Source organism: Cygnus olor, chromosome 1 (genome assembly GCF_009769625.2).
Source record: "Cygnus olor isolate bCygOlo1 chromosome 1, bCygOlo1.pri.v2, whole genome shotgun sequence".
NCBI classification, from domain to species: domain Eukaryota; kingdom Metazoa; phylum Chordata; class Aves; order Anseriformes; family Anatidae; genus Cygnus; species Cygnus olor.
The window spans coordinates 177,292,024-177,580,381 of NC_049169.1; the positions used below are offsets into that span (position 1 = coordinate 177,292,024).

A 288,358-nucleotide genomic window follows, 5' to 3' on the forward strand; every position below is an offset into this window, starting at 1 on the left:
TTTCTCAGTGCTCACCATCCGTTTGGGCTGAAGGTCAGTTTAAGGACTTCCCAAAAGCCTCACATTCGTTCCTACATTTATTTTCTTAACTTCATAATATGTTAAAGTAGTTCAAGAGCATTGCAAAGCATGTCAGATGCAGTTTTGTCTTCAAAAGCTCAGAATTCAAGGGCTTAACCCAGTTTGCATACAACTAGTCAGTCATACTTTGATTTCAAAGACTAAGTAGTTATTCCTGTGGGTAGGCGTTAGCAGAATTGGTCCATGCAGCACAATAAATGAGTTCACGGGAGGAAGGATTTATTTTGCAAGATCTGAGTGTGCTTGGCCTTGACTTACATTGCACAAGGAGCATCTGACAGCGCAGCCAGTTGCAGGGTGTTGTATGGAAGGAGGTAATACTGTAGGTAAAGGTAAGGAGAGCAATGTATTAATGCCTTCTTATGCTATTCCTTGTGGTAAATCAACATCTGAAATCTCTTCCTAGGTCACCACAGGTAAGCAGGGGTAGGTATGAGTTCCTCTGTCTACTCTGAGCTGGTGGAACATGAACCAGCACACTCCCATGGGAGCCAATGTGTCCAAGTAAAAGCACTTTGGCTCAGTAACTCAGTATGCAGCAACTTAACAGTTCTGTGAGTTTTAGTTGCTCTCATTTTTAAATTATCATTACCATTAGTTCTAGAGGGCATTTGAAGAAGAGAAGGTGGGGGCCCAGTGAACAAGTGACCTGGCTGTCACTTCACAAGCAGTTACTGGGTGCAGCATTTATCTAATTTCAATACTTAATTGTGTAGCTAATTGCTTAATTACAACAGATTCTATTTAATGTCCTATTTGAATAGCTGTGCCCTCTGGAAAGAGCACAAAAGGAAGGAAAATCAACAGTACAGTCTGAATGTATTCACAGGACAAAAACTCATGCTGTGGAAGAGGTGTGCCCCCTCAGACACCGAAGTGGCGGTTAATCATGGGTTTTTCCTTCTTCAGACCTGCATGTATAAACCTGAAAACTTCCCTCTGCCTATAAAATACTGCAGTCACAAAGACACTTGGCAGCCCACGCTAATGCTAATAATATTCAGCAACCACTGTCAGTGCAAATAAACCCAAGACAGATTCTGTGCTTGTTATTAATAAATATATATTTTCACCCAAATTTATGGAGGGATCCTTTGAAAAATAGAGTAGGCCACGTTATCTTTAATCCATCAAGAACTAGAATATATCTATGCCACTGAAAGATTATACTTGCTGGAGGCTTAGAAAAGGTGTTCCAAATTTGTGATGTGATTTAACTGTGACTAGCTTTAAGTCTTCTTTGTTTCACCAGGTCCAGTTCAGACCCCTGAAGAATCTGCTTCATGCTGAGCCAGTCTCTGAACTGATCTGGGAGACAGAAGAATCACTGAAAAACAATATGTTATAATTATATTTATTTAAGCTGAGGAGAATTGAGAACACTTTGCATAAATTGTAGCCCAGACAGCCGATACCTGGGGCAATAGGAACACACATAAACTTGAAAGATGTAGTCATCAGGGCTGGAATAGAGGCACTGCTGTGTATAGATTATTCCATTATGGTAATAACAATGGAACCACATAGTAAAAATGAAGAAGGAAAAGAAAAATTGAAGATTAAAGATTTTGCTGAGACACAGAAGGGGTATTCCACCAGGGGGAGACAAACTGAAGAACCATTGCCCTGAAATCACAGAAAAAAATGAAGTGGAACACAGGAGAGTGTGTAAAATTAAACACAGTAATTTCTATTGCTTTTAATGATTGATTTACTCAACTTTCTTACTATCTTACTTTGTTGCTCGTATCAGGAAATCCAGATATCTGTTTTAATTTTTTAATTTCTTGCTAATTATGTTATTTCAGGCAAAATGACTCTACTAAAAGTATCACATCTGTGTTTCATAAACCCTACTTCTTGGTACTGGAAGGATTTCTCATTATTAACAAGTCAATGTGAAAGAGCCATCATTTATATTCCTACTGTTTCTGGACAGAAGGAATGTGCAGTGCAAAATAAGTTTAATTATAGCAGATTTCAGATTGCTTTTATGTCTCCAGGGGTATGTAAACAATTGTTTAGCAATATTCTAATTCTACAGGATTGACCGTTACTTAAAGTCTTCCTAATGGACAGACAAAATAAAGGATTTTAGAACAAGAGTGACCAACATGTGTGTATAGCTGTTGGCTGGGGTCAACCCACTACAATCCTTTCAGACCCAGAACAAAAGTCTTCCTCATGTCAGTCATGTTCTTGATGTGTTACTCAGTGACAGTTCATATTCTGGGTGGGCTTGATCTGTCCTAACGTGAGCAAATAGAAGTTAGTCATCTCAGCGTGAGCAGTCAACCAAAGGTCCGTCTTATAGCCAGAGAAAAAAAATAGATACCGTGAAAGGGCAATTCATTTTGACCTAAGGCAGGCATCTGCATTCGGATGAATTGTTCGGATGAATTGTTTTCTCAGAACATCCACATTTTTCTAGTGGGAACTTTGCCTCAGTATCTGAATGGGTTACTTAAGACATCCAAATGTAAGCGAGATAAACCCAACTACTTAATTCTTTATCTGATTTGAATTGCTCCCTTTTGTATGCCTTTTGAAACCTCTTGGTGTGGTGTCAACAGCCTTGTCAATGTAACTGTCCCGTATTCCAGTTCAGTTGTGTTCTCCCTTTTTCCCAGCATTAAAGATGATCACCTACCTTTGCTTTTATAATGTCAGTAATTTTTCTGTGTTCTGACACTATTTCTAATAATATGTCTTCAGTAACAGCTATTAATTATATCACTTGTAGCATGCTGTACTGATTAAGCTGTAGGCTGAGCAGAGCTAGCAAAATAAGAAAAAGCCGAAACGTCATCTGTGACCTGAGCTAAATTTTCTAGTGCTTCATATGCTTACTTCCCCATTTCACAGCTAATCACCATATTTATCCTGAAGCATTTGCACTTCTCTTTCTTCGCTCATTAAAAAGTTATTTTTTGCTGAGGAATGGAAGGGGAAGTTTTCCCTACTTTCTTGTAAGGACAATATACTGGTATTACCCCACTTCCACCCAAAGAAATCCAGTAAAAGTCTGTCTTATTGTTTGTAACTCTTTTACAGCATTTATTTTCAATATTTTTTGGAACAGTTGGAAGCCCTGAATTTTAAAGAATTGAAAATGGGATCAGGAATAGGAATTCAGCAAAACCACTGTGTGAATAAGTACTCCCATCTACACTCTGTACCCTCCTTTCCTTCCTTCCTTCCTTCCTTCCTTCCTTCCTTCCCTCCTTCCTTCCTTCCTTCCTTCCTTCCTTCCTTCCTTCCTTCCTTCCTTCCTTCCCTCCTTCCTTCCTTCCTTCCTTCCTTCCTTCCTTCCTTCCTTCCTTCCCTCCCTCCCTCTTTACTCCTTGGTTCCTTTTCCCTTTCCTTTTTGCTCCATCTGTCCTTAATTCTTCCATTCCTCTTCCCCATCTTTCCCAAGCCTTTTAATCCGCCAGCTGTCTTTTACCAGATGTTTCCTACCTCCTCATTCATCTAGTTTTCTTTTACACTATGTCTGTTTCTTGTGGTGGAGTGTATTGTCAATGCTACTACTCATACATTGCATGTTAGAAATCCCAAATCTAAATCTTGTCAATACAGGTTAGACTCAAAATTTTGTTTGAGGGCAGGTGTCAATACCAGTTTACTGAAGTTAAAGGCAGATCTTTCTCTGACTAAACCAGCCACGCTATCCTAACTTGCTTTTGAGACTCATGTTGAAGAGTTGAGACTCACGGTTGGAAAATTTTAGTAGGTTCATCTGAAACTTTTAACCTGAAAGGCAGGAAGTTAATGGAAAACAAGCTCTTGTTTTGCAGTCCCTAGTGGATAACACCCACTTGGATGAAGTTGCCATCTGTTGTTTTCTTGGATTGTGTCAGAATATGTGAAATAAACTGGAAGAGAGAGAGGCAAAACGGCAGACAGATGCAAGCAAATAATGTTTGGAAGCTTACCGTTGAGGTTCTACAAAGCAGGAGAACGATGTTTTAGGGTAGATGTGGAAAAGTCCTGGTGGGACAATAAAGGTGATTATACTGAGAATACTGGTACGTAAAGAAAGCTCCCTGGCTGTCATAGATCCAGCGTGATTGTTCTTTATTTCTTTTTCTCTTAGTTTGCTATGTATAAGGGGGCTGAGTGCTGGCAGTGGTAAGTGGGACCAGGATCATCCTTTAAACCATGTCAAGAAGGACAAAGCAGAACTGTTAGAGTTAAACAACACGTGGGTTTAATGGCAGAAGCTAAAAGTGTGACATTCCCATTATCCTCTTCCTTTCAGCAAGGCTGAATGTTTACATTACAGCAAGATGTAATGAGGAATCCAGCCTGTATCTTGTAACCTGTCCCCAGTTATAGGACAAGAGAAGAGAGTAAAAGTTGAACTGTAAGGTTATGATCAGTAGTTTCATCAGTTTAGTGATACAACATATGTTTTGACTTAGATATATATTTAAAATAATGTTGCAGGATTCAAAATTGTATAGCAGCAATTCTGTTTGTGAAAATTAAAAAGTGTTCTTTATCTGCATTAAAAAGAAACACAGTTATCTCCGTTTTCCTCACTTCGACTAACATTTAATAAATATATCTAATATATAAAGAGAATACAAATATTCTGAGCAATAGAGCACAAGATCCAAACTTGGTATATTGTCAAGAAAGTAGATTTCCAGAAAATCTTCTCAGAATTTTATTTTAAAAGCAAATGCTTCCTCAAGCTGTTATATTATCTTATGTACAGGAAGAGGAAAACTAACACAGTTAGTTCATCTGCTAGCTTCTGAATTTAAGCAATCACTTAATATACCCATAATATTTATTGCTGCTCTAAGATGTTATGCATGTCTGTAAGTAGCATTTAAATCTGATTCTCTTAAACTGAAACAGTTTTACCGACTCAATGATACAAGCATTTCCTGAAAAAGAAGGATATATTTCCTGTGTTTTCTTTATATTTGACAGCACTGATCTTAAACCAGTAGCAACATGACACTGATTTGCAAGACAGACTTTAAAGTATGGTTGAAATTCTGTATTGTTTTATTCCACATAAACTCAATTACTGAGCTACAATGACATAATAAATTCCATGTAAAAACAAAAATAGACTCTCTTGTCCTTATTTCAGTCACAGTATTAAGCAAAGTTAAAAAGGAGAGACAATCCTGCTGATGAGCTCACAGATGAAAATGGTTTCTGCCCATGCACTGAGGTTTCCTCACCTTCATAGCTGCGATCAGCAGAAGTAAAATCCATGCTTTGGGCTTCTCAAAGGAGTGAGTTTTGTCTACACTATTTAGTTGTAAAATAAACAAAGAAAACAAAGAAAACCAAGAAAAAACTCCCTAACTGGTCTTCACAGAAGGGGTATATCTCACTGAGATATTGCAAGCTTTTGAGAGCTGATACCAGTATTTTCAATGGAGACAAAAACTTAATCAGTATTTTGAGCAACAAGCCCCACCCTTTTGTCACAGACATGAACAGTTTTCCTTCTCACTCAGGACAGGAGTTCCTTTTGCATTAACTTATAGGCAAAACACAAATATCAGAAAAGGGCCTTTCAACCCTTCCAGCTCCCAGAAAAACACTAAGAGCATATGGCAGGAGCCTAGATTTAACAAAAGATTAAAAAATAGGCATTGCAGTTTACAAAAAAAAAAAAAAAAAGTATAATTTCCTATTTAGATTCTTATTATATGGTAAAAATAGTGATCACCCTTACTAAGAGGATTAGGCTGAGAGCATATGTTCAGCTCTCTAGCTTCCATGACCTCAGATGCTTTGCTTTCTTCTTCAAAGTATTGTTTCATAGGTGGCTGCCTTAAAACTTTGATAGGTAGCTTATCAAATGATCAAGAGGGCTCAGTCACCTGTGTTTTGTACTATTTGCCACTCCTGCAAACCTCATGTCATACGGAAATGGTTGTCATTTGGTATGCATGTTTGCTTTGGAATTACTGATGATAATGTACTGCAGAAAAAGAGCAAATCCCTTCAGGACCTAATAAAGAAACCTTTTAATGATAATAAGGCATCTTTCAGTTAGTGGATTTTTAAACCACTGATTAGTGTCTTAATTTTTGATTGCTATAAATTCTTAGCCCGATTGCCAAGAGGTGCCAGATAAGATGCCTTATAGAGTATCCACACTTTCTGTATGATTTTTCTGTTTGAAAACTGCATCTAATACCACTTCTTTCTAAGGTGCTAGCTGAAAAGCAGGTTCCCAAAGGCTTGCTGAAAACAGTATCCCCTACCCCACGCCCAAAAAAAAAGAAAAAAGAAAAGGAAAAAAAAATCCAAAATTTGTGGATTGTAGAGAAAAGAGAATGAGAAATGAAAAAAAGGGAGAATCGCATCCCTAGTCTGTATAATTTTGATAATATTCAAATATATATGTGTATCCAGTCTCTTTGAATCATATGGTCACAATTATAAGACGGAAAAATCCCGGGTCTTAGCCCAGTGCTATCAAGTAGTTTTAGAATAAATACTATGTATAAATACTATGTATTTTCATAATGGTGAGGTGTGCCCCAGATAAGAAATGCAGACTTCTAAAGTTCAGGATTTCCCCATTGCAAGAAGTGAATAGTATTTGCATATTTTATTTTGTACTTGTACAAAATATTTCCTTCATTCTTCATACTCTATATAACTAGAATCTGGCACTTTTGATAAGACACAGTGGGTAAAGTGATCTGAAATTCCCTCAGCCCCTCTTCTTTATAATGTCACTATGTCAGAATCAGTGGTTGGCCAACAATCAACTTTCCTTTGTCTTGTACTTAGGAACAGCTCAGAGTCCTAAAACTACTTCCCTGCTCATGATTCTAGGCATTATTCTTTTTCTATTCAAATTAGCTCTTTCTTTCATGTTTCCTTTCTGTAATCTCTTTCCCACGTTGCATTTACAGCCAAGGTGAAGTTGATCAGTTGCCCAAGTAACCAGAGCCCACATTGCTACATTGGTCATGTAAAGGTGAAGTGCTGTGAAAGCATTTTGCCTAGTATTTTCCCAAGTAGATTGTAAAATAGTCAGTTCTACTAATGATCTAACTTAAACCTCAGAATTCAGGTCCCTATTAGTTATGTTTTTGCTTTAAATCCTTGTTGCAGAAATTTGCAAGCTTATTCTTTTGGTTAATAAAACAAGCTGTAAAATAGCAACCTCTCTTTCTATAAGCTGTTAGATAATTAAATCTTTGAATTCATATTTTATAAGTGTATTTATATAAAGGTATCTAAATGTTAGTAAATAGTCAGTCTTCTTCTGAGCTACTAGTATTTTGAAATCTGTTTTTGCAGCAAGGTAAAAAGCGCAATCACTGTGTATAGACACCATACCAATGACAAGGATAGTTTTAAAAAGTGTGGTGATAGATGAGTAGCAATGCAAGATAATGCCAAATTATACCACCTACACTGTACCACTTGACACATGAAAGATATTTTTATAACATCCAGGTGAATAGTAGGTTGCAGTCTCTTTGCTTTTTCTCTTTCTCAACAACCACAGTTTCTTGTGAGGGATATGTCAAATCTAGCAAAAAAAATGTGAACAGCAAGGCTAAACTTCAGTCATGTAGCACAAATTTATCTAGATTGCTCTTATTTGCCTAATTGAGAAAAGCTCATTTTCTCTCTGAAACATTCTCTCTTCCTATCTCTTCTTAATTTTTCATTCTACTTCTATGCCAAACAACCTGATGTAAGTAATGGATCAGCAAGTCAGAAATGCAGTTGTGTAGATACTTTAGAAATGGAGTTACTCAGAAAAAGGACTTGTGCACATGAACTAATGAAAAGAAACCATACTATTTGTGGGAGCAAAATAGAAGACTGCTAATTCTGTTTAGTTTTAGTCTTTAATAAGATGAGACAATCTCTATGTATAGCTGGTTGACTTGCAGGAAAAAAAAATCAGTATGTTAAGATTGGTTCAGTGCAAGAGGTTTATTCAGACTTTTTCCAAAGATGATGTCAACTAAATATCTCAGAGGGGTTATTTCCTAAAGGAAAAACTTGCTGAGGCAAAGCAACAGATGGCACCAAACAGTTTATGTGGAATTTTCCTTCTAGGTGAGCTAGGTAACAACATAGTGCTGCATTACATTAAGGAATGTTTTATTGCGCAGCATGAGGATGATGAGTTTTGACAAGCTAACATATTGCCATTTAATAAAGGTGTTACATTCATTTAATGGAAAGAGATATAACTTATTCTCTGTACTCCCTTCAGTCCACAGAGGCACTACCAAGAACACTGATAAAGGGTTTTCCTAAACTCAATTAGAATTGGCTGGACTTGTTGAAATTAGCTGCTATCTTCATTTATTATTTGTCAAATACCTTACCATCATATCTGACAACATATAACGGCAAGGAACACACTTTAGGACTATTGCTATTTGTGCTCCCCTTTCCTCTCGTAGCTGGGAGAGACTGAAATATACGTACTTAAATTGATAGTTTGGATTCAACAGGATCTGAAAGTGCCATGCAGCCCATTTAATTATATCAAGCCGGCCAATGAACATGGCTTGGAGGGGATGTAAATGCATTCTACATGCGTGAAAGGCAGCAGATGGATTTATTGACTTCAGATGCAGTCAGCAGACACAAAGTGACATTTATTCCTTAAGAACCAGAAACAACAGAATTCTCTAGTCTGCGTATCTGAGCACTAATACAACAGATTGTGACTGAAAGGTTTAGCCTGGTTAGGTACTTGCGTTTAATTTAAATCAGTTATTATTGCATTTGATGTTTATGTTTCTATCCTGCTAATCTGATTTTTCAGATTTCTTTGCTTTGTTTCCTTTTTATGAAACAACCTGGACTTGGAGTCTGTTCTATATTAAAGGTTACTGACTTCCAATTCTCCTCCACCTCAATGAACTTTCTATTCCTTCAGGAAGAAAATCTAAGAATTCAGTCCATCTGAGTTTGTGTGGATGTGGATGTGATGTACAGCAAAAGCAAATGGATGAATGCTAGACATAGGCAAAGAAAGAACACAAAATACCAAGTTTGGATTGCCCATTGTCCATCAGAAATTTGTCTGTCATGGTGCTTCTGCTGCCTTTCATGTCTCTCTAATTTCCCCCTGGCTTTAACAAATAAAAATGGATACATTTTTTTATTTTCTGCAGTTTCTAGGTTTACTCAACTCTACTGTGTTTTTCTAGACTTTTTTTTCTGCTTTCTTCAACTGACTTTTTGACTCTTAGGACTCTGCAACTCTTTTTGACCCTTCCTTTCAAAATAATTCTCTCATTTATACCGAGACTTTCAAAAAAATATTTCCTTGAGCTTTTAATATAACTGTGACCTAGCTGAAGTAAACAAATAAAACACCTCACCCTTAGGACTGAGCATAAACCATTCATACTGCACTTTACAGATTCCTAAAAATTACTATGCAATACCATAATCCATGCATGAAGAACTAATTTCAGCTTCACTGCCTTCCATGGAGCTGCAGAAATTATACATTTAGCCTGATGATTGTAAGAGTGTGAAAGAGTGTGTCTTACATTCTCATTTATTTCTGTCTTCTTGTATCCCCTTGCTTATCTGAGGTGGAAAGGAATATGTAATCAGTGTGCCTGAGTATATTAGAAGGGTATACGTGAAGAAGAAACCTATATACTCTTTTCACTTCTGCCGATGGGAAGGCTGTGCACAGGCATATAGAAAACAACTGCAACTCTAATGTGAATAGACAGCTCGATGACTGTTGAGTATATACACTCCTCCTCTCTTCAGCCCTATTACTAGCCTTCATTAGATTCCTATTTGCATTTTCACTCCTTTGAAATGTCATCTTTCTGCTGCTCAGTTCCACCACCATACATCTCCTTATTACTTCCTCTTCCCTCCCCATAATGGATGAATATAGCTGAATAACTTTGTAGTTACATTCCCTGTGACAACTCTCAACAGCTTGGATGTAGACTTTGCTCCTGGGAATTCAAAACCACTGGCTACATGTAAGCAAAAAGAAGTGTGGAAGGAGATGCCACTCTACTCAAGTACAGAAGGTGAAGAGTTGCCAAAGTCTTCTTTCCCATTGTGAAGCAGGAACTGGTGGGTCACCATAGTTCTTGCTGTGCTGGAGGTGATCTCTCCATGAACACCTACGGTGTGAACCAGCTTTGAAAGCAGGATTGAGGTCTTGGGCTTCTCCCTTCTACACTCAGCATAGCAGCTGAATTAGAGAGAGAGAGAAAGAGAGAGAGAAACAAACAAACAAACAAACAAAAAAGGAGCTTGATGCACTTTTAAGGGAAAGTTATTTGTTAAAATCAGTAATGAAGTACCTCTCTTGCTGTTTGTCTTCATTTCATTTCCTAAACAAGAATTTTGCTGGGTCCACGTGGTGCCTTAATTTAAAAATGTTCCCATTTTTTGGCAGCTGCAGCTTCCTCAGCTTCAACGATTCAACGTGTAAAATTGATATCAGCACTAGGCAGGCTGTGCATGCTTTTAGCCCGTGATCTAGGAGGGAGCCGATCTTATCCCTGAAACTGAGGATTACTAAGACTCTGTTGGTAACATAATGTAGAAAACATTGGCTCAAGGCAAAGGTGGCAGTTCTCCTTCCCTGCCCTGAGAAGCCACCCCTCTCTCTGAGGCACTGGATTTGGAGAAGCCTGTTAGGGCTTGTCTTCTTCACTCCTTCCTGGAAGGTGTGAGTAAGGACTCCGGCACCCTTCCAGAGGCCAAACAGGCTCGTCAGAAAGATTTCTGCAACCGGAGCAGAGAGCCTGAGGGCTGCTCTGATGTATGATGCTTTGTTTGTTCCCATTAGCCTAGTAAGATTGAGTTTTGTTATTGTTGTTGTTGTCGTTTTTTGTTTGTTTTCCCAGTTTTAAGAGGTTAGGGCAGTTCTGCAAAGTTCTGTGTGTCAACATTATATTTATCCCTGAATCTGTTGTTGTAACCCAATGCAAAATAGGCTATTTGTATGACTTTTAGGAAGAGGTCAAGCCACATGATTTACAACATTTATCTGTATACCTACAAATGAGGTGATGAAAGGGATTGACTGTATCTCAAATACTTGGCGTCATCAATCATTGCGTCATTAGTAGCTGCAGCAATGCTTTGCACCCTTTCAGACATCCATTTTTTCTGATTATTTACCAAACAGAAAGAGGTTTCTTCCATGTTCAAATGGTTTGGGTGGTGGGGTTTTTCTCTACAGCCTGGTACAGATAGGTGCTTCCTCTTGGAAAAAATGCAGACCTGGCAGTTGGGTGAAAGTCTGCTTCTTCCTGGGAACAACGCTGTAGGATTCAGTCTTGTGAAACCAAGGACAATGGAAGGAGGGATTCTCACTGAAGAGCTTCTGTGCATAGCGAAGCATGATTTCATACTTCCCTAGAGAAAATTGCTCCACCCAATAGTTCAATGGTGTATGGCTCTTGAACAGACGCTGCTGAGGTATGGTTGACATTTTCCTTCCTTTGGCAGTTTTGAGTTAGAAACAGAGCTGGTAGCAATTTCTAGGCCAGGCTTGCATAATGCTTTCCATTATTAGGGATACTCGGGCCTTGTTTGAAAGGAGGCATTTGGAAACACAACAGGGAAATTTCCTAAAACTGATATGTTAATCCATATGTGTGACTTGTCCCATGAAGTTCTGAACATGGCTTTGCCACACCAGAGAAGGAAGGTATGCAGAGGTCAGAGGATTGGAGTCAGCATGGCTGGTTAGCTAAGCAACCTTCAGGCTGACTGACTGCTTGACTGCTGTACTTTTAGTTCATGTGGACGCAAGGTAAAAGGTAACATGTCAAGCCATGAAGAAGGCTTACTACACATGAAGAATAAAAAGAAATTATCAAGTAGCTTTCATCTGGTAAACACCAGGTATGTTGTCATTGGAATGAATGAGGAGGGAAAAACTAGGCTGTCATGTAATGAGACTGGCTCAGGCTGGGCATTTGCACAACCATATTGAATTTGCACAGACTACCTTAATTTTGGTATTTCTTACCTTTATGACTGCTTGCTTTTGTAGCCTCAACATTCTTTGAAAGCAATTATTCCACCGTGTGCAATGCACAGCTCATAATAGGAACTTACGCAGCTTATTTCTGGAGGGACAGTCTGTCATTGGAAATACTGAATACCACGTGGCTTAAAGAATGTTAAAGAAGAATATCTTGAGGGAGCCATGGATGATATTCCATGGAAAACATCCTGAAGTATTTTTAGCTATGTATTTTCTCAACATGCGATGAAAATAAGCAAAAAAATGGGCCGCATACATCTTATGTACTGTATGGCTGTATGAGAAATTCTCAACTCTAAAACTACACAAGAACGTGACCTCATAGTAAAAGAAGAAAAAGACCATCAGACTTATTGCATACTTTTGAGTGGTGCTTTCATGGGTTTTCAAAATGATGCTCCGAAAACTACCCTGTGATATTGTGATTTTTTTCTGCTTTGAGGAATTAGAATGCAACAGATCTAGCTACGTGGTGGTTAATGCCTCTTCATAAAGGCTTGAGCCTTTGTGGATTCACATATGCAAAGCCATGTGAAATTCAGCAGATCCGGTGACCCTTCCTTGTATGGGAGGATTGGCTGCTCCATGCCCTATAGTGTGTGTATTAAAAATTCATTCTACGTTTTCAAAACATAGAGTAATGAGGTAGATCCTGATCTTGCTTTCACACAGGCAAGTTCATCTACCACCATGAAGATCAGTAGTGTCATTCCAGATTTTCACCACAAAGACTGAGTTTGCTGTCTGTCCAGACTTCTTGAAGTCATTGATTCTCATGTTACCTCCATGGAAAATTTTGATATTTTAATTCCATGCTGTACAAGGCATTCATCCTTAAAAGTCAGCCCACCATGGCTCTTTCCTATAGTGAACGTCCTAATGCCTATATTGTTGTTTTGTATGGAATATTTGCTCCCAAGCTAATTTCAAAGTTCATCTTTGTCACTATGCCTCCTTTGGGCTTTGAAAATTAATATAACCATTGTGACCCAATCTCCGACCAACTCACCTTTATGGTTTCCAAAATTATTCATCCAGTTGACAAAGAAGCTACTCACTCTTGCAGATCATTCATTTACTACAACTATTACCATGTTTAAAATTAATTGGCATGCCCAGCTCACACAGCACCCTCCCCAAGCCCAGAACTCAATGTAGGTCAGACATGAGGGAATTTAAACTCTTCCAAATAATGGTCTACATCTAAAGAGACAAAACAGGAGTTTCAAAGTAATCCATCCTTTCCTGCATCTATTTTCCTGAAAGTGTTCCTGTTTTGACTGGAGACTTTTTTTTTTTCTTTTCAGGAATCATTGGCAATTTTAAAGGTATCACGGGGCTTTGCAGTACTGTTTGTTGTTGGAGAGCAGGCGCAATGAGATTACTCTGGTGTCACTGTTTCAACTCTAAGTTCAGCTTGGCTCTCAAGCTGTGTTTTGACAAGACAGTAAATCTGTTTTTTAGGACATTTAGTGTCAGATCTTAAAAGTATTGTAATCATAAGAATGCAATACACTGGTACAGAGTCGTTCCAGTGATACAAATTGGTTAACAATGTTTTGAAGAGAAGATTTTGTCCTAGCAGATTTAATATAGAGCAAGTATTCTCTGTCTAGGCATCTCTAACTTCCTGCTGTCTTCCTGAAGCCATAAAATCCATAAAGCCAGCATAAAATTGAACATAAATACTGTTCTGTGTGCTCTGCCTAAACCAACAGAAACAGAATCATATGCTCTTGCCTGATTTTGATCAAATTTGTACTGCTGCATGATGTACAACCACATAGAGCTGGTATTAAATGATTACAGAGCCACTGTCTCAGTAGTCTACCAAAGCAACAACTCTGTGGTTAGAAAATTGAAGACATTTCATCTTAGCATCTGCTCTTCTCTTAGAATTACAAACACCCTCATCAGTGGAAGCTGTCATATCCAATAAATAGACAGTTTCAATCATTACTATCTAGGATGTCATCGGGAGCACAAGATGGAAGATGCAGATGATGTGCCTCAGCTGTAGGGTTCTTAATGCTATTTTTTATAGTGACCCAAACCTCCTCCAGTGACAAATAAATATTGCTTTTGGGGCAGGATGACGATATTTGTATGGCCCTATTTAGTCTAATAAAATTGATATTTTTTTCTTGTCCACAGAGGACATACAATATTTCCATGAACTCATAAGGTTCCCTGGTGATTATCTAGTCAGTAGAGATTGATTACACATTATATATGGTATATATGATTTTACACGCATAGAACAGTGGTTGATTATTTAGTCCTGTGTAGAGCAAGTTATAAGATACACATGAAGCAGGGTGAGTTTGAATAAAAACATCTTTGAAAAGAACACACAGTCTTTTGTTAAAAATGTTAAACTATTGAAGAATTTGATGAATATCTCAAACCTTGACATGTTGTTCCAATGAGTAATTTATCCATGCTTAAAAATCTGTCCTTTTTCTCAACCTAATTTTAAACTTACAGTAGGTAGAGCTTCTGATAGCTTGTACGTAGAGTGAAGAAACACCTTCACCTCTTTCCTATTTTGAGACTTACAGTGTGTTTTAATTAAGTCACTTCTCAACTTCTTTTGTTAATCAAAACAAACTTCTTGAGTCTTTAACTATAAAAAATGTTTTCTGACCTTTCAGGTGCTTTGCAGGTGCTTCCTTGCACCCTTCCAAAATAATAGTCATCTGTCTTGAACTGTGGACAACAGCATCAGATGCACAACAATGTTTACCCGAGTACCAAGCACAGAGGCAATATAACTCACTTACTAGCACCAGAGATTCTTCTGCTTATAAATCCAATCCTATTCAGAAATTCAATTTGCCATTTTGATTCTGGCTATAACTTTTACACACCTGGTTAATCACCATGATCCTGAAGACACCTGAAAATCAAGGCATCCCCATAAAGATAAGTGTTTCCTACAGACTTTGTTTTTAAGTGCACTGCTCTGCATTTGGCTGTTTAGAACTATGTTTGCTTATGTTCATCTCACCAGCCAATTCAAATTATTTCAGTGTTTTGCCCTTTTTGTGATTTACCTTCAATTCCTTCATTTCTTCTGTCTTCCTGACACCTGCAAATATTGTCAGTTAAAGCCTGCCCGTCTCTTATTTCTTCTCTGCTTGTTTCCATGGGATTCAGTTGCTTTCATCTTAGAATCTGATACCTAATAAATCTGGTTGACCAGGAACTGGTCAGTAGCTTTTATGTTCATCAGGCTGGTACTTTTCCATTGAAACTACAAAAATTTCCTTCTCTTATAGCTTTACCCACTGGTCACAAAAGGAAAAACAAACAAACAAACAAACAAACGAATGAAAAAACACCTCTAAATTTCTCAAAACTCATGAAGGAAAAGAGGTTGGTTGCAACTCATATGCCTATTCCTACACTGTAAGACTGTAGAAATGCATAAAGCAAAAAGCATCTCCAAGCTTTGTCTTTAATTTACCCTTTTGCTATTCATCTGGTCAAAAAGTGTTTGCTAATCCCCAAGTGCCTTGTTCCACCCTTCCTGACAAAGGAAAAATTAACTTCTGAGGTATTTCACAGATGGGCAGATGAGATGCATGCTACAGGCAAACAGACCTGTCTTCCACCCTCCTCAGGATACCAGCTATACAATGCTCCCAGCCAACAGGGAGGCCCAAAACACCTTCCCCACCATCTTATGACCTCCATGCACATGCTGGGCAGACCTCACCTATCAGGCAATGCTTCCTATTCCATCCAGTGATGAGGGATTTCCATTACTGTAGGAAAAGTCTTACATATCTTACCTGACCTCCTTGTACCAGTGGAAGTCAATGTCCTTCACCAGGTTGCTGTGTTAGCCAATGGACCATCTCTTTCACTGTTATACTTTCTTCCAGATGCTTAACAGATAGCAAGTACTTAAAATGAGACTGATAACATCAATAATAAGCATAAGGGGGACTGTACTTTTTCAGAAATTAGCCTGTGTCACTGACTTTTCTTCCCCAAATGTGCAGGAAGCACAATAAATCTTACCACCAAATATTGGTGTCACTTCAAAGGGCAAGTCTCGTGGAAGTGCAAAATCTGGATCAGAGAAGAAGCCGCCTGGCTGTGTTTTCTTAGAATTTGGCTGTTCCTAAAACAACTAGGAAGAGGAAGAAGTTTGTACACCTGGATATGTATTTTGCAGCAATATTACAGGTTGGTAAATTCTGGTAATAAACTAATCACACCTGTAAACCCTAGTAGCAATACATACTCATTCATTACACCTCACTGTAGTGCTATCAATGTCAACATTTTAACTGCAAATATCCAGTAAGACAGTAAAATATTTTTTTCCCTAGAAAAAAAGAAAAAAGATTAATGTTATTATTTACTTATGATTTCCATGGTAAATAACAAGATGACAGTCAACTTCAGGATTTTTTTTTAATATGGGTATTTAATAAAAGTATTTTTAATATTCACTCCCATACATTTGATCTTTATTGATCTAAAAGACACAGAAATGATGCTTTTATTTGCTTTTTTAATTTATCTGAACTAGGCTTGTCTGTATCTAGCCACATTTAATTCGGCACTCTCACATACACCATGGTTGTTCCATGAATTAAGACTATTTCTTTAAATTTCAAATGCAAATTAAGAAACTTAAACAAGGTTAAAGCATCAAGAACATATTTTCTTTTCTGGTAAATTGTGCGACATCCTCTCCCTGTTAAAAAGTAAAAATAGCTGTGCAAACCGTCAGATGGGATCCCTTGAAAATAATGTGGTTATGCTATTAGAGCAATGACAGAATTTCAACTCCACATTAAGTAAGTTAATAGAATCTATGAAAAACTTTGTGGAGCAATTTGTCCCCGAGCTAATTGAATTTAAATCACAGGAATTATGGTAAGAATTAATTTAATCTTCTTATACTTGTCGCAATCACTAAAAGCATCGGTTTTCCTTAATGTTGGTATTTGTGGAATTATTGTTGTCAGAAAAATGTATCATCTTAGAAAAGTAAACAGGCACATCCTTCATCCTCCTGTTTCACATTGCTGTCTCTCTTCCTTCCTTCCATGCTTTCTCTATACATCAAATGTTTCTCTTCTCAAATCTGTCAATTTGCAATGCTCCCCACGGAGAGTGTGTGCTTTCAGCATGTGCTGGAAGTGAAATAAATGGGACAAGCTGTGTGCTTAGAAGTAAGCGTACCTCACTGTACCAGCCAAAAAAAGGCTCTTCAGTATACAGCACTGTGACCGTGAACTCTAGTAAAAATTTTTTTTTTTTTTTTTTTTTTGCAATGACAACCATATTGACTCATTATGCTCTATCTTACCTTAAAAAAAATCAGGACCCCGGCCACGAGTCCCTCTTACTTGTTCTGGATGACCTCACATCAGCATTTATACACCCCGCCACTTCACATACATCTTGCTGCTTCTTCCCCTCACGTATACTAGCAAAAGAACCCTCCGCTGGGATAACTCTGTCTCCCTGGGTCTCCGCTGCTCAACAACTAGAAAAGGTTTTTTGTTTGTTTGTTTTTGGGAAAAAAAAAGATCTGTTTAAATTTTTGTTTGAACGTATACCATAATGGATTGCAAGAAATGAGCTGACCAAAATAGGAGTTTTACATATTGATTTGCTGTAGTTGGAAAGCTCCCAAATATTGTGCTTGGTAGAACACATAAAAAGATAAAAGGGATGGCTCTGCTGAGTGCCAAGTTGTTGGGTGGGCTAAATTCTTTCCATTTTCCAAACAAATCATTTTGCCACCTGTTTTTTCCTTTTTAAGTGTTATGAGGGAGGCAAAGTTCTTTCCCCCCTCCTCAATTTTTCTGCTATAAACCTTTAGTGTTTTATAGGTTGTTTAAATAAAACGTTTATTTTTGTGCTGAATGCTTCAGAAGTAATATAATTCTCTATTAATTTTTATGTGACTTTAAAGTATCACATCAGTAACCCATATGCTTTCCTATCTGTTTCTCTTTTCTTTTTCTTTTAGAATAAATGTTTATCAGAAAGTTCCATCTGCAGAGCCTGAATGAATTCAAAGAAGCAAATGCTCGATTTTGTGCCAGGCTTCTCAAACTCTGAAACCACAAATGCAAAACCTTGTCAGAGGTGTTTGTCTCATAGGTAAAGATGAGGGGAAGATACAGCCTGTGTTTAGTCAGTTCACTTCTTCTTGTCTTGTGAAGTGAAACTTTAAAAAAAAGGAGAGAAAGGAAGAACCGAGGAGTTACTGATCCATTCAATAAGCTTCAACTCTCTCCAAAATTATAATGTGAGTACTTAGAAGACAATATGGAGGGGAATAACAAATACAACTGTTTGAAGGACAAAGTCAAATAACCTAACTTCTTTCCATGATGAGGCAACAGACCTGTAGGTTGGTTATATACCATGTGCATCAATTTACTAAAGCTTTTGATATCCATGTGACATTTTTCTAGGAAACCACGTTTCAGCTGAAGTATCCCCAGCAGGCTACAGAGAAGATGACAACCCACCGGCAGTAAGCGCTAGTTCATGTACAAACTGGAAGAATGTTTCAATGTCCTTATTAACATGGATGATCAGCCATGAAGCATGGTCATTACATCTCCCTTGCACTGGGGGGCCAAAACTGGGCCCAATACTCCAATGCTGAGCATAGGGGTAGGATCACCTCCCTTGACCTGCTGGCAGTACTTCACCTAATGCGATTAAGAATACTGAATGAGAAACACCTCACCCTCCCTAGATGTCTCTGGATGAAGTCAATAGGAAAACAGAGCAAGCAGGAGATGCTGACATCTGGGAAAACATACTGAGAAGTGGAAAAAAAACTGGTGGAAGGCAAGGAAGTGGCAGGTGGATTATCCCTCTACAGCTCTGCTGGTCCTTTGGTAAAACTTTTCCCAGGGCTTTCTCCTCACATTGATTTCTTTCTTCACGAAGCTCTTTGCTAAGGCAATAGACACATTTCTGCCAACTGCAGAAATAATTCCACCTTTTGACACCCGAATCTCTGGGAAATTGTTTAAAAGTGTCCTGTCTCATACAGGTACACACAGAAGCAGCAATTAGAGCAAGAAGAAGAAGAAGAATGAAGAGAAAAGGCACACAATGAAGAAAGTCTGTGAACAAAAACTGTAGGCCAAGAGCATTTTTTCAGGTGCCATGTGCAAAACAGTCCCAAGCAACAGACATTGTAAACTGGGAGAAATCCAGAACTTCTACAACTTTTTGTCTAAACACCCTCACAGACAGAAAGGAGAGGGCTTAAAGGCAGGTATCAGGACTTTGCCAATAATGAATGTTATTAAAAAAAATATGCTCATTTTAAAATGTGTTTCTTAAACCATTCTATTACTTTAGCTCTATCTGAAAGGTTCCCAGATTGAAAAGTATGTGCATTTTGCTCTGCTATTAATATATGTATCATTTTAATGATCTACTGTGGGTTGCTACCACCTATCTGTCTGGCAGGGACAACCCAATTACCACGTTGATCAAACCCTACCTTCAGATGTTATGCAAAATTACTTAACTGAAAAAAAAAAATCCAACAGGCATGTTTACTATGAGGAGAATGAGCAACAACATTTCCTTGAAGAGTTTACTCAAAGTAGGCTTGCATATTCTGTGTGGAGAAAAGAAGGAAGTTTCATGTTAGCCTAAATTGATGACAATTAGTATATGCTCTTTATGTGGTATATGCTAAAGGAATGATGGCCAAACGATACAGAAAAAAAATGCAGAAAAAAAATCATCATTTTAAAGTCTTTCTACATCAAATTAGGGAAAAAAATTGAAGGTTCAATTCAACCTCCCACCTGCAAGGAATGGAAATATTTAAGGAGGTGGAGGCTTTCTCTTGTGCATGTCTAAACAAAGCATTTGAATCAAAATCTGTATGTTTCAGTGTGTCCAACATAGCCAAAATATTTTGCTTAGAAAAGGAAGGCATGTGTTGCTATTTTCAATGCACTTCATGTAAAAAATGTCAATAATGAAACATTCACTTTGTTGAACCAGTTTTCACTGAGTCATTAAGGGCAGGGAACAGAAGAGACAGAGGGATATGAGGCATCTTTGAACACAGCATATACAGCAGACTACTGAGAAATTCAAACCCAAATGTCTAGACTAAGTGGAAAAACCTGAAGAAAAAATAAGCACACAACTTGGAACAAAGTCAAAGTCAGGATGAAATGAAACACACCCCCAGGCTGTGTTGGAGATGTTTTGATGCCTGTTCCCAAGCCAGTTGTGAAGACCTGCCTCTGGTAAAGCCTTCTCCCAGACCACTGTCCCCTTCTCCCAGGGGCCAGCTGACCACAGCTCATTTTAGTGGGCTGCTCCTCTACCTACTCTCTAAGCTTATCCTTGCCTTGGGCCTGCCTGCAGTTCCCTTGCCCCTCTGTAAATGTGGCAGCATGCTGCTGAAATATATATATATATAACTCTCTGATTCTGACACTCATCCTCAAATTCCATATCAGCTTTGACAGAACTACATTTTTCAGAGAAACACTTTGCCTGTGATTTTCAACCAGTTCAGCCAAGCAGCACAGAGACGTCGGTAAAACTGGGCTCTTCAACCTGGTGAGCAGAGCTCCACAAAGGGAAATCATGTAGGGTAGAGCTCATCAACAGGCATGAATCTGTCCCCGTCACAGAAACCAAATTTGGCATTTTGTAGCCCCAAAGGACAGGCCTGATCTGAAATTGCATTGCAGCTTTCATTTAGAGCATGTAGGATCTGATTTCTGTCTTCCTTATCCAACAAGACCTTAAACTTAAGTAGGTTGTTGTAATCTTTGGGGGCCTGTACTAGCTTTCCACTAATAGAAACCAAATTTTGAACACCAGGGGATGAAATGAGGTGAATGCAATTGTCTATCTATTTAGTCACATGTATAAGTTTTCGGGCATATGAAACCAAAAATGGGGCTGAGGGCACAGCAAGAACCTGTCTGTACTTCAAGTTAGAAGGGCACGTACAGCGCTGGAGCTGAAGAAGAAGTTGGAAGTGACGTGTTCCTAAATACGAATTTTCAGTTTTCATGGTTTTACAAGGTGCTAGGATGACATACACTTAATATTAGGCCACTTTTGCCTCAAAGCCCTCAGTGTGGCCACAGCCAAAGAGACTAGATGTCAAGAGGTACAAACCACCACCAGGTGAGATCCTGCACCACATCATAAGGAAAGGAGGGGAGCTGGGTAATATTACTTTAACACCACTTCTTAGCACACAGCCCCGTGTAGGATGACATTCCTTAGCAGTACCTCACACTCGGGGGTAAAGGGAAGGAGAACAAATCATCTTTGGACAACCATGTACAATTTCTCACCATCAGCTTTAGAAAGCTGTCTTCCAAAAAGCAACATACTTGAAGTCATCTTGTTTGCTTCCTTCTGAGGTTAGTCTTACAATGAGGGCAGTTCATCAACAGACCACTGATAAACTTATTATCAACACAAATAGTTCCTTTTTCTACTGCTGGAAGAAAGGCAGCAATCTCACTTCCCCAAATGAGCTATACCACTGCGGCACTTCTTTGGGCCTGGCTTAGGGATGCACCACAGGATTAATGGGATTTTCTATAGGCTTAGTAAAATACAGATAGCACTTCACCTTTTTTTGGCAATAGTGCACATGCTACTTTTTCTAAACTGCCAATGTATTTTGCAAAAGTTAGAGCTCAGGTGGCAGCGTCCCAATTTTCTGTACAAAAGCTGTTAAGTCGTGAAGAAAATGAATGCTTCTCTAAATACAAGATATACAATTTCATTTCTTCTTTCTTGCGAATTCTGACTGCTTTTCTGATGTTGGCACTTATCAAGCAGATGACCCAGAGACTGTTTTGTGATCGAGCCTGATAGCTGCAAATTCAAAAGGGCAGGCTGGAATGAAAAGAAATGTAGAAAAGCTGGAGGGAAAGGCATCGTTTCAGATGGTGACTGAGCTTCATTTCCTAACTTCTCTGCAATCCTCCTCTTTCACATCTCCCGGCCTTCTGCAAAGAGGGGAAGAAAGAAATAAGCGAAAGCGTTGAGTTTGTAGGAGGTACGAGCTCCACTTGAAGAGCCGTAATACATTGGCTGGTGTTCAAGGGTACGCTGGTAACTAGTAAACTGAGAAGTCTAGGAGCGTACACACTGTGTATTAACAACAGGCTCGGTGGAGGGCAGAGAAATCCTGCTGCTCCACGAGGCATGGTGGCCCCCCACACGGGCGGCGTGCGGTGCCAGCCACCTCATGGCCTGTTTTAGCACGGGGGCCACCACAGATGCCTCTGGCCCTGGCCTCTATGCCCATAGAGCCCCTCCGTGGGCAAGGGGCTGCCCATGGGGGGCTAAAATGTGTGTCCCCTTCCATCCTACATGGCCAAGGGGCTGCCCCCAGCCCCGGCAGCCTCCCCCCATGATGCCCCCGGGCCCCCCTTGGGCTGGGGGCGCGGTGCGAGGGTCGGCCCGTCGGAGGGCTCCGGGCACCCAGCACCCCCCAGCTCCCCTTGGGGGGGGCTGTCGCCATCTCCGACGGCCGGAGCGGCCTCAAACCGGCTTACACCCGAGGCGACCTGCCCCTAATCCTCGGCTCTTCCCCGGGGAGGGGGCGAGGAGCCCGGGGCGGCGCCTGGGGCCTGAGGGGGGGCCGGGGGAGAAAAGGGAGGAGCGGGGAAAGGAGGGGGGGAAAAGGGGGGGAGGAGGAGGAAGAGTGGCGGTGGGGACGTGCAGGGAGCCGGAGCTGCGGAGGGAGGAGGGAAGGGCTCTCCCCGGCGAGGTTTGGGCTACCTGCTGCGGGGGGGATGGAGGAGCACGGCCACCCGTACGGCGCCCGCAGCCCCGCCTGGGAGGAACTGGTAGGTACATGCATGCCTCGCAGCGCACAGGCATTTCCTACCCGCCTTCCTGCCCGCTTCCCTATTGTTCAGCAGGGCTGTCAGCCCTGTCCCCGCTTCCCCCGTCTTCCCTCCTGCCGGCCCGGAGCCCTGCCGGCGCTCAGGGAGCTCATCGGGGCGTCCAGAGCCTTCCCTCAACTTTACCGGGGGAAACGGGGCGGGGGGGGGCACCGCTCGCCTCCTCCTTAGCACGGCAAAAGCACCCCGTGAAGGGAAAGGGAGGAGGTTTCCAGAAAGAGACACTTTTAAAAAGTCTCTTTTATTATCGTTATTATTAAATTTTTGCAGCCAGGCCATGGCAATCGTACAATTGTCGTGTATCGGCCGAGCTTGCGCTTGCTTACGGCGAAGTGGAGCGGGCTGGGGTGCCCCGGGGTCACCTCACCTCGAAGGGCACAGGCGAAGCGGGTGCCACCAAGGGGGGGGTCCCCAAACTGGCCGGGAGGGAGCTGGGGTGGCTTTTGGGTTTGTTTGAGCAACTCGGAGACCCTCCTCCCAGCCCGAAGGAAATCATGTCACCGGCATCCTCAGTGGGCGATAAAATCAGATTTCCCTTCTCGGTGTCGTCTGGTCCCGCCATTGGGTTTTTCTCCATTGTGCAAACACACGCACACACTCACCAGGCAGGGAGGGCTAAAATAGTCTTTGGGTGGCCACTCGGGAGATTCCAGGCTATCCGAGAGGTCAAGGCTAGGCTGCCTCTGGCCCTGAACTTGGGGAGATGGCGTGAAGCATGCACCCATGCCACTGCCAAGCTCCCTTTTGGATGGCTGTGCCTTTTTTTTTTTTTTGCTGTCTATGAGTCCAGGGCTCCTGGGTTTACTTGTAAACCCAATTTTAAACCGCAGCTGTGGGAGAGCCACAGTTTGGCTGGCCCAGCCTGCTCGCTCCCAACCCTGGAGATACCCACGGGGAACTAAGATCACCCCTTTCTGCACTAGGATCTGTAGCCCCGTAGCCCCGTGCCCTCCCAAATACATTTTTACTGGCCTCATTCTTGTTGTGAAGTTCAACATCCCCCTTCACTGCCCTCTGCAGTCCTCAGCCCCTGAAGCTGCTGCTGGAGATGCAGCTGTGATAGGGAAAACAGCTGTATGTGTGTTCCGGTAATATGGAGCTGACACCAAAAGGATCACGCAAAGGCAAACCTGAGATTTTTGCCTGGAGAGAAGAAGACACCGTGGGAGGAAGGCGGCGAATCTGATTCCCCGCGAACGCGTTATCCTATTAAGCAGTGACATTTAAATTGGCTGCCGTCATCTGAAACTCAGATGAAACTCGGGAGGCAGATGGATTGCAGCCCCTCCGCTTGGAAATGCGGAGTCCTGGCTGAAGCATCCAAGCCCGCTTCCTTCTGTGCACAGGGCTCAGATAAACAAGGAGCACATCTTTTTTCTTTCCTTTTTTGTTTTTTGTTTTTCTTGCTCGCAGTCTCCCCCTCCCCCAGTAAAGGACAGGATTTGGGTCATGTTTATCATTTCATTGCTGCATTTGTTCAGAGTACACACATGAATGCAGTTTTAAGGTTAACCACTGCACTAATTTCCTTTACAAGCCTCAAATTTCAGCTAAAGCACTCAATCCTCTACCTGGTAACCTGCTGGTAAAATACATAGTCTTTGTGGCAAAAGCCACATCATTCTTCTTTGTATAGATTATCTGCTTTTAAGTGGGCTTTTTATTATAATAGGGACAAAGGGAGATTTAGGTGAAGAACTGCATCATGAAGAAAAAGAAAGTGCCCAGACCTCTCCCTAGCTCTCAAAATACAGAAAAAGAGCAACAGGAGAGGTGAAACTTTTGATTGCAGTTTTTGAATCTGTGCATGGTAATTACCTATGCAAATTGTCAAAAGTCATTTGGAAGCACTGTTCCTACAGCTGTCCTGAGAAATAACTGACCTACATCAAATGGAGCTGCAACTTCTCCTTTGAAAATGTCACGTTGAAATTGTCTGTGTGAAATTTCAGACATCTATAAAATCCTCTCCTTAATTCACGGCTCACTTTTGAATGGACAACCTCCTCCAGACTTCAGTAAGAGTTGCATCAGGCCCTCCATGATATAGCTAAATAGAAGTAACAAATTTAAGTGTATCATCCTGAACTCTTCAAAGGGAGATTCAGTTTTGTACTCAAAATATACATAATATATGTTACGAAGTTTTATACCCTGCTTTCATATTTATATGGGACCTGAGTCTTGACTTTACCTTTCACCTTGAAATCCATAGGTGCGTCCTAACACATTTTCAAAGCAGCTCTTTACTGTGCTGACCTCTGCTGTTTTACACCTTTTCAGTCTGGAGCATACAAAACAGTTTTTGTAACGTAGAGGTTACAGAATGGTTTCAGCTACTCCTGAAACATAGACACTGCTGTAATACGAGCAAAGTAGTTACTCTCTTCAACAATGGTATGCATACATTTCGTTATATTTTGGCTTCCTCTTTGGTAAGTAAGGAAGCCAAGTAAGAATAACATAGCTAACTTGATCTGCAGAGGGAGTGCAGACAGGCAGATCTGAAATTAATTTGCTCAGTATGGTGAGCCCAGTTAAAAACTATAGTTTTCATTAACCATCAAAATTAGGAAAGATTCAATAAAATCTTTTAAACAGGGTGAGTAATGCATTGTCAACCTGGCACATATACCATCATTTGTCCAGACCCCCTCAGAACAACCTTTTGAGGTGGAGGAAAAAAAACATATTGCCCTTCAGTTTATAGATGCCAAAGTGACCTAGAGAAAAAGAGGTAAATATGCCTATTATACCAGGAATCAATATCAGAGCTGGAATCATTTTTTTGTTCCTGGAATCAAGTGATGCGTTAATCTGCATTAGAAACTATAATCTCCAGTGCAGCTGGAGCGTATGTGCATTTGGATTTTTTGTACATTGCATATGCTTTTTAGCGACGCATATGCTATTATCAGCACTGGAAGCTGTTCAGTTAAAACATTCTCACAGTGCATGTATTTACCCAGCACTTTGGAATTCGTTGAATATAAAGGGCAGATCATCTGCTGATATCAATTGCGTAGCCCAAATGATGTCAGTGGAGCTGTTTTGTATCAGTTGAGAATCTCCCTTTAAATGCCAACCTTTCTGACTCTTTTCACTTGCTTTAGACAGGACATTCAAGGAAATTATTAAGAAGCGTGAAATGAGTATGTTAAATGAAAGACATAATGTGCAATTATTGCATGTGTTTTCAAAGGCTACATCTAGCCCTGTGTTCTTCAAGACCCTGATTCAGTGCTTACAGAAGTCTAGAGGATTTTACTGGTGCATTTGTACCACAGTACTCATAGCTATATTCCCTGAGCTGAATCTGCTATATGCTATTTCTCATATTGAGTCTGACATCAATCACTTGGGTAAGTCACTGCTGAGAGATGCAAGTGATGGAAGTCAAGTTGGCAGTCCTATTCAGGCAAAGTCCTATGGATATCTCAGGCAAATTCACCTGGGTAACGACTGGAACTAGACCCTGAGGATGTATTAATGCCTTTTGAAAAGCAGAACTGGTGAAAACAATGAGATCTTTAAAGCTGTCCCTGTGCACAGACAATACACAGATTTGTAGAAACACCTTTCTACACTAATGTGAGTGAATAACTTGAGTACTTTTCCCTACACTTGCTTGGTTTTCTCTGTTTTGAGGCACTCTGAAAACACTGGCAGATTTTAGCACCTAGAATTTTACAAATTCCACTACATACCTTGCAGAAACCATATGTAGAAACCAAACTGTACTTGTGGGACATTTCCTACATCTTCAGATTTGGGTTGTTACTACTCAACTCTCCATATGAAGTGACGAGAGAACATTTCCAGTACTTCAGTTCTGAAGTTTAGCAAGATAGGATGAAAGAGACTCACTTTGAAGCGAAAGGCTGGTGCCCTCCCCCTTGTAACTGAATTTTTTTCTCCAGCCAGTGGAGAGGAACACGACAATGGGGTAGCACAGGCAAGGACACGTGATGCCCCCTGCACGGTGCAGGAGCTAGGGTTGTTACTTAAGAACGTGAACAGAAGCTGGAGAACTGTATTTATTGCCCATTTCACCTACAGATATTCATTCAACAGGTTTTAGGTATCTGAGGGAAGAATTTGAGCTGTCTATACAGATATTTAAGGAGATCTGCAGCTCCTCCAGTTGCAGCGCCACTCGATTGAGTGTGGCAGGTACTGTTATATTAAAAAATGCAAATTATTAACTTGTTTCTATTTTCCCAGTGTATTATCTACTGTATGAGAAAATAATGCATTTACATGCATTGCTGAATTGCCCAATGTTTTATAAAATTCGAGATGAGTTTTTGAATTAGCTTGCAGCATAACAAAATGTAAAACTGGTTTGAAACAAACCAGATTAGTCTTGTTCAGGAAAATAGCGGTGCCATGTACTTATTATTAGAAAACTCCAGTGGAAAGCTGTTTTTGCAAATACACTTAAACCACTCACTGTTTGCAGGATCAAGGTGTAAATATTGAAGGAAAAAGCATTCAAATTAAGTTTTATTCATTCGTTTAAAAAAAAAAATCACCCAAAGGTGCAAATTTGGGGTCACCAATAGGGTCAACTTTATGATCATCCCAAGTTCAAAGGTACTAATCCAAAATTACATATAATATCTCTCCTTTTCACCTTAATTTTGGAAGGTAGGTGAAATGTCTAGTTGTATACAATTTTGCATGCAACTTTGCATAGGATATTAGCCTTATGAAAGAGATACACAGCTGTCACATACACCATAATTTTGAATACTGTTTTAGTATGGGAACAAATTTAACAGTGATAGTGTTGTTCATCTAAGTGCTGCTTAATTCAGTTGGATTAAATGGAGCTAGTGAGTGTTGCAGGCATCCTATTAGCACTAAGTGTTCCTCAAATCACAGTCTCAGTCCTATGCAATACGTATTACCATTAATTAGCAAACCCCAGTCTCGTCATCTACTTGCAACATTCAATTGTCATTTACCTTCAAAAGGCTCCGGTATTTGCAGTGAGTGAGCCATGTTCTGGTGCAATTCGTTATTCCTGAAGTTAAGGTGGAGAAAGAAGAGGAAGAAAGGTAGATGGACCTGAACAAGTGTCTGTAAACTTCTCTCTCAACCTTTCTTCTGAGCTGCATCCTAAATGAATTCAGTTGCACCCCTGCTCTTGCCAAAGTTTGATCTCATGGTTTCAAAAAAGGAGAACTCTCTCTCAGGTGAAGAATGAGACAAGACAGTCACACTTTAGTTTCACCATTAACCCATAAGGAAAACTTCATCTAGTTTGAGTTATAATGTCAGTGGTAAGACTCAGGTCCTATTATATTCTAGTAATAATGTAGGTAATACTATTAAAACTCTAAAATATACCTTAATAGAAGCGATCCTACATAGAGAAGGGGAGTAGGACCTCGTTGGAAGTACCTGATGCAGTAACACAGAACCAAGACACAAAACCAGCAAGGCTTCTTGAAAACATTTAATTTCACCTGCTATAAATAGGAGTCCCAATAAAGGAAACGGGATGTTCCAGTGTATGATATTAAGCTCGCGGCAAAGTGTTGCACTGTAGTATAGGTTCTACGTTTCGGTTTTGTTTCTCATCAACTGCTTTGTGTTTAGGTACTGTGGCACTTGTACTAGCATATTAGAGATGTCAGTTCCCTTTCTAGAAATATAAATAGAATTGTGGGAATATAGAAGCCGCAAGTATTGATTGCTTTCTTATGTTTAATCCACTCCATGCACTCGAGATCTGTGTATTTTATTTAGCATTGCTGTGATTTAAGTGCTTATTTTGAACACTGACTACATGCAAGCCACAATAATTTCCAAGTCCCACAATTTAGAACATATGGTGACAATGCTAGATCGTGCGAGCTGCCAGACTGGAGATGAAAAGGGAAAAGTGACCCTTTGTTTATTCCCCCAAAAGGCTACTCTTAAAGACAACAGTAACTGTAACAAAGTAATAAGAAAATTAAAGGGTTATGAGGGAACAACTGGAAAGCAATCCATGCGTTTGTCCAATGCTTGAAAGATACTGGTGGAGGTCACACACCTCCATGCCACTGAGCGGATGAGGAGCCCGTTGTGCCAGAGGCTGTACACCCCCTTCCAGGTTGCTGCCTGTGCTCCCTGCAGCTTGCCCCATACTGTCCCCAAATTCGGAGCAGGACGGTTCCCTCTACTCGTGCAAGGAGGCAGGATGGTCACCACATCCCACTTTGAGGCGACGTATCCCCACTACGCCTGCTGCCTTCTTGGCAGAGTGATAGCGGGTAGCTGCTCTCCTTCTGGCACACCTCTGCTCCACACACCTGGACAGGTGCCTCAGCCCACCTCAGCTCACCCCTGAGCCATGAGGGACACCCACAATGGGTGTCCCAGGGGGAAAAGGGGCCCTGGGGCTACCCGGCTGCGGGCTGGGGGGCGAGGCCCGTCGGCGGCCCCCACACGAAGGCGGCCGGACGCGGTGGCCGCCGCCACCTTCGCCCCTGAGGGCTCGCAGCGGCGGTGAGGGCGCGGGGGGCCGGGCCGGCGGAAGATGGCGGCCGGGCTGTCGGCGCCCGGCTCTTCCTCGGCTCGGTCCCCGCGGCCGCCTCCGTCCCCTCCCCTCTGCACAGCCTCCTTCCCCACCCTCCCGTCCCTCCTCCTCCTCCTCCTCCTCCTCCTCCTCCTCCTCCTCCTCCTCCTCCCCGGGGAGGGGAGCGGCAGCGGCTGCCCTGGCTGAGCCGGGCTCGTGTGCTCTCTCTCGGCAGGAGTCCGGGAAGATGGCCGGGCCGAGGCGGGGATGAGCGGCGCCGGCATCCAGCAGCAGCCCCAGCACCCGGCGGCGGTGGGAGCGGCGGTGGGGGCAGCGGACGAGTCGTCGGACAGCGAAGGGGAGCACGAGGGCCCCCAAAAACTCATCCGCAAAGTGTCCACCTCGGGGCAGATCCGCAGCAAGGTAAAGGGGGGCGGCAGCCGGGGAGCCCCGCCGCCCCGGGGGCCACTTTGTCCGCCTCGGGGCAGCCCGGGGGCGGCCGCCGCATCCCAAGCGCATCCCTCTGCCCCCCGGAGCGGCGGGGGCGAGGCAGCTGCGCCTCTTCCTTCCTTCCCTCTCCCCTCCTCCCCGGCCAGCTGTTTTGGCCACATCTGTCCCCGGCTGGCAGGAAGCCCCCGGGGCGGCGGGGCCGCGGGGCCGGAGGGGAAACCGCCTGCCAAAAGGCGGCCGGCAGCCGCCCCGCCTGCCTCCGGGGTGTGGGGGAAGCGGCGGCTGCCTCCCTCCAGCTTCTCTTCCTCGGCGGCATCCCGCCCTGCCCGCCTGCTCCTGCACCCCCGAAGTAGGGTCCCAGCCCGGTTTGGGAGCAGGAGAGGGGCGGAGGAGGCACGGGACGGCCCGCCAGGGGTTTGAAAGCCGCCGTGCGAGGCAGGGGGAGGCTGCGCTGCCTCCGGGCTTTAGGTGCGAGGGCGCCCAGCAGCTGTCAAAGTTGCACGGCGCTGCGCTCTGGGGCTGGCTCGGGCTGCTCAAGGCGTCCCGGGGGAGTCGCCTGCTTAAGTTTTCGGTGGCTGGCACGCTTACATCGCTTTCCACCCCCCCACCCCCGTGAGATTAACACGCACGTGTTTAGAAGTAGAAAAGTTACGAGACCTAACTTGCACGGGAGGATCCCATAACCTTCTGCAACCCGTGGTCCACGTTCTCTTGGTGCCCTGTTGGGGTTAGCTCAGGAACACGGGTGGTTTTTTTTTCCTAAGTATCAGTGGAGCCTGTTTTTAGGGGCAGAGTGACTCCATCAGGCCCAGACAGATCGCACTTAGGGTTTGATTTCTACAGGTCATGTGTTGTTTCCTTTACCCGTTACAGTCACTAAGGCTCTGCTCGTGGATTCCTGCCGGTTTGTTGCTGTTCTTTCACCCTGCTTCACACACTGCATCCCAAGTGCTGGCACCTTTAAACAAGAAACATTTGTTGTTTAATAGTAGCATTATCCCATTATGTAAGGTGGAAAGCAATTTTTTTCCAGAAACCTTCTAAACACAACGTGTCATCCCCCTTTGATTGCTAAATGTTAATTTTGCAGTTGCAGATGTTAGGCCTGGCTGAAGGGTTACTATAGTAAATAATATGCAACTGTTACATTGTATTGAAAACACAGCCAGGCACCAACTTTCATCTTTAACACGCTTCTGTGTGCCGGTCTTCAAAATGTTTTAAAAGTGACAGAGCAGGATGCTTTTTCAACTGTAGTAGTGCTAAGTGTATTCAAGGGTTTGCCTCTCTTAGAGATTGAAGCTTGTGTAAAGAAACGTGGGGATTATGAATGTTATGAAACAGTTTTGTGAGCGTGAAGTCCCGATGAATTCTTGCCAAGTGTTATGGTTGGTGGGATCTCTGTACTGAGGCTGTGAATGAATGCCAAACTGTCATCTTCTGAAGTTTTAAGGCAACTCTGAAAGTGATGATTTTGCTTATCTAGTTCTATTTCTGTGAGTTGGATTTGTATAGGAAAAACTGGCTACATGGCATAACTGGTTAGTACCTCTTTGTAAATGTTGCTTTACTGGTTGCAATTTACAATAATAGCAACCAAGACTATAAATAACTTTCCATTTAATTAAAAGTGATATATCTTTGTTAAAGATGAGATCTGGGGTTAAATAATTCAGTAGCACTTTATTTTATAACTCACGACTGCATTATTTAAAAGTAGCTATATTTAGACAGACAACTCCCATTTAGTTTAAGGGTGTTGTATGTTTGCTGTTGTAGTAGTTGGTGATCAGTGGTTACATGAAACCACTAGAGCAAGGAACATCAGGGAACTGCTCTTTTACCCAGCTAGTCCCTTTCATTCAAATTAGATTTGTTAAGCTTCACTTACTCTGTGAATGTGTTTGTAAGCTAAGGTTTTAATTAAATGGATGGGGTTTGTCTTACGGCTAAGAATAGACTTTTGAAAGAACCCAAAACATGTATATTACATTTATCATTGATGTTCGTGGGCCATTTAACACAGCGCTATTTTTCTCTGGAGGTTGCTTATATACTTACTTGAAACATTTCAGCAACGTGGTATTGATTCCTTAGCGTAGAACAGTACCCAAAGTCTCTGCTGGTAATTGTTTTTATTTACTTAAGGAAGAGATGTTATTTTAGATGTTTGGTACAGTTGATCATTTGTGAAAGCTACCATAGGTGATTCTTTGCAGACAGAACCCTTCAGTAGTGGATTTTTTTTTTTAGCATCTATATAATAAGATTTAGCAAAAGCATGTAGAAGAGCAAAACCTTCTCCCTGGTGTAAAAATAAGTATGTTATCTCTAACACCTGTAGCGCTCAAAGTGAGTTTTGAAGCTTTGCCCTCTTCTTCCTAAGTGCAAACAATTAATTACTTGGCCAAGGGGGTGGGGAGAGGGTGAAAAACAGAATGGGAAAATGGAAAGAAAGAATATGTAATTACACTGAAGTTCATTGCTTGTATATGATATGCTAATCGCATGCTTACTGTTCTGCTTAGAAATCTGTAGTCCAATTTTGCCACCACTTGCTCAAATTGAACAGTTAGTTCCTCTGCAAATGGCTTGGTTGATTTCAGTGTAACTGTTTTTACAGTAAATCATTGCTAGAAAAGGATGGATGGTAGGCTGGACATTTATGTAACTTCTATTCTTGTTGTATTTTAATTTATCTATACTTATTCCTCACATTTCTAGAGGCATGTCTTGTGTCAAAATATGGCCATTATTTATTTCCCCTATACAGAAAACCTGAAGATCAACATTTTTTTTTTTTTTCTGCAAAACCAAGGAGGAGACGATCAGTTGCAGCACAAGGACTAAACTGTTCTGTGGGACAACACCTTGCTTGTATCTAGGAGCTGTTCACTCCAGCTGCATACGTGTTTATGGAGTGATACTGTAGCAGTAGGGGAGCCAGGACCGAAATTAATTAGCACTTCTACAAGATTAAAGCCAGCATCTTTGAACCTTATCCTGGAAGCTGTTGCATCTGTGGAGCACATATATGTTCCCTGGAGGAAGTGCAACAGAATAAACAGGTGGCAAGTACCCTGTGAAGCTGAGCAGTTTTGAGCTGAAATCCCAAATGGAGAGTGTTGAAACAATTCTTGATTTCATTGTGTCTACCCACAACTTCTTCCCTTCTGCGATACCTCAATGTTTAGTATGTAAGAAGTGTCTTGGTAAAAACTGCTTTTGAAATGTATGTTTTATTTTATGAGGATGTTGGAAAACTGTAGTTGATTTTGAAGCAGTATATATAATGATGTACAAGCAGTGTATATTGTGGATTTAAATTGTGGAAAGTTCTCCTTGCATCTGCATTAAATATGTCTTTTTAACTTTTAAAGATGCTGGTTAAGACAGTGCTGGTGCCTTTCTTAAATGAAACAGATTTCATTTTTTTTTTTGGGCTGCAGTATGAAAACTCTGCCTGTCATCAGCTAGGTTATAATTTCTTTAAAGTTAATGCTGTAGTGCGAAGTACACTTCTAAAAAGATGGTCGTGTTTTAGTTCTTTATCGCTGGAACCTGTCGAGACAGGAAGGTTCAAATTAGAGCTGACACTTTTTTCCCCTCTCTGCTCATCTTGGGGCAAAGTACAAGAAAATAGATGAAGTGGTCCCTGATGCTTGAAAGCAGAGCAGTTAGAAGAGTATGGTTATAGCTCCTACTCCTGTCTTGAGTACTCTCTGCTAAAAAGTGGGTATGAAGAATAGCACTTTCATTGCTGACCTGGCTTCCTACTGAGATGGGTCCATGTGCAGTTAATGGAAAGCTCTGCTGGATACGTGTTTTGCTCTTGAATCTGTGATTGGGTATCTGGCCTGTGGTTTATTTTTGGATGAAGCAGACATTCTGGAGCAGAAAGCATGAATCAGGAATGTAAGAAAATAGGGTGTATTTAGTGAGATAAATACACTTGCAGCATATCAGGGAGAATGCTTTCTTCACCTCCTTCACCCTAAGTGTTTTTGTTTGCTTGTTTGTTTGAAATAATGAATTACTGTAGTGTGGAGCTTTTCTGAAGTACGGCTATGTTATAATTAGTGGAAATGATACAGTGCTATTTAGTTCAATTGCAAGAGTTGCTACCAGAATTAACTTGTCTGGGGTCTTAATATATTTTTTTAGATATCCTAAATCATATGGAGTAATAAAACTAAATTAATTAAATTCCCACTGTGTTTTTATTGGCCTTAGTGGATAACACCAGCCATTAGGAACTGAGCCTTCAAAAAGTTTTTAAACTCTTCCATATGGTGACATTTCGCAGTGCCAAGTCCCAGTAGTCACTTCCTGTTTGTTTCTGGTATACATTTCTCTCCAATTGCTATAGTTTGTTAATTCACCTAAATGTAAAGTGCTGTTGTTGGTGTTGGTTGCTAGGCTTCGTGACGTCATTCTCTGTAATGTAATCTGCTTTATCTAGCTTTTATTATTTGGTAGGTCCTGATTTGCTCAGCTAAATAGTGGTTGATTCCTTTCTGATTAAGGAATGTGATTTTATGTACCAGAATTTCTCAAGAGAATGCCATGGTAGCAAATTTAACCCTCCTGTGGGTTCTGTATGTGCATTAGGATTGCCTGAGTCCGCATGACTTCAAAATGCATTGTAATTTGCCATTTATTTTGCCACTGCGGTAACGTAAGTAGCGTCACTAAACTTTATCATCGTGTTTACACAGCGTGGGGCAGAACTAAGGTGACCCAGTGCATAGCAATCACCCTCGCCCTCTTGGCACCTGACGGCGTCTGCTGAAACGATTGAAGGGTGCTGCAGGGTATCTGTCGTCAGTATTATATTTCCCATGATTTTCATCCTGCAGTTGAATTACTTGTCCACCGCATGCATTGTATATACATCCTTGGTCAAGTGTTCCACCAACTGTTTTTCACAACTGTCGCAAAATCTCTGGCAAATTTTATTCCCTCCTTACATCGTGGAGTTCTTTAACCTCATTTCCAAGTGAGATATTTGGAATCAGGCACCAGTGCATGCCACTGATACACGCAGACACACATACTAAAGCACAGAGTAATAAAGTAAGTTTTCATATACATACATGTATTATGCAGTTCTAGAGAGTGCCTGAAGAATTAAAATAGTTTTCAGCGTGAAATGGTGTGCAATATTTGTTGCTTCCTGTACTTGATACATCTCTACGTAAGGTTTCAAAAAAAGGGTCGATTAATGGAAAGTTTCAGCCAAAACCATGGGAGTTTGAGGAAGTTAAAAATGACTGAACATGCTCTGTTGAAGGGAGTAGGGTTAGCCTGGAAAGAGTTACACTATTTAAACCATAGTGGTCATTACCACTCCAAATTCTGACACATGTTTGTATAAAACTGAAATGAAATCTGCTAAGGCATTTAGTGATGCATGTATTGGCAAAGCTTAATTGCTAGTGAAGTATCAGAAGCTTGAAACATTTTTCAGTGGATATTTGCAAGAGGGTCTTCAAAGAAAATGTTGCTTTTTTTTTTTTTTTCTTTTTCTTTCTAGAATCATTAAAGGATTAATGCTATTTTGTATTGAAAAATAACACAAATCATACTGTTTTTTTTCCCTTCAGCCAGCTGCTGAGCTGTGAATGTGAAAAAAAAAGACAAGATAATCACACTCATCTTTAACATAAGAGATTTGGATTGTTTTGTGTTTTGTTCTAAGGAGTTGGGGAATGCTTTTCTCTCAAGATGATCAGGTGAAACACATTGAGCTTATTCTGCAATTTAGAGGGCATTTCTGGCTTTAAGAAGCATGAGAAGAGACTAATTGAAGAATAATGACAACTGGGAATCCTTTTCTGAGGTGTCTTATCTTGTGAGCTTCATATGCACAGTCCTGAAGACATATAACAGTCGTGCCAGAGATCAAGAAAGGACTTTTCTATAGCTGGATCTTTATCCATGTAAGGCTATATAGATAATTTGTGGACATTTTAAATTGTTTCCAAAAGTTACATCAGAATCCATGATACAGGACTGCTGTATGGCTAGCTGGGCTATCCAGCTTAGTTTGGATATGGGTAACAGAACACACAGAATTACAGTGATTTTGTAATTGAAGTAGTGATCAAAAGAATAGTCTGTCTGGCTATCACAAAGCCTTTATCTGAAAGGAAGTATTGAATCCTCTTGACTAGCTGAAGACGATAAAAGGCAGCTTAGACCAGTGTTCTTGCTCTGGAGCTACAAAGGCCTAAGTTTTTTTTTTTCCTTTTTTTTTTTTTTTTTTTTTTTTTTTTCTCAATAGTGTTACTTTCATTTTCTTTGAACTCTGACCAACTATGCTTCTGTAAGGGCTCCACAGAGCAGCATGTATAGACTGGAGGCTTCAAAAATCTAAGTACAGCAAGCAGGTTATATTAAGTGTGTATTTGTATGTGGTTTCATTGAAGCTTCAAATATGGAGTGTTGGGTGTAAAGAATGTTTCTGTATTCATTTCCATGTTTTGGTGGTTTTTTTTTTTGCTCTTCTGATAGTGATGATTAATACATGGCTCATGTCTTGTGAAGGTGGTTCAGTAGCTCACCTAGACTGATGCTACTAGTGGAGGAGCCGCAAGAGCTGTATTTTGTCTAGTTGGCCATTATTTTTTTGAGATTCTTCTGTTTTTTCACATAATGTTCTTCATTATTATTTCTAACACAGGTGGATATGATATTATAAAGTTATTGATAACATGGCTAGCTTATTTTTTTTAATTTTATGCTCTGATACCTGGACCTTGTCTTTAATGAAAAAAATAACTCATGCTTTCACATTTGTTTGCTTTGTTGCCCCTACAGTTTTATACTTTCTCATCCTATCTACAAAATGTAAGTTTCACTCTCCACAATCTTCTTTAAAAAAAACAAACAACAAGAAACAAGGATCAGGCTACTTAAATACCAGTGCAGTAGCAATAGCTCTATTATACTAAGTTCAAGCCACAACACTCATTTTGCTAGCAATGGCAAAAAGCCTAGCTTGGGGGCATCCATAATTTACATCCTCCACATTATAATAATAAAAAAATCATTCTTTCTTAATGTAAACATTGCATTTATCACAACAAACAAGCTTAACACTGACCCCAAATAAATATTATTTCATTGATATGCTAAAAATAAGAACACAGCATTAGATGGTATTTAAAATGAAATCAGAGATTTATTCTAGTAAAACAGTTAAGCACATACTGAAATACTTCAGTCGTCCTGTACACTTTTATATGATTAATTACTTCTTAAAATTAAGCCGGTGCTTAAGTGCTTGCTGGATGTGGGCCATCAAAATTTTGTACGCAAAGTCAGAGCATGGTTGACTTATAAAACTTTTACCGTGTAGGAATTATGCTGATATATTGCACAAGTATGAAGAAATAGCAAATAATTTTTTTTTCCAGCTATTTTTTTTTCTCCTCGTTTGACTAATGTTCCAGTTTGGAAATATTTCACCGCTTAGATACTGAAAGCACGATAACCGAGCTATGCCCCTTGGGAGAGTTAGGATTATTGTAATGAAATCGGCAAGACTTTCTACTTGATGAGAATTTATTTGTTTATTAGATGGGCGGCGTGAGATTTACGATGCTCCGAACCGTTCATTTCCCTGCCTTTAAATGTTTGGGTTTTGTAAATGGTGTGAGAGAGCGTTACATTATTGTCACTTAGCAACCCTAATAGGTTTTTGGAGCAAAGTAGTAGCGCTGGTGGTGAGCCTCCCATGCATCCGCAGGGTGGGAAAGAAGAGGAACCCCTCTGTGGGGAGCCACCGGGAGGGCTCCTGGCCAGCCAGTGCCGAGGTCTTTCGAGGTCTCTTTGTGCTGAAGGAAGCTGGCCGTGCCGTCGGTGTCGTTTTGCACTTCTGGCATCGTTTCGTGCTGCGAAGATCTGCCGAGGTCTTTCGTGCCTGTGGAGATTTAAGTGGATCTAAAGGGCTGTCATGCTGCTCTGGTCAGTTATGTCCCGTTGTGTGGTTGCTTAAATTTAGCAACTCAGTTTGGCTGTCTTCAGTTTGACAGCTGGTAGTCCTGATAGCTGCTGTAAATGCTCAGGAGCAAGAGGGAGGTCAGCATCTTCCCAGCTCTTGGTGGGAAGGTGGCTTTCTCTGGTGGAAGCAGCCAAGGACGTCAGCGTGGCTCACGGCTGCCCATCAGGCAGACCTCTTCCCTCCCAGTCCATGCTTTGCGTTGATTGTGAGGACAGGCACATACTTCTGTGTTTGTTTTAATGCTCCCATAGAGACATCTCACTGCTTGATCTGTCTCTTCTTTCCTTCCTGCTGCTGTCACTGTTTCTTCAGGAACTAACTGCAGCTGAGGAAGGGTGGCTTCCCTGCAGCCTGTGACTCTGCGAGGCTTCTCCCAGTCATCCCCATGAAGACAGGAGCTGCCAAAACCTCAAAAGTTTGCTGGGCATGGAATCTCACAGAAGCTGCAGATATGAGGTTGCTCCTTTGGATCATTTCACTCCGCGCTGCCTGCTTCAGGGGTACTGATGTATCTTGGGAGCACACGGTTCACTGGGGAGCCATTGACTTGATAACTACTGCACCCTTTTTGCTGATTTTTCAGCTGCTATTGTCATTTTTGCCTGATATTGTGGGGAGCTTCATGAGTTACTGTATTAACAAACATTGACTGGCCTGTCTCAGCCTTCTGTTCGAGTCAAAGTGAAAAAAGAGAGTGAAAAGGGTAAAAGGGGTTGTGGTGTGTCAAGGATCCCATCACTGAAAGAATATGATGTAGTTCTTGGTGTGTACACTAATTCCTTCTATTGGATGTTATCTGGATGTATTTATAAGCCATGGATTCTGCCTGGGAAGAATTCTGAGAGGGTGCAGGCCTGTGGTGGGGAGCTAGGAAAACTGATTTACCTGGGTTTGAGATGAAGAGCAAATGTTTCTGATTAAACCAGAGCTTTTAAGGAAATTAAAAAAAAAATATATATTTTTATCATTACACAGCTTCTCATTAAAAGCAAAATAAACAGGAATACCCTTCAGAGCTTTGAAGCCCAAAGTCCTATCTGATGTTGTTAAACTTGATTTTCTTCCCCCTGAGTGAGTTAACCTGTCTGAGCAAACTTTGCACGTAATCTGGAAGTTTGCATTATATGGGGGGGAGGAAACAATTTCAGAGAGCTTTCTTATGTAGCTCAGTTAACTGCAACTTGAGGGTGGTTTTTTTGGTGTGTATCGTTTGTTTTGTATTTGTTTTTTGTTATGACGAATGAACTATGAATGAATCCTGGGCTAATACACATTTCTGTGCAGCTTCTTGCCTGCTTCTGGAAAAGAAGGGACTTTTACCTGTACTGAGTCCACTGCTTAACTTCTTTTAGAGAGAATAATTTGAACAATGTGCCTCAAAACTCAGTGCAGGCAAGGTAAAATTTACACCTGGGACACTTCACTGCTTAGGCCAGTAGTCTCCAAGCTACCCTGATCCACTGGCAAATAAGGTTTCAAAAACTCAAAAGCAGTTAAACAAATTAGGGCTGGTGCTTCTATCCTGTCTACTAGATGGCAAGCTTCCTCCCTTGCCCCACTTGCTAATTTTATAAAATACATGAAAGAGAAGTACTCAGGGCTTCAGAGGGCTGTCAGGTTTCTGTCTGTGTCCCTGATGCTGCACTGAAAAACTGTGTTCTGCTGCTTCCTCAGCATTTCAAAGGAAAAGGAGATATTAATAAGTACAGAACTTCTGATGGGCTCTTGTCAAAAGGAAGTTATTAAATGTGCTGGCAGTGTCAAGCTGCACGTAAAAAAACCCCATTGGTACTTTTGCATATTATCTCATGTTACCTGGTGCTACCAGGTAAATGCGACTGCAGTGAATAGCTGTGGTTTTTGAAAGAATACCTAATCTTTATTTCAGTTTCTTTAACCTTTGCATAGTCCTGATTATATGTACACTTCAGGAGATCTTAATTCTTGCATAAAGAAACCAGTAGTTCTGTGCATGTGTGTATGACTACATACCAATATATATATTTTTTCCTTTTTGCTTACACCATTTAGGGAAAAAGCAACTCAGTTTTTCACTTGGTTGGTGCCTCCACCATCGAGGAGGAGATAAAAGGAGTTAACATCATAGGTTCTGCTCTTTCCACACCCTTCCTCAGCAGTTTTACAAAGGGCTGCTATTTCAAATTACCCTTTGAGCCCGTGATAAACCTGTGTCGCTGGGAGGCTGTCTCACAGCAAGGAGTTGGAAATGACCGGGAAATTTTCTATTTTTCTATTTGAGTAATAAAATAAAGGATGATTATACCTTTTCTTTGAAATATAGACTAAGGTTATTTATAGCTAATCCACAGTTTAAATTACTGTGTGTAGGTGTGAGAGGTTATAGAGAGGGGCTTTTTGTAGGGAAAAAATATTTATGGGGTTGATACAGAATCATAATAATTATTTGGGCTGGAAAGGACTTCTGGACTCCCAACCCCATGCTTAAAGGAGAGACATTTTCAAAACAACGTTAGGTTGCTCAGAGTCATTCTTTGCAAATAATGTCTTACAGATCACTGAAATGTGTTTCCTGATATGTTTTAAATGAGGTATTCTCTGTCTCCCTTACACACAAGTGTCAAGGATAACTTGTACCTGCTAAGGAGGATGTGTCAGTATTTAAAGGCTTGTTTAAATACCTCCAGAGGCAAAAAATAAAATTACTTCTTTTCAAAGCTACAACTTTAAGAAAGGTCATAGAAGGTAAAAGTGGCTTTGCTTCCCTCCCATACTTCCTAACATAGAATAGGAGTGAAACACTGGGTTTTCTGTCTATTCAGCAGACTGCAAGTGTACACTTACTGTACCTAATTAGGAGTATTTTAAATAACTTTGTTTGCATTACAGATAAAGCTATGTGAATGTAGATCAATGGTATGAAGCCATGTCAAGTTCTAAAACCTTTCTCGTTTTTCTAAACCTCCCTGGACAGATTTCTGTCTACAATAGCATTGGCTGATTTGCCATAAGACTGTATGCTGCTTTAGTTAAAATTTTAAGACTACAATTTAAGATCCAGTCAGAGGAGCTGAGAACTAAACTCCTTTTTGGCAAGAGGAAACTACAAAATCTTAAGTTATTTCCATATTTTCTGTCTTTTTTTTTTCTTTTACTCTTTTCTTTTTTTGTCATTCTGTATGACCTAGGGTTTGACCAAGATGCAGAAAAATGCCATGGAGAGTGTCTGGATAGCGCTGCACCATCTTCACAGTTCCTCCCACATCACTGGGTCTCATCAGCAGAGGTGATCCTGCACTTCTTGCGAGTGCTGAGGGGTGACTCACATGTCTTGAGTGTGGTACAGAATAGCACATCCATCCAAATGCAGCAAAGAAATAATTGGCACAGGAACTTGTTGAAAGTAGGCTTCTTGGCCCTTCATGTCCATGATATACTTTTAGTGTTTTCCCTCTGCAAAATACTTTGTCGTCAATGTGATTATAATACTTTTCAAGCTATGCAGTTTATTTGAAAGGCTGTCTGTCTTCTCTTTGAGCCCAAACTTGATCTTCCCTTTTACTTGACCTTGAACCACTTAAACTTTGTGGGTCTTGAGGTGTTGCTAATACCACTAATCGGTTTTACTACAGCATATGGCTATGGAGAAATATTGATTCCAGCTCTTCTTCCCAAGGTGCTAAGCAATACTGAGCTTGTGATTCATTATGTGCACAGAGTTTTGTAGTGTACAAAAAAAAACAAAAAAGGTTTTCTGTGTTTTTCTTTCATTGGAGAGGTATGTAATGTAATTTATAGAACAAGAAATGTTTAAAATAGAATTAATATGTAATATCCATAGGAAAAAATAGTTGTAGGTCATGCTGAATTTTTCTTGAAACATTTGATCAATGATTAAAACCTAAGAATATGTGCAAGTCTGTAGTACTGCTGTCTTAGAAACACTTGTAATAGAACTTACAGGTAGATACATGGTGTACCAACTTATTATTCATCCGATAGGTATAAAGAAGGAAAAATGTTCTGGCACTTCTAGCATTTCTAACATTTAATGGTTGCTTTTGTTTTAATTGCAAAATTACCTTATTTTTAGGTGGAAAGGTAGAAAATCACTAGCAGTATCTTGTTAAGTGGTATAATAGGCTGAATTGTTCTTTCCTTTACAGCCTCCTAAATTTGACAGAATCTACACTTAATTTTTACCCTAGGGAATGGAGCTTACAGTGAGAATTTCTATACATGCTATGTGAGAATTGCTTATTCTCTTCTATATTTCAGCACTGCATATAGCTCGGTTATTCCCATCTTTGCAGATGTTTCTTTCAGGTTTAAAATTTGGGAAAAGCAGTGCCAGGCGTGAAGCTTGAAGTTCAGGCAGTTCCCTGACAAAGTTCAGAGTAGTGCCTATTATAGAAGCACTGTTTATATTGTTCCAGTTAAGAACATCATAGCATGTCTATTACAACTATCTCCTTTTATATGTCGGCTATAAAACCTAATTCTAAACTGAAACAAGAATGTAGTCTTGATGTTTTATTGCTTGGAGTTAATATACAGTGAAAGCCCATTTGAGAGTATTCAAGAGTAAATGCTGCTCCTCATTACAGTCTCTCTTGGCAACCTGGGCTGGGTTTATTGCACACAGGCAAGCAGCTGTCTGAGCATTGGTGGGAGGTTTTTGTCTTCTTTGTTATTTTCACAAGTTGCATAGAGAAGAGTACAATTTGAAATGTCAGCATCCTGGGATTTTGACAATGGGGATGGATATGCTTAGTGTTCCTAAAAGCTTCCGTGGAAGAGTGAAGAATGGAGAGGGCAGCCAGCACATTTCGTCAGTGCAATTTAAATGTAACGTAACGTGTGGGACAGCTTCCTTCTGAAGCAAGATCAAAGCGTAGGTAGAGGATTGTGTGCAAACAGCAAAATAACTTGGGAAGAGCTTTTGGAGCAGTGTCTTGGAGACCTGGAACTACATGTCACAGTAAAAAGCTTAACTTGACTGTCTCTTTCAGTGACCCAAAAGGTTTTTTTTTTTTTTTTTTTTTCCCCCACCTGGACTTGGGCATAAATTTGCCAATGAATCTATTTATTTATTTATTTTAATCAGCTTTTAGGGCATCTTCACTGTCATCATGGCCAACAGAAGTTCAAGTGAAAGCCCAGTGGAGGAGGGTGTGGGCAGTGCATCAGCAAGGAGGGTGTAGTACTTCATCCACTCAAACCCGATGTGAAGAAATATGGAGTAACACTGGAGTAGGAGTGACTGTGTGTGATTTAGTGCTTTGTGCACTATGCTCAGTACCCACCTTACCTTCTGTGTTCATAGTAAGCAGATCACACCGAGGACATTTATAGCAAACAAGAAACAGGATTTAAGTGCCTCTAGGTTGTGCTCGCTGATGCATGCAAGCCCCTAAAAGTACTGTAGGGCAGCTTGGTCGGTAAGGTGATCTGTGGGTCTTACATCTGTAGCACCGTGTCAGCTATTGCCTGACCTAATGGCTTTGTAACAGCTTTTCTCCCAGAAGCTAGTGTACGTGACTGGTTGATGCTTATGGGACAAGCTTAATTCTGTGGGTGGATCTTAAAAGGGAAGATGTTGCCTGGAGGGCAGCATTCAGCCTATGAAAGTGCTCATTATTTTTCCACAATCTGTAGCTCCTGAGGCACTCTATTCTTTGTTTGCCTTACTTCTCCTCAGGTGGGTTCGTATCCATGAATTTGTGATGTCGTTTCGCTTAAGAGTGTGTTTTTAATTGCTGTTATCAGAGCCCAAATAGTAAAATATGACTGCCTGTCTTCTTAGAAACCCAGCTAACCCATTCCCTCTTTGAGGAGTGAAATGTTGATTTTCTCAGTCTTTTCTGTCTTCTGAGGATGAGAACCTATTTTAATTTGAGGATAGTTTTTTCCCTGATTGTCTGCTAGACAAATGTGGAAGGTGGTGTAGGCTAGTGGGATCAAAGGGCTGGGATGTGGAAGCATGTTCTGGAAACCCTTCTGTAATTATGAAGTTTTCATTTTTCAAGCCTCGTGTGTTCTGAAACATGTGTTTCCCTGCTGTAATTATCTGTGTGGCTGATGACTGTACTTACGACACGAGATTATATTTAAAGCTTATCTGCCAAACCAGAAAGGCTAGATTCTGCCCCCCTCCCTCCATAAGTGAATGAGTGAATTTCTGAGGGGAAATTTGCAACTCCTAAGCTGAGACAGATACTACAGGATTTGTTGAACACTTGTTCAAAAAGCCTTTTAATTTTTTCCTTAGTTAACTGTGTACCACTTAGCTGTTATGTCGCATGTCTGTGAGGCCTGTTGATTGCCCTCGTGGGGAGTGGGAATGGCCATGAATGAGCTGTTACACGAAACTCATTTTTTTTATTCTTGTGTTTTTTCTTTTCTAAAACAACTGGATGAGTTCAAAGGATTTACGTGTATCAGTGGACACTGGGGCAGGGTATTGGGCCATGGTGATCATCAGATATGGGAGACCAACGGTCAACAGCTATATTCTTGGCTGAGGTACAAGCAATTACTTGTTGTGAAAGCAGCCATGTAGGAATCTGTGCTAAAGCAGGATCCATGCACTGCCTATCCACATGTCAAACACAGGAGACCCCTTGAATGGTGGTAAAACAGTCAAAGCTTTGGTGTGTAATTGTATGTTAAAAGCTTCATTTTTTTAGTGTGCACTTCAGAGCTACTTTTCAATGAAAAAAAATGTGCCTCTTCATATTATGCGTTTCTTTCTCTTTTTTTCCTTTTTTCCTTTTTTTTTTTTTTTGTATCAGCTTTATTTTCAGCTGGTATACTGAGGACCCACCTACCTGGAAGACAGCGGTGCTGTACAGAGGCGCCCTAGCTGGCCCCAAGTGAACTTGCTTGCCTTCTGGATCCAGCATAGCCATGTTGTGCTTTGTTCCCAAAGGAGCTAATTAGCTGGGGTGTTACATCATGCTACAGCGGTTATCTTGCTTCCAGTTCCAATGTACTTCATTTAGCGATAGCTCACATATCTCTGCAAAACACTGCATTGTATTGTTCAGGCCTGTCCCAAAATACGAGGAGAGATTTATAGCAGGGTACTCAATCCTACTTCCTTATTTCTTCACTCTTTGTACAGTGGTGAATGAACTCCTCAGATTGGGATGATTTCTTCCATGCTGCTGAAGGGAGCAAATCTTTTCTCTTTTGTCTTCGTGTGGCTAACCACCGCACTCACCTTTCCACATCTAGAACAGCCCTCGCTGCTTCACCTACTCAAGGTAACAATAGCTGTAGGAGCAGCCTGCTTTGGTTCTCTGTGGGCTTATTCAGAAGCGTGATATTTGAAGGATTGTGTGAGGAGGGAAAGGGAGTTGTATGATTCCCCTGTCTGAGGAGAGGAAAATCCAAAATCTTGCCTGTTCTCTGTAGGGCCGTCATTTGATTTTTTCCTCACCTGAATGGTGCAACTCCAGGAGCATCTTGTTAACTGCCTTACTTCACTTCAGGTGAACAACCTAGGTCAGTGGATGTGGAAAGTGGTACGAGTAAGAGCTGTCTCATGTTTTCAACCCCTTAGGTTTTTGTTGTCAGCAAAGAGTTACATAAAACTGAAGCAGAAAGAGACTGGAACTGCCCTAGTCCAAATAAAAATGCCTACACTATGAGATGGTCTAATCAAGATCAGAGCTTCCCTGTTTCAAAATTTTCCAATGTGTGTTTGTTGCTTTCTTTATTTGTTTTTGTTGTGTTTTTTTTTTTTTTTAATCGCCCATTGACCTAAGAAATATAGTTATTGTAGTTAACAATACTGTTATAACACACACTGACAAAATCCAGATAACTCAAAGTTGGGCTGACACTTGATCCTTTACTCATACTATTGTTCCATAATATTTTTTCCTCCATGACATCATGAGCTATGAAAGTGCCAACATTTTTTTTTCAAGCTGCCTAGCCTTTTCTTCCTTCATGGCATAACCTTTATGCTTAAAAATAACTTCTTTTGCTTTGTATTTAGTGCATATTTTGAGAGGAAACTGCTTGCCACGTGAGAATGTTTAACATCTGCGGTGGTTTTACCACCATATATTCAAAGCAGTTGGCACACGCATTTATCTGCAGGGGTACAATGACATTTTTCTCAGCAGCTGTATCCATGACAACAACTGGGAATGTCCATGCCTCCTCTTTAGTTTTCAGAAGAATATGAGTTCTTACCTTCCTAATGAAATGCCTGCAAGAAAAAGCCGTGCAATTTTAATCAGGCCGGATTCCCTTCAGCCATTAAATAATGGCCTCTCCCAAGTGCTTTAGTATCAGGAAGTACCAAAAGAACAAAACTAAAATGTGTGTATTCACATGCATTGGGAGAAGAGTGAGCCTCTGTTTCACCTGCTACAACCCAGTATGAATTGTGATGGTAAAAATGAAGGTACTTTGGAAGTTCACTTTATTTTCAGTGTGTACAAAGTGTGTAATTTAAACACTTAAGTTCAGAGCTGTAAGGAATAGTGTATCATTATGAAATTCATTTCTGTTACACAACAGAACTGTTTTCCATGTGTGCAGAACGATGGAAGTTACTCCTGGGTAGTGGGCAGTCAGTCCGTCTTCAGTCGTAGTGAATGGTACAGTAAGTGGCACAGAAGTAGTAGATCAGGCAGCTCTTTAAGAGCACTCAGCATCCAGCAAATCCAAAGTGACTTATTTACATGCCTAAATGGGTGTTGTTAATGCTGACTGTTCTTGAAAATCTGATGGTGGTTAAAGTGGTCTCTTATTATGAATGGAGCTGAAGTAGGAGAATAAAACAAAGGGCATGGGTAACTTTGTTTTCTCTTAAACGGAAATCTGAATTCGAGGATGAGGCTAATCAACCTGCTAATACACAGGTTGCCAAAACCCAGCAGTTTCATAGGAGCTGAGGTTTTGATTGCTGTGAAGATGAAGGTATGAGGCTTGCTGCTTTGGGAGGCTTAACATCCATGTTAATGCCTCTTCTGCATGCTTTCTACTCTGTTCTCATGAGTAGTTTCTGGACCTTCAAGAAGATCCAGCCATACCTCATTCTAGGTTTTCAAGTTGTTCATTGCTTTAGGAAACAAGAAACACTGACCATGACAGATGGTAGAAGTATTTAAATTGATTTATTCATAGTTAACTGTACAAATGTTGTATAGTTTTTATTCAGGAGAATGTGAGTGTGGGAAGTGGGGTAAAAGACAGCTTTCTTCTATTTTCTGCCTCCTGCTGTCTGGAAAGGAGAAGGGAGGAGGGAAGGGTACTTCGCACCTTCAGCTTTTGGGAATTTGCAGAACAGGGGAGCTGCAGAAGGGGTGGAAGGAGATAAATGCAGAGAAGCAAACAGCATGTTTTTAGAAGCTCAGAGCATGCTCAGTTGAGGAAAGCACTGAGAACTGCCGGTCGCTGGTCTACAAAGAAGAGTTCAAAGATGGGACTTGGCTTCTGAGGCCATGGATAATAAGGGAGAGGTTTGTGGGCAGTTCTTAAATATTTCACCTGGCAGTTCTGAATCTTCTCTACTGATAGTATAGTGATATAGTTCATTAATTATATGTTACAATGTAGTATTAGTTTCAGGGTTTGGAGTTGTTTGTTGTCTTTTGCTAAGCGTACCTCAAGGGAAGGAGGGCGGAGGCTGGCTGGCTGATGGTTCTTCTGCCACACCACCCAACCTCAATTTATAACTGTAAAGGCTTGGATGAAAAGCCTCACAATTTCCAGGCAAAGGGAAGCAGCTGTAGCAAACTCGTGAGTTCCGAAGGGCCACTTGGATCTGCTTCTAGAGAGAAATGTATTCTCCAAAAGAGAATAACATATCTGGAGAGGCTGTTAAAAAGTCATTATGTGGAAGAACCGTCTGTCTTCCCCTCAGCGCAGGGATAGGCCTAGCTCGTCTCATGATTTGTGGAAGAAGCTAAAGGCAGGACAAAAACCCTCTGAAGGGGGGAGAGTTTTGGCATGTAATAAACAGAAGTCCCCTTTGCCTCCGAGCTGCTACACAGAAGAGAGATTAAAAGTCCTTTTGCTGGGAAGGGTGTCAGGACAGTTTCTGTTTTGTTCTGAGCTCTTGGTGAAAGGCCTTAGGACGTCTGCCTCAGGGATTCAAATCCTGAAGCTTTCATCATGGGTCAGGAACAGCTTCTCTTGGGTTTAGTGCATGAAGTAAATGGGAGTGCTTGTTCTTGTCAAAATGCAAGCAAAGGTTAAAGACTATGCAAACTCTGGGAAGTTACTGTAAAGGATGAGAATATGGCCCTTTTATCCACTCAGGAAGCGTGGAAAGCTTTAGCAACCAATTTTAAAAAGATCATATCTATTATATGAGTGTAACTACTTCTAAGAGAACTTTGATTTTGCAAACAAACCTTGGTAGGACTAAACATTTTATTTTACCAGAGTAGGGACTCGCCATCCTTTTTGCAAGCTTATTTTCAGTTTCTGAAGCAGTTCTTTTCTGTGAGGGTTGTGAAATGTCGGCAGTCCTGGTTACACATCCACAGGCACCTGCCTCCTCTGACCGCTGCCTGGCACGCATGTGCTTGGCTAGAAGAGGATGTACAGAAAACATCGGTGAGTAGATCCGTGCTCAAGAAGGTGATCCCAGAGAGCGACCTTTGGATACAGCTGGTTCACTGGGTTTACGCGTAAGGTTTCTCTCTGTTTGCTGGCTATGGGTGGCACGGCTGGAGAGGTCACCTTCCCTTGCCCCCCCCCAGGGTGAATTGATGGGCAGCACCTGCCACAGTGAGTCAGCAGGGCTCGGCTGGCATCTGCTGTGGCGGTCCCGCACCTGTTAATAGCATCTGTCAGCCAACCTTCAACAGTGTCAAAAAATAATGATTCCAGGAGCAGCAGCCCACTCCACAATTGTTTTTTTTTTTTATTGCTGTGTCTTGCATTCCTGCCCTCCTCCCCTTGCGGGGTTGTTGGGAGCACTGTGCTTGCTTCTATTTCACAGCTTTTTTCTATTTCTTTTTTCCTTTTTTTTTCTCCAGTTTTAAATTTGTTACATCATCTCATTGCGAGTGATGTTTGGTTTATGCTGAATGCATACCTGATGTAACTACTCATTTGAGTACTTGGTCTCTATGCCAATAAACAATATACCTTGGCAGTGCTGAGCATTTTTTTCCAGTGAACATGTCAATGGTTGCGGAGACTGGATGGAAACAAAAACTCATCTATGATCTCAAAATAAGATGCACATTTTTGACAACTGCACCACACTTATGTTTTACACTTTGCAGCTTTATAGTGTCCAACAATTTTATCAAAGCCAGTTTTCTCTTAAGTTTTCTCAGAAAAAAATGACATGCAGCCATAATATAGCAGCTCAATGAACTTCTTTTTAAACCTTAGTATAAGTTTTGGTGAATCAATTTATCAATAGAACAGGCTATTTCACTTGAAAGATCTAAAAGAAGGATAATTAGCTCTGTTGCTGATACTGTCTGTCTGTCTTTTGTCTGATGGAGTCTGGAAGCAACTTAATAGAATATAAAGTATTTAAAATTTCATTATCTAAAATTGCTTTCCTTAATTCCATTCACTTTACATGTTGCAACACTGAATTAGGGTGTATTTTGTTCATAGCTGCTAATGAACTACGTTCCATTTACCTGCTTACTCCTAGGCTTCCCTAATAAAGTCACAAACTAATAAACTTCAGAGTTGAGGTACAGCAGATGTATCTGGAAAAGTGTCTGGCGATAATGGACTGATCTTCATCTCTTTTGTTATAGACAACATGGAAACAGTCTAAAACTTATTTATTTATTTTATTTTTTTAAGGAAAAGGGATCTTTTAGCTTTTTGACATCAATATAATTTTTTAGCTAGACCTTTCCATGTAGGTTTGCAACACCGACGTACCATATCCATGCAGCATTTCTCAAGAAATCTTTGAATTATTACCTTCAAATACTTATAATTTCATAAATACAAATATTAGCATCTCTTTCATTAGAGGATTCATACTCCTTTTGTTATGTCTTGCATTTAAGAAACCACTTCATGATGCAAATAAATATAGACGACATCTGTCATCTGAAATGCTTTTAACCATCAATTTGAATATGACCATACTGCTTTTTGAAGTGAAAATAGATTAAGTTGGAAAAGCTATATGAAAAATTGATTAAAAAACTACTTTGCTCAACTGAATTGTTTTACAGAAAATATAAGAAATAAACATAGTTATCAGGGCATAATAGAGGGAAATCCAACCTTCATATTGTGAATATAATAACTTTTTAATAAACTCTAAAAGGAGTAGTTAAGGTGGAATTCATTTCACTTCATTTCACTGATACCAAGGTTAGTCATCTGCTTTGTCATCCAAACTGCCTGTGTAATTAGCAGAAGGGAAAAAGTGCCTCTGCAAAGCAATTTATCCAATTTCTCCCCATCTTTTGTGTGTCCCTATTCTTTCTTTTATCACTTCATATTATCTAGTCAGTTTTTACTTTGCCCCCATGATGTCTATAGACAATGAGATTTGCTAACACAGAGCCTGATGGAGCAGTTTGCTGTTGATGCCAGAGGTTTCTGTGGGATATTGCTGCTTCCCTTCACCTGTCTTCCCAGTAATGTAGTTTTCATCTGTGTGTTAGTCATTCTGGGGTTATATTCATCCTCTTCTGCTGTAATGTACATAATTTGTTCAGATAGTTTGAGGTGAGCTGCTGGGCTCCCAAAGGGGCAATTGTGTTGGGGCTTGGCTGGGAGGGAGTTACCAAGCCATAGCTAGCATTTAGGTCATCTGTGAGAAGCTCTATTAATTACACTCAAAGAGTAGTTTAAATAAGTTCAGTGAGAAACCTGAGCAAGGTAGCAGTGTGTTTGGGTAACAAGAACAATTCACTCACAAATAACTTTCTGAATGGTCCTGCTGATGATTTCACTCACTGTGCAAGGCAAATCTAAGCTGCGCAGATCTAATCTTTCCCATGCCCTTTTCCACTACATGAAAATGACTTTCGATAGGGCAGTCCTACCAGTTTAAGACCGTTCTGCAGAAGTACAAAGTGTCAGGCGTTTTGTGATTGATTTTGTTAATATCTTTATGGAAAGTATGAATCAGAATAGCATGGGAAATAGGATTGTATTTTAATTCACTGAGTATAGTGGTGGGTTGAATTTGCACAAGGCTTAGGAGCTCAGCTAATTTTTACAGTACTGCAAACACTGTATGATAAGCATTTCAAAAGGATGCTCGCAAAACAGGAGAAATGCATCTTGTAATGAACACCTAAGCTGTTTAAATTTCCTTATAGATAAGTAAATAGATGATACGTGTAGATCAGGCACTTTTCCTGAGAAGAAAGGCAAGTGCAGCTCTTTGATGCTAGAATATAAATACCAGATTTTTCTTTATTAGAAGACTGCTTCAATCAACTGCTACTTTAGACTGCGGAAAAAGAATTCAAAAAAAAAAAGTTTAAAGATTTTTATATAAGGTTTTGGAGCATGTAGACTAATCAAGGTGTCAACTGATGAGGTGTCCTTGGAAGACAGAGGGCTTTTGTTCCTTAAAAGTTCCGCTATTTGCACTTCTTCATGTATTTTTCATGCTTTTTCTCCCCCAGCTTTCATTACAGTGCTTCCACACTTGGGTCTCCTGTCCCACTGTATCCACCCCCCTTTATTATTTCTGCCCCCCTCCTTATATTCTAGGTTCCTGCCCTCCTCGCCTGTGCTTTTCATACTTCAGTCCTTAAACTGCCTGTAAGAGTGAGGTCATCCAGTGCAAGGAGGCTTTTGTGGGAACATGAAGCACACTGGGAGATGGGCAGGAGTGCTTTCCTTTTTGTGCCTCCTTTCTTCTCTTTCTAGCCCCCACCTCTTCAGCGAGGAGCAGAAGGAGAGGCCGCTTGCTTCGAGCTGCACACTGGTGCAGCCTCCCGTTGCTCTTCACTTTGAAACCGACGGATGCTGATAAGAAATGCAGATGTTTAAAAATATCTTAAATAACTGACAGTGCTTTTAGGCCAGCTTATTATTTACTTGTAGATGGAAATTTTCTTTTCCTTCAAAGTTTCGTGCTCATGGAACATCCAAAACTGGAAGCTAAAAATATTGCTTTATATAGAAACATTTCACTCCCAGCCCAGCTGTGCACTTTAGCCAATCGGATGAATTCTTTCTATATTAGATTATGCTAGAAGTAATAAATATAACTGAGGGTAGTGGCATATAAAAACCTTGAGAGACATAATATCCACTGTACATACTGGAAATCTTAGCAGATTTGTGAGGATACTCCTGGGAGGTAGGCTTGGGCTAGAGCCTTGATTTTGCAGAAGACATGGTTCTTGGGAATCAGTGAAGCAGTAAGTATTGTAAGGAAATTAAGACTGCAAATTGCAAGCGTATATCTGTAAATACAGACTTCTGTGTAAAGGCAAATATCTAAGAATAATGTATTTTAACCGAGCTAATTTCAGCAGTAGTAGTTATATCTTCAGTAAACTTGTGGAATAAGTACTGTTTCTTCTAAAACAGATTTGTTTTTTAATCATCAGTATATTGGAGGAAATCACATTGGTCTCAGTATTTCTCAGACCTTCCTGGTCCTGTGTCTATGTATGCTTTATCTGTTGTTTCATTTTTATTTTAATTACAATTTTATTAATCTACAGCTACCTCTCTTTCTCTTTGTAATATATGCTCTTATCTACAACTGGCTTAATTTGGTAATATGCAGTGGATACCTGGTTCTTCGGTGCAGCGTGTCTGTTTAATTTTTCTGTAATTTGGGGTATATACATTTCATTTACTTGAAACTGTCTTTTTCCATTCCTCATAATATTTTCTTCTTAAAATTTTCATGTTCACTGACAATAGCAAATATCCAGAATATTGCTGTGCAGGAATTGAATTTGACTTCATGTTGCTCCTGGAGGCATAAAAATATTATCCTAGGTTTATTTTGGTCCCCATTACTGTAAAGATGAAAATGATTAGTTATGAACTCTTTGGGTAAAACTTCACATAATGAGTTAATACAATACAAATGCTTGGCAGTTTGTGACTGCTTTCATACTAATTTTCTTAATTATAATGTCAATTTTAAAAAATGCATTTTGGCAAAGCTAGTTGATCAGCTTTCTCTTTTTGCTCAAAAGACAGATAGTTTGGAGTCTTTCTTTACCAAAATAAGTACTTATTTGACACTGCAGGAGCAGGTATTTAGAACCTAACAAGGAGAGCATTACACCGTGTTGCTGAACGCTTACTGATATGCAGTAGCATATCAGTAGATTTGCTATTTTAAAATGCTTTATTTTCAAAGCACCGAGCAGCAAGGTAATGGTTGCCTGTTGAACACACAGCTGCTTTCGTCTTTCACTTCAGTTACTTGTAAATGTACTAAATGGCAACTTTTAGTATTGTGTAGTATTAAACAATTTCATGTACTTGATTTATTGATGTTTCTGTTATAATCTGTATTGCACTGTCTGCGTTGCTGTGAAGCAGAGGTGCTGTTATTGTTGTCATCAAAAATATCTTCCCTAAACTGTTCATTTCATTATATTGTTCTAGTAAAAGCTGTAAAATACTAAAAATAATATTAAAAAAAAAATCCAACCTCAGTCATGACTAAGTAAGTTTCCAACTTCAGTACTATAAAAAGTACTGTAGAAATGGGAAGGCTGTTTGGAGTCAGTGAGTATGTTCTGGAAGTTGCTGGCAGCACAGATGCATCCCCACAGGAGAACAGGGTTATTAAATATTATCATATATTGTTATATATATTATCATATAGATGATATGACTGATTTCTCAAAGATCGAGGGAGATTAAATGCAAGGGTTGTCACTAGGCTGCTTGGGTGGCTAGGAAAGATTGCCTTCCTAGGATGTGCAATGGAAATGCAGATAAAGAAAAGAAGAGGAAAACCTGAAAGAAACCAGCCAAAAAAGAGCATGGGTAAATGCTTTTCATTGTTTGCAGAGGGGGATTTTGGTTAATTCAAACTCATATCAAAGCTATGAAAACTAGCAAACTCCACTGTATGAAAAAGGAGATCTTTTTTTTCCCCTCCTGGTCCTGTGGTTGAAACGTCTGCCATGCAAAAGAACCTACTCTACTGTTGCTAACTAACCAGATTACCTGACTTGCTAGCATGTTTGAAAATAACATCTGATTTTGCCTCTTCTGAGCTTCACTGAACAGGATGTTTTAATCACAAACTTTACCATTTTTCCCTAATGTGGACAGAGCTTTGTACCTTTTACACCTTCCTCTGACTTGGAGTGAGGTTTTGCAAGCTATTTTTCTTCTGTGTTTTTATCACAGTATTTTGCATCCAAGCTACCAGTATGGTCAAACCGTACTGATACTATTCACCATTCATATTACCTTTCAATGATGAAACCCTGTTAAGAAATGTATTTTTTCCCATCATGGTCCCTTTCAGTGGATCCTTGGTCTTGTGTTGCCATTTGCCCCTCTTAGTTACACTGGTGTTAGGCTTTCAGAGATGAAAATAACTCCTTTAAAATAAAATAAAAACTTGGCCTGAATCATTTCATCAGCATAGTTGACTGGGGGGGTGAAATACAGAGCAGTGACTGGGAGGAGGGGCTGGGAAGGGGAGGGAGAGATGAGCACCTTAGGCTGGGTTTGCATGCCAGAGCCAACCTGCTGCATGATGAAGTCTCCTGCCCTGTCAGAAGAGAGAGGAAGATGCCTCTGAAGGCCTCCAGAGGGAGATGCTATCCACCTACGGTTAGGTGCCTCAGCTTTAAAGAGAATTCAGAATAAAGTTTATAGTATTAGTTTACAGTAATTAAGATTACCATTAAATCCTGTAGCAGCTACTGCAGCTCCATTGTTTTCCAGAAAAAAAGTCTAAAATTACATTCATTGATTTCCTATGAAAAAATGTGTATAAGGTACCAAATCCTAATAATCAAATAAGAACACCTAGTGTAACGTTATGATGCAATATTTCACTGCTTCTCAAATTCAGATATTCCTATTTATAAACTCCAAATTCCATGTCCCTAAATGTATGCGAAACAGGGAATATGTTTTATTTTTCATCTGCGCAGCTCTGTGTCGATATCCAGATTGCTATTTAAGGAAATAAACTGTAAAGTAAGGCAAAACAGCTAAAAATAGGAACCACTAACTAATACACGCTCATCCAAATAGAACATGTGGAAAACTTCCGTTGAGCATGCTGGAGATTAGTTTTACTAAAAAAGAAATATGTTAAACTGGGGATAAACACAGCCTTTTAACAGAAGAGGAGAGCGACGTCAGCCTGGTAGTTCTAAAACTAGAAAGGAAATCAGGAGAGGAAAAGGGAGGTTTGTGCAGCCCGCATGGTGAACATGATCTGGCTCAGAAATAATCTGAGAAAACTTGGGAAAACAGAGACAAGTCAGAAAAAACCCGCGATGTTTGCTCAGGGATTCTGTAAGCCCCCTTGGCTGTTCCTCTATCGCTCTCATTTTCATGCAGTCTCAGCCCAAAGTGCATGGCTTAAACGGTGGAGCTCCAGTTGAGTGATTTGAATTTGGTAAATGGGAAATAAAGTTAAGATTTCATGATGCCTGTACAACTGCACCGTCAGAGCAAATACTTCAGTTCCCCTTCGTATGGTTTTTGCACACTTTTTTTGATCCTTTTTTTTTTTTTTGGTCCAAATATTTTCATCTATATATAGCATTTTTTGCCCACTCATGAGTAGAAGTAATTTTTTGGATTATTAAATCTAATTATGAATGTTCAGATCAGGAAATGATCTGTTTTGAAATTGGGTTGTGAAAAAGAATAGGTAAAAGTAGATAAAACGGGCTAGAAGTGAGTAAGAGGGGAAGGCGCGAGCTGACCTCGCGCTGTTGGTTATTGCAGCTGGGCGAGCGCTGACAGAAAGGCACTGCACCAGGAAGTGCAAACAATTATTTGGAGAGCAAGAGTTGTGTGGGAAGGGGAACGGAGTCCAATCTTTCTGCTTCATTTATTCCAAGCACTGAAATTTGTACAAAGGCCTGGTTTAACTGGTCTGTCACTTGAGCAATGGTGAGGTTAAAATTTCCATCAAAATAATACACTATTTAGGCAAGGGCGTAGTTTCCAATATCTTGAATTTTGCTGCTAATTTAATACATGGTTTAATAAGCATACCTTCTTATTTCAGGACTCCTGATAATATAAGTATTCTTCATCACTAGGTTCAGTTCAGCATGTATAAAAGCAGACAGATCTGGAGAAACAAGAGAAAATATTTTTTTTTCTGCAGTTTTAATATCCCCATTCTTTCAGAAACCTATTTATTAAAGCTTTTCGTAGGATATTGACATATGTGCCTTCAGTGGAACGTTTTCAGCTTGCATGTGACATAAAACATGAGGAAGTTTATTTTGTAAATTGAGAAAAAAAAATGCAGATTAGATAACACTTACACATTGAGCAGAAGATGTTTGGGGACTGGGGTGTTTTATTTCTAATGTGATTTTTTTTTTTCCAAATTTAAAATCTGTCCTAACCAGATTACCAAGGACTGTTTGCTTATTCATCCAGAAGGAAAACACCTGCATGCATGGGACCATATATATGGTAACTGTACCTTAAAATTCATGTCGTGTCCAAGCATTTTGCCATTTATGACATTCTGATGAACCAAACTCAACTATTTGATAGCACTGATCAATTAAAAAAAAAAGAAAAAGAAAAAAAAGAAACAAATCTCTTAGGATAGAGTTATAGAATTGAGAGTGTTTACAAATTGTAAAAAATGTGATAAATGGATGCTATTGAAAACCAATATCTTGTAGGAAATAAAGCGAGACAGGGAACTCTTGCTATTTGTTGTGATTACTCTGATTTGATAATTATGACTGTTTCCATGTTAATTCAGAAAACAGATGTTAAAATGATGAGAAATAAGCCATTGTTATGTTTTGCCAGTTCTCTTGCAAATTTTTTGTTCAACTTTTGCAAGTAAGTCCCAGTGCAGTTAGTGGAAACTGAGATCAACTGAGTTGGTAGAGCTGAGATTAAGCCCCCAGACTGCACTTGACTTTCCTGAACACACGATACCGATGTGTGAAATTCTGCATCTAGGAGATGTTGATGGTAGCCCTTCTGTCTCCCTTTCTTTCTCTTTCTCCCACACTTCTGGTGTGGGAATGCTGCTGAATTCATCAGATCGTGTAGTGAATTTGAGATAACCTGATACTACTGTACCCTTTCCCCAGATCCACTGGTTATTTACCTTTATTTTAGTTATATGTTTATTTATACCCTATTTTTTTTTCTTCTCATCTTCCTCCACCTACTGTCTGTGATGAGTAGTAAGGGTTCACTGTTGTCATCTAATGACACATGGAATAAAAAGACAATGTTTTCAAAGAAATAGGTGATTTTAAAGGATAGGGTGAGTAGTGTGATGCAGGGGTAGCATCCGAGTGCTCCATTTTCTTCAAGCATAAGTAATACTTAAAGCTGATATTCCTTGTATTTGTAAGCACTTTAGTTTTGACATTTTTGTCATATGTTTTTAATTAAATATATGGTTTTAAATTTTTGCTTTAAATATATTTAACAATTGAATAAAGTAATAGGGTATAGCAATTGAGAGAGAAACAGAGGCCAATGAGTAATCCCAGTAAGTCACAAGAGGAAGGGTTTTCCTTTGCTTCAACTGATTTGCAAATACTCACTTCCATAAATTTCTAAGCCATGATTTTGGAATTAATCAGGGTCTTTGGAGGCAGGAAAACAGTGGAGTAGCTCTCTTTATTTCTACACTTCAGAGTCACTATGGAGCAGCTATCTGGAAAAGGGGACTGGAAATAAGAGTTGGTGACTGTCCTCTACTGCAGTAACAGCTAACAGTCCAATTTTTTTCCTGTATATCTGATTCTCTTCAGGCAAACTTAATCTTACTTCTGGGATGCAAATTTTGAGTAAAACACGTATCTGAGATTTTGTGTACACATATACAAATATATATATACACATATATGTGTGTTAATATATACAAAACATGCATACAAATGTACATACTTTTTGGATATATCTGCATATTTTTGATATCTTGTTTATATATATACATACATAGCATTTATACATTTTTATATATATACACTCTTTACACAGATGCATATATGTGTGCATATGTATATCTGTACACACTAGGTATGTAACTTTCATACACGGAAATTTTTAGGAGTTTTGGACACATGCACAGTTGGAGGTAGTTTTGATGTTGTGTTTTCCCCACTGTTTTTTCACCCCAAAAGCCATTGAGGTGAATCAGCATGCAGTGGCATCCCTGCTTTATCTCAAAGAGAAGAAAATTGTTTGGACATTAATGCTGGTTTTAAAGGCCATGTCTTCATTGCAGCTTTTAAACAGACGTGTAATTGGTGGATAGGGCTGGCTGCTTTCTGTCAATATTCTGTTAGTTACCCCAGCTGCTAGCTGGCAGTATCTTCTGCATCGTGGTTGTTTTCTAATTATCCATTTCCAGTGTCCTCTCTTTTAATTTAATTTAATTTGGCTTTCTGTGTGTGCGTGTGTGGTTAGGACCAAGTTAGTACCAGTGGAGCTTCCCCCTAAGTTTCTTAGTTTTGCTTGTAGGTGCATGTATTTTGGTACGTTAATTCTTCTGCTTAGTACTCAGTAATAACTCATTTCCCCACGATTCTTTTTGTTGGGGGCATTTCTAGTTACTTAAGATAGTTTGAGAGTACAGGGCTAACTTTTCCCTCAAGACTGGTAGGGAAAGAGTGAACAGTATCATGGATTTAAATGGTGTTACTGTGAGAACTGTGATGCTGTCAATTCATTGTAAGAAAATATTAAAACTATTAAAGAGGGTCTGAGAGCAAATGCCTTTTCTTAAACAATCTGCTGATGAATACATATAAAAGATCCAGTGAAGGAGTCAGTGGCGTAATCAGACTGGTAAGAGAATGTTTCCTTTTCATGATTTAGGCATCTCAAATAATTTTATGACATATGATGTTAGAAAATGTAAGACTTTTAATGTAGTATAGTTGCCTGGTTGCTAATGCAGTGCTCCACCATGATCCATCCACCTTAACTATTCTTCATAGTTTTGCATTATGCCTGTTTTCCTTTACAATACCTTTACCTCCAGCCCTCAATCCTCTCCAAAACTGGTTGTGCATGAAGTTAAAAAAAATGTATGTAAAACTTGATCTAATCACTATAATTAATTGCTCTTGGGATTTTTTCAAATTTAAATTTGCTTTGCAATATATTCCGGATAGTGTGAGAAGATCATTTTTGTTGTACATTTTCCATCATCTAATTTAATTTTATTTTGCTCATAGTTTGCTTAATTGTTACACTAATAATTTTTAGAGAGAAAAATTTAAAAACATGGTTTTATATGTGCATATTTCTGTTTGATTTTTGTGATGTTATGTTAGGAACTGTAAGTACACAAGCCTTTAGCAGTAGTCAGAGATGGTTCACCTTGTTTTTGCAACTTTATATCTGTATATCTGTCCCATAATTTAAATTTTGTCTGAAAAGCTAATGGAGCTATATAATTCTCTTTTTAACTTGCTACAGGGTTTTTATGCACTGAGATTGCAATTAAGGCATATTAGTCTTAGGTCAAAAAGAGGTTTATCTTTAATAACCATAAATTTTGAAATTATGTATTATTTGTTATTTGTATTATTATGTATTATTTATGTATTACTTGTTTTTCAGTTTAATCTCTTACTTAAATTGAAATGTGCTGCTGAAATGTAATTGAAAACTTTTAGGGATTAAAAAACTTTGTTTTATCAGGAGGTATTACTACTTGCAATAGGCTTTAGAACATTTTAACATAAAAGTTCAGGCATCAGTCTGTTACCTCTACTTCTTTAGCAGAGGACAGATATACTAAAGCCCGGTAGAAAATTAACTGAAAACTAAACTTGAACATCTCCCTCAACGTTTTCTCTTTTCTATAGAAGGGAAAACAACCTATTAAAAACAGACAAGTTCAATGTAAAAATTTCTTCCCATTAGTAGTTAGTACATCTTAATTAAAGTGAAAGTGAGTTTTTCTCCCTCTGCTTGGTCTCCTGCCTCAGAGACTTTTTCCAATGTAGGGCTGCATTGCTAGTTATCTTCAGTTTTAGCAGTGGAAAAGAGTTAACAAGCAATAAAGCTGTTTGTTACTAAGCAGAGTGATTACTTGGAGAGAGCTCAAGTTAACACTTTCATCAATACATAATTTCTTATATCTCCCATACACCCTAGAAGCCCGGGGACCCACAATATCAGCTGTAATTCATGGGATTTGTAGATACTTAAAAACTTGAAAAAAATGATTTGTGTTATCTGAAATTGGTAGTCAAAAAATGAATTAAACAGAACTTCGGACGCCTAAAATGTTTGCCATAAATCTGTTCATATATGAATTTTCAACTGCTTTGGAAACTTGAAAACAGTCCTTGGGTACAAGAGTTTAAGAAACGATCTGCTTCTCAGTTGTCTCCTGTATTAGTCTTGTGTCTTTCTTCTATCTTAAATTTATACAAGCAACAGATACTTTAACCTAACAAATGATAGGTAGCATCTGCAGAAAAGTCATCCATATAATATTAACATGACATTTTTTCCTTAGGAAAAGTGCATGTTTAAATTGCTGAAATAATCTATTCAAACAGGCATATTTTTAAAATTCATTTCTGCTCACTGATGATCGGTGATTATTTTGCATATCATTCCTCTGATATGCATGTTTTTTTTTAAATGTCAGATTGATGTTTGGGTAGAGAAGCTGCTTGTAAATATAGAGAGACATAAAAATGTAAATTCTAGAATGATAGAAAAAACTATTTTTAAAAAATGCTGCTTTAATGTTTCAATGATTTACTTTGAGGAACAAACACTTCATTTTTAAACATCCTGCTAGATGCAACTTTTACCAAAACTTTCTAGTTTTTTACAGTCCAAAAAGCTAGCCTGTAACTCTTTTTGTGCATCTCCTCATTGCTCTTGTATGCTGACTGTACATATACCTTCTCTTTACAGGACGCAACCATATTTCTATGTTGTGAGGGTATGGGAAGGCTGACATATTTCATAAACTTGCCTGAAGTGATCTGGAGCATGAGATTAAAGGCTGAATGTCTCCAACAGAAGGAGCATTTGACTTTCTTGACTTCATTAGACATGTGACTGAAGACTGTACATTTTGAAAAGAGATTTAAATTGTGTTGCTTTAAATAGTCAATCCATCAGCTTATTTGCTCAGCCTGTGTAATATTTCCAATGAAGGAAAAGTGTAAGAAATCAGTGGATCTGTTTTTTGTTGTTGTTGTTGTTGTTGACCAAGTTAACCTGAGATTTCCAACTCTTCAGAAATAATCAATGTGGATATTTTATAGATGCCAGATAAATGCTAATAATTTTTTTCTTAACCATAATTCACATTTATTTAATTTAAGTACTGAAGCTCATATAGAACAGCATAAAATGCTCCTTTCTTCAGAAAGGTCTAAGTTAGTTCTGCTAATTGTGTGTGTGTATGTTTTTGTGGGTGACCATGATCTTTTCCTCTTCTTGCTCTTTCCGTATTTTCCATTAACCCTAAAATGTGTGAATTAACATAGGTCCTTCCTTCTGAAACTGTAAATGCCTAAGATAGAAAACAGCTCACAGCTGTTGTTGGCAATCTGCTGAGACCTGACTGCTAAGATATATAAGTACTATTTCAGCAGCTTGAGTCCCAATCTTAAAACACTTTAATAAAGAAGCAGAATGTGAGAAATAAGTGCTTTGAGCCTGCTGTTCCCTATTTAGATTATGGAGTATATTCCTTATTTCTTTCCAAAGGGAGAAACCAGCTGGGCAAGTTAGAAGAAAAGATGAGTGGATATATTGATATAATAATGTATACATGCAAAAATCCCAGGAGTATGAAAAACTACAGTGGATAGTAATAGATAGAGCCTAGGTCTTTATTCAGCCCCTTTTGTAGTGACTCTTATGCCTGCACTGGGTGCATAACCAAACGTCATTTGCAATTCATATGTGGACAGAATTCTGCAAAAACAAGTCATCCATTTGGATTCTTGCAGTCAGGATTGACTTTCATCTGCTTTGATCAAAGTAAATCCCTAAGTTTACCTGTAACCAAAACCCTGGATCCAAACATGACATTTATAATTAGCTTTTGTGTTCATTACTGCTGTTTTGTTTTGTTTTGTTTTGTTTTGTTTTTCAACTAAGATAGTGTTTTTCAGGCAGAAAATCCACCAGAAATTTGGTTAAGAATAAGTCTCCAGTAGTAGAAAATATATATTGGAGTTGTAACACAGAGAAAATTGGCAAAGAAGTGCACAGAAAAATGAGAAGTGTACAGATTATGCTATTTAGTAACAGGGGAAAAAGGCAACATAGAAATGAGTCTAGAACAGAACAGAGAGGAAAAATGACAGACAGGTAATATTCATCTTACCTAATATCGAGCAGGTCATTTGCACTTTATAACCAGTGGAGAGAAGGGAACACTCTTAGGCTGATGTGTGACCTGTTTTCGGTGCCTGCTTTAGGATAAAGTGTATCAAATGGTAAAAAAGCCTATTTTCCCACTGTCTGCACAGGTGGGCTAGGAACTGGCTGAGATGAAACCCCCAGTGGTGTCTCCTACCTGCATCAGCCTGCAAGGATAACAAAAGGGTATCAAAAAAAATACTTCACTTACACAGGGTTTTTGTTGCATTGCTAAAGCCAAGCGTGTAGTATAATCACAGATAGGGCTCTGAATTGCGAAGGAAACAGCCTAATGACTCACAAAATGAAACTCATTACAGGGAAAAGTCTTCTAGCCTCCAACAATAGGGAGAAACCTAATGAAGTGATGACAGAGGGTGAAATAACATTTTCCAACTTCATCTTTTTCATAGAGTTCATTCCATCCGTCCAAAAGAGGATCCAGCTGTACTCTTCCATGTGTTTACTAAGCCCATGCTGAAAGCACAGTTAAACTTCGGGCAGTTTTTTTTTTTTTTTTCTTGTGTGTGTTATGCTAGAGAAAGAGCCTGCGCCTTTTCCATGACTGAATAATCCACTGACTAATTTATTCTCGTGCTCGATTTGAAGGATAGCAGGTGGTTTCCTCTTGCATAGCATTCAGTTCTGCCGGGGCAGATTTACAAGGGGGACAAAGAACATGCAAGTCCTCTCTTTCGCCCCTATTAGTGCATATATATCTGGGCACCATGTAGGAGAAGAGATATAGCAGTCCTCCACACCCACGTTGTATCTGCATCCTGGCGTCACCTCTGCACTTCCTAGTACATCCCCGATTGGATTTTAGTGACAACTGAGAGCTTGATTGTGGTTTTCAAAGACATTAATGGTCCAAGACATAGCTGTGACAGAGACTGCCTTCTGTCTGTACTTAGAAAAATAATTTAATTCCTGTAGCTAATCAGACAGTAGGGGAAAAGTATTCAAATTTCAAGCAGGACTTTATAGGCTAAGGATGTGCATTTTGTCCTGGTCCCAAGAGAATACTGGATGTGTGGAGGAATGCAGATGTACTTTCCCTTTTCAGTCATTAACAATACAGTGCTGGATGTTTTAGGACAATCTAATGGTATATTGATGTTTCAGGGCAATTAATCTGCAATTAAGAACCAAATCAGACCTGTTGAATGCATTTCAATAATGAATGTTTTGAAGGAATACTCCTCTGTGTGGATGCTACAATGCTAAAAGGATGATTTGGCAAGATCAGTGAAAACCAAACCATTCACTCAACTTTGAAAAAATTAGTCATAATCCTGTATAGTCTACATTTTTAAACTTTTAAAACATTCCTGATGTTGTTCTGTTGAAAAAGAGGGGCTGCTTTTTCACTGGGTTTAATATTTTGAGCCCCAAAACAAGGAGATTTCAGTGTTGTAAGTTACAGAAAGTGTGGGGACTTTTTTCTTTTTTTTTTTTTTCCCCACAGTTGTTTGAAGCTGCAGTGTAAGATATTTTCCACAGAAACCTCCATGAAGATTTCTTTATACAGCTTACTTTGTAGTTCAATACTTAAGATCGAAATTGTGATGGTTTTCTCTGACAAGGGCTGTGCTTTTGGTAGCTACCATTGCAGAGGATCTTTCTTCTCTCCAGCTCTGAGCTGGTTCCCTCTTGTTTCCATGCTATATCATTGGGAAAAAGGACGTATGAAAAAAATGATACAGCCTCAGGCAACATTATTTTGATTGCACATAGTTTGTAGACCAGGAAGAGTGTGGGATGGAAAAGGAAGAAATGAGGTCAACTTTGCCCAGATGTGGAAGTATCATATCTCTGAGGTGAATGTGAGATTTGTGCATTTATCTGGTCTCTGGCTACTGCTGCTGACTGATGAACTACACTTCTAATTATTTTTTCAAGGGCACCAAGAGTCTGCGGTTGACGTCCTTTTATTCTAGGTTAGGTTGTCTAATGCTTTTCATTATAAAAGCTTTTTGTACTCTATTATTTTTTTAAAGAACATTCTATTAACTCTATTATTTACTGCAGGTCTTTGGAATTCAGCAGAGATAACCACAAAGCCAAAAAAGTGCTTTCTCTTTGTTGCCTGAAATCCTATAGTGTTATTTTAGCTCAGTTACAAAAGATTGAAAACAGATACTCTTTTTTTCTCTTGTTGCTTTTGTTGCCTGCAGAATTTTGGCAGCTTGTCAAAATAATGCCTGAGCACAAATATTCTTATCAAAATCTGGTCCCACACTGCTGTCAGCAGCACACAGTGCACTACTGGGAAGGAGGGAGGGAGTAGTAACACTGGGGAAGAAGAAACTGCAAGAGGGACAGGTTTTTATTTCATAAGAAATGGCAAACAGAAGATGGACAGTGCTCCAGGCATTCAGCAAGGGTAGGAGGTAGCTACTAAGGCTGTAGTCTGTAGGTCCCATGTCTCACCTGATAGATTATCATGTGTGTGGAGAATGAAGCTGAAGAGTATGAGGACAGGTGGGCAGTTCTTAGGAGATAGATGAATGATATACAGCAGACACTGTGTATAAGCCTTGCTTCTTCTTTGCTTTTAAAGGATTACTTAAAGCCATTTTGGGATGTATAGCCACTAAAATTGTAAGTCATCTGGCTTTGGATGCTATTTATGGCAGAACTGGGTTCTTATCACTTCTCCTGAAGTCCATGAGAACATTAAATGCTAAGTACATTTGTGATCCACAGGAATGAGCGATCTGCGAAGTGACTGGTGACAAGTTCTGAAGTTCTGCCCTCAGCTCTATCAGTGATTCACTGTCTGTATTTATAAAAGGAGAAAAGTATCATATTCTGATCCACAGGGTAGATAAGAAGATAATGTGGACTGATACTTGAATGGCATGATGGTGAGAAGTGTCTTACTGAAAGGAAATTAATAATTCTGAACCCAACATAAAGACTGGATGGCATGGCATATCCAGATGGTCAGGATAAAAATGAATACACCATTTTCTTGCTTTTTGAGCACCTTATGTCCTGCTCACTGACTTGAGTGAGGCTCCAGTGAGAATAAATAGTGTCATTTTGTACTTACAGGACTGAAAAAAAAAATAAATGCTTTACAGATCTAAATCATGATTGCTGAGCCAAACTAATCTGATTTTAGTTAGCTTTTGACTGCTTGACTTGGTCACTTAAAAAGTTTTTGATAAAAGTAATCTGATTGTATTTTTGAAATAAAGACAGAGCCAGTATAAATATTTGTTTCTTTGTTCCTTTTTTTCCCTGTGATTGTAAAATGCTTCTGCTGCTCCAAATAGTAACATTTGTGTTGATAATGATGATTGCATAATTAGGGTTTTTAATTTCCTGCATGAAAAATGGGAGTGGTTTTTTATTTTGCTTGTTGTTGTTTTGTGTAAATAGCAAAGTGTTATGGAGTATAATTAGATATCTTATTCCAGGCAGCATCTTTGCTGTTTGGTTTTCTATAAAGTTTGGCCAGAAGTGGAAATTTTGCAGTTTGCAAGGGGATCATACGAGTCTTTCTCTCAGGCTTCTTCCAACTAAAACTGTTTACCAAGAAATTCTAGTAATAATTTTAGTAGGAAATTTTTCTATTTATAGTTCAGCTCTCTGTACTCCCGTGTTTTTTGTTGTTATGTTCCTAGAGAGCTGTAGGAATGAAAGAAAGTACATCTACCAAAGTATTCCTTAATCAATCTGCTTAATATACTATGTACAATATGGTGAATGTTTAAACAGACTTATCATCTCCTATTTATTTTGAGAACATGATATTACCTGTCATTACCTGAGGTAAGAACACAACAGGAAAAAGCACTATTTATTCCTTGCTTGGAATTTTGGTAGGAATGAACAGCTTTTGGTCACTAAATCCTAAAATAGTTGCTCCCAGTTTTGTGGAGAATGTGACTGGTGTCATTAGTTTAGCAATAGTATTTAGAATTAGAATAGTTAGTTCAGTATTAGTAATTAACTGGTTTAGTATTAGTATTAGAATACAGAGACATTGTCTGAGCAGCCAGGAATCAAGTTAGGAAAGCTAAAGCCCAGACATAATTGAATCTGGCCAGGGACATCAAGGGCAACAAGAAGAGCTTCTGCAAGTACCTCAAAGAAAAAAAGAAGACTATGGAAAATGTGGACCCTCTCTTGAAGGAAACAGGGGACCTGGTTACCCAAGACAGTGGAAAGGCCGAGGTACTGAATCCCTTTTTTGCCTCAGCCTTTACCAGCAAGACTGGCCTTCAGGAATCGCAGGTCCCAGAGGCCTGGCTGAAAGGCTGGGGCAAGGAAGATGTGCCTTTGGTGGAAGAGGATCAGGTCAGAGAATACCTGAGCAAATTGGACATTCCTAAGTCCATGTGTCCTGGTAGGGTGCACCCACAAGTGCTGAGGGAGCTAGCAGATGTGCTTGAACACTAGAGGAAACCAAATGTCACTCCTATCTGCTAAAAGGACAAGAAGGAAGACCTGGGGAACTACAGGTTGGTCAGCCTCAGCTTGATCCCTGGGAAGATGACAGAACAGTTAATCCTGGAAACCCTTTCCAGGCACATGCAGGTGGAGAAAATCATCGGGAGTAGTCAGCATGGATTCACCAAGAGGAAGTCATGCCTGACCAACCTGATAAGCTTCTATTATGAAATCACCAGCCTGATGGATGAAGGGGAAGCAGCGAGTATTGTCTTCCTGGACTTCCATAAGGCCTTTGACCCCATGAGATCCTCATAGAGAAGGTGTTGAAGTATAGGCTGGATGAGCAGACAGTGAGGTGGACTGAAGACTGGCTGAATGGCCAGTGTAGTGGTCAGTGGTGCAACATCTGATTGGAGGCCAGTTATGACCAGATTGCCCCAGGGGTCGCTACTGGGACCAGTCCTGTTTAACATCTGATAAGACAAGAGGAAATGGCCTCAAATTGCCCCAGGGGAGGTTTAGGTTGGATATTAGGGGAAATTTATTTACTGAAATGGTTGTGCAGTGCTGGAAATAGGCTGCCCAGGGAAGTGGTTGAGTCACCATCCCCAGAGGTCTTCAAGAAACATGTATATGTAGAACTTAGTAGCATGGTTTAGTGGTGGAGTTGTCAGTACTAGTTTAAAGGTTGGACTAGATGATTTTAGAGGTCTTTTCCAACCTAAATGATTCTATGATCTTTATTAGCAATCTGACTGATGGGGTAGAGTGCACCCTCAGTAGATTTGCAGATCACACAAAACATGAGGGAGTGGCTGACTTTCCACAGGGCCATGCTGCCCTACAGAGGGAGCTTGTCAGGCCAGAGAAGTGGGCTGACAAAAATCTCATGAAGACCAACAAGGAGAAATACAGAGCCCTGCAACTGGGGAGGAACAAGCCCAGGTACCAGGACAGGCTGGGGGAGTGGGACAGACACCCAGCTGGAAAGCAGCTCTGCAGAAAAGGGCCCAGGAGTCCTGGTAGACACCAAGTTGAACAGGAGCCAGCAATGTGCCCTTGACCGTAGGGAGGCTAATGGTATTCTGGGCCACATTAGGCAAAGCATCAGCAGTAGGTCAACAGAGGTGGTCCTTCCCCTCTGCTCAGCAGTGGTGAGGCCATACCTGAAGTACTGTGTCCAGTTCTGGGTTCCCCAGTACAAGAGAGACCAGAACATACCAGAGAGAGTCCAACAAGAGCAATTGAGATGACTGGAGTTCAGGTGAGGAGAGGCAGGGATAGCTGGGACTGCTCAGCCTGGAGAAGAGGATGCTCAAGGGGCAACTTATCAGTGTGTATAAATACCTGAAGGGAGGGTGCAAATAGGCTGAATAATAGGACAGGCTCTTTTCAGTTGTGTTCAGTGCTGGGACAAGAAGCAATGGGCACAAACTGGCACATAGGAGTCTCCCCTGAGCATCAGGAAGCACTTCTGTGCTGTGCAGGCAGCTGAGCATTGGCCCAGGCTGCCCAGAGAGGTTGTGGATTCTCTCTCCTTGGAGATCTTCAAAAGCTGCATGGACATGGTCCTGGTCCCACTGAGGAGGAATGTTCTCCCAGTCAGTGAAACTGCATATTGATGTCCAAACCTGTTTGACTGCTAAACCACCATTTATTGTTCATGAGACTAAATTAGTATATAAATAATTCAGTAACTTACTACATAATAGGGACAACAAGAATGTTCCAAGAGCCTGAAGATGCCATGGGAGAAGAATTTTGTCTTTAGGTCTCTTGATTTCCTTGGTGATTTTTTTTTTTTAGTGTTATTGAGAGGACCAAAGACTTTTGATCTGATTTAAAATCTGATTTGATTCTTTAGATATGCCCTTGTTTATGGCACCTTAACTGAACATTTGAAGAGTTCCTCATTGTAAGAGGAACTGAGAGAGCAATTAATGTCTTTCTCTTTAACGATTTTCTTCTGATGATTTCCCATCTGTGCAGCCTCCAAACTCTTTTGGTTTTCTTGGCTGAGTTAGAACTTTCTTTCAATGGAAATCTGGGCACTGAATGGCAGCTGGCAAACTGCTACATGTGGATGTGGTGAAGGAAAAAGGAAATAATAAATGAATTATAAAAGTTTTGAGTCTTTCAGTTTGGTAACCAAGAGAGCTGGTTCTTTGGGATGGAACTTTTGATAACATAAATGCAGAACCAGAGAAAAGAAGTATATTAATGAAATATGTCTTGGATAAGGGTGATGTCCTACAGCTTGCTCTTATTCAATAATATTCTACATTTTCGTTATTTCCTTAAACACCTGACCTGTTGAATAGAAGTCTGCATCAGAAAATTAAACTAATTATAATCTACTGTGTGGACTTTATTCAAATTCCTAAGCTCTTAAAAAAAAAAAAAAGTGTTTTTATGACCAAACTGATCTGGAAGACCTGTTCCATGAGAACACATTTTCTTTCTTTGTGGTGCTTTAATTTTTCCAGTGTACAGATTTCAGACTACTGTTGATAGAAGTTACATACATTAAATTAGATATACATGATATATATACATAAACTTTTAGCCAATAACATAAAGCAAAACTTTTAAAAGATATATTCTATTTTAACAAAATTGCTAGACCAGACATAACATGCACTAGTTTTGGCAATCTCCTCCTTAAGTAACTACTAAAGGTATCATTCTTTGTAAAATCAGCTGTCTGGTGGCTTGGGTTATCAACTATAAATAGCAGAGGACACTGAAGAAAACAGTTTAAATCACAGATGATGTACCACTTATTTTTTTGATGTAATATATTAAGTCTCTGTTTTTTAACAATCAACTGTGCATAGCAAGTAAATAGGATCATGCCATCTCTTCAGTCCCTTCTTTTAGTGCTTAACTGAAGTGCTTAAATTCATTTGCAGACTCTACAGGAACAGATTATACTTTGTGTTCTCAGGCCAACCTGTAGAACGATAGCCTATAGTGTATTTTGATTATGCTTACTATTGACATTGCAATGTTTAATTGAAAAATCTATTCAGATATCCACTCATACTTGCTATTATGAGAGTATATCTTTCCATTATGGCCTTCAAACTCATGAAGTTTGTAAATAACCCACATTGCCTGCTTAATGTCATGTTTCTATTTTCATTTTCCCTAAATAAAGTTGCCCAGTCAGTTTTACTACCACCCAAGACTAACTTCTTATCTTTCAATGAGAACATCATAAGGAATTGTCAAAATTCTTGCTGATGTAAAGATATAGAAAATGTTGCTTTTGCTATCTCCACAGGTTTGTTATGTTATCACATGAGAAAATGACTGTGATTTAACATATTTTTCAACATTTTCCTAGTAAAATACTTCAGTCATTATTTTTTGTCTCTTCTTTTAATCTCTCTCTCTCTCTTTTCTTTTAAAGACAGTGTTTTTCTCTTAGGTTTTTCTGAACTGTACTTCCCCAAGTCCCTGACTTCTCAAAGGTTATTGGCGATGTTCTAACATTACTTCTGTCAGATGCAAACAAACTTTGAGAACTGATGTCTCTTGCCAGTCATTTCTGGGAAGGTGAAAGAAGGTGCTTGGAGTCCCTACTTGTGCAACTGCTGCTTGACAACATTCATTCTCCCTCCTCCCCCTTCTCCAGCAAGAGAAATCTCAATCTCCCTGGAGCAAAATAAGATCTACGGATTTTTTTTTCCTTTATTGCACTATATTCATCATGTATTAATTTTGTTTTAATGACTTGCTGCAGATAAAAAAAAAAAAAGATACAGTGGAAAAGCTTTCCATTTGAGGCAGTCTCCATTAGGATCAGATTAAACGATGAAATGATTGTTGTTTAATGGTCAAACAATTTCAGGAATAAATGTCATGTTGCAAAAAATAACCTCTTCAGTGTCCTTTGGTTGTCTTAAGGTTATAAGCTCGTTTGCCTATGTCTCTGTAGTCTGGAAATCAGTGTCAGTAGAGATAGCAAGTATGGGCCATAATTACTGGTTCGTGGCAGGATGTTGAGTGTGAAATAACTGTGTGTCATTGAAGAGGTTAGATTAACTGTTAGAGCTGACAAGATATAATTGCTTATGAACCACTTTCTTTAACAATGAAAATTGTGTTGCTCAAGGCTATTTCTTTTTAGCATAGTATCTGTGTCCGGCTGTAGAATTGGTTTTAATTAGAGGTTGAAACAGCCAAAAAGTAAGTGCCCACTTATTTTTAACTAGGATAAATATCACTAAAATAGATTTTCCTCAGAAGTATATGAAAAAGGGTAGTGGCAGACAAATATTTGAAAATGGAGATACTGGTAGCTAACTGAGTTGGAAACAAATGGCTTCAAGCCCATAGTATATATATGGAGTGCCTCTCTTGTAATGGATTTCACCTTGATAGTGCTGAACACTGAAAAACACCGTTTTACCTGAATTTCTTGGTAGTGTCAGTGTGTAGACTCTAAGTAGACCTTTCCAATTGTCTGGTTTTGAGTAGCAAGAGAGGGTTGTTGGTGGTGTAAATCTGACACACATTGTCAGAGCTCACTTACTAGGTACAGGTTTGGGGAGGAAGGTTTTATATATCAGGGTTGCTGCAGGATGATAACAAAGTTCTGATATTATGAAATGGTGACAAATGACGTGTACAAAGAGGCCCTTGTTAATTTCAAATATTGTTCTGGACTAGACTTTAGAAATAACCAGTGCCTCTTTTCTTCTAGATTATTATTTTTTCTTTTTCTGGGTCAATGCTAAATTTGCTGCACCTCAGAAGGGCATAAGTTTTTCAGAGAGAGCAGTCACTCTTACAGCCCACTATGGGTATCCAGAGCCTGCTGAGGGTATTTTTATTTTTATTTTTATTTTTATTTTTATTTTTATTTTTATTTTTTTTGGCTGCCATGTATTACTGCCTTGTTCTCAAAATAACTCATCCCTGGAAGAAAGTAAAAGTCCTTCCCATAGTGAGGGTGGTGGCTAGACAGTGGCTTAACATAGAGCTGACCCACATCAAGCTGTGTGAATTATTCTGGAGGGTTGTGTGTCGTTCTTAGATACAGAATAACTGTGCTTGCTCTGCAACACAGAAACTTCCTATTTCATGTTCAGCACTAATGTGGTGAGTCACCAAATCTTGAGGTGTTTCGTATGATATTCTGGAGCATGTAGGAAGGGTAGTCACATGCAGTCCACCTCTGTACTCCAAACGCAAATAATCTTGTGTTTTGTTAAAAATACAGGAAGAGATTTTAATAAAAATGTGGGAAGTTTTCATAAAAAAAAGTAGTTTGTTAAAAAAAAAAAAGTTTTGATAAAAATATGGGAAGAAAACTTGTCACTCCTTGAAAGGAATTGATTGCTTTTTATAGGAATCTACACATTGTTCAGGTAACTGTAAACAGCCTTATATGCTGCTTCGTATTAATGTTTCTTTCTGTAGACTCAGTCTATGTTGTTGGAATGTAGCTCAATTTTCTACTGTATTTTGAAGAAAATTTGTCAAGGCTTTTAAGAGAAAACGTCAAATTTGGGCTCATCTCTTTTTCCATCAGTCTTTGAAATGATAGGTGAATCCAGTAAAACCTTACAAACATTTTGCTTGGGGAACTTCAGAATGTGTTCTCAGGTCTGTAAGACTGCTTGGCCTGATTTTTGCCTTTTTCCCTTCTCACTTTGCTCTCCCCAGAACTGCATTAGCTCAGCATCCATTGGCAGCCCCCAGGGGAATATGTCCTGGGGAAGTTGGGCAGGGCTTCAACCAGAGTCACAGAATGGTTGAGGTTAGAAGAGACCTCTGGAGGTCATCTGGATCAACCCCCCCTGCTCAAGCAGGGACACCCAGAGCAGGGTGCCCAGGACCATGTCCATGTGGCTTTTGAAGATCTCCCAGGAGGGAGATTCCGCAACCTCTCTGGGCAACCTATTCAAGTGCTCCGTCACCCGCACAGTGAAGTACTTCCTGATGTTCACAAGCAATGTCTTGCATTCCTGTTTGTGTCCACTGCCTCTTGTCCTGGTACTGCGCACCACTGAAAAGAGCCTGGTTCCATCTTCATCTTCTTTGCACCCTCCCTTATGTATTTATAGACCTTGGTGAGATCCTCCTTGAGCATCCTCTTCTCCAGGCTGAGCAGTCCCAGCTATCCCTGCCTCTCCTCACCTGAACTCCAGTCATCTCAATTGCTCTTGTTGGACTCTCTCTGGTATGTTCTGGTCTCTCTTGTACTGGGGAACCCAGAACTGGACACAGTACTTCAGGTATGGCCTCACCACTGCTGAGCAGAGGGGAAGGACCACCTCTGTTGACCTACTGCTGATGCTTTGCCTAATGTGGCCCAGAATACCATCAGCCTCCCTAGGGTCAAGGGTATGTTGCTGGCTCCTGTTCAACTTGGTGTCTACCAGGACTCCTGGGCCCTTTTCTGCAGAGCTGCTTTCCAGCTGGGTTGCCCCCAGCCTGTCCTGGTGGTGCCTGGGCTTGTTCCTCCCCAGTTGCAGGGCTCTGTATTTCTCCTTGTTGGTCTTCATGAGATTTTTGTCAGCCCACCTCTGCAGCCTGTCAACATCCAGCACAGTTTTGATCTGTTAATTCTCTGAATGCTGCATAGTTTGAACACTGTAGGAATATTTTGGTCTAAGTTAATTCAACACATCAAACAAATCCAATTCCTAATATACTCTAATTTTTCAGTATACCTCCATTAAAACCAAATATGACTCCCAGATTGTTTTTCTTTTGTGCTTGAAAAGAAGAATAGGACTGATATCCTTTAAACTAGTATGTATCAGCGACATCCAAAATAGGGGTTACCCTGTTTAGATGAAACTCCAACTTTTAAAAACTCCAATACATGCTCAGGACATCAATGTCACATATGTTGTCTGGTAGAGGAAGGCCCTAGAGTGGGTAAAAAAACAACAGGGCTGACAAATTGCCCGACATTAATTTCCTCAGTGTTGATTTTAAGCAGTCTGCTGCAAGTCCTAAATGAACTTTTGCAATGAGAACCAGAGCAGCAAGTATGCAGCTTTGTTGGTGGATGCTGCTTCGGAGTTTTTCTACTAGCAGTGGCTGGATCATCCTAAAAATATGAGAAGACTTTCACAGATATAAGAAACAGTTTTTTCTGAATATGCCTTGTAAATCCAGAAGCAGGCTATCTGCTAGTTCTCTGAGGAAGGCAAGGAGCATAAAACTGTTCACCTTCAAAATTCTTGTTTACTTCCTGTGTTCTTCTGATGAATAGTTGACCAGGTTGAAGTGGGTAGGTGGAAACTCAGGGGAATTCCATACCGGGGAAGTCTGTGCTGCTCAGAGTACTTTTCTTTGCTGCTCACAAGATGGAGTACCATACAGGCATTTTTGCTGATGGTACTGGCACCATTGGCATGTCTTTTTTATGAACATCATTGTGGAAATTTTTGAATGACTTAGCTTGCTTTTGTAATGACAAAGAAAATTGTGCTTCTGCGGTCTTTTTTGGAAGGACACATGGGTGAAAGAAAGCTGCTGCAGCTATTTTCTGAGTAGCTACAGAGTTAGAATGGAATGTTCATTTGGGAAACCAAAAGGTGAGTTGAGATATCTAATTGCCAAGCTCAAAGGAGAGGAAAAATACCTGCCTTCTCTGGATACCTTTTTTTTTTTTTTTGATTTGTTTTGTTTTGTTAAGACTTTTCTGAGAGCAAGGAATCCAGGCGTGTGGATGTATTGGGATAAATGGGTAACATAATGAGCTGTTTAATGAATGTTTTGAGCAGTCAGAGGGACTCTTTCCAAGGATTGCATGTCAGGAAACATCTTGCTTTGTTTGTCTGTGAAGCCTTATTGGCAGCACAGCCCATGCTGGTGTGTGCATTGTGCAAAGCTGAATGCTTTGCATGAGATTACATCAATATATTAATACAGTACCTGTTAAGATCCATGGTGGCAGATCTTTCTGTTAAAATATGAGCATTAAAGCAATGTGGGAGGGGATTAAGGGAGGAAAGAGAATCTCTTGTTGTTCTCAGCCATTTTACAATACTTAGAAGAAGACTTGATTGAAGAGCATTAAAGGGCACGTCTAGTGTGTTGAAATACTGAAGACTGCAAGAATACATATAAAGTATGTGATAATCATTAACTGCATGGCCTTCTTGTTATCATCCAGCATTGCTGTTCAAACTCCTCCATTTCCAAAATACGTCTGTGAGAATTTTCAGTTCTTTTGTCTCTTCTCAATTTTGTCTCTCCTGACCTGATTTTTTGTCTTTCCTTTGGGAAACCAACCCTTGAAAGTTTCTCTCCTTACCCAGAGATCACAAGAATTTCTTAGACACATTTGATTCTTCATCAATGCTTTACCTGCTATTAAGGAATGTCATCAGCTGTAGGGAAAAAAGAGAGTAAGAGACCAATTCAACTTGCACTCACCTGTTTTAGGGTGACACAACTGCTGTTTCACAGAAGATTATCTAACATCATGAGCTGATTGCATTAAAAAAATAGAATCTGGATCCCGCTGCACTTGTCTGGTGACCTGTAAGAAGTAGGCCAGATGTGTGAGCTTTATGAATGGTCCGCCTCACAGTTTCATCCTTTCATATTGTGTTGTATCATCCAGCATTTTAATTCAGATTCATGGCTTTCATGAATTTATGTCTCTTGTTTTTCTTGGTGATAAGATCCAGGAATTTTATTATTGTTGTTGTCACTGATGGGGAATTTCCCAGAAAATGAACTGTTTGAGCACTGTGATGTTTTTACAGTAAATAGTCTCATAGATACCACAGCCTCAAGAGCTATATTGGAAACTGGAATGTTATCTTCTAACTTGCTGGAGTGTGTTTCTCAAAAGACAGCATTTTTTAGTTAGTGTCTGGGGATACAGGCTTCCAAAAAGTCATAGAGAAGGGCAGGCCTATTGTCTGAGAGTGTAAAGCCTCTATTCAGAGGTCTGTACCTTGCTTTTTGGGGGTCTTCAAGTAAAAAAAGTTGAAAACTACTGAGGTAGAGCTATGGTTGAGTACTCTGGTCCTACATAATGATCAGAGGTTTATGAACAAAGCAGGACAGAGTGCAGATGGACCTTAAAACACTTCTTCTCAATGGCATGGTGGTTAAGAGGCCATTTTGATACTCAGCTAATAACGGATATAACACGTGCATCTGAATTCTTTATTCTAAATATTCACTGACTGTGTACTCACTCTTAAGTAGGAAGCTAATGTTGGGTCCGTGATGGCCTGATATGGTGCAAAAATTCTCTAGATTTTATGATACTCAGATAAAAAGCCAGAATGTCCATGTAGTCAGAAGAGCATGAGGACTAATAATTGGAAAACTTGGCAGGTAATCAACCATTGCTTTAGGACAATTATACATACACTGCTGAAGTTGTCAGCAAAGGTATTTCAGTGTCAAAATACACACAGCTTTAAAATTGATATAATGACATGTCTAAAAAATCAGACATTTTATAGTAAAATTGTAAATTCAGAGCACTGTGTTGCAGGTTAACTCGAGTTATTTTACTTTTAAAGTGTGGATAATTATAACTTAAGCCATAAGTACTACTGGGAACGTCCCTAAGTGAGATACTTGATCTTGATGCTTTGCTGCGATTAAAAGTCAGACCTGAGATTCTGTCTATCTGAGATTCATTCTGTTACCTAGGTTAGAGTACCTGCCATTGTTATTGTTTTCAATTTCTGACTAAACTAGAGCAACTTTGCAGGTATGAATTTGAACACTCTTGAAACATTCTTTTTAGGATTCCTGCAGCTAAAATCATCCTCTTCATCTAAACAGTTCATATGAAAATTGTCTGCTTTGCGTAAAGATTTTTAAACATACAGAGAGAAAGGTTTTATATTTAAAAATAAACTCTGTATTCTACTAACTCTCCTGCATTTGTAGGCTAATGAGGTAAATTAAGAGACTGTTGTCGTCTATGCAGGCATTGAACTGACTCTGGATGCTTCCAGAAAATATAATTATAAAACCACTTTCTTGGAAGATGTGTATTAAAAACACTTAATAGGACAACGTACTGTTTAACACTGCTATAATGCAGTTAAATTCGTCATGCTATGCTATAGTCTTTTCACTTCTCTGGAAATCTTGTATGAATGCTTTTTAAAATAATAGAAGGTTCACTTCTGATCACTTGATAGACTGCAGTGTAATTTGGTATTGCGTAAGAATTATTTGAAACTTCTGCCAATAATGCCTGCCTGTCTAACTTATTCTGGATATTAGAAGGACTCCCATTGATATTGTGTCTGAATGAATCATCAAAATAACTAAATTTTTCTTTTCCCTCGTCTATGAATAAGAAAGTATTTTTGCTATTTCCAACTGTGAAATGAAGGTGAAGAAGAAAAGTGAAAAGTTGCCTGGTGCAGCAATCAGGAAGGCTGAGACAAGTGGTAATTGAGTCCCCATCCCCAATTCACAAGTAATGCCTTTGCAGCTCTGTTTTTCCTGGGCTTCTTACAGTGTTTTATAAAACTAATAATTTTTCAATACTGCCTATATTCCAAAAGAACTCTGCACTTGTTAATTTATTTTCAGTTGTGACATGAAACTACACAGGATATAAAGTATATTTCTATCCACTGCATCTCTCAGGCTCCTCTCTTGTGAGATGACATTAGCAAAGAGTCACCAAGACATCTAAGCTGATTCTTAACACATTGGCTGATGTGAAAGTTTGTAAGAAGTGTTGTTTTTAGACATAGTATGGTAAATATAACCTAAAAAGAAAAACAAATGTGTGAAATACAGAAAATGTGTTTTTATACTTGAAGTCAGTTTTTGATGCAAAATTTGAAACCTTCATGTAGGTTGTGCAGGCTGGTTTTGAAATTTTTGTTCTCTAAGTCTAAATGTCATAGAATATCAACACTTGACATTCACATGGATTCTTGGATCAGGTCTGATTCTATTGAGGATAAATTTTCCATAAATATATAAGCATTTTATTATATACAGTATAAGTAAAAGCCAAGACTTCATTGTTCTAAACAATGTCACCATGTTTCAGTGCCAATTTTTTTCTGAAAGAAATGTTAATGAAATAAAAATGTAATGGGTAATTGTGTTTACTAATTATTTATGATTGGCATTTCAGTCTTGGTTGTTTACTGTTTAGAAGTAATGTATTTTGGGAGGTAGATATTACTTCACTTCTTAAGAGTTAACACGTAAATTGCTATTACATATGCATTGCTGTAGGTCTGTTATCTCTGTTTATTGAAAGAAAGAGTAAAAATAAGAATTCTTCTATAATGCAGTTATTTTCACATATATTAATTTGTCTAATGTATAAAACTGCCTTTTTATTCAGTACTTGCAGACTACAAATATTTTAATGAACACAAACTGAACACCAGTAAGTTGCCAAAGAAAACGTTTGCATTGTTGGCTGAAACAGTCCTTATCCCAAAGTATAGAAAGATGTATGATTTTAGTCTCACGCATTGTTTTTCGTAACACAAAATCCTTCTGCCTTTAGGTGGCAAGAAAATGAAACAAGCCAAACTGTCTTGTGGGCTGATCTAAAGTACAGTAGGAACAGATGGGTCAACACAGACGGTTAATTCTTCATGTGTGTCTGAGTTAGCATAAAATTCTGGAGTGCTCTGAAATTTACATCTAAGTGGAATATGCATCCTATTTGATTACAAACATCCATGGAGATTTTTCTGTTTGTACAGTTGAGCTGAAAATAAGAAGGGGGAAAGTGCGATAGGATGCTGTGATGAAAAGCCATGGAGGTCCTGGGGTGTGAAGGTATTTGCAGGAGATGCTGAACTGTGAGTTCCTGGAGAACGTAATCCTCCTCTCATAGAAAACAAAATAATTTTTGCTGTTGACTTTGAGAGGACCTTGAATCAGATCCATGCATTACAGGTTGCCACGTCTGCTTCTGGGACTGCTGTATCAATGCAAAAACATAGAAGCTGTGCTCCCTGTTGAGAACTCATGCTGGAAGAAAAGCAATTTGGCAGCTGTATTCAGAAGTACTTCCCTGTATACGTTGTTCATGACAGTGGTATCTGGATGCATAGCACAGGATATCATGTGTTTTTGTTGTGCCTTGAATTTTATCCTCTCAAAGGCCATCACAGTAAATGACTGTAACTTGGTAAAACCTCTATTTGGGATAATCTGCAGCCTAGACAGTAGAGCGTTAATGTGATAGAAGGGTGTTGTTTTTTTCTGTGATAGTTTGTTTTAAACAAATCAAAATTTCAGCAACCAAAGTACTCGTAGAGATTAAAATAGTCCTGAAAAGTTGTAAACTGACTTGCTAAAACCAGAGTATTAGTTGGCAAAGGAGTGAAAAATATAGCAGCTGACATTCAAAAAGAGTTATTTTGGTGTACTGGCAATTAAGGTAATTGATGTGTTGATAGAGTAAGCACCATAGTGACAGGGGATTTGAAAAGGTACAAATGTAAGACTGAGATGCTAACCTAAATATTTACAAGATTTTGTGGTCTAAATAGATCTATGAAACCAGATTTTGATTGTTTCATTCTGGAAATAAAACTGTGCTTCCTTTTGTAGACTCAGTCAAAGTTTGTGGATTGAATAGAGGTCAAGTAGCATTTTTGGAGGTACTATAGCACTGTCCCACCACTTCTCTGATATGATACAGTCCAAGGTAGAAACCATATTTTGGATAAAAGTTTGCTCTTCTTTTGTTTTAGGTATTGTGCTCATTTCGCTTACGAGTTGAGTGGCAAAAGATGTAATTGTGTAATTCCAGAATTTATGTCTGGAAAATCATAGTATTAAATCCACAGAGTGATGCATCAAATGAAACAAGCAAACAACAACAACAAACAAAAAAACATACCCATAACTGAGTTTTCCAGTGACTGTATAAGATAAACTGCATGAACAGTTGATGGGGCAGAGGTCAGAACCTTGGTCTTCTGCTTTCTGGGAAAGTTTCTGTCAGCACATGGAGTCGTGCTGCCTTTTTAGAAGCCTTTAGGATGTTGCTAATTATTTTTTGCAAAGTGCTAAGTTGTCAGCAGGATGAGTACAGCATTGCTTCATGGCTAAGCAGCTTCTGGTGAAGTTATTGTCTTCAAAAGGGACATGGGGGTTTGAGCCCCCTGCAGCTGAGGAATGGAGTGCAAACATTAGATTTATAGAATCATTAAGGTTGGAAAAGACCTTCAAGATCATCTGGTCCAATTTCTTGCATTGTGGGCCAATAGTTTAAACTGCCAGACCATCAGACATCCTTTTGCATGCTCCTGAGTAGAAGTGATTGTGATTGTTCTTCTGTGAAAACCTCCTTCCTGGTGGTATGGCATGGGTTTTCTGCACATTTATGTTGACATCACCTGCCAGATCAGATATCTCTGTGATATTCAGAGAGTCGCAACCATGCTTTGATGTGAGAGAGGATCAGGAGTGATCAGTGCTGGCAAAGTGGGGGCCAATCCAAGCAATTACAAAAACAGACCTTTAGCCCCCTATACAGAACTTGCAGGCAGTGACGAAGAGAGCAGAAGGTGGGCATGTATTAAAACACGTTAGACAATGTGTTTTAATGAACACAAATTTTAGAAATGTGTGGTATATAGGGTAAGAGGATTAAAAATCTGTAATAATTTGTCTTCAGTGCTGATCGACAGGGTGCAGTGCTATTAGTCAGAGTACTTTGGAAAGTGTGAAACCAAAACTACATCAGTTGTATTTAAAAATAAGGTAGTGGGTACATTCTCATGGATGGTAAAAATTAGAAAGAACAATACACAGCTAAAACTTTGGGAACTTAAACTCTTTGCCTTGCAGAATGGTTCCCTAGTTTGTAATGAAACCGCTGATTTTTCATGTCCCCATTAATTGCTCTTGTGCTGTGGTGAGCAATCAGGCATCATTGTAATGGGAGCACTAAAGACCTTTACGGTGGACTTAAACCCTTCTGTACTATTTCTTCTTTTGTCCTCCCCTTGAAGCTTTACGATTTTCACAAGTTTGCTCAGATACTAGAGCAAAGTAGTAGACTAGGTTTGCACCCACAGTTTTGATGTGTTCACTGAAGCTGAGCACTGGCTCAGTCAAGAGCCCCTCCTGTCTCCACTCCCGCTAGGGTAGAGATAATTTACTTTATTCACATTAAATACTTGAGCTAGATCTGCTTGAAATTTTGTGTTTAGATGTACCTAAAGAAAAGCAAGTCACAGAATCTTTTCTACTCAAGAAACTGTAATTGTGGTGGGTTTTTGTTTGTTTGTTTGTTAACATCTATTCAGGCTATTACTCACCTGCAGGTTGAAGTCTTGTATAAAATTCAGATCCGCTAGATTATGTTTTCAGAGTTGTTTTAAGTGGAAAATTACTACAAGGATTTCTTGAAGTTAGTTGATGGTTGAGAGTCAGTGATTTTACTAAAGAAGTTTTTCATATTTAGGAAGCAGATGTACATGAATGAGGTTTTTCTTCAAGTATGTTCCAGACTTCTTCAGAGTGCCTACAAAAACTTTGCCTTTGGGATTTTTTTTTGTATTAATTCTCCTTCTTTCATGTATTTCCTCATGTTTGTTAGCTGTTTGCTTTTCTTCCAGACCTATGATGAAGTCCAATATGATGTCTACTGCTATTTTCCCTCCCCTTTGAGAGATTTATGCTTGTAAAGGATGTAGCCTGTATCCTGCTGCTATTATAGTTCCTATGAGTAAAAACTAAGCTTTTATTATGATTATTTTTGACATTTATCCCTGTATTTGATCTTTACTAAATGTGATTGCTGTTACTACTGTTATTCTTTTGAAATACCTTGTTTGTTTGCTGATGTGATGCTTCCAGATACCTTTGTATGGGACAGCTAGAATTCCTGGAAAAAGTGGTCATCAGTGATGGACCTAAATATATAATAACCTCTGTGTGAAAAATTAAACTCTTTGCTCAAACCCCCTTTTACTGGCACACCCACAAAAATAAAAGTTCTGTTTTAAACACTGAATCCTTCTGATAGGTCCTGGGGTATGTTTTTCCTGATTGGATTTCCCAATACACAGTAAATGGGACCAGTAATTTTCCCAGTTTATCACTTGAGAAAGAAAACCTTGGCACATCAGTCTAATCAGAAGCATGATTCTGTGAATCATGAGCATTACATAGACTTAAGAGGTGTTTAGGGATTTGGGGGGGAGGGTATTTTTTTATTATTTTCCTTTTTTCCTCTTTGCCCCTGGCATTTTGCCTGCTTGACCCTAACAGTGACAGAGGTTTGCCTGTTAGGAAACCTCTCTTTATCACCAGTTACAGATTGCTTTTCTTTTGGAGTATTTACAAATGCTGCACATTCTTTGCAAGGGCAGTATTTATGATTCACTTGACCGAGCCACGTTCTGTTCGTGCTTGCCCGCAGATGCACGTTCAGTGAGCGGGGCGCTGGGAGGAGGAATGGTTTTCTTAAAGTCCACAAGTGGGGGGGTTGGCACCTGGCTTCTGCTCCTGGCTGCCAGCCTCCCTCCTTAACCCTATACTAGGCACAAACTCTGCTTCTTTTTTTTTTTTTTTTTCCCCTAAATACACAGAGGGCTTCCTGCTCCTCCTATGTCTTGGTATAAATGAATTTGTAAATGTGTGCAAGCGGACCCTTTCAGGTCTTCCGTTGAAAAGTTTGGCATTAAACTTTAGGCATTACAAATACTTCTGTTAAAATGCCATCTGTCCATCAGCAGCAGGTGTTTTCATTGGAATGAAAAGATCAAGTTTCCAAGAAATCCACAGCAGAACCTTTGCCAGTCAGCCGTGGGATGAGCGGCGGTTTCTTGGTAGCGTTTGCTGTGATTGAGTAGCAAAGTTCAGAGCTCAGTCTTGCTTCTGGCTGATCTGTCCAGAGGATGCAGGCAAGAGAGTTGCACATCACCTCCCTCGTGGAAGCGTGGCATGGAGAGTGCAAGTGGTTGTTTTATGGTTGCTAAACAAATATAGTATGACCCATGTACTTAACTATTTATGTCTTTTTTTTTTTTTGGAAAGAAATCACTTCTCTTAAAGTCTGAGATTTAACTAAATCCTCCCACCACAGGTCACATTTTAGCCTTGGCCTCTGTTTCCTGTGACCGTGATGCTTAGAGATGTAAGGTTGGGTTATTCCATCATCTTGACATAGCCCTGTGCTGCTGGCTTTTGTCCAGCAACATTAAAGAAATATTTTTTCCCCTAAAAATAACGGCTTTTGAATTTTTTTTTTCCATGTAGAGATGTGACAATACAATCTGGTCGAGGCCAGATTGCATCAGTCTGGTGAATAAATTAAGTTTGTTATAGCACTGCTTAGCCCCGTTTCCCTTGAGCTGTGAGCTAATATTCTCTGTTGTATCCCTTAGGGTTCAGTTTACTAACTTCTCTTGGAAAAATATTCTCATAACTAGGCGTTTCATGCCATTAAAAATTTGAAATTTTGCTTTTTTTTTAATCCTTGCCTGGCTATTGCGTTCAATGTTTGTAGCAGCTATTCAGAGCGTCGCCTGTCCATTTGGAAATGTTCGGAGGTGCCCTTTAAACTGCCTCTGTTCTTTCTGCAGAAGTTCGCCTCCCACCACCGAGCAGATTATGGAGTCTTGCCACTTAGAAATCTTAAGGGAAAAACACTGTGTTCAGAAAATGCTGCTGTATTCGGAATCCTAGGACTTGTTCTAAAAATAAACTTAATTGAAAAGATTTGTTTTCTTTTCTAATGTGGTTTACATCACTGGTTTATTAATATTTAAATAACAGAATGTCGTAACCCAGAGTACAGAAATACTTCTTCTGTACAGAGCTCCCACCAGAATCTTGGAAACCTTACATGAAGTATTATTATGTTTATTTTGCCACTGGCAATTTTGTTGGTTTAATGTTGCAGTACAAAGGCAGATGAAACTCTGCGCTTCCTCCAGAATGAAAGCTGGATGACTAACGGGTTAAAAGGGAAAGTAATTAATTTTACTAAGTCATTATGCTTACTCAGGAATAATGCTTTATTTGCTAAGGTTATTACTTGTGAGAATCTCTTCAGAAATTACTTGGAAATTTTTGCATTTTCCCTTAAGCCACCAGATATCTGATGCTTTAACACACAGAGTAAACGTGATTTTTTTCTTTTCTTTTTTTTTTTTTTTTGTATTTATCATATTGCAGTCACGAATGAAAAATGTGAATTTGCTATGCTCTCAGATATATCTGCAGAAGAGGAAGTCAGGTTTGAAGAATCTGACCCTAGATAGGTTCTACGTGTTTTGGCATTACACATCTTTAATGTGAAACTACCAGAGGTTACACAGTTGGGTTGAGTAGGAATTGATGGAACTTTACTCCTTCTTGTGTTGATTTTCCTACAGCTCACACTAAGCAAAGCCCTCTGAATTTAGATGTAGGAAGCAAGAGGCAATTTTCAAGTTTCCCATCACAGGTGGGAAGGTGGAAGGCTGTTGACCATCTGATTTGAATACTGAGAGCTGTATAAATGTGATACAGCCAAGTTTTCCTTGCGGGTTATTTTTCCTGGGTATGTAGGATGGAAATGAAAAAAATTTGCATTGCAAAAATTCAGTAACATGGCTTTTACTTGTGATGGAAGAAGTGTTTTTGCCTGGCTTTCAGTTCCAACTGCCGTTTAACAAGGAAAGCATTTAGTCTTCAGAAGCCTCTTTTCCTCCAAGACCCAATTCAGAGATGTGTTACCAGGATGTTAGTAAGAGGTGGCCACAACCCGTTTCCCTCTCTCGGTCCTGCAGGGGAGGACACCCGAACAGCTAAGATATATTTTTCTCTCTGAACATAAATACCTTCCCCTAATCAAAGTTCAGGGAGCATCACTGCTTGAGCAGGTGGGGTCTGGCTGACAGAGCGGGCAGCTAGCACATGGACTGGCTGAGCTCATGTTTTGCTAAATATTGGGTCACCCACCGAGCAGTTTACCCTGTCCAGATCTAAAACAAACAAACAAAAAACAGCCAACTGCCTCCTTCCTCAGTTTCTTTCAAAATGCTATTAAATGATAGAAGAAAATAGTTTTTTGCATCCTTCTCTCTCTGGACTTCTCTCTGGACTGTGCGTTGAGAAGAATGCGTTCAATGAAATGTATTCTACCTTTCCAAAGGCTTTACCCTTCCTTGGATATTTGAAGAGAAAACTAAAATGAGGCATTTTATTTAAAAATATAAAAAGGGGTACTCTACTTGTCTATCAGGATCACAGAGTCAGTATTTGTTTGTTTTTCTTCTTTGTCACTTGGTGTTGTTAGAAATGATTATGTATAATTATCTTTACCAGATGTTTTTCTTCTTACATTGAAAGGATGGAGACTTTTAAAAATCCTTCCCTCTCTGCAGTTCTTGTTTAATATGAAGATTACTGAACCAAATTTTATACCCTGACAAGAAGCTGAATATAGGTAAATTTTGATAAACTATATTTTTAATTTGCAATTATTTCACTATATTAAGCACAAATTGCCTTGCTTCCTATCTATTTCCCAACAATTATCTTTCTATATTGCCTTTTAGTAATTTGAAGTGAAATAATTGGATTAATGCAAAACTACAATGACCGGCTTGCAAATGAAAATCAATTTTCCGAGGGAAAAAATTATTTTTAGTAACTTCACAGTTGCAGCTTCAACTGAAAGCTTACGGCAAGCTGGCATCTCTTACAGCGGCTACCTTGGATATATTAATGTGGATCTATTGAGTATATTGATTTCTTTTTCCTTTTTTTTTTTTTTCTTTTCCCTCCTGTCTGTATTGTCCTCCTGTAACCCGGTATGATTATTCTAAGTGTGGTCATGACAAAAATAGGTACTCAATAAACTCAGATGCAATGAGCCTAGGGTTAGTTTAACATAATCAGGAGCTGGCTTATGAACAGGTTTATGACCTAGGTTTTATCTCGGCAAGCTTGAGTGGGAGTACAGACCAATTTGGGGATCAGCCAGTGATTTATGTTTGTCTTCGGGTATGAAAGTGATGGGAAAGTGGTGAGCAGTGGTGCTTTATAATCACTCTTCAAACGATTACTTTGTATGTGTGTATAAAAGTTTCACTTTTGTTATTATTTGAAAATTCTGTGTATAAACTTGAGGATTTTCTTGAAATCATTTTTAGCTGTGTGAGAAAATAAGAGTAAATTAGTAACGATGGTGAAAGGGAAAGCTTTTCTTAAGACCAAAGGAAAGCATGTTCATTACTCTTTTTACAGTAAATCACTACTTAAATGTGGTAAAGATGAACCGTTTGGGCACTCTGTGTATCTGTTTCAGCTCCAGGCATCCGTCACTGTGTCCTACGTGGAGTGATGCTGGATGCAGTTGTAGAGGTGAAACTTTTAATGGGCTTGTCTTCTCACCAACTTCCAGCTGTAATTCTGCTGGCGCTAATGGCAGCTGCATGACCCTTTTAGACTTTAAAAATGTTTTAAAATATCCAGTTACCTACCACAGCGATGTGATGTACCAGCAGATGGAGACAGAAAGTTAACCAGACTGTGGGGAAGGCAAGTTTCTCATATCTGAAGTCACCTATGCTTAAAAAAAACAGTATGTTTTCATTTTCAGCAGTCCAGTGCTTCAGATGAGTGGCTATTTTTAGCAAAATATAGCAAAATGTAGCTGTTTGCCTGAGAACTTATCTTTTGCTGTGGTGAGATCACTTAGCTAGAATCAATTAGATGACGACCTTTCTTCTTCTTTTCATGCTTCTTCTCTTTGGCTGTGTAGAAAACTCTCTGTCCTCACCTGCTCCTTTAACCATGTTTTTGGAAGAGGGGTCAGTGCGTGTGATATAATGGGGACTGTTTTGGCTCTGATTTTCCCTCCATCCCTTCCCTAAAAACCTGCTCTTTGAGAGGGTCTCTAGTTCCTCAGACTTCCCATGAAGTTGTCTACAGATGGTGATTTTTGTCCCAACTCCTACTGCTGCTTTGTTGTTAATTGGTTTGAACCCGTTGATCCCAGACAAAGACCAGGAGGAATATCATCTTCCACCAGGAGAAGATGCTCTATCAGCATGACAGAAAAAATCTGGTAGCCTGATGCCACCTACAGAGGAGAAGATTTGAGATGGGGCCTCTCTGTATGCAGATATACTTGTAGTGGAAAAGATTTCTGTAAGCATCATGTCCATCACTGGTGCTCACACTCAGGTTTCAATGTGCAAACATGTTCTTCTTCCATCGTTTGGTAACACTGGAAACTATTCTCTCTGTTCACACATATTTACGAGAATTATACATAAGCCTTTTAGTCTGGGTGTAAATATTCAAAGAGGCTGTATTTCCTTAGAAAGCTACCGTAACATTAATTTTAAAGCGGTCTTCTAATGAAGGTTATTATTAAGTTGAAGTAGAACTAATGAAATGCAATTTATGGGGGTTTATTAGAGTGATAATTTGGCATCATGCATCTGATTAATGCAAATGTGGGGTGAAAGGTATGTTTAAAACTTTGATGGCAATGCACACCTGGCATCCCCTGACATTTCTAACAGGTTACTGAATACTAGTAGTCTCTATATCACAACTGGGAAGGAGCATTTAATTCAAGTAAAACGCTTCTGTGGCATTGATTGAAAAATGGGAAGAGTGTTCAGAGCCTTCTGAATCTGCACTGTGCCTTTGTGCTCATTGTTTTTTTTTCAAGTGAATTTTTACTGCTGGTTCTAAATTGGGTGACAGCTATTTGTTTTTAATTTAAAAAGGCCCGATTGGTCGCAATTAGCCAACTCGCGCTGAATTGCTTTTGGTTTCCTGGTTGCATAAGCCTACCAGGAAGGTTGTGGGAGGTCATGCTGCCGGGGAGAGAGCGGCTGCAGTTTGGGTGTGCTCCGTCTGAACTAATCAGAAAAAAAAATGTTTGTAAAACAGGGAGTGGTTCCGTGTTACTTTTTGCGTGAGGAGAGGAACTACTTGCATCTTTTTTTTCTCTCTGTTTTTTTTCCGGCCATGGGAGAGGGCTCAGTGAATGTGATTACCACGTGTATTTTGCATTGCAGTGTGACCGTAATTTGTAGGCACCTATTTTTTATTTTTTTTTCAGGTTCCTTGTGTGCCATAGGCAGGGAGATGAGCAAAGATCTTCTATATGGTTGTATAAAACTCCCCAAAGCAGTGTTAGGGAACTGTTCTTCCAAATTATTGTAACAAGTGACATAGCAATGTAAGAAAGTGATACTGCTTCAAGTGGGCTTCCTCCTCATTCTTTCCTTTCTTGGATTTTCTTTACTGAAAAATACTTTCAGCAAACTTCATAAGAAGTGCTTCACAAGAAGTGATTTACTTAAAGCTGTCCTCTGCCCTTCCCTTGCAAATGGCATCGCTTTTACTCGCAGAAGGGGAGGATGGATAACCTGTAAATGTGTTCTTTCAGCAGTGAATGGTAGATTTAGCCCTGCTCTGGATCAAGTAGCACTGAAGCAAAGCAGGACAAAGTTATTTAGCTTGCTGGGGAAAGAAGCTGTCGCACCCCTATTTTTGTTGTGGCTCTGGAGATGCAAATTTCTGATGGCAGTAAATAGAATAGGCTGATTTGTATATTCCACTGGTAGAGACGTGACACATCAGTGGAAGAAAAAAAAACTGTTCTCTACATGCTTGAAGACTTTTACTATCCCCTGCTTTATTGGGGTAATAGAGAAAAAATTGTACAAAAATCCTGATTCTTCACATAGGCCAGAATATGCAGATTTTGCACAAGTGAAATATTAAAATTATTGAAGGATGACTGTACACCTCTGCATTCTGTCCATTTTGTACACCTCTGCATTCTGAAAATTATTGCATCTCAGATTTAAGTATCACACTTCCCGTAAAGTTTTCAGATTTTTTTCTGCTCATGAAACTGATTTTCCATTGGCATTTGTGAAACAGGCCAATCTTGTGGTATGAATACTCCCATTTTTAGAACATTTGATCTTAAATATTTTTTAACCAACATGAATAACTCACATGTTGTGGTAAACTGTGGGTCTTATTTATTTATTAATTTTTTTAAGTACGGTAATCTTTGTTGGAAAGATATAGAAAGAGAGGGTATAAGGAGAATACTTATGCTTCTGGAGGTCATCACTATAAAGCTAGAGCTTCTAGTAAGCAAAAAGTCATGCTTTCTGTGTGAATTGTGATCATTTGGTTTATATCCATTGCAGGATGCATTGAAAATAACCTGGCACACTGCAAAATGCTCAGAGATCAAACTGTGTCCAAAGGCTAAATAAATACTTCCTCGCCTTCTCTGATGGTAGAGGCATTATCTGTACTTTATATCCTGGGAAACTGGAGTGCTGGAAGATGGTAAAGGCTTTCCAAGGTTAGTTAATGAATCAGAGGGGAGGGGTTTTGAATCTGGAAAGCTTGATCCCAGTCTTCTTTGCCTAAAATACCTCATTTCTTTACTCCAAGATAAATGTTTGGAACTAAGTGGTTTTTTTTAAACTTGTTTAAAAATCACACCTGCCCGGCCAGTAAATATATCAATCAAGAATGATGACTCTTCTGTTTACTGGTCTATGGTATTTGGAGCTCTGAGCAACTTTATTTTTTAAAACAGGTATATATTTTCTAATGAGCAAGAGTACTTTTACCACTGTATTAAATAATGCAATCTTTAACTCCGTGAAGCTTGACTTTGTTTCCAAAAGCATGATGCTGGCCAGAAGAGTTCTCTTTATTTGCTGTTGTGCTCTTGACTTCTTCACGTTTTCCTGTTTAATTCAGAAGTGTTTGCTGTCTGTGTGTCAGAAAGCAGGGTGGAAGAGCACAGTCTGTGCTGGAATTTTACCGAGTTTATTTTCATGTTCTCATCTTAAACACATTGTATTTGGTAAAGATTTGGGGCCAGCTGGTAGTTGAATTGTTCTCCTGAAAATGAAATGTAAAGGTCCTGGATTTTGACACCAGCTCCAACTAAGTGAACCTCCTTGTTCTGTCCAGCTTTAAAATTATGAAGTGATTGAAGGATGCAATCTGATCATCTCTTTACCATTGATGAATTAATTTGACAGTTAATAACAACCTTTTAGACTCGATTCCTTCGAGGATTAGTTTTAGACACGTGCTCTTGCAGATCTGCTCAGCCAGTGTTTTTTCACAGAACCTGAACCTCTGGTTAGATGCAACCCAAGAGAAGCATTGGTCATGGTCTGCATGGGGTCAGGATATGATTATTCTTATTTTTGCATCAGGAATATAAACAAACTGTGTCAAAAAACACCAAGAGCTTTTCTAGTAGAGCTTGTTTAATTCTTTTCTAGTACAGCGTATAATTTTTCAGACAACTGATATGTTGGCAAAAATTCAGTTTGCTAATAGATCAGTCTGACTTTCACAGCATCTGTGAAAGTCTGTTGTCATACAGACGTGTGTGCCATTACAGCTTTATGGAGGCAATATTTCTCATGCAGTTAAAATGCAGTGTTTTTGAGACTGCTGTCTTAAAAACCTTGCTGGAAGTTGTCAGTAGATTTTTTTTTTTTTTAAATTTTTGTTTGTTTGTTTGTTTGTTTCTCTTCTTTCTTCTGGTATTTGAACAGATAGTTTTCTTCTAGGGTAGCACCCATGTGTTCACAGCTTTGTTGAAGGAGTAAGCTAATGCACCGTTTTTCAAGTCTTGAGCAATCGGTAACAGAAAGTTTCAGTTTGGTAGCTTTAGGGGAGTGAAAAGATGTGTAGGAAGTGCTTGTAGTGGCACCATCACAACTGTCTGCTCTTTTCTGTTTGAAGTTTGTGTTCTTAACCTTCTTTGCTTTTATTTTAACATTTCCTCAGTTACTAGGTTTGCTTTCAATATTTTGAAAGATATTTAAAAAAATATATATTAAAAATGTTTTATTGTTGTCTTTCAGGTACTTTAGAGGGTTTCACATCCATAAGGATGTTCTTTAAACAGGGTCAATGAACGAACCATTTCACAGTAGCCTCCAGACTGCTTCACACAACCAGGTGTGTGATGCTATTTCCAGTTTTGCTCTGGAAATAGAACACATGGCCTAAGGAGTCTTTGTGCAATGCCTGTCTCTGGGCAGGATGTCACATCTTTCCCACTTCCCATAATGTGACTGATAGTCTGTGCTGCTGCAAACTTGGAAGGTATGAGGAAATTGCAACAGAGTGATAAGAAATTCAACAATTTCCTATGTGCAGCAGTTAATATATTAACAACCAAGTTCTCTGTCCCTTCCTTTTGGTTTTGCTGGTGAATGAGGAGATGAAACAGAATTTTGAAATTGGGATGTAGCTGATAAATGCCAACATTTAAGGTAATGCTTATTCCACGTCACCCTTCAGGGTGAAGGTTTGGTTTCTTCCTTAACCTTGCTGGGGAAATACTTTGGATACCTAAAAAACAATCTGTATTGCCTTCACCTAGTCCTGAGACCTACAGGGATTCTGCTGAGCAGGGATGGATTAGCTGCATTTATGACACTTTCTTTGGCTTCATCAAAGCTTTCAACTTTGACAAGGGAAGCAGCTCTTACTCCTGTCTGCAGGTTTACAGATTTAGATGAAGTGCAGAGGAGAAGCCCTTGGTATTTACATAGACTTTTTATCCACGTTGTCCATAACAGTTGCAGGCAATGTGCGATTTAGACACTATTCTTTTTTAAGCAGATAACTAGAAATTCAGTGCTCAGTGGCAGGCTACGTTGGTTTTCTTTTGGTCTTCTTCTTAAGTGTTTTTTTCTGTATGGGACCTTTCATGAGAACTGGGAGAGCAAATTTTCTTGGGACCTTTGGCATCATTTATTAGTACCTTTCGGCTTTTTGAGATGATGAAGTCATTTTGTGTGAAAAAAATCTTATGTTAATTTTTTCTTTAATATGGAACAGCTGATTCCTGAAGAATATTCTGTGTCATATTTACAGATATGTTGATATCTAAGTTGTAGCTCATTTAGTGTATCATTGAGGGGTTTTGTAGAGACATATTCCTGTATGTGTTCTTAAGATGCCTTAAAACTATTTAATATCAGTCATCTGTGAATGCTGAACTTGACTCATTTATCTAGCATTAAGCAAGGATATACAGTATGACATGGGAAATGAGATCACAGAAGTTCATTAAAAAAGGAATGAAATCCTTGATTGATTTTCAAGGGGAGACTGTAACATGAAAAATTCCATTTACAAAAGCAACTTCATAGTTTGAGTGAAACATTGCATAAAGTACCAACAGAGTAACTAGATGTGGGAAATGAGTCAATCCAGTAGTCTGAGAATGGGATTAGGATTTAGGTTCGCTATTCTGTTGGTGCTGACTCACCATGGCTTTACGCAAGTAATTTCAGTTTTCTACGTATCAGCAGCTCAGCCTAAAAATACGCTATCCCCCATACCTTCTTTTAATGACTGCAGGCTTTGACTGGCAAATGAAAGGGCAGAAGTACTTTAAATAATTTCAACATTTTTTCAATACTTGCCATATTTCTGAAACACTGATTTTTTTAAGTTGCTTTTTTTCCTGGTTTTATTGCTGTTTTGCAATGTCTTTCTCTGCTGCTCTGAGGAAAGCTTTACAAAGAGGAAGAATTGACTCTCTATTTTAAAATTAAAGCAACTGTATTATAAAAGATTTAGCAAACATGCAAAGTAAAAACAAGAGTAACTTTTCTAATGTCCCTTGATTGTGGTAATTGTAAACCTGATTAAAACAGGCATTTTAGTTGCCAAAGTAGTTTTGCCAGCACAACCTGTCCAGCCTTGTTTGGCTTAGGAAGAAGGGTATCAGCTAACAAAGGAAGCCCTTAGGTATTACAATAGTAGGTAAAAGCATTCTGATAAAGCAAGATGGCATTGTATTTAATCAGCTGAAACTCCTTTTTAAAAGCAACCTCATCTTCTTCAGACAGCACTGGCATGGTGAAGGAAGTTTCGTGCTCTTGAACTGTGTCAGGTTTTGCAGTAACTGCTGAAGATGATACAGCCCTCGCTTGTCCATCACAACTTTTTCTGCTTTTACCACGAAACGCCTTGCCCCATTCTGTTTCTCCTTCCTGTGTTTTTCATGGGTTGTCAGAGCTGAATTCATTCTGCTGAAGAATTATTTCAGATGTAGCTGCTGATTTAATGAATCATCCTGTCAACAAAGAAGTTCTTGAGCTGGGGATTAAGCAAAGCAGGAATGTGATGCTTTCGCTTGTGGGTAAGAGTGACTGCGCATTGGGTTACGGACCAGCTATTGCGCTTTAGCGTCAAACACTCCCATAATCTGCATTCACTTTCGAGTCTGGGCAAGCCCTTAACAATACTCATTTAGATTTTAGTACAAACGCTGCCTGTACACAGCTTGTAGGAAGGCTGGTGTTTATTGACTTTGCAACGTATTGCTTGCAGTAGCATTAGGAAAGAAAGATTGAAGAGGAACAAATCAGTGGACTGTGGCTCAGCTGGGCTTGTCAACTGAAAGACTTCTTTTTCTGCCTGTATACTTCTGAAAATTTGTCTCTAACCACATATAGCAACACTACCACATAAACTTTGAACTGTTATATTAGTAAAAATAATATATATTTGCAATGTACATGATTATATATATAAAGTCTGTGAATCATCATAGCTGGATAAGAACAACTCATAATGCACAACCAATTTGCTACAATGCTTAGCTGCACTGTGGGATCTTGTATGTACTTATAGCTACTTATATAGCAGGTAACCGCTTTTGTCATTTTTCTCCTCTATTGTGTTTGCTTTCAGTACAAATCTAATAAATATTTATATACTTATCTTAAAAAAAGGTAAGTGGCTTTCACAGGACTGACTTACGAGTTAAATATACCACAGGCCGATGTAACTATCAGAAAAAAAGATTGACTCTATTTACACTGAAAAAGAGAATAGGACTTAATGTTTCTTTTGATAAGAGTGAAGACCAAGCATTCTCTATTACGTATATAATATTCAAATCTATATTTAAAGCCATAATTATATAAACCACTGATAAATTACTAACTTCTCTTAGAAAACATGTTTACTCTTTTGTAACTTAGTGATCGAAAATGTCAGTTTTCAGTAAATGATTGCCAAAACCTCTTTCATATATTCTTCACTAGATGTGAATTTGTGACTCTTCCATTGCAAATTTTTTGTAGAAGGAGGTTACACCACTTCTTTTCTGATTCTCCCATAACTCAGATTTTGATAATGCAATCAGCCACGTGTATGTACACCCCTATAGTTAAAGTATGTGTGCTATAAAGAATCAAAGATGTCCAAACCCCACCGTAGTAATGCACTGCCAAGCAAGTGCTAGTGTCGCTGTGCTCTGCTCGTCAGAAAACACTGCATGGGCATTGCCATCACACTGCTACCACCCAGTGGTCAGGAGCTAGAATTCAACTTTAAAAAAACGGAATAAAAGCTTTGTCTATGGATTCATCTCATTTAAAAGTAAGTTACTATTTTTAGCAGGATGCTGCTTGTGTTTTGTCTAAATATTTGTTTAAGACATTAGATAGAGGTTACTGAGAGATTGTAAAAATCAGCATGGGTTCTTTGTTTCGCACCATTTTGTCACAGAGTCAGTGTTACACTTAAGTTGCTATAAGAACTGGCTTTTTCAACAACTTTTATGGATTGCCTAAAGAAATAACACCTGGAAATTTCAGGTATAGAATCAATACAAACATTTTAATATACTGTAAAACGTAAAATGAAACATATCTAAAGAAGATTAACAAGAAATTTCACTGGCAACAGCTATTTTGTTGCATTAAAATATTACAAATATTAAAATATTGGTATCTACCTCCAAAGTAGTTTTTATGCTCAGAAGCAGTATACGTATTAGAAGTGCCCCTGACATCCTGCTTTGTAAAAGAGCAAGTATGATCACAAGAGACATTAATGAAATAAATGCTTGGTTCAAAGGAAAGAATAACCTCTAGCAAGGTGTGGAAATAGTGTTCGTCTGTGTGACTTGTCTATTTATTGTAGAAAGCAGAATTAGTAATTATAAGCATGTTTATCATCTCATTCTAGGAAATAATAGGCAGGTATTAATTATGTGGATTGTGAAATGCTGACACTAAATTAAAAATATTTTTTATTTTACCTAATATTTTTTATCATTGCAATATGTGATACATTTGTAGAAATAATAATGATGTATTTGTTGAAACACTTCAGGAAACATTAGCCTCATAATGTGTTATTGCTTCATAACGATATCTCTTAGAACCAATAGAGGATTAAATTATATTCATGCAGGCTAATTATATACCTTTAAAGTCAAAATGAGCACTATAATATCTAAATTCTAAATTCTGTCTAAACCAGAATTCCTTATAATTAGTGTTGGTAGTAGAGCTGTCTTTGCATCTTGCCTTGTAAACTTGGCACTTGGGTATTGGGATTGTATATTCTCAGTTACATGTGGGTTCCGTGTAAATTGTGACATCTTCATACAGATAGCTTCCCTGTAGTCTTCCTCCTCACCATTGGTTCAATTATAGCAAGCCATTTCTAGGATCGTTTAATTGGCAGTCTTTGCCAAACATCGAGACCCAGAGTAACTCTGTTCCATCTGGTCTCTGTAGCTTAGCATCACAGGGTATGCTGGGGTGGTTCATGGTTAAGAGGGCTCTTTCTTCCATTTCAAGAACCTGCCTCAATCTTCTGAATATAAAAAAGGGTCGTTGGTGGTCATCATTTATTATTCAAATCCTAATTTTTAGACTATAATAGATGAATCTTTCTTACAAGACAGAAAAAAAAAATCTGTACTAATAAACCTCTCTTCTGGAATAGACAGTGGTTTCCACTTTTTTTTTCTTTTTTCTTTTCAGTTTTTGCTGCTAACATATCCACTTGTACTCTAGTTGGACTCTGTTCATTGAGTATTTCTCTTCCATACTAGATAAATGTTAGTGTAATTTTAAAATTGATTATATTTATTCTTTTTTTTGTGGCTCTTCAGACAAGTGGTTGGAACCAGCTACCAAATATATTTAGAACAAGAATATTTTACTTTGTGTATGAATAGGTATGGAGATATACTTTATGTCACTCTCCTGTTTAATACAGCTGGAGCTTTCTTATCCAAAAAGACGTCTCATCTCTTCATAACAATGCTAATGCACATTCTCTCAACAAAGGTTTGTGTTTTGATATTGATTCTATGTGCTCATTGAAAAGGCTTCCAAATTAAACAGCTAAACTCGATTGTATGATTTCAGTGACACCGTGTATCAAATGACAATAAATGTTATTAACAAATTTAAGCTGAATCTCCAAAGTGTAGTTGTTCTCAGTGCTTGATTATTCATAAAATATGTGAATGGTTACTGTAAATCAGAGGATGTAAGCTCATACTGCAGGAGACCCTTTCTGATTTGTGTGTGGATTTTCTCAGTATTGGCAAAGATGCCAGACTTTATAATCCTTTTTTCTTTATATTGTCCTTTCTTGTGTGCCAATGCTGCTATAAAGACCCTCTTTCTCATTTCACACATCATGCCACTTGTCTGTTTCCATTGAAAGTCTTTAATCTGCTTTTGGGATTCAAATAGTAATATGAAAATAGTTGTTTCTCAGTTAAAAACTGATGTATTTCTTCCTGGGGCGGTCATAGTGCATCCTTTTTGTACCTTGATTGTTTAAAACTGCAGGCTCTTTGGGGCAGTAACTTCTTGTTTTGTGCCCTGGACCGTATTCAGTCCATTTTTGGTCCAAATATAAATAGCACCAAAGGGATGCTTCAAGGTACAGCAGGTTCGGCATTCAACTTTAGTGATTAAAACAGCAGGAAGTAAAACTACCCTAAAGTGTCTTTAAAAGAAATCTCAAAACCTGTGAAAAAAACACTTCCCCCCTCCATTTTCCGTGCTTTATTTGAGAGAATATTTTTAGTTATGTTTTTCATTAACCTTCCCTCCATTGAAGCCAGGTCTTAAAATAGAGGAGTATAGAAAAAATAGACTGTCTGTACTGGAAATGTAAAAAACACATCACTGACCGGTGTCTTGAACTTGGACAGACAAATTTTTTTTGCATATAGAAAATGAATATTGACATTCCATCAATCTTAAAAAAAAAAAAAAAAGAAGAAGGAATCACCTGCCTTCTGAATTATAACCTCAAACTCCTTCCTAATGCAGATAAAAAGCAAAAAGCCTGGTGCCTAGCAGGACCCATTAATCAAATAGGCTTCTGGGGCTTGGTGCAGCACTCCAGATGGATGGGGTGGTCACAGGGAGGATGGAGGAGCCCATTAGATCTCAATAACCAACCTACCTCAAGGCTTCCTGCCATTCTCATCACGTATTAGCTTGTCAGTGCCTGTCCGCACTTTTTCCCCTGTGGGCTTCTCTTGTGAGTTTTAAGACCTTCATTAACTAACAGGTATATAAATTAAACCGTGACTGCCAGTGGAGCATAACGGGGCTTAAGGACATTGTTTGTGACTGCACCCATGGCACTATGTTGACAGCACATTCATCCATCGGCCGTTTACCACTCCAGTTAATGAAAGGAAATATAAGCCCAGTCTTTTGTACAGGTTCTGCCTCTTCTGAGGGTAAGGGAGCTACATTTTGACATACAAGTGAAAGCCTTTGAAGGCTCCGCAATTCTGATCTGTAGTTCAGAGAGAAAACTCTGGTGAGAACTAATTTCTGTTTTGTAGTTAAAACACCTAATGCATTTGCTGTATGCTCATATTTGTGTATGGAAAACTAATTTGAAGTTGTGGCGATACTTTGAAAGCAGCAACTACAACCTCATTAGATGAATAGTCCTCTAGTACTCTGCACAACTTTAGAACAAATGAGCGCACTTAGAGGCTGCTGCTCAGTGAAGCTTGGTCAAATGCTCCCTTGAAATCTCTGGATGTCGTTAACCAGCTTGTCTGATTGATCACCTTTCAGTTAGCAACCTAAAAAATCGGCTAGGAGCTGTGGTATTAGAGAAAAATGGTGAGGGCCTCTGCAGCTGGTGGGATAAATCGATGGAACCGCTTTTAAATCAGCACAACTGATTTTGAGCTTGTCGTAGCTTGTAGGAAACATCCTTTTTTGGGGGTGCTAACTGCTGTGTCTCTAGAATTGCTAGTGATGGGAATTTCAGCCCAGATGAATGAAGCCAGTGTATCATATGTATAAAAAGACAAGTGTAGTTTTAATTCTGTTTTCACAGTTGAATCAGCAGGGCTACAGTAGCAGGATGCAAAGTGTGAACGTGGTTTAACTGCCTGAGGAGGATCTCTGGTGTAAAATTAAAAACAAAAAAGAGGGGAAATAAAAAAAAAAAAAAGAAGAAAAGAAAAAGTAGTATTAATGACTTTTATTGCCAGACTTCTTGCTAGTATATGGCCATATCAGTAATCTGGCTGAAAGAAGAGTGTTATGTGTAGGTGACTTGAAAATTACTCTTGATGTAGGAGCCTTTGCTTTACTGAAGCCTTTCTCTCATCCAGGTGCCTTCAGCACCTTCAACTAACTACTGTCTGGAACCAAATAATAAACAGTATCTTTGTGCAAATGAGATTTTGGACTAATCAAATTTTCTTAAAGTATTCCCAATGTGTGGAATAGCTAGAATTACTCTTGTTGTAATTAAGATAGCCTAACATGTACTTATAAAGCTTTTCTTTGAAGCCTAGCTAGCTGAAAGGAGATTGAAGATCATCCTGTAGATTTAAAATTTTCATCATACACCTTAGATCTGTTTAATACATTTTTAATTTTTTTTCAGCTTGTTTTCTATGACTTTGTGCATGGAGAATGTTCTGACATAACTCAGCCTCCAGCACAAGTGTGCAAAGAAAATGGGTTGCTCGGGCTTGGAAGTTTTGGTGGGTTCAGTGATTTCAGTGCAAAGAAGCACTTGCCCTGCCTTTCTGCTCTGAATTACTGGTCCTGAAACATGCACGCCTGAGCCTCAGCCAATGAAGCTCATAATACATTGTCTCAGCTCAGAAATACTGAATATTGATGGCTGCTTAATCTGTAATGCTGCACAGCGCCCCAAGGGTGGCTGCCTGTTCCCTTCTGTGAGTGTCACCGCACGGGGGAGAACCAGGTGGCACGAGCATGATTTTGTAAGGTTTGTCTGGCAAACTCCTCAAATTGTCATTACAGGGAAAAGATAGACCTCAGACATTCCTCAAGTACTTAATTGCTTAGAAATTGGATGAATCTCAAAAGTTTACGGTACCTATATTAAACACAAGCAAGCAATTATGAGAAAACAAGCATTTTAAGTAGAAGAGAGTAGATACCAGAAAAACGTGATCAGGAAACGTAAGAGGAAATCTGATTAACCACATCTATTTTTAAAAAACATTTTCCATGCTTTCCACTTTTATGTGAGAGGCCAGTGAAATAAATAGGACACTTGATCCTCATCCCAGAGGCTAGCAGAGTTTCTTGCTCATAAATGCTCTTGAAGGCAACACTTCATTGAGAGGGTTCATACAGCATAATCATATCTACCTCACGGGCTGTATGCTAAACCTAATCTTACAGCAGGATGTAAGACTTTCATAACCTATATCCTCGGTGGAAAAACATTTGCAGTTCTCCACCTCTGTTCAGGGCTGGTTTGTTTGTTAAAAATACTCCTGTATCTAAATTCATTAATTTGGTCAAGAAAGCAAAGCAACCTTGTGACTCATGTAATAACTGCATGTGTGTAATATTTTCTCTTGTTGAAAAGTTTGTGATTTGAACAAAGATAATCAGGACATGCCAAGTGAAGAGTAATTACAATTGCCTTATCAAGTGATTGTTGTTCTCTCCGTTCTTCTTACAAAGTACTATGAGTTAGGAATGACCTTTATGAATTAGGAATGACCTTTGAGTTTGTAGTTAATTTTTTGACATTTTATGTCGATATCATTGTCCTGCAACAGTACTGTGGGGGTGTAAAGTGCAAAAAGGGAGGTTTACACCAGGGGAAACAAGTGGTAGAAGATCTCTGTAACTGGGGGCTTTAAGAACATTTTAGATAAATGTCTTATGGGAATAGTCTAAGTATGGCTGACAAAGGCAGATGCGGAGCTCATTTTAATAGAAGGGAAAGGAGGATGGTATATTTTTGTAGTGATTGTCAGGTCATGTGAAAAGCCAGATTTTAGACCCCCATAGTTCTGGCTAGGGATTCTGCAGTTGGGAGCTGGACATGTGAAGATTAACTCTACAGAAGCAGTGAATGCAGGGTTATGAGATACAATGCCTCTGTCGTGCATGTGTTGCTGTCTTCTGCTGCAGATGTTGGATGATAGTGGCCATTTTACCAATAAAAGGGACAGGAAAAATTTTAAAGTGAAAAAATGAGACCCCTGAATACAATGATTGATACAGTTTTTGCCAATCTGTATACCTTGGAGGACAGTGTGGACTAAAAGATCTTTTGTATGCCTCGTTTAGGTCTTTTATGAGTCTCTGATTTTGTTAGTGGATATAGAAGATACATTGCTAAACAAAGATTTAAGAATATGTTCGAGGTTTTATTAAAGCTGAAATAGAATTTGCCTTTTTTTAGCTCACCTGAAAAGCAGCTTTTGTGTAACAACTGAAAACAAGCACGCTGTAAAACACATAAATGCTCTTACCTTCAAGGTGCTAAATCCTCTTACACAATGGATATGTAAAATGACAGGTTTTATAAAACCAAGAACTTATTTATATGGAAGTTCTTTCCTCAATCATGGGAAAAAAAATAAAACAAAAAACCAACCCAACAACAATGACAACCCAGCACCACATACTCAAGTTAAAGTTTCACATTGCTCTATTCTAACACATTTATTTCCCTGTTTGTAGTTTCACTTGCTTTTATACTAGGACTATTTTTTTAATAGCAGTTTGAATTAAGTGGAAAAAAATTACCATTAAACTGTTTAAAATTGAAAAGGCAAAGTCCATACTTAACTGCTTAACTCAGTGACAGAAGAAAAGTGAATAACTATTCCATGTATTATATTTTAGCAGCAAGAGTGGTTGATTAGCAATTGGAGTGGGAGGTGCTATGTTATTTGATGATGTAGGGTCTCCAAAAAGATTTGCTAGTGTTCAGGCATGGTTTGCCTTTGATAAATCCATACCAACTGTTCCCAGTCACATTCTACTCCTTCATGTGCCAAGGAATATGCTTCGAGAGGACTCCTCACCCCCTGATTTTCCCATGGAGTGAAGTGAGGTTTGAGTTGGATTTCACAACTCAAGGCTTTGAATGCATCATCAGAGCCTGAGGCTGCACTCCTTGGTGGAGAGATGAGCACGAGCTGTGCTGTGTAAAACTCTGGGAAGTGCTGATCTGCCCCTTTCCAGAGACGTGTTTTGGGAGAAGCAGCTTTACTGTGTTTTCTGAATGAGAGAAAATAGCATGCACATGAATGAGCCTGGGCACAGAGGGAATGTGAATTCACAAGTAATTACAGGCCTGTATTTCCTGTCAGTAAACAGAGGGGAAGGGAGGATCCAATATATGTTATTCTTCTGCTTTCCAGTCTCATGGTCTCAAAAGAGAGAATTTCCTCCTCTGAGTGTAATATGAGCGATCTGCTTCCACTGTGGTTGCTGCTAAAGACTGTGAAGTAAAATACGATTTTACCATAGGAAGTCCTAGAAAAAGCTAGAAACAACCTAGACCCTCTTCTTTACAAAGTGCTTTGCAGTCTGGAGGAATTCACCAGTACTCTTGCAGTAGTAGTCTGTTCCCTGAATGCACAGTGGTTCAGTAGGTACACATGTAATATTTATATGTAGCTGTGCAAACAAGTGAATGCATCAGCATAACACCTCCTCGAGGTGAAGTGCATTGAACAAGCTACCTACCAGAGGATTATCTGTGGCCTGGACAGTAAACTGCAAATCCATTTGGCACTCATTCTATTCTCCATCACAGACTGTTCTTTATTTTCCTCCAAAATACACCAAGCCATAAAATATTTACCTACTAAATTTAATAAGTCCATATTATGTAAAATGTAGTAACTGGAACTGGGATTTTTGGTGCCAAATTAGGCTCCAGACATTGTCTAGACTGCTAGACTTTTGTATAAGAAATTCCTGATTGGGAGAAATTATTCAAGGGGTAACTCAATATCATTTGTAAAGAATTAAAAGAAAAGCAAACTTACAAAAAGATGTCTCTCTGCTACAAAAAAAAAAATCACTTTTAGAACTAAAGCCCATCTGAAGGTGAATCTAGCAAGGTAAGTGAAGGCCAACAAGAAGGTCTTCTGCAAGTGCAACAGCAGTGAAAGGAAGAATAGAGCAAATATGTGCCTGCTGCTGATTGAGGTAGGGGACCTGGCAACAAAGGACAAGGAGAAAGCCAAGATACTCCATGACTTCTTCACCTTGTTCTTCACTGATAAGAGACCAGCCTTCAGCAATCCTAGGTCCCTGAGACCAGTGCAAAAGCTAGGAGCAATAAGAACTTACCTTAGGTGGAGAAAGATCAAGTTGGGGAACATTGGAATGAAATGGATGCTCACCAGCCCACTGAAACTGATGGGTTACACCCCCTAGTGCTGAGGTAACTGGTTGATGGTATTGCAAAGCCATTCTCCATCACCTTTCGAAGGTCATAACCACTGGGGGAGGTTCCTGAGGGCTGGAAGAAAGGAAATACCAGTCTTATGTCATGAAGAGCAAGAAGGAGGATCAGGCCTCACTTCAATCCCTGGGAAGGTGATGGAACAAAGTAATCCTGAAAGCCATTTCCAAATGAGTGAAGGGCAAGAAGGTGATTGGGAGTAGTCAGCATGGTTTTATGAAGGGGAAGTCATCCCCAACCAGCCTGGTAGCATTCTACAGCAACACAACTAGCTCAGTGGGTGAAGGGAGAGCAGTGGACACTGTTTACTTTGAATTTAGTAAGACTTTTGACACTGACTCCCAAAACACTCTCATAAACAAACTTATGAAGTGCAGGCTAGATGAATAGATGGTGAGGTGGACTGAAAGCTGGCTGAGCTGCCAGGTTCAAAGGGTTGTGACCACTGGCACAAAGTCCAGCTGGATGTCAGTCACTAATGGTATACGCCAGGGGTTGTTACTGGGGTCAATATAGTATAACATCTTAACTAATTGCCAGAATGTTAATATAGGGTGTACCCTCAGCAAGTTTTCAGATCATACAAAATAGGGAGTAGACGATAAGCAGCTGGTTGTGCTGCCCTTCAGAGGGATAGACTGAAAAAACGGGACAATGGAAACCTTAAGAAGCTCAGCAAAGGTAATTGCTATGTTGTGCCCCTGGGTAGGAATAACCCCATGCACTGGTACAATCTGGGGACAGATGGGTTGGAAAGCAAATACACAGGACAGGCCATGGGGCTTGTGTTGGGCAACAAGCTGACCATGAGTCTGCAACGTGTCCTTGCAGCAAAGAAGGCCAGCAGCTTCCCCAGCTGCATTACAAAGATCACCAGCAGATCTGGGGAGGTGATCCTTACCTATGGATTTTACTGCGGTCACTAAAATTATATTCCCAGCCTATTTACTTAAAGATGACTTTCTCAATAATATATTACTGTTTTTCTCCCCATGCCTGAAGAGATCTGTAGGTAAGCAAGAGGTCCATGCTCGTGAGTTATTATGGAATTAAAGGTTTTATTGAGGTAACTGTTCTAGAAGTAGATTATTAATCTAAGACTGTTAATGGAAAAATACTAGAAAATGTAATTCAAAGCAGGATTAATGTGTATCCAGGATTTTATGTGCCATCCAGTAAAACAAAATTGAGGCCAATATAAACTTGAAACACAGCACAACCACTGAATTAGATTAAAACATATAATCTCTATATCTGCAGCAATAGGAAATACTGCATAAAAATCAGGAATGCTTGGGTATTCAGTAAACAAACTTCTTGGTTTATAATTATAAACCTATCAGGAACCTGTTGATCTCAGGGCTGCAGCATCTGTCAAATTGTTGGCTATTTGTCTGTATAGACTTGAGTATTTAGTAAGATATCAACTGCAATGACTGATCATTTTCTAAAATAACTAGTAATTTAGAAAACATTTAAGAATGAACACAGGGAATGATATTTGTAGATTTTTCATCTCTTCAAAGATGGGAATAATTATAAGGATTCTAAGAGACCAATCTTTTTGAACACATTTATGTAATGCTGAGATTTTCTGAAACTGTATGTTTACAACTTCCTGATCCTGTGAATTTTTCTTTACTTTTTCTCCTTCCTAACTTGATTGGTGAAAGTCAGATATAGGTGTGGAAAATGCCCACCAGAAAGAACAGAGTTTTTCCCCAGCTTTCCCTAGAGTGTCACAAACTTTAAATTGTTTTGTGTAGGCTCTTTTCTACTGAGCATAGCTCCTAGGAAGTCTGACATCATCACTGGAATTTGTTTAAACATTCTCCGAGGGGAAAAAAATTAAAACTGCAATAAGTAAAACACAGAAGGTTTGTTATGACAAGTTTAACTTGTAATTCATTTGCAAGAAAGGATCGCTTGAAGTTTGTAACAGTGTTTAATATATTTTTGTTATATGATGCTTTTGTAATTTCCTCAAGTAATTGATCAACTGTTATTTGCATATTAACGCTAGATAGAACTATGGAAAGAGTTTGCTCTTCTCTGTGGAAATGTAATGGGATTTTTTATTTTATATTTTTATTTTTTTTCATTTTGCTGTGTGAGCCATCTTCTTTCTAATGGTTTATTTTGGAACTATACTACATAGACTTTACAGACTGGCCAATGTGTTGAGCACTTCCATTTAGCTGAGACCAAGACCGAGATCTACATAACTCCAGTAAAGAAAAAGATCTTGCTAGCTGAGTACCCTGCCTTTTTGTTTTGTATTATCTCCTTTTCTTTTTTTTTCTTTTTTCTTTTTCTTTTTTTTTTTTTTTTTCTTTCTCTAAAATACATGTCATTTATATTCTTCAGACTCAAAAACAGTTAAACTTAGTTGTTTTAAATCTTTCTGCCCAGGGCATGTGTAATTTAAAAGGAATGGCTATTGAAGCTCCAAACAGTAGCTGTAAAATATTACTCTAAGTTAGATCAGTTGTGAAATAAAGCCCAGACCCTTAGATGTTTGGCACCAAATCTCAGTCCTACAAAGTGCTTTATCCTCTTTCAGTATATTACAGCTGTTTCATTCTGTGATTAACGAGCACACAGACTGAGATCAACATGTGGTATAGGGGTGGAAGTTAGGAGTTTAAATACTTGAACTGCCAATAAAGTTTATTCTGTGATTCTCAGTCTGGTATTAAGTTTATAAATAAGATAGTTCTGTTTTGTTTAGTTTTGTTTTTAATTCTCAGTGTACTGTTTCATCCTAGTCTGGCAATATCCTGCTAATTTTTGATACATTCTATAACCTCTATTTTTAAATCAGTCTGCTAATTGAACTTCATCTTAATACCAATATATTTTTATTATGGCAGTTTCTCCACAATTTCAGATTGCTTCATGTTTTACTGCGCATACCAAGTAGAGGAATCTGAAAGTCAGATTTTTTCAGTTTAGCAGTAATGGCAAAATTTGTGTCCTCGGTGCAGCTGGAAGGGAATGTGAGGAAAGAACATGGTTGAGGGACTGCATAAGCTGTTTAATTACATTTATTTGAGTTTGTGCTACAGCTTCACGTATGCTACAGTCCATCCACATAAATGACCCCCAAAATATGGGCTATAGGAATAATGTTGGTGGAACATACCATTTTGTTATTACACAAAAATCGTGATGCTTAATCATAGGTTAGTTGTGTGGTGGGGAGTGGGGCTGGCTTTCCCTCTGAGATTTTGGAAAACCATTTTCTTATTTTTCTTATTTTTTTCTCATTTTTCTTATTTATTTATTATGTGCTGGAATAACTCCCATCAACAACAACAGACAAAGCATATGCAACTTGCCACTTTCTGTGATTTGTCTGTCACTAACAGGGTTTGCTTGTAACTTGGAAGATGGTTTAGCAGCAGCAGTCTGGGGCAGCTTGGTTCAGGCAAGCATGGTGCTTTAGGTTGCCATGAAATTTCTTCACAGGTTACACTGAGTGATCAGTTCTTGATGGTACATCTTTTTATCAAGATATTCTTGAAATTAAAGCAATGTTTTTTAGTCAACATGGTCACAGTGGTTTTCAATTTAATTTTTATTTTGACCATTTTTAGTTGCATAAATTCATAGGTATAACATAGCTCTTGGTTTGGTTTTAGTTTTCAGATGTCAGGCTCTCTTTTTAATGATAAGGAATCCTCAATAAAAATGTAACCTTGCACTGAGCAGCTTATGAAGTTTTTATTCTCTGTAGATAAAATCTATTTTTATTTTGACAAAATTAATGAAATATCTGTCAGCATAAGTGTCAGTAATGGAAGCTGCTGTGCAGAGATTGTCAAGAAAACCACAAGCTTGGAATACTCAGGTCATAATTTTAATCAAAATTAAGAGTTTGATTGTCACATTTTGTTAATAATAGAAGTCAATTTTGATCTACTGAACACTTGGAATGTCTTAAGGGGCTCTGAGTTAATAGGAGCTGTGAGACTTTACTTTGCAACATAATGAAGATTCTGTCTGCCTACAGCCATACCTGTGCAGCCTGAAAATGTACCAAAGCCTCCACGATACTAAAAGGAAGAGGGATGGTTTTATTTCAGTACTTCGTGGGAAGCATCACAGGAGGAAGATAAACAACATCAAATGCTGTCTTTTCCCCCCCCTCCTTTAATGGTCTGGTCTGTCATCAATCAAAATATTAATTATTTTGGTAAATGAGGGCTTAGAGACACTCACAAACACTAACATTAGAATTCAAAGCAAAAGTGGTGCTTTCAATGTGGCAGGAAGAATCCAGCCTTAGAAATGTTTACTATGGGGTCAGACCATATTCCATCAACAAGGGTATAGGAAAGGCTGCTTAGGAGCAGCACACAAGTTTGTCTCTTCCATGGTCTGTTCCCCTGGTACTTCCCCATGGTGTATTAAAGGGGCCATATACGAAGGTATCATTTTTGAATTTATCTGATTCTTTTTTTATAATTGCTGACACCATCTGCCTCTACAGTCTCTCATGGCAGAAGATTTCACAAAGTCACTACCTGCTATATAAAGAAGTGCCGCTTTATATCTTTCTAAGCTGGTCTTTACTTGGTACTTTTCTTGATGACACCCAATATTTTGTTGTCTCTTCTGGCTTGATTGAACACTGAATTCATGAACACTGACATAGAATTTGACTACTCAAAAACATACCTTAATATCTGCTGCAAATCTGAAGATTTTACTCTGCGACCCTTCTTTGGGTCGATGAAGTTGAATATACCTGGTCCCAGTCCTGATTCCTTGGGAACCCTACTGTTAAGACGTTTTCATTCAGCAGAGTGACTACTAAGTCATACTCATGCTTCCTATCCTTTGAGCAAATTTCAGTCCATAAAAAGCCCCTTTTTTCTAATTCCATTCTAAGCTAATTTTTTCAGTACTCTTTGGTAGGAAGCCTTGTCAAAGGTTTTCTGAAAATCCAAGTCCACTGGGTCTTGATTTATCCACATGCTTTCTCTCCACCTGCAGGTAATAAGGCAATATTTTCTTTTGAAAGTATGTCACCCCACCACATTTTTTTTTTTTTTTTTTTTTGTATGGGCTCAGCAATCTTATTCTTTCATGTGGACTCAGTATACTGTGTTACCAGGAATGGAATTTAGTATCAGTGGTCCTCTCAGGCTCTTCAGGACTCTTGGGTCAGTGCCATCTGATCCACATGACTTAGCAATTTGACTAGTTTAATATTTCCCATATATGTGCTTCATGTTGATGTAGCTATTCTGATGTTACAAAGATCATGTTGTATGAGAAACCATCTCATCATCTTCATCAGTAAAGACAGATGCCAAGAATTTGCTGAGCTTCTTTGGTATGATCTTCTCATCCTTTAGTACTCATTTCATGCCTCTGATGAAAAATGATCCTGGCAGCCGCTTGGCTGCCTTTCATCTTTCAAAGTATTTAAAGAACATTTTAGTCTCAGCGTGAGCATCTGTTGCAAGGTGGTCTTAAAATTCTTCTTTATCCTCTTAATTTCCTGCTTACATTTGACCTGGCCTGTTTTATGGCCTTTCCTGTTCTCATTTTCATTCTCTTCAGTTTTACAAATTTCCTGACATTTTCTTCACTCTCATGACACATTTTGAGCAGCACATGCAATTATATACCTGAAAATGAAGGCAGAGTTTTGTTATTAATTATTCATTAGTTTCATTTGCAGCTGCCAGTAAAGCATATATCAGTAGTTTACTATATTCTTTCCTAGGATCAGAAAAATTTCCCCTTTCTTTGGGTTTTTCTTGGAGCAACAGAAGTACAAATTTTGATTTTTGCACAAATGTGGGACTTCACAAACTGAATTAGTCAGAAGTAAGGTAGTGTGGTTAATTCTTGTTGAAACAAAACCAATTGTTTTTTAAATTACAAATGTTATATACAGAATATTTAAAAATCTGCTGATATAGAAGAGGATGCCTCTCATTTTGTAGAGATTTAAATGCCCACAAATCCCATTTATTTTTGTCATTCTGATTTTTGTGGTGTAGAGTTGAATTCAAAATTTTTGGATCACTGAACATAAATTTACAACTTTTTAATTTTATAAAATGTGGCTCTGATTTTTTTAATTACAGGTCTTTAGGAAAATATATGACTGTGGAGTACTGTGGTGTGGTGATTGTAATACCGTGAATCATTTTCCTAATTGTTAATGGCTAATGTAGTAAAGATTGTTAGTGATTAATTTGGTCCTGTGTTGAAAACACAGTCAAGCTCTTTGATAACTAAAGGAAACCTTTATTGTGATATTATTTATGTTAATTGCAAATCTTTGTTGTACCCATTAAACCTTTGCTTTTATTATAGCTGCATACATCTGGAGGGAGGTTGTATTACTAAATTATACAACTGGCTGCATGGGGAGGTTGGAGATTTTTGTAAGCAGATGAGAGGTGATCCTGAAAATGAGTGAAATAAGATTGTGGGATGTGCGTTTTTTTGTTTCTCCTAAATTGCAGTAGGAAAGTAGTTAATATAATTGGCAATGATTATTGCTTATGCTTCAGATTTAATGTCCAGCTGAGATTAATTAGAGGAAAGTTTCTCCAAAGAGTGAGATCTTGGAGTACTGTCTTAATTGCAGAGAGAAAAGGTACTGATTGCTTTCTTAAGGTGTAGCCATATCCTGATGAATGTTTTCGAAAAAAAAACTTTACAAGACCTGGCTGTATGTAATAATGGAGACCCAAATTCAGTACCCTGGGAGGTCCCTTCCAGTTGTAAATTCCTGTAAGTGTTGTGACTTGTGTGTAGATGCAGGAAAGTGTTATTAGCAGATTAGCTAATGACTCAGTTGGCAGCTGGGCATCTTCTGCACATTTTAAAGGCTAAACAAAGCTAATTAAACATACTGGGCTCAAGTTTGGTGTCTGCAGTTTTGGAACTGGCTGCTTGACATGCTTAAATCTTAGCTCAGAATACATATTTGTGGCAAAACATGAAATTCAGGTTTATGCTTCATGAAGTGCTTATGTTTCTTGGGAAGATGTTTATGAATCTACTATTTTTCTAACATTTTGATACAAAAACACATTCTGTAGAGCCTGTACGGTTATTTAACTGCAGAGAGTTAATTTTAAGGGATTGACTTGCAAAATGGATTTAATTTTCAAGTCCTTGGTTTGATTTTAGGGATAGGAGTGTTCTAAGGTGTGAGCAGAAATAAGGAGAAATGGCTTGTGTAGGTTTAAAAATGGCATGGAATAATTATTTTAAAGTTTAGCAAGTAATAACTCAGGGTTTAGAGAGGTTTATATTCTTTCATTGGATTTTTAAAATTCCTGAAACGGAATTCAGTGTGATGTGTATGTTCTGAGTCTCCTAGTATCTGCAGTGTGTTTCTATGGGCATAGATTTCCTTCCACTTGGGAAATTTTTCCACTAAGTCAATGCCTGCTATGCATGAGGAGTACTGTTTCCTTTGGAACTGGTTTTCTATGGTTTTACTTCTTTCAAACCTTGACAAACACTCAAGCTATCTACTCCCATCCTGTGCGATAACTTTGGAAATCTCAAGGAGCAATCAATGCGAAACAGAAGGGCTGCATGGCTATAACAAATAGCTTTGAATATGCACTTGCACTTGCTTCGGGCTGAATTGCTGATTAAATCTATTTATATCACGTAAAAATAGCTTATCATAGGGTCTGGTCAGAAAATTGCAGGCAATCATGAAGTTGTGTGTGTTGTGCATGCTCTCCACTCCCTTTCAGCTGGGAATTGCTACCCCTCAGCTAGAACAGGACAGCTGACCGAACGTGTTGTTCTGGTTCGCTGTCATGTGAAGTAAAGTGAGATAAATCAAAACTTTCATCCACGGTGTTTCATCTGAGAGGGTTGCTTTTTAGAGAGCATTAATTCAATTGCTTTGTCATCGTTGGGCTGTATTCTGAGTTTATTACGTTAGGAATGTCTAAATGAAGGGTGCGATGTTCATAGCAATAATGCCTCTCATTTAAAGGAAATGGTAGGAACATTAAAGTGCTTTCTGCTTTTTCTGTATTTTTATTACTTGCATTGAAGTTAAGGACAATTGTACATCTGATAACAGATGGAAATATTTATGAACTTCAAGTCAGGTCTGATTAAGCCTTAAAAGGTCTAGAATAACTACAAATGATGTTTATATCACATTGTCTAGAAATTGTATTATAAGATTTGCATCCCAGTGTTGCAGTACAAATTGGAAATATTATGCATTGGAGACTATGTTGGAATATAATATCCAAATGCACTTGCTTTTTCTCATATCATTTCTGTGCTTCAAAGCTGAAGAAAATGGATTTCAAGATTCATGCAATTAGGAAGCTGTGTCGTGTCATTCCATCAGATTAAGTGGAGAATTTATGTAATCAGGTTGACGAATCCCACACATGCTGGCAAAAGCAGTGTACACATTTAAAATACACTGATTCGTGTTTTTTGAATTTCAAAAAACGGGCTGTATGTAGGCAGGATTTGGTTTGCAGCAGAATGCTTTGGATTGGCAAATAGGTTTTTGACTAGAAATATTTGCCTGGCAAAAATATCCCTAGCAGTTACTGTTCTCACACTTCCCGTAACATAATTATTCCTATTTGTAAGCTGAGTGCATGCTGAAGACCTTGGTTCAGTGAGGTACTTAAAGTCAGGCAAAACTTGCATCATCCTAGATCTACTTTAAAGGCATAATTCCCATGCTTGAATTAGACACACCTTTAAGTACCTTGCTCTATTAGGGTCCATGTGGAGATTGTTTTTCTGCTCAGTATAATCAGATTCTGGAACTAGAAATGACCTTGTGTAGATTGTTTTTTATCTTTTTTTCTTTGCATTGTGCTACCGTAAACCATTGCTTGCTTTAATCTTTGTGGTTTCGTAGCTATCCAAACACTTGAATTACGCTGTGGTAATCTTCACAGCCTCTTGACTGCTTTTTTGTTTTATATGTAAAATTAGCATTTTGCCAGCATTGGCATTGTTAAAAAAAATAGCTATGTAGAGTCTGGCTGCCCAGAGAATTAGTCTCAACTTAATAGAAATTTATACAATAGATGAAATGTAACATAAATAATAATAAAACCCAATAACTTTGATCTATATACTTAGCTATTTAGATATGTATTTATGTTGTCTACTGTGTTTTAATCTTTTTCAGACAAGTATAAAAGAAGGATTACTACTGAAGCAAACCAGTTCTTTTCAGAGGTGGAAAAAGCGTTATTTCAAGCTTCGAGGTCGTACCCTTTACTATGCTAAGGATTCAAAGGTAATTCTATAATACTAACATCTAGTGCCATGTACCTCAATTTTGCTTAATTTATAATTGTAATCATGATAATTTAATGATTTATTAGTGATTGTCTTACTAAAAACTACAGTATGTAAGATGTAGTATGCTTAATTAACTTTATCTAAGGAAGTCTGGTGCTATCTCTTGATTTTTCTATTTTTAAGTCAAGTTTATCTCAGTTCTTTTAACCCCTTGGACTATTCAGACAAATAATAAGTTTGTCTTAAATAGTTGTTTTTTTGGGGGGTGTTGGCTCATTGGATAATGCTCAGAAGTTATCTCACAAACTGAATTTCGTTAAAGCTCTTCTAGTCCCATGCCCATATTGCCCTAAAAGGGATGGAAATGGTTACACGAAATCAAGATGGGATGATTTTCTGCCAAAACTGATTTGTATGGGGAAAGGCTGTTTCCCATCAATTGAAACTTTTAGTGGGAAATTTGGGGGTGGGCAGAGGGGAATACTTCTTTACTTTCTGAAAGGCATTTCCTCCCTCCCCCTCAAGACTGGAAGAGAGAACACTTCGGCTTGTTGAGGCAGCTTGGACTGTGCTGTTTCATAGTGATGGGCATTACTTTTCTATATCCTGTAGTGTTGCAGCTACCGATGGGAGCTGTAGGTGAGGTGCTTCAGGTCCCCATCATCTTCTCTAGCTTGGGTTTCTTAATAAAACTATTACTGAGGCACAGAAACCTCTTTTTCTATGATTACATGACTGTAATTGCGTGGTACGTAGTTGTACGGCTGTGGTGAATCAAGGAAGATGTCTCTTCAGGGAGCCCAGCACTGAAGTACCTCTGTTATCACACTTTTCTACGCCTGTTGCTACCCTGAGCAGTTTATACGAAGTCTTAATAAACATGACAGACGAGAGCTGTGAGAATGGCAATGTAATCTGTGTCATAAAGATGAGAAAAGAAGGAGTAGTGAGTAGGCAGTTGCACAAATACTCTGCAGCACTGAATCCTTCCACAATCCCCAAACATTGATTGTATGCTGCGGCATACAACACACTTTTTTTTTTATTTCTCCTTTCCGTGGCATAGAGGAGAAAGAGCAAGGTATGGCTAAAATAAGGTGAGATGTTTTAGGTGGTCTTTCCTTTGCTTTGTGACCCATTGTGAGTTCAACCGGGCTGAAACCCTTCGCCAGAAGCTGGGGTGTTTAATGAAGATACGTATTTCTCTTATGGGAACATCAAACAAAGGAGTGGAAAGAGGAATCTCTTCAGTCTCTTGAGCTCCATTTTCTTTTCTTACAGATACCATATCATAGATTCCCTTTCATTAATTTAGAATTCCATACTAAAGCTCATTAATATATTTGTATGTTACTGTGTGTGAATCTCTTTCTTCTGATACCGCATTTATGGTACACAGTAGACACCCCAAAGCTGCATCTATTAAAAAAAATAAATAAAAACAAATCCTTAAAAGATTTAAAAGCAGCATGTATTTTTGGAACCACTGTTTTACACTCTCATCTGATTAGATAGCAAATAAGACTGTGTTTAGTGGTGGAATAGGAAGTTCTATCACCTCATCAGTGTTTTCTATTTTTTCACCCTCTCTTTTTTTCTGTTTTTATTTTCCAATTGGAGTGGACAGGAGGAAATGAAAGGACCAAATGTGAGCATACTTGAGAGCAGACTCAGGCTATATTTAATGTTTTTGTGTTCTTTTCCATTCACAGTCTCTAATATTTGATGAAGTTGACCTGTCAGATGCCAGTGTAGCTGAATCAAGCACAAAAAATGTCAACAACAGCTTCACGGTATGGAACCATTATAATACTGGTCTTAAAAGCTGTAGGGAGACTGTTACTAAGAAAATCAAGAATCCTCTGAATAAAGCCTCGTTTTTCTCTTTGGAAATAAAAAGTCCTCTATTTGAAAATTGCCAAATATATCACAGCAATATCACATCAGTTATTGATAATTTTGTTTCTGATTCTTGTTTTTGTTTTTTTTTGAGCAGAATTTAGAAGGTTAGGTAACATTTACTTCAAAAGATGCTGATATGAGGCATTAAAAATTTAGCAAGCTTTGGTATTAGTGCTTTCAGCTTGGTTTTATGTTGTAGTTTGTCTCTGAACTGACAGGCTGAATTGATTCAAATGTAATTGTGTTACTGTTCTAATTTCCTATAATCATATTCTTGGTTTTCTGTAATATTGAAGTGTATTTTATGGTTTTTACACTGCTGATCATATACCCACATTAGTAGTTTCTAAGTTCATATGAAGAACTGTCTTCACAGTCGTACCTTGATTCTGATAGTGGTATAAGAAATAAGGGTCTTCACAAATCCCTGTTTTTCTAAGTTCACAAGTGTGTTTTACACACAGGTCTTGCTATCTATCGTTCAATTGCATTGCTGGAACTAAGTGATAATTACTGTACTATTATTGTTCATCTCCTAGATAGTCCAATGCAAGCCTCCTAGAAGCTTTGTCAGGTCTCCCTTGTCCTGGTACTTCCCAGGCAGCTACCCAAGCTGTCAGAGCATGTCAAATATGTGCTCACATTGGCCTGGACGGCCAGGCGTGTTATGTCAATAACAGTTTCTTTACTGACTACTAATGAGATGAGAGACTAATTTGACTGAAGGTCTCTGATGAGGGGTGACTGTGTGATGTACTAGCTCGCCTTTGGAAAAGGTCCTTTCTGTTGCTGGGGAGCTCTGTTTCTGTCTGTCTCCTAGCCAGAATTAAAGCTGTCATGTGGGCATCAGGATAGCTAAGGAATAATGAGGCATACAAAGATCATGGGCTGAGGATCCTGGTAGTTACGACTGTCACTTCTTATCCAAGAAGCAATATAGGACTCAGCATCCCCTGAACACTTCTACACTTCCCTTGCTGTAGTTTCTATTATGGGGAAAAAGAAAATTAAGAAGACTCTGGCTTAAAGTTGCTGATTGCTGAGTCAGGAAAGAAGACATTCATCTTGGTGAAAATTTTTTTGGGGGGAGAAAGGTGATACGGTTTTGGTATTTTTATTTTTTACTTTTTTTTTTCCCTCACAATTTCTTAAAACATTTGGTGTTTTGGGTTCATGTGGAATCCTGTAAGCACACCCACTGTTCACCAAAGACATGTTTTGTAATTAGTATCAAGATTCCTGGGGAAGACAGTAGTGAAAAAGAAGCTTAGAGGACTACAGCTTTAGCAGCTTTGGAGACACTTTATTTTCATGTCCTGGGTAATTTAGAACAAACAGTGCTTTCTCTAAGGAGTCCTAAATTCATTTTTGAAAAATTATTTGGGTTTAGAGGTCTCCTGGGCTGAAGTACCATCTGATTTGACTGTAAAATATGGTAATAGTCATCATCTCGCTTAATCTTTTGGCTTCTTCCTTTGTGTTTTCCTAACTCAGTCTCCCAGCAACACAACTCAGTAAAGACAGACATCTCTGGCCTTGCTTGCACTGGTTTTGAGGGGGTGGTGGCATTAGCTTCCCAGCAGTACTCCTTATACATAAAACAAAATGCTTTTATTTTTTTCTCCCATCTTTAAGAAAGGCCAGATTATCTTTTTAAAATTCCATTTTTTTTCTATATGTTGCAAGTGGTCTGTTAGCATTCTCTTTGTTAAAAAGGCAAAAATAAAATCCTTGAGTCTTGCCTCCTGTAATTAATGTGCTCTTCCTCCTCCTGTTTCTTTGTCGCCCACATAGAGAGTATTTTTAACACAAATGTCCGTAGATGGAATGTCCACCAAGTGACCATATTTCTAGAAAAACACATTTTTAAAAAGTTTCATTAAACCGAATTTATTTTTTTTACAAATCATTTTGTCATTTCACTTTAATTCCTCCCTGCCCCCTCCACTCCCCCCATTTATCACCCCTCAGCTTGTGGAAGCTACTGTTTTGCCTTCTTTTGCCCCTTCTAGTTTGTCTGTTTGGAGACAGAGGTGTGCATGTCAAGATTTTCCATGCTGTTTTTTGGATAAAGCTCGAGTCCTAAAATTAGACATAACACACACATTTAAGGTTGAGTTTATTTGTAATGCACATGCCTGTAGAATATTTTATGTAACTAAATATCAGTGTTTATTCACCGGAATTACTTTTTCTTTCTTACTACAAACAAATAGAGGCTAAGGAGAAAGTTGAGATAAATAAATATCTGCTAATTAAAATGAGGAGCTGCTAAATTTAAAACAGCTTATCTTCATTTTTTTCTTTATTGCTTTATTCTTTATTACTTTTCAATGAAAAGCAATCTCATTTCTAGCAAATAATTCCTAGTGAACAAGCTTGTGCTAGGGCAGCTTCTCATGGGTTATAGACATTTCATATTACTGGAATGCATAGACCACTGTCTTACTAATAGAGGAAATAGAGCAAACGGTGTCCCTTGACTTCAGAAGGCTTTAAATTCTACTCTGAAGGCCAAATTCTTCTCACTTGTGTGTTGCGTGTGGGTTTCCTAAGTCTGTGGGAAGAGAGAAACCCAGTTCAACAAGTCAATTGAGCCCATCAAAGATCTGCATTGCCCTATCCATTAGCCACATCAGGAGCCTACCTAGGGCTTCTGTTCTCCATGTGAATACAGTTTTGTGGGTGGGTGGCATTGAGTCCTTGTGATGTTTTTGAGTACTCTACTGAATGTTTTTTCCACTTTGCTTCTGCCTCCATGGATTGTTTATTTTCCTCTGCAGTTCCTGAGGAGCATAGCTGCACAGCGTGCCACCTCTTTGGGGACACGATTAGGATGAATCGGTCTCCCATGTTATTGTACAAAAGCAGATGGGACAATGACCAATTTTGTCAAGAGCTTTAATCCTCATGCATTTTCGTTTGCAGGGATAGAAGATGACTTGTTAATATCTCAAGCACCTTTAGAAAAATATCCTTATTGTTACCTTAACAAGGCTGAGGCTGAATGAGACTGAATATAGATGATCTCCAGCATGCAAGCATGGGGATCTTAGGCACGTGCACTGTTGGTGGTGTGCTTTTGTTTTGGAAGCTATAAGGAATGGGATTTTTAAACACTAAGATGTTTCTTGAACAGGCATATTCAATTAATGAAGTTCTTTAGGGCAAGGAAAGCGATTATGAATTGTCATTTGAAAAGAGATTTTGACAGGCTAGCTTTTGGCTTAAGCCTCTGTCCTGCTTTTGATAATTAAGAACTTTTAATGCACATCAACAAGAAACAAGCAGTAGATGTTAACCATGCTGCCTTTCAACTGTTGATACACGTGTATGGGGAAAATGTCCTGGGTTATGCACAGGCACCCTGTGGCTGCACCTGTATTTAGTCCATCCAAATTGGTGTTGAAAATACATAATTCAGATATGCTCTTCTCTGATAAATATGAAGAGAGAGAGTAATTTCAAGGTAGGATTTCTGGCTTTGAGGTATTATTTTGTATAGCTGTCGTTAGACATTTAGTTTAGGTTAGGCCAACTTCTAGTCCATTTAAGACTTTACAAAAAGCCATGGACGCTCAATTTCTTACTTATATCTTCTTTCTTTCATACTTTTTTATATTCAGAAAAGGGAAAATTCTGACTAGATAAAATCTTATCTAATTGTGTCTGAGAGTAACAGAAGAAACAATTTCACTATTGTTCTGGAAGGTGTCCTGTAGGAACATGGGAACTAGTGTACTCAATGGTACTCAGGATAGAGATTCAGATTGCCCTAACTTCAGTTTGGGATTCAGTGATGGGTTTAGAGACCCCTAAATATAGGTATCTAGGATAAGATTGATATCTATTTAAAGTAGATTCCTGCATTTACTCTATTCATTATAGACTCCACTGATGATTAACTAAATCTTCTGTAGCTGTGATAGGAGCTTTGTCATCCAGACAACCAAAAATGTAGACTCTGACTTTCAGCCTTCCGAATCTAATCTTTTTTGTTGAATATGCAGCTTCTGAGAATGGTCATCTTGAGAGGGCAGGAGCTGCAGTGGGCAGATCTGCTGTCCTGGAAAGCCTGCTGCAGTTCTTAGTAATTGGAAACTGGCTGGAAATGAGACTTTGTATTCCAGCCAATAACATTGATTACTGTGACTCTGGATATGCTTGCAGAAATGTCTAATATCATTTTTTTTGCTGATTTTTTGATTTTAGTGATGCTATACATCATATGGGAGTCCATTTATTCTGTGGAAAAATATTTCCTTAGATAGGAAGTGGGGTTTTAAGAATTCTCACCTAGTACGATGAGGGAAAGGCAGCAGAAACCCATAAACTGTTCTTTATTTTATCTTTGTTATTGCCTCCTTTTCATTTGTCTGTTTTCTGATGTAAATATTCTTTGTAAACATTCTTCTGTACTCTTATCCATTCTTGTTGTTCTTTGAGCTCTTTTTCTGCAGTATTATCATGGAAGTGGACCGGTTTTACACTAAGGTTTCCAAGTGAACACAAGTCAAAGACATTTCGGTTTGAGAATATTTTCTAAGTTACAGCCTTTAGCATTCTTTGTGGATTCCATGTTTTGCCTGTTTTCTTCAGCAGCCACACATTATGCATTTTTTATCCTGTGTGACAAAACCAAGGTCCTTTTCCTGTTAATTTGGTGCTGTCTGTGATTCATAAATACTTATTTTTCTGTTTCCGTGTATTGTTGTTTGTTTTTTTTCCCCTCTGGTATGTGTGTCTCAGTTTTTAATGATTTTTTTTTAAGCCACTGTACTGTCTGTTTAATACCTTGCTTGGCTGTATGCATTGTAATAATTATTATTACAGATAATTTTTTGTCTGTAAACATTTCCATATCACCACACTACTTTACACTCCTTTTCTACTGTAAGAATTTCATCACAAAATTTTGTGACAAAATAATAAGGTGTTTATTATCTATTATTTTTTTTGCCATGTTAAAAATACCTATTACTCCTTTTTATCTTTAAACATCTCTCAATTAGCTTGTCATCTCATCTCATGATTGGGTCATGAAAATAATTAGTCTTCTTGGTTCAATGACTGAACTGAAAACCATTATAGGTCAACCTGATGTTTGAACTTTTTTGAGCAGAAATAATTTATTTCAACTTAAAGGCAATAAGTTTTGTTTCAAAACATTTTTCCCTATTTAAAAAAGGGGAAAAAAAAACAAACACATATGGTATTTCATTAAAGTTAGAACCTGAACACAATTTTGTCCCAAAAAGTTGAAGATTTTTTCCCCCAATTCCACTTGTTTTGGTCAGATTTATCAATTCATTTTGACTTGAAAGCAGAGGGTTCTATATAACAAGTTTTTAAAGAAAATATATTTATCCAGCTGGCTGTGATTCCCTTGATTTGCTGTACATATGGGTAGACTTTGAAAAGCTAAACATGTATATTTGCTGATTATATTTTCTTTCACCAATTAGTTTGAGATAGTTAGCTCCTTTTTATAGATTTGTGAGACCATATACTCCATTGCAGCAACTGCACTGCTTAAAGTGTTTCCTATCTATGTTTTTGGCTGTAGTGGATCTTACATCTTAGCTATGGATTTGAAGTTTACCAGTATATAATTTGTGCGGAACCAGTTTAAAGCACAAAACAGTTCTGCTTGTCTTTGAATCCTCCTGTACACTTACTGGTTTTAATGGGAGATTGCCCAGTTGTGCTAAAAATTCATGCCATTCAGCAGAATTTCAAGTTGAAAATTACAATTAGACCTGAAGGCACATTGCTTTTTAGCAGTTTATTTCAGCACTGCTTCTTCTGATGTCACTTAGTTCTGTGCTCATTGTTGAGATTAGCTGCTTCTAATTGATTTTAGAAAATTAAATTTTAATATTAACTATGGGCTTTTAAAACAGAATGTGTTGCCAGACCTTTGCAGTGTGTCGGGGTAGATGGTGTGAATTTCTTAGAGACTTGGACACACTTTGCTTCCTTTCTTGCCACCCAGATTTTTTTCTGAGTTCCAGCTGAGGCTTTTCTTCAGGGGCTATGGGAACTTCAGGGAATTCTTCAGGGAATAGGAGAAATACTTAACTTTCCCCAAGCCACATCAAGAGGAAATGAGAACAGCATTTTCCCAGAGGAGTTTTAAACATTTCATCTTTTCTTTAGGTTTGAACACTGTAGACTTCTGTCTTTTTGGAAATCAGAGATAGAGTCTCAAAGCTGGGAATAATTATCCTGATACTATTTTTTTCCTATTTGGATAATCTAACACCAATTCAATTTTAGTATTGACAATTATTGAAAATGACTAGCCCAAAGTTCAGGTTCTTTAGCTTTATTTATAAAGTGCTGAAGTGCTTACGGATGCCAGTGGATTTCTCTGATGCTGTCCTGCCTGCTTACAAAATCCAATTTGCTGCAGTTTACTCTCAATGAACATAGGAGATGTTGACCTCGGTCATTTTTTTCTTTAGGCAGTTTCTGCTGGCCTAAAAGGTGTGTTGAGCTTCCCTGGGCTTTCTGCTGTTTCTCCTTTACTTTCCTTCTTTTTTCTGTAGTTTGGTGAAATCAACTTGCTGCTCCTGTTTTGGGACACTCCTGGGTCTGACCGACTTTGGCTTCTTCCAGACTTCGGGTGGTTTCCCCTGGTTTCAGCTACTGTGAAGCAAAATTTTTTCTTGAGGTGCTTACTGCTCCACAGCCTGCCCAGAAAGTACAGTTGCTTCACAGCCTTATAATCATAGGATCACAGAATTGTTTGGGTTGGTAGGGACCTTTAAGATCATCCAGTCCAGCTCCCCTGCCATGAGCAGGGACATCTTTCACTAGATCAGGTTGTTTAAAGCCACGTCCAACCTGACTTTGAACACTTCCGATGATGGGACTTGTTTTTCCCACTGGCATCCCACAGGTGTTGGCATTGCCTGTTTCAGACAGACCTTGTTTTCTGTCATACAGCTGAGATTTAGAGTAGCTGTCCTCACTGTTTTGTAGAGTGACAGATGAAACAATTCAATATCATTGCCTTGTTCTCAGCCTGGGAGATTAATGACATGGTATTATGAAATTATCTGCATGAAGGAAAAAAATAAAGAACAGTAAAGTGCTATATACTGTGTGTGGTGCTATCCTTAGGTTTCCTCTCAGCATACTTTACATCAGATTTATCCTTTAGTTGTGTAATAATTTCCTGGGTTTGGATACACTTAAATTTCCTTTGAGTTCAAGTTCAGTATGAACATGGCTCTACCCAGCACATACTGGGGATGGTGGGAGTTCAGATGCATTTGTAGATGTCTTTACTTAAAGTGTCTTATCTGTGAGCTGAATACCACTCCCAGAAACATTGCTTTTCAAATTCTGGCTTTGGTTTTCTCACAAGGGGCAGTGCATGCCACAGTTTCAAGGTCCAGGGATGGCATATCCAGACGTTGCCCATGTGCCTATTTGCAGTCATGTACAAGGTGGACAGAGGTCCTGGAGTAACATCCTTGAAGTTATCAGGTCCTCTCGATATCTTAGGAAGGTGCAGTATGGCTGGAAACAGATCGAGTTCCTCTCCTAGCCTCACCAATGTGACTCAGCTTTGAATGGGTAGCTAACTATTTGGATGTATTTAGCTTTTCCCTAGTTGTGAGCTATCTGCTGCTTCATACAGATACTGATTAGCCTCTAAATGGTGTCGGCTTTTTGCTACTCCTAGCCGGAGCAATACCCAAACCACAGAAACAAAGGGAAAGTGCTTTTTATTCCATTTTGTTCAATTTTCTTGTCCATTTTTTTTTCTATATACAGGCAGCTTAGAAACAAAACAAAACTGAAATAGCAAATTAATTATGCTGGAAAAAAAAAAAAGGAGAGACAAAAGCAATTAGTTTGCAGTTGTGATGCACTTAGGTTTTTTCCTCCATTTAGCGTTTGCCCATTTTCCCCTGCCCTCTGACAGTGACAAGAAAAGGTAATGACGCTGAGAGCTCTTTGGGTAGCTTTGGGTGTGGCTTTCAAGTTTTAAGCTCCTTATCTCTGAATGATGCACTGTCTCCCTTTCCCTAGAGTGTCTGGAGACACTGAAGCTTTAAGTTTCATTATGAAAAAGCAATAAAGCCTTTCAGCTGTGAGGCTAAAATCCGTAGATAAATCACTTGGGATTGAGCTATTACAAGAAAGCTGAACAGCTTTCAGAAGAGGAAAAAAATGGGATCGTTCAAATGTGAATGTTCTGGGCTATATTGTATATTTTGGTTCTGGTTACATTTACCTGGAGCTTTCCGCAGTTTTGAGCTTAAGCAGAAAGTTTTAAAAAATAAGTCACAGAAAATGCAAGTTTCTTTTTCTTCCTTTAGTTTTCAAAGAGTTTATTTAATTGGTGAAACACAATAGGTAGACTTGCATATAAGTAAATAAATAAAACAAATCTTTTACTTACTGCTCTGAACTCATAGCATGGCACCAATGGAACCACTGGGATATTTGGAGTACAAGCACTGTTCTATGAATTAGCAAAAGAGGATTGCCAGATTACATTCTTCCTGCAGTTTTGAGCTTTGCTGTTCTCTGTTGTTTCTTTCTGTTCTTGCTTTAAAAGTAGTTGAAATACCTGGATAAACCTTAAAAAGTATCCCTCAGTGCAGTTCCTGTATACAAAACAATTTTATAAACAGTGCTGTTGGCGTAAGCTTTGAATAAATTTCCTGCTTCAAGTGAGCAAGGATCCTTAACTTCAAGCAGCTGGATTATGTTTAAACAGGAATCTGTTGTTACAGAAGAAAACAGTCAGCTGCTGTTCTATTTTATCTAACTTTACACCTAACGCCATTAAATATATAACTAAATGTCTTCCTTGAAGCACTGAAGCCGTCCCATCTGCTAGACATGTAATGAGCTTGTGAGGCAGGCACTAAGAGCACAGCCCTGCGAAGTGACTTAACAACATTTTATGTAAAAAGTTCAAAGAACTTGCAGGCCTTGAACTATATATAGCAGTTTCCAGTTTACGTTTACAAGAATGGTTGGTTGTTTTTACTATATTTAAGTACTGATTTAAGATAAATTTCTGATTCTTCAGTCCAAATTGATGACGCTTTCCTACGCTGGTTCTTGTAAATGTCTTGCTATAAGCTTATACTTCTGAAGGAATGATATTTTTATTTTTACAGTTGGTTGATGTTGGATACATGAGGTCAAAACAGAGAAACTGTTGGTTTCTGACAAACTCATCTTTGCTGGTTACTTTGTGCATCTGTTTTATTGTTCCCAACAGGACATGTTGTAGCTGGATTTCTTGATTTACCTGGATTCTGTTTTCACAGAATGACAGCAGAGCTGAGGTTGGAAGGAAGTCACCTGGGCCAACCCTGCTACTCAAGCAGGGCCATCTAGAACTGGCTGTCCAGGACAGCGTACAAGTGGCTTTTGAATATTTTCAAAGAGGGAGACTCCTCAACCTCTCTGAGCAACCTGGACCCGTGCTCATGCACCTGCAGAGTAAAAAACAGAAGTGTTTGCTGATGTTCAGATGGAGCCTTTTGTGTTTCAGTTTGTGCCTGCCACATCTTATCCTGTCATGGGGCACCACTGAAAAAAGCCTGGCTCCATCTTCTCTGCACCCTCATTCAGACATTGATAAGATCCCCCCCAAGCCTCCTCTTCTCTAGGCTGAGCACTCCCAGCTCTCTCAGCCTCTCCTCATAGGAGAGGTCCTCCAGCCCTTTGATCATCTTGGTGGCCCTTTGTTGGATTCTCTACAGCATGTTTGTGTCTCTCTTGTACTGGAGTACCCAGGACTGGACCCAGTACTCCAGGTGTGGCCTCACCAGTGCTGAGTAGATGGGAAGGATCACCTCCCTGCTGGCAATAGTTTGTCTGACACAGTCCAGGATACTGCTGGACACCTTTGCCACAAGGATATGTCATTGACTCCTGTTTCTTTTCTGCAAAGCTCTTTTACAAATGGACTGCCCGCAGCATTTGCTGATGCCTGGGATTATTTCTCCCAAGGTACAGAACAATGCGCTTCTTGTCCATGAGGTTCCTGTCAGCCCATTTCTCTTCCCCCTTCGAGGTGCCTCTGGATAGCAGCTCTACCTTTGGCTGTATGCACCACTCCCCCCGGTTTTGTGTCATCTGCAGACTTGCTGACGGTACGCTGCCCCATGGTCTAGATCATGAATGAAGATGGTGAACAGGACTGGACCTGACTATTGACCCCTGGGGTGCACTGCTAGTTACTGGCCTCCAATTAAACTTTGTGACATAGACCACAACTCTCTCTGGGAGCTAGTTTTCAGTCTACCTTATTGTGCCCTCATCCAGCCCATACTGCATCAATTTTTATATGAGGAGCTTATGGGATAGTGCTGAAAGCCTTACTGAAGTTAAGTAATATCCACCTCTTTCCCTTCATCCACCTTAGACAGTCATTTCATCATAGAAGGTTATCAGGTTGGTCAAGCATGACTTCCTGTTGGTGAATACATGCTGAAGGTGACTCCGTGTCATCTTCTTGTCCTTCATATTCTGGGAGATGCTCCTTCATTTTTGCTAGGAATGTGGTCAAACAAAGACACCTAAGTTGCCTGGCCTGGATTCGAGTGCAAAGTGAAATCAGTGCAGACCTTGTACGTGGGTCCTGCCTTTTAGTTCAGCCCATTTGTCCTGGTGTGCTGGTGTGGGATATGCATCATGGGACCTTTCCTTCCCTCTCCTAAGAATCAAAATTCTTACCATGGGGGCCAAAAACACACATTGTTTTGTTACTTGTGAGACTGGCAACAGTGAAATAGGAGAATGCCAGCAAAAAGAGGGAAGCAACATTTTAGTGGAGTAGACAGAACTAATTGGTCTGATAATAAATTCTGTATTGTTCTCAGGCAAATACAATAGCCATTTATTACTCACCTTGCTTTTAAGTTCTCAACTCCCTCTGTGTGGTAATTTATACTTTTGTCTGGCTTGTCTTGAAAAATAACACTGACGATTCACTGTAAAGCACTAGTTACATGTTTGGTAGTGATAGCTCTGTATAATTTATTTAGTATTCTTAACACAAAAAAATAAAAGTACCCAACTGTTAATCTTTGTGATTTTTGCAGACAGGTTCAGGTAGATTCATATGCATCAATGACCCAAGCAGCCTACACCCATGTCTATGACAAAGATGCATTCATCCATCCTCCAAGGTCCTTGTGAATGTGGTGGGGTCCTCATTTCCATGAGGACAAGAAAATGAAGGGGCAAACAGATAGCAAGGGAGGACTGCTATCCTGCCACAGTATTATTTGCCAGAACTCACTCCCCAACTTCTTACAGGACAGATAAGTTACAAAGCATTGATTCTCTTATGTACACGCCCCAGATGTTAGGTGCTGTCCCTAACAGGAAAGGTGGGGTGTGCTCTCTTGTTATATTGCCCTCTCTTCATTTGTTCCAGAAAGATATTTTAAAAATATCTGTTCAAAGAACAGGAAAACCATTTCCCCACCCGCTTCTGATTCTAAGTGATGTTTCTACATTACTAAGCCAATTCAAGATCTGTCATACTAAGTGCTATTAGTCTAATGCCTGATAATAGTTCAGAGCAGCACAAGTTACTTTAATGCAAATATCATGTTGCAGGAAGTGGGGTGCTTTACAATAGCTGCTCTATTGCTGCTGAATGCAGACCATTATTTTCTTGATTAGCAAATGTAGTGTGTGCATTTTTCTTTGAACTGATGTTTTGGCTTTGTTTTTGATAGCAAATTACAATATTGCTGTGAAATATCTTTTTTTTTCCAAATAATTAATGCAGTTTTTAATGGTGAATTGTGGTTTTAGGGACGTTCATGTGTGCACAAAAACCATAAGAATTTGGTTTTGATATAGTTACAATGAGAAGGGAAGCAGAAAAGGTGTATTCCAGAACATCCACAAAGAAGCCACCATTTTACTGCATTGTTGACAGCATTGATTTTGCAATTTTACGCTGCTGTTTTCTTTTTGATGATGTATAAGTATTCGAGACAGCGCATAATATTTATATTAGTTGAAGTACCTATCAATAACTGCTGTTGTCTATAAAAGACTGCTTAGTTGAAATACCCTGGCATTAATTTATTTTTGATTTACCTTGCTTTGACTTGCTGGTAAGATGAACAGTGATTGTTTGGAAGACAGATTAAGTATTTTACCTCGTGAATGTGCAAGGGAGATGTTTATGGCAGCATCTTTGTTCCTGTATTGCAGTAAAGAGAATGAATTCATCACATTGCCAGCCTGTAACCTGACTAAATCAACACCCTTTGTAGTGCATAGGACTTCCACATAAAGGAACCCTGAACTTTAGCCACCAAACTGTAGGACCTGTATCTTCTGAAATACTGCTGATGTAATAAAATGTTGACATCTAGAAAATGTGCTCTAACTGAACTTTGGTTCTTAATGATTTAATTTTAAAAGTTATAAATATAAACCGATTGGGTTGAAGGCATATAGAATGTTGTTGGTAAAGTTAGCCCCCATGAAAGCAAAAGTTGCTTTCAAATTTGCAGTGAAATTAATGGTAATTTTATTTCTCTTCAAGGTTTTAAGCTTTTTCCTAATAGGTGCTGTTTGAAATAAAAATTGCAGTAGTGGCCCAAAACTTGACTCTGTCATTTTCATCAAAATAATTTCTGGATGTACATCTGTATATGTATACAAGTATTTATATTTTTTTAGAACCAGATTATTTAGTTTCAACATGTGTGAAAATCCCAGTTTATGGCAAGACGTTGTATTGTGACAGACCGAAAAATGTCCTCTTCTCTCCTTCATTCCCCCACTGAAAAAGCCCGTTATTTTCCTGAACATAACAGGAACATTATTGCAACAGTGGACCACCTTTCTTGCTATTCAGACATTTTTTATTCTCTCTGATGTTTTAGGATTTGCATTGTTTCCCATTGACTTTTGAGACTGTGCATGTTCTCTCTTTCCCTATGCCTACTGCGTTAAAAGTGTTTTTTATTCCCACTACCTCAATTTCATTACTTTCCAATATACTGCAGTATCTGGCTTTGGTATCTCACTCTTCCAAAATCAGCAATGACTTCTTCCTTGCTACTTGGCAAGGGTGAAAATTTTCAGTGCAACTTAATCTTCTAAATTAAATCTGCTTGATTTATTTATTTTTAAGGCCTTTTGTCTGCTGCTTCATCCTTTTAGATTTGTCTGCTGCTTTGTCAGCGTGTGAACCATTAGCACCTGACTCCCCCTAAGATTTAAGAATTTTCTCATTCTTATGTTCCCTCAGTGGTCTTCCAGTGGTTCCTGTGATACTTCTTTGTCATTGCATTTTATGATTTCTTCTTGTCTATTGAGAGTTTAGCATATTCAGAGTGATATATAAATAGTCATATTTGGGGCAGTGAGCAGTAATAAAGGAAAAAAAATGTGATATGTAATAGAAGAAAAGATACTGACTACAAGAATCTGAATATGGGTACATGCAATGAGATGAGATAACGAGCAAAATCCAATTTACATGGTTAGAAATTAGTTCTAAGGACAATTAAAAGCATTTAAATTTTGATCATATCTGCTTGCAAGTTTAACTGTCTTTAATAAATGCACTCTAAACATATCACTGAGGTTAATTTATCATAACATTCTGTGAGCATTAATAAGAATCACAGAATGGTTTGGGTTGGAAGGGACCTTAAAGATCACCCAGTTCCAAACCCCCTGCCATGGGCAGGGACACCTCCCACCAGACCAGGTTGCCCAAAGCCCCATCCAGCCTGGCCTTGAACACCTCCAGGGATGGGGCAGCCACAGCTTCTCTGGGCAACCTGTGCCAGGGTCTCACCACTCTCTGAGTGAAGAATTTCTTCCTCATATCTAATCTAAATCTACCCTTTTGTAGTTTAAGGTCATTACCTCTTGCCCTCTGATCATCTTCATGACCCTCCTCTGGACTCGCTCTAATAGGTCCACATCCTTCTTGTGCCAGGGGCCCCAGAGCTGAACACAGTGCTCCAGGTGGGGTCTCACGAGAGCAGAGCAAAGGGGGACAATCACCTCCCTCAACCTGCTGGCCACGCTGTTTTGGTGCAGCGCAGGATACGGTTGGCTTTTTGGGCTACAGGTGCACATTGCCGGCTCATGGTGAGCTTCTCATCAACCAGCATGCCCAGGTCCTCAGGGCTGCTCTCAATCCATTCTCTGCCCAGCCTGTATTTGGGCTTGGGATTGTCCTGACCCAGATGCAGCACCTTGCACTTGGCCTTGTTGAACTTCATGAGGCTCGCACAGAAAGCCTGCCTTTTGTGTAAACGCAGCTAAGATGATCAAGGAAATTATTCTCAGTTTAGGACAACCAAGAACAGCTATACTGAGTTACTGTAAAGCTCATAAATGTATGCTGAATTGGAGTCATATAGCAGCAGTAGCAGATATTCATGAAAGGAGTTTAGGACATAGGACATGTGTAGTGATTCTTCCTCTTGCATAATTTCATAATATTCGGTAGCTGTTGGACTTTAAGGACTTCCTAAGCCGAAGGTTTGGGATACTGTTTTACAGTATATGATGCATCTGTTCTTGATGAATTTGTCAAATACCTTCTTAGACATTTATACTTTTGGTCTTCTAAGCAGCCTTTGGGAATACTTTGAAATCTTAATGATGTGTTACATTTAGATAAAAAACACTTCTTTTTGTTTGATAATCAGTTCCTTGATTCCCTGAGTTCTTATGTTACATGAAATATCTAATAATACATCTTCTCCATGATTTTGTAGAGTCTGAAATGGATGAAAACCTAAATGGACTGCTTAGATTCTTTCTCTCTCTCCCCTCCCCCTTGGAATCGTCAGTATTTTTGCATATAATGCATTTTGTCTTCGTTTATGTATCATATTCCTTCTTGAAGTTGTTAGAAACATGTAATTTAAAGGGAATATGTAGATTAATCATCAATTATATAGATGCTGTATATTTACAGATATGTATCTTCCAAATTTCATTTTTATTTTTATAGCACTGATAAGTAATCCTACATTCGTGCCATCATCAGTATATAATTTAACTCTTAGGCTGCTGAAATACTCTCAACAGATAATATTATATATATGTATTATTATATATATAACGGGCCCGCTCCCATTAATATTATAATATTATAATATTATAATATATAATATAATATTATATATATATATATATATATAATGGGATATAGGAATTTCTGGTATGTTTGTATGCATTAGTTAGCAGTGTTTGGTGACATGATTTGGTTGCCTGTACATTTGTGTGTAGGACCTTTAGGGATGCCCTTGGGTGTCCCACCTGCCTTTTTCATACCTACTTCTCTAGGTGCTATGGCCCTCTGTTGTGTCTACCAGCCCTGTGCAGATGCCTTGGATTACCAAAGGGCATCTCAGCTGGCACTAGATAATTCAGCATAGGTAACAACCCAAGGTCTTGATTTTGGGAGGGGAGAGTGAGAGAATGGGCAGGGGATTTCTGTGGTTGGTAATATTAAAGAAATGAGTAATAAAAATAAATGTTACATTTATCAAGATCAAGATTTCCAAGAGTCTTCAGCAGTAAATGCAGCAGTTGTTGCTTAGTGACATTTCACAGCATCTGGTTATGGGTTAGAATCAGTAATGAGCAGGGAGGAAGGACAGACGTGAAGTGCAGGATTTTGGGTGGACTTTGCCCTTACTTAATCCATGTTATAATGTCATGCTAGCTAATAGGAAATAATCTGGTTGGGTGTTTTTGTGCAAATAAGATTTCTGAGTCTACTGAAACCTGGAAATTCCTGCAGAATGCTGATTGTTGTTGGAGCCAGGGTTATATTATGATTTAATGGCTTTTCTGGGCTTCATTTGATGACCTGGCCTAGAAAAACATTTTGAAGTAATAAAGCGTCTGTTTGGCTCCAAACTAATGAGAGAAGCATTGCTCTTTGCATTAACTGTTCTTTAGGAAGAGTCATGGATAGCTACTAATAAACCTTATTAAAAAGCTTAAGCATGATTGAGGGAAATAGAAAACAGAGAAACTATTCACTTCGATGTGAAGTGCGTACATCAAAAAAAAAAAAAAAAAAAAAAAAGAAAGGCAAGCCCAAAGGGTTTTTGCCTCTCCTCCATGTGACTTGCAGCTTGCTGCACTTCAGTTACGTTGCCTCTGAGATATGTTAAAGTGCAGCTCAGTTTAATGAAGAAGCGGGTAGGACAAATCAAGGCTAGAGACTATTTACAGCAGAGACTGGGTAAGTAAATGCAGATGTAGATAAGTGCTTACTAATATTGTGCAAATGTTTTAATATCTAGCCTGTAACATTTAAAAAATATTCAGAGCTGATGTTTTTTGGTGGTCCTTTCTTGGTCCTTTCTTTGTTTTATTTAAGCAATAAGCAGTTGTGGGCGGTACATGCAATGCAATGGATTTATATATGAGTGATAAAGATTTAATTTTATTTTTTTCAGACTTCCTCCAAAAAAAAATCACAAATAACTTCCCTGTAATTTCTTGTAGTTATTTTGTTTTAAATTCTTTGCTGTGAAAGTAACTGCTTCATCTATTTTAGTGCATTGCTCAAAATAATTTCAGTGGGAGTTTCTGCTGAAACTAGCTGATAGTTTCTGGTGCTTTACTGTTATTTTAATTATTTTTCTACTAGTGAGGGAAAGGGGGAAACAGCGTCCACTCTCTGAACCTCCTAGGTAAAGCATTTTCAGATTTCTAGAATCTAAATCCAGACCACTGAAAACTCCTCAGCATCAACTTGCTTCAGGAATTCCTTCAACTGCTCTAGTAGGACTGTAGGATTTGTTTTCAGCTGTTTGCTTTTGTTTTCCATGTCTTCCTATAAAGATTTGTTTGTGTTCCTAGACTGAGACTTTATACAGAAAGTTCGTGTTTAAATGTATATATGTGTAAAACTCTGTAAATGTAATGTCAATATATAAGTTAGAGAAATATGGTGAAAGCTTTTGTAGTTTTTAAGACTTGGAGGTTTTTGTTTGTTTGTTTATAGTAATTTGAATGGATCTTGCAGTTGCTATAATGCTGTTATGAACTAGGATTGCAATCATAGCAAATTAGTAATTTCTAGAACATTTCTTTTACTGGTTTCAGTGTCTTCTGCTTGAGTATTTAAGCCTTAGTGCATCAACAAAGAGCCGTGAAGGAGGCATAATCAATGTACATTGTAAAAAACTGTATTGAAGCCCAATTTGAATCTTGGGAACTGCAGAAGGAAAAGCAAACTTTTTCATTGTTGGTAGTGTATTAAAGAAATGTTACTTTTAAACATTGAATAACTTGTGGTCTAGGATGTTTTTTCCTTTAGCTTCATCTCACAGTTTACATTAAATACTGTATTCTATCATGAGCTTTACTATTTGGAATCATCAGAGTGCAAATCTTTTCCAGATAATCACTCCATTTAGGAGGCTAATATTGTGTGCTGAGAACAGAAAAGAAATGGAGGACTGGATAAGCTCTTTAAAGTCCGTACAGTCCAGGGAACACTATGAGGTAAGTTGATAACCCTGTTGGTGCAACCTGTTCTAGCTCAACAGATCAAGCTACAGGACACAGAACTAGAGTAGTCCACCCTTTTAAGTGTGAAAAGCGTATTTGATATCAGAATGAAGCTTCATGTTAAGAGCTTTACTAGCAGAATGAAAGCTTTTTATGATACTTTTGTTTAGAAGTTTGGAGGGAAAGCAAGCTGAGTATCCTTTTGAAAATGCTTTCATGAACATTGCACTGTCCCCTGTAATGTGGAACCATAGGTAATTTCAGTCACCGTAGCTGTGTTCTGTACTTTCAAATTTGTCTTAACTTCTCCTTTACTAGACCGCACAGTTTAATGTGGAACATTTCTCAGGGATGCATAACTGGTACGCCTGCTCCCATGCCCGACCTACCTTCTGTAACGTGTGTAGAGAGAGCCTCTCTGGAGTCACTTCTCACGGCCTGTCTTGTGAAGGTAAAATAAACGCTTTCTTCCCCCTGTTTATAATGCTGTGTATAAATTACTGACAGTTTAAGGCAAGTAATGATTCTGAAAATAATGAGTAAGGAAAAAAGCCTGAAGGGAGAAATCTGTTCACGTGAGTGGCTTTCTCTTGGAGAGAGTGACTGTTAATGATATGGCTCGCCTTCTTCGTGCTCTGGGTGCCTTTTTCTAACTCATTTCAGTAAAAATGTTTCATTCTGAAGCAGCTACTAGGTTTGGAATGTGCTTGCCTGAGTGGAGGGCTTGCAAGGAAAGACGGGATTTCTTTGATATGTACTTGAAAAATGCAGATGCGTAACAAAATAGTCTTACTTGTTTGCAGAATCAGCATTCCTCAGAAAAAAAGAAGTCATACTGATACTTTCTGCCCCAAGTCTATAAAAATTATTAACACTTTGCTGCTGAGAGTTTTCTTGCTTTAAAGATTCTGTCATTCATTGAGGGAATGGGGATTTAAATGCCTTTGCATTTGGATGGTAAAACAGATAAAATCCATCAGAAACAAAAAGGAGACGTCTAAAACTTCAGCATTTAGCTTATCTGGAGAAATGATCTTTTGCAAATAAATATTTGTGATAAACCTGAAGCAGCTTATGTATTTTCTAGTGTGAGTTCTGTGAAAAAGCAGTAACAAGTCTGCTTGTGTTAGAATAAAGAAGAAAAGTCTTATTGTGACCTTATGATATAGAAGAAATTTAGACACAGGTGTCACTTTATTGCTTATGTATGAAATATTTAATTACAAAATAGCTAACTGTCCAGATAAGAGTTACTTTTACTGACACCATTCAAGACTTCAGTTCTGGATGCATGTTACCCAACTGCAAATGCATTTCTCTTATCAATGCTGTTATGATGCTGAAGGTCTGTGTATGATAATGTGTATTAGGAAGTCCTGCAAAAGAGGCATTAACTCACCGTCCTGTATTACCTGTGCTTTTAAAGTAGCTAATAGTGCAATTGTCAAGGAACAGGGCAAACCCACTTCATAGGAATTAAGGTAGCATATTTACATCCAACTTCTCTGGTATATGTTTTCCACTGTGTATAAGTCACTTGGACACGGTATTTTCAGTGCCTGATATTGGCAGATGGAAGTGTCATGTGCTTAACTAAAATGCAGTTTTATTGCATCTATGTTCAAATACAGTTATATTTGCTCAGGCAAAGGAAAGGAAAAGCTCTTTTCCTTCTAGGTATGGTTGCAGTGCTTCTAATTAAGGTTTTAATTTTCAAGGAGTTGGCGTTAAATTTACATGAAGGTAGTTTCCTTAATTTCCAGATTTGGACTTTGTCAACTTCCTGCATAATTTATTATAAACTAATGCTACTTTTATCCACGTCTCTGGTGCCAATTGATCTTTCACCATTTTCTTTTTTACAAATTACTATTAATGGTAGACAGGATTAGCTTCCTCTGTCACAGTTTCATAAACATATATGACCTGGATTGGTTTAAACGTAGATATTATGATGTTCATTTACCTGTAAAGAAGTTCGCCTCCTCTTACTCTTTAGCTGCTAGCTTACACGTATTTTCTTTTCTTTCTTTTCTTTTTTTTCTTTTCTTTTCTTTTCTTTTCTTTTCTTTTCTTTTCTTTTCTTTTCTTTTCTTTTCTTTTCTTTTCTTTTCTTTTCTTTTCTTTTCTTTTCTTTTCTTTCAGTATTTTTTAAAAAATAAAAGGAGTGCCTTAATTATGGATCTAATCTAAACCAGTTGCAGGTGACTTTTGTATTGAAATACTCTTACTTTTTCCCCCATTCTGTAAAAGCCACAGTAACCATCCTTAATTTCTTCATGTAAAAAGGGTATATGGTTTGATACAAGTTCTTTCTCTGAAATTCTTATGTGACTGGGTTCATATTTACTTGCTTCTGTCATTTGCACTTCTAATGCATTTTACCATCTATTTTTTGACTTACCCTGAGTTAGCAATATATACTGTTTTAAGAGATGATGTAGTGTAGGTATGGAGTCTTCACATTCCCCAGACATGTTCTGTTCTACTTTTTCTCATTGCAGCTTTAAAAAAAATGTTTAAATATTCATGCCTGACATCTGAAGCCTCTAGTGCTGCTTTACTCTGGGAATCCATTTATATCTATACTAAATTCAATTATTTGTGTGGTCGTTGATCCCAAGCTTCTCTATTATCTCATGTATTAAGAAGCATGAGAGGCTTCTTCTCAGGAGATATTGGAACTCTTCCTCCTTTCAGTGGTTTGGGTTACTGGCACACCAAGTTATCTTGAAAGTAGCTTAGAGCCTTTGTACTCTTTGTGGTCTGATTCTGGACTGCTAGCTGTAGGCAAAAATAAAAATAAATCCCTTTGCTGACATTCTGCAGCTCACAATACTTTAGAAGATCACTCTCGTAATATTTTATTCTCTTAGACCTGCTGGTCTCCAATAGTACTACACAACAGTTTTTTTAGCCTGATAGCACGAGCCTCATTTATTTTGGGAGTAAGCTGGGTGCCTTCTTTTTGGGGGCCTCTTCTCTGCCAGTAACCTTTGGCAAAGGTTGACCAAATTAAATACAGGCACCCTGAGGATACTTCTGTAAGTTTTGTGAAAGCTAGTGTTGGAAAAGGGGGCATGTTAATGCCTTTACTAGGGGAAAGACTATAGTGTGAACTTGCATCTCTTTAGAAGTCAAAGAATCAATATGAAATGTCAAAATGGAGGCATAAATACATATCAACCATGCTGCATTCTTTTTACTGCTCAAAAAGCAGTTGACTTTTAAAAAAGTTAATTGTATGCAATTGTGCAGTGCTATTCCTCCCACTGGTTTCTTCTTCTGTGTCTTCTCAAAAGATAATGTACTTTTAAGTGGTTTTTGTGTGTGTGTGTTGATAAATGAAGATTTTCCTCTAGCTAACTCTAAAGGAATGATCTCCCCTACATTCATCCACAGTCTTTAGTAGGACAGAGAAATTACATATTTTATCTTGCTTTGGAATTTTCACAAGCAAGCTGAATAAAGTAAGGCTTTTGTTCTTTATGCTCCTCAGATATTTCTCTTATTCGGAATTTAGCTTGCTATATGCTCAGGAATCAAGAGGTTGTCAGAAAATATGGAGATATATTGAATATTTAGACAAAGAATCCTAAAGATCTACAGATCGCTATCTACAGAAGCTCTTTCAAAGCTCTTTAGCCTCAATTTCTCTGTATTAATACTGCATTTCTATCCAAGTCATTGACAGTGAATGCAGCCTTTTTGATTATTCTCGAAGATGTATTTCTCTATGTTGTGTTTTCGTTATCATGACTGAGTCTTGATGACTGAGTATTCCTAATAAGATGGAAATTGCAGTTTAAATGAGATGCTCTCTACTGTGATGAATTGCACAGACAAAACAATGTTGAAAGAACAGTTTAGGATCATAAAGTCAAGCAATAAGAAAATACTAGGGTTAAATTGTCTCAGCAAATGCACTTTGTGCACTTGATCTTTTTTCATTACAACTGCTTTTTTTGTTTTGTTTTGTTTTGTTTTGTTTTTTTTCACACAAAACTCTCATCCTCTTACCCATTGCCCAGGGCATTGCACATACATTGGTTGGGTACTCATTGTCTCCAGGACTTTTGTCACATTTTTTTCAAAGACTGGAGAATGAATAGTGAAGCCACTTGGAAGAGAAAGGATGTTTGTAGTTAAATTAGACTATAGAAAACTGTGTTCTGGGACTTTGTATCACACTGTACCCCTTTGCAATCCTGGGAAAACCATTTAACTGATATTTCTGATCAAATCCGTAGTTACTTGTTTGTTTTCTGGGCACCTAGATTGATAATCTGGGGCCTATATCATGGAAGTGCTGAGTGTTCTATAACTGCAGAACTCAGCTGAAGCTGCATTTTGAAGAGACTGATACAAGATATCTAGTATTGAATGAACAGGTCTTCGTTGCCTTTTTGATACCCAAAATTAGTGGACAACATTGTCCTTTATCTCTGTATGCTTCACTTACCCCTTTGTTAAAATGGGTGTTAATCAAACCCATATTTGCCCATTTGCCCAGTACAGAGAAAACAAAGGTGCATTTTTTCAAAAATTGTCATGCTGAACACAATAATTAAAAAAAAAAAAAAAAAAAAAAAAAAAAGACCAGGAAGAAATGAATATTTGTGTCTAAAAAGCAGTATTTCACTAGCTTTTGGTAAATGAGGCAAATAGCTGTTGAAAATTACTATGAATCAGAGTACGGCACAGGTGCATACTTATCAAGAACCACCCATTCATGAGGCAATGAGGGTCCTCTTCTCAAAAAGAGCATTATCAAGTAACTGAAGATTTCACACATGCATACAGAAACTAAATTAAAGTTGCATGACTAACTTGATTTTGTAGTCCTTATCTTTGTAATACAAGTATTTTTAGCACTCTGAAGTATAAATCAACTTAGTTACTGAAATGAAAATACTAAAAGCTACCAAGAAACTACTGAATTTTATCCTATAAAACATAGGCATAGACTGCAAATTGGAGTGAAGTTAGGTTGCTGTTTTCATTCAAGTCACTCCATTTTCACTGTGGTTTGTCAATCCTGTGTGTGATAGTATTCTTGGAAACAAAACAGCAGGTTTCTTGGAATACCCCAAGACAAATCCTTCTATCTGGACAACGTAAACTCAGGGGTCGTCAGATCAGTTTCAAAACTTTGGATTTGGCCTTTAAAGTTGGAAAAGAACAGCCTCAGTGTCTTGTTCTTTGAAGAATGCAGAAGACAGTACTCATAAAATAGGTGTTAGAGTGGTAAGGTTGGCAGGACACTCAATGTCTTTTCCCCAACGTAGTCGTATTGATGGGTGGATAGAATGAAAGGCCTTTGAGGCAGAAGTATTTTATAGCAAAGATCTATATTTTGAATGCAAGAGCTTATTTGATGACATTCTATAATGTTGACTTTTCTCCATTATAGATAATAATAGCAGCAGATTTAATCACTCTCTGACAGCAGATGTTGGTGTAACTGTGACAACTGTTTGCTAATTAAGTCATTCTGTTGGTTGGCTTTCAGAGAGATCAACTTTATATTCCAGCTAGAAACATTTACACAGGAAATTAAAATTTAAAATAATGTTCTACAAATAGTCTAGATTTGGATTGGCTGTTGTTTTTTTTTTTTTTTCTTTTCTCATAATTTAAATTTCATTGGCAAAGTAGTGGCTTAGCAACATGTTCGCATATTTCCAAAAGATTTCAGATATCAGACAAATTTGTGAATGGAATCCAATATCATCTGAGACAAAAGACATTAGGGGCTAGTGGTAACTAAGGTTGAGATTTGACTTAAAATTTCCCTTATACTGCTCTTTTCTGTTCCACTGTGTGTTTTGATGGAAAATTCCATTTGTCTTAAGATCGTTGTTTCTAGTAATGTTTGCTCAATGCTCAAAATAATTTGAATTGTTGTTAGATGATATTGGGGCTGCAGGGGGTGACTTACAGAAAGTCTAGTTTGAGATTTGTTAAATTATATTGTGCCCACAAAGCGAACTTTAGCTGTCTCTTGCCAGAATATTGTCCATAATGTGGCTTGCTGCAGGTCTTCACATCCTTTTGTGGCTGAGAGGGCAGAAGGTGAATACAGGGCACTGAGATCTATTTGAAGGTCGAGAGGATTTTAAAATTCTGTTATTTTTGCATGCCTTAGTCATTTGGATTTTTCTACTGCCCCTCATTCCTGATGTGTTCTATTTTGATCTGCACAGCAAAGACAAATGCATATCACTTTTGAGTTCAAGGCTGAATTTGATAGCATGTCTTCTCCAAAACATTCAAGTGGCAAAACTGCTCAAGGCCCAACACATTTGAAAATACAGCTTCTGTTTCTATGCTTCTCTGACAGCTGAGTTTTTAGACATGTGGAACCAGCTTGCATTGGCAAACTCACAACAATATGATGCTGAGCTATTTTAAAAATGCGAGCCTATCCTGTTAGTTGAGGAATATGGGATATTTGCACACGTTGAGTCTGTGAACACTGCTTTTTGAAATGACCAGGGGAGTTGCTGTAAAGCAGCAATACTCCTTTTTCTGTTTCCTTTTCTTTCTTTGAACTAAACACATGCTGTCACACATCTCCCAGAATACAGATAATGGCTGTCAAATGTTGCTTCCATAGTTTCTGTTCACTTTTTAAATTGATCTGGCAATGGATCAGTGGAATTAAAATGAGAAATTTATGATTCACAAGACCTTTTCTACCATGGCTTAATGTTTTTAACGGCAGACAAGCGATGAGCCAAACCTTTTGATAGTTTCCTGTCAAATATTTGTTCGAAAAAAAGACTACCACTTCTGGTCTGCTGGCTAGTTCTCATAAACCTTTAATGATCTTTGCCAAAATAATTTATATAATGCACTCCAAATAGAATGATCTCATGCACTTTCAATAACAGAAATACCCACAGTTGTATGCGTCAGTCTGCTTGGTTTAGAGTGGTATAATTAAATAGTGATACTAATTAAATCGAACAAAATACAAATAGTTATTAGATTGCCTGTATTAGACGTCTGTGTTGATTATTATGATTACTGCATTTTTTCATAAATAATCCTGTAAGAAGTCAGGCTCTTCCTCACTTACTGTAACCTCTCGGAAAATACTGTAACCACTAGTTGCCTGAATAAATATATCATCACCTAATCCTTCACTTTCTCAGAGTCTGGGAAAACCAACATAGTACAGTGTGTAAAAGGGATACTTTAACCAAAGAAGCAGAGCTCCTGAAGCAAAACTCATCTCTAAAACACTCTCCCATTGCATCCTGTAAATTTAAACCAGATATCTGAGTTGTGTCACTGTAGGAATAGAAAATGCAAAAGCATAAAGGCATATTAGAGGTATATTATACATTGCATTGCACTTGAAAAATGGGGAGTGATGTGAATTTGAGGACACAGTTAACATGGGCTACAGCTAAGCAAACAAAACAGGGTATTTCTCAGCTGCTGAGTTTTCTAACCGTTTTTCTAGCAGATGCTCTTAGCCTGGCTAATCATTCAGCTGTAAGGTTGCAGAGATACTCAAGCCCCGAAGGTTTGCAAATGCTGAACTCTTTCAAAGAGTGTATGAAAAACTGCAAAGGCTGCATACAGGATCTGTTGCCCCTAAATCCAGTTCACTGATTTTAAACTGGAGTGATTATAAGCTGAATTTTCTTTTAGTTAGTCTGTGTGCAACACTAAGTAACAAGTGCTTGGCTGTTTTATGGAATATATTTATTTTTCTAAGATATGTATCACCGAAATACAACAAATAACATAGTTTACATGTTTATGTGTGTATTGCAGTGTGTAAGTTTAAAGCACATAAAAGATGTGCTGTCAGAGCAACAAATAACTGCAAGTGGACTACATTAGCCTCCATTGGAAAAGATATCATTGAAGATGAAGATGGTGTAAGTACTACTGTTATTTACAGTACTTTCCAACAGCTGTTTCTTCTTAATGGAAAAAAATGGCTAAGCATAGAAATGTTGTCATGAGACCCATTGAAGTTAATGGTATGTATTCCTGAACGCTTTTCAGAGATTAACATGGTATTTAAAACAAAAAGTTATATTTCTATCTTACAAGACAAGTTTAGTATTTGTGGGCTCTTGATTGTCCCTGTGGTACAAGATTTCAAAGACCACACGCAGAGAAACTCTGAAGCTGGAGAATTGCTCCGAGAATTTCTGATTGCTCTTATGCAAAAGTGGTATTTTATGCCATTACTGAGTTCTTTTGACAATCTGTTTTGTGTCCTCCTTATTGATAGCTATTCTCTTTAAATTATTACAGTGAGTGCACTAAGAAAAGCTTCATACTCGGTTTAGGGACTGCGTATAGAGCTGTGACATATCAGTTGTGGATGACTGAGGTGGTACATAAAGCCACAGATATACTCTGCTGTCCTGCCCATTCTGAGTTTTAGTTATTTTGATTGGTTTGTGCTAAGTAGTCAGCATTAAGTGAATGGGTACTTATTTATTTTAGGGAGTCTCTAGATTTAACTGTCGTGCTATTTTGTGGTTAGTTGCTACCACAGTGTCATGAATAGTTGAGTGAGATGTCTATCCCTTCTTCAGATGTCACATTTTCTGCCTAGCGTGTGAAACAGCACCATAGCCTATCTTGATAGCCATTGCCTTGCAAGAATCGGTGTCACTCATGCTAGTTTGCTGTACCTGCTTTTTTGATCAAAGGGAAGAGCTATGGGAAGCAGTTAAAATCTACCTGTAATTGAGACACAAAAGCCTGTAATTTCTATTTCTGAGTGTTTAACTTTTATGACTACTTCTTCACAGGTAGCTATGCCTCACCAGTGGTTAGAGGGTAATTTGCCTGTCAGTGCCAAATGTGCAGTCTGTGACAAGACCTGTGGCAGTGTTTTACGCCTGCAAGATTGGAAGTGCCTTTGGTGTAAAGCTATGGTAGGTGCAATGAACCCGCTTCCAAGTGCCTAAGATTCTGCCAGCTTTATACCTTGCCATTTTTTTTTCTTTTTCATTTCTAACCTTGCTTTTGGATTAAGTAGGAGCGGGCAGCTTGTGCAAACTCAGGTCTCTCTAATGTTAATCATTTCTCATGACTGTCGTACTTGCTTTGTTTAATTTTTAATACACCCACAGATGCAGCTTTTCTTTAAAAGGTGTTGACATCCAACGTGGTTTCTCTGCCTTCTCCTAACTGATAACTGAAGATTCTGCTGCCTGTTCTATATGCTTGATAATCATATGTTAACTTTCTTGTCTCTTTTATAATGGATAATTTGCATTCATCTTTAAAAATATTACTGCAGGACTCGTGAAGTTCTCTTCTTCAGTATGGTCCGTAGGTTGCTCATTGAAATTCTGTAATGCACAATTGCTCTTTCCCCAAAATATATTTTATTCTTTATTTTTTTTAGCTTGTCTAAAAAGAATGCTAGAGTATATGTTAGTGTATATATGCTGGAGTATAGAAGTGGAAAGCCAGCAGACTTTTTATGGTTGAGGCTTTCAGCATATAGATGTCTAAATCTCTGTGTGTAGGCAGCGGAAAGTTATTGAAATCTCCAGTGATGAATTTCAAATCTAGGTGATCTGAAATTTAGGTGAAGTGCAGCACCCTCTGCATGTGTCTGGTTTTCTAGTAACTATGAAAGAGGCCAATACAACACATAGTTTATGGGACACTAGCTGTACCTTCAGCTGGTTTGTCTAGCTTGATAGGTATGCTAGCTTTCCTGCAGTAGATCTTCCTGAGTATCCAGGTGGACTGGGCAAGTATAGAACTGTAGCTTTGCATGTGTACAGGGTGCCTTCTCCCCTCAGCACAGATGCTGGCTGCTGGGAATTTGGTCATACCTTGACAGGGGATGGAGGTAAGTGATTCCCTTGAAAGGACAATTCACACCTGCTATAGGGGTAGCCAAAGATGAAGTTCTCCAAAGTTAGATCTTGTGGAACGAGTAACCAGCCTCTGTGGTTGAATGTTCATATGTTTTTGTGCAGTTCCACTCTTCAATCTACACCCAAATGTTAAATGTGTTGTTATTACATAGATATTGTATAAGTTATAGTTTGACGCAGAAATTCCACTGTAGGGTAGGGAAATCATTTTTTCTTTCTTTTTTAGGTTCACACTGCCTGTAAAGATCTGTATCCTCGTAAATGTCCACTCGGCCAATGTAAGGTATCGATCATACCTCCAACAGCACTAAACAGTATAGACTCTGATGGTACGTAGTATTGTAGTGTGTTCAGTGGTAGCTCTGGACTTGCAGTGTCTAGTGATATCTGTATTACTAAACAAGCGTAAAATCCCTCAGCTAAACAGGCAAATGCAGTCTTCAAATTTAGAGAATAGTAGAATTTTCCATATAGCTTTTTAGAGGGCTATTTAACCAACAAGATTTTTTAAATGCTTTTGAAAGTTACCCCACTAGATTATTTTTTTTCCCATTTTTATTTATGACTCTTGGAAACTTTTCAACTGAATGATCAGAGTCTTTAGACAAAGTGGTCTGATGTCTGCCTGACATGCATCACTTGCAGAATGTGCTCTCAAATTCTAGATAACTTTGCTTTATGCTAAATGCTGGCTAAAGTAAGCTAGCTGAATGGCTCAGATCCAAAAGCTGTCTTACCAGGCTAAAGAGCAGAATTGGTTATACAGTCTCTCTGAATTTCTTTTAAATATAAGCAGTGTAAGAATCCTGCAACACACTGATAAAGAAACCCAGCAAATGTTCACAACTCAGACATGCTCTTTTGTGGCTCAGGATAGAGATACGTGAGCAGTGGGAGACTTTATTTGAAGGCAGGGAGTGGAATTAATATGGACTATCACGAAATCTAACAGCTTTCTTTTTATAGTTCCTGTTGATGACAAATGTAGACCAACAACTTTAACACAGTTTAATGACTTTTATTGTATGAAGCTAACAAAAGTCATTGTTTATACTGTATATATTTGGTCTTTTCTATTTACTTGCTCTTTGGTGTCTCAGACCAGAGCATCATGCTGCTATCTCTCATTCATGCTAAGAAGATTGTTTCATATGTGAAATTATTTTTCCTCACACTTGAATAAATTAAACAAACCTTATTTTAAATTATGCATTATTATAATGTGGAATTATAGTAGCATCCTTTAAAACCAATTTTTATATGTAGTTTTACTATTTGTTCTAGGCAATAAAAATGGCATAATTATTTTAATATTGCCTGAGGTAAATGTCAACACCTATACTTATGATGTCAGGTTTTGATGAGAAAGCACTACTTCCATGAAGTGGTAATGTTACCGACAGCAGTGTCCATTAGTGCTATTTACTGAGGGCCTTATAGAGAGCCTGCTATAATCAGTTAAGACCTTCATTGACGTTAATGAGCTTTGGATCACAACTGAAGGTCTGTTGTTCAATAATTCTGTTATATTCAATAGTATAACTTAAGCCTGAAAAAAAAATCTCATGTAAAGAGCAACTGAGTATGATAACTTATTCGTAGAAAGTTCAGTCTTGGATAAGCAAGTTCAACCCAGTAAGGTTAAAGAAAAATCAGATTAAAAAACAAACATTTCCAGCTGAAATTTGTATTTAATTATGTGATAATCTGTGAAGAAGAGATTTGAGCAGTATTCTAAAAAGCTAACCTTGTTCACTGTAGAAAAACAATAAAGCTATTGTCTTCAGGATTTTACTAAAACTAGGCACTGAAAATACTTGAGAGAAAAAATGAACTGGTAAATTTTGAGCAATTATGTTTTCCTTAAAGGGCTACTTTTCAGTTTAGTGTTTATGTAATGCATGATAAGACGTACTCCTTTTGTCTTTCATTCCTTTCTTCCTCTTTCCCATGATTTCTTTTTGTGTTGTTCATATTAGAAAGCCTTATTTATTTCATTCTTTCTAACTATGTTCACAGGTTTCTGGAAAGCCACATGCCCGCCATCCTGTGCCAGTCCTCTTTTAGTTTTTGTTAACTCAAAGAGTGGAGACAATCAGGGAGTAAAGTTTCTTCGTCGATTCAAACAGTCGTTAAATCCAGCTCAGGTGTTCGATTTAATGAATGGAGGACCTCACTTAGGGTAATGACCTCGGAAATCTCAAGCAATCCTTTCTGCAAGGGAATATAGTGCAAAGTACAGTATTGTATTGTCCCCTCATTGCTATAATTCTGTCACCAATATCTTCCTATTTAAAATTTGAAATAGATAACAGTCTTAGTATGAATTCTGGTGGTTGAAGGGATTTCAGGATAACATTTTCATTTTAGAAAAACTCTTCTGCAATGGGTGATCGTGAATATACTTAAACTTGTTTCATTGTAAAACAATGTTCAAAATATGATTTAGGCAACATATGTGAGTGGTCATGAAGATGAGCATATCACCAAATTTGGAGTAAGACCACAATTAAAACAATCAGGCATTCTACAAAATCTAGAAGTAGATCATTGGAGAGAGGGGTGAAATTTGCAGAGTGGTGGCCACAACCCAATCATCTTTGCACATTCATGAAGATTAAATTCATGCACATTTTTCTGTTAGCTAACGTAATTCTACTCAGATGTAGCCTTATGGTTAAGTGCCCTATTAATATCAGTAACACCAACTGGAAACACAATTTTGGTAATCTTAAAGATGCAGTATTTTGCTTGCATGATAAAAATTGAGACATAGTAAATGAAAAAAAAATAAGTTAAAGCAGTGGGCAAATAATACAAATATAGGGGAATACAGCTGTGGGTTTTTATAGTTAGTACTGTGTTACGGAAATGTATTAACTCTAAGTTGTAATATTCTTTTCATTATAATCCATTATGATTTAAATTTGAGATTAATCTAAGTCCCCTTCAGCTAACATTATGTACATGTAATTATAATCACATAAAACTAAGGAAGGCTTGTCTTAACTGGAGAGAGTTTTTGAGAGACAATCTGAAAAAATATGCCTGTTTTGAAAGCTCTCTTGCTTCATATAGTTTTATCTGAAATTAGTATGATTCAAGACATTCACTTTGGATTTGCACAGTAATTGTAGGTCAGATTGGTTGCTTTTAAATATTTTTTCTCTATCAGTTTCCAAAGAGAGGTCCTTAGCAGTTATTCTATCAGATTGAACGATGTTTTCTTTTTTTTTCTAGTTGAACTAAAAAGCATAGTTGCATTCATTGGAGAGAGTATATTTCTAGGGGCCTTTCTCCCTTTTGTCAGGGGTAGTAGAAATTCTGGTATCTGTATTTTTTCCTCTAATATCTGCATCTTTTGTTCTGAATAGGTATCTACCTATCATGTACAAGAGACGTTATTTTCTTTAGAAAAATCTGAACGCATCTAAAATTTGTGATCTTAATATGTTGCTTTTTAGAAACAGTTCTGGGATTATACATGTTCTGGAAAATAACATGCATTAAAAATAAACATCTTTATTTTTATTATTTTAAAACTTAACGCTTTCAAATTCTTTATTATTATTATTTATTTATTTATTTTAAGTTTAAATCCCTGTTGTTTTTACCTCTTGGCTGTTTCCTCATATCTCATTCCCCTTTCCTCTGTGTCTCGCCTTTCTGCTTGTTCTATCTTTCTTGTCCCCATTTTCTGTACTGGTGAAGAGTATTGTATTTTGTAGAACAGAATGAGCCATAGGAAGTGAGAGCAGGATACTGCTTTAAGGATCTAATATAAAATACGGTATTCTTTGTTCTACATTGTTGTCATCACCTTGTGTGTAATAATTGCCTCGAACTGTCCTTGCATTTCGTTAGTCACAAGTTGGCAAAAGCCCACCTGTATTGTGGAGCACATCCTGTTGTCGTGTCGTAACCTTTTCTTGTGAAAAATTCCTGGTGGTGCCTTGTGCTTCTGACCTAAGTGGGAAGCACAGAGCAGTTGTCATTTCAAAGCTCAGAAATTTTTTGAATAATAATAATAAAATCCTGAAAACAATATCAAGGGAATTTTTTAAAGTAAAACTCTGCATGTTATTTATCAGAAATGTTAGTAGAAGTGGTCAGTGATAGATGGGATGCAGATATGTTTATTACAGTAGTTGGTTGTATCCACATACCTCAGAACAATACAAGACTCAACATAAAGGTGCCATGTACCCTATTTTCGTTTAATGGTTGCTCATTAGTATAATTGGTCTGTCAGTAACAAACATAGCTGATTCTAACAGGCCACATTTTCTCTCCAGTTTGCGGTTATTTCAGAAGTTCGACAACTTCCGGATTCTTGTATGTGGTGGAGATGGAAGCGTGGGTTGGGTGTTGTCAGAAATTGATAAACTCAGTTTGCACAAACAGGCAAGTGTGTATACTTATTTCCTTCACTATACTTTTGTATGCTTAATCTTCCTTAACTTTGTTCATTCTCGTGTTTATATGGACCAAACTCAGCAGTTCTGTTAAATGAAAATTTTCTGGGAAGTAAACAGGGTAAGTTTTACCTTGATTACACATTTTGATTTACAGGCTTTAGACATCAGCTATGCAATTGACATTGGTTGCTTGAAATAACAAGCATTTGTAATAGTTTGCACTTTTTCTTTCTAGTTTTCAATAGTAGATTTGCTCCTGTGTTGTGTTTCAGTGTCAGTTAGGAGTGTTACCCCTTGGTACTGGAAATGACCTTGCTCGTGTCCTTGGTTGGGGAGGATCCTGTGATGATGATACACAACTTCCTCAGATTTTGGAGAAATTGGAACGAGCCAGCACGAAAATGTTAGACAGGTAAACTGAAATGTGTATATACCTGATTTACCATGAGATTCAAATTATATTTGTTTGGTTTTCTGATGGTCTAAATCCATCTTAATGGATGGAAACTTAATCACAGAAGCACAGAATGGTTAAGGTCAGAAGGGACCTCTGGAGGTCTTCTGGTCCTTCTGGTCTTCTGCTCAAGCAGGGACACCGAGGTTGCCCAGGACCATGTAGAAAAGTCCTTGTCTATATGAGGGTACAGATACTAACGATGAGGGAGGTTGAAACAGTAATTGGGACAGATCTTCACTGTCTGTTTCAAATTGAAAAGTCAGGGAGGAGGGTGGCTGATGAGACTTGAAAGTGTTTTGCCCAAAGATGAACAAAAAGAGACTTTTTTTTATATAGCTGATGAAGCTGCACAACTGTCTGTTAGTAGAATTTATAAGCATTAAGAAATTGCATAGATTCAAAACCATTGTGGGCAGTTTTACCAACTCCCTGCATGCTATTAAATACTATTAAAGGTAGCATCTTTATTTTGGAAATACCTGAGCTTTGTTTCCTTGGGTGTGAGGACAATTCGCATGATGCGCCTTCACTCTTGTATGCCTGAGGCATTAGCAGCTGTAGACAAGAAGCTGGGCTAAGAAGATCTTTGGCTTGATCCAGTGCTGCTATTTCTATTTGTTGTGGCATTTTCTTAGTCAAAAAAAAGTGATCTTCCCACTCCTGGTTTTGTATGGTAATTCCAGGCTATCTATTTCCATCTACAAAGCAAAGGAACAATCCTGATTTAAAAAAAGGTCTGAGAAGCTGGTGGTCGTGTCATTCTAATGGAGATGTAATGCTCTGCTTTTGGGATGAGTACACATATGTGTGTTTGGTATCTTTTGCTCAGTTAGTTTCCTGCATGGGTATTTCTGTTCTTATTCTAGCTACAAAAAACTTGAGTCTTATCAAACGATTGCTTATTTATTTATTTTTAATTAAATAGAGAATCAAGTCATTTTTTATTTTAAACAGTTCTGCAGGCTATTAGATCATTTTACAGCAAAATATATAAAGTGCTTGTAACTTATCTTTAGAAATAATCATTGGCCTGGGCATTCTGGAGTATGCATAGATTAAGTCATGTGTGTCTTCTGTACTGAAAAGTGCTTAGTGTCATTCTTTCTTGCTCTAACTTTAGTAGATTGGCTCCCAAGGCCATCTGCAGTGATTTTTTTTTTTTTTTTTTCAGCATGCTTAGAAGGATGTTGATATTAGTAGTTTCATACTACCCATGCTGTAGAGTACTGTCCTTTACCAGGGGAAAAAGTACATATGTCAATGAAAATACTTCACCCTTTGCTTTGTTCTCATGCCTTCACCCCATAGTTGAGATGAAAAGCTGATGATAAGTTAGAGCCTTTTCTGCAGGAGCCATATATATATTTTCTTTTGACTTCCATGGTTATTTTGCATGAATTCTTTCATACCGCAAATGTTTTCCTGGAGTCTCCATTAGCTTCATTGAATGTCCCATGATTTCTTTACAAATAAGATTTATTATCAAGTCACTAACAAAAAATAAGAGTAATAAATTGTCATTGGTTTTAAATATTTCACCCTTGTTCATTCAGCTTATAACTAAAATGTAAGTTTTTGTTTGTTTGTTTGTTTAAGAAGTTGTTCTGTGGTGTGACAATGAATTTGCTTTTTGTTGATATGTTGGAGAAGAGATAATACTCCAATAATCTGGAAACATAAAAGCTGTTATGTTCCTTTTAGGTGGAGTATAATGTCATACGAACTGAAATTACCAGCAAAGCCTTCTATTCCTTCAGTCACTGCAGAAGAAGAGTCAGAGGAATGCCAGGTGAAGTTTTACTTTTGATTATTATTATTTTTTCTTCGTGTACTTAACTTTGAGCTGTTGGGATGGCAATATTTGAAATATAATTGAAGTACTTGTGTAAAAAAATAGAAACAGATATTTTCTGATCTGCTAACTCAATTGAATTCATATCTACACTGCGTGTGTATCAAATAATCAGGGTTTCTAGTTCTGTATTATTTGCGAAAAAAGGACAAAGCAACGGAGTCCTCAGCAGAGCAGTCAAAAAAATTTTCTTCCTGTAGACATGTACTGAAAAAGCAAAATGTTTTCTACTTACCTTGAATTTGGAGTAAGCTTTGAGAAAAACATTTTGAAGGCAGTGATTGTTATTCTGAAAGAAAGAAACTGTTGTAAGAAAGAGAGAGCTTGTACAAGTGAGTTAGATCAGGCAATACCACCTAATGTTCTCTTTGTTCTTTTGGAGAGCTTGAAATCATGTGCGACCTCAAAGAAAAGCTTGGTATATCTTTAAAACTAGATTTGTGTTTGTACTATCTGATGAGGATTCAATTTTGAGGGAGAGCGAGATGCTTTAATCAAATTAATTGGCATAGAAAGACTGATTAAAAATGACAAAATAATATATTCCTGAGAAATTTAATGCATATCAACTTTAGCTCAAAATTACTTGAGAAGCAATAATTAATCAGCAAGTTCGTGAATAATTTAATGATTCAGGCTGTTTTAATTGGCAGGGAGGTTATAACCTTTGACAGCTTGCTGGATATAGAGATGCAAAAAGACTGGGGTCCTACTGGCTGTGATTCTAATGTGGTTGTGGGTTGTTTACAGTGTCAGCAATGTGGATTTGAGGCTTTATCTTCTCTAGTGTTGCAAGACTCTTAACATTTACAAGCGTATCTTTATCTCGTAAAGTACAAAAAAAGAAAAAAAAATACATGTTCTCATTTGTTCCGGCTTTGAAATTATGTTTAGCCCCTCCTGAAAATAAAAGTAAATGGTTATCCAAAACCTCTTGTTGGAAGATTGGTTCTGCAATCTATTAATCTGAATTGGAGAAAGGTGTTTTCTTTTGAGTACCCTGTTTGTTTCCTATTTTAATGTTTTTTGCATAATTTATTGATTTATGATATTTAAGAAAATAATGATTAACCTTTACAGTAAGTAATGTATTAAAATGTGGTTCAAAAAGCAAATAAAAACATACATCCAATCCTTTTCCTTCTCTTTCCTTGAGTTTCAAGAGAATTCTTTCACTTGGTTTGGTACAGAAGACTACTGTTGTTTAAACATCAGTATGTTCATTCTTAGAGATTAGGTGTTTAGGTATTGTTTTTCCTCCCTTGATTCTACAACTAAGGCTGGTTTTCAGGAGAAAAAAAAAAAAGAAAAAAAAAGATTGATATATCTGCCTGGTAAATATAAAAAAAGAGACATATATCTATACATATCAAGGGCAAAAAACACATTATGAGATTTTAAGAGATTCTTAAAGGAAGCCATCAAAAGGTTTCAGAATTGGAGTTATTTGTAGCTTTAACTCTGGAATGTGGCTGGAATTTTCTCTTAAAAATGAGATCTGGATCCATGCCTATTTTGAGGCAGGATATAGTAGTGTGTGAGGATGTGATTCTGATCCATTCTGAATCTTTTCTTTAGCATTACAGAATTTAACTCTCGTGGGTGAGAAGGAAAATGCACAGATTTTGTTCTCTCAAACAGTTTTGTAAAAAAAATAATTAAGTATTAACCATTAAAGGATTGTCTTTGATAACATCAAAGACTTTGCAGCCTTTGTCAGTAGGGCTACTGTGGGGAGTAAGTTACTATTTGACAGTAAGAAGAAAATTCAAGATTATAACCACAGATATTTGACTTCTTCTTAGACAAGTTGCTTAGTTTCAGGGAAAAATTGCTTGTTTTGGAAAAAAGGGGAATTAAATTATAATAATATAGTATGTTATAAATCTGAAAAGAAGGTAGATTGTTTCTATCTCATGGGCTATTTTTAGCCTAGAAATAAATTACTCTTTCATCTACAGGAGAAAAAGAGTTGTCAATCAAGTTATCAGATACAGTGTTTTTGAATATTAAAAATTTGGTATATAAAATATAGTATGCAGATAGGAGCAGCACTGCCAGCTGCTTGCCCTTGCTGTAGTTATGCCATGGAAATCCTGCTATTTTTGGAGGTGTTTTTTACTCACTGGTTGGTGTTAAAATGCTGAAAAGTGTGGAAATGGAAATCTTCTTTCCTCTCTGTTTTCAGATATCTGCTTATGAGGATTCAGTTGCTGCTCATCTTGCAAAAATTCTCAATTCTGATCAGCACTCAGTTGTCATATCATCTGCCAAGTGAGTTGGTTGTTTTAATGTACAATGTATGGGATGAATCCCTGTGAAACATTACAGCCATAATAACCTTCTGTATAAGCCCAATTTTCTCGTGGTTGGCCCAGCTGGTTTGGCTTAATACATGTCGATTTATATGCTTTTGAGTGGATGTTTTCTTTGCAAAAGTTCTATATGGTACAATTGTAATGGATATCTTAATACTAAACATGTTAGTGTTTAAAAAAAATTATATAAAGTTATTTTAATACACTCAAAATCAGCATGCAGCTTAAATATGAAACTGTTACTAATGCAAATATGTGACCTACTTCATGTTACATTTTTTTTTTGTTTTGTTTTATGCATATCTGTATAATTAAGAGGACAAACAAATTCACCATTGAGAAGCAGAATTTCAAATTGGTCACTTTGCTATAGCTGCCTGTATCAATTCAATAAACAGTGGTCTCAGACAACAGGGTGTTTTTTCTGCGACCTGGAACACTTAAAAATTAGAGAGAATTGCTCTACAAATCATGAATATCATCTGAAATCAGAAGTATTCTGTGTGTACTTCCTCCTAGAATCTTCAAAAATACATCTGCCATTACATTTTTTTTCCTTCTGCTTAAGTTAATAAAATTTTATTGTTAATTAAGTTAATAAAATTTCATTTAAAAATCATACATAGTGCATGTTGAAAATTAAACTGCAGAATTTTATTATTGCTCCAAATTATAAACTGTCTGTATCTTGTTAAATCTCACTATTTAGATTATGTAAAGTAAATTTCAACCAAATGAACAGTACTAACCAATTATCCACACTGTTAGTAAGGTTGCAGTCTGTCTGCAGTGTAGGTAATAAGAACCAAGTCTGTCTCTGATTTACACAATGAAAATTCATTTCAGCCGCTGTAGTTTATGTAGACATGCCTCCGGGTCAGCTGTGGTTCACCAGTATGAGCTGGGCGGCAGGATGTGTGTGGCCATCCGTTTTCATCTCAGAAGTACTCCATTAAAGTCATTAGATTTTCTCCATGGATTCTAGGCTTCATCTTCAGATGGGAGTTTGCAAGACTGTTTGAAGTTAATAAAGTGAATGCAAGTTTGATAACAACTCTGGTATGGAAGGTTTACAAGCATGGGAATTGATAATATTAGTCATGTTCATTTCAGTTCTTAGAAATAAGAAACTGACTTAAATACAATGTGTGCAAAGGCTTAAATATAAAGGGAGAAAGGTTTTGTTTTATCACTTTGATTTTGCAAGCTTTGGAGAAGAGTATCATTTACTTTGCGAGTATGAAAACAGTTCAAAACATGAATGGTGTTTAACAGTATGCATATAAATCAATTGCCATAAGAATTTAATATTCAAAACATATTTATTTTATCTCATTTGATTTCTCCTCTCTCCTATTATTGCCAAGAATATTATGTGAAACTGTAAAGGACTTTGTTGCCAAAATAGGGAAGACTTACGAAAAACCAGTGGAAAATGCAGATGAAGCTGATGCCATGGCCATTAAAGTAAGACTATGACTATTCTCAGGGTTAAAGGTGTGGGTTGTTTGTTTGTTTTTGTTTGTTTTGGTTTTGGTTTCTATGGGTGTTTAATTTTCAAATGGCTTCAAGACACCCAGCTTGGCTTACATTTCAGCCAGTGACTGTAAAATTCTTCTCTTAGTGCATAGAACAGTTATTTCCAAAACATCTTTTCAATGTAAGATCTCTATAAATTTTAGTTACTTTTTTTTTTTTTTTGCCTTCATAAAACACACAGTAACATACATAGAGAAAAATGGAAATATTTTGCATTAGGATTCTTACTTTTTGTCTGAAGTGGATTAAGTTACCTACAGAAAAACAGTGGACCAAGAGTATGCTGGGAGAATGAAGGGAAGAGAAGTTATAATGTTAAAAATAACAGATTAAGATGCAAATTGTAGAGATCATGTTGCAAAAACATTGAAAAAGACAGAAGGGATCTGGTTTGAGGCACAAAGCTTATAAGAGCTGAAAAGAAAAGAAAAGAACAAAATCACTAATAATCCCAGAGTCAGGAAATGTACTTGCCAAATGGCAATTACTTCGTGAGTCTTGTTTCTATACTATTCTGTGTACGTTTTAGAAAATGTATCTTCTTTTTCAGTGTGCCAGGGCAAAACAGTATTGGTTTCCTTTCTTTTAAGCACAGCAAATTCCCTCTTTTCCAGTGTACTTACAGAGAGGTACTGCTTGGTGAGGGGTAGAGATGTTTGACAGTGTTTGCTCAGTGCCAATTCACTTGCTTAAATGTACAGGTGTGTAGCAAAACAACAACAACAACAACAACAACAAAAAAAAAAAAAAAAAAAAAAAAAAAAACAAAAAACAATAGTATGTATTCTCAGTCTAACTGCTGGGCATGTCCCCATCATTTGTCCAAATTTGAGTACTGAACGTCCATAACTTGTTATATTGCTTGGTATGGAGAAATCTGTGGTAGTTCTGTCTGTAGTGTTGGACTTCCAAAGAGGAGTAAGATCTAATCCGCACCCTAATTAGGAGGCAGGCTGAGTTTAGCACAATGTGTTATTTTAGTCAGAGTGTAGCTTTTGTGGTTATAATTGCTGCAAACTGGCTGGGTGTTGCAGGGTCTGTCTACAAAAAATCATGCAAACTGACTCATAATTTGATATACAAAATGTTGAACCTGAGTTTGGATTTTACACAATTACGTAGACATGTAGATACAACTTTAAATCATACCACATGGAGAATTTAGGTCCGTCCCTATAACATGGTACTTAATTTCCTCAAAATGTTGACGTTCACTGCTATTTGGTGTATGTATGTTCTCTTCCACTTTGTCTTAGTGTTCAGAGTTAAATGAGAAGCTAGACCTGTTGCTCCAAGCTCTTCACACAGAAGCCCAGGCTGCTCCTATTCTCCCAGGCATCACTCCCCACATTGTGGAAGAAGAAGGAGAGGAGTTTTCAAGTGAGGAATCCTTGTCTGAAAGTAAAGAGCAATTAGCAGAGTGTGTTGCAAAGTCTTCCACCCAGAAACTCTTCAAACCAAGAGAACAGTTAATGCTCCGGGCAAACAGCTTGAAGAAGGCTGTGAGGCAGATCATTGAACAAGCAGAAAAAGGTGCGCATTCATCTTTACTGATTATGATGCTTTTTCCTCCCCTCCTCTCCCCTCCCCTCCCCTCCATGAATTTTAATAATTAAACTTGATTTCTGAATTCTTACATCGATAAAATCATATGCCTATTACAAGTTGCAAAGACAAGAAATGTGTTTTGTTTTAGATGCTGATGACAATCTGTATATATGATTATATATTTGTGCATGTGTGTGCCCATATACAAGTGTGTTTCTTTGGTAACTATTATTCTCCACAAAATGAAAATTTCTGGCAGAAAAACATCAATAGGCAAAGGCAATTACTAGAATCTTTTCCACTGAAATGGCAATAGAACCATATTTTTTTAATATTTTAAAACTTAAAGCTATGGAAAAAAGAAGCTCATATTCCATTTATTCAGATTTTCATTAAAGATCATTAACCTTTCTGTCATTTTTTTTTAAATAAGCAGTTGTGGATGAGCAGAATGCTCATAGTGAAGAACAAGTGAACCAGTCCCCTGTAGAATATAGCAAAGAATTGGATGAATCCAAAGAAGAGGAAAAAGATGAAGATACAAAGGAATGTGAGTCCCAGTCAAGTGAGTAAATTAATAATAAAATCATTTTAAATTATGTAGTCTTCCTACAAAACCAGCATAGTTGGTTGCATAATTAAAACCAGTTTGATTATTTCTATTGTTTTTATATCACTTTCTGAAAAATATCTTCTTTGTTTATAAAATGTTTCTGGTTGTTGGAATGCCTTGCATTGCATGCAGTAGGAGAATAGAACTTGTGTGAAAGCTTACAGCTGTGATCGTCCTTTCTAATTCGTCTGAGAGAATATTTTTCCATGAATATATTATTTGCCAGATACTGGCATGTTGTTACACTGGAAGCTAGTCACAAACTTTTAGATTTGGATAAATAACAGTTGAAGGAAAAATGCCAGAGAAGATGAACAGTCTTTTGGAACACATTTGCGAAGCTGAAAAGGTTACTTGTTGGGGAGAGAGGTGCCTGCATTTAATCCAGCGTTTGTACTAATCTTTTTATATGAACCTGAGCCACGACTAGAACCTACAGAAGAGTGGCAATAGCATGTCTCAGTCACAGGCATTTTAGGGCATATTACAGGAATTTCTGTCAGTCATTTCTGTTGAAAGTGCTTCAAATTGTGCAAAACTGACATACTTATTCATTGTACTGACAACAAAACTGCGATTCTCAGCCGGGAACTAACCTTGAAACAGAGTTTTTTGGAACTGAGAGAATGCATATTTAAGTATTTTATATGAAGTAGAACAGCTTAAAGCAGGAAAGAATATAATAGAAACATGGAAGCCTCCTGAGAAGTGGAAGTATGAAGGTCATTCCCTCTAGTTGTCTACTCCAAAGCAAAGATATGAAACCAAGTCTTTAACGTCCTTGGTGTGTCCAACCTTCTGGCTTGTGTGGCAAGTAATATTACAGTCACTACCTCTTCTTCATGCATCTTTTGCTCAAGATTGAACCATTAAAAAATAATAGTAGAGTTTCTGCATTCGTTCAATTTCAATTAGAAAACTAAAAAAAAAAAAGATAACATGGAACACTGTTCCTGTTGTGTTTGTTGAGCAGCTCCAGGCACCAAGGCTAGGATGGTTATGGATGTTAAAAGGTAGTTTAAATTATAACAAGTGAAGAATCTAATTTCATTTTTATTAAATGACTTATTACTGTCTGGATCCTCCTTCAGAGGAGCAGACGTAAATAGTTCAGCAATACCCATTACAAAATACTTTCAGAAATTAACTAAGTTAAGTCATTTAGAAATGGACTGGCCAAAGAATCAGGAAAATGAAGAAAAATAGCCTGATCTTATTAATCTTTCTAGGTAGCCTGTGCTATCATCTTTAAGTACCTACACTTTTGCAACTTTCACAGCTTCTTCCATAGGCAGAGGACCACTGTCAAAGAAGGGCTTTTAGAAGCACCTCAGTGACAAAAGGAAGACTATTGGAAATGTGGGCCCTCTCCTGAAGGAAACGGGGGACCTGGTTACCCAAGACACTGAAAAGGCCGAGGCACTGAATCCCTTTTTTGCCTCAGCCTTTACCAGCAAGACTGGCCTTCAGGAATCGCAGGTCCCAGAGGCCTAGCTGAAAGGCTGGGGCAAGGAAGATGTGCCTTTGGTGGAAGAGGATCGGGTCAGAGAACACTTGAGCAAACCGAACATTCGCAAGTCCATGGGCCCTGATGGGATGCACCCAGAGATGCTGAGGGAGCTGGCAGATGGGATTATGAGGCAACTCTCTATAGTCTTTGCTCAGTTATGGCAAATCGGAGAAGTGCCTGAAGACTGAAGGAAAGTAAATGTCACTCCTATCTTCAAAAAGGGAAAGAAGTTTCCATCTGAACATCAGGAAGCACTTCTTTACTGTATTGGTGATGGAGCAGTGGCACAGGTTGCCCAAAGAGCTTGTGGAGCCTCCCTCCTTGGAGATCTTCAAAAGCCACTTGGACATGATCCTCAGCAACCTGCTCTAGCTGTCCCTGCTTGAGCAGGGGGGTTGGACCAGAAGACCTCCAAAGGTCCCTTCCAACCTTAACCATTCAGTGATTGTGTGGAAGTTACTAGGGCTCCTTTTCATTAAAAAAAAAACCTTGGGTCCTCATTCCCAAACCAAGTTGTTAGTCCAGCTAGTTCCTTGTGGCTATTGGCTGCTGTATAGCAAGTCACTATACCAAGCTATGCTTGCTTTCCAAGCTGTACAGCCCCTTAACTGCTCTGTCCTTGTTCAAATGAACTGTATCAGCTATTCATGCCCAGGTGTTCTGCTTTCCAGTAGGAGCATCATGTGTCCTCACCGTGGGGCTTTGTAGGTGATTTTCAAAAAAGGAAGACAGCATTTATGTGTGCGTAGCCCATGCTGGGTTTTAAATTGCAATTCAAAGTAACCCACGTTCATATTTGTATCAATAATTGTACAAAGCAATTGGAATATTGAGTGATCTGAGTCCAAAACAACTTTCTTGGAAGGAAGCATTTTCATAAAAGTAATAGCCTATTTTGTTGCATAGTGTTTGGTTGCTGTGTGTGAAATAGTTTTTATAGAATAGTATTTTCACTTATCTCCTGAAATAGCAGAGTAATAATTCCCACATTCAAATGATAGGGAAAGAAATATCTCTTTCATGTTTCATTTACAAAATCTGCCAACGAGTGGCTGCAGTGAAAGAAGAAAGAGCAATTTGTCTGTGATGCCTCTTCTTCTGCTTGGTTTTGGCATCTAGCAGAACCAGCCAGAGGTTGTATTTGGAAGTTGCCCATCACAAATTTCAATACTGCTTTTTGTGTTCATGTACCAAGGTTATTCAAGAGTCTCAAGCTGCATAATAATTTCAGGAAACCTGTGTTTTGCTAGGGATGGAAAATTCAGTCTGCCACATTACCAAAGTGGGCAGTGTTGCACTGCATGTGAGGTTTCAGGAGAGAACCTGAGAGTCATGGAGAAGCAGTGCCAGCTGGTGTACAGCAAAAGTCAACCTGTAGATATTTAGTGAGCAAATTCCTGTGGCAAAATAAGCTGCCAGAAAAGTTATCTGGAATTTGCCTCTCCTATTACTCAAAGCCACACCAAATTGCCAAGATGTGATGTCTTCTTGAGGCTCTGCACTGAAGTTGGTGCTTGTGTCCATAGCTCCTACCTTAGAAATGCATCATTAGTTCCTTGGGGCTTCTGTTGATTCAAAATCTCATATTTCCTTATCTCCAGGAATGGATTTTAGACTTTGTCCAATGGTTGTCTCTTCATAGTTCTCTTTCCTCTAACCTTTGTTATAGAAATCAGTGTGTGTTGGTTGTCCAATTTCAACAGCAGCTCACAGAGGATGCTGGCGCTAAGGATAATCCGGTCCTACTGCCATTAATGTAAAATAAAATAAAAATATATGTTTGTACATACATTTATATAAATATATATAAAAAAATTGTTTCTTGGTGATACAACTTCTGTGCTTATTGGGGAGGCGTGTTATACTTCATACATCTGAAATGTGTGAAATAAAGTGTATATTAATGCTGTCAATGGGAAATAGGTGTTTAGGGAGAAAGCATGAAACATGAATTCAATTATCCACAATGAAACATTAGTTTTACTCATTAGGGCTCAGTTGTTTTTATCAGAGCATGAACAGCAAAAGTTTATCTTTATTGCAGTTATCCCCATGAGTCTGATCTGTCAAATAAAGAGCAGCTGCTCTGTTGATTTTCCTATTTAATATAACTGCCTTGTTCCCAAGTACAGACAGAACAGTCTGTATGAATAACATTGTGAATTTTTCAGTAGCATTATGAAAAATTGAAGTTAATTGTGTTCTGAATATTATATTTTATCCTCTGAGATTACATTCATCAAATGACCAGAAATAATATTTTTCCATATGTTAGTTACCTTCATCTAAATATTTAATGACTCTGGTTAGATCTAACTAGCCATTTTAATTTATTTTTTAACATTATACTGCAGTGTTTTATCTTGCCCATATACAAATAGTTGTGCTATATTGTTATCATGCAATACTACAACATTTTATGATAATCACTAAGGCTAGTTTAAAGGTGTTAAGGTCAGAAGGCACTGTTAGACCCCTTGGTCAGACCTATATAAAACAACCCAAAATATTTCACCTACTCATCTCAGTCCTGCGTCTAATAATTTCTGCTTGCAAGTCATCCAGAAAGATGTGTAATCTTATTCCTGAGATACAAGAAGATGAAGAATTTACCATTTCATTGACTGTTCCATGCTAGATAACCTTTTTTTATAAAAAAAAAAAAAAAAAGGAAAAAAAGTGAATGACTAAATTATGGCCTGAACTGATTTGAATACAATTTATAACCCCTGGTTCATGTCATTACCTTTGTCTTTAGATTTTCCTGATGTGAATTTTCTTTCCGTTAATATACAGAATACTTACATTACTCTCAGGCTGAGTTATCATGATTGACATAAGCTGATCTGTCCCCCTTCTGTCACAAAGAAAAAGGTTATATATTTCCCCTTCACACCACTTCCTGGTGGTAATTTTGGGGCTAGTCCTAATCTTTTCTTTTTTGCTGAATTAGTTTTCAGGTGTTGAGAGGAAAATTTCAGATCACCTTGAAATCATTTCATTTTTTGAGTGGTTTCAGTTGGTCAATGTTGAAGTTGTCCTAAGTTGAAGTATTTTTACGTGTGAGATAATTTGGAGCAGAAGTAGACAAGAAATATCTGCCTATGATCATCTTGTGTGCAAAAGCTTTCTGCATGCACATGGAAATGCTGTGGCAAAGTGTTCAATGATACACAAACTCTCTTCCCTGGGGCACCAGATTCTGTTGATGGGGCTGACTTTCATGAAGATTAACTTCCCTAGGCTGGAGTAGGCACTGGGATATTCTGTCAGTCAGTATGAAACTGGAAAGCACCTGAAGTCAGCCCTCTGAAAAGCCTGTCCTTTTCCATTACCTACAGAGGCAGCCCCTGGGGATAACTGGCCTCACCAAGCTAGTATTTCGTTTTTGTCAAAATCTTCTCTTACCCCTTTTCTTCCCCTTCTTTTTCCTGAGCTGTTACCTGCCTTTGTCACCAACAATTTGATCAGCTACTGAATTTTGTGATGTGTCTTAAGGTTTTATTGATCTATATTCTGTAGAATTGTAACAAATAAGTTATTTCTATTATTTTGGGAATTCCTGCTTTTTGTGAAAAGGAAAAGATGATGGTAAACTGATCTCCCCCATGATCTCTCTAACTACAGAAGACAAAAATGTCTGAACATGGCTTTCCCTTCCCTTGCAGTTTTCAGTTTGGCTGTAGATAAAGATGTCAGAGTTGACTGATGTTTCTGGAAACCTGGTGCAGGCAGAGTGTCAATTTTAGTTGCTTAAAGCAAAGAGTTGGCTGTTGATCGGGTGGCCTAATTTGGGCCTTTGAATGGTACAACTGTTCATATTAAAATTGTTATAAATAATAATGAACTCTATAATATATCTCATATACCTATATTACACCTAGGTGTATATACCTAGGCATATATAATTAAACATATGTTGAAATTAAGTTTAAATTCATATTAATTTATTTACATTTATCCTTTATTAATAATTGTTTTTCTTTTTTTTTCTCAAGTCTGCATTTTTGTGAAACCTGGTGTTAGGTTTATCAGAAACTTACTGCAGTATTAAATACTATTGCATTTCAAGGTGAATATAATTTATTTTCTTGCTAGTGTCTTGAAGCATAAGTTAAGAAATCCTCACACTAAATGCCATGCACACTCACTCATTTTTATTTGTGCTTGTCACTTAACTTTATTTCTGAGTTTTCTTTCCTGTGTTTAGAAGAAAAAGTATACTGTGAGGAGAAGGACATTTCTCACTAAAGGGTAACAGATTAAACTAATGAGTTTGAAATATTTTCAGGACTTTAAAAAAATATGTGTATTTGGTATTGCCATAATAGCTCTAATTAGTGCTCTTACTTTTATGTCTTCTGCACAGTTAAAACTGCACCAAGATCTCCAGATCGACGTACAAGTCGAGGTATTCATTCCCAGACAGGCTCGTTCTCTGCTCCGGCTTTGGCTGCCGGTAAAGAAAACCTCCCTGTGCTTAACACTAGGATTATCTGCCCAGGTAATTATGATTTTGAAATTCGCTGTTCCTTACACTATGTTAATAGTTCCCCTTCTTACTGTCAAATAACAATTTTTACATCATGCCAGGGGCTCTACCTGGAAATGCCATAGAAAGTTCCAAATTTGTCTAAACTGATACACTCATCTTTGTGTTGGATCATATAGTAGGAAGTGCAAAGTAATGTAAAATATTCCTGATCGTTTGGCACAGCACCAGATATAGCAAGTGTTGCGTTTGATTCTGGAGGATGAAAAACAAAATTCAGAATCTTCTATCATTCCTCCTAACCAGTGGACAGAACCATGTAAGGATCAACCTTCTGGATAAGAGATGTCTATAGATAACTCTCAGGAAATGTATAACTGAAACTACACAAAGCTGCTGTGTGGTGAAAACAGTGGAAAAAAATTTCTTCCTATCCAAATGCAATTAATATTAGGGGACTCCAGTAAAGCACTGTTTTAATTAACTTAATTGGTATAATTAAAACATAATGGAACTGAACTTACATTTTTCTTTAGGTCAATTCAGGTGAAAGCTTGTAGAAAGTACTTCTCTTTGTTTACATGCATTACACAGTGTTTTGTGTCATGAATTCCATATTAGTCAAAGTAGGCATGGCAAGGCTGTGACCACTCCACTAATTAAATTAAGTCAATCAAAGTATGACTTTTCCAGTTCTGAAAATGATAAGTGTGTTTCTTACCATGCCAGTTACCTTCCTTAAGCTGTCAGTTATTTTCATGTTACTCATTCTGTTTTCTTTACATTTTTCAGTCTCCTTTGGACCAGGTCTACCCAACTGCAATTTGTTCTCTAGTTTGTTTGTTTGTTTGTTTTATTTTGTTTTTTACATTCCTACCTTGTTCTATGCTTTTTTTTTCTGCTTTTCTCCTAATCTTGTCTTGATATCTGTCCTTCCCTCATTTCTTCTGAAGACATTAATTCTTCAAGAGCCTTCCACTCAGCTTGTACGTACCAAGCTGAATATTTAAGCATTCACTGAAGGATAGTTGGCTAGTTGCAGAACCAGCCACATGACTGTTGATCTTATGACAGTTGTCTTCTAAAGGGCAAGACCAAAAGAAAATTATGATCAGATTGATGATGAAGATTAGACTGAGTAAAAAGCTCTAATAATGTTTCTGAATATTGGATAACTCATTTGGTTATCATTTGCCAGCCAGTGAAATTTGGCCTGAAATCTTGAATTTTCTTCTTTTTCTTTTTATGGTGGTGATACCTGAAAAGTTAGCCATCACACTTCAGCATAGCTGTCTTTCTGTTCAGGAGAGCCAGAGACCTGAAAAGACAAACAGTATAGGTAAAAGTTGAGGTTGAAACTCAGTCCTTCCATATGTGGATTTGATTAATATTTTCTCTCTCAAAATTTTGTGGTTTATGTTATGACAATATATGTTTCTCTGTTTAACAAACCAAAATTGTTTATTTTTTCTTGTTTGTTTGTTTTCTTTTTATCAGGTTTAAGGGCTGGCCTAGCTGCTTCTATTGCGGGAAGTTCAATTATTAGTAAAATGTTGCTAGCAAACATCGATCCATTTGGTGCTACACCATTTATTGACCCGGATCCAGATTCACTGTAAGATTTTTTTTTTTTTTTCAAATTTATTGTTTTGCTTTAGTTTGCTTTACTTAATCCTTTTAAGCTTGTCATATTTTCTTTTCATTATAAAATTCTGTTTTGCAATCATTTTTCAGTAGACTTCAAGGTCTGAAAACACGTTGGATTGTGCCATTTTAGAATAAGCCCTTAGTTATTATTAGTGCAGAATTGTCTTGCAAGCAGCAGGAACAACGGAAGACATCTGCTCACTTATTCCTTGCACACTGGCTGTGAGAGGACAAGGAGAGCAGTACATCAGAACTGGGTTTTCCTGCCTGAACTGCTGGTCTGAACACAAGCTAAGCTGCCAGCAATATGTTGAAGTGGGGTATTGAAGTGGAGGACAGCAAAGAGTGTCCTCCTAAGGACTGGGACAGTGAAGTGGAAAATTTGTGTCCTAAGTTGTCTCTGCATCCTAGGGTGTAGCGATGACAGAGTCGTATGGATATCATCTGTCTTGTAGGCTGTAGCCCTACATGGAAGCCCTAAAACAAAGCACTGCTGTGCTAATAGCATCAGCCAAACATCCAGCGCCAGCGTGCCTAAATGTATCCTGCTTTGGTACTGCTGTCTCAGAGCTGTGCCAAAGGCAGATCTTGCCTTGTATGCCACTGTTATTTTGGGTATGGTGGAGATAGTGGGGTATGTTAGAGTTTCTTCTTTGTCCTATGGGAAGCTGCTTGCACTTGCAAAGGAGACAACAGCCAATCTGTCTCTTCAACTACCATTAGATTTCCTCAGGGAGGCTCAGAGGAACCATCTTGTGATGTCTTGCTGATGTATCTGCTCTGAGACCAACCACAATCTTGGTCAAAGTTCTGTGTGTCCAGGAACTGTAAAAATGTGCACCTAATTATCTCTTCTTCTAACAGGGAGGGATATTCAGAAAAATGTGTCATGAACAACTATTTTGGAATTGGGTTAGATGCAAAAATTTCCCTTGAATTTAATAACAAGCGAGAAGAGCACCCTGAAAAGTGCAGGTAATTGTCAGTGACAGAGCCAAGACATTTCCATAAGTTTTATTTTCCTTATGTCTTTATTTGAAGTTCTTCACTTTTTCCTATAAATGCAAAACATAATAATATGTATTTCAGTATGTGAATCTGTTTTTTTTTTCTATTTTCAGAAGTCGGACAAAAAACATGATGTGGTATGGAGTTCTTGGCACAAAGGAGCTGCTGCAGAGAACTTACAAGAACTTAGAACAAAAAGTTCAACTTGAGGTAATTTTTATTCATGGGTAGAATGACGTTTTTTGCTTCTGCATTATGTAGTGAAGAATTCAGTGTTCCTCTTGAAACCTTTCAGAGTTCTTGTGTCAGCCTAAGCTGATAAAATCCTGTCCTCATATGCACTGTCTAAGAATGTGTTATGTAAGAGGTGATTTCCCAAGTGATTTCTTGGAGAAAATATCAGTATTTAAATATCCCAAAATATCAGGTTTCCCGTTTCTTGTAATTGCTGTTTTGTTCTGTTTTATTAAAAAAATAATTGTATAGAAAATACATAAAAGATATTCTTAATGTCTATTGCATTAAATTGGGAGACCAGGTTTTAAGGATAATAACAGAAATGTACATACACTAAACAGAAGGAAAGGGATAAGGAGTCTTAATCCTTCAGGTTCACTTTAAACTTTCTGACAGCTTGATTACACATATAAAGAGAGCACACAGATGGTCTTACGAAAAAAATCCTGACAAGAGGAGAGATTCTGAGTGTACATCACAAGAAGCTTAGCTACACCTACAGAGACTTTCTCAAATAGGTGTTCAAGAAAGTCACACAGAGAAACCAAAGTATTACCACAGCAACAACAAATGCAATCAATGGTAATTATCTGAACATAAAGAGTTTTTTTTCTTTTAAGTTCTAGCACCAAATCTAAGTCTTCTTCACAATACTAGGAACTTAAAGGAGATGATATAAATGGTTACCAAATGCAGAAAAAGACTATGGGATGGTTACAGCTGTGCTCACCTGAAGAATATCTAGGCTGGAGTTTGAAAGAGAACCTAAATGGTTTCTCTTTTTTCTTCATTTTAAGTATTTAATATGGAAGTTCATGATATGTATATGAAGATATTTTATAAGATAAAATAATAATTTTAATTTACTGGAACTCTTTCTCTTCACTGAGCTTTAGGAGGAATTTGTATGGTAGAGGCAGATTGCTGTTATCAAAGGATTGAATAATTATCATGGAATTATACAGTAGTTAGTGAATATAATGACAGGAAAGAACATTATGTATGCTGCAGACAGAATTCTAATTTAAGGATATCTGAATACGATTCAAATAAGATTCAATAAGGCATTCATATCTGACCTTTCCATAATTATTTTTGAATATATCTGGAAGTAAACCAACAAGTAGAAATTTCATATTTAGTGTTGCCTTGCATAATATCAGCCTTATGCAAAAACTTGTGATGAGGAGCTCAGCACTGAAAAATTAAAATGATCAATTTCAGGAATTGGAGGCAAACCTCTACTATAATGCAAATGGCTGTGTAGCATTTATTAATATCAGAGCACATGTTGGATACTGTCATATTTTGATTAAAATGTTAAATTGTGTCTTGTTGCTGAGATTAAATCATAAAAAGAAAGTGCTAAGCATATTCCGGAAATACTTTGCATCTCTTTCTCCTCCTGATACAATTGCTGAAGATTTCCTCATGGACCTATTAGAGGCAGTCCAGAGGAGGGCTGTGAGGGTGATCAGAGGGCTGTAGCACCTCTCCTACAAAGACAGGCTGAGGGAGTTGGGGTTGTTCAGCCTGGAGAAGAGAAGGCTCTGGGGAGACCTTACAGCAGCTTTCTAGTACTTAAAGGGGGCCTACAGGAAAGCTGGGGAGGGATTCTTTGTCAGGGAGTGGAGTGATAGGACAAGGGGGAATGGCTTTAAACTAAATAATGGGAGATTTAGATTAGATGCTAGGAGGAAATTCTTCACCCAGAGGGTGGTGAGGCACTGGCACAGGCTGTCCAGAGAAGCTGTGGCTGCCCCATCCCTGGAGGTGTTCAAGGCCAGGCTGGATGGGGCTTTGGGCAACCTGGTCTGGTGGGAGGTGTCCCTGCCCATGGCAGGGGGTTAGAATTAGGTGATCCTTAAAGTCCCTTCCAACTCAAGCCATTCTATGATTCTATGATTTGTATAATTATAAGATACTTTGACAGGACTAGTAACTCAGTAATTTAGCAATGTTCTTTGAAGAAAACTTTACTTGCAAACTGATGATCCCCAAAGTGACACCTGAATCCAGCAATTATGACCTTACATGTCCTACTTGCTTCAAATACACATTGTGGCCCTGCTGCAGGACTGTACTTTTGACTCCCAGTTCAATGGTTTGAGATTATTTGGCTCACCTGTGCAGTTGTGCTGCTGTAAATCAAGAGTGATTTCACTGTAAATTTACTCTGGTCATAATCAAGGTAAGCTTGACCTGACTGACATGATTACTTGGTTGTGTTGAGTAGCACTAGTTGTTGCTTATGTTTTTTGGAGGATAAAGAGGACCAAGCTCTTACCTGCAAAAAAACCCCACAAATTTTAGTCACAGCCAAGATAACATAACAGTGAGTCCTAGATTTGCCTTTGCACTTCTGGAAGGAGAGTGAATTATTTCTGCAGGAAGCCAGCTGTACAAGTACTAACAACACTCGTATTTAAGTACACTTGTGGCAATGCTAGAAACATTCTTTTTTTATTATTTTTTTCCCCCACTTAATAGGCTTACCTAAATAACAAGTGTATTGCAACTTTGGGAATGCAGAAACAGGATGGGCAAATCAAGCTTTTTGTAACATCAATGAACATTGCTGGCTTAATGTGTACACCCAGGGAATTAGCTTTTTTAATTGCTAAAAGACTTCTAGTCCTTGATAGGGAGAACATGGTTTAAGTGCGTGAGAAATTTCACAGGTAGGGATGTGAAAATGCTTCTTGGAAGAGTCACGGAAGACCTCTGCTGTAGATACTCAGTTTTTGTCATTGCTGCAAAAATTGGTGCTGAGATTAGGGAGGAAAAGTTTGTATTAGAGCTGCTTCGCAGTGTGGGTGGAATAGGCTTGTGTCAACCTATTAATGACTCTGTCCTCCCCTGCCAGCTCCGTTGAGGCTTCGTGTATTAAAAACGGCTGACTACTTTTATCACATTATTTATTTACTGAATGAGCTTTTATCCATTACAGTGTGACGGACAGTACATCCCCCTTCCAAGTCTGCAGGGCATAGCTGTGCTAAACATTCCCAGTTATGCTGGTGGGACTAATTTCTGGGGTGGAACCAAGGAAGATGATGTGAGTAATACTGAAGAGAAATAACCTTCTGGGCAAAACCTACAATAAATCCCATGAACTGCTGTTCTTGTTTAATTTTAATGGTACAGTCTGGATAACAACTCTTATTCACAGGGAGGCTGTTTGAGTTTAAACTGTGTTGTCTTGTATTTGATTTTTTTTTAATGGAAAATATATACCATGGTTATGCATTGTCTATTGTCTTCTGTCATGTCCTTTACATTCCAGCAAAATTTTCACAATAAGGCTTAATGATTAAAAAAGAAAAAAGCGGCTCTATGAAATAATATCTTTAGAAAATAATTTTAAAGACACTACTAGTTTCTCTACATATTATTTGCAGCAGTTGTAAAACAAAGTTTCTCAAAGCATAGATTCCTCTGTTATATTCTAATAATAAGGAAGATGGACAAAGATAATCATTCACACAGTTTATACTTGAATTTTCCTCCTGTTCTACAAACAGCTTTGGACTAAGGGATGGTCATTGAGAAAATTTAATGACTCATAATTTAGTGGGGATAGTAACTGGTTTTTAAACATTATTTTCAATGAGCTTCTTAAAAATTTTGTAATGATATCTTTTTTTACCTTCCTCCTCATATCTTCTAAGAAATGTTGCACTACACAGATGCCTGAATGTCTTACGGCAGCACTAAGACTGTTTCATATTGTCTACTTCATGCACAGTACAACCATTGTAATTGCTTGCAGACTATCCCAGTTCTGAATATCCTGATTTACTGTGAGGTCTGACTCACCTAAAACTGTACTCGCCAATTCGATTGTGGTTTTAATCTCGATAATCTAGGACTTTTTCACCAAAATGCTTTTGCTTTCTTGTGACTTACTATGCTCAGTTTTTATACATATGTTAAAGTCAGAACAAGTACTTCAACATGTTTCAATATCCTTTTTTTTTTTTTTTTTTTGATATATGTTGGAGAATGGCAGTTATGTTTATATTTGGCTGCAGATATCTAATGTTTTGATATTCTCCATGTTCACATTCATAGCTTGAAAGCATCTCTAACGTCTGCTCAGCTCCTATTCGGGAGTTTATTTTTCTCCCTGGGCCGCCTGACTGAGAGAGAAGATCTGTCCTAGCTGTCATACTGGCATACAGCAAATGTGTATGTCTTGGAGCAGTTTTATTGATATTTTTAGTCATCTAGTGATCAGAACTGCCAGCAAAGTAACATGTTTGCTCTGGACAAAGTTCGGAACATAAGTCACTGCTTCACTGCAATCTTGAGTGACCGATGGTCAGAGATGGTGGTGGTCTGAAATGCTGTCACTTCTTGTCTGGACTAAACAAAGATGTTGCCTTGATGGCTGCAAGTATTTCTGAAACATTACTGGTGAGCCAAAGAGGGCAGCTGCACATTGAGTTGAGCAGGGCTTCTTTAAGCATGTTGTTTTGGTGTCCAAAAGACAAGCTGGAAACATGACCTGTGGTGAGATGCAACAGGAAAGGAGGGAATTGTTTCCTGAGCATTGATCTGTAAGGATTTGTTTGGCTTCATTTGAAAAAACAATTATATATATACATGATTGTTTTTCAGTGCAGATATGTTTTACTTGTGGAGAGACACAGTAGATTAGGCTGTGGTTTGTCCATTCTTTTTCTAAAATGGAAGCACAAAATAAATGAAGTCTTGGAACTACTTTTCTTAACCCCTGCTGAGATATCCCTGTAGATGTCAGTTATTAAAGCTGGATCAGGGACTGTCCATACCTTTTTACCTTGGAAAACCAGAAATTCTGTTTTGGATCTTTTCAAGCAGTTCACTTACCCATGGTAAATGAAAAAAATCCATCAGTGAAAACTTTTGGTTTAGAACACACTAGGCCTAGTAAAATTGCATTTTCATTCTTTGACACTGATTTATTCAAGTCTCACCTATGCAATCCTGGGATGCTCTGAGGGCAAGTGCTGCAACTGTGGTAAACTACGGCAACTGAGGGCAAACTATGGCAACTGTGCTGTGCAGCCCTTTCCCTGAGATGACTTCCTCAGTCTCCAGGTCAAAGCCCCACTCACTGCACTGGGGTGAAGGCTCCCATTGGCTTGTGACGGGCAGCAAGGACCAAAGTTCCTCCCCCTGTTTCCCATCCTCTTCCTCACTAAGCCATCACCACAGCCACTACCTGGACTGTGCAGTCCTGGATCTTCACCCTCTTATTCTCCACCTCCAGGAAGGAGGCACCTCCATTCTCAGGGGGCAGTTGTGTCTTTTGGGCTCCTTTCCAGGATTTTCTCGTCTGTTCTCTGGTGTATAATGTAGCTTACTTCACCAAGTGAGGTTGTTTGAGTACCACTCAGAGAAATTTACCCACTATTTACTCATTATAATCTTACTGGAGTGATACCTTCTGCTGACTTTTCTCCCTTGCTGCTCCCTATTCCATATCAGTATGAAATGATCAAGCTTCAAGTGACCATAGGGCATAATAATCTTACTGGAGTGATACCTTCTGCTGACTTTTCTCCCTTGCTGCTCCCTATTCCATATCAGTATGAAATGATCAAGCTTCAAGTGACCATAGGGTCTTCTGGGTCCCTTGAACAAACTGAACTCCAGCCTAAGACTTCCCCCCAACACGGCCAAGTTCTCCTCCAGGACACCAGGTGGCAATGGCACACGCTCCACTTCATGCACTTTTCTAAGCTCATGGGAATTCAAAGTCTTGGCTGGATAAGGACATTTGTTAGACTTTTTTTTTTTTTAATGTTTATGGCAGATAATTATATACACTTCAAACAAGATTCTCCTCAGTATTAAAGCATCATTTATCAAAGCTGAGAGTGGATCAGATGTTGGTTTCCAGAGAATTATAGGAACATAAGCACTTCTGAGAAAAAAGCACCATTGCTCCGCTTAACTTCAAGAACCTCTTAGATATTAAGTACCTTAACCAAGTGGAGGTTTAAACTGGCCTTTCATTTTGCACTGAAAAGCATTTCTTAGTCATGGAACATGCCTTTGTATATATAAGGATATGCCCTGTCATTCAGATATTTGAAATGCTGTTGTCATTGCTGTTTTAACATAGGATTTGCCTGCTGTCTGTGATATCTCATTCGTATAATATTTATAGGGACAATGTAGTTATTCTAAAGCATTTAGATGCATTTAAATGTTGAAATTGAATCTGTAAGTGAACCTACAGAAAAGAAGGCTGAATTTGTGCTTCATTGGTCATGCACTCTAAGCACAAAATGTACTATGGAAAATGGAATATTTTATTTCTCTTTCAGATATTTGGGGCCCCATCTTTTGATGATAAAATCTTAGAAGTTGTGGCAGTATTTGGCAGCATGCAGATGGCAGTTTCAAGAGTTATCAAACTGCAACACCACCGGATAGCTCAGGTCTGTTTCTTGATGGAAAGCACATGACATAGTTGGCATCAGTTTGGGATGCTGGAGAGTGGTGGTACTCTAGATGACCACTGCCCTATACATTAATAAAGCACTGACATTGTTTTAATGTTAGCGGTAACAAATTGTCTTAAATGATGGATGAAATATAAAAGCGTTTCACCCTTGAGGCAAATCTGGAGGAAAGCCACAGCTCCTAGTAATCAACATATTTCAGGTGGTCCGTCAGTTTGATTAATATTTATTGCTCTGTAAAATAACATGTTTGTTCTTTTCCAGTGTCGGTCAGTAAAGATCACCATACTTGGTGATGAAGGGGTTCCAGTGCAAGTCGATGGAGAGGCATGGATCCAGCCCCCGGGAGTTATTAAAATTGTACATAAAAACAGAGCTCAGATGCTAACACGAGACAGAGTATGTTGAAGAAAGCGTGTTATAAGATACCTTTGCTAAAATTGTTTTCTGTAGTAATTTGATTTAGTTACAACAGGAAAAAGTAGTGCTTACAAAAATGTTTTATAACTATTTATATTACTTAAGTAATTACTTGCAGTTATCTAATTTCCATAATAAGCTGGATAGAGAACTGTTCTTTTGTATAAGTGACACAGCTCTTTACTAGCTTTTTTCAGCTATCTTAGTGCTATTCCCGTGTTCTTTTTTAATATATACTAAGAGGAAGAATGCTCAAAATTTTCTTCTTTTTTTCTTTTTTTTTCTTTTTTTCTTTTTTTTTCTTTTTTTTTTCTTTGAGGCACTAAATGTATACACAATCATATACTGGAAATTTTAACAAGTTGCAGATATAGTGAAGTTCTATAATGTCTATTTTTCGGCACAATTTGTGCAGATTTCTCTCATCTCTCTGTCCTACTAGTTCTCCATCTTCCACTAGACACAGTCTCGGAAAGAAGAGACACAATCATACTCTAGTCACAAAGCCACTAGAGAGTTCATGCTTGTCTAGGATTACCATGCAAAAGGCGTTATTGTCCCTCAGTTCTCTGGCCACTAGCTGGATGTTGAATCTAGTGTGGAATTCATAGCATTGGAATTGTATTTTATTAACTTTTTTTTTCTGCCATTTGTTTAGGGTTGATATTTCTATTACTTTGAGATTTGGATCCTACTGTCCTCGCAAAATATGCTTACATTATTATTGCCTTCATATTCTTACAATTTTGGAAGACATTTGTTGAGAATAAGAGGGAGAGAGATATCTTTCAGAACGGAATTATTATCTTCTCTATTTTATAGAGAATCAGATTATTCTCTATACTAAGTTTTAAACAAATAAATGTCACTTCATTATTTAGAGAGCTAGTACTATTTATATAAAATTGTGTGTCATTCCATAAGCTTTTACATATATCGACAAAAATATCATAAGTGCTGTGAACTGACTGTATAATTCATTTTGATCAGGCCTTTGAAAACACCCTGAAGTCTTGGGAAGACAAACAGAAGTACGATTCCTGCAAACCTGTCATTCGATCTCCCTTGTACCCTCAACAGGCTGTTGAGTTGGCTACAGAAGAAGAAGTCGCTCAGATACAGCTTTGTTCACAAGCTGCAGAAGAACTTATTACCAGGTACAATAGAATTAGTAAGTTTGGATTGGTAACCTATACACTAAGACTGAGTTATTCATATGAGTGCATACATAGATTTAGTAGTGTGTATTTTCACAGAATCATAGAATGGCTTGGGTTGGAAAGGACCTTAGAGATCATCTAATTCCACCCCCCGCTGCCATGGGCAGGGACACCTCCCACCAGACCAGGTTGCCCAAAGCCCCATCCAGCCTGGCCTTGAACACCTCCAGGGATGGGGCAGCCACAACTTCTCTGGGCAACCTGTGCCAGTGCCTTACCACTCTCACAGTGAAGACTTTCCTCCTAACATCTAATCTAAATCTCCCCTCTTTTAGTTTAAAACCGTTCCCCCTTGTCCTGTCACTGTCTGCACAAGGAAAAAGTTGCTCTCCATCTTTTTTTAAGCCCCCTTCAACTACTGAAAAGCTGCAATGAGGTCTCCCCGGAGCCTTCTCCAGGCTGAATGTCCCCAGCTCTCTCAGCCTTTCTTCACAGGAGAGGTGCTCCAGCCCTCTGACCATCTTGGTGGGCCTCCTCTGGCCCCGCTCTCACAGCCCCACACCCTCCTTGTGCTGGGCCCAGCCCTGGACGCAGCACTCCAGGTGGGGCCTCACAAGGGCAGAGCAGAGGGGCACAATCCCCTCCCTTACCTGCTGGCTACACCTTTTTTCCCTGTCTTTTGTTTAATGTTTAGTTACCACTCTTATCAGTCTTTTGATTTATTTTTATTTATTATTTCTATTACTATTATTAACTATTTTTAAGGCTTAGCTTGTTAATATATGTCACTTCAGAATTTATTGTCTTGTGAAAACTGACTTTTTGAAGAAGCAATGGAAACATAAAACTGGGAAGTTTTTTTGTGGAGAGACTTGATTTATTTTTTTTTTTAATCAAAACTAAAAATGTGTTTTTTGGGGAAAAAGAAAAAACAAATAAACACGTTGGAAATCTACTTTAGAAGTCAACAGTGAAGATACATTACCTGGCTAGTCAATTAACAGATATGTTAGAACTCCATGCATCTGAATCTGTTTTTAGATGCACTGTCTACAACAGGTGCCTCTGTCCTGGAATTTCTCTCCATTGGGTATAACAGGAGAGACTACAGCAAGTATAGGCATCTACATTGCTCATGTCTCATAACTGTGGACAGATCATTCTCAGGTGTTTGAATCTTTGTAGGTTTTTTATGAGTATATAAAATATTTTCCTGTTCCAGCAGCCTCTGACCATCCAAATCTTTTCTTTTCTTGACTTTCAGTTCCACTGTCACTGCTTCCTCATCCATTTTTATTTCTCCATAAAATCTTGTTATTCATGTTTTAAAAAAAAGACGAGCACTTTTCAGTAAATAAGAAAGTTTTCTTAAAGTATATCAGAAGCAAACAATTAACAAAACAACATTCAATGAACCCACATTGCCAGATTAAATTCTGTTAATATTCTGTTCCAGGGCCTCACCATTCTCTGAGTAAAGAATTTCTTCCTTATATCTAATCTGAATCTACCACTTTTTAGTTTAAATCCACTACTCCTTGTCCTGTCACTCCACTGCCTGACAAAGAGTCCCTCCCCAACTTTCCTGTAGGCTCCCATTAGGTACTGGAAGGCCATTGTAAGGTCTCCCCAGAGCCTTCTCTTCTCCAGGCTGAACAATCCCAGCTCTCTCAGCCTGTCTTCATAGGAGAAAAGTAATCAAAAGTAATTCTTGGAGTCCCTGTTTACCAGCACAAGAACTACAATTATTTGTAGTTCTTCAGTGCTTTTTGTATTGTGCTGGTGACTTAAGTAGACATAAAAAATGGTTTAGATTATAGTTTACCTGGAGGGAAATGTAGCTGAGACAGCTTAAAACTTCTTTACTGTTCTGCAGATGGTCCTGAGGTTATAATTGCAACTGGACTTCAGATAATCTCTAATGATCGCACACAATTTGAATGTCATGTCCAAAGGAGTTCTCAAGCTTTTTGTGATATGCTTTGTGGAATACATTAATATTTTTTAAGATAATTTTAAGATAATTTCGTGACGAGTTATCTTAATATGTGAGAGTTTTCTTTTGTGGTTTGTTTGAGTTAATAGCCCCACATTTTTTTTGGTACAAGTCTTGCATAATATTTGTGTTCTAAGGCAGATAATGTGTCTCTGTTTCATAGCAGAATAAATCTTCTGTATTATGGATATCATTTATATGAATTTCTGTGTTGCTTAAAGCGATGCTTATATTAGAACTTTTGTTTTAAAGGACTATGTTTCTTAAATGTTTTGTGAACTTTTTATATTTTCTCACATGATAATATTGTGTAGTGTTAAGAATTACTCTTTGTAGGAGGTAAGAAATATTTTTCTCATTTTCCTGTTTTTGTAGAATCTGTGAAGCTGCAAAAATACATGGCCTCTTGGAGCAGGAGCTTGCTCATGCTGTTAATGCATGTTCACATGCATTAAATAAAGCCAACCCAAGGTTTCCTGAGGTAAAGGAAGAACAGACATTTACGTATAAGTAAATACATTATAATATCTGTGGGCATAAGGTTGTGACATAGGATCTGCATTGTACTCCCTGCTCCTATATTGCAACAAGTTGGGTGATAATTCTTAAAGTTTTTATAAACAAGACTCCTAGATATACATACACATACTCAAGTTTAAAATGAAATTGCTTAACAGACGAACAGAGCTGTATTGACTCCCCTTTTTTGTCACTTTTTCTAAGGTGAAAATAAAAGGAAAGTTGCTTCCAATTCTGAAGCTGCTGGTCTGCACAGCTGCAGGAAGTCTCAGCTCTTCACATGCTTAAGGAAACACCCCATAGCTGATAAATATGGGAGAGATAATGCTCAAAGATTCTGAAATTTCTTAATAATACTGGGAATATGAGTTAGAAAAACTGTCTTCCTTCGGAACAGGAAGAAAAGTCCCCTCCTGATCTTAGATCAATGTGATACCTGAGAAAATAGATGATGTAGTTTCTGCATTCATCATTGTCCTCCCCAGTTTATGTTCCCTTTTGTGATTACTGGATGTTGGAAGGGGACGTTAATGACTGAATATGTGGAACATCTGAGTTTTGTAGTGGTGTGGGAGTAACCAAAAGGAAGATTGGATGAGGGGCATGGTGAAAGTATGTCTGTTGTCTTTTGGAAGCAGTCAAGAATTCAGTCCATCTGCAGTAGAAATCCACAGTGAAGGGCATTCATCCTGAAGTGATGCAGCAATGCGTATATTAGTCAAGCAAGATGGTGTGCTCTTGTAGTTCTGAGCACAAGTAAATCAAACTCGTGTCAGCAAATAGCAAAAACAATAGCCAAAGTAAGATGGCATCTACTTGCAGACAACAGTGTAGGCATATCTCCAGACACAGAGTAGAGGCATGTTGAAGGCTCAACAAATTATATTACTACACACAGGTCAATTCTCGTGAATGTTTCATAGAAATTTTCACACTTAATTGTTATCCAAACGTTATGCAGAGAATGCAGAAAGGGGAGAAGGGACACTGAGTCTCTCTTCTTACTAGGCAATCTGTGTGTTTTCAGGGGTTGGAGCCAAAGATGATTAATTAGGTAGAGTCTATATAATTTTAACTGACCTAAGCTTACCTGTGGTAAATACGTTTGTTAACCTGTGCTCCTTAAAATATGACTAGCAGTTTACTTCTGCTAAGATTAAGGTGAATGATTTGTGTCAATGGTTTGTTAAAAGAGGCCTACAACTTCTCTGTTGGCCTTTGCCATCCATAAAAGTCATGGATTCTTCTCACAGGTGTCTTATCACTGGACCTTTAGGATTGTATAAGATCATATTTAATAAAGTTGGGGAAAAGACAATAAATAAATAGTATATTTTTCTTTTTCTTTTTTTTTTTTTTGTGTGATCTCAGTGCTGAAGAAGTTGTCAATGTAGAGCTAAATTGATGTATTTCTCCTAGAAGAATACACAGTATATGCCCAAAGTACTTATTCTCAGACCAAGTAGCATCCTATCAAATAATTTTTATGCTTCTTATTCCCCAGAGCCTTACCAGAAACACTGCCATGGAGATAGCTGTCAATGTGAAGGCCTTACATAATGAAACTGAATCCCTGCTAGTAGGAAGAGTTCCTTTGGTAAGATGACAAAATACATTATTTTATTCCCTCATGCTTGATGTGATCTGTTCTTTGATTTAGAATACTAACACAGAATTTAAGATGTGCTATAAGCAGTTCTGTAAGGCCGGATGGAAGATAGTACACTGCATTTGTGGCTGGAAGCAGAATGAGTTACAAATTCTTGTCCTAGGTTGGTGTCCATCTTCCCTCACTTGACATATCTAAAAGTCATTGCCTGGGCTGCTTTTTTCAGTAGTCAGTGGAGAGAAATAAATGTATCTGTTGAGGCTGATTGACCCCCAGATGTCTTGGAGACTTATCTTAGAAAAAGATAGATCATCTTCTGGAGGTTTAGCATTTAAGAAAATTTCTGGAGTTCTATTATGGACTATTTTCAGAGTTTAAATAGAACCGGGGGTGACAGCTATTCAGACTCATACGTTCACCTTCTACAGATCTAATTTGGTAAAGTAAATCTCACCCTTGTTCTAATACCTGGGAAGAGTTATTTTATAACCTTTAACTGGTAAGTGTTCAAGAGACCTCTGATGGTACTTAAAGACTTTGCTTCATCTCTTTTGGCTAGTGTTTCTGTCCCTAAAATGAAGAAGACTACTTAAGAATTGAAGTAGTTGGATACATAATTAGAAAATTCATTTATCTGAAATTGTGAAGAGAAGAAAGATGTCAGGTTTTCTATGCTGGTCCAGTTTTACAGTAACAAGATTACTCAGTAGGAACAGATATATTTTCTTTGGATTCAGAAACAGATGTACCGGTACCTTACTGTTGATTTGAATGTTGTAATTAAAAATGGATATCAATAGGGATATTCCAATTCGTCCGAGTTCAGGTGTGAAACATATTGGGGCAGGTTTGGATACCTTTTTACATGTGAAAAATGGTACAAGTCCATTCTACAGTAACAAGCGTTAGTATATGGCCTAAAGGATAATAACCACTTAAGTTCTAGAAATACAATAGAATAGGTTAATTGGAAGGGACCTACAAAGGCCATGAAGGCCTGACCACTTCAGGGCTAACCGAGAGTTAAAGCATGTTATTAAGGGCATTATCCAAATGGTTCTTGAACACTGACAGGCATGGGACATTAACCACCTCTCTAGGAAGCCTGTTCCAGTGTCTGATCACCCTCACAGTAAATAAATGTTTCCTAATGTCTAGTCTGAACCTCCCCTGGTGCAGCTTTGTGCTGTTCCCACATGTCCTATCATTGGCTACTGGAGAGAAGAGATGGGCACCTACCTCTCCATCTCCCCTCCTCAGGAAGTTGTAGGGAGCGATGATCTTGCCTCTTAGCCTCTTTTTCTCCAGACTAGACACCCCAGGTGTCCTCAGACTCTCTGCACAGCTCATGCCTTCCAGCCCTTTTACCAGCTTTGTTGCCTTCCTTTGGACATTCAAGGACCCTAACACCCTTTTAATATTGTGTAGCCAAGAACTGCACACAATATTGAAGGTGAGGCTGTGACAATGCCAATTACTGTGGGATAATCACCTCTTTTGACCGTTTTTGCCCTCCTGGTTTGCCAGGGCACACTGCTGGCTCGTGTTAAGCCAACTGTCGACCAGCAAGCCCAGCTTCTGCACAGCTTCTTTCCAGCCACTCGTCTCCCAGTCTGTATCTATGTCCAGCATTCGTCTGTCTCAGGTGCAGAATCTCACATTTTCCAATCACAGAATCATTAGGGTTGGAAAAGACCTCCAAGATCATCTGGTCCAGCCATCACCCTACTTTGCCGAACTTGATGCTGTTGATGATTGTTCAATGTTCCAGTCTATCTAGATCCCTCTGCAAGGTCTCTTGTCTGTCCAGAGAGTCAAGAGCACCTCCCCATTTAATAAAATAGTTAAAGATTAGGCTCATATGATCTATTTTATGAAGTTTTGAAAGGGAAAAATATTCATTAGTTGATTTTGTTCAAGACATGGGAAAAATATCTACTGGTGTTTTTCTTTTTCTTTTTTTTTTTTTTTTTTCTCCAGGTAGCTATTACTAATTCCCCATTTGAGATTGAATGAGGAATCAATAGAGAAAATTGTTTATTTTTTAAAATAGTTTGGGAAGAGGAATTAGAGGAAAAAGTTTAAGTTGCTGATGCAATACTAGGACTAGTGTAATTTATCAAGACAATCTAGGAATAATGTTATTATGGAAACTTTCCAACTGAAACATTACCTCTCATTGTGTTGTTGAGCTGATCCAGTGTTCAAACTCCTAAATGTAATTTGATTCATTTGTCTGTGTCTGATTTTTGCATATTTTATTTCTGTTTCTCATTATGGTCTATGCATATGTCTTCATGGGTCTACATCAAAGATATTTTTTTAATAAAAAGGTTGTTTGGAAGTTACCTAGGTATCTTCCAGAAATGTCCATTACACTCATTTGACAGCATTCTTACTTTTCTTACTCAGAATAGTATTCCACAGTTACAATAACAAGGCACTGTTGTAGCCTTATTGACACACATTTTATAAATGCCAAAGCTACATGTATGTTGGTTCCTCACTTTGATTAGAAACAGATGAAGTGTAAGGTGTTGCTTGATCTATCTTCTGCTGTTCTATCATACACTGTTCTCCAGTCTTTCTCCCGTGACAGATAGACATTCTTTCTTTAATATCTTTTTTTTTTTTTTTCAATAATCCCCCACCCTCTCATCTGTGATCAAAGCTCCCTATAGCTGTCAATTGATGCCTCCCTTGCATATGCTACTTGGTAAGCTTTTTCTCTGGTTGCTGTTTACCAGCTCTGAGTATTTCCATTATAAGGAGACAAGAAATGTAAATGCAGACACAAGGAGACTGTGATTCTTGCCACCTCCTCTAAGATAACATTAACCAATTTCATATGACAGTATTAGCTGGGTGACATCAAAAGGTGAATTAGATATAAATACCATTTTTAGTTAAATGAAAAGATGGGACAACGAAGCTGATTAGCTGATTTGTGGAATCTCACAGATAGTTATGGCTGGAATACGGTTTGGAAAAAAAAAAGAAATGTAGTTATGTTTTGTCCAGATATCTACCAAATCATTAAAATGGCTTGGGTTGGAAGGGACCTTAAAGATCATCTAGTTCCAACCCCTCTGCTACTGTGGGATACTGCTATCTGTGGGGATACCACCCACTACATTAGGTTGCCCAGAGTCTTTTCGAACTTGGCCTTAAACAATTCCAGGTGTGGAGCATCCACAACTTCTCTGGACAACCTGTTCCAGTGCCTCACCACCCTCTGAGTGAAGACTTTCCTCCTAACATCTAATCTAAATCTCCCATTATGTTGTTTAAAACCATTCCCCCTTGTCCTGTCATTGTCTGCTTAACATTGTCTGCCTGTCACCCATGTGATAAAGATACTGAACAGCACCAGTCCTAAGGTAGGCCCCTGAGGGACACCACTCATCACTGGCCTCCACCTGGGCATTGAGCTGTTGACTGCAACTCTGACTACAGCCATTCAGCCTATTCCTTGTCCACCCTTCAAATCCATATCTCACCAATTTAGAGAAAAGGATGTCATTGGGACCGGGTCAAAGATTTTAAAGACCTCCAGGTAGATGAATGCACCGTTTCGCTTTTTACTTTTTTAAAAGCATTTCCAATTTGGAACAGAGCACTATTTTAGAATATACTAAGGGATAAGTGCAACATTCATTTCAGTTGAATGAAAGGATCTGAACTCACTGAAATCAAATATCATCATATGAAAAATTTCATTTGGGAAGAAACTGAAAAATCCTTTATTTTAAACATCTAATTTGTAGTGCTAATTTTCAACCTGGGTATAAGAAGCTTTTTCTAGATGTTCTAGCAGGAGAATTTACCCTAAATTTGATGACTCCTTTACCAGAATTGCACCGTAGGTTGTTTTTATTTTTTTTTTTTCCTTTTTTTTTTTCTGAGTAATATTTCTAATGCATAAACTTTCTCACCATTGAGTGAGAGTTTCTTGGCCCTAAGCAAAACATTTCCCTTTGAGAATCAAGCAATTAGATAAGTGCTTATTGAGAGAGAAATTCAGTCATTTATATAAAAATACAAGACTTCATAAATAATTTTTAAAAATGAAAACACAAGAAAATTTGTAACTTCCTCAAAGACAAGTGGGTCATCCTCAAAATCATCTAAACATTCAAACTCAAAAAAATGTAAGGCAAAAGAAAGGTCAGTCTGCTTATAGGGATTGAATTCTCTCCCCAGGTTCTATGGACTTCAGAAGAGAAAAGAACACTATAGCAAGGAGGAACTAATATTTCCAATGTAACTATACTAAACAGTGATATCTTACTAATGATGGTTTCTGCTCTGAAAAGTGGTAATATAAGCAAACTATTGAAGGAAAAGAAAAAAGTTTCTGTTAGGTAGGATAAATTAGTGGGGACTTGTAATTTATCTCCAAAAACCTAAAAAGTCAAAATCTTTTTCTGGCACTGGAGATCAAAGATGCTCTTACAAATCCATTTTAAAAATATATTAATTTGTACATAACTTCATTAGATCTTTTCAAAAAGATATTCTGAACTGCTTTGGGCCTACTTTTACTTCAAAGAGAAAAATGGATGTTCAGATTGCTTACTTAGTGATTCCAGACAACTCATTCCAGTATTCAACACTTTATCTCAAAATGGTGCTTCAGCAACCCCAGATAAGCCCAAAACAGCTTTGCCTTGGATGAGCTGTTTGCCTTATCCTTTCCACACAAATTTCACTCACACAACAGCTGCAGAACGTGGTTTTCTGACCAAGGTTCGGAGGAAAACTGATACATCCATAGGATTCTCAAAGTGTTGATAGAGCCAAATTCCTATAGGTCAGTAAGTCCCAAGCTTTTTATACTTTCATTTCCTCTTTGGCTTTCACTTTGGCTTTTTGTCTCCCCTCAGAGGCTGCAGTCCTGTTCCCCTTCCATGCCTGGTGCCTGTTCCTTCACACCTTCAGCCAGTAGCAGTGGCTGAAGTGGCTCCACGTCTCACCTATTAAGAAGGGGTAGTTCAGATCTCGTATCACCACTGGAATGCCTTTGGGAATGGGATGTCTTTGGGAATGAAATGCCTTGGAAATCCATTCCAAGAGATCCTTGAGTGTCTTAGAGATCCATGATGCAAGCATGTCTTAGAGATCCATGGCACAAGATCCATTTCCTCTTACCTGACCACGTATAAGTGTTCTATCATATAAAGAAATCTGCAAATAATCACTTGGGCTTACTACCATCTACTTTTTTTTTTTTTTTTTTTTAACATCACATTTCATACAAAGACTTTCCAGGCTATTGTCCTTCTGGTCAGTTTTTTACTCACTTGTGCTGGAAATTACCATTTCCAATGTTGTGGTCTAGTGTTGGTGTTATCAGATAACTTCTGTTCTATGAAGGCTCATGAGTGTGGTGAATGGGTCTATACTAAATGTCATGTCAGGGTGGTCTGAAATGCCTCTGAAGGAAAATTTAAGTTGGTAAGAATATTTGTTTTCACCGTTCATTTACATTTGCTGAAATGTAGTCATCTGTTTGTGTGTGGTAACAACATATCCGGATATAAAAAGTTATATGGTAACAAATCTAAAAGTACTATTTTTCTGGCCTATTTATAAACAGCAGTTAGAAGCTCCCCATGAAGAGCTGCTGTCTGATGCTTTGCACAGCGTGGAGACAGAGTTGAGAAAACTTGCTGAGATACCTTGGCTTTATTATGTTTTTCAACCAAATGATGATGAGGTGAGTTTGATTAATACTTTCTAATTAAACTTTATTTTTAAGAGGGAAGAGTAAGTTAGACTCATAATGTGGAGAGGCAATTCCAGTAATGATGCTAGATCATTTCTGTCTGCTGTGAGCAAGCCTCAAAGCTTAGGGCATTTTTTTGCGTTCTGTTCCCTCTTATGATTTTAAAAGGCTTCAAATGGTTATTTAGCAAATTAAACTTGTATGGAGTTAAATCCTTACATAATTCTTTACAGAAGTAAAACCATTTGAAGTATGTAATTTAACTGTTGTTTTCTGTTAATTAAAGGTAACTATGTCTTTCTTTCATGCAGGATCCTCCTTTGGATTATGCTAAAAGAAACAACAGAAGTACAGTGTTTCGCATAGTGCCAAAGTTTAAAAAAGAAAAAATTCAGAAGCATAAGACCAGCCCTCAGCCTGGTATGTGTTTTGAAATTACAAGAAAAATAATAACATTTGGGGAAAATGTGATTTTGTGTTTGTCTGTGGGCTGGTTGTTTTTTTTTGTTTGTTTGTTTGTTTCGTATTTTCAGTAAGAGTTGCAATTATATGCTCTACTTAAGAGTAAAGTCCTGACCCTGATAAATTGAGAGGCAACTGAACTAGTTGGCATCTTCATTAGGATGAACATTCCTTTAATGCGTTTAGAAAGCATTCAGTAGGACCCCATGACTTCCAGGTGAACCAAAGAACTACTGCAAAAATATATAGATAGCTACTGTTTTATCATGAAACAGGACCTGTGTCTTTGCTGGTGGTTGCAGTTGATTAACTCATAGCAATACAAGCCATATGTAGACCCACAATTTCCCCGTGAAGCTCCAATTCAGGTTTTTCAAGTTAGTTTCAGAAGCTGTGCAATACCTTTATCACACTCGTTTAATTAACCAGTTAGTCTTAAATTTCAGGTGGTTTTCAAGTTCAGTGATTTAGGCAAGTCAAACAAAAAGCCATGATAGTCAATATTGATATTTTAATTAGTAATTTGAACAAACTCCACCCTCCTCTCTTCCCACCATTATCCATGAACTTACTTCCTTAATATTATGTCCAGGAGTTAATCAGTGATCAGATGGCCCTAAAACTGTTTCTACATCTTTGTGTTTTTAATGGACAATCTGCAAAATCTTGCCATTGTTGATTAGACTTTAGTTTCAGATTAGACTGATTGACTTCACTTTAAAACTAAAGCAGCATTGAACGAAGTTGCAAAATTATAGCAATAAGTAGCATAGCTTTTTATTTTATTTTTTTCAATAAACGTGCTCTTATTAGGACTAATGTGGGCAACTAACCTTAGAGAACAATGTTTTACAGAGAGCTTATTAATGACCCATGTAACACAATAGTTTAAAGAATACTTGTAGCATTAATTAATACTAGAAACTGTTGATTAAAACTGGACTTGCTTGCTGCCATTGCTATATCTGAGGTATGGTTTATATATTAATTTTACATGTTGATTAGTTTTTGAAGGCTTCTCCTCTTCCTGGATGACTACTAATAAATTAATGGTATAAAGTAGAACATTAGACTTTGCGTCACTGATCCTAAGATTGTTTAATGTGAATTTGTTGAGACATGAGGTTTTAAAGGCTTTACTGAAGAAACTGTAGTAAAGCTGAAAGCATGGCTGCAAAGCAAAGAACCCCAACTTTGTTTAGATACTTTCTCATGTTAACTGCTAACCTGTAACCTGCATGTATAAAGGAAATTGTCGTTTTTTCTGGAAATGACACCTCTAACCTTTCCCTTTGCTAGCACGGCAATTCTACTCTGTTTTCCACTCTCTTTGGCCTAACCTTTGCTTGTAATGCATTTGAGCATGTAGAAATTAAGGGGGTTTTGCTCTTAACTTTGGTAGTTCAAAAATGGGGCACAGATGAAGTTGCTGCTTGGCTGGATCTGCTCAGTTTGGGAGAGTACAAAGAAATCTTCATCAGCCATGACATCCGAGGCTCTGAGCTTTTACATCTGGAAAGGCGAGATCTTAAGGTATTTCCTTGTGCTACTTTTCTGCTATTGACCATTTTCTTTGACAAAACAACAACCAACTTTTCTTCTTTCCCTGCACTTGTTATGTGCTTGTAGCTTGGCTTACACTGTGCAGATATGCAATAAACTAATATGCGCTGTCCTTTGGCCTGAATTTCTTAAGTGCTGAATTGTACTCGCTTCCAAAAATATCTGTGTTATCAGAAATTTCCTTTTTTGCACCTTATGTAGAATGATAGCATTATAGTTTATGTCAGAAGGCATAGGAAAAGCATGTTTGATATCTTACTGACATCAGTGTAATATAATGTTATCTTCAAGAGATCACTGTTTCCATTAAACAGGATCGGTATGGATCAGTTTATTAAGCTGGTGATAATAATTTTGAATATATCTCCTGCAAGGTCAGCAGCTGCAAGCAGCTCACCTGCTTCCGGTGATTTTTTGTATATATACTGGATAAAGTTGATATGAGAGAGATGAGCAGCTTAATAAACTGTGGTGTTGAACTTAAATGGTATTGGTGTTTTTATGTCAAAGTAGACTTTCACAGTAGGTTTTCTCATCCCCAGCCAATCTCTGCCTGATTTTAACTATATAGACTTAAAAAAGAACATTTTATTTTGTCTTTCTGACTGTCTCAAATATCCTAAAACTTTCTTCCTCTGAGGTCAGATTGTAAGTTTTGCAGGGAGAAATGTTACGTAGCAGTATGAGATTATTCGAGCTCGCTGGTCTTTTTCAAGAATGACTTAAGAGCATCCATTATATGTAATAGAGGCTACATCTTTGGGGATTCATTACATTAGTTTTTTCCAGGAACTCAGTAGTAATGAGTTCTTGATAATGTGTTTTGCAACTGCTTTTAGCACGTAAGAGAGGAAATAGGATATTGTATAAATCACAAACATTTATGTTTAGAGTGCAGGTCATTGCTCTAGCCACAGTGCAGTAGTCTCCTGATATGGGCAATACTTTCATATACATGTGCGATTTTTCATAAAGTTTCTTACATAGTTTGAAATCCTTAAACTATAATGTAGTGCTTACATTGTGTGACTGTTACAGTAGCTGCTCAAGATAGATGCATCTGATAGGATGTCTTTAGCTGTTGTGTGTTATTTGTTATTAGATCGCCTAAGCTTCTTTCCATGGAAGTTAAATTCCTTTCTTTCAGGATAGTGCAGTCCCTCCATGTAAGCAACTTCCCAGGCAACCCACCACAACATTCCAATGATGGATTTTGCAAGTTCTTGTTCTGAATCGTCACTGAACGAATTTAAAGCTTGACTGGGAGATTCTGCAACATATAACAAAAAGTTTTGCTAAAATGTTAAGAATCTTAATAAAAATAAGATGCCAAATTTGTTGGAATAAATAGAACAGTTCAGCTGAGAGGGACCTACAAAGATCATCAAGTTCAACTGCCAAAGATGGTCAGTAAGACCAGTGCTAAACTAGGCATGGTTTGAGGCCCCTAATAGGTACCAATTTGACTGCATACTCAGAAGACTGGCACTTCAACCAAGTAAATAACTGCAGCAGTGTAATCATCAACCTGTTCTCTCTGTTGCTAGGACAGATGTGGATTCAGCCTAAAGAAAACCCCATCACAAAGGCTAACACCCTGAAATATCTGTCTTAGAGCCTACACAGAGAAAGACTTCGACTGTCTTGAATCATTTATGCAGGTTTTAATTGCTCTGCATATCTGGGCTAGCAGAAGTCTTGCACTAAAATTGGCCCTTCTGGTTGTTATCAGAGCTGAAAACTTCCAAAGTAGTGCTTTTTGTAAGGTAGGCCAGGCTTTTGGCTAAGTGTGGTTTGCACTCCATGTAGCAACACTAAATTTAAATAGCAGAGTTGACCACTCATCTTGTTCATTACATCTGGGGCCTGATCTCTGCAGGTAGCTAATTAAGGATGGCTCAGGGACCCTGCAGTTTTCTGCCCAGTGACCTGAGCTGGTGTCAAGATGTATAGTGTGATACATAGAAAATGAGGAACATATCACAAGCTGCCCTGCTGATTTGTCCTGTGTTTGGCTATTGAGATGTGCAGATGAGTCTTCAGTGCTTTTGTGAGTGATAATCTGTCTAGAGCTTCTCCTCCAGTGCAAGGCTTGTGCTTCTGCCAGACTAAATGGCATAGTCATTGATTCACAGTCTCTTAATCCATGTTACCTCTATGACCTCTCAGGTGTACAACAGGAAAAACAGTTGCCCATTTTCAATTCAGTGATTCTGTGATTTTAATTGAATCCTCTGGGCCCACTTTTCTATGGTCAAAAGTAGAGATAAAAAGCAGTAAGGAGAAGGATTTGATGAAACTCTCTTCCTTTGCATGCATCACTGAACTAGATGAAGAACTAGATCACAGGGTCAGAGAATCACAGAATGGTTTGAGTTGGAAAAAACCTTAAAGATCACCCAGTTCCAACCCCCTGCCATGGGCAGGGACACCTCCCACCAGACCAGGTTGCCCAAAGCCCCATCCAGCCTGGCCTTGAACACCTCCAGGGATGGGGCAGCCACAGCTTCTCTGGGCAACCTGTGCCAGGGTCTCACCACTCTCTGAGCAAAGAATTTCCTCCTAACGCCTAATCTAAATCTCCCATTATTTAGTTTAACACCATTCCCCCTTGTCCTGTCATTGTCTGCACAAGCAAAAAGTTGCTCTCCATCTTTTTTCAAGCCCCCTTGAAGTACTTAAAGGCCGCCATGAGGTCTCCCCGGAGCCTTCTCTTCTCCAGGCTGCACATCCCCAGCTCTCTCAGCCTGTCTTCACAGGAGAGGTGCTCCAGCCCCCTGACCACCCTCATGGCCCTCCTCTGGTCCCGCTCTCACAGCCCCACACCCTCCTTGTGCTGGGCCCAGCCCTGGACGCAGCACTCCAGGTGGGGCCTCACGAGGGCAGAGCAGAGGGGCACAATCCCCTCCCTCCCCTGCTGCCCACCCCTCTGGTGGTGCAGCCCAGGACGCAGTTGGCCTTCTGGGCACACACTGCTGGCTTGTGTCGAGCTTTTTGTCCACCAGAACCCCAAGTCCTCCTCTGCAGGGCTACTGTCAGTGAACTCTTCTCCCAGTCTGTGCTCATGTCTGGGATTGCCCCTGCCCAGGTGCAGCACCTTGCACTTGGCCTAGTTGAACCTCATTAGGTTCACATGGGGCCACTTCTCAAGCCTGCCCAGGTCCCTCTGGATGGCATCCCTTCTTTCTTTTGTATCAACTGCACCACTCAGCTTGGTGTCATCTGGAAACTTGCTGAGGGTGCACTCGATCCCATTGTCTGTGTCACTGATAAACATATTAAACAGCACCGGTCCCAAGACTGTTGTTCATTGCTGCATAGCTTGTGGATCCTATTCTGAGTTAGCTCTTTTTTAATGGTAGATGGCAAATGGAGGACATCTCCAGGAGGAACCAGATACCTATCTCCATCCAACCTGTCCAGTAATACCCTCTCTCCGGCATCCTATGCTTGATTTTAGTTAAGGGAATCTTAGACTTTTACATCCATGTGATTTTCTTTCCTTTGATGGAAGTTTGGCTAGTCAATTGTGAGCGGTGCTGTAGAAACTACAGAAAGAAGGCTTGTTGTGATTTTCTTTAACCTTCTTTAACAAGGCAACTAACTGAAAACTAGACTCTGATTTTTCTGAAATAAATGCTGTTGTACTTAGCACTGACAAGCTTGCCCCTATACATGTAACTTGGCAATAACTGGAACTGCAACACATTTGGTAGGACTAGGGTGATGTCTCCTTAGAACTCCAGAGCAACCTTGGTTTCCTTGAAGGTTTTCCATGTCTCTTGCCAGCTTAAGGAGGAGTGAGTGTTAAGCTGAAATCTGTGCTGAGGACTGACATTTCATCTCTGTCTTTAGTAGTAGTGCATTTTGGAAAAGGTCTTGCATGGAAATTGGTTTGTAAGATTTGCTAGACTTCAGGCATGCGTGGTTTCTTTTGACACTGGGAATGCAAGTAGCGTAGATTTCTAATCTGGAAGATGTTAGTATTAAGGAATGTTTATATAAATTACGTGGTAGTTTTATACTCGTGGTACATTTTAGCAAAATCCATGGGGCGAACCTCAAATAAACGTATTGTTGGCTAAGCAGATGGGGCTAATCACAGTTGTGTAATGCAGATGAAGAACTCCTGAAAGTTGTTGCAAGAATTTTCATCATCTTCTTCTTGCCCTATTTTTTTTTTTGAGTCTTATCTGCTGAAGGCATAAAAATGCCAAAGTTTGTAGGGAGAGCATAAGGAGAGGTGATCCTGTAGTTTTAAGGCCATAGTTGGGAAAAGGAAAAAAAAAAAAAAAAAAAAAAAAAAAGGGCTGTTTTCTTCCTCAAACTCCGGCTATAGTCTTGTCTTCAAAACTGAGATCTTTGGAGATAATCTTGGGAATGATGCATGGTAGGCTGCTGTAGCAGCCTACTGTTACATCTTGCCTTTTAGTCTGAGATGAGAGAACTTCTGCAGACTTTCCAGTAGTAAACTGGGAATACTAGATAGTATCTATTGTCAGAAATGTATAATTCTTAATTTCCTTCAAACCAGGCTGCTACATAAGCATGATTATTTATGTATTTATAGTGTGGTAGGATTTAACAAAAGGGTCCCCAGGATTTCAGTAAGTCTCTGAATATCACTCAGGATGGAACTAAAACTAAAATTTTAGCGTTGATGATAATTTATAAAGGTTGGTGGAAAAAGTGGCAAAGTTTTTTGGGACTTTACTAATATGATTCTTTCTTCTTATCTTTGAAGTCTGACAGTACCTCACTATGTTGCTTATCCAGCAGTTCTACTCATGAAAAATGTTTCTGAAAAAAAAAAGGAAGTTCTTAAAGTTTAACACATGATTTCTCATGGTTTGGAAAGTATCATACAGGGTTTTTTTTAGGTAGAATTTCTGCCACAGAGCATCTGGTATATTTCAGTAGTTTCAATAGTCGTGCATAATTTTGTTTAATTGGAAAATTAAGTTTGACATAAATAAGAAAAGATTTTCCAAGTACAAATCTATAATGAAAAAGGTTAATAACATTGTTGGATGAGTTTAACCAGTCTGCCCACATCAAGTCTCTTAACTTAAAAATTAGTATTTTATTTATTTATTTATTTATTTATTTTTAGTCTTAGATGACCACTCATTAACGGAAACAAGATATAAATGCAAAAAACAAGATATAAAGATATAACAAGATATAAATATAAACATATATATAATATAATATAAATATAAATACGATGTGAAAAGAATCATTTTTTTTCTGATAGGTTTATGAATAGCACTTGGTTTGGGGACTTTCTTGAGCACATTGTGAACTGAAAAGTTCACTGAAAAGTTGACATTTTTGTACCAAAGTTCAGTAAAAGATGGTGACGTATTGTAGTATTATTGGTTTTCTACTGAAAACTAGCCATTTTTTTCATTTCTGACATAACCAGAATTCAATCTTGACTCTGAAAATTAATCCACCTGTTCAATCCGTGCATTTACTCTAAAATAATTCATGCCCATCTTACCAACTCCTTCTTGTTTTGGAGAAATGACAAATGAATTTCATACTAACACTTTCAAATAATATGCAGTGCAGATTTTCTGAGGTTTCTGTGGCTGTAGAAAGGTAGATGTAGCCTTTGTGAAAAGTGTGCACAGAATGTTATATATGGTTTCGTTTTTCAATCTGTATAAAAATAATTATTTCAAGCTGCTTAATTCCACTCTTTTCTATGTCTTCATAATGGAACATTTTCCTACTAAAATGAAAGGATTCTTATTTCAGAGGAATAGATAGCAAATTTTGCTAAGACTTTTACTTAATCACAATGTATTTATATAATGTTTATTCTACAAAGGACTGCTATTTGAGTATGCCACTTGCACGGCATGACCAACACAAGGATTTTAGAGTTTTTCAAAGCTGGATTTTACAGATAACATAAGAAGATTTCCACCAAACAGAGATGAAAATTCATTAGTGCAGTTGGGGATCATTAGCACAGCTGGGCATCCCATTCTGCTCCTCTGACCATTGGACCAGTAAAAATTGAAAAAGGATGTTGTTAAAGCTGTTAGTAATGCTGGAAGAGTTTTACTGCAAAAATTTCTTGTCTGTTGTCACTCACACAGAGCTGGGTCCAAAAAAAACAGTATTAGAAATATTTCAACTGATATGATTGCTTCAGTGGTGGCTACAAAGAGATTTGCATTTCTTCTTTTTATATTTTCCTTTGGGATGTGACTGTCATCTCTCTGAGAATATTTCTCCCAGCTCTCTAGTCATCATGGATATCCACATTAGGAGACTGAACCTTTTTAGAATGAAAAACAAACGCTTACGTTTTCTATTGCTCTCTAAAGGGAAGTTGTCCTACATGCCTGTAGATGTTATTTCCACTTTCCCTTGAGAAACTGGGAATGTGTGTGCTTGTTGATTAAGACAGGCATCATAGGGCCACAGATCAAGTGACATTGCTGGACAGAAGCTCCAATCCATCACATCCTACTGAGCATTTGATTGCTGTATTAGAGAGGAGGGGGAGATTGTTCTTTTTCTCCAGAAACTGTGAAAGGATTTGTACTTAGAAGTCAAGCAAAATATGTTTTTGAAAGATATTGCAGAGCTTTCGGTTATGATTGTTGCAGGTAAGTATTTTTCCATCTGCCAGACAGAGAGGGATTCATTGTATGCTCTAAGCATTTGTTGTTGTTGGATTGTTTTTGTTAAGCAACACTTGCTAGTGCCATAGAATCTTTTCCAGTTAATGTTGATTGCAGTTAGCACATTTCTAGACATCTGTTGCATGGCTAGATCATAATTGTTGCCTTTTTTTCATTTTTGTAAATAAACTTTCTTCTTTTTCTTTTTTCTCTCTCTCTCTTTTTTTTTTTTTCTTTTTGCTTAATTTCTGTAGGACCTGGGGATAACGAAAGTGGGTCATATGAAGCGAATTCTCCAGGGAATTAAAGAGCTCGGCAAGAACACCCCTTTGTCTGACGTGTAATTATGCTGGTACTTTCCTGAGAGAGAGAGGGAAAGTTGCTGGAGAAGCAGAGCTGTTGCAGGCACTTAGCTGTCTTTGTATACTGTATGGAAGAATAAGCACTGGTGTATTTGTACAGGCTAGTGTCTCTGAATGATTGTATGGTGAACAGCTTGTTGCAAGAGCAAAAAAGGATTTGTGCCAAAAAAAAAAAAAAAAAGAAAAAAAAAGAAAAAAAGGAAAAGGTTATACGTTCCATGAAGGCATTTTCTTGGTGTGCAAACTTGGCCAGTTCAGATAAGCACATTTTGGTAAATCAGTTGGTTGATGGTGAACTGCACTGACTGGAAAACATAATCGAGAAATGATCGCTTTGCTTACATGCAGCTCAGTATGCCTCTCTTTACGACGCAGCAAGATGCCACCATACAGCATGAGGTTGTCTGGTAGTCCTTTCCAGGCATGGCTTCCATAAAACCTCCCGTGCAGGAGACTGAGAGGTGGCCACTTTCGAGGTTCAACACGCAAGTCTAGCAACACCTCAGGTACCTCGCACTCACGGGCCACGCAGGACGGGGAAAGATACCTTGTTATACCATGAATGCAAACTGTAATGCATGGTGTGCCTGCCTGAATTGTCTGTCATTCCGTTGCATGACACTTCTGATACTTTAAACACTTGAACAACTTTTATATCGGTTTGAATGAGATTTAATTTATTACTACTTGAGTGTCCTTTTTTTGGTTTCAGGCACTTTTCTATTCTTCAGTGTTGTGTTATTCCTAAATGTGTTCTATGGCAAAGGATGTGTGGGTGTGGAAACTTAGCATTTGTGCCATATTCAGCAAATTATATGCATTATATATGATTGAAACACTGTACAGTTAGATTTTTAAATATACCATGTACAGAAGGTGTATCAGGTAACTAACTTATGAGTATTTTTGAAAGACCGGTACCTCACAAAAATATCAATTGGCTTCCTGCATGGAAAATTATAAAGAATTTTCTCATGGTGCATTTAATGTAGTTATTCAGTTATCTTAAACATCTGTAGCTTATTTGAACTTGTAGGAACTAATGGTTTTATTTATTCTATTGTTCTAAAAGCAGGTTGAAAGATTAATGAAAATTTTTATGGGAAAATTTAAAGTATTTATCATAAGTAAGAAAAGTGTTAAAATGTAGCATCTGATTTGATTTTTGTGGGGTAAAAGCTTTTACTCATTACTAATTTACTATTAATTTAAAAATTTCTATGTATGCATTTCTTTACAAAGACATCAATTTGTTTCTTGTCAGCACTCCTACATCAGTAGATCATAAAAAAAATTTAAAAACTCTAAAGTTTTACACTATGCATGCAAAGATGAATCACATGCAAGCCAATAGTCTATGAGTGTAAACAGGTTAAAAAATGAAAAACATCTTTGTTTAGTAATTGCATTAGACTAGAGTTTATAAGGTTATTTACAGTTTACTTAAACAAAACATAGCTTCATAATTGAATTTCCTGGTTAATTTCTCACAAAGTGTTAATCCAGTAGAAAAATAATGTGCTTTATATTTTATATAAATATGAAATATATCTAGGGATTAAGACACAAAAAAAATACTTAAATGTTTGAGATGAGATGATATTGCATCACATGCCAGAGAACTCGCCCAGAACCTTTGTCTCCTTGCTGTTCTGATCAACGTGGCATTCCCACCAGAGGAACACTTGACTTATGCTTTATCAAGTATCTTTGTTGATTCTTACAGGTTAAGGAGTATGCTAATATGTATTTCTGTTTTCCTAGTAGACAATAGAGTAAGGTTTCATTTGTTTGGTCAAAAGCTTTTCCCCATTTAAAGGGGACAACGTCACGTACCACATCCTGGCTTTGTCATCCTTTTCTCATGAGGATGATGGGAATCATCCCTTGGAAAATCAGATGTGTTCACTTCATTGTTTTATCACAAGCGATGTTAAAAAGCAGTAAAACAGTCTTCGTTTATATCCAGTTGGAGTACTATGTGCTCTTGCTGCTGTAGGTTAAACCAGCACCACTCTGGGAGCTTTGTGGACATAATCGATTGTTCTGGTCAACAAACAAAAGTAAAGGGCTATGTTCCATTAGGTTTTCAGTAAAAAACAACACAAAAGCTGCTTGTCAAGTGACATTATTTTCATGCTGTTGTATTAAAAGCATATGTAAACAATGGAAAGTTATGCAAACAATGGAAAGATATATTTTTTAATGTACTTGACGTTGACCCCTTTAATGATGTTCAGATGGCATCTGTCAAGTCTTCACAAGTAGTATTTCCTTTTCTCCTTTTTTTTTTTTTCTGTCTCTGTAAGCTGTGATATATTTTAATGTGCAGCAGCATTCTAATATGTCGATGTTATGGTAGACGATGTAGTTAGTATTCCTGGTGAAGTCAAGGATGTAATTCATAAAAGAACTTTCTTTGCTTTCCTGATTGTAGGATTCACCCTCTCCACAACTTTCAGTCTTGCTATATGCAATGTGGTAAGATGGGCTATAGAGCAGGATATCTTAAGGCAACATGATGATGGCTATAGAGGCCAAAATGAGTATATTAAAAAATCAGAGGTGCTTTCAGGCAGGGAGAATGACCAAGTGTTATTTTGTAATGCAATTTTCTTATGACACTCTTAGATTACCTCAGTATAGGACAACTTGTCTTTGCAAAATTCCATTTTTTTAAGTGACCACCAAAGAATTCAACTTTGATTGTCCTAAAGCAAAGGGTTTTTTTAAATGTGCAAATAGAAAAAGTATTTTAATCATCAGTTATGCTATATTTAATAGCATGATCTGTATGCCCAGGAGAGCACATTTTATGCAGCTCTATGCCTTAGAATAGTTTTGAATATCAATTCCAAATGCATTTGATAAGGAGGCTCAAAATATTTTATGGGATTTTGCTACTGAGGTCATGGGTTATAACTGTCTTATGTGACGTGTTAACACAGTGTTAACTATCTCATGATTATTGCAGATTTCCAAGTATTGTTTTTTTCCTTAGCACTGTCAAAATCTCAGCTCCTAGAACTGAAAGACATACATAGATTGTATGTTAGCAAACAGAATTCTTTATAATTTAATCCCAATGTTTAAAGGGCTTTAAAGCATACTTCCTAATATTTCAATACAAATAAGATAAGCCAATTCCCTAGAAGTAGTTAATTTTCTAGAAAACTAGTTAATCCCAGTAGCTTTTGTGGAGCCTGCTTCAACATGCTAGATTCATGAAGACAAAAAACACTGTATAGTGTTTACTGGATTAATTTTTCTTTTCCCAATAGTCCGATATACTTAACCTCTGTGGTCAGTCAGCATACCTTAAAATCTGTGAAGGCAATGCCAAGCAATCAACATTTTTTGAAGTGGATGGTATTCATGTAGGTTAATGTCTATGCTTCAGAAAGTGGAAGAGAAGGTTTTTAAATGACAGTAGATCGCTTAGCACGTGTTTATGTTTTGTCATTTTCAAGTAGATTTTTTTTCCAGCTTGTTGTGTTCAATTGTTATAGCAGCCTCTGATTTGGGTGATGCATGTATTGCCTTTGTAATACGTAACGCCTTCTTTTTATCTTTTTAGAAACTGAATGAAGTAAGGCAAGCTCATGGTTTTATTTATTTTTTTACAATACTTTGAAGAAAAAAACTTGTTCAAAAATGATTTTTTTACTATGATGGCAACTGTAAATTTTCTTTATGATACGTTTTTGTGTATTTCTCCCTAACCATTATTTTTTCTCCTAAACACCTATTTCTTTCAAAGAAAAATATTTTAAACCTCTGGAAGAACAGTAAAAGATAAAGCATGTGATCAAAAACCTTCCCAGACAATTTTAATCCAGTATTTTCTTACTTTGGGACTGGAGTAAATATCCTTGGCCCTATAAATAATAAACAGAAAACATCTTTCTATCTCCATCCCTGCCCAAGGAAATTCAGGCTGTAATGTTTGTAATTGTAATTCAAGTAAGAGGAATTTATTTATTTTATTCTATTTTATTTTTTATAATGTCCCATTTCATATATTCCTTTTTTTTTTCTTTTTGTAGAGAAATACAAAACCTGACAGGTTTTACTTTTTAGTTGAACTCAGTGATGCTCATTCACTTAATGAAAATTTCATTATGCCCTGATAATGCACTGATCTTGTTGCAAGGCTAAAGTAATCAGCATTTTTCATTGCATCTAGACGGGAAACCTTCACATGTAATGGAAAAGTAATATTTAAACCAACTAGGAGAGGAAGTACAGCAGTGTTACTTTTAAAATAAATTTAAAACTACGTATTATATATAGATAATTTCACAAAGGACATACAAGAAAAACAACAACAACAACAAAACCCACAGTGATTCCGTTTTGCTTGATGCTTGCTATTAATGATTGCATTACTAATGTTTGCTGCTTTTTCTCCATTGCTCTATCTGTGCCCCTGAGTATTAAGTTCTTGAATACAAGTTTGAGAGTTCTGGTAACTAATAATTAGCAGTGTAAAGTGTATTTGTGAAAGTTAAAGTTGCAAGCAATGTATGTTGTTGAGGATAACTGAGCTGGAGCAATATATTTAGTGTACAACCAGGAAATCATCTTGTCACTTATGTCAGTGAGAGCCCCAGAAAACTGTATTAATTTTGTTTTTATTTTTTCACCCCAACATACCTCTCAACTGCCATGTCCTGAGTGTTGCATTTATACCATGGGCTCTCCCATTTTTTGATTGTTTTCATAGATTGTATGTTTTGTGGTATGATTTTCATATCATCAAGGTTTGATGCTGCTTATGCTAACTGCAAAGATTTGATGTTTGCAGGAACTGTAAATGACTGTATTGCTGTCTTAGGTAAAAGGAGGAGTTTTTGATGACTCAAGGAAGCAGAGGAGTTTGGACAGGACTTTAAATCTGTCTGCTGCCTCTTCAGAGCTGAATGAGTGTCAGTAGGATTGATAAAGCATCATGTGGTAATTATCAATAGAAGATCTTTACTGGTTGTATAAATTCATGTATTTATATATAGAGCATAGTGTGGAACTTGATCTTTTCTACAAAAAGGAAAAAAAAATTTTCTAGTTCTTTTCTACTACTGTTGCATTAGGTTTAATAGCTCTGTTAATGGTTAGCTTATGTACTTGAAATGCTCATTTCTGCCATACAGAAGCCCAGTCTGTTTCTCAGAAATTGTATTCCATTTGGAAACCATCTGGATTGTTCCAGGAGTATTCCTGCTGCCAGTTGGAGTTAATACCACCATTCACAGTAACTTTTGTAGGCTTAAATTGATTGCCCGCAATATTATAATCAAAAAAATTCATTTGAATTTTTTTTTTAAATATGTAGAACTAAACTCAAAACATGATCCTTTCATTATCTGTAAAAGTGTGTGTGTGTATATATATATATGTATGTATGTATATATATATCAGCACTGTTAACACTTTAGCAAACTAGCAAAATGCTGGCGATTACCGACCTGGGAGTATTCCTGGACAAACTGTAATGAATTTAGCTGCAGTGCTTAAAGAGCTACCACCTTCAGAGCAGCCAAGAGAAAATTCATATATTCACATGGTAGAACGATAAAAATCTCATTCAAATAGTTGAAGACATTGTTTCCCAGTTGACACACACTTTTTATGTAAGCATTTGGGTGGGAGTTTGAGTTCATGTTCATGTAACCTTTTGCTTATATTAGCAAGGGCAGAAGAAGCTGGTGTGTAATTTGTATTTAACACAGGTCGTGTCTGTACTCATGTTCCCACACTGCTTCCCAGCTCCTGTGACTGGATAACTTCCCAGCTGCTTGGCAAGATGAGACCCTCACACGTCTCCCCCACTTTCCATTCAGAATAGCTGGACAGGCAGGCTAGGAAAGATCTGTAGGATGCTCCAGGAGGTCTCCTAGACTAACCAAGGCTTCAGGCCTCTAAGTCTCCTATAGCCATGGTGAGCTAAAATCCTCCAGGTTGTACTCCTGCAATCCCTGCTGAAAGTGTGATTTAGTTTGCCATCGCGCTAACAATTAACACTATCTACTTGAATGCCCTTTGAAAGAGAAGTGCTTGGGTAACTTCATCAACTCTGTCAGATTTTTGAAACTACTAGAATTTACGATAGCTATTAGTAGGACAGGTATGCAAGTGATAATTCTACAGAACAAATACTTCGGAAAAATATTGTAGTATGACTGAAAGATTAGTGATAGGATTGAAAAGAAACTGAAAGTAAAATATGGTACAAAGCTTAAAGCCATTTTATTCATTTATTTTTTACCAAATAAAGACCTCCACAATGCCCCAAATCCCTACTATGAACATTTGAAGGGAATTAGCATTGTAAATCCTACTTTTAGTCAACTAGAATAATTAGATTGGAAACTTTTTAGTTATTAATAAGCTGATAATGACTTTAACAGGGAAAGGGTTATAGGTAATACTATGTTTTTCTCCCTCCCTGCATTAGTTGCAGTAAGCTTGGCGTGGGACTGCTTCTCATTGCAGCTGTGGTCAATTATTATGTGAATATAGAGTTTGAAGAAAACTCTTAGAAGCTGCTTGGTTTTGTTTCTTCTATGACGGAGAATACATGTGCTGACAAGATATGACATGGGGGGGTCTTAGTGAGATTTTTAAGATATCAGAGCTTCTTCTCAGATGATTTGTGAATGTTTATGATGAGTACATAGATGTGGAGACACTCGCCCAGAAGGTTTCCAGTGGCACTGTCCTCTCACAAGATGCCATCTCTCTCTATTGAAGTAGGTATTTCAATATTCTTTATGTTGTACCATAACTCACATACATATCAACTATCTTAATAAACAGTGTCTTAAATACCAGTAAAATCCAAAAAATAAACATATAGTGTCTTAAATACCAGTAAAATTCAGAGTATAAGTAAGCACTTGCTTTATCTCTCTCCACTGACAGTTATTTTTTCAGAATACATTCATTGGTATTCTTCACTTGGGAAGGGTAGAAAGTTTCCATAGGATGTCCAGAGTAGGTTATCTTTAAATCTGAGTGCTATGGAATTGCTGTGGGTGTTCTGGCATTTTCAAAAAGCTAATTTCTTCTAAGGGTCTTCCAGAGGTACTGAGAGGATCCTAGCACAACATGAGGTTTCTCTTATTAGCCAGGCTTGTCTCTTAAAGTAGTATTCCAGCCAAGTGCAGCCATTAGTTCTGCAATAACATTCACTTATTTGCTTGAGTAAATGCATAAAGTCCACATGTAAATGTTGCTGGATGCATCCCATTCAGAGATGTGACACTATAGTTTTCTACATAGCTCATATGTTTGGCTCTGAATGTATTCTGAAGCAAAAAGCTGAAATAAGCAATTTCTGCTTTTCCGCTTTTTTTTTCCGCTTTCATCGATTAGAAGATGAAAATACATAACGTAGTTTGTACTGTTCTAGTCAGGTGGAAAAAAAAAATAAAAATCACAGAATCAAAGGATAGTTTAGGTTGTAAAGGAGCTGTGGAGGTCATCTTGTCCAAGCTGTGTGCTCAGTAGCTTCTGCTGTTCATTTCCCCTTGGTCCTGCTTACCCCCGGGGAAATTCGTTGTCTTTGCAAATATGCAGACTAAGGCCACAGACTGTTGGCACTTACACGTGTGCTTGGCTTCAAACAGCACTTTAGTCCCCCTTCGAGATTGCTCATGTATTTTAGTTTTAGCATTGACGTGTAAGCCTACAAGAGATTTGAATAGGTAGAAATTGTTCTTCACATGAAAGTCATCATCAGACTGATCATTGGTAGACTTCTGAATGCCATACCTATGAATGTTGTTCTCTTGCCAGTATTTGCGTGTGCATGTGTGTATATATGCAGTATCTAGTTGGTAGCGTGTGCACGCACACCTGTACATATATATGTATATATATATATACCCTGGTTTCGCCCAGTATAATGACAACAACTTGTGTGTAGAGCCAAAAAACTTAAATATATACAATGCTTGAGATGATGCATTGTTTTTATTATAATATTTTTATATCAGATGAATTGCAGGATGTTTACAGATGCTTATTAATATTTAACTTATACAATGGAGTGGCAGGATGTTTATGATTGTTGTCAGCTAAAGAATTGTACAAGATTCTGGGTGAAATTTTGGCTTTGTTGAAATCCTTGGCAAAACTCCTATTGATCTCACTGGGGCCAAGATTAAACCCCTCTGAATCTATTGTTTACTGGCTATTTTCCTACTGTGATTTTTTTTTTTGAATGACTGAAATGTATTTATTTTTCCCAATGTGAAATCTGCAGTTGCTATTTGGATTTTTTTACAGAACCTGCAAAATACAACACAGGTGGGAATACATGGCTCATTGAATGTACAGACTTTTTCATTGTTCTGGTCCTTGAATATGTCTAAGAAAATAGCTTCTAAAATAACTTTTGTAAGATTTAATATAGAATCTTCAAAAAATAGATCATTTTTCATATCTTTCTCCACAAAGATGGCATGCAGTGTAGTAAGTGAAGGTGAAGAATTATTTATACAGTTCACCTGGCTCTGCTGATCTGGAATGAAACATAAAGAACCTTGTCCAAAAGTACCTTATCTAAACAAACAAAAAAACCAACCCAATCCTATATTATATAGTGTTTTAAACTTCTAATCAAGACATGGAGGTATCTTCAGAGCCAGTCTGTAGAATTATTCTTTTAATATTTCATGAGTGAATACAATTATGCAAATATTAAGTGGTAGGGTAAGTCAGACAACTGCTTGACATTAAAGAAAGCACTTATTAAGAGACAGAAGGATCGGTTCTTCTAGCACCAGGGAGGAAAAATACTGTAATGCAGTGCTTCCTAAATCCCCTTCCAGGGTATCTTTTAATTCTGTATGCTCCAAGTATATTCTTCCTGTAAAGAGACAGAAGGCTGTGTAACAGCCTAATAAATACAAATTATTATTATTTTTTTTTTTCATCTGAGGCTAAAAATTTTGTTTTCAAACAAGAGCTATTGTGCACTTTGAAATATATGTGTCTGGAACAGGTAAGTTTGCATTCATTGTAGGTAGCCATCCTGGGGATACAGTAAGACTTGCAAAATGAGGTAGTTATCAACAATGTTATCAAATGTTATCAGAAGCTGAAGAAGTAGGGAGCCAGCCTTATTCCCCTGTGAGGCTCCTTCTGAAGACATCTGTACAGAATGCCCACCCCTAGGCTTCTTTTGCTGTAACTTTGTTTAAGAAAGGATAATATTCCGATTCACACTCTTCCCCTTGCTAATAAGGAAGGAAGTATGCACGCTGGTTGAACTTTCCAGGATTTTGTCTCTGTTGGCTGTAGAAACCTCAGAAGAATGATCAGCAGTGGCTTACGAAGGCTACACAGGGCTCTGCCTGGGCTCGCCGGTCTGGTAATGGGGATCTGATTGCAGATTTGGGATAAAAGCTCCCATTGTGCTCCCTCTGTGGTCAGTCTCCATGGTTATTAGTGGGAGCAGGTGGGTGCCCAAGTGAGCAGATAGCTTTCCTTTTGCATGTGCATTGTCTTTCTGTAATTGTAATCAGGAATGGGGTTCAGGACTCGATGTTATTTGTCTGAAAGGCCATGACGAGTACAGGATATCAGAGGAAATGAGGAGGCAGGGGCTGGAGGTCAGGGTTCTGCTTTTGGTTTCCTGATGCTAGGTTGGTAGGACTGGGGGCAAGCTGGTTACCCTTGGTATGCCTTGCTGGCTCTGCCTGGGGCAGGAAGGATGCTTACCAGCCTGAACAGCCCCCGAGACCTATAGATGAGTGGTGGTCTATGAGTGGCTAAGTTTTACTGACACTGTTGTATGCAGTATAAATAAGTTAATTTGTCCGTAACACTGAAAAAAAAAAATTGCTTTTTCTGGTTTCAGTTCTGGCTGTTTAATGACCTACTACATTCTGGGTAGTCAGTTTTGAAGCTTAGCAATTGCTATTGTACTTACAATTACACACATAGTGGGCTCTGTTTGCTGCAGAAAAGAGTAAAACTTTAAACTGCCTGACAAAACTTGCCAATGAAGTATATCTAACAGAGCAGGGGTGTAACTTTTGGCTTTATTTACTTGTAATAATGGTAAGGAACAGTGAATTTTGTTTGTTTACATACTGTTTACAATGGCACAGTTTTATTTTTAATATATTAAAACAATTGAGGTATTTATTGCATATACTATTTTAAAGATGTTTTATGTGTTTTCACCTTTGGAATATATTGTTACATTTCCTTGTACAGATAATTTGGGTGGCTTTGTTAATATAGTTAGTAATTTTTATGACTACTAAGTGACCAGTTTTCCGTGCCTTTTTATTGTTGAATGCATGATTACATATTTATTATTGTATGGAAGTCACTGAGATGTGTATTTTTGTATTCTGCTGGAAGCAATGGTTGATTTTATTGTACATGATAAGAGATGCCTTGTATAATGGGCACTCATATGAGATCTTCCTTCTCAAATAAACAGAATACATTCGATGTATGTAAGTCCTTGAATTCTTTCTGTGTCTGGAAATTGATGGAGATCCTTCAACACCATTACACTGAATTTTAGATGTTATCCACTCAAAATGTGGGCTGGTAGCAATGTCATCAAATCTAAAACAAAATTCCCCATTGAAATCAATACAATATTAAGTTCTTGGCACACTGTAAGCCTTTGTAATTTAAAAGAAAACTCTGTATGTTAAAGCTAAATAAAATGTGGATGAATGACTATCAAGCATCATTTCTATTCAGTCTGCCAAACATTGCACTAAAATTGTTTTAAATTGCAGGCTTTGAATGCAGCTTTTGAAAATCCTTTATATGGCTACGTGCGAGTCCCAATGTAACTAGTAAGTAGGTCACTGTGCATGTAGGTGTTTACATTTGCAGGGATCTTCCGCTAGGTCTTGCCGGCATACAGCGTATTAACTGTAAAAATAGATTTACACTTGCATCCATAGTAACAACAGTCGTTAAAACGTAATATGCATTTCTCCAAGGTCAGTGGCAGTAAAACAAACACATTTTTTCCTGGTAGTATATGCTGAACCTCTATAACTCCAACCCAGGTAAACAGTCACTGGAGCTGATTCCACGCCAAGAGCTGAAGACAGAGCGCAATTCTGCAGGCAATGATCATCTGCTGTGTTGTGGGTCAGTGAGCTACTAGGCTAGCACTTAACACAAGACGTGATGTGAAAGTAACTACGATCAATGGCATATGCAGAAGACAAGGTACAGTGTACGTGAGCTCAAGCCAGTTGATTAGGGAGCCAGGTTCCTGTTGTCCTGATGTGAGTGTATATGTGAGAGGCATTTTTATGGATAACCCGTATTGTTTAAAGGTCAGAGCTGGCGGTTTTAGCAAACAGTGGACTCCAGGTGCTTGTAAATCTTGTAGGATCAAAGCTTGTACTTTAATTTTAGGGGTGTTTTGTGTGTATTCCATTTCTTTAATAAATCCTAAACGGTTGGTTGTAATAATCACAGCCATGGACTAAATGACAGGCTGTATTAGGAAAAATAGCCAATGAGCTAAAGTGGGGGATGCTTCTGGGGTGTCTCTGCACTGTATGAGGAGACTGAACATGATGGTGCATTGACACCATGAATTCTCTAGAATTACTTCTGGCAATAAGATACAACACAAATAGGTTTCATGTAATTCATCGTGTCTGTATGTTAGATTTATGTGACTAAGAATTCAAAGTGTTGAAAAAGTGGTTTTGTTATAAACTTTAACTTGGGATATGTACTTAAGGAAGTTTTTAATTACATTAAAAAGATTCTGGTTAAATGGATGAACTCCCTACCACAATGTATATTTTAGTACTTGTGTTTAATCAATTTGTTAATGCCAATGACACTGAATACCTGATGATAAATTCTTTGAAATTGGGCTTTTAACCCCTATGACAGAATTTATCTGACATGTCTATCACCTCTGAAAACAAGAGGTGATAGACATGTCAGAGTTTAAATCAGAACTCCTGAAGGCATGAAACTCCTAGAAGCAAATCTAATAGAATTCTTGCCTGGAAAATTTATCAAAAAGGGCCATATAGATGTCGTGTCTAAAACGTGAAATCAAATAGAGATTCCCTTGATGCCATGGAATATCATGAAGCAGATCATCTTGACTGCCAGCACACAGCGCATACAGGGCAACCAGGTGATCAAGCCCAGTCGGCATGGGTTTATCAAAGGCAGGTCCTGCCTGACTAACCTGATCCCCTTCTGTGATAAGATGTCATGCTTAGTAGATGATGGAAAGGCTGTGGGAGTTGTTTACTTGGATTTTAGCAAAGGATTTGATACTGTTTGCCACAGCATTCACCTGGAGAAACTGGCTGCTAATGGCTTGGATGCACTGTTCACTGAGTAAAAACTGGCTGGATGGCTGCGCCCAAAGAGTCGTGGTGAATGGAGTTAAATCCAGCTGGAGGCCGGTCACTGGTCCCCCAGGGCTCAGTACTGGGGCCACTTCTCTTCAGTATCTTTATCAATGATCTGGATGAGGGGATCAAGCGCACCCTCAGTAGGTTTGCAGGTGACACCGAGTTAGCTGTGACTGTTGATCTGCTTGAGGGTAGTAGAGCTCTGCAGAGGAATCTGAATAGGTTAGATCAATGGGCCGCATCCACTTGTACAGCATTCAGCAAGGCTAAATGTCAGGTGCTGCATGTGGGTCAACTACCTAACGCAGTGGCTTGGGCAAGTGCATCTGGGAAGCTGCCCAACAAAAAAGGACCTGGGACTGCTGGTCAACAACTGGTTTAACATGAGCCCTCAGTATGCCCAGGTGGCCAAGAAGACCAATGATATCCTGGTCTGCATCAGAAATCGACTAGGGAAGTGATTGTCCCTTTGTGTGCAGCACTGATGAGACTGCACCTCAAATATTGTGTTCATATTTGGGCCCCTCACTACAAGAAGAATATCGAACTGTTCAGGTATGTGCAGACAAGTGCAATAAAGCTGGTGAAGGGACCAGAAATTGAGACTTATGAGGAGCAGCTGAGGGAATTGGGGTTGTTTAGTCTGGAGGACATGAGGCTGAGTGGAGACATCATCACTCTCTACAACTACCTGAAAGAAGTTTGCAGTGAGGAAGGTGTTGGTCTCTTTTCTCATGTAACACATGATAGAACATGAGGAGATGGTCTCAAGTTGTGCCAGGGGAGGTTTAGATCGGACATTATGAAATATTTCTTCATTGGAAGAGTGGTTAGGCAGTGGAACAGCCTGCCCAGGGAAGTGGTGGTGTTGCCATCCCTCAATGTATTTAAGAGGTGTATGGATGTGGTGCTTAGGGACATGGTTTAGCAGTGGACTTCATAGTGTAAGGTGGTGGTTGGCTTTGATGATCTTAAGGGTCTTTTCCAACCTAAATGATTCTATGATTCTTTTTGAAGAGTTTTAGTGGGCATGGAGTGACAGGCTACAGAAGGAAAACTGAGCAGCTATCATCAACAGCTCCCTCACTTCACATTAGTCTGTTAGTCATGCACATAGATGCATGTGGTAAAAAGTGGAAAAGAAAGCTATTTTAAGATGATGCCATTCAAGCCACTGGAAGTCTGTGTTTAGATTAAAATCTGCCCTTGTCCTGGAAACAGAGGTAGGAGTATGGTGTTAGCCCAAACTGTCTGGTTGAGTCGTACTGTTTCCTTTGGAGTTACTACAAGTTGGTTTTGAATTACATAATTGCAATTCAGATCACATTTATAAGCACACATTTAGGAAATAAAATAATCCAGGGCAAGAGAACTATGGCCTTGTTCACCCCACAGTCATCTAATGGCAGGAAGACTTCATGGATCAAACTTGTATGCTAGGCATGAGAACATAAAGGAGATGCAGTATTTTCTGACCCAGCCAAGTGCACAACATGTGAGTGAGAGCAGCAGCTGACCCAGGTCCTCTTCTTTTAGATAAGAACTAAGAGGATCTACACGGAAGTTCATCTTATTTTTATAGGGGGAGAGGCTCACAGATTTCACAGTGATGAAATGGGACATCCTGGAATGTCAGGATTTCTGCTGGGGCTTTACTTTCCATTTCCTTTTTTTTTTTTTTTTTTTTTTTTTCTGGTAGCAGCCTAGAGCTGTGCCTGCAGTTACCCCTCTGAACTCATGCCTCCACTCTGACCTTTAGCTGTTATTTGCTTCTCCCATGTCTCAAAGCTTTCAGTTGTTCTCAGGTACCTACTGTCATTTCCCAATTTAAGTTTGCCAAGTGCAATTTCCTTTCTTCAATTTCATTCCAAAAAAAATCTATCTGCTGACTGTCTACTTCAGTGTGACAGCAGATATACATTCTCCTGGCAATCATGCTGTCCTCTGAGTAACTCAGTTCATTAGTAAAAAATCAAACATTTAACACCTCTGAATCCCTAACACACTGTCCCTGGTAATAATAACCTGCTAATACTGTAACAAACAGCATGTTTTCTCACATGCTGAGGGAACTTCGCTTTGCTGAGATTTTCTGGGATCAGCTTCTTTGACCCTCTGTGGGAGCATTCAGTTCTCTGGAGGTCGAGTCAGCAAGTTTTTGCACAGGAGCCTGCAAGCAGCTGGTGAATCTCACACAGTATCAGAGTATGTCCTTCTAATTTATGCTTGATGACTTACTTCCCTGATAACTGTTTGTCTAAAAGCGTGTATTCAGTCAATCAATCAGAAACATTAGGTGAATATTTTCAGATGAATAAGAAGGAAGAAAGTTTGGAAGTGGCTGAAGATGTCATGGAGCTGTTTCCAAAATGCTGTTTGGACTAGGGGAAGCTGCAAATTTAAGCACAGTAGGTTCACAAGTGACTTCAGAATATCTGCAAAAAGAGCTCAGTAGGTAATGCTTTCTAGCCAGCCTTTCCCAGCTTTTACAAACACTGAAAGGAGCAGGTGAGTTCTGGGGTCAAACCCACATTTGATCCATAGTTCAAGTTTGGAGGAGAATGCCATAAACCCAAGGAAATGTTCGCACATATGGAATACTGGACATAAGAGATAGAAGAGCATCAGACAGCATTGACTGCCTCATAAAATCCAGTTGAAATCTGAAAACATTTTTCCAGATGGCAGTTAGTCACATCTGTCATTTGTTTTCTTACCAGAAGAAAATAAATAAGTTTATATATGAATAAAAATCAAATATGTTTCTTAAAGAATTTATAAAGGAATTAGCTAAACAAGGGGAGATGGAGTAGACAATACTTGTGCCAGCCCTGCTCCACCACAGCACCTAGGAATGAACAGAGTAAGTTTTACAGTTTTAGTACAAAACCTTCCCTAAATTGTATTAGGAAGGTAAATAGTGCTTTACAAATCAAATGTCTTCAGTATTACATTTTCAATATAATTGCATCTCCCTGTGGCCACTCAGCCATGAAAATGATTACTATGTAATTCCCAGAATCTTAAGCCTATTTAAAATATTGATAGGAATATTAATTAAATCTTCCAAACACTATAGAAAGAGTAGCCTGGGCAAATGAGCCTAAATTCCTGAAAAATACAATAACCGTTAATTATGTCAGGACAATCAATCACCATTTATTTCTCAGTCAATAAGAACCATAGCTAATGGCTGACTAAGCTCAGTTAAGGTTTGATGAAGCACATTATTTTAAATAGAAGTTAAATTAACCCATATTATTTGCCAGCAGGATAAACAATAGGTCATCTTATTTACTCAACATAAATCCTGTCTCGAAATGTATATATTTTGAAAACAAGATTCAACGTCCTGTGTTTTCTTAGGTGGCCAGTCTATCTAGAATATTATTAAAGATTTTTTCCCTTGATGGATTAAACGGAGAAAAATCTGTAACATCAACCTTTGTGATTCTTTTATATCTGTTAATCTAGTACCTAGTTTTTGATATCCAGACTAACTCCTGGGGAAGCGGAAAGAGAAAATATTTCTCATTAATTTAAGGAGAACACCTAGCCTCAGTAGACCTACTTGCTGCATGACTTGTAGGAACTTGGCTAAGGAACTTGGCTTAAGCTATCTCTGTGTTGGTGGTAGAGGTCTGTCTGGGAGAAAGCCCAGGAAGCACCCCTGGAAAGCTGTTACATGACATTTCACCAACCTGTTAACGTACCTATTGCAGCTGCCAGACTCACTTGTTGCTGCTGTCAGGTTCCCAGCTCCTATATTAAACAGATAAAAATGAGAGTGTTAAGGTCAATGACATGCTAGAATCTGCTGCAGCCTTGCCTTGAGCATGAGTACCTACCTGGTACCTACCACATCCTTGAACATGAGGGATGTATAATGATTCTGCTGCAACTTCTTGTTAGAGTCCTTTACTATTTCATCAGAGCTTGGTCTGCTTTTAATATTCACTGAAGAAAATATATATATACTTAGTGGTTCAAGACATCTACAAAAAAAAGGTGAATTGTTTCTTTGCAATGATTTTTTTTTTTTTAACTGTCCTAGAGTAGAAAATACTCTCTTTTAGAGGTACACAAGTTACATCTCCTAGTAGGACCCATTCTGTGGGCTTTCCCAGAAGACATTCATGTACCTCAGCCAAAAGGCAGTTTCTCTTTTTGAATCACATCTTTACTTTTTCTTTCATGCTTCCTTTCTGACAGTCAAAAATAAAACTGGAGCAAAAAGACAGTTGACAACACCACACTTTGCAGGGCAGCTGCATTTCCCACCTTCCCTTCTCCTTTGCCCGTCGGTAGCTTTGAAGGTGTCTAACACCAACATTGGTGGTGACTCTTCCTTCAAGCATATGAGTATCCTTTTACAGAGGAGTTGAAGACTTTTTATTGTATGGAGTCCGGGAATGGGGAAATACACCTCTGAAAATACAAATGATGTTGTTTTAGTGTACAGAATTCTTCCTTAATTGCTGTCATTGCTGTTTGTTGAGTTGTAAATATGGTCTCCAATGGATCATGCTTATGATTATGTCACAGGAAACCACCTCAGCTGAGTTGTGGTAACTCTGCATCTGTCACAGCAACTTAGAAGTAATTCAACTTCATCCTCTATGAAAGAAATTTAAACTAAGGTACAGCAAGAGCCTGCATACAGATATTTTCATTTATTAACTTGATCCTGTGTCTAAACAGTCTGATAAATCACCTCTAATATTTATGGAGTACAATATTCTGTGATTCCACTGCACTGCAATAAATAGCAACTAATATTCCCTGAAGTCTTCACAGAATAACATGATTTATAAAATACTTACATAACTTGAGCAAATTGCACTTTTTAATCTTCTCTTGCCTACTTAACTAAAGGTGATTTGTAATTTCCTTTAAAAGTAGGCCACCTAGTGCCTACAGAGCTACATCACAGTGAAAAACCCACTGCAAACAGCTTGTTTTACTCATTGTTTTGCACTCCATTTAAACCACGAAGCTGCTCGCTCCTTTTCAACACATACTATGAGTTATGTTATAACAAAATTTAAAGAGCAGACATTTTGGGTTGTGATTTCACATCAACGGATCTTGCCCGTTCCCTGCCTTGCTCTCTGCTATTTTCTGAGCCCCAGCACTGTTTTCTGTCAGGCCTCTTTGCCAACTAGTGTAACTCCCTAACATGGTCAAGAACAGGCAATGACCATAACAACACGGTAGGGATCTGCTGGGTTAATGAGCTAAATCAAATTACAGCAGAAACACTGACAACTCCTTCCTTTCGAGAATGTCACCGAGCTGCTATTAGAGGCGAGGAAGAAGGTCCCAGTCCTTTACAAGTGCTATTAAAAAATCATGAGCTAAGCAGTTTCCATACTGGAATGTGACATCTCCAAAGAAAGGTGAAAAGCACAGCTTGAAATGATGTTGCTAATTCTGTAGCTGCCTGATTAGTTGCTGATGATAGTTACTGTTGTAACCAGTGTCCAGGGAAGAGACTTCAAGCCAGCATTTTGCTGGAGCTTTCCTTCCTCCTCCCAGTGAGACAGAAGCAGAAAAAAAAAAACCAACCATTTGTGGTCATTAAAGATCCCATGGTCCTTTCCATGGTGTGTCTGAATTCTGGTAATGGTCAATCCGATTTTCGCATTGGATAAATCTTCTCCAACTTAGCAAAATTATCTCAGTGATCTCAAGCGAGAGGTGAGTTGTTATTATTATTTTTTTTAATGCATGTGTAAGAACTGTAAATACTGAACTATTCAGCCTTGCACATGGTATAGCATAGCTAAAGTCAGCCCTATGTGGCTGCCAATGCATTTGACAACATTCTCATTTTTTTCATAAGTTCAGCATTTCAGGTACAATTCTGTTTCCATTTTGTGAAAGATCAGAAATTCCTCATTCTGGCTGGCTTTTGAAGAAGTGCAAAGCTTTTACTTAAACAAACAGCAACAACAAAACAAACAAAAAAACAACACAACCACTAGTTAGGGGATCAGATCCATATTACTAACAAGAACATTTGTAGAAATCCTATGTCTCAGAGTGTAATGCTTCAAAAAAAAAAAGATTAAATGTCAGAAGTTATAAACAAATGCTTTCTATATTTGACCTAAATCAAATAATGGACTTATTGCACCTTCATTTAACACGTCTTTTGTTAATTACTGGTGTATAGACTGGGTTCTTGGATCTGACATGGAGATGATGCCATTTCTGCTGTGATAGGAAATTTAATAGGAGATCAAGTCTAAATGAGCTTCTTTTGGTCATAAATTTCAGAAAATTACAGAAACATTCTGAATTGTAAAGAAGACTGTTCTTCAAGAGAGATGTGGCAAGATGATCTGTATGATATAGTACTGCATGCATACTTTGTGCAGCTGTTTGTCAGCTATGTCAAAGGAAATCTGTTATATGAAATTGACTGAATATTTTGTCCTTGGTAAAATAGTATGTGCATAGATAGACATCAGTTCTGTAACAGTGCTCCTCATTTTTTTTCCCTTTTGCAGAATTTTACTTTTGACTTGGGTTCACTCCTCATTAATTTTGAATGGTGAAAGACTGTTGAATGAAAAAAGAGGTGTGCACGATCACACTTCAGCTGAATGTCAGAGAGATTTTTATGTAATGAATGTAGTCCAAGAAATGTCAGTCTTTATGTACACACAGCACATTAATATTTTAAGTTAGGTTTTTCTTTCTAATTATAGAATCATAGAATCATGAATCAAGACATATTTTACAAAGAGCCATAGAGCACTTCAGGATTGCTACAGAGAACACTGTTACAGAAATAACTGTAATTCGAATTTTTAAATGATATCTTAAAACTTGTCAGCTATAAAACTGACATTCATTTTGCCTAGAAACTCAGCCTTAACACAATCAATACAGATCAGGTTTCTTCTCTCTTTTCAAGTGCAGCTATGTAGAAAACTATCCTTTCCTTGGACATCTTAGGTACAAGGGGACAAAATAAATGCCCTGAATTAAAAACAAACAAACAAGCAAACAAGGCTATAATCTCTACAATGGATCCTGGCACATTTTCCATTTCTCAGGTTTGGCTCTTCCTGCACCATATACCAACTACGAGGACTGGACTTGTGTGTTCTAATGCTGTACCTCATTAAATATCCTCTATTTTCGGTGATAAGGAAAATCAGCCAGCCAGAATAGGAGGAACTGCAATGCTCCAAAGGGTTTCCTTTCTGTGAATGATGAAGGAGGCAGGATGAGAAAGTATATCTTCAGGCAAACCTGCCTTGCCAGACCCTGACAGAATTAGGATCCGAAGACAAAACATTCGGCTATTTCCTGACAAAGGATGTGTGCAAACTCTGCAGTGATTCTTCCCAAATCTTGATGTTCTCAACATTCTTCACACAAGCTATTCTTATCAATCAATTTTCAGAAACAAAAAATGTTTTCAAAGCCCTGGAAAATCAACATAATTTTGCCAATGAAGTAACTAAATTAGATCAACGTAACTTTGCTTTTGGATATAAAAATGGTAAAGTTAGGCCTGTAGGAGAAATGAAATCCATTTCTTTTTTCTTTTCTTTTTTTTTTTTTTTTTCCTCCTTCAGTATGATGCATTTAAATGTTATATTACTACAGAATCCATCATCTGTACATTATTATAACTTACCTTTCAGTGACTTTATTATACAAATATACAATGACTTTATTATACAAATATACAATCCTCATGAAGGATCACATAATTCTGTTTATGACTACTGTATACTTTTTAGCATAAAGGGGAATAAACACGAGTATTATAGAGGCTTCAGCCACTAATTTATTTCCTGTACCACAACTTTATTGCCCCTAAAACCCCCAAAATTGCAATTTGTCAATCCTTATTTCACTTTTAGTAGCAGGAAAATTATTAGGAAACCTTCTGACTGCAGTCTTTCCTGATAACCATCTTGCAGGGACAAGCCTCAATATTTCCACATCTTCAAAGCCAATGAAAGGAAAAGCTGCTGGTAATTCTGGAAACTTTTCTGCAGATAAGGAAAAAAATGATGCAATACTTTTTACAACACAGCTTTCAGGATCAAAGTATGACTTATCTATAGCACATCTGTTTTATTATGCAGCATGTGGCCTGGGCAATCATTTGAAAGCAAATACCATTTCTCATTTTCTATTCACTTATAGATAGAACAGTGTCTTATCAGATGAAAATGATGATACACTGTTAAAGTTCAAACAATTTGATTTTAATATACTTTTATGATTATTATTGTTTACATTTCCAAATATTCCTAACACAGTTTCTTGCAAATGACCAAAGAGATAATTGCTTATTCCCCTTTCAACCAATGAAAAACATTTTTTTAGAAAATATTTTTTAAATTAAAAGAATGACTAATACATCATTGGTACAATGTCCAATATAACAACAAATGGCCTTACTAGGATGTATAATTTTACACTATTTCTGAATCTCAGAAAACTCAATTTACTGTCACAGTCAACTGAGCAATAAGAGAAACTACTGAAAATGCTTCTGAATATTTTTGCTGCTCTGCAGCTGATACTCTATTTTCTGCATATCACACTTTAGCAACAAAGAAATGCAGAGACTTGTTCTTAGATTCTAGTTTGTTCCATTCACCTGCAGTCTTCCTGGCCAAACTAAAATCATGGGGCTGCTTCTTTGCTCTTTGTCAAGCTGCACCTTGACTCAATGACAGAATATTATAGACATTACTGTGGTCATTATCTTTATGTCTCTAGATGCAGAAAATTTTAAAGTCATTCCTATTTACTTTGGCATCGTTTAACATTACCCATTGATGCCCATTGCATCACTGGCACAATAGACTTCAGATCCTGTCTTCCTTAGAGTTTTTAGCCCACAGTTACTGTGTACGATAAAGCTATATTTAGATATCAGGAGTACATGCGGTAACCATCACTCCAATTCTGTAGGTAAGCTAGATTTGTTCTGGAAATACATTTCAGTCTTACTTGTTTACATTCCACATTTCTGCTCTGATCTGCTCCTGTGACAGTTGAAAAATTAAATGTATTTGGCTCTAAATAGGCTGTGTAAATGTAGCATTTCTGAGCTCAGAAATTTTCCTGGGAAATCTTCATTGGGAAAATGACATAGCATTCAGTAAACGTAGCTCAGAAACAGTCACTCAGGAATCTTACTACAGTAGGGAACAACTAACAGTATTTCTTTGAGGCATTTCTATTCTTTGTCTCATTCTGGCCAAGATTTTCAGTCTCAAAACCATGATTTGCAAAGAGGTCCTTGGACCAGAGCTTTCAGTGGCCATTCTTCACAACGGCAGCCGTTGGGATAATAATTGCCTTTCTGTGGCATAAGGGTTTAGGGATTCTTTGCATCATGATGAGCTTTTATACAACCACATACATGCAGGAGCGTGATACTCCTAGTCTGTCTTAGTCTGACACTCCTAGTCGTGACACTCCTAGACTGTCTGATTTCTTCCTTGTCACTCCTAGTTTCTTTTTTTTTTTTTTAAGAGAAGTGAAAATGATTTTTTGAGAAGCTACCGATACTCCTATTATTGCTGAAAAGGTGTCACCAAGCAGTGTGAGAACTTGTCAGTTTCCCTTCAATATTTTGACAGAGAAGACGGTAAAATGCATTTAAATGCACTGATGTTTAAAGAGCATTTCTTCTTTTATGTATCGAACGAGGGAGGAAATGAAATAATTTCTGAGTACGTGGTACAATTGAGGAAGTTAAGAATCAGAGAGACTTAAATGATTCACAGCAGCAGTTATTTGTGCGTGGAATATAAAATTGGGCAATCCAAATGGGCATATTGGCTGAGACTGACTTAAACCTTAAACTTATGCTGAAGTTATTGTACCATCTGAGAGAAAGAGCACATTTTAACATATGTTGCAGCAGTGCACAGCAAACTGCATAACAAATCCACCAGGAATGAAGAAGAAAATACACCATGAACTGCACATTAGACTATCTTCAGCGTGGGAAAAGGCTCACAACACAAATTAGTTCCAGTTTGAGCATATACTCTGTAAAAACAGCAATAAAGTGGGACATGCATAGGAAAGACAAAGGACAAAGGTCAATGAAAAGCAAAGCAACCACCATAAAAATAATTTGGAAACCAGATGGTAACAGGATAGCATTCACCAAGAATGCTGTAGCACCTCCACTGTAGTTGAATGAGAGGACACAAAAATAAGAGTCAGGTTTATTTACAAGTAGAAGGAACAAGATTTGAAATGTAGCTCAGCAAAAAATCTGTTGTTCCTCTGATTTCACAGCAGGAGTGTAAGAGACTACTTAAATAGATGAAGTTGCAGAAAATTTAATTATCCCTAAACTTTTACAAGGGAATTCATTATCCCCTGGTGTTACCACAGCTGAAATAATGATGGTATATGACATCTCTTGGCTTTAAAGAGCAAATATATGCAGCAAGTGGTTGGCAAAAACTGAGAGATTTCTTGTAGAAACCTTCTTGCAGCGTATACAGTATCTGCAGATTTTAAAAATGATGAGATTTATTCTCAAACAGAGATGATATAAACATTTTAAAAAGCGGCTTATGACTTCTATGATGATACTATAATCTTAAACTGCAGGAAGGCAAAGATGTACTTGTTAACAAACTTTTCCAATACCTTTTCCAAAAACATTGAAACAGAAAGGTAATTTCAACAATTCCAGGATTCTGCAATAATTTCTAAGGCTGTCTTCAGCAAACTTAGCACTTATGCACTGCTGGTTCAGAAAATGAAGAGGGCTCTCTGTATTAGTGTTGACCTTGACATTACCAATTACACAGTATGGTGTAAAGATCACAATCTTTTACCTAGTTCAGATGTATTTGCCTCTTGACTGCACTTTGACAAGCTCATAGTAACTTAGATTCATCCATAAATATAGACTGAAGACATTGAGACATATATTTGATAACAGACATGAGTTGATTTCAATTTAATGGTCTATCATAACAGTACCTTCTGGATAGTGGGCATATGCAAACAGATATTATTAGGTACTCCTGGCACATAACAACATTTGAATAACAATAGTCACAAAACTAGCAATGAAGAACACCCTAAAAACTCCCTTCTGGGCTCAAGTATCATCTGTGATCTCTAAGGAAAGATTTGTTGATGTCATAAACTCACACTAGTGGGGAAAACAAACGAGCAAACAAACAACAGGTGCATAAATCACAAGACAAAGCTGAAGAAGTCCATAAGGAATCCAAAGTGAAGTACAGTTTCATTCCTTTCTGACAGCAGTCAGTTTTTGGGAGGGTGTTTATGCACTTTCTGATTGAACAGATTGGCACTGGAAAAGTTGGATAGTACTGGTTCCATCACAACTTTTGAGAGAAGCTAAAGCCATGACATGGCTGTGGCAGCTGGACAGAAGTCCACCCAAGCTGGCTGTTTACTTTAGCTCGGCTGACTGGCCCTCTCTCTCCCTGGCAATACGCCGACTGCTCAGTTGGTTTCTTGGCTCCACAGGCATGTCAGCTGGCAAAGAAATAGATTGTTCCATTTTTGCCAGAAAGGCTGCAGAGCCAACGTGTTTTGTTGCAGTGCTCGATGAAACAAAATATTGACAAGCTGGAATTTCCTGTAGAATAAAAATTTCACTTCCCAGCCAGCTCTCGTTATTATTGTACACCCTTGTGTAACGTAGTGACGGTGTTATCGCATCCTTTAAGTAAACACAATGCACAGAAAGGATGTGACTCCGGAGAGTTCTTGGATAAGAATCTCATAGCATCTGAAGCTGTCTTTATGCAGCACAATACATCTCTTTATAAAGTTATTTTGCAACGCTTTCCATTTTGTATTAAAAGGCCTAATAGGTTGGCTCTGAGAAGCCATTTGTCAGCAGGACATAACTGGTGAACTGAGTGATGAATTCTGAATATAGTCTGTGGATTATGTCTTTCATGCAAATTGTTTTGGGAGATGATTTATGTAAGTTACAGATCAAACTCCTGGGAAAGAAAAAAAATAATAATAGTGCAACATAGTTATATATAAAGATTATTAGTTTCACTGAAAAAAAAAAAAGACAAAAAAAATCTAAAAACATGCAAATAAAAATTACTTCTCAGAGATGTCACTGGAAACAACAGATTAGTGAGACAGCCTAAAGAAACCATTATGCCATAATGCCCGAAACTGAACCATTTGTCAGAGACAAATGCCATGGTGCAGCACACGTGAAAGATTCCTGACAGGATGAGTAATGAAACAACGCACTCAGATGAAGAGTTCCAGTTTTGGAGTTGGTAGGTGTGTCAAGAGTGTTTTCAAGGTGACATCGAGCAGGGTTTAAAGGGCAATGCAAGTCATCACATGGGTATGCACTTGGTGGCAGAACAAGACAATTTAAGCTGTTTCTGTACGTGGTTGTCTCTGTGCTGTCCCCAGTGCGATGCTGACACATTTATTATGTTGGTGAACTGGATCAGCAAAAAGGAAGGAAAGCAGGTTGTTTTTTAGTCTTCTCAGTTCAATCTCATTTACTGCTTGATTTCACAAATGTTCATGCTGGCACAGTCCAGAAGCAGTTCAGATGTAAAAGCAGGTAGGTAGCTGGGCTGGGAAGCAGAAACTTATGTTATAAACAGATAAGCCACCCAAAATCATTCATGAAATTATATCATTAGTTCACATTAAATAAGCCTTAGACTTTATTTTATTATTTTTTTTTTGAGAATAGTATCAAGAACGGCAGATCCTTCCCAGCCTACTGCAAGGGCATCAGTGGAAAGGCTTACCCAGGTTTTCAGACTAAAAGTGCGTCTATCTCAAATTAAAGCAGGAATAGCAAGACTATAAATTATCTATCTGCCTTTGAGAAAGAAATTCTTCTTATTATTAATTACATCAGCATAGTTTATAGGATGTAATTTAATGTCTTGCCTGGACTTAAAAAAGCTTTAGTTATAGAGGGGCATGTTTTACAGGTAGTATCATCCAAAACCAACCAAACAACAACAACAACAACAAAAACTAACAAGCCACTGATACAATTATGCAGCTGTGTAGAAGTCATGTACAGAGGAAGAAATCTTAGTAAGGAACTAGTTAGAAAACAGATGAAAAACTACCGTAAAATCACCAACTAATCCTTCATCTCCTTTTATAAAACTCACCTTGAACACCTTTGCAGGATGACATACAAGTCAGTCTGAGACGATCCTTCAAAAAGTCGCTCCAAGCCAGTGATCTTGAAAATATCAAGCTTAAAAGACAGGTTTAGATGGTGACTTAGGATAGTGCCAATGACATAATATTTCTGACAAAAACATTCTACAGATACACATTGTTGATACAGGAAGAGCAGACAGAAGACACTACAGATGCATTGCTCTCTCCAGCCAGCTTCACCTGATGCTAGTTCCTTTCTGGGCCTGATCCTAACCTGTGGGCTGATGTCCTGGGGCTGTGGCTGGCTGTGATTCCCCTCCCCAGGCCTGATCCTGTCTCCCATGTATGGACTGACATCCTGCATGGCCTCGACCCATTTCTGTCCCCACAGAAGAGCCTGATGCTCTGGGCTGGGGCTGTTCCCAGCTTGCCCTTCCTCCTGGCTGGGGGCAATGGGACAGACCCCAGCTGGGGAGGCCCAGCTCTGAAAAACATAAAACTAAGCTGTACAAAATGTGCTGTACAGGACACAAAATATTGGAGCCCAGAAATACTCTATTTCTTTGTAATTAATCTACATTTAAGAAGCGTTGGCTGACCAGCCAAGTTTTCTGTGCATTTACATAGGCAGACCTTAAATCAGTTGAAAAAAAGAAAAGATAATTTCAAAGCTATCTCAATTTTTATTATTGTATAAAAAACATTTTTTTTCTGACAAACAATGGCGTGCTGCGGGTTTTGTTTCATAGTTTCCTGATGAGGGTAAATCTTGATTTTTTTTAAGGGTTTGGCAGGAAGCCATAGGAACTCATTATTCTGAATAGTCTAAGGGGAATTATAGAACAAAGGGAATGAAAAGCTTGAATTTATTTTTAAAGCCTGCTTTCTCATGTTTACATTACTTCCAGATCTATTTTGTTTTGGTAAATGTTTACCAACTGTAAGTCTTGATATATGAAGAACAACAAACCCCTCTTACAGACCGTTTAGTTTTCATGAAAACTGAAGGGTATTTGGATTGTAGGAGTTGGTCAAAAAGAGGTATTTTTGGGTTAACCAAAGATCTGCAAAACTGTTACAATTTCTTTACTCAAAAGAATACATTTCCAAACCAGGATGGTCTCCATGGACATTGAAATGATGACAAACTTGAGTTAAATTTGATTCAATTATTCATTTACTTTTTCCCCACCCCATAAGGATGTGCAGTTGCTGGGAATATGAGACCTTTGATTTGTCCCACTTAGCTAACACTGTGACATACTTTAGAACCAGTAGTTCTTTGTTTCTTTTATCCTCCTCGTTTGTGCATGGCTTGCAGCTTTGCCCCATAGCTTATTAGTTTTCAGGGTAAATTAAAATGTAGTTTCTCTATCTGTTAGCAAAATGAGTAATTGAATACGTATCCTCTGACTTCTAAAGTGTCTAAAACGATTATACAACCCAGAAATGGCCTGTGATCAAGGACTAAATAGGAAGGTAACAGCTTAAGTAAAAGTAGAAACAGGAATTATGTGGAAAAGCTATGGAGATCTACTAGCAAAAATTCCCACAGCCTTTCCATAGGGCTCAGATGGTGCTGGAAAGAAGAAAGAAATGCAGATGATAAGAACTCAAGGCAGTCTCTGTCTGTCTGTAAGTCACACTTTGAAATCCTCAATAAAAAAGCTACAGGGCTATATATTTTTTTTTTAATTAATATTTTCTTTTCCACCTCCTGCCACTGTCTAAGTTTTGGATTCTTGCTGAGAACAAGTTTGGGGACTGTTTCCTTCACGTCTTCCAGAGGTTGTCACAACCAACTTGCCACTGTAGACACGGTGACACCCTGGTACGCCAAGCCTCAGCTAAACCTGGCTGGGCACTGGGAGTCTTTTGGGGAGGGACAGCGTCATTAGGGTCGGATTAACCATTGTGCATTGTTCGAGGAACATTAACCATTGTGTACTGCTTGAGGAACTTCCCCATTAGTGCCCTCTCGGCAGGAGATTAGCGCCCCGCCGCCTCCTCACCGGGCACAGCCCCGCCCCCTACGGGCGGGTAAGGGCCGTAACGGCCCCCAGGGCCGGAGGCGGTGCGCGCCCCCTCACAGCCCCTCCCTCCCTCCCTCCGAGATGCCCGACCGCAGCCAATGGGGAAGGCGGAGGGAGCCCCACGTGACCCCCGCCCGACTCCCCGGTGAGGCTGGGGGGGGTGGGGGAGGGGGAAGCGTCGCGAGAGCGTCGCGCGCGGGGGGCGGGGCCGCGCGGCCGTGACGGGGGTGGCGGCGGCGGCGGCGGGGCCGGCGCTGGAGGAGGCGAAATGGCGGCGAGCGCCGAGGGAGACCGACAGGTACGGGCCGGCCGCTCCCCTCCTCCTCCTCCTCGCCCGCTGCCACAGGTGGGAGGGGGAGCGGCGAGTGCTGCTTGTTGGGTTTCCCGGCTCTCTCGCTGAGGGGATTTTGGGGGGTTTTATTACACCTGAAGTGGTTTCTGTAGGGCTCGCTGGTTCTCTTGCGTATCGAATGGAAAATAAGGTAACTATGAACTATAGATCTGGTATTATAACGGGGTTATTGAAGCTCTGTGATGTTACCAGAGAGAGGCATCGAAAAATAAAGCTTCCTGTTGTACCTGGACGGGATCAGTGGTATTAAAATCAATATTTCTTAAATAACCCCATTCTGTTCCCTTACACTAGGAAACAGCCTTACATCACTTCATGTTGGCAAGGTTATTTCAGAATTGTCCGATTGAATCAAGGCATCAATACTGTCAATAATAAATCCTTTGGAAATCAAGTGTTTTTAGAGAGGGTTTGGTTCCATTTGTCCAGGTGGATTTCTAGGCCCGCAGGCAAGGTGAGTTTTTGAGGCGTGATAATTGAATTATGCCATCTTGGTTGATGTAATTTCGTAATTTCTTACCCCTTGTGGATTCTTTAAAATCTGTGGGCAGTTGAAAAAGTACATTGATGGAATGTGTTACTCAGTGTGGAAGCATAATAATGTGAATTAGATTATTCCCTCTTCCTGTTAATCATTTGGTGTGATTATAAAATGAAAAAAATGCCTGCTAAACAAGGTGTTCTCTGGTGAAGGTCTTTCTAAGAGGGAGTAAGTTCGCTTAAAAAAATGCTGCTGGTTGGAAAACAACATCACCCCCCTTAAATGGTTTAGTTATGCATGAAACACGTGACAGAATAAAGTACAGAAACTTAATTGCACGGTCCCCCCGAAATCTAGACTAATGGATATTTCTGGTACCCGGAGTAATGTTTTTTTTCCAAGGCTGTATTTTGAGAATTCAGGTCCAGTCCTGGGGAAAGGCAAGGGCAATGATTTTTAACAGTGATCTAGCCAGAGAAAAGGAAGGATTCTCTTGAAGTTGGTGAAGCTTGGTATCCATGTCATATCTATATGAAATAGGGGGGAAAAAAATGACACAGATTCAAGCAAGAACAGAAGAATACAGCACTTCTAACAGAGGTGTATTTACCTACCCTGCTTAGTGTGGATGTGGCTGTGGTCAAGACAGTCTGTCATTTTTATAAATAGGCTGTTTCAAGACTGCCAACCCAATTAATGAAAGTGATAAATTATTAGAAAAGAGAAATAAAAAAGCATAAAGGAAACTTACGTTAATAAGAACTTATTGTGTATAGTTCAGATTTATTGCATGTACAGTTCAAATGCCTCAAGCCCTTGTATACCTGTAACATAGACGTGCACGTGTACACGTCCATGCAACATAGACATGTGTACATGTCCATATAGCTACTTAAAAGATTTGCTCCACATGCTTGTGCTTACTGACAAAAAAGATTTCCTTTTCGTTTGCTAATGATTGTCAGTGCACGCTGACTTTCAGTGAAGTTGTGTGGGATAAATTTGTATAAAGAGTTAGAGTGCATGGCAAAATTCCTCTTGAATGCACTTAAGCTGATTTCACTCCTGAATTTTGCCAGTTACAGGCACTCAAACAAGATTGGGAAAGCTAGCTGAATGCTCATTATGTGGTTTGATGAGAAAGCTTAAAATCATTTTGCCAATGATTTGCTAAAGAAAACATAATAAAACTTGCTAGAAAGACAGAGATGCTTTTATCAGTTATTCCCGTGTTTGTTTAATGAATGCTGATAGCTTTTCAGTACCAGGAAAGTTTTGTTCCTCTTCCATCTGGTATTTGTGCCATTTATTCCCCTTTTTTGTTGAGCTTACAGTAGGAGGAAATGTAATCTAATAGTCAAATACAGTATGAAGAAGTAAAAGTTACCATAAATGTTGGGTTTTAATTTAAACAAGGTACAAACTATTTCCAGGCTGTCTTGTTTGTCAGTATTTTTGCTTCCTTTCCAGTTAGTTTGAAAGTTTGGGTACTGTAAAAACAGATAATAATTTCATTCATCTTCAATTTTTGTTCTGTGTTGTATTCCTGGACAAGCAGGACCTCTGAGATTTCTCTGAAATGAGTGACAGACCTGGGAAACCGTAGGTGGTGGAGGGAACCTGTATAGGGCAGGATGCAGACAAGAAGAAATGGCTATGGTGTCGAGTTGAGGCAGGGGTGTAGCGGGTTTACGTGGACCACGGTGGAGCAGGTGGACCTCCAGGCGCCGGAGCAGAAGTCCCCTGCGGCCTGTGGAAGACCCCTTCTGGAGCAGATTCCGGGCCGGACCTGTAGCCTGTGGAGAGGAGTCCACGCAGGAGCAGGTGACCTGGCAGGAGCTGCTGCCCGTGGGGGATCCAGGTTGGAGCAGTTTGCCCCCGAGGGATGGACCCCGTGGTACGGACCCATATCTGGAGCAGTTCTTGAAGAGCTGCTGCCTGTGGGAAGCCCACGTTGCATCAGTTGAGCAAGGACTGCATCCCGTGGGAGGGACCCAACAACACAGGGGACGAGAGTGACCGAGAAGGAGCAGCGGAGAAGAAGCGCTATAGACTGACCACAATCCCCATTCCCCCCGTTCCCCTGCGCCACTCGGGGGGAGGAGGTGGAAGAGGGTGGATGGGGGGGAAGGTGCTTTTAGTTTCTTTCCTTTGTTTCTCACTTCTCTAGCTTGTTAGTAATAAGCAACAAGCTTACTGTCTCTCTATGCTGAGTCTGTTTTGCCCGTCACGATAATTACTGTGCGATCTCCCTGTCCTAATCTCAACCCTTGAGCCCTTTTCATCGTATTTTCTCCCCGTTCCCCTTTGAGGAAGGGGGTGTGAGAGAGCGGTTGTGGTGGAGCTCAGCCGCGCACCCGAGTAAAACCACCACCAGGGGTAGGCCAGTAGAGTTATTCTCCAGCATCTTTGCATGGTGCTTTACAAGGCTGCCAGTTCCATGAGGTATGTGATGCTGCAGGGGGTTCAGTGTGGGCGCGTGGGTCTCCAGTGTGTGCTCGCTGACACCGTAGGATAATGCTTAACCTGCTGTCTGAAGGTGGTGAAGCTGCGGAGCGCTGTACCTGAGTAGACGCTGTTGGAACCCGCGTGGTTATGAAGTCAGCTCCGTGACTTTTGTGTCGGGCGTTGTTAGAATTGCTGCAAGGAATGGTCGGTCTGTGGATGGCAGAGCTGGAGCAGTAGTACTCGAGCCTAGGTGAGAAACCAGCTGTCCCAGAGATGGCTGTTCTGAGCACAAGGATGTGTTAAGAGTGGTTCCCTGGTGTGATGAGATTAACCCAGTGAGTGGGTTAGCCACTTCAGGTAGAGCAGCAGGGACAAGGGAGGTGGGCTTCTTTTTCTTGCTTGTTATTATTTCATGGCATTTTTTTTTTAACACGCGAGTCTAAACAGAAGCATCATTATGGTTTTAATCTTCTATCCACAGAAGTTTTCTGTAATTTAATTTATTTGATTTTATTATATAGAGATTATATATTTATATATATATTCTGTCTGCCTATCTTTTTCATATCGTTGTCTTAATTTTCCAAACTTGAGAGAGAGCTAGTTAAGTGAGATGCTGTGCTCCAGGAATGGAAATGGTGCAGTTTATGTAGGTGTAACTTTTTTTTGAAGATTCTGGCAAGTTCATCTTTATGAAGGAAAGCAGAAATCAAGGTGGAATGTGAATAGATATCTGCAATCATCATTATTATTATACCTGTGAGGAGGCTTTGTTTTTATAGTTGCTGATGGGGGAGAGAAGATGAAGAATACGATAACTTTATGTCAGTACTACTTTTCTTATTTAAATTACACCTACTCAAGGACAAACCCATGCTTGTTCCTGTATAAAGAGTGTGTGTGTGTGTGTGCTTGAAGTGATGTCAAGAAAACCAAGCTGGTTAGCTGTGCAAAGGAGAACTATGCTCTGATGTATTGATATGTATTTATTTTTTATTTTGCAGTCAATTTGATGTGCTCCTTACCTGGTTTGTTTTACCAGGAGTCTTTTCTTGGCTAAATTCTGTGACCATCGAGAAAGATGAAGTATCAAAACTTTTATATGACTTAAAAGGCCAGCATACGCTTTCTGTTTTCATTAATGCCTTTTATTCATCACTGTTTTGGGGGATATAGGGATGAGTGAAATTAGATTATTTTGTTTCTTTCTATTGCTGTGAATTAAACAGAGAAAATTGTGAAACCTGTTTAGATTTCATTCCCAGATCCATGTATTTGTTGTTGGAATTGGGCTTGAGATCAGTAAGGGTAGCTGGCGTAAGCAGAAGCTCTTCTGACCGATCACGATGAAGCACTGGTGAATGCGCCCTTGGTCCCCTGAGTTTTGCCAGCTGAGGCAGGACTGCTCAGAGCAGTGCGAGAAGCCTGTGGATGTGTGTTATCCTAAACAGGGGTCGTGTACTGTTTGTCCGTAGGTGACAGAGATAATCAGGCCAGTTGGTGGAGTGGGTAAGAGCTACATGTTTCCCCTCCGGATTGCTGAAGCGTTGTTCTGGTGCCTTGTGTGGTACAAGAGCCTGCTGATGAGCTTCACCCAAGGCTCAATGATAGTGAAACAGTATTTCACATAATGTTGTCTTCCACCAAGGCACCACTGAAATGTAGTTAAATAAACATTTATGAACTAGCTGTAATATGTGTGTGGGGGGTTATTGTTACCATTAATTTTACATTTTCTGCATCATTTTAAGTTAAGGCGGTATATTTTCCAAGGGCAACAATCTGGATGGTGTGCTGCTTCATCTTAGTTTCAAAATGTATTTTCTTTCTATAGGCTCTTGTTTTGTCTACTTGCATTTTCAAATTGTATTACTAACTAAGTGGGGAACCATAAAAATAATCAAGTGTAAATGTTTTTGTAGGTATTTTGAGCTGACTTTCATTGGATACTAAGATTGGTAAAATCATGGATACGTACGCAAGGGCTCAAGGCAGTCGAATGAAACCAAGAACGTCTGTGAAAAAGGTAACTCATTTAAAAAAAAAAAAAAATTCATAGATTTTGCATCTTTTTTGCAGCAGTGTAATAATAAACGAAGTGAACGTTAAGGATTTTTTGTTTGTGTTTGTTGCTTTTTAAGTTTTAACTTCGGTAGACTAATGTTTCAAAGAGGCAAAAAACTGTCCTTGCTTTATGCATTGGCATATTTAGCATAGTAGAACTGTGAGAAAGAATAATTGGAAGAAGGCTTTTGTCTCTTGGCTTCCTTTTTTGTTTTGAGGTGATGTGATATAACTGTGATGTATTTATATGTTAAAATTTGTCTTGTTTATGGAATATAACTCTTTTATTTTGAGTGTTGGTTCGCATTTATATGTAACAAATTAAAATATAAATACATAGTGTTCATTGAAAACTGTTATGTGAAATCTGTGTTCGGGCTTACAGTAGTATCTTTAGACCTTTGTTTCCGTCCTGGCTTATCTTTATTGTTTACGTGAACTTCTGGGTGGTGCTTTGGTGAAAAGTAAAGTCTGCCTAACACTTGTGAAAGATTATTTTTTGAACAGTATTTATTTATTCTTTTTATTTTGTCCCTTCAGTTTAGAGAAATAACCTACAGCTTCCTCAAATGAAAGTATTACACGGCAGTTTATCCTGAAGGAACAAATTGATTTATCTAATGATATTTCTCAAAGTAGTTGAATGCAGATGAGTATTTTTCTGGATCTTCCTTGACTTTTGACTTAAAACTGTGTACGGTGCTAAAGAAGAGAAACTGAGCAAGAAAAAATTTTGTCACCTGGAAACTGCATTGTTTTGTTCCATAAAACAGATTTTTTTTTTTTTTTTTTTTTTTTTTTTAAAGTCTGGGTATGTAGTATAGGTCCTGTAGGAACAGCTTGAGAGCAAATACGAGCATTACGGAATTGCCAGGCAGAGAATCACTTGTTCCAGTTTCTGCTACCTGCCATGTTTGTGATAACTGCCATCTTCTGATAATCTGTTATCTTCCAGTTTCTGGTAACTGCCATGCATTAAGCAATTTCTAATTATGGGTGATATTCTTTCACTTTAAGACACAATGTATATACAACTTTTTTTTACAGGTTTACGAATAAACTACAGTTAAATTATTTGTTTAACAACATTCAGGTCATTTTACGCTTGAGCATAGAGTGAATTTTAGAGGATGTTTTTAATCTGCCCTTTTTATTTCCTCTTCAATTTAAACATGCACAGCCCCAACATAAAAACAGACAAAAATCCCCTAGGTTTTTAGGCCTTCGCATTGCAGAAACATCTCTCTAATAATGACAGTGACTAGTGATTCCTCACAGATAATAACGGTTGCCTAAAATGCTAGTTCTATGAATTGCCATTAAGCAGTCAGGACTGTGTGGTTCCAGCGACATGAATTCCGCCCTTCCCAGGTGTCTCACAGAACTCTGTTTTCATTCAGACTGACTCTGGTGTTTTGATTTGTAGCGGTCTCCTCTTGATTTTTCCATGAGGGGTAGCTACTTAAGAAATGGTGGAGAGCTTCCGTTCTTTCTCACAGAGCCAGGCAGTAGGGTGGTCAGAATTGCACTGTATTTCATCTGCTGTTGATTCACAGCTTGCAGTCAGTCCTGTCTTCATAATACTTCAAAAGGAAATGTTCAAGTAGCTGTAGAAGTCAGTGCATGGTTGTGGTATGCACACTGAAAGTTCAGGTTTCCATTTTTACAAAGTGACTTCAAAATAATAAGCCCGTTTAAATCTTACAGCAGCAGAAGTCAAGAAGAGCTCTTTTGTTACTTAAGAGCAGAGTAAACGTGACTTGCCAGCATTGGACTTGATTTCTTGGCAAATAATGGAAGAAAAAATGAGATTTTTTTTCTGATACCGTTAGTGTTCCTGGAAATTTCCTTCTGGTAGCCTTGCCAAAGTTGTTTTTTCCAGTGTTACAGACATCTTGCAGGCTTGTTTGGTTGCTTGAAATTTTTAGGAAGCAGTTGTATAAAACAGTTACTGAGTTTACTGGTAGAAACTGTATGCTAGTCATACAGTGAAGGATCTGTAGCTAATGACTTCTTGATATGTGGTCTGCAAAGGGAACAATGCAAAACTCTGCATTGTTCTTTTAAGCTGGAGAAGTGATAAGGATTTTTGATTGTTGAGGTCTGTCTTGCTCTGCATGCAATTTAGGATATTTGTATTTTCCCCTACTATAACTTAGTAGGTTTGAAATCTGCGTTCACTATTGAAGTAGGGTTTCCTGTCAGACATCTGAATTCGAGATTGCTGTGAGGAAGGAGTACACAGACCTAGCAAGTAGAGCTTTCTAGGTAGCTTGTTTTTTTGCCCATGTGTAGATGCATGTTGGTAGTAGTTGTACTACTTAGAAGAACAAATTAACATCTTTCTGCTGAAGATGACCTTGTCTTTACCTACGCTGATCAGCGAGTCCCTGAGACTATCAGATTTTCAATTTTTAATTCAGCCGAGTGTCTCACAGGCTGGAGTTGAGGGGACTTGCTTTCAGTGCCTGTTGGATAAGAGGTTTTCCCTGAAATTGAGTCCAGTCCTCTGCTGTCAAAAGCAGAGTTGTGGTAATATGAAGAAGTTTTCAAATACAGTCTCACTGTTAATGAGGGGAGATTAAAACAAAAACACAAAACCAAAACTAACAAAAAAAACCTGAACTCCAAAATCCCCTACTACTAATTTTAAGCCTTTTTGAACCACACTGCTGTAATGATTAAAAACTTTATGAATTTCGCACTGAAACTATTCACAGCAAATTTATACCTGTTCATAGGTGTCAGTGTTCAGCTTAAGCAGTATTTTTTTTTTCCTTTTTGCTGATGTTCACCGTTGTGGTGTATTTACAGTCATAAGTCTGTTCTCTGTTAACCTCGATTTTTTGGAAACTGTAAGCCAAGGTTTTAGTGTGCTTTTGTATGAAAGCCTCTGCGTTCCAGTGATTATCCTTCATAGTCCTCCTTTCTGTGCTTGTTGCAAGTTAATCTTCTTTTTACATGTGGATGATATGGTATGTGCAATCACAGAGGACTGGAATGATGTCAGTTCTGGTAACGGATGCTGCAAGGGTCACGTTTGCTATTTTCAGTGCTGCATCATATTGATTGTTCACTGCTATATCATGATCAAAAGATAAAGTCAGGTCTCTTGCTTCCCAGCTTGTGAATTCAGAATTCTATTTAAATGCTTGCTATTAGTTTTTGAGGACATAACCTTGTGCTTCATACGTTTGCATTTCAAACTATTATTACCTTGAGGAATTTCTTCCTGTATATGCCACCTCTCTTCTTAATTGATGATACCTGCTTGCTTTGAGTTACCAGGTTCGTCTGTACATTTACTCTTTTTTTTTTTTTTTTTTAACACTTATTCATGCTGATGATACTTGACCTCAGTCTCAAGTTGGAAGAAGCTGATTTTTGGTTACTGGCCCACATCTGTTATCCTATCAAAAAATCCCTTTGCTGGCTCTGGCTAGGCGAGTTCTTTTCCAGAAGCAGCTCTTCTACAAGCTCTCCGTTTTTTAACTCTCCCTTTGGTTCAGTGTCAGTAAACTATGGAAGGTAATGTGGTCGAGGTAGATGAGATCTATCTTCTGCCTGGTAATTTCCATATCTGTTTATTCTTTCCATGTTCTAAGCTCTTTTATATTCATTCATATGATCTTAAAAACACACATCACCTCCTTCCACTCCTTCTTAAGTCAGTATATTTTATCTCTTCAGTCATGTAGGGCCTCTGTCAGTGTGTGTATTGGGTTTGCGTGGCAAGGGTTTGGTACGGGGGGGGTCTGCCAGACCTTCATGTAGTATTGTTTGACAGTTCTTCCAGACCTGAGGGAGATTTTTTTTCAGATTGTTGCACATTTCTTTCTTATGTACTTCAGCCTAGCATTCTCCAAGCATCTGAGTTTAGTAACTCTAACTATAGTAATTATTAATGCCATACTTTTGTTCAGTTTTCCATCCTGCCTTTTCTTTCAAAATATTGAACTTACTAAGGAAGAAAATACTTACATATAATTAAGATGTATGTTGATACTTTGTAGCCTTAGAAAACCCAGTAACTAGAGAATAATCTTCAGCACTTGTCAGACTGGATTACTTCTGGCCTGCAGAGAATTAGCAGGTCATGTTTGACTTTTTTATTAATGTTTTGAGTGCTGTGACTGATTAAGTTATTGTATAAGCTGAAAATGAGACATTTCAACATGTTGGTTTGACTTCAGAAATTACTTTTCTGTGGGACGAGTGGGGGAGAGAGTTAGTGCTTCTAGATCTATTGCGGGAGAGTCTCTGAGCAGTATTGGCATTGCAGCCACCTGTACATCTGGATGAGTTAGAGTCAGAGTCTGCATATTGTCTGCATATTTTGGAAAGTATGGAGATATTTATGCAACGTTGTGAGAGGAAAATTGCAGCTAAACATAGGGAGACAAAGGAGTAGATGGAAGTCAGAATTATTTGAATCAATTTAAAATTTATTTCAAATGACCCCCAAACTGCCTTAAATGCACTCCAAAGTACTTTGGTTGCATTGCCATCTCTTACTTTTCCATAAAAATGCCTGTTTTGACTGCTTTAATGTCACTTGGCCATTGCTGTCCTAGCCTTGTTTGCTAATGTTCTGAAATATGTTTTGGTAATTTCAGGGATCCTGAATTTTGCTTTTGTCTATCCATTCTAGAAATGCTTTCCTAGTTTTGCATTACGATGAACACAAGCGTGGTAACACTGGCCGTGCTAATTGGGCTTCTAGTGCGGTAGTGTATAACACTGTTTTTGTTTTTTTCAGAGCAGAATCATCTTTCCTGAGGTTTAATTTTGATACCTAAGATCAGTTTTTACCATAAAGGGATTGCATTTGTTGTGGGATTGTCAGAAATGCAAAGCCTTCTCTGACTAAATTTCGCTTTCTAGTACTTGTACTGTTGTTTACGAAGCTATGCAGGTTTGAAATAACTTGTAAACTTGATGCATTTCTCACTTAATTTTTATCAGGGCAATCATATGGAGAATAAATAACTAGATCGACAATTTATAACCACATTGTGGTCTTATTTTCACTTCTTAACCTTTCTACTTGCTAGAGAAGACAATTTTAAAAACAAAATTGAAGAAAAAAGGTGGCTGACTTTCAAAAAATAAAAGTGCGAGGGTATTGTAGGTTGGTTTTCTTACAAGCTGAGGACACCTTCAGTTTTTCTGTCATCTTGTTTTATTTGATTTCAGATAGCAGTGATAATAACGCTTCTGTTTTACTGCATTTTGTTACACTGGGAGAAATTCCTAGATTTTCAAACCTTTTTTAGTCATGCTTGCATGTCACCATACATTTAAATAAATGTTAAATAATTACATAGAATTAAGTTCTTTATTTTTTTCACAGAATGGGGAAGAAGAATGTGTAGGGTGGTTCTTGAATTTTTTTGTTTGTTTTCTTCCACTCTGACTGGTGAAGCCACCTCTATAACATTTCTTGGCTAAACTTGCTTTTCATTCTCTTTAAGGAAAAGCTGATGGAAAGTTCCATGTACAGGCTCCAAGGAATGGAATGGGTGGGGCTTGGGTTTCTTCTTGGATTCATCTGTTTCTTTTTCCCAAGTCTACATGTTCTCACCATATTATTATTATTTTTTTTTTTAAATACAGACAACTTATTTTGCAATAAAATTTTCTTGAAGAAAAGACCTTATCTGTTTAAACTCAAGATGTGGAATTTAGTGGTTAAAATTTTAGTGGTGGTTTATATACAAAATTGTTTGAAGCAATACTTATAGTAAGGAAAACTATGGGAGTATAAGGGATAGACGCTGTATTGAAAACTGAAAATACATTTGTCCTTTCTTTTCCATTCTTTTTCAGAGTTTTGGTGAAGGTGTTCTGCAGTCTATGAAGTCACTGCTACACAGCAGGAAAGAGTTATGCAGTATATCAGCAGATGAATGTGTAAATCGGGAAGAACAAGATCGTTTTATTGAGGTTTGGCTTAACCTTACTATTTATATATATATTTTTAGTTATGGTAGAAGATTATATAGCTTGCAGCAGAATGGGAATAGCAAATGTGAGCAATATTGCGACTTACTGGCTGGTAACTCTCTACCCCAAATTGTCATTCTTGAATTCAGCCGCTGTAGTGTTGAAAACAGCTGTGACATTTCAAGATGATGTTTCTCTGCTTTGTGGGAATTGTGAAACTAAATAATAAAACGTGTGGACTTTGTAAGAATTGTGTAACTGGGTGTACTGCATTTGTGAGCACTACTGTGATCAGGTTGTATGGACAGTACCCTAACAAAAGTAGCGGAGCATTTTGATCCAGGTCTGAAGATAAACGTTTGTGGATTACTCATATTTACCTTGTGAATATCCGCACTAAAAGCGGATCCAGTAAAGTGGGTCAGGGCTTCTCGTACATGAATATTTAGGCCAAAAATTAAACAAGGTCTGGTGGTGGAAAAAGGGTTAAAAAACAAATGAACAAACAACAATAAAAAACAGTAAGCCTGGACAGAAATCAGGGCTATACAGGTAAATCTTGAGCTGTGAGGAGGATGACTAGAACTGTTTGAGTTATAAGACTGAAGAAGCTGCTCTAAGGGAAAATAAAAAGCTAAGAAGCAGCATGTACTGTGTATCTCTTATTAAGAGCTTTAGAAGGCTACTGAGTAGTTGACAGGCTTGACAAAGGAGCTTATGGAAGGGGATGGTGACCTGAACTGGTCAGAGAGAAGTGGAAATGAAGCAAAAAAAGCTCAGAAAATCATTAAGGAAGACTGGTAGTTAGATAAGGAGTAGCAGGAGAAAGGGAAGACGCAGATTGTGTGACCAGCAGAGGGGAGGGAGGATTGCGTGGGTGTCTCCAGAGTGTTGGGAACTGGCTGGATAGTGAGGTTGGTGACTGGATCAAGTGTTTGGGGAGCGGGCAAGGAGCTATTCTTGTGAAAGATGAACCCTCCACCCCCCCCATCCCCCACTTTTTTTTAGCAAAAATTGCTGAACAGCAAACAGCTGGCAACAGTTGATGTGCCTATAAGGATGGTCCCTATGGACAAAGATACCTTCCTATATTTAGTTACCTTATTAGCTCAAACAATTAAGAGCCCTGTGGTTGAAGTGTAAGAGGGTCGATAGAAGGACCACAGAACAGGTGTTTTTTCTTATAAAAATACAGAGAAAGACATCTATATACAGAATATTGTTAAAAGAAATTATTAGGACTGTGAAGGTAATTGCTTAGACGTATGAAAACCAGGTTTAGGCTTCCTCTGCCGTTTCAGTCAAGCACCTCTGTGCCCATGGATTTTGATAACCTTCAAATCTAGTGTCACATATAGTTTAAAACATAGGCTTGTCTTACTGATTGTTGGCCCTTCGATCTCCCTGGCCTACTCCCAACAACTTCTGAATGGCTGCGCTATTTTCAGACATGTTTGCGATCTTAAAGGTGATTATGTTTCTATGAAAACTGGAGTTTAGACATAATAAATCTAAATTAATGTTGTCACTGAGGCAGAAATAGGCAGACTCAGCAGTGGTGTGGTCTCTTTGATGGCAGTTTGCTGGCTAATCAGTGTTCATACTGACCTGTTAGTCCTCATCTGTGCAAAGCTGCAGCTCCTGCGTGCTGCCCTGTCTTGCACAATGAAGTATTCTGTGGGAGAGGGAAGGGATTGGAATTACTATTTTGAGGAAGAGGAAAGGACATGTAAGAAGACAAAAAAAAGAGCATACACCTGCTAAGAAATGGTGTACCAGCATCAAATGGGTGTACGAGCATCAGCAGACCCTAAAGCCCCCCAAAATATCTTCAGAGAACTGGTTTTCCTCCAAGTCCTTAAATTGCTTGGTATTCTCTTATGCCTCTTCTGTGGAGGAATTCAGTTCATATTGTAGGTATTGTGCAGGTAAAAGACGAAGGAATTGAAAGGTGTCTTGCAGATACTGTATGGATAAAAAAAAAAAAGTCGGAACTGAAGGATGTATCAATTGAAAAGGATTGTTTCATAGTTAGCACAGTGAATGTGGTGCTGGAGAAATGTAATTTGCCAAGAGCTCTTTGGAATGTTACTACAAAGCGTTTCATTTAGGATTTTGTCGTAACTGAAATAAGGATGAGTGGATGTAAACAGGAAGATGCTTTCTGGGGGCAAAGTAGTTTCCTAACATGACACCATCTGAAATAAACAAGTCAGAATTTTTAGTATTTTAGTATGATTTCAGTTTGAAAGGAGGCTTATCATTTCAATGTGTGACAAAACGTACCACTTATTCGAAACTCAAATACACTACAAAGCGATTGTTTTTCAGCCATTTCTTTTCCTAGTTCTTTCATAGTTTCTATATACGCACAGGCAAGTTGTTGAAACAGTAAGTGATGATAAGCACAGAGGTATTCTTTGCTAATTTTAGATGCGAGAACCATTTGACTACTTTATATAAACAGGGAGTAGGTGTCACAAATTTAATGTGAGAAGTTGTGGCTGCCCCATCCCTGGGGGTGTTCAAGGCCAGGCTGGATGGGGCTTTGGGCAACCTGGTTTGGTGGGAGGTGCCCCTGCCCATGGCAGGGGGTTGGAATTAGATGATCTTTAGGGTCCCTTCCAACCCAAATCATTCTGTGATTCTACATGAGCTGTGACTTGAATATGAAAAATCCATTCTATTGCATAGTGCTCTAAAATAATTGAATCCAAGCCATATCACATTTAACTGCAAATATCAGTGGAAGCATTTAACCTTTGTGTACCAGTTATTACAACCTTGCTTTGAAAATAAATGCTTTGGGTTTTTTAGTAGTATGCAGTTACCTTATTGATGAGTCATAAGGGAAATATTAAATGAGAACTGAGGAAATCTGACATTGGAAACAAAGTTTGAATAGGTGTATGTAACATAGATCATGAGCTGGCACTGAAGAATGAAGATAATACAAAATATTTGCTGCCTTTGATCTGTTAGTGTTGAATGATACAAGATGCCTGTAGGCAGAATAGAAGGAGAGTGTAATAAAATATCACCCTTGTCTACAAGCCCAAAAACCAGAGGTACGGTTGACATTTCTGACATATACCAGGTTCTTGAGTCTGATGAGGTTTTTTTGAGGTTGAATATTTTAATCCTTTTACTTTAGGGGTTTGTCTACTTGGATATTGCGTGCAAACAAGTGGATTAAAACACATCTGCTGTCTTTTGGCCTGAGGATAGTCAGTTTACGTGGTAAATAGTCTAGGTGTTAGCACTGTGCTCTCTTCAGTATATCCAAATGTGTTGTAGTTTGTTAGCATGGACAGATTTCGGATCGGAACTGGTTTATACGTGTCCAGCCTAAAGCGCTGATCTTTGCAAAATCATGTTTATTTTAACAGACTGAATGGGACATGTATGTGTTGATAAATTTATACCAGCCAATAGGCCATTAGAAAATTTTCTGTGTAGTGGGTTTTGTATGTTGTATGTGCCCTTTAGTCTGAGCTGATATCTACAAGTCAAATCTTACAGTGTTACTGTTTATATGTAAGACTCTGCACTACTGTTCAGGCAAGTTATGCTACCCAAACGTATGGTTTTTGTGGTGGTAGAATGAAGCTTTATGATAAAATCTGCTAAACTTTTAAATGTCTATAGGAAATCTACAAAGTTTTGTTCTGTTTCTTTAATATTGTTCATGTGTTTATTCTACAGATTACATTTATAGGTTTTGCTGAAGAGATGGGTACTGCACATTTGCAGGTATGGTATGTCTGTCTGGATTGGAAAACAATGTTCTTCAGCACTGGTGCTTTCTTCTAAGTAGTACACAGTTTGTGGGATAGAGGAGTTTTGATTTTTGAGAAATGAAATATGTTTGCATTCAGCATTTAAAAGCATAACAGTTTTAAACATTGTTGAGAGGTTGAATATAATTATTTTAATGTCATCACTAGTGTTTCTATATCTATTTTGAATACAGCCTGAAGCAGTCTTTGTGTTGGAATGGTCTGAAATGGCATACTTAAATTGTAGTTTGTTTGTTTTGTTAAAAACTGTATGTGACCTTCTTAATATTTGTGCTTATTAATATAGTGCAGTCACAGTGTGCAAAGCTAGAAGTTCTCTGAATTGACTGCTAGCCATGCAATTGCTATTATTTCTGGAGACTTAGATGAGGAAATATTTAAAGAGGGAAGCGTAGCCAATTTGTGGGGTTGTCATACAATTTTAAGAAGTTAAGGATTGATTTCTCTTGTGCAACTTGTATGTCAGTATAACACCATAACATGTTTGTAGTGCTACTCCACACTTTGTCCAGATCTCAGTAGGGATTGCTGTAATGGTTTGCTGATGTTTAAAACATCTATTAAACAATAGAAACGTATGAATCCGTTTGTGTTCAGAATTGTACCTTTGTTGCTAATTAATAAAATTATAGTCCTGCTAAATATTCACCCAAGTATGGGTGAGAGCTATTTGATTGTATAGAGTTAGATGACATTTATACAAAAATTAGGCTGAGTAGGTTTATGAAGACTTGCTTCGTACAATATAGATGCATAGTGTTTAGATTGCTTTAAAAAAAATCATAAATCTTTCACAGGCCTTTTCTGTGTTTTCAATAAATATAAAGTTATCTGAGATAATGCTGAAAAAGAAAAAGCCAATGTTCCTTTTCCTATAATAGGGGGCTACAGTACCATTCCAATAAAGCATGCTAAGAGCATGTAGAGATCCACTGAGAACAGTTATTAGGTGAGATCAGTCTTCTGTATGTAGCTGTGTACTTTGTACAATGTGCAGTTGCTTTTCGGTGCTTCCAAGATTCTTCTTTGTGACGTTTAAACCTTTTCTGTCCCATGAGAAGCAGTGGAAATTCTTCTTTTGGTAGAAGAGTGAGTTAAAGATTTGTGGATTGAATTATTCGTGGAAAAGAGTCTTATATCAGAGCTTAGGAGAGTAAGTAAAAAATAGGGTAGTAAATAGTGGATAAAAGAGAAGCTTTACCAAAAGTAGCTGCTGTTAATATTTGGGGGGGGATGTGAGATCAAAATCTCTTCATTACTTTTCACTTAATTTTTTTTCACTTTTTGTTCTGAATATTTTCATACATTAAAATCAGGAGTTGGCAGCTGTTTCTGCAGATCTTCCAGATGTTCTGAAATCGCTTCAGTTGTGCAAACTGAAAGAAAATGAGGTTGTTTTTCTAAAAGATGTTAGGAAGACCTTCGCAAAACCTTGTGTCACAAAACATCAGGTAAATATTTTGTTGTCTTGCATGTCTGAAGTACAGAATTGCCTTAAAGGGGCATTGTTTGGCCTCTTAAAGAGTTTAATAATATCACACCTTGTTTTGTTTGTATTTTTGGGCCACGATAGTATTAACGTTACATTTCTGTGGTTTTTGTTTAAAATGTGTGTTAGAAAATCACAAAATAAACTTGTTCTCATGTACAGTTAAGTACCTGTATTACTAACTCAAAATATCTAACATATTACGATGCTGATCCAGTCCTTTTGCTCAAGTATAGTCCCTTTTACTGCCAATTTGGAAAGAAGGTGAAGCTTGTCAAATTGCCCATCTCTGCTCTGCTCTGATATGCCTTCCATCTTCTCCAGACTTCCCTCCTTGAAACAGAGATGCCAAGAAATTATTAGTGTCAGGTCTTCATAAAACTCAGTGGGTTCTTTTCTTTTCCAGTCACACGTTGTTAAAGCAACTTTATGCAATGTTGCCTTGCATGGTAAATTAAATCATGTTGCGTACAAGTTTTTTTATATATTGAAACAAATAATCTATAAACTGAAATAATGTTAAGCACAAACACGCTTTGAAATTCTGTCTTTATGGATTTTTTAACACGTGTGTTCTTTAAATAGATTCATGACTGCATATTATCAGGGTTGTATTATACAACCTCTTTTGTCTTATTGCAATGACTTATTCAGAATATAGAGGTCATTAAAATGCTAAATGATTTTAAATATCACTTTACACATTTTTTTATCTTTTAAAATACTTTTAAATTGTTTACTGTTCATAAAATGTGTTGAGGGAATCCATTGTTATTCCTACAGTTGAAATTATTCAAAGGTTGTTATATTGGTTTTCTTGTTGCTCTTTTTCAAGAATCAGCTTCCTGAAGTGCTTTGTGTGATGCGACTGTCTCCTGCATTCCCAAGGATCAAAGCAGATTATGTATTTACTTTGCTAAGCAAGTATACCACAGGTGTAAGATACGCAGTTGAAAAAAAGTCATTGCAAAAACATCGACCAGACACATCCTGTACAGAAGATGATGATACTAATCAGTCAGTCTCTTCAATTGAGGATGATTTTGTCACTGCTTTTGAGCAGTTAGATGAAGATGAGCCTTCAAAGATGCAAAGTGTTGGTAAGTTCTTGCATGCTGTTGACTTGTAGGAATTGTTAATTGCAATTTAGGCTGTCAGGATGTTATGAGAAAATAAGTGTAAATAAATAGTGTTTTTTTTACATTTGCATTTTGTAAAGGGGTGTAATGCAACTGTAAATTGAATTTTTGAGACTGTTCTTTTCACAACAGTTTATCAAATCATAAACCAAAAATTCTAGCCTCCATATCTGATATGCAGATAAAATAGAATCTTGTTCTACCTTGTTCTAAAAAAAGAAATACATGAATTTCAGTTGTTAGTATAATATGATTTGGAAAAAAATATTGCTTTAATTATGAAAGATGAGTTGGTGTATTGTAACAATAGTAAGTCCAGCCATTGCTATCAAAATCTGTCCAAAGTGTTCTGCTTTTCTGTATAAATTCTTGTTTTTGAAGCTGTTGTTTTTTCCTTTTCAGGTACATGCAGCTTTACTTCTCGAAACCATCGAGATGCTGCTTCACAGACCATCCCTGCTCAATGTTTAGAAGCTGTTGACTCAAAAATCTCTGTGGGTTCTGTACGTCGAAAGTCATCTGCAAGATCTTCTGCTTTGATTGATATTTTGGGACTTAAGGAACTGTCTTCAGTAAAAAATTCAGTTACAACCTCAATTTCTGATCCCTGGATACAAAGGAGTTTCTATAAGCCATATAATCCTTCTGATCAAGGTGTTAATTTCTTATGTAAAACATTGTTTTCCTCTTCTCCAGCTGAATCCTCTGAGTCAGATTGCTCCAGCCCAAGCCCCATTATCTTCTTAGATGAAGAAGGATATCAGAAGAGCTTGAAGGCAAAGCTCCAGCTGCCAAAAATTCCAGTAGTGAAAGATGGTATAGAGGATTCAGACTCAGAAGTTAGTGAATTTTTTGATAGTTTTGATCAGTTTGATGAATTAGAACAAACCCTGGAAAAGTCTGGTAAAGCCATTAGGGATCCCATCCTAGGGAATCCCCCCCAGAAAAGGAGGGCTGCCCATGAAAAACTGTGTTCTACAAGCATTACAATGAATCCTCAGAAATTCAAGTTTGATCGTCCTGCTCTCCCAGCCAATGTAAAGAAACCAACTCCTCGCAAACCAGAATCACCGTACAGCAGCGTTTTTGATGTCCCAGATTCCCCTCGCCCGGTTAAAACATCAGGGGAAGAGAACGGAGGCTTGTTCAGCCCTATTAGATCATCGGCTTTCAGTCCGCTAGGGAGCTGTGGTTCTTCTGAATGCTTATGTCGTATGAATCTTGGCGGAGATGAGACAGGTCAAAACCACCCTGATGCACTTTATAATACTTATTCAGAATATGCTGATAGTGTTTCGTTTGAAATACTGGGTTCTGTTTTTCATTCTGACTCTTCATCAGAACAAATACGTGCAGGAAATGATTCCAAATGCAACAGGATTGCTATGAAAGAAGAAGGTCAAGCTACAGATCTCAAAATTAAAACTAGCAAGGAGCCAGATAAACAAGCAAAATCTAAGCATAAATCATCAATAATTCGAGATAGCATTCAAAAATTTGCAACTGAATTAGTTGAAAAAAGTTTTGGCAGTGCTTTTAAGGACCTGCAAAAAGGTGTTTCTTCATGCACCAATGCACTTTGTCACTTGGCTGCTAGGTTGACTTCTTCGGTCTTTCAAATGGCTTTCTATGAGATTGGAAGACGTAGAGCAATCTCCCTGAAGGAGCGTGCCATTAATGGGCTAGCAAACTTTTTGGTGAGCGAAGCTATAACTGGTGCTTTGAAAGAACTGCGGCATGTGAAGAAGCAAATATTTACCAATACCGTTGCACGGTTTGCCGCAGACCTTGCCGAAGAACTTGTGTTTGAAGGAATCATGGAAGTATGTCAGTTTTCATACCCCTCGACACCTACAGTTGCACAGCCTTCTTCATTTGATTATGAAGACAAAGTAGTAAGATCCTATGCCAGAGATCTGTCTGAATCTGTCATTCAGGAGGCTTTTATTGAGCTATCCCAGGTTGATGTGACCTTCACGACACAAGCAGCCATCAGTGTTTCCATGGACAACATTAAATATGTGAGTGCAGAAAGTATGTTAGAGTCAACACGGACTTCCATGTTTTTGCCTGATTTTAATGACAGGGTAGCACTGAATCCAATCCAAGATTCCAAGAAAGAATACACAGTACAACAAGCACTGTTTTGTACCTCTGGTGTTGTAAGTTCAGTACCTGTGCCCTTAGCTGGAAGAGCTCTTTGTCAACATCAGTTTTCCTCTGATGCTTATAAAGCAAAAGTATGCACTACTCTGAATTCTGATAACAACATGAAAGTATACAAAGACTGCTCTCATCCATTTTTCACAAGCAGAAAGAGAGAAGAGGAAGTCTCTTCTTTCAGAAATATATACCTAACTTCAGATCAGAATCAAAGTACTGAAAATAATCCATTAAACAATACCAAACAAGTGACTAACATGTCTGGAATAGGCAGTAATTCAGAATTAACGAGTGGGTCAAAAAGCATTAGTAGTTTCTCTGGAACTATGGTAGATATGATAGTAAATGAGGCTTATGAAGCCATAACCTCATCTCGGGTAACAAAAGCAGTAGAAGAGTACACAGAGTTTTTGTCAAGAAAAATAGTAGATAAAAAAACATATGTGCAATGTACTGGTGAAGATGTCCCCAATAATATGTTTGCAGATCACTTGGCCAAATATATCATAAAACAATCTGTGGATGAAAGTAAAACTGTGTTATGCAACACTGGTGAGAATTCTGCACGTAACGTGGGCTCACAGACTTATGCAGATACCAGTAGAAAAGAACAATGTGTGATAAAGAAGCAAGATGCTGAGAAACCAAGTAATGTTTCTATAGTTGTTGAACAACAACAGATGCCTTTGAATAATCCCTCTAAATTTCTTCTTACTCCAGCTAATTCTGTTCAGTGCGTTTCAGAACCTAAAGATTGTTGGCAGGAACAAAAAGGACACAGGTTTTCAAAATCGCCCCCGCCTTGTTCCACTGTGACTTTTGCTAGGCATGTTCTAGAGGACTTTACTGATGCAGGAAGCTGCTCAATGACACTCTTAAACAAGCCCTCAAAAAATCACGATATTCAAAAACCACCATCAGGACCTTTGACTTACAGGCAAGCTGATTGCTTTCCACGTGCAAATAGCTTTTCTTCAGTGATGTTTGGCAGTGAAGATGCTTTGCAGATGGCTGATAAGTCAAGTATCAAAGATGGAAATACCAGTGTAATGCCTGACACGCCCCCGCCAACTCCTTTAGTACCGTGTCAAGCTAGTTCAGAAAGAAACCTGAGAAAACTGTCAAAGAAACTCAAGGGAGAATTAGCAAAGGAATTTGCACCTGCGACGCCACCTTCTACACCATACAATCCATCTGTTGCAGGTTTGTCTGAAACTGAACACGGCTCTTTGGAAAAGGAGGAGTTTATGCTGAAACTCATGCGGTCACTTTCTGAAGAAGTAGAAAGTAGTGAAGATGAAGATCATTCTGAAAAGGTCATTGAGAATGAGGAACATGCAGAAAAAACTATTCAGTATGCAGATAACTTAGCTAGTCAGATAATTTCAGTAGCAACTGAAATGGCTGCTTCCCATTTAGATGATAAAACAAATGAAAGAGAAGCTGATAGACAGGTTCAGTTAAGTACGCAAAACAAAATATGTGGATATCCTGCCTTTATAAACGCCCCAGAAGAAACATGCAGCTCTTTATGGAATTATGCAGGTGATATGGCAGGAAAAGTAATCAGCGAAGCCAAGAAAATGGTGAAATCAAGGCATTGTAAACTGCTGAGGTTGAAGCGGGTTAACTGTCAAGTGGATTGTCTTTATGTGAGAAAAGACGATAAAGATTCTAGTTCAAAGGAGTGGTGTGGTCCGGTGAGGGACCAGTGTCTTGGTGAGAGAGATTCCTCTGTACTTTCTTTACCACAAGGTTCAGGCACGATGGGTTTGACTTCCAAGTACCCAAGCTGTGAAAGTGTGACGGATGAATATGCAGATCATATTATTCGTATTTTGAAAAGGGAAGGTGGTAACCCTGAGCTGTTGATGGATCAGTATGCTAGCAGACTTGCTTACAGGTCCATCAAGTCAGGCCTACGGCAAGCTGCTCGTAAAACGAAATTGAGATGCAACAGAATGACATTTCCCGGGCAAAATGTACAGGTAAATGGTAAACTGGAGCTGATCAAAACAGTGAATAAAGATGCAGCACAGCAAGTGAAAAGCAGCATTCATCACTGTGAAGAGCAAACTTACGAAAGGAGTATCAGCACGCAGAGAACAGATTGCGCGGAATTGTTACACTTTTCAGAATCCCTTGCTTGCAACATAACTAGTGATGTCAGGAAGAAATTGAAAATTTCAGGAGCATGTTTACCAAAATCTCTGACAGATTCCTGTCTATATGAAAAGACTGAACTTGAGGAAGTCACAGGAGATCTTATTAAAACAAGAGTTTCTAGAACACTTCTTCCTTTCTCCCCCAGTCGTAAACTGTATCATAGTACGGGCAGTTTAAATGAAAATGGCTACCGTGAAGGCATAATTCAAGCTATAGAACAATATGCTAGGAAGGTAGCAGATGATACTCTAGAAATGAGTTTAGAATCTGCTGTTCTCCAGGTGGCTGAAAACAGAAAAAATGGAGATAGGCTTTCCTATACGGACAAACTGTCTCCTTTTTCTGGAACTGTCTGTAGATGCTGCAGTATGAAGGAACATCAGTACTGTACCGAAAGTGCATCTCATCACTTACCTGCGCAGAGTTCCTCCATTCCAGTGAGGCATTTCCTTCAACCTAGATTGGGTGGTGTCTGCCAAAAACCAAGAGTCTTTCATCTTGATATTCCCAAAATTCACGTTGATGTAGAACAGAAGACAGTGTTTCCTGACAAGGTGGCTCCTGCGGCTGCTGAGAAAGCAGAGGGAGAGCAGAGTTACACAAGCGTGACAGCTGACAGTGGTTTTGGACAAGATGGAGTCAGTTTTGCTGAAAGCCTTACTACTGAAATAATGACCTCAGCTATGACTAATATTGGTCAGGCAGTTAACATAAGGTAATAATAATTTTTTCTTGATGCATTCTGTACCAGAAAAAAGAGGATTGTTAATGCAGACATAATGTATTTCTAGAAGAAAAAATTCCTGAGCACAAATTTTATGTTCAGAGTACTTTCTTTTTATTCTTACAGTGATATATAAATGATTCATAAGTAGAAAAGTCTTTTTCCACCTGTGGGAGCTTTAAACCAAGGTTTCTATGTATATCAGTATGCATATGTTCCAGTAGCTAACTAATCATTGGAACTTAATATTTCAACTTGAAATACTGTTATTTTTTACCTACAGTAGAGAATAGTAGACTTTACAGGGTTTCTTGCTGTATAAGCCATGACTGAATCCAAATTTGTTCCCTACCTGTATTTCATCTTCTGTACTGAAAAATAAATGTAATTTATTTTGGATTATCAGTAGAACCAACTTTTGGTACTGTCCAGACTGGACATTGCTTTAAAGTACAAAGGGTTTACTTTACTTATGACTGTTAAAATAGTATCCTTATTATTGGAAGAAAAAAAAATCTTAAGACACTTATAAAACAGTAATAAAGTAGAGAAGAAACTGATTTTCAGATTTTTGTATGCTTAGTGTGGAAATGGTAAATTAGCCTTCGCTAACTTTAGGGCAAACAGCAACTCTTTCTTAAACTGCAGGGATCAGAATGACTGGAAATCTACCTTTTGGGTTCAGGAGCAATTTTTACCTTGTTGGTTATTCCAGTTTATCGTAACACTTATTTTCCTACTTTGTAGGGGATAGGGGGTGCAGAGTTCCTCACAGTGGCAAAGGATTTTTCTTTCAGTTTCTAGAGGGACATCATGATGAATAATAAAATAGACCTTCATACGTTCAATGGCTAAAGACTGCAGTGGATCTGAATTCATTTTTTTCAAGGTTTGATATGAAACTCATGCTAAGCTTCTGCCTGTAAACAGCAATGGAAGTTTTTGTTCTTTGGGAGCAGTGATGGACAGAGCTTTTGCAGAAAACAAACTCTGTTTTAATTTTTATGATCTTTTAGTGAAAGTATTTAATTAGAAATTCCAGTAGTTCAGAAATGCTAATAAACTGTGTAGTGTGGTGCTGCATATGAGGAGTTTGGAACCTTAATCAGTGTGTAACAGTAGTAATATGTTTTTTCTAATACCCACAGTATCAGAGATGGCACTTGGGTTTTGAATCACTTCTTAAAAATATTACTTGAAACTTTTAGTTAGAATATGACAAGAGCATCCAAAGTGCAGGGTTTGAATAAATATTGTTTGTTGTAATATCTGTGACAAGGAGAAGATGTTAAGGTTTTAACATGACAAAATTTACAAATGCTTCTTACAGCATCACCCATTGATGTTTCTTGAAATGTCACCTTTCGTGTTGCCCAGATGGGCTGTGATTCAAACAGTCAAACCACTCTGAGTTATGTCTTTGCATGCAAAAATTCATGTTTACTGGAGCGAAGCATTGACGGTGATGTGATTAGGGCTGGCTTTTTAAGTTGTGAATGTTACAGTGACCGCTGACAGTGGCGGTAGTAGGATGGTCATTTTTCTTGAGCTTTCTACCACTTCATCTACATCTCTATAACCACGGTTTGTTTACACATGAAGATTAGCTCATAACTCTATGTTTTCATATTATAACTTCATTCTAAGGAGTTCAAACTTCTCTAAAGTTATCAAACTGGGTCTTTTGAAGGATCTTATAATGGCTACCTTTATTGAACATACCTGCTTGATTGTTGGGTTTTTTTTTTTTTGATTAAAAATGTAAATTTATTTCCCGAGGGAGGAAAAAGTCATGTGTTGCTGCACATGCTTGAAACAGGAAGACAAATCTTTATCTGTGGAAAGACCCTTTTTCAGAAATAAAACAATTCTAACCTGTTAAATATCATTGTGTTCTTAAGCATTTTGCCCACAGTAGCAGACCACCTTGCTGGTAGCAATGAAAGCAAGGAGGGGAAAGAGTTGAACAGTCCTATGGTGAGCAATTCCAAAAAATGTTAATTCTTCTGCTTGAAAAGCATACCTTGATCTACAGTCTGTAAGACTAAAATGCCTAAATGGTAAAACTATTCAATGCTTTATAGCAAATAATCTTCAGAATGAGATAATTATGTGTGCCATTCCCTCTGCCTTCTAGTAAAGGAGTTACAAATAGCAATCCCTGATCTAAGCCTGTCGAAGTTTCAGATTCATTTAATTGCTTCATTTCTTACTTTGAGAACAGGATACAAATTAATGGATACTCTTACACCCTTTTATTTTCATTCTCCTTGGAATTTAGTATCTTTGAAATAGTGTTAAATTTCTGTAAATGAATTAACACGGATTGGCATGAAAGGTAGTGATGTTTTTGTCTTAAATTTTTGTTTAGCTCTGCTGGAAGAGAAGGATTTCACTCTGTTGAATCTATTGTTAGCCAGCAGATGAGCCTTAGTATCGGTGATGATAGCACTGGCAGTTGGTCCAATCTAAGTTTTGAAGATGAACATCTTGATGAGAGCAGCAGTTTTCTTCATCTCAGTGACAGGTAACTATGAATATATTCGCACAGTTAAACATTTATCTTGGCATCACGTAACATGGTACCAAGTGGTTTTCTCCACGGGGATGAAGGAAAAGATCTTATTTTGTCTTCAATAATAGCTTTTATGTTAAAAATGACTCTAATATGTTTGAATCTGTGTTTTCTTACCAAATGTTTTCTCTTCTTGTTCATGACTGTTAGTACTATATGGAGGGTAGAATACGCAGAATATGCATTTTCACTTGTGTCAGGGTGTTGCATCAAATAACACTGTGTGTAGCTTAAGTATTAGCAAAAGATGCAGGTATTTTAAAAACAGTCACCACGTATAAAGTATAACTTGAAAGTAGTGTTGTTTATTGTGGTCTGAAATTAAAAATTAATGTGCTTTATGTAAATTCATCTATTCTTGAAAAGAAGAAATGTGCTCTTAGTTTGCATGAGGATTTTAAACGGGTGTTTTTAGGGGTTGACTTCTTAAGCTATTGTAACTGATGTTGCTTGTGCATTGATGTGTTACTAACTAGGAACTTACAGGTGCATATTATTGGAACTTACCTGTTTGGGATAGTAACTTTTTCCACAAGAGCTTCTTCTGCACTTCCATGGCTCGTTGGTAGCCAGCTAAATTAAAACAAGAACTTGAAAAATCTGCAACATCTGTTCCCAGAGGAAACTATAGTGAGTTGTGGCCCTAGCTTTTGCGTAGGCAAGGTATGAGGAATGAGTAAGTTCAGTTTTGCATGAGGTATATGTCATTTACATAGAATGTCCAGGTGTTCTCTTGAAGAACAGCAGAAATGGGAGAGGGTTTTTTCTTTAAAAAAAAAAAAAAGAAAACAGAATATTTGGTACTAAAGTGAAACTACTCAAATGTTTGTAGTATTTTTGTTTTGCTTAACCAAATACTGTAATCAAACCAATACTAAAACTTATCACTCATACAACTAAATACTTTTATGAAAGAAGACATTGCCTTAAAGTTATTTTAATAATGCATTTTCTGTTGAATGAGTAAAAATTTGACTTACGTCATAGAATTCAGACCGTAAGGAAGAAAAGATCTAGTGTATTGGCAGTTAGAAACAATAGATATCGGTTAAATAATGGTGGGGGGAAAAAAAGTGCAAAAAAATACTCTGGACCTTTAGTACCCATCGTGTTTTTATTATCATTCCCAAAACATCTTTAAATTAAAAGAATTTAATTTCTACAACTTTAAAGAATATCTGTTCATTAGGAGAAGAATGACCTACTCTGGCGTTTAACTTGAGGAAGTGGGGGGACATAATTTGGATAGCAAGGTGTTGGCAGAAGAAACAGGCATGCACAAATTGACCCACTAGTTTTTGAAAATCTGCCGTGGATTGTTAACAGCATGCATATGTTTGTGTGAGTAGGTTTTAGGAGGTGGAGATGAGAGGATCTGGGGTTATTGCCCTGAGCAAAAAAAAAAAAACATGGAGGGGGAGACCTTCTGTAACAAACCAAGCTTCACTAATAATACCATTTGTGGAACACTAGTATCTTGATAATCTTCTCAGGAAATAAGGAATTGTGTGGCAGTGTGGTGGTTTTACTCGGGTGGGCAGCCGAGCTCCACCACAACCGCTCTCTCGCTCCCCCTCCTCAAAGAGGAACGGGGAGAAAATATGACGAAAAGGGCTCAAGGGTTGAGATAAGGACGAGGAGATCGCACAGTAATTATCATGATGGGCAAAACAGTCTCAGCATAGGGAGATAGTAAGATTTACTGCCTATTACTAACAAGCCAGAGAAGTGAGAAACAAAGGAAAGAAACTAAAAGCACCTTCCCCCCCATCCACCCTCTTCCACCTCCTCCCCCCGAGTGGCGCAGGGGAACGGGGGGAATGGGGGTTGTGGTCAGTCTATAGCGCTTCTTCTCCGCTGCTCCTTCTCGGTCACTCTTGTCCCCTGTGCTGTGGGATCCCTCCCACGGGATGCAGTCCTTGCTGAACTGATCCGGCGTGGGCTGCCCACAGGCAGCAGCTCTTCAAGAACTGCTCCAGATATGGGTCCGTACCACGGGGTCCATCCCTCGGGGGCAAACTGCTCCAACCTGGATCCCCCATGGGCAGCAGCTCCTGCCAGGTCACCTGCTCCTGCGTGGGCTCCTCTCCACGGGCTGCAGGTCCGGCCCGGAATCTGCTCCGGCAGGGGTCTTCCACAGGCCGCAGTCTCTGTCGGTGCAGGTCCACCTGCTCCAACATGGTCTCCTCCATGGGCTGCAGCGTGGAACCGTGCTCCACCGTGGTACTCCATGGGCTGCAGGGGGACAGCCTGCTTCACCATGGTCCTCACCACAGGCTGCAGGGGACTTCTGCTCTGGCGCCTGGAGCACCTCTCCCCCTCCTTCTTCACTGACCTTGGTGCCTGCAAGGCTGTTCCTCACTCCTCTCACTCTCCCAGCTGCTGTGTGGCGCAGCGTGTTTTTTTTTTTTTCCCTGTCTTAAATCTGCTCTCACAGAGGCGCAAACAACATCACTTATTGGCTCAGCTCTGGTCAGCAGTGGGGCCCTTACCAAACATGGGGCAGCTTCTGGATTCTTCTCACAGAAGCCACCCCTATGGCCCCCTGCTACCAAAACCTTGCCACATAAACCCACTACAGGCAGTTATGAGGATTTACTGCTTTTACTCTTTTTTTAACTGTTTTATTAAACAGGAAAATAACATTGCCATCCATCATGCGGTTACAATAGTTGAAAGTGTGTTTTTTTTGTGTGTGTGGTCAGGGCCATCTATTTTAAAATATTGTGCTGATTATATGTAACCCATGTCAATTTGAAATAGTTAAATTACTTCAGTTAGCTTTGCTCTCTTGGCAAAGGGAACATTTCTTAATGCAAGTTGTTTTCTTGTATCTAAGAAGCTGTCCTCGATCTTGTGCCATCCTTGAGGTACTAGGTAGCTTTAGACTGATTTGTTTGTAGTGCCAATATATTACAATTGAGTAGCATAGTGAACAGGAAGCAAGTTTTATTTGTGCAGAGGACTTGCCTTTTCCCTCAATATTTTCGAGGCCATTTGCAATATTCAAGGGATACTGGTGCTTGAGACTCCTTTAGCTAACATTTTCTAAATTACCTTCATAATAAACTTACAATTTCCATTAATGGTAGTTTGAAATTTGTGGAAGACAGGCTCAGACTTCTCAGAAAACAACCCAGTACAATCTGCAGCAGTCCGGTTCAATTTAACTTGCTTTGCTTTACTTCTCTCGGAGGGGGGGAAAAAGACATTTTTTGTAGGAGCTCTGTTGGCAAGGTCCATGCTCTCTGGGTCTCAGGTCAATATAAAAATTGTGCTTCTGCACCCCACAGAGGATTAAGCTAACTGTAAGCAAGGGAGCAAGACAGCTTGGAAAGAAGCTTTATTTGAATGGAAGCAAGAAGGAAAGTTTGTATCATCTGCTTTGCATGTCTAATGTTGGCAGCTTAAGGTTAGAAATAGGAGAAAGCTCAAGACTATTGTTTAGTTAACATACAGGTATAGGCATAGGCTTTTCCAGAGGATGAATCAGTGCATCCAGATGAGGTTATACTTCAGAGCAGACGTCTCTGGCCTTTGGCTGTATACGCATAATACAGAATCTTAAAGCAGATGAAACTGAGTATATATGATGCTGTATATAGGGTGTGTGTGAATATTTATCTGTATATATAACTGAAAGCTTTTCTTTCTGGTACTACTTATGCTGGTTTATTTTGAAGAGCAGCATGAAGCATTATAGAAGCATTATAATGCCTTTTTCTGTTTATTGCTTGTTCTGTCATTGCAGATCTTTATCTTCAAGACTTATTTTGTTGTAAGATGCTGAACTAAAGGTCACATTACAAAAAAAAAAGCCAACAACAAAACACCACAACCTTCGTATGTTGCTGTACATAACCATACGATCATAATCTCCTGGTTAAATACAATGTAATTTCAGACCAAGTTTGACCTCTGTAAAATAGATTAATGCATCTAATCAGAATAGTACTGTGCGTGAGGTCATTCTGTTAGGTTGAAAATACTTTTTCCTTTAGTCTGAGAACTGGGATAGCTTTTATTTCCACTTCTGCTAAGCAGCTAAAACCTTCAAAGAAAGAGCCCGAGTGCAAAGCATTGATACCAATGGATTGTGTTAAATCTCTTTTCTATATATGTAATTAAGAAACAAAATCAATATTAATTTTTACTGTGGTACTCTTAGTACAGTAGCTTGAAAAATGTTCTTTTGACCAGATTTGCATTTTCCATGCAAATCAAACCGGTAATTGCAGAGTCTTGGTAACTGCCTTTAGTGCTTTTTTTTTTTTAATTGTGCATTTTAATAGGTTGGCTTGCAGTTCTAGGACCAATTTGGTTTATTTGGAAGCTTCTGCTCTTCAATTTTCTTTATTTTTTCCCCTCAGTTAGGGTGTGTTCATATTGCAAGCTTGCTAACCTGCTGTTACTATGTGGAAATAAGTATCTAAGCAGGCACACAGGGAAGCAAAAACACTGATAGGTGATGCTGTTACTGACGGCTTCGTGAAAGAAATCAGTATCTGGCTCTTGAAATGTTCCTTTCCACCATTTCTTGTTTTAAATTTGATTATTTGCTGTGAGTGGGATGAGTGGGAAGAAAGAGTTTTAGCAGGTTCACAAAATTGAGCTGGAAGAAAGCATCTTCCAGCAGTTTCCTGGAATTGCAATGTGACTGGTCATATCATCTACAGTAGATAATTCATACTTTTTACAACATGCTGGTGGTCTCAGTCTTATCCCTGGAAGACTTCCAGACATGCTTAAGGGGAGGTATGAAACTGGGAAGCAGGAGATTTAATCCTATGAGTAACACAATCTTGTACATGAGCACAGGGCTAGCAAATTGTTAACTGTAGCATCTAAAATACACCAATGTAAAGACACTGTAAATTTTTTCAGTTCTTTGCATTGACTTGAATGTAGTCGTGGAATAAATGCAGTATGCTTGTGAACTGTGAGTGAAGTAATCTTTTCAGTCTTAGTTTTATTGATTTATAAAACAAAAATAAAAATTTAGCTTAAAGACCAGTATTCAGAATTCATTTTTTTTAAAAACATTTTTTTGATTTATTCTAAGAATTCCTTCTCATCCAGCTGTTGGAGATCACTGCTGGGCTTTTGGAATGAGACAGAAGGATTTAATTTCTGCAGTTTTCTTCACAATATATAATATCAGGAACTTTTAGCTAGCCTTTAAACAAATATTATATTTGTAATCCATATTCCTATGAGTAATAGCACTGAATTTTTTGAGCTTGTATAAATGACAAACAGTGTGCTTAGGCCTGAGGACAGAATTACTGTTAGCACTGATCTGGAAAGTTAATGAGTACAAAATTAATACTTTCAGCTGTGTACAGAAACTTACCAGTTTTGCATTGGTATGCAAATTGCTGTTCTGAAGTTCCAGCAAACCTGTTTAGGAAGTTTCAGTGCTCTTGTGTTAAATGTCTTGTCAAAACAGCTCTGAGGAAAGCAAAGGTTCTAGTCTGAGCTATTGTTCTTTTCTAGTTCAGCTGTGTTCTCTTCTTCTCCTGGCAGTAATGGTAACAGCAGTAGCTGGAGCAGTCTTGGTTTAGAAGGAGATATGTATGACGAGAATTTATCCTTTCCAACATCAGACAGGTTGGTTGAGTTGAGAAACATAAACCAGATGGGTTCCTCATAATTAATGCATGTAATCATCATTTTTGGAAAATAAGAATATGGCACATTTTTTAATGCTTGTACATTATTTACTCTCCTCTCACTTAATCACTATATGATTTTTTTCATTAATCCATACTGAATGGTTAAATTTTCCTGTGCAAAACTGATGAATGTGTTCTGCTTGCAAAATGAAAGGTCCCATTTATGCATGTTTTTGCTTGCGGTTTTACAAATTTTTAGATTTACTTTTTCATGCAAACTAGAGCTTGCTTCCTACAGGATTTCTGTTTTTCCTTTACCTTGTGGAAACTTTCAAAATTGCTTGGTGAATGATTTTTGTAGAACACTTACCATGCAGCAGCTTTGAATAACCTATAGCTGTTCATACCTGTGATAGAAGATGGCTCAACTTTTTTGCATATGAAGCAAAACTAAACTGTCCTACTTAATTAAAATCAACAAGTTTTCATCTTATTTTAAAAGGTCTCTTCTCATGTTTCTCCTTTCCTCTTTTCCCCTAAGAGCAAATCTCATGAACTTGATGACAAATCTATTTCCAACATGAAATGGTGTGAGAAGCAAAGCTTCTTTTCATCGTCATTTCTTAATTCTTCTATGATCTTCCTGTCCTTTACTGTTTAACCTTCATTACAATCTTAAGATTGACTATATTTATTGTGCATATATTAATATTTTTGTTATATTTTAAAAATACAGTGATGGAACGGACGATAAGGATGAAGACACCAAGGATGCTGTAGAAGGTAATGTCAATTCCAACATACACTGCTGTTCTTAGCCTGTGCACTTGACATCAGTTATTTTTGTTTATTCTTTGCTTTTGTAATCTTTAAAACAAAATTACAACCCTGTTATCCATATTGATCGTATTACATCTCAGTCAAGCGTTGGAATATATTCGTAGACTAATACTCCGCAAACACTTGTTAACGCACTTGTTAATTCAGCCTTTGAGAAATGCTAGTCTCTCATTTTCAGATAACACATATTTAATGTATGGTAGTGAACATTGATTGCTTTCTTGAAAGTGTAAATTTATATGCATAGCATATCTTCTTTGTGAAATATATGATAAGGAGTGATGGCAATGCATCTGCACGACTGTTTGAAACATTGAAAAAGTCGTTCAAACTGACCATATTAAGCTTTGAAAAATGTTTATGAGAAACAATGTAAAAAACTAGGCATTCTAGCAAATGTATTGAATCTTTTTCTTAGTGAAATACAAAATAGGGTCTGTCCGGACTCCTGTTACAGCTTCTTTGTTCTTAGAGAACTTTGCACTGGTTCCAGTCTCAGATTAAGTGCAAAAGGTTGTTAACTCAAGTGAATACACAGTGCCTTCTGTGTTTTGGTTTCTCAGTATGAGGCTGATGTTAAAGTAAATTATTACAGAGGTTTTCATTGTTTTTGGTATAGTCGGAGGATGAAATGGTTTCAAGAAACTTCTGCCACCTGTTTACAGAGGTTGTTGAGTCACATTGCATGTCTTCAAATGATTATGACATAAGCAGAAAGGTGTGTGATTATATGTGTATTTTAAGCTTCTGGAAGACTGTACTGATTTAAACCATGTTTCTTGACTTTTTTTTCTGTAAATTAGATCTTCCTGTGAGGTACTAAGGAGATTTAACTGAATCATTGAGTGTCACTATCCTCAAAAATTAATTACAATTAATATTTTCTGTTCTGTAGGTTTCATCTAGGCTGTCAGTATACTATTGCTTTTTTTTGTTCCTGACTAATTAAAAAAAAAAAAAGCATCTCAAATGATCAAATTGCTTGGGTAAAATAGGGCTTGATATCTAATCATGTCAATACCTAGAAGGTCTGGCTTTGTCAGAGCTGACTGTATCTTGTTTCTCAAATGATTTGACACAAAGTCTTGTCATTCTCAAATGTACGTTTATTTTATAAAACTAAGAAACATGTCAAAATTTCCTAGTGATGTGTTACTGCAGTGCTTCCCATGGAGTAAGTATCACTAATTTTTTTTTAAGTGTTTCTTTCTCCTATAAATGTATTAGATTTTGGGACTCCTAGACAAATGCTTTGTTATTCACCAAAAACACAGTTATGTTGACAGTTACTTTGCTTAACTTCCCTGGTTAGGAGTGAATACCGTATGTACTTCAACGGTATGAACTTGGTTGAAACAGTTAGAACAGCACTATAGTTTGGAAAAACTCAGGCAATCTGATTAGCTTTATACAGGAAGGAGTTGTGAAATGCAAACTAGAAAATTTATTAGATGAAGGCAGAGCAAAAACAGCAGCTGGAAAACTGAAATAACTGAAGGATGTGAGACTACTACTGTTCAGTTTGAAAGGCTGTATTAAATTCAGTTCCTTGTCATTTGGAACATGCATTAAAGCTTAGATTCCTTTTAATACTCATATGTTTGTATTCAGTTGTAAAATTTTGCCCTTCATACTGTCTGTCTGTATTAATGTATTTCAGATAATAGTCTAATCAATGAACTACAGAGACTTTTTGAAACAATTTGAACCTGTAGATTTAATGACTTTATTTTTAATGTTAGGTTTGGAGCAAGTAAAAAAGACTTTAGCCATAGTAAATATTGATCTGGAACCAAATCTAGTGGACCCCCAGCTCAGAGCAACACTCCAGTGGCTGGCAGCTTCTGAAACAGACGTGTCCGATATTCACTTTCATGACACTGCTGCAGGAGAATTTGTCCTTGTAAGTACTTTGGTTTGGTGGACACTGGGGGAGAGGTGGTGAAAGCAGGATTTGCTTCGTTTTTATTTGCTACATCAGTCATTGAGCTTTTCCAATCAAAAACAACAAGGCATTTGCTGGTGAGGAAAATCATTATTTAAATCCTGATAGGTCAAAGTGGAACAGGCTGTTTAGTCTGTGCATGTACCGTAAATAAAACAGCATTAATCAAAGCTGAGTTATCTTGTTTCACAAGTTGTTTTCCTTGGCTTACTCTGAGGAAGGTACAATTAGAGCATTTTAGTTCACTCAAAAATGTACTTTTTCAAGCACTTTTTTAAACTTAGCGTGTAAATGACTATAAATTGAAACTTCTAATTTGAAACTTCTCATTTCTGAGAATTTGCTTATGCAAATAGATCTGTAATGTTATGTTCTGATGTGCTGTCTCAGGTTTTATGCCAGCAAATGCACATTTTCTTACCAGAATGAAATTTAGATTCTAATTAAGTACTATGTATGTTTTTATTCTGGAAGCAGGTGCAATCAAAGCTATTAAGAAGGCTCAGTAAGACTGTTTCATTTTAGGTGCCTTTGTTTTGGTTTTAGAGATTGAATTTTATGTGACCAAAGAGAAAGCTGAAGGTAAAAGAATTAGAGAAGCTTCAGGAATTTGCATTTCGTAGGAAAAGGCCAAAATTTTGGCATACCTACTGACCTGAGAATATTTCCATCAGAAGTGTGATAGAAACTTTGTATTCCTATGGATCATAAAATTTATTCCTTCATGTGATAACAAACCAAACTGTGCATGATAATCCAGCATTTGCTACGTATTACCTATTTTTTTAATCTTCTACCAAGGAATTAATTCAACTTTGCCCAGCTACTGAAAGGCTAACTAAACAGCATTAGAGACAACACCTGCATGAGGTTGATAGGAATGATAACTTACCAACTGTTTTTATTTTGTGACCTGGTACTGTGTGGAAAAGTTAACATGATGCCATTAGTAGGTATTTAATAATTTTTTCCTAAGACTGGCTTCTCCCTTTCTAGCTGTAGAAAGTCCAGAAAATAATGCTGGCTTTCTTTTTTGTGTATGTAACTGTGTGGTATATGCATGTGATCCTGGGAGTGCTAAGGCACAGAACCACATCAGGGCTGAGGTTGTCAGGGACTTCTGGAGGCTTTCTGGTCCGACTTCCCCTCTGCTCAAGCAGGGACACCCAGAGCAGGGTACACAGGACCACATCCAGGTGGCTTTTGAAGATCTCCAAGGAGGGAGGCTCTACAACCTCTCTGGGCAACCTGTGCAAGTGCTCTGTCACCTGCACAGCACAGAAGTGCTTCGTGATGTTCAGAGGGAACCTGCTGTCTGCCAGTTTTGTGCTTGTTGCCTCTTGTCCTGCCACTGGGCACCACTGAAAAGAGCCTGGAGGTGGCCCCTTTGCACCCTCCATTCAGGGATTTATAGATCCACCCCCAGTCCTGTCTTTTCCAGGCTGAATGGTCCCAACTCCCTCAGCCTGTCCTCACAGAAGAGATACTCCAGCCCTTTACTCATCTTGGTGGCTGTTGAACTTCTTACAGAATGTCTATGTATCTGTATCTTAGTGGGTGGGCTGGAACTTGCAGGGGGGCCCTCACCAGTGGTGAATAGAGGGGAATGTTCACCTCTCTCGACCTGCTGGCAATAATTAGCCTAAGTCAGCCCAGGATGCCATCAGCCTTCTTTGTAGCAAGGGCTCATTGCTGGCTCACGCTGAGCTTGGTGTCCACCAGGGACCCCCACCCAGGTCCTTCGCTGCAGAGCTGCTTCCCAGCTGGGTGGCTCCCAGCCTGTCCTGGTGCCTGGGTTGTTCCTCCCCAGCTGCAGGGCTCTGCACTTCTCCTTGCTGATCTTCATGAGGTTCTAATCTGCCCAACTTTTGTATTCTTATTTAAAATAACCCAGAAATCTGGGAAATATTTTTGGGCAAGGTGAAATACGTCCCCTATGCTCCTTTTCTGGAGGTTGGCATGTTTGGCTTAGAACTATTTCTAATTCTTCTGCAAGCTCTTAGCATTGTAACTTTGTAATCTGCCAAGTCACTATTTGAACTAACCTCTAAAAACACCTAGGAAAGATACTACTAGTAGCTTGTTGTGTATCTGGAAACCATTCTAGCTACCCTAATAAGAGAATATACTGAAAAGAGCGCTCTGGAAAATAAGCATCTGCTGTGTGTATACTACTTTAAAAATAATAATAATAAAAAAAAAGTAATATTCTGTTACCTGACACAAGTAATAAAATGATACTGAATTAACCCTTAAAAAATAAAAACATAGGATCTTCAGACAGGCAATAGTGCAATCCTGAAAATGTTTGTTTTTTTAATAATTGATTCACTTGGTTTTACATATTAATTTTTAGTTCTCTAACTGCAGTTATGTAAAAATGAATTGAAATACTGATTTTCCTTTTTGGGGCAGAGAAAGGTTACCTGGCTTTTATTCTGTCCCATTTCCCAGTTGTAATGTGTATCACAGTCTGTCTACAGACTTGTTTATGTCTGGGCTGAATTGCCAAACCCCAGAACACCTCCTGTTATTGTCAGTCAGGCTCAGCATCTTTCACTGTTTTGTAGGGTTTGAAGGAAAGTACAGAATTCTCAGAGCACTGTCTCTGAATAGTCTGTTATAGGAAAGAGTAGGATGCATACAACATCACTTGATCAGTTTTTGAAATTAAAGTGTATTTAAAAGATTTGTCAGCTTATAAATTTGAATAATGAAAACTTTCTGAAAGGGCGCTTGTAACTTTAATAAGAAGGTCCTTTAGAAAGGTCTCTCTGTTCTTTCAGGATTATAATAATAAAAATGAGATATTTAGCAGTACAATATAAGAAGTCTTATAGTTAGTCCCAGGCTGATCCTGGTGATCTTTGACCCAAATTGAGGTTCTTAAATTAGTAGTCATTCTCAGTTCTGTCACTAGTAAAGCTAGACAGGCACCTCCAGAGGGCACTGCAGCACAGCAGAAAACTAAACTGACCTCTACATACAATCTCTTTCCCAGCTATGGGGTTTTTTGATCATCTCATAGCTGTTTTGGTAAGGTACCTCAGTTATATAAGGAATGAACCTGGACTTTTTAGATCACATTGAAAACAATTTTCACCATAAACAGTTGAGGGATTCTGGAAGGGAAGAAAGCCATACGTTTGATTAGAGCAGGATAATGAGCCACTGATGTGATGTGGCTGTGTGAAAGATAAAAGTACTACTAGTATATATCAGGCAAGGTATTACTAGCTGAAACGGGATATGAACTCTTAAGGGTTCATATTATGCTCAATAAGGCAGAAAAGTTAATTACCTGTGTGTGAAACAAAATACTTTGGTTAGGAGCTAGCACAAGAAGCTGGTAAATTAGAGTAGATAGGTCTCTTTTTTCCTTTTAGGAAGCCTCAACAGCATGGATATGCAAGTGCCTCGAAAACACACAATTTTTAATCAGAGTGTATCTAGCTGTTGTAGGATTTCTGGTGTCCATTTTGAGTAAACTCAGTTGTTTCATTTGTGTGACAGTAGGAAACATCAGTCAAAAAGAAATAGTGGGATTAAACTTTGATTTCAATTAAAACAGAAAGATAAGCGAAGCCATGTGCCAGCTCTCATCTTACCATGATGATATCTTTTTCTTTAGGCAGAAACTTTACGCTGTATTTGCTTAAGGAGGTCTTTGGACTTTAGCCAAACCTCTCTGGCATAAGAAAAATTACTATCCTTTTATAAACCATTTATAAAATTGCCCATTGTAGACTATTAAACTCTTGTTTCCTGTGCTGTATTTTAATTTTTACAAATAATTCACAGAAATAACGTCAGAGTTCAGTCTCTTTTTATATAAAGAATTTATATGTAGAATGCGTTTTTTAACTGAAAAAAGTTTGTTTTCAGGATATATTCAAGATTAGAGGGGTCTTTTTTGCTCATTCAAATTAATGCTTGCTCAGGAAGCTAACTGTTTTGTACGCAAGCCAGTCCTAAAAGCATGTATAACTAAAAATACAGACTAAAATGTTCACTGTCCACACTATTCCTGCCAGTTCCATCGCCTGCCTTGTTGCGGTCGGAATATCACCTAGGTGAAGAACCAGGGAGAAGTTGTCGTCGTCTTCACTTCTTTCCTAGAATTTACATATTTCAGTCTGACAGGTCTTGGAGAAAAGAAGAAAACAACACTATGAATATTTCATTTGGTAGCTGTGGAAGCTATATCACTGACTACTGTTTATGACTTTTGAAAACGTAATTTATAGAATATCATAGTAAGGACTATAAAAAGCAATAAAATCCTACTGTTCCAAAGAATAAGTAAGGTGAATGTCTAAATTGTCTTTATTAAACGCAGCATTGATGGTTATGCTGAAAGCTACCAAGAATATATATATTTTAAACTAAAAGATTTTTTTGCTTCTAGGCAAACTGACAAATTCATTGTGTCTTAGTATTGGCTTTCTTCCATACATAGCTAATCTTGACACATCAGTAAAGGAAGTTTCTTGCTTGGATTCCTGGGTGAAAAAAATGTTTTCAGCTCCGCCGATCTCTGTTCCCAAGTGGTAGTTTAACATAACCCTCACCTTTTCCTCTTCCATAAGATGCTATAATTTCCCAGCTCTGAAGACGCTGTTTCCGTTGAGGGTAGCATCTGTACCACCCAAACCACACTATATGTTGTGAAAGGAAAATCCACATCCTTTTATTAAGACTGAGTTTTGTCTTTTTATATGTGCGTTATTGGCATGGGAGGGGTGGCAAATGTCTTAATCTTGTGTTCAGAATTTCCTGTTTTCTGCAGTCTTGATGAACCACAGCCCTCATACCTGTGGCACCACATCATTTGAAAATGGCACTCCCTCCAGAAGAAATTTTAGTGAAAACTGCCCAAAAGTAAAGTGCTTGATCCTTGAGGAAGTTTTTGTTTTTATAGATGTGGGAATAATGATTAACTTGTTACAACTGATCTCTTATGAGCTAATGTTTCAAGAATAACTTTTGTAACTGCTGATCAGGATGTGCTGGTCAAAATATTTTGTGTTCCCTGTCCCCCTTTAGCTTTCTAGAAGACTGCGAGAAAGGGATTGGAAAGTGGGAGATCTCTTGCAAGCAGTGTTGAAGTACTGTGAAATGATAGAGAAGGTGTCTGATGGAGAGCAAGCTCTAAATAAGTCTTTGGCTGGGTGGCTACTGGAAAATGCCTGAAGAAGTACAAAGATGCAACGCTCTTCGCTTCATTCCTCTTTGAAAAGGAGATAGGAAGAACACAGATATGTAATGTAAAATCCAATTAATGAATGTTCAGGTAATTGTCAGCATTTAAAAGACTGAGGTGAAAGTCAAAATAGCTGTGCTGTGCTTTGTGATACTGTGCACATGGTATGTTTATTCAGTCCATAATCGATATTGTCCACCCATGCATAACTTGTATTTACTGCTGTGTTCAGACCATTGAAATAGTTATGAAAAAATACCTTGTCCATGACAGTAGTTCAGAGGAGACAGTCTCAGGCATGATATTCAGGATTCCTGCTGTACCAGGATAGCTCTCTTTCCCGTTTGTGTGTGCTGTATTTGCAGTAGGACTATATTCTAGAAAAATCTGTTCCAAAAAATCCTACTGCAGACGATGGTAAAAATTACCAATCTTGGCCAGGTGTTTAGTGCCCAAGGGCAGAATTACCAGGAGGAAAATTGTGACTTGTCCAAGCAGACCTTTAGTACAGTCTGGCTTCATAGCTGCCTTTATCAGGTTTAACTGCATATAAAGATGTGAGAGTCTGCTCTGAAATTGAGGTGCAAATACATGTTCCCTTTTGTTGACCAGAGAACTGATAACTTGTGGTGGAAGGGCAGAGTGGGCAGCTGAGCATAATTTGATAAAAACTTCGGCAAAGTTTCCCGAATCTTGCCAATCAAGTTTGAATTGTTAAATTTCTTCCTGAAGCTTCTTGTATGCGAACACTTCAACAGACATTAATTTTGAGTCTGAAGAATTTGTTTGTTGGTCTCTGTTGTGGTTTAACCCCAGTAGGCAGATAAGCACCCCACAGCTGCTTGCTCACTTCCCCCTCAGCGGGATGGTGGGGAGAATTGGAAAGGTGAAAGTGTGAGAACTTGTGGGCTGAAATAAAGACAGCTTAAAAAGTAAAGTAAAGTTGCACTCGCAAACAAAGCAAAATAAGGAATTCAGTACTACCCATCAGCAGGCAGGTGTTCAGCCATTTCCAACAAAGCAGGGTTCCATCATGTGTAATAGTTGCTTGGGAGGATAAACGCCATGACTCCAAATCCCCCCCTTGCTGCCTTTCCCCCAGCTTTATTCCTGAGCGTTATGTCATCTATATAGCATGGAATATCCCTCTGGCCAGTTGGGGTCAGCTGTCCTGGCTGTGTCCTCTCCCAGCTCCTTGTGCATCCCCAGCCTGCTCACTGTCAGGGCAGCATGAGGGGCTGAAAAGTTCTGGGCTCTGTGTAAGCACTGCTTTGCAACAGCAAAAACATCAGTGTGTTATCAACATTGTTTTCATCAGAAAACCAAAACATAGCACCCTGTGAAACTCTATGAAGAAAATTAACTCTATCCAAGCCAAAACCAGGACAGCCTCACACACAGATATGTTAAAAGTGGCACATAGAATCTTTTTCCTCTGAGAATTTTGGTCATCTATTTGACCAGTCTAATTCTTTATCTCTTACCTTCCATATATGAGTTTTCTTGTCAGTAATGAAGAGACTTGCTACATTTTGAGCACTTAAATGTTAGCAAGGAAAGCTAATTAAAACATAAAGGAGAAATTTGTTGAAAAATGATTTTTCATTTTTCTTAACTACCTTTGCTGATTTTTTTTCAAGGCACTGTTAATCAAGTCGTTTTAGCAAATCTAATCATGTTTCTTACTAGTGCTGCTGACTTGCATTCCTATCTGAAGGAAAATCTGGATCTTTATCCTGTGGTTTGAAAGTGCTTTTTGGGTTTTGTTTGTTTATACATCCTTTGTTTAGAAAAAGACACATGCTAGTAATTACAAGGCTGCCACCTCAAAATTCAAATCACTTGCAAGAGAATCATGGAGTTTTGCTTGTTTTGGATGAGCAACAGAATCTTAATGGCTTTGTCACAGGGAAATACACTGTTGGTATGTTGTATGAGTTTCAGGGTTGGATCCTAAATGAAAAGAAATGAAGTCTCTAAATCTGTTCATGAATTTTAGTGCAATGTGGACAACCGATTCCTCCTGCTCTGCTAAATTACTCTAAGGTGTCACACTGGTAGTCTCAAGAGCACTTTTCTTGCAATGTTTTTGTGTGTCAGGAAGGTATTCCGCTAGTCATTGAAGGTCTTTTTATAGAGACCTGGTTTGTTTTAGTCTTCATTTGTCATCTGGATTTCAAAAGGGACCCTGTCTTGGATCTCAGAGTTTACCTTTCAAACTGAGTTAAAGATTTATATTAAGCAAATGTGTGTTCACACATGTGCGCGCGCACACGCATAGGTATGTGTATGTATCTGTATATGTATTAGATCTCACCTATATGAACTTGCAATGTAAATTTTTACTGCTAACTTAAAATTCCATGTTATTCGTATAGTTTATTACCTCACTTCATGTATCATTTCACTGATTGAAAGATCTATATATGTCATATGACAAAGACCAAAAAAAAAACAACAAAAAATTGTGCTCTTTTTCCTTGTTATAGGTAATTGATGTTAAGTGACAGGAATCTGTTTTCTCTAGAGCACAGGGGGGAAAGCTGTTTTAATTTTTATATGTGGAAGATGGGACTAATGACAAATACACTTGAACGGTTGTGCACATTTATTTCTTTGTTTCTTCCCCCTCCCCCAAATTTTCCTTTTCCTTTTTTTTTTTCCAGGTGTAGCCTTTGACAATGTTGACTTTCAGCTTTGTTCTAGACAAAAATTTGGAGCCATTCTCTGGCTGTAACATCTTCCCTTTTAATGTACTTGCATCAATTTTTTTTTGTATTTGATCTTCTTGACGTTTCGAATTTCAAGTTAAAGAGTTCCTCTGGACTAACTTTTGCTCTGGGTTTTGGTATTCCAACTGAAGTGAAATTTCATGACGTGAGGATACAATAGGGCTAGTACAGTGTTTCTGTATTTGTTCAAAAAGCCAAGCTGAGAATTGTATTGAAGACATTGTAAATGTACAAAGCTGTCCAGGTGGACTTAAACAAACAAAAAACAGGAACAGCCATCTTTTAATTGATTTATTGAGTATGTTGGATTTTATAAAGTTGGTGAAGTTTTTCTTTTTAATTGCCTTTTCTGGTGAAAAGGTAGAAGAAGATTGTGCAAATTTGAAAACTTAAAACTATTCAAGAACTTAATTAGACAATAGTTGCACTAAAAATAGTTGTAAATTGAGTCATCTTTTCAGACTGGATCAAATACATTGCATAACTCTATTGATTGGTGTTAATGAAGAAGTTGATTTATTAGCCTGCAAGGAAAGTAACAGCTTCCAAATTACATGAGAAGTTACAAAATACTTCATTTTTTACTTTCAAAAAAACCCCCACAATTTTCTACACAAATTGTTTTAAACTTGTATTCTGGATGCCTTGACTTCTTTTCTTGGCTACTGAAATTGGAAAAAGCATTAAAACAGCCTTGCTAAATTATTATAATTGAATCATTTTAATAACCGTTGGGGAAACCTTACTCTGATTGTGTATAACTGGCGCTGTCTGTCAATTAGTGACACAGCTGTTCTTTGCTAAAGTGAGTCTTAATGCTATTACTAAGTTTATTTAAAACTCCTGACCACAAATACAGAAGTGTAAATGAAAACTGTAAGAACATAGAGGACCACGTTTTGGTCCATTTAAACCAGACAAATGTACTTTATAAACACATAATGAAGTATAGTTTCTTTCCTCTTGCATTTTTCTGTATGGTAAACCTGACATAGTAATTTAATTTTAAAGAAAACATTCAATGGTGTTACTGTTCCATAAGGCACTCTCTCTTAAACACTTCATTAAATACATTTGGTGTTCTGAAAAATAGAACTTTTGATGTTTTATAAGATACTATAGAAAAAGCACTTTGAAAATCATCCCTCTATAAATTAGCAAATAGAAGTGGCCATATTTAACATAAATTTAAACATTCAGAATGGAGTACATAAATAATACAAAAGTATGCATAAAGCGTAAATATAGAAAACAAGACAAATCCACATGCTAAGCTTAAAGATCTACTGTCTCAAAATGAGGATGTGAAAAAGGAGTCAATACCACATACTTGAATATAGTTTGCATAGTATGTTCGTTCTTGAGTTAAAAAAGATTGTATAAACTTTTTAAAAAATAATAAAATTAAAAAAAAAAACAACACACAAACCCAGCAACCCACATTCCGAGACTAATTAGGTCTCCCCAGAACGGTACCAGATTTTAAACATTTTCAAATACTACTTGTCTGGGACCTTTTCTATAAAGAGCCACATATCGTTGGAGATGGGCACAGTAAGTACTAAACACTGTCACCAGCGCAAAAAATTAGTTTTACACAGGTGATTTGCAAAGATTAAGGAATGATTTTAGTGCAAGAATTCCGGCTTTACAGCAAGAGCCACTACTGTCAAGCATTTGCTTTACTTGAGCTCTGAAGAGGCAAGTACAGAGCCCAGCCACTGTAGACACTTTATTTTATACCATCTTTGTACATTCCTGTTGTATAGCTGGGGTTGTAGTTTTAGAGGGCCTTTGTTCTGTTGTAATGTCTGAATAGTATTTAATACTACAATTTATTATAATTTGCTGGAACTGCTGCTTATTTGTGCAGTGTTAAGGTAATTCACAGCCCAGTTAGTGATGCAATTGTATACCAAAAGCAGTTTGAATAACTATAAATGTTTATGTAACTGTACTCAATGAATATGAAGGTCTTGTACTGTATAATGGTGATGAGTTTTGCCATTTTAATAACTATATTCAGTTTTCAGATTATGAACTCCAGGTTGCACTAAATTTGTTCTCGTTTTAGCAGTGGCTTAAAATAAAACATTTCACTGGCTTCAAGAGATCTGTCATTCCTTGTAAATTCATTATTACTTTTCAGCTAACGTAGCTAAGATTGGTCTTGGTCAGTGGTTATGTGAAGACACTTGAAGAACGAACGGCATAGTAAATAGTGCTAGTGCATCAGTAGATGGCATACTTCTTACAGAATTAAATTGCTGTCCAGGAGGAATATGAGAATGCTGTTTTACCATCTTTGGGTTGAAAGGTAAGTGCAAAGTTCCAGTCATATTAAGTACAGTTGCATGGATTATGTTAGGAGATATTAGGCAAGAAATCAAATGTAATATCTCAATGTAAGTAGGGTGCAATATCCAATCTTAGCTCGATCTCATCCTGCCTGAAAGCTAGGCCAGGGAGGTTGGCTTGATATTTCCATGTGAGCTGAGGTTGGTCTTTGGCACATTGTACAGGATTTGGAGAATGAGTGTAAAAGCCAGCTTTGGAATCTTGTTGATAAATGCAGGAATGCCCTGTTAATGAATGTGATGTATGAAATGCAAGGTTTCATAGGCTTATTCAAAATCCTCAAATGTTTTGATATCTTATGAAATTTACTGAAGAATATATTGTCACGTCCCCCCAAAATAATAGTTTTGACCGAAGTTGTGCACTGATACAGTTTTAAAGATGCTATTACTGCAAATGGGCGACAATGGTTTTTTTTGTTTGGTTGTTTTTTTTGTTTTATGCGTTAAAAATCTAAATTTCCAGCAGGGTTTCATTTCAGGAATAAGGAATCTTTTGCTGAAGTTACTTTTAAACCAGTAAGTATGCACAGCTGTCCATGATTCTGTGTTTTTTGCTATGGTTCTTCAAAGGAAGTTTGTGCAGTATTTACAAGATTAATTCCAAAAGGAGCTTTCTTTTATTTCATTGCCATATGTGTTTGGAAGATTTTTGTCTTTAAGTAATGGCTCAGGTTCAACTGTGTAGAAAATACACGTTAATCAAGTAAACGTTTAACTTAAAATACTGTGCAGCCAAAAAACAAAAGCACGCACACACACACAAAAGATGGGTGGCAAATTTGGGAACAAAAAAGGAGATTTTTGTGAAGGGAAAGAAGAGGATACTCATGTTGAAGATTAGTCTGCGCTTTTTTCTTCCTGCCTGGACTTTATTTTTCTTTCTTTCAGCAGTCTGGCTCTGGCTGGCTTTATTCAACCACAGAACAGTATCCATGCACTTTGTTTAACCCTGGGCTATTAAATAGAGAGTTGAGTCTCCAGCTAATCCATAGTCTTTGCCCAATATGTGCACTACTCCCTTCTCCTGCTGCCTTTGCTCATACCTTCCTCTAGCTCTACAGCCTGAGCTTTTGGTGTGACTGAATTTCTTGGTGGTTACTGCTCCAAGCCTCTGATTGGAAGGTGGCTATGGAAAGTGAGTCACGCCAAGGCTACAGAAATGTGCCCTGAGCCTTACTGGTTATTTATTGAACACCAGATTAATCAAGTGTCTCTTCTCCTGCCGTTAAGGCAAACCACGAAGTGTGTGACTGCTCGGGGCAAGGGAACTAACCATGACAAGTATGAGACCATGTCTGTGGTCAAGGTACTGGCTATCTAGTCCATCACCTTTCCATGGGAATTACAATGACTGAAATGTAGTCAAAATGTATAATCTGTGTTGCCTTCAGTCCTGCAAAAGTGACCGCTGCTGCTTCTAGGCCTGTGAAGGAGCTTTGTGTGTGTGTATGTGGGTGTTTTTGGTCTTAATTGAGAATGGTCAAAAGAAAAACACACCTACTGGGTCACTTGACTTGGGTTCCCAAAGTTTCAGTGCTTTGGGCAGGAATGAGACATACCCAGAAAGAAAAGGGGTATTTTTTTTTCTGCCATCTACCTGTAGCCCACTACTACCCATCTCCTATTTTGTAGTCTCCACCTCCTATAACGTCTAAGTCTCCTCCCACACTTTCCTTGTGGCTGTAGCTGGCCTCTACTTATTTCTGACCCTCGTCCAGTCTTGTAGTATGGCTGTTGTGCTCTGCTTTTCTCCTGACCCTACTCTGCTGTCCTGATGTGACTTCTGGCCTTCTCATTCTTGGCCGGCGGAAGTGGTTACAAACCAGCAAGGAGAGCCTTAGCTGGGATGCTGTGGAATAGGGCTGCCTACCAGAAATCATCGAGCAGTGAAGAAGAGCTAAACTTGCTTTTGGCTGAGTTTTTCACTCCTGTAGGAAAGTAATCTGTGGTTGCTTTGGTTTGGAACCCAACTTGTTGCTTGCAAAACCCGTGGATTTTGTGCTGATCTGAAAGCAACTTTTAAGCTGATACTGGAGTATAGTGTAAATCTAATGTACTACGTTACTCACATGGATGTATATTCAGTGTGCTGCATAACAACAGCCTCCAGGTGCAGGGCAAAATGCATTCCTTTTGAAAACTGGCAAAAGTTGTCTCACCCACCTACCTCACGCCTCAGTTTAAACGATAATGTTTTATAACAAACAGCAGACACAACTCTTGATGTGTCTGTTTCTGAGAAGAATGTGTGTTTATAATTACTGCCCTGTAATTTTGTTCTATGAGCAGAAGTTGCAACTGGACTAATTAACCACACAAAATCAGACATACTACTCATGTTCCTACAACAATGCTTCTGTCCCATACTTGACAGAAACCAAAAAGAGAAGCATTTCCTTACCCCGAAAGTCACAGATTTAGAGGAGATGCATGATGAGTCTTTTGGAAAATGGAAGGTGACTCTATGGAAAACAAACTGGAAGAAGCTCATCACAACCTAATTGTTTAGAGAAATTATTTCCAGAGAAATGTTAACACTCAGGTCTCCTTTTAAGCAGAACTCTGTACAGTATATTATACTATACATATATATATCAGAGAAGAATTAGAGTTAACTGAATGTATTGGAGTTATAAGGCACTGAGGATAAGAGAGGTTCCAGGCTAACTGTTGCAGGACTGTGAGTTGTTTAGCTAACATATTTGTAGCAACAGGAAAAAAACATTTTTTGATGCTGTTATCTTAGAGCCTTGGGACATAAGCCAAGTTAATGCTGTAAAGCACAATGTGAAGATCGTATCTTCAGGGTGGTCGGGGTCCTGAAAGGGTTAAGTCTAAGACATCCTGACTAGCCTAGTACGCGCTGGCATCTTCAGCAAAACCTCTTTTCCTGTGACTGCCTGAGAAAATAAAGAGGTGGGTGTTGGAAATTCCCCCAGGAGTCTGGAGGGCCCTCATCAGCATGATCAAAATGCTCTTGAGAGGCTCTTAGAGTCACAGTTTTAGAGAAGGATTAATGGTGATTTCTGTTTCAAAGTATTCTGTGAGATTTTTTTCTTTTAAAAGTGTAGGAATGCCACTGTTTATGGTATATGCCAGTCTTGTAGTATGTGTTTTAAAATTTGATTTACTTTGTTTTTCTTTGTGTTTTTGTTTCAGTTGGCCTTGACTTAAAGAGAAAATATAAGTACGTAAAGAAGTCCTTATTGCTGAAGTCATCCAAATTACACTGGCTGAGTGTTTTAGATTAATTAGGGATATAACCCTTAATCTGAATACACATCAGCAATGAGAAGGTTGTTTGTTACCACCATTCACTTTTAATTTTCTTTCTTAAAACACAAACCTTTTTTAGATAACTAGACCGGAAGTGCACAGTAGCTAAAGCTCATCTAATTGTGTCTAATTAACAAAGAGGAAAAGAAAGAGAATGGTCCATGGTCATAACGTAGTCTTAACTCTGGCAGCTCAGTTAATTTGAACTTAATTTCCTACCAGCAGTCTTCCATTTGGAAGTCCAATTTTCAAATACAGGCAAGTTATAAATCCAACTTCTGTTTGCATTTATTTTTTAGCAATTTCAACAATCTGGTGATGTTGAGAAGAGTAAAGGTTTCAAAGACTTCTTCTTGTTTGTGGTGTCCTTGCTGGGCAGGACTTTCTCCAGTCCTTCCCAGTCTAGCAACTTTCACCAGCGGGTTATGGATTGCAGTGACCGACCCCACAAGGTACCCTGGGACCTGATTCCTGCAATTTCTGTCTTTCTCTTCTCTGACTTGGCTTCGATGCTGCTCTCTGCTGCTCGTAAGGGTTGCCCTACCTCAGGCTGTGTACTCTGGAAACTGCTCCAACCCTGAAGATGGTCTGATACCCTCAGTGAAAGTTAATTCTCCTCTGGGAAGAGGCAGTCTGAGCACAGCAGCCAGGAAAAAGCAAACCGCCTGCCCTCCCCTCTGCACAGTAAATGCAACCAGAAAAAATCAGTCACATAAATGATGAAAATCCTTCCAGCTTGCTGTGTAGGAGGAGAGAAAGACGAGGTATGTGAGACTTGAAGGGCTTTATTGTCAGTTTGCTTGTGAACTTGAGTTTGGTACCTAGCTCTGCTCATGCCTTGTTTTGACCTGAGGCCTTCGAGGCCTTTTTGACCTGTGCCCTTCGAGGTTCCTTGTTTTTGCCTCTATATAAAGTGGAACAATGATCCTAAGCTCATTCTAAAGAGTTTTTGCTGTATCCTACAACAGTTAGCATTTTACTTATGCTCTGAAATATAATGAAATGAGTATTTTACAATTTCCGTTTTTCTCTTTTAATAGAGCTTGAAAATTGTGTGCCTCTTCCGACAAATCCATAAATCAGTCAGAGATAGTCCCAAACTGATTACATGTGGAAAAGCCCTCAGGAATTTGAAGCTGGTCACATTGTTACGACAAGGACCTGACTCAGTTTTGGAAATGATTCTGTGGTGGGTGATAAGGATGAAACGTCTCTCTCCTTCTGTTCTAGATCATGAATTACCTTCAAGGTAGCACAAACACTGGCTATATGGCCAGAAAGCCTAGGAATTTCCAGAGACAGCACAAGAAATACAAGGATCTGAAGTTCCATATAATATTATTATTTTTGTATCGTTTCCCAAGGCACAACGTTGGCATAAAAGCCAGAGCAGTAAAGACTGCAGTAAGATGAATGATGCCTGTAACATTGTGCTTTGGCTGGATTAAGGGATTTCCTTATTCAGCTCTGACATGGGGCCCTGGAAAAATCTTTTGAGCGAGTCTTCTCTCTTATGCTTCTTAGTTTTGCTTTCTGTGAAGTTGACCAATACCTTTGTGCAGTCAGCCAGTGGGAATTGTATCCCTCTGTTCTCCACTTAAAGGAGTCTCCTCCCAAGCTGAATTTGATTGATGCACCAGGGAAACACTACAGGAGCACAAGCTGATGTGCAGCAGATGTTTGCTAACAGGCATGTTAGGAGTTGGTCATGGATTAATTGGAGTGCACATAGTTAATTCAACAGCTAATTAACTACCTCTTGTGTAGAGCTGAAGTAAGCATTTCAGGATTGCAGTCCTCTCCCATTAAGAGCCCATAAACTGGTTATGGATTACCACAGAATTGCAGCTTAAAAGGTGAAAATGCTGTTTAAGTTATGCTTGAAATCAAAAGTACTTACAGCAGAGTTATATAAATAACTAGGTGTATTAGGTGTATTATATAAATAACTAGTTATATAAATAACTCCTGCTTGTAGCATGGGAGTTCAGACTGAAAATGTTCCTTGTTAGTCTAAAAATTAGTTTGGATGCTTGCAGCCCCTCCAGAGAATGGTTCTTCGTACACTTTTTACAGGATTGAGTAGCAGGGGGGCCCTGAAATGGTAGTAAAGCACAGGTAATGGCGACAAGGAGATAAACCCATCCAGGCTGTGCTGCTCACCTGGCAAATACAGTGTTCTTAAGAAAGCCACAGAAATGTTTTGAAGAAAGCAGTGTAACCACTTTACTGCTGGTGGTTTGGTGAACCTCGCAGGGCGGCCTGCAATCGGATGTCAGCCATACTTTCCAAGCGGCAGAAGAGCTGGTCAGTGGTTTGACATGAAATGCGGCCAGCCTCATGCTTTGGCTCCAGGTAACGCCACCACAACCTGTTTGTAACATTTGCTCTGTTTTTTATGGTTAGCGGTGGATGTGCTGGCTTAGCTGGACCATCAAAAGCACCTTCACGATGAGCTGCTTTGTTCAAATTGCCCAGAGCCATCGTGGTCTTTTGGCTGAATTTCATGTAAATGCTAAGCACTAAAATGTTTACCCTCCTTGAAATATAGAGTTTGATGGGCTTGCATCCTAGCAAACCTTGCCAGGTTTTCAGGGAAGGCCAGTATGTTAAATTATAGTAAATGTAGTGCATGCTTCTTTCTGTAGCTTGATAGCTGTAATTTGTTAGCTAGAAATGCACTATTACATACATACTGAGGTTTTGTGGATTTCCTGGCTTCGTTGTTACAGTGAGGACAAGTGATTAATCATGTAATGTGTCTAGTGATGAGTGAGTACATCCGGTCCGGCCTTTATTGTTTTAAATTATTCTCTTTTTCTTTACCTCTCTACCTTGTATATGGCTTTACACCAGTTCTTCAGCTTCAACTTTAAGCTTTGCATGAACCAATGATGATTACAAAAGCCATTTCAGGAGAGGAATTACACAAAGTTAGACTCTAGAAGTCTATAGAAATGATGTCTGTACTCAAGATTTTTCCTTGGAGTTGTGATCTCTTAATAGGAAGAAAGTTTCGAAAGTACATATCTCTTACGTTAAGGATGAACATACACCTTGGAAGTCTAAGGTAAAGAAGCAAACCCTTCCTATCAAATCCTTGTATGTGAACTGTGTTTGTGAGGAAGAACCATCTTTATTTTCAGTATCTGGGCAGCCTTAAGTGATCTTGTGTCTTCCACTTGCCTCCCACCCCTGATTATATACAGTCTGCTTGACCTTAAAGAAATTTGTTGTACCAAACAGTACCAGAGAGACTCAGTTTCAGCAAGATCCTATAAACAATGTTCAGGTAACACATATCCTCTTAAAATTGACCTACTTTTAGTTCTTTACGTGCTTTTGCTCTTCCTTTTAATCACTCTGCTCTCAAAACGACACTAAAATCTGGCTCGCAACTGCATATAAAGTTTCCCTTTAAAATCCCTGCTTTAAAACCCCGTCATCCTTCCTTTCACCGCATCAAGAGTGGCAACTCCAGATTACAGGAAATTATTATGAATGTTATGGCTGAGGTGATTTCGATGCCAGACTTAGAAGAAAATGCGCGTTTACCCAGCTGTGAAGATGACACAGGTGGGTTTCTGCAACGGGGATTTTCCGGTTTGGTTAGCAAGGGAGCGCGAAGAGCAGTTGGCTGAGAGGTGGGTGAGGTTACCCACAGGCACCAGTGGCACACCTAATAGGGCCTCTGAGCGCCAAATGGCGGGGGTATGGGACGCTAAAAAGGCGGAGATTACTGGTATGACAGGAAGGTGTTGAAGCTGTGGAAATCTAAGTGACTGCAAAAGAAAGAAAAACAAGCAAACAACAAAAACACCCAGACAATATAATATGTTAAGAGTTGTAATGCAAAAATGAAACCAGACAGTTTTGCTGTAAGGTGTAATGCTAACTAACAAACCATCAGAGAAAAGTATGTATCTTTTAACTTGTACATGCACAACTCCAGCTGGAGAGCGATGAAAGAAGTAAAAGTTGTAGTTTGCAGAACCAGCACCAAAAGTACAGATATATGTTTTAAGTTAAAACTACAGGCCTAGTAAAACCCTATAATGGACTTTCAAAGATGAACATGCTTGTTTCAGTTACATTGCAACAATTATTGTCATCAAACATGGCATCATTTTGCTTACCTCTGTCTGATCTCTGTTCTTCAGATTGGTCATTAGCATAGGCTTATGCTTAGACACCAGAATTGCTATATTGCTATGAATGCGCAAATACCCAGGCTTAATTCCAGCTGAAGATGTGCACATGGGGTAAACATGGTTCTGCATATCTAACTCTACAATATAGACCATATAGAAGGAAGCTTGGGAGTCCACAGGTTTTAGCTCTTTAGATAATGCGTGCAGTGTCACCAGTTTTTCAGATTTTGGTAGTTTTTTTTTTTTTTTAGAAGGAGAGAGAAAGAAGATAAACACAGAATTTTCAAGTTCACAGTTTCACAAAGCTTTGGAGTTACTTGAGATGAGTTTGAGTAGACATCACAGATGGTCGTATTCTATGTATTTCAAAGACAAAATTGGATGCAAAAAATTTTGGTACTAAGTTTTAATTAGACAATTACTTAAGCTGTCAGGTCATTCTTAGTTATTGGAAAAATCTTTTAAGACTCATGGCCTTATGTAAATAGAGGAAGATTTTTGCAATTACAAGAATCTTATGAGAGGATGACACCTCTGTTGTTGACTGTTACCAAGAACATATCAGAATGAAGATGATACAGCTTATTATTCCATGAATCATAATTTGATATTCTTATATTCAATTCAATATCTTGATATTCTTATCCTGAGCTTCCTTAAATGTCATTGCATCTGACAAGATGACTCATGTATGGTTGACATGGAGACATCCAGTGTGCTTCCTAATTAATAGTGAGGTAATTTTTTTACAGAAATTTTGGAAATATTTGATCTATCCTCCTACATCTCACATCTGTAAGAGAGGACAGTAAAATGCATTTGTCAAAATGAATGCATGTTTAGGGAATGACCACTTTGGTACATTAATGGGCAAGAAACCCAAGGAAAAAAGCTATGAATTCTTACTGGATTATTGTCTCTTTTGAAGTTCTTAGTGAGAAATAACCATACAGAGGTACCATTAGATTTATTTTATGAATATATATATTAGAAGAATTTACAAGCAGCGTGTTTATGTAGACAGGATCTTTTCCTTCTGCTTGATGCTAATTTTATAGCACTTCTTTATTGCTTTCCAGAAATGTGCAGGACTACGTCCTTACCCTCTGTATAAATACCAGTATTTGACAATATAGTAGCATGCACTGGTTAGTGCTGAAGATTGAATTATCAGTCTGTTAGAGGAAGGCAGACATATCCCAGCCCAAGGGATACTGTTGACTATCTCTGCCAGTCTCTGTCAGTTTAGCATTTGTCCTCAGGTATGAAGGCAGCTTGAGACGGTTGATGGACAGGCTGAGGATCTGCCAGGAGGTCTCTTCAGACAGACGTTCCCATTGAAAATTTCTGCAGTGAACTTCTGAAGGGAAGAGAGCCTGAAACACCTGTTCTGCTGATAAATGTTTTTATTTTCTTATAACATTTCCCCTTAATTTGCTTTGGCATAGATGACAAAAGTAAAGCTGCAGCCAGATGAATAGTCAGGCCAAGATCTTTTTGCTAGAAGGGACAGGGAATGACATTTTCCAAAGCATTTAAGTTGCATTTTCAGAAGTAGGCTGGAGACCCCCTTTTGGCAGCCCTATCACAATGGTTCATGCATTTTTGTCTAAAGCAGCTTAAATGGAAGTGTAAAATTGCTTAAGCATGCCTAGAGGAGAGGCCAAGACATTCCCTGTCTTTAGGGAAGATACCAGTTTATGGGGTTAGTCTGCTTGCTCTTATTTATTATTTCTATTGCTCATGCCATGAGTCCTGGGATATTTTACAGCAAGTAGATGAGCTTTGGTTAAAACTGTTAAGTCTAATTTTACTATAGAGTGTGGCAATAAGGACCACCTATTGGACTGCAAGACCCTGGGGTTTTAAGTCCCCTCAGATGAGACAGGCCAAGTAGTCGGTAGACATACCAAGAAAAGAGTATGAAAAAGCAGAAGGCATCTGAATGGTCTTCTGAAAGGATGAATCTGGCCTCCCTAGTGAATTTGGTAGGGTTTTGGAGCCTTTCCCTCTCCGGTATGGAACTGCAGCACAAATTTGGGCCGTAGCTGAGGTCCTGACTAAAACCTGGAATGTGATAGAAGATTTCTGTCTTAGATAGGAAAGTCTTACAAGAGCTAAAATGCTGAATGTGAGAAATGTAGGCACATAAGGAGGGGTTCACCTTGCTGGAGGGACACAGCATATGTTGGAGTTACTTGCCACAAGCTCCATATAGTAGTTAGCGAAGGAAAAAGTGGTCTCTTCTAGGGCATGATTTGTCTCATCCTAATGTAGACATTTGAAAATAGGTCAAATGAATTGGGCACTAGGCACACCTATTCTTTTCTTTTGACTCTGGAGGAGTGTGAATTACTATCTCATATGTTCATGTCTGTAGAGTAGTAGTTTAATATTAGTAGAGATGAATGCCCACACCTAAAGGAAGTCCGACCCTTTGGCTCAATTGCTCAGTCCCATAAGAAATTTGCACTAAATGTCTCTCTATATTACCTGCTTGTAGGAATAATTTTGGAGTTAGGAGTTGACCATGTTCCTGAAAGAAATTGGGAAGAGGGAATGAACATGGATAATGGCCAGCACATTTGACACTGTCCCATGTGACATCCTTGTTTCCACATTGGAGAGATGTGGACTTGATGGACGGACCACTCAGTGGATAAGGAATTGGCTGGGTGGTCGCACAAAAAGAGGTGTGGTCAACAGCTCGATGTCCAAATGGAAACCAGTGACAAGTGGTGTTCCTCAGGGGTCTGTTGGGACCTGTATCATTTAACATCTTTGTTGGTGACATGGACAGTAGGATTGTGAACAGACTCAGCACTTTGTGGATGATACCAAGCTGAGTGGTGTGGTTGGCATGCTGGAGGGAAGGGGTGCCATCCAGAAGGACCTGGGCAGGCTTGAGAGGTGGGCCTGTGTGAACCTCATGAAGTTCAACAAGGCCAAGTGCAATCTGTGTTGGGGCAATCCCAAACATGAATACAGGCTAGCAACGAGTGGGTAGAGTGAAGCCCTGTGGCAAAGGACTTGGGATACTAGTGGATGAAAAACTGAAGATGAGCCGGCGGTGTGCCTGTGCAGACCAGAAAGCCAACTGTATCCTGGGCTACATCAAAAGAATCATGGCCAGCAGGATGAGGGAGGTGATTCTCCCCCTCTGCTCTGCTGTCATGAGATCCCACCTGTAGTACTACCCAAGCATAAAAAAGACACGAACCTGTTAGAGCGGGTCCAGAGGAGGGCCACAAAGAGGATCAGAGTGTTGAAGTGCCTCCTATGAAGACAGGTTGAGATAGTTGGGGTTATTTAGCCTAGAGAAGAGAAAGCTCTGGGGAAACCTTAGAGAAACCTTCCAGTACCTGAAGGGGGCCTACAAGAAAGCTGGAGGGGGACTTTTTACAAGGGCATGTAGTGATAGGACAAGGGATAATGGCTTTAAACTGAAAGAGGAGGAGATTTAGATTAGATGTTAGGAGGAAATTCTTCACTCAGAGGGTGGTGAGGTGTTGGGACAGGCTGCCCAGAGAAGCCGTGTCTGCCCCATCCCTGGAGGTGTTCAAGGCCAGGCTGGATGGGGCTTTGGGCAACCTGGTCTGGTGGGAGGTGTCCCTGCCCATGGCAGGAGGGTGGAACTGGGTGGTTTTTGAGGTCCCTTCCAACCCAAACTATTCTGTGATTCCATGAAGTGGACTTGCTTGCAGAGATATTATCAAGTGGAAAAAGGGCTGGAGTCTTGTCTTCTGAGAGTTACTTGTTATACTGGCTACCATAGACAAACTCTGCATTGCCTTCTCCTGGAGCAGGTGCTATTTATAGACAACCAGTATCTGTTTGTAATAGAAAAGCTAGTTGACCAGTCTTGGGGCTGTTCTAGCAGGAAGAGGGTACAGAATGAAATTTTGTTAGAAAATGGAACTTATCTGGGCACTTTTGAAAAACGTACGTTTGGTTACCAGGCAATTCAATGTAACTGTCAGCTCATCCTGTGTTACTTTTTCCCCAACCCTTATGACTCAGCTAAGTATTTTGATAGAAAAGCCCAAGTGCTTCACTTTATTTCCACCAAGAGGACAATTCCAGAAGTCTCTAGCCATAGCAGAGAAAGTAATTAAAAACAAACAAACAGTAGACTTGGATGTACTTGTGTTCTTTTCCATCCTGCTCAGTTATCAGTGGTCTCGAAATATTGCAAAACTTCTGTGGCTAGCAAAGTTACTCTTAAAAAAATCATAATGTCTATCAAGGGAAAGACCTATTGATTTTACATTTGGTGCTTAAAAAAATAATAAAGTATTCCGATAATGCGGAAGAACATGTCTTGGAGCTATGAGAGGTTGTCTCACCAAGGAACCTCAAGCCCTTAAGCATCGAAGGCCTGGCATGAAACAATAAACCACATGTTCCTTGGGATGAGTGGTTATTAGTGACAAACAAAAGTAGTTTTGGCAACTCCAAACTTTCGACACTCATGAGTCAGGACCCCAACCAGAGAGACGTACAAATAATGTGTTTTATGTTGTTTTTATTTGCTTGCTGGTGGTTGAGCTTTCAGCTCTCACATTTTTGTTTTCTTTGTAAGATTTTGAGACAGTGAATGGATTCATGTTGTTTGGTGTCAGGGGAAAAAGGCTAGTTATCGTGATACCTATGATGAAACCACAGAAGGTTGCAAACCCACGGTGTTTGTTTTGAACCTGAGATTTCTTTCCGATTGCTAACCAATGGTTCCTGCTGATTATGGATATGTTTGTTAGCCATAGTTAAGAGTTGCTTGGAAATTCAGTCTTGAAAACGGAAAATGTGGTTCTTGTAAAAATCAAAATTTACCACAGGAAAATGGTTCATTTTTTTTTTTCCTGAAGTGTTTCCATCAATATGTAAAATTTGTTGTTTCAGGTTAGGAGAAACCAGGATGACTGGCAGGTTGCTTAACAGAACACAAATTAAAGCAATTTGATTAATTTAATGTCAATAAGGTTCATTCACCAGTCCTCTGAAATGCTAAAAGGATTATTTTGAGGTCCTGGAGCCTCACTGTTTTCAAAGAGCAGAGCTTTCCAGTTGTCATTCAAGGCTCATGGCACGCCACAGTTTGTCTTCTCTGTGAGATGCACCACAGATGTCTGTGGCTGTTGCACAGCAGGGAGCTATAGTCTAACCCAATAGCATACATAGATGCCTGAACTGTAACTTCCCTAAGACACAATTTTCATGTTTCATTTGGAAGGGCAAAGAGATTTAGACGTACCCAGTTTTCTCACCAGACAGAAATTCCTTCTTGTTCAGCTGTGTTCATAAGTTGTATTGAAACTGTATGCATGAAGACATTTCTGCTCATATATTGTTGAAAAAACTGTTTATTTTGCTTATTCACAATGTAGGTTTTGTTACCAATATTACATATATATATATATATACACACACACACACACACACATATATACATATATATATATATATACACATATATCATTAGAAACTCTTAGAAACAGGTAATAATGTAAAACAAATAATGTATTTCTGGTTGTAATATCATATATGCTAAAATATCCCAAAGTGCTTGAAATGTTGCTGACTTTTTTAATATCTTCACAAATATGTAATGGCTCTTCAAATATTTGTGAAAAATAATTTAGAAAATGCCACGGGAATCTCAGCTTGTTCTTTTCTGTCATAAATGACCAGTTATTTTGTCACCAAATTACTTTGGCTCTCACTATTCCCAAGGGATAGACAGAGGCATCTCTAGAAGACAAGGCAACTTTCTCAAAGTTTGAACTGGCTTCTGGTCGTTCCTGTCCATTTCCATAGATCATGAATGTAATCTAAGGGTATGTCTATGCTGCCAAATGGAAAAGGGCTGGAGAAGGAGCTTGAGCAGCGAGACCCAAGCATCCACAGTGCCGAAGAGTTGGCTTGCTGTACAATGCTCTTTTGGACATCCCTCAGAGGTTGTCTGTAGGGAAAATCTTCTATAAAGGGAGCTTAGATTTGTACAGTGAGGACACAGACCTCAGATCCCAAATCAGGCACCTGTTCTTCCTTCTTTTATCTGTTAAGACACTAAATTGTACAGAAGAACTGTGGATCTAGCATTGAAATGTTGCAAAATTCAATCATCTTTGTAAATCCAGCCACAAATACAAGTGAATCCCTACTTGTATTATACCGATAATTCATCTTTGTTTTCTAACCAAACTCTTCTGAGTGTGTCTAATTTAACATGTTGTGTAGTCCTGGATTATTCACAAAAAGATCAATTGACAACAGGGGCCTCTAATTTTCACTGCATAAATATTTGAAGGACTCAAGACTGACCAGAGACCAAGAATTTCAAGGAAAGCACAATCAAATTCAGTAGTTACCATCTTTAAAAGCACTGCTTAGGGTGTCACATGCTGGGTGGCCATGAGAGGCAAGGTAGCTACATTTAAAATGCCCAAATTTTGGAAATCTCAGAAAATTTTGGAAATCTCAGAAAACTTTGGCTGCAAAAGGAAACAAGCAAAGAAGGACAAGAACAGTGATTCAGAAAAAACCCATCTGCACCTTGGGGTTCTCTTGGGAAGAGGCGAAGTGTTAAACCTAATCTTTCAGGTTTCCTACTCACTGGCCATCCCTAGAGAAGAGCAGTGGATGGTCTTTGACAGTATTTAAGTTAAAACTCTGCCTTCACCCTTAAATTAATCAAATTAGTCACAGTTGCACTTTAACAGAATTAAATTGCTACATGATTTCAACTTGAATTGTTTTGAATTCAGTTTTTCTGTCCCTTGGACTCTTCCCCCAAACCTTTCCCTCCATCTCTTACTCCTCTCTCTTGCTGTCCTCTGCAATTATTTTGCAGCAATTAGTAGATGCTGGCCTGGCACTCGTTAAAGTTGCAAATGCTTCTCTAGTTGGTGATTATATGCTGTTTAAGCCAAACCATGCGGGACTGTGTGACAAACTCGTAACATCTGTGTCCTGCCCTGTCATGTCATTAGAATGTATATATTCACTGAGTATGGTGCGCTGTTGGCTGGGAGTCTGAACAACAAACCAGAAATAGGATAATGGATTTCCTCAGTACATTATCATTATTCAAAAAACAAAACCTCAGTTGTTTTTGAGGACCTTTTTGGTTTCTCTAAATTTCTCCATGGGTATGGCTTTCTACTAGGGACTGATGACAGAGGTGCGCATTTGTTGTCATCTTAACCACTAAAAACCCTGTGCCCTGTCTGCGGTACATGACATCCTCCCCGTGTCTCCTGTTACGTTTTCCGCCCTGCGATGCACAGCCAGTCCTGGCGTGCTGTCAGGAGGACGGGCAGTCACTTGCAACTCATCTCCCTGCTCAGGCAAGCTGTCCGTGGGGCTCTATGTTTTCTTTCAGAGACCTTTCGGTTCATGGTTTATAGCTTTGTATTATTTTTATTTGAAAGAACTCTCCAAAAAAAAAATGTTTAAGCTATGTAAAGATGCCTTGTAAACATGAAAAAACCCTGTTACCTTGAGGCTCGGGCAATGAAAGTCAGTTATTTATTAGTGTTTTTTGACTCCAACAAATTAAATCTCTGATGCCGGCAGGCATCTGCTAATGCCAGGACACAGTATAACATGTTTTTTAAACTCGCTAAATGGGGAGATGATGAAGAAGCTACTTAGCATGTTAAATGGAAGCTGTGGGCCATGTCTTGGTCCAGGTGCACTCCTATACTTTCATCGATATGAGTTTTTTTGGACTTTTTGTACAAATAGAGGTATGTACATGGATCTCAACCAGGTGAGAGGAATTAAAACACAATTGCAGAGTTGCAGCTGATATTTTTCTTTCTTTTCCCCCTCTGAGGAAGCACAACCTCTTGCCCTTCTGCAGTTAACACTCAGGCTGGCCAGTGCTTTTGCTAGGTCTGAAGAGAGAGATTCTTCTTTTCTTTTCTTGTGGAGCTTCTGTGATTCAGAACTGTTTTTCCTTTTTTCTTATTATCTTGCACTTCCATTAGTTTCCTATAATTTAAGATAATCATTTTCTTTCAAGATGCCTTTTATAGAGAGTCATCAACCGTATTAAGGAGTCCACAAACTATTACATAGATTTTAGCTGCCACAAATAATTACAGTAGCCAAATTCCAACTTTCTTACTACTGTGTCCAGTTCAGCTCTGGGCCCTGCACTGGCATCATTTGTAGCGCACACAGCAGTAGCTGAAAATCCTATTGAAGCCTTAATGCATATTTTTCACTCAGGCAATCCAAGGGAAGATTTATAAATGTGTATTTTATCACTAAAGCAAAATGATGACAGGCGTGCGGGTACTTAGGGCTGATCCCTAGCAGCTAGATCCCAACCTTTCCCTCCTATGAGCAAACATCACAGCATACATTGCCCTGTCTCATCTTGTGTTGTGCTGGTGTGGATAGCTGGAGCCTGCTGTCCATGCTACCGTATGCTACCGGAGAGCTTTTTCCTACTTGTGTCTTCCTGAGCAAGAGTGGAAGGCCTTGCTTCAACCCCAGCTTCAGCCTCAACTTCACACCCAACGGCAGAGCCTACCTAGGTGCACTCACCCATCCTTCCCAGGCAGCAGCTGTAGAGAAAGGCTGGCTGAGTAGGAGGAAAGGGAGACAGAGGGACAGACATTCTCATCTCTAAAAAGACTGATTGCATGTGGCTATGGGATCAGGCCATCGAGGTCAAGAGTTGCAGGAGGAGAAAGCAGTTTCATAGCTCAGAAGAAAGGCAATGAGCTTTTATCAGGACCTTTTGCACCCCAGCAGGCTGTGAGGGCACCAGAGACCCTAGCGATGTGGTGTGGGAACCCTAAGAGAAGCAAATGTATGGGTCCTTTGTCCTATCTCAACTCTTCCTGCAAGACCCACCTCAGCATCCCTGCACCTTCTTTTACACTGGCCCTAGCTCTTGTGTCCCCTTGGTTGTTCCAATCAGCAGCCGGAAAATTCATCTAGCGAAAATAATTGAAAATAACCTAATTTACCATGACAGAGGATGCTAGCAGAGTGGTTTAAATTAAATGTGCTAGTGCAAAGTTGCTGTTAGTAGAGCAGGAACCCAAGCCACCAGCCTGGCAGAGTTTTTCACTTTCCTCAGAAAACTTTCAAGCAGATATTTTTAAGGCCAGGCATGAACTCTTAGTCCTTCTGTATCAGGTGAAGCTGCCAATAAAGCATAGTTCTGAGGACAGATAGTCCATTTGAGACATTGATGTCCATTCAGAGCATATAGCGATACATCTGCAGGAGAGAGTGCTGGGTTATTATTTTCCTTGAGGCTCTGAGTGGCAAACCAGGGATTTATGGTTCTGCACTTTTCCATGCACCTGGAGGCAGCTATCAGTAAACCAGATGGATGGAAGAACATATCGCTTAGCCAACCATTAAACACACTGTTGCTCTTTTCTCACTTTGCAACACATCCCATCCATGCCAGGATGCCCCTGTGCCAAACAGCTATAGCCAGGCAGGGGGGGTTCAGAGGAACACGAAGTGGCATCCAAAAGATGGGCTGCACAAGCTTTCTTTGACATGAGCTACCACCAGACTTCTCACACTCAATACCTAGGTATCTCAGTTCCTATCCTAGCTGCCTGCCCTGTCCCACTCTGCCTTTTCTTAAAACCAGCCTAGTCACAATATCAGTCAAACTTGCTCAGACTGAAAGCAAATGGTGAAGGTGGGCAGCAATTCAGAAAAATGCCACGTATCTGCCGCCTCAGGGCAGTGTTGGTGTGTGGTCCTACGTGACAGGAAGTCTGGAAACTTTTCATCCTCGATGTACCCGTTTTTTAAGTGCATGAAGTAAGCTCACAGCAATTTTCACTTACCTGCTAAAAGCAAACATGGGTAAAAGCAAAGGGATCATTCTGAGTTAACAGCATTGATGGATATCACTTTTAAAGAAAAGCTGGCTAATGTGGAAAGATGTTTCTCAGGGTTGCACACCTTCAGCTTTGGCCTGGCAGAAGGCTGGAGCCACAAAATCCTCAGGACTGGAAGACCCAGTCAAACTATTAGTGACAAGCAATTGCTCCATGTCCTCAAGACCTGAGTCAGCCTCCAGCAAATTAAGACATTTTTCTTAAAAATCATAAGGCTTCCCAAACAATTCCTATTTATTTTCTTTCTCATGTTTAGGCTTCACATTTTCAAATGCTTTATACTCACTTTTTCCTTTTTCTCCATTCCCTCACAGTTTTTCCTCCCCCTGTATATGTAAGGGCTTTCAAATGGAAATAGGTGAATTTCTCAGGTGATAACCTCATTCAAGGGACCGGAGCGTGAAGAAAACCAGACAAATATATTTAGGCCCAACCATCAAACCACAAATGTTGATGTTATTGAATATATGAATATATATTGAACATATATATATTATATATATATATATTGAATATATATTGAATATATGAATATATAAAATTTGATGTTATTGAATATATTCTGACTTCGTTTTTCTTTCTCTCCCTGGACATGCAAATAAGCACAGTTATCCACATGGTCCCTAAGAGAGTCTTTAAAACTACTTTCATTCATAACAGTCAAGAAGACTGCACGTGAAATTTCAGTTCAATGCTTTTTCCTTTTGCCTGTTTGCAGCATGTTCTTGTAGTCAGTTTTTTTCTCATTAGAGTTTTTTAAAGCAAGATAGTGTCAAATAGCAGCAGCAACAACAAAACAGGGCCTTTTGGTTAAAAGAAAAAAAAACCACAAAATTTAACGGGAAAAAGGGCTATTTGGTCACAATCATTGGAAGGCTGTGAAAGGTTTCAAGGCTTTGCAGTGGCTGTTCTAACTTGGCTGACTTCTTTCACCCCGTGTGTAGCCTACTGCTACATACCCAGCTCTAGTGTCACTTTGTGCCACTAGTGCCACTTTGCCTATACTATTGTACCTACAGTCCTGTGCCCTTTGATGGGTACTATGGTCCTGCCTGAGACATGTAGCATTATTCTTATTAAAGGAACCCCTTGGTTTCAAAAGATCTGATCACTTAATTTCATGTCCAACCGACTACTCAGAAACTGCCATTAAAAGCTGGGATTAGAACATCTGAACTTTCTCTGTTTGTATTATCTACAAATTAGATAGCCAAGAACTGATGCCATCAAACTTTTGAACAGTTGAAGCTTGGTCGCTCTAAGTAGATTTCCTATCTGACGCTGATCTTCGTCACCTTTATCACTGCTGATTCCCTTTACGGTCAATGAAGAAGCAGTTTTATGGAGATACTCATCTCGGTAATGTGTAAAGTAGGTCAGAAAAATGGGGTGGATGACTAGCAGGAGGCTAGCTTAAGTGCTAACTGCTACATGGAAGTGATCTAAAGTTAGGTGAGATGCAGGGCACACTGAGTGGCTGTTTTTCCTTCTCTGAAAGCAATTGAGAAAGTGGGGGATAGCTTGTGTGGTGTAACGAACACTGCCTTGCTTGTTGGCCAGAGATGATGTGCTTATAAAATGCCACTTTGCTTGTGAATGGCAATATCTGGCGAGAGCTGTTGATACGACGTGAGAATCTTGTTTCGATACGGATTCAACCTGTTCCTTGCAGATATGTTCAATAAAGTTGGTTAGCTCTTCACCTTGACAGATGAAACATGCCAAACACATTCTAACCAGTGTTCTGTTAAAGTCAAGATCTTTTCTTGGAAGAGTTTTGTGAACTATTAAAATACTGCAAGTCAGTTGTCATTGGCCTGGCTTCCACTAACCTACAAGCTGATTGTTATACTTGGTGAGTACAGACAAACTAGATATGACAAACCCACAGCGGTGACCCAACCTGTTACAACATTACACCCTGTATTTCACAATATATAGCACAGTGTCTGCTCTGACCCCGAAAAACAAGCTGTAAATAAGATAATGGATTTCCTCAGTACAATATTATTAGAGACAAAACCTATGTTATTTTGAGGACCTTTGAGTTTCTCTAAATGACAGGTACTTTGGTCTTCTGACTATCATTTTCTGCTAAGAACTGATGACAGAGGTATGTATCTAAACCACCAAAACTCCCTGGTCTCTCTGTGGTACATCACATCCTCCCTGTGCTTCCTCTTAGCCGGCTCTGCCCCATGGTGCACACGCAGCTCACCTTTCCGAGGACAAGCGGGAAGAGGCATGACAAGTGACTTTGTTTGGCTTTTGTTTGCTGCATTTGGGAAATGGTCTACAAGATTGTAACCTGGTGGAGAAAGAAGAACATTTTTTATTTGTTTACACCAAGAGGGGAGCAGACATCATCTCTTTAGGTACTTCCTCATCCCCATCCATGGCTTATTAGCAGAAACCCCTAGCTTCCCGACATCTGGGGAAAAAAGGAGGCCACCTCGCTGGGTAGGCATTAAGAGCTGGAAGGAGAAAGGGATGTAGATGCCTGTAAGCTTTTGGCCCTCAGAAGAACCCATATTCTGAGGTGGGTGCCTTGAACATCTGTGTTATGGAGTTACAGGCCTCCACCTGTGGTCCAGGAACAAACATGATGTTTGGGGAGCCATTTTCACCTTGTCAGGAGGAATGCTGGGGTGCCTTAGCCCCCCTCAATCACAGTCATGTTTGTTTTTATTTATAAAGCCATATTATTTTGCATAACATGAACAGAAGGTGCTTGGTTGGAAGGCTAAACCAACAGATCTTCAGTTGGGTGGCAATGAGCTACGCACAACAATAACCCTTGAAACCTGTTTATCTCAACAAGCATGTATCAACTGATTGCATTGGCTGCTCCATGTGCTTGGGGTGCAGTGATAAATCCTTTCCTGAGGTCCAACTTCTCTCCTGGGAGCTGTGCTGGGCACGCTCCTTTCTCTTTTCCTGGTGCTAGCCAGGAGTGGGAAGTCAGGACATGTACTTTGCTTCCAGACCGTCTCTTTGCCATGCCAAAACTATGATCCTGCTGCTCTCCCAGACCTCCTGGTCAATACTAGTGCACAGCCAGGACTGTGGAAGTTGGGGAAAGAGATGTCAAGGGGAGGGAGGACAGAAATATAACCAGGTAGCCTCATGAGTGTACGAAGCTGGTGGGGGTTCATGCAGAACAGCTTGTGCAACACCCTAGGGCAGCCTTTCAGAAGCTGCCCCAAGGTCATGGCTGAGAAGCTGTCCTGCTTTCAGGTGCTTAGCCTCCTCTTGGGGCTATGGCAAACAGCCAGTACCATCAGCTGTCTCAAGCACTGCCATTTTTTGTGTCCTTGGCATGCAGCACCAGGCTCCTCAGTGTCCATTGCCAGGGATTGCACTGCCTGCTACATCAGGAATGGCACCTCCTGAAGTGAACCCAGGTGCCAGGTCAGCAGTTCTTGTTGTAGCCTTGTCTGGCTGAGAGGTGAAAACCCCTCATTTTGCCTTTTTAAGACACCAGGATAACAGAGTGTCACCTCTCCATCTTTCCCTCACCAGTCCGGGAAAAGGCAGGCAGGCAGCCAGTCATTCAGGTCATGGAATAAAGCTCTGGCAAAGTTTTTAATGAGTGAAAGCTTTGCAAATTGCTGTTGCAAACACTCAGATTGGCTGCTTTGCAGGATGGGGTAGTCTGCTGAAGGAGGCAAAGAAGGGAAGCATTTTTTCCTTTTTTTTTTTTTTTTTTTTTTAATCATGAAGCTGCTGCCTGCAGAACGTGAGACTTTTAGCGAGTGTGCTGACTCTGGCAACAAGTCAACCCCAGTGTCTGCACAGCTGTTGACAGAGAGAATCTGGGCTCACAAGTTTTCAAAATATTTTCTTTTTCTCTCCTAGTCATGATTTTCTTTGTTTACCCAGGAGAAAGAGATTTGCTGGTAACCTCCAAAGATATAATAGTGTCACATTTCATTTGAGATTGGGGCATACAAGCCATTTACTCCATTTAAAACTATTGTAGTCCAAGATCTATGAAGTACTGTATAGATTATAATTGCTTCCAACAAATATGTTAGTGAAATTGCAGTGTTTCACGGTGAACCATATAATCAGCCTTCTTGGAACTTTAGGAGACAGGAGTTAATAATGGGTTATCTTCTCAATTACGCTATGATAGACCATTTCCTATCTGGAAATAGGTCATGTCAAATAGTAGCAACAGTTATATTTTTGCTATTATTTGTAACATACGGTAGCTGCCATCAAGACCGGACCTCATTTTGCCATGTGCTTTGTACACGTGAGATGAAAAAGCAGCCCTCAGCCTATAAACTTTGCTCACAGTAAGACACAGTAAGTAGGTGAACTAAACAGTCACCAGTGGATTGGATATTAGAGGAATAATAGCAAGAAGAGTATGAATATGACTACATATGTGAAACAGTTTGCTCACTGCTTGCCAAAAGCTGAGTTATCTGGTGGTACCAGAGCAGACGTTTGGCTGAAGGATGTACAGATGTCTGAGTGACTGGCCATTTAAAACTTTGTTGTGCTTTTAAAACTTTATGTCTGATATACTTCTGAATTCTGCATATATGAAGGAATAGTTTGAAGTGACCCATGCACTTCTAAGAGTTAAAAGAACATTTTATCAAAAGGAAATTAGGATTGGGATGGAGTCTTTGGGTGAGGGTTCCAGAAGCACCCTGGTTGAGCAGAGGGTAAGTCAGGAGCTGTGGGACTCCACGCTGCTTCAAAAAGTCCAAAATCACAGCTGTGACACTGCAGTGGGATATCTGCCACTCATCTAGGACTCAGCATAATCCTCCCACATTCTACAGAAACATGACTCCCATGGCCATGAATTTATAGGTTTTGCTGATAAATTTGAACTTGGTTGCTGAGCGGTGAGCCCAGCCTACCTAAGGATGATAAGGGTAGTTCTTTTCAGACTTGAAGATGAAAATGCACCACTCAGTACTTTAACAACGGGATGGTTTTACTTGATTTCCTCCTCCCTTATATATATTTTTAAGTTATTCTGAAAAAAATAATAATCAGAATTTCCAAATAAATGGGAAGTCATTACACTTAAATTGTGCTTCAGCTTAGAAAAATGATGCTATAAAACCAGAAATACACAGTTCCTTGTTAAAAGTGTCTTCCTGACTCAATGTCATATGCACTCATTCACAAGCAGTTTTACTTGTAATATGGAGAAGGGTGAGCATGTGCTCTCACAAAGTCATTTTTTCCATGCATGTAGGAGGATAAATCCTCTTCTCAGAAAAGTTTGTGATCCCATCTTACTGTACCTGCTTTCTAACACAGGATAACCAGCTAAGAATGGCATCTTCTCTTGAAAGCCCTCCCATTGCTTGGGTAGTTCCTAATGTTAGAAGTGCAGGAGCATAAATCAAATTGCAGAATAACAACTGATATTCTAAGAGGGGAAAAGTCCCACATCACTTACTGATGACTCACATTTCATTGTTTCTAGAAGCTTGGAGCACACCAGCAGCAAACCACAGCTAGCCACCTTTGCTGAGATATTTCCAGTGATCTCCCTGGATCAACTTGAGTTAAATTGAATCCTGAGAAGGATTCAAATGCCATGAAAGGCTGATGTATGCTACAGAAAAAAAAATGGTGGGGAAAATTCTGACTCTCTTGCTTCTTTCTTTAACTGCAGGCAAGTGAAAGGAATAGATTTGCTTGAGAAGGATATTGCTGCTTGACTACATGCTCTAAGCTATTATTGCCCTTCAAATTCTGTTGAGGGTGGAATCAAGATCATTCCCTCCAGTAATATAAGTAAACAAGTTAGTATTTTTTTAAGACAATACTGAACAGGAAACAAATAGAGAAAACCACAATGTATTAATTCATCGTAGTAAAAATATAAAACGCAGTAGGCCACTTGTGGTTTTGCGCAATTTAGGGTTTTCTGATGCGCTCTGACATCTTGGTATGTGAGTGAGGTTTTCTGATGCAAGGAAGTGCAATTTCCTAGCTTGATTTAATCTATTCTAACTAACAAAAAGTGGAGAATAGTAAAAAGTCATTACATGAGCCTCAGTGGTCACTCTCTTTCTGGACTTAAGGAAATTCCCAGGTGAAATACTAGCCACAGTAGATTTTTCCTGTGCTCAGTGATAATTTATCAACACTCAATTTTTGATTACGAAGAAAGGATGTTTTTTGCATTCAGCAAAATATGATCCTTGCCACCTCTTTGTATTGGGTATCTCTGATTAATATTTTAAAATAGAACTTTCATATTGTCTTTTATAACAGAGCTTTTCTGGACCCTGGGATCCCATAGCATCCTGTCCCAGGACCCAGATAGTAGTTCTAAAAGTTTGAGATACATTTATTCCCCACTAAGAGAAATGCCTGTTTTCCTTCTGTCTTTCTTGATTCAGAAACATTTCCTTCTGGGACATTTGAGGGCTCTTCTGACAAGCAGCTGGCATGCAGGTATTTTAAACAGACTGAAACTGCCATTTAGGCATCCTCAGTCTTGTTATTACCTTGTTACCTCCTGCAGATGTTCAGGGATTATGAACTAAAAATGCAGGGTATTAGAAGTAAATGAATAAAAGTGTCCTGTTGTTGTTCTCCCTACCTACAGATTGCTTGGGAAACACATCCACACCAGTCTGGACATCTCATCAGCTCTCTAGGAAAGAAGATCTTATTCGCGGCTAGTAATTATGACTGTAAATCTGTCATTTCTTCCTACATTGCTCTTTCACTGCTCAGCTGCTGTGGCTACACTGCACCATCCCTACCAAGCAGTTCCTCTTGCTTCTTGTTGGGACTCCAGTCACTTTCCCTCGTGCTCTCGCTTTTCTTGCTTCACACATCCCTACCAGCCCTGTTCCCTCTTACCCAGCTATTTCCCTGTCTCCTCTCTGTTCCTCTTTTCTGCCACCCAGTTGACACTCCTGGATCAAGATAGCATCCAGACATGATTTTCTGCTAGCTTTTCCTCCCTGTGTTGGGAAGGCTCATGGAAAAGGGGGAAGAGTCATCTTAAATGAGACAGTGGGATAGGATTTCCATTCATTGGAAACCAGCAGAGATGGCAAACCTCCTCAGAGGCAGCTCCTTTGGTTCTTCCTTCAAAGGTCTGGGAAAGCGGGAAGCGATCTTTCTATGGACAGACAACCCCTACGCTGCAATTCATGGAAACCATTGACCATTGCAGATGAAAGTCAGAATTCATGGGAATATTTTTGGATTCAAGACTATTAAAGGCTCTTTCAAAGTTCACATATGACCAGAGCTGCCAGAGAAATTCACGATGTGGCAACCTCTGAGGTTTCAATTGTTGTTTCCATTCCGCACTCACAGAAAAATAAAAGTCTTCCCTAAAAATGGGAGGTGGTTGGCTATGGTCTAGAGACCAGTGGCTGATGCAGAGCTTAGGATGGGGCAGATGTGGGCTCAAGTGACTCTTCCAGTTTAGAGAAATCTGAACTGCGCAGAGAAGGACCTAGATGGTGCCTCCAGCAACTCATCGGCAGCCACCTCCTCACTCCCTCCTCAGATGTAGAAAACTCCCAGGAAATCAGGTTTGCAGCAACTGTGAGTCTTCGAAATACAGCGGAAGGGGGCGAGTCTATGGCAGCAGTCAGGAACTTGGTCCTTTTGTCTGCCAGGGCATTATTTCTCATTAAATCCAGAAGTACTGGGGGCAATGCAGGAAAAGGGTACGATACTGCCAAAACTCACTACTATTTTGCTGATCTCAAAATCTCTTTCTGCCCTTGTAACTCTAGTCCTTCAACCAAATAAATGCACAGAATCAAAGCTTTTACTTACATGAAGATGAAAACAAACACATAGAAAAGCCCAGCAGAAAACAAACATTTTAGACGGTGAACCTCAACAGCCTGAAAGCCGAAAGGTTGAATAAAAAGAACTCAAATGCATAATTTTAAAGATTTGATTTTTTTTTTTTTAAGGCTTTGTTATTTTGGGGTCCTGCCTTGTGATTCTTGAATGTCTGAGGTTAACAGTAGCCTTATTTCACCAAAGGGTGCCTAGTGCCTGGTGGCTTTACACTGAGAGCAGCGTGACTACAGCGCAGAATATCGTAAAAGGAGAGGATAATTCAAGATACTGCATGAGACAGATGCAGTGGAGTGAAACAGTGGAGGAAAATGCCATTGGACGCTGGGAAGAGAAACTTCCTGGCAGTAAGAGTTGTTATTTTGTTGTTATTTTGTCTGACATTAGCAGTGAGATGAACTGGGTGATCTAAGGAGTGTTTTGTTATCTCTTACTTCTAGGAACCCTTGAGCCACAATGCCACTTGGACGGGATTTATGGACAGCTTTTCAAAACAAGCATTCGAAACATGAATGTGCATCCAGAGGAAGCTTGGGCAAAGAATGCCATTTTTCTTCTTCTTCTTTTTTGCTTACCAGTTAAACACAAACATTTGAATAAATGAATAATTTGGCATCCATGTGAACATTTCATATGCTACACACACTTTTTGCTTTCTAAGTAGTCACACAATTTCTTTCTAGATTTTGAAAGATGCCATTTTGAGAAAGAAAAAATACAATATAATGTTTCAAAAGTTGCGAAAGAAATGGTTAATGTTTCTGCCAGTTCTCAGTCAGCAATTGGGTATTCGAAAAAATCATATTCTCAGATATGAGCAAAGATACAACTACATGTTCCTAAACTGGGCATTTTCTCTGTTTGTACGTATTTGTGTGTACAGTTATGAGTGTGATATAATTATTCTTAAATTTTAAAGTTTTATTTTATTAAAAAATATCACTTGATATTTTGCAGGTTGCATCTCACAAATTCAAAGTGATGTGCAAAAAATCAGCTCATTGCTCCATGACTGAGATTGCATAGATGTATTTAACATCCATGATATAACTTTGCTCCCATTGTCCATTGCTAGGAACACAAATATGTGCCTGTAACATTACTCACATTTTTGTTTAGCTCTTTTTTTTTTTTTCATTAAATTAAAATGTTGATAAAGAATAGTCTGAAATGCTTAAGTAAAATTTATCTATGTAAGCAGTGGAGCCCAGTTTAGATTGCATGTCTAAATCCAAACAACACATACCAAGTGATCTACTGCCTGCTGCACAGATTTACCATAAGGGATATTCTTTTTTTAGACATGTATTTATTAATTTCGCAGGCCATATTTATATGGCATTTATCAAAAAAAAAAAAAAGTATTTGTATTTTAACTACACTTAAAAATATTTACACTATTGAACTGGAAATCTTGCTGAGTTAGAGAATTCAGACTCAAGGGATTTTGGGGGGCGGACTTTTCCCTGTTTGATAGTCATCTCCAAGGGCTGTCCTTCAAACCCAGTGGTAAATATTTGTGTGGTCTCTTTTATATTTCTTGATTTCGTATTGTAGCTGCAATTTGTTGTTTTCTGTATTTTCCTTGGCTCAAGAAAGGAGGACTCTTGGGGACTTGTTTCCCATCCTTGTGATCAGTGCCATTAAATCCTTGGAGCTCATCATGTTTTGACAAAGCAATTTTTGGTTTGACTACGTTTGATTCTCTTAAGCATTTGCCTATAGTCTAGGGAGGTTAATTTTTAATTACTTTTAGTGTATTAATAGTGTTATTTTAATATTGTTGTAACTGAATGTGCAGTTTATGTGACGTTCTTGCCTCTAGCAAGCACAAATGAGGAATTTTATAGGTACATGTAGGAACAGATTAGCTTTATTTCTTATGGCGCTTGTCTAAGATTTATATTAAATATACTTAGGAAATTAAAAGCATGCAGCTCATCCAAATTAATTGCTTTCGTATTGGATTGGCCAGTTGTATTCCTAGTGCATGGGCATTACTGCATGTGGATTATAGAGCCAGGAAAGTGCTGTATGGAAGAGATATTTATCATTTGGCAGAGGAAGGCACATGCTGCATCACATGGGGTGGGGTAATTACAGTGTCTCTGGAGCTGTGGGCGTTCAAGATGG

The 288,358-nt window shown here is 38.5% G+C and overlaps 2 protein-coding genes across 22 annotated transcripts; both read left to right on the plus strand.

Annotated features, from left to right (window-relative positions):
• The first annotated feature begins 6,529 nt into the window (after nucleotides 1-6,529).
• DGKH (diacylglycerol kinase eta) lies at nucleotides 6,530-199,950 on the plus strand. 12 transcript variants are annotated; one of them, XM_040541214.1, is made up of 32 exons: nucleotides 6,530-6,541; nucleotides 20,645-20,653; nucleotides 29,698-29,935; nucleotides 111,514-111,624; nucleotides 113,342-113,422; nucleotides 130,935-131,039; nucleotides 131,364-131,496; nucleotides 138,837-138,943; nucleotides 139,835-139,960; nucleotides 141,147-141,249; nucleotides 142,940-143,102; nucleotides 145,216-145,324; nucleotides 145,611-145,750; nucleotides 147,497-147,584; nucleotides 149,836-149,921; nucleotides 151,333-151,432; nucleotides 152,761-153,037; nucleotides 153,486-153,617; nucleotides 159,545-159,679; nucleotides 161,165-161,282; nucleotides 162,179-162,289; nucleotides 162,436-162,532; nucleotides 165,510-165,617; nucleotides 168,880-168,993; nucleotides 169,282-169,416; nucleotides 170,428-170,594; nucleotides 172,969-173,074; nucleotides 174,617-174,709; nucleotides 180,321-180,440; nucleotides 180,761-180,869; nucleotides 182,314-182,444; nucleotides 189,373-199,950. In XM_040541214.1, the coding sequence occupies exons 3-32, from the start codon at nucleotides 29,780-29,782 to the stop codon at nucleotides 189,460-189,462; spliced, it is 3,651 nt and encodes a 1,216-aa protein (XP_040397148.1). In that variant the 5' UTR covers nucleotides 6,530-6,541; nucleotides 20,645-20,653; nucleotides 29,698-29,779; the 3' UTR covers nucleotides 189,463-199,950. The 12 variants fall into 12 exon arrangements, with proteins under 12 accessions (XP_040397148.1, XP_040397159.1, XP_040397222.1 ...); XM_040541288.1 differs by lacking the exons at nucleotides 6,530-6,541; nucleotides 20,645-20,653 and adding exons at nucleotides 22,806-22,944; nucleotides 27,076-27,174 and having other exon boundaries at nucleotides 29,748-29,935; XM_040541225.1 differs by lacking the exon at nucleotides 6,530-6,541 and having other exon boundaries at nucleotides 29,693-29,935.
• Nucleotides 199,951-217,230: 17,280 nt separating this feature from the next.
• AKAP11 (A-kinase anchoring protein 11) lies at nucleotides 217,231-260,842 on the plus strand. 10 transcript variants are annotated; one of them, XM_040541390.1, is made up of 14 exons: nucleotides 217,264-217,349; nucleotides 219,443-220,329; nucleotides 220,424-220,582; nucleotides 222,255-222,358; nucleotides 228,226-228,342; nucleotides 232,048-232,095; nucleotides 233,459-233,593; nucleotides 234,467-234,731; nucleotides 235,173-239,814; nucleotides 242,195-242,350; nucleotides 247,925-248,008; nucleotides 248,750-248,796; nucleotides 250,596-250,756; nucleotides 255,845-260,842. In XM_040541390.1, exons 4-14 carry the CDS (start codon nucleotides 222,299-222,301, stop codon nucleotides 255,989-255,991), a joined length of 5,862 nt encoding a protein of 1,953 aa, XP_040397324.1. In that variant the 5' UTR covers nucleotides 217,264-217,349; nucleotides 219,443-220,329; nucleotides 220,424-220,582; nucleotides 222,255-222,298; the 3' UTR covers nucleotides 255,992-260,842. The 10 variants fall into 10 exon arrangements, with proteins under 10 accessions (XP_040397264.1, XP_040397317.1, XP_040397341.1 ...); XM_040541358.1 differs by lacking the exon at nucleotides 217,264-217,349 and having other exon boundaries at nucleotides 220,218-220,329; nucleotides 247,895-248,008; XM_040541330.1 differs by lacking the exons at nucleotides 219,443-220,329; nucleotides 220,424-220,582 and having other exon boundaries at nucleotides 217,231-217,349; nucleotides 247,895-248,008.
• The last annotated feature ends 27,516 nt before the right edge of the window (nucleotides 260,843-288,358 follow it).

Coding starts and splice junctions, on each gene's coding strand:
- AKAP11 (XM_040541330.1), top strand. CDS start 222,299: ATGGATACGTACGCAAGGGCTCAAGGCAGTCGAATGAAACCAAGAACG. Junction 242,351..247,894: donor TTTCTTCATCTCAGTGACAG/GTAACTATGAAT, acceptor GTTCTTTTCTAG/TTCAGCTGTGTTCTCTTCTT. Junction 248,797..250,595: donor CACCAAGGATGCTGTAGAAG/GTAATGTCAATT, acceptor TTTTAATGTTAG/GTTTGGAGCAAGTAAAAAAG.
- DGKH (XM_040541214.1), top strand. CDS start 29,780: ATGAGCGGCGCCGGCATCCAGCAGCAGCCCCAGCACCCGGCGGCGGTG. Junction 113,423..130,934: donor ATGTCAACAACAGCTTCACG/GTATGGAACCAT, acceptor AATCTTTTCCAG/ATAATCACTCCATTTAGGAG. Junction 138,944..139,834: donor TCATTGAAGATGAAGATGGT/GTAAGTACTACT, acceptor ACTTCTTCACAG/GTAGCTATGCCTCACCAGTG.